The sequence below is a fragment of the Carassius gibelio genome, chromosome A20 (assembly GCF_023724105.1).
Source record: "Carassius gibelio isolate Cgi1373 ecotype wild population from Czech Republic chromosome A20, carGib1.2-hapl.c, whole genome shotgun sequence".
Classification (NCBI taxonomy): Eukaryota; Metazoa; Chordata; class Actinopteri; order Cypriniformes; family Cyprinidae; genus Carassius; species Carassius gibelio.
This window is the reverse complement of record NC_068390.1, coordinates 20608872-20836382: the sequence shown is the minus strand read 5'-3', so window position 1 is coordinate 20836382 and position 227511 is coordinate 20608872. Positions and strand designations below refer to the sequence as shown.

The following is a 227511-nucleotide window of genomic DNA, read 5'->3' as shown; positions in this document are numbered from 1 at the left end:
ACCGTGAGGAAAAAAAACCATCATTCAAAACAAACCATGGCTAACAGTCATATTCAGCGTATATTTATGATCCAGAATCAGATCCAGAGGATGAAATTTAACAAGAGCAGCATCAGCAACAACGTCTCTATGTGGTATGTACTGAAAGTGTATATATTTTCTTAGCGGTTTTGGAAAATGACTAAGTTCAGCTTTATGTAGTTTTATTTATTTATTTTTTTTTAAGCTGTACATGTGGAAAGAGCAGTTTGATGACAACATCGCATGTTGTTTACTTGATGTGCTTGCGCACCGATAGCTAAGTTAACAACACAGAGATATTTGAAGCAGTTTTACTCACCGCCTGCGGTTCCAACACACGATCGTGACCCTTTTTCGTTGGGACTGCATCATCCTTAAGAAATAAACGATGTGCATACCCGGCGTCAAACTGGGCCTTGTTTATAAAACAAGCATCTTCGAAATCCAGGGAACAAACATAAACACTTGCACATCTCCGTTGATGCTCTGTAAAATAAACTCCATCCACTGGTCCCTTAATGCTGTTTTTTTTTTTTTTTGGTAATCTGTGCAGGGTTGTCTTGCCCTGGCAACCAAAAACACACTTCTTTTGTGACTTTTCGCGACGCTCTCGCTCTGATCAGTGAATCGCTCTGATCAGTGAATGTCTGTTGTGCTCTCAGTGTTGTGCTATACGGGAGCGCACGCTCTTCCGGGAGAAGTGCCCTCAGGACCCATATAAGGAAATTCTGCTCTATCTAACGTCACATAGAGCCATACTCGAAAAAAACTTTCCGAAACTTGTGACAAACCGGAAGGAGTATTTTTGGAACAGAAATACTCCTTCAAACGTACAACTTAATTTTTGAAACTTTGTCTATGTTTAGCATGGGAATCCAACTCTTTAACAGTGTAAAAAACTCAGTATGCATGAAATAGCATTCCACCCCCCCTTTAAGCAAAGATTAATTAATTTTGTGCTAACTGCAAGACAGAGCACAGTGGTTTAACATCATTTGAAACTTTACCTCTTGATTGCTTCACATTTGCTGAAAGGTAACTGCTTGCATAATGTCATTCCACAAATTGAGATCATTTAAATCTGGATTATAGTGCTCCATTGCCTCTTCTGACCGGTTCTTATGGAAATACAATCCAAACCCTCTCATTAATGCTAATATCTGCTTCCCATTGAACAAACAGGACCACTGCAAATTACAAGTATATGTGCTTCATAGTTGGGTTCATGATGAAGGTTTTATGCATAATGTACCCCAAAATGCACAGTCTGGTGTGTCTAATGTAATTTTCATCGAGAAAGTCCATATGTTATTACAAGAACAACAGTGCCTGGATGCTGGTGATATTCAGTGATGCAACACCTGCTAGAGATCAGGGAGAAATCATGAAGTCCTGATTTCATTAATGGTCTCATTTGGTTTATCTAAAATCAATAAACTGCCCCTGTAACATGAAAGAAGCGCATCACTGATGGGACGTGGAGACATCAAAGTTTTCCACCAAACCAGAAGGTATCCACATCCTTTTGAAGTTCTTTAAAAATGATGAGCTGTTCTCCACGCAGATGCCATTCATTTGCAGACATAATGAGGCCCAGTAATTATTTAATATGGTTAGAATTCAACAGAGAAGATCAATGAAGGGGGTTTGGTTTCTATTTGGAAAAACCTATTTGGTTTCTTATTTACGAAAAAAAAAAAAAAACGTTATGGAAGAAATCATATATATATATTTAAAAAAAAAAAAAAATCTTTGTGATATGCAGCTCTTACTAAATCTTTAATGAAGCAGAAAGTGTTGACTGCAGTCTGGTGGGTCACAGTTTGTTGCACCATTATAAAATCTACTGCATGTTACTTTGCAGTAAACTACAAACTAAATTAAACTAAACTAACTAAACTTACCTGAAATAAATTTCAGATGAAGTAATAAAGTTACTAACTAAAATAAAACTAAGTAAACTAATAAATCTATGAAAACATTTGTGTTAATTTTGCTGGAAAAAAAGTAAGTATTTAATGAAAAGCTTATATAAATGACAGAAGCACAGAACTAAATGACTAAACATTCAAATTAAAACGAAAACAAAAAATAATCATAATATATAAATATTACTGAAATAACACTGATGTATGGAGGTCAATATAACTCAAACCTCTGGGCTCTTTCAACTACATCTTGCATTATGATAAATTTAATCACAGCAAAGTAATCTCTGAGAAAGTTAAGAACAAGGTTTAGAACTAAATAACTCTTAAATGCAAAAAAAGAGGATCATAACACAGTATAATTTGTATTAATGAAACCTTCTGTTAGTGCAACCTACAGGCTCTGCTAATGCACAATATGTGGGAGTCAGATAATTGCAGATTTGCAACTTAATATACTAAACATAAAGGCTAAAAGTTCCACATATTTTACCAGAAGCTTCCAAATACTGAATTATTGCATTTAAGTACAAACACAGGGTAAAATATACTTCTATAATTGGTTCTTTGTAACTGTGTCTGTGTTCTAGTTTTTGCTGTTTAGTGGAATATTGAAATGTAGATATATTATAGATAAGTGATGAATACCAAGCCTCTCTGTAGGAATGTGCACAGGCTTTTTGAGGAAATTAGTAGTTAATGTGAGTGTCTACAAGCCAGATGTGTCCATGTCATTTCTCATAAAAAGCTATCAGTTATAGCTGTGGGTCTCAGCATTGAGACATTAAGCTTCAACAAACATTCACTATCGCCAACACTACAGCAATATACAGGAAACCTCCCTTTATTTATGAACCTTAAGTGTTCTAATTTTATTTTATCTTTCATTTTAAGTTTGATTTGTCTATATTTGTGTTTGAATGATATCAGCTCTGCACATAAATCCCAGATGTGTCATCTGGCATTATCAGATGCAGTTTATCTCAGGGAAGCACCTCTCAAACACACCATTCATTCAATCACAAATTGATGCAGTAATGATTCGAAAGCAATTCTAAGCTGCTGAACCACCTGGAGGGATTTCTCTGAAAACAATCAGACATTGTAATAGATCATTTTAATGTATCTGGCTCTGTTGCAGTTTTAGCTGTATCTAATAAATGTAATAGCGAAAAGGTAGAGGCACAGAGACTGATTAAATTAAATTTTAAACCTTGTTGTCAGACATGAGAAAACAACAGAGGGTCAGATACAACGCGTGGTGATATCTGGCTTTGGGACAGGAGCATGTTCCTTTGTGAGAATTTATTTTGAGTTACGAATTATTTAGAATTATTATGATTATGAATATCGTTTATTACATTATATCAACCACAAAAAAACTAGGTATTATGAAAAATCAGAAAATCTTTCATTCAAAAACACTCAAATGCATAAAACACACGCACATTTACATACATGTATATATATATATATATATATATATATATATATATATAGTGTTTGCTTAGTCCAGCTGCATCAATGCCTACATAAGTTCCACAATTTGAGCAAAAATAAAGACAACAGCCAGTAAAAGATAATAACACAGGCTCATCTGGGTAACAGCAGGTGGAATCTTTGCATTTGTTGCCTTAATTATTTTTGTGGTGAAATGTTGTGTAATATGTGATTTGACTGCACCGCCTCCCTTAAATGTCTGTGTAGTTTGAACTTCCCGCTTGTTCACGGAAACTTTGCGTTCAAATTTTTCAACTCAAATCAATATTTAGTGTCTAATTATTTATGTATGTGGCAGGCAGCCGTGTAATAATAAGCAGGATAATGTACATCCAGCCGGTTGTTCTCTCAGAATAAACCCCTACAGACTGATACAAGACTGGTTCTCGTCGGGGTCCTGATCACCCTTTTGGGGTTTATTCTGAGAGAACAACTGGCTGGATATGCATTATCCTTTACTTTTTAATGTTAATCAGCTCTAGCTGTGTACTTAAATGTTATAGGTGGGGCATGTTGTGTACCATGTGCATTCATTAATGAAGGCAGGACTGCTGAGAATGTATATTGATCTGTAAGAGATTCAAATCCCCCACAAATCCTGTTTCACTGTGTAATGCTGTCTTCAAGATTTACTCTCCTGTCAACAGCACAAAATGATCTGGAATGAAATGGCTGTAGAAATATACAATACAGTGACTTGTTGCTATATTTAAGTAGCTGGTTTTAACCCAGAGGGAATTGGTATACTTTTTTAATCAAAACATTCAGCAATGGTGGTCAGTACATGGTGTTCCTGACAGTTGGTTGTTATACAAATGTTGTACAAGTGCAAATTAATGTATTTACTCATATTTCATAAAAACTGGTATTTAATTATTTAATAACTTTAAACAACTCACAATATTATAGATTTCTGAGGGCTAAAGGGGTCATTTACTACTGGCAAAAAGGGGTTTTAATAAAATAAGCTGTCTATGCAGTAGAATCTTTTTTTATGTGCTTTTAATCGAAAACAGAGAAAAAAGGCTGTGGCAAAAAACAAAAACAAACAAAAAAAAAAAGGCAGGAAAACTTAAACAACCACAATTACATGGGCTCAATTAGACCATCCGTGAGTGGGGTTACAGAATGTGGAAGTACGATCTGTAGTTTTCATAAAAGCTTTCAAAAGCCCCGGAGATAAATTCAAGCCGCTGACTTTTTCTGACAAATAAACTGTGATCTTGACTGTGTGATCTTGATCCTAAAATATTGTTACAGACTGACAGAGATGAGAGATATGCAGATCCATAACAGGCATGGGTCAAACAGTGGCAAACAGGTACATATAAGGCAAAACAACGTGTAAACTAGGGTAAGGCAATGTCAACGATCGGCAAACATAATCCAGTGAGCAAGACAAGGAGGTATCCAGATAAATAAGAAATAGTTCAGATGAGGAGCAAACAATTTCCAAACAAGGGGGAGACAAACAAGAGAGGTAATCCATAGCAGGCAATAGAGTCCAGGGCAGGCAGAGATCAGACAAGGTGAGGAAAACAGGCAATAATCAAGACACGAGTAATAAAGGCAAAGAACAAAACTAAACTATGAATTAGGGCAAAAAAGGAATGGCTCCATAAAGTGTTATCGGCTAACTAGCAAGAAATACAAACAATACTTTGCAGTGAGAGGGAAGTCCAGGGATTATGTAGGGTGTGTGATTGGCTGCAGCCATGTGTGTAATCAAAGTTAAATGGATTGTGGGAACTGAAGTATAAATATATTGGCAGCTATATAATTGAAGTATTTTAATTCTTTACTGTAGGAGAAAGATAGTATACATAATATTATAAAAATACCATCCATCCATTTTCCACACTGCTTAACTTCTGCAGGGATGCGCGGGGCTGGAGCCTCTCGGTCTTGGTCCACAGACAGGGTACACCTGAACGGATGCCACACTGTTCCCCAAAAAAATTATAATTGGGTTTATATTGTCACTGTTCTAAAGTCAATGAATATTAACATAATATTACCATGGAGAATATTTTCTTTGCACATTTACATAAAGTTTACCTTACCTTTTTTCATTTACGTCAGATGTAAAAACCTGTTAGATGAATACACATATTTTTTACTTTTTAGATTTATCCAGGATGCATGAATTAATGTCTAATGTAATCCTTTTTATTTTTATATATTTTATTTTTTGCCAAAACTACATGTGGTGACACACATGTGGAATATGTCTGAAATTAAGCCAACAAAATTAATATATTATGAGGGAAATCTTGACAAATCATCTTAATGCCTACACTGTTTGTCACTAATATGCAAGAATACAATAATTATGCTGTCATAAAGAAAAATATAATAATAAAATTTAATAATACAAAATCCTTTGTCAGTTTCTTTGTCAGTGAATATATTTTTGTATTAATTTAATCAACATTGGCAGGTTACATTTAAATTACATTTAAATTGAATTAAATAAAAGTACTGTGCAACAAATACAAACATTTTTTTTTTTTTTTAATTTATTTATTTTTTCTAAAATCCTGTCAAATGTGCACAAACTACAAGCTACTACTAAATATTGTAGAAACATAATTTTCTGTAAAGTTGCTTTGTAACGATTTGTTTTGTAAAAAGCGCTATACAAATAAACTTGAATTGAATTGAATTGAATTGAATTTAGCCTCAGATTAAATCAAAATGTGTTTTGAAAACTTGTTATTTAAAGTAGCAATGATTGACTGACGAATGCTCTCCATTTTTACCCCTCTGTTTAAGGAAGGTAGCAAAGCAAAGCCTCAAATGTAAGACTCATCATTTATATAAAAAAACAACAACATGCAGGCACTTTTAGCATATGTTTGTTATACCCAGAGTTCTGCGGTTTCTGTCTAAATCAGTTGAGGCAAACTGAACATTTCAGGCTTCAGGAAAAAGCCAGAGCAGGAAAGCATTGACTTGTTTTGTGACCTCAGTGGGTTGGGGTCAAATTGTTGATGCACGCTGCATGTCAATGCTTTCTGCACTTTCTTTCTGTATGCCAGCAACCATCTGGAGATGAAGATAAAAACTCAGGTTCATCATGCTGGGCAGCTCATCAACCATAAAAATCGCATAAAAACTAATGAAAAGATGAATAGTTAAGCTTCTAGTGAAAAATAAAATGATACATTAACTATCCTTTTAATTACATTCTAGTCAAATTACTTGATTATGTCCTTCTCTCATAAATCACTACTAAAAACAGGTTTGATGGGGTTTGAGCCTTAGAGAGTCAGGGGTATATCTGATAAACATAAGCTCCTGAGCTGTGATAGTCAAGGATTGGAGAAGAGCATTAGACCAAATATCACACGCACACATAGAAACATTTTTATCCAGTTGTCTAGTGTGGACTGAGTGAAGGCCTGTTGTTATGGTAACAGACTATGCATCACATTCTATGAAACCATTTGCTTACTTATTTGCACTGTCACACCGGTGCTGTCAGGGAACAAGGGCTGACCCATGAATATGCATGAGACGCCACCTGTCCACACTACCAACTGAGCGCCATGGCTGCAATGTCCTGTGGATGCATCACACTCATAATTAGCATCATCACTCCCCTCGCAACAAACATGACTGACAGTGAGACCAGGACTCTGTCACAGCAAGGCCAGAGAAGGGGTTCTTGCTTTACTTTTATTGCGGTAATTAAATGGATCAACTCAAGGCAGATGTAAGAGTGTTTTAGCATACCAAGGAGCTGGAAAAGAAATCTAAAGAGTGAGAATGCTTTTATCTGTTCATCTTTTGATCTCTTCTCTGATGGTACATGATATTATTGGTTAACTGTGGGCCCTGAGGCCAAGCCTCTCCTCTAGCAGAAGACGGAAATAAACTTCACAGTTTCAGCAAAGAGCTTGACTGAGTTGAACTCCAACAAATCAATCCTGCTCAGATTAAATAAGAAACAAGTGTGAAAGCAAAAGGTGCTCCAACTGGTTTAGTAAACTGTTCACTCAACACGTTTCATGAGAATAAACTGCTGACATGAAAAGCACAAAATGCAAAATGGCAAGTTTTGTGTGGTACATTGTTGGCTGCGAAGAGCACTGAAATGCAAAAGACAACACCATCAGTCAGTCTTAACCTTCACAGCCCTGGAGGATAGTCATCATCATGCAGAGCATTAAGCCTTCATTCAACTTTTAGCTCATTCCAGTCTCAGAGTCATGCTGGGACAGATTGGGCTAAAATACTGAAAGTGGACAGGGGTTTACACTTAGTGCCAATCAATTTGTGATCAGAAGCCAAGCCTAAGACTGCTCAGTCTTCACATAAGAGGGGTTTAATTTAAATTTTACAGTGTAATTCCATAATGATTTTGGTTCTTCAGGGGGCGCAACCTAGTCTTAAGACTTATGAAGTCGTGGCCTAGTGGTTAGAGGGTTTGAGTCTCGGGCTGTTAATACAACCACCTAGGTGCACAAACCCCCAACTGCTCCCCAGGCGCCGTAGCATAAATGGCTGCCAACTGCTCTGGGTGTGTGTGTGTGTGCACTTTGATGGGTTAAATCTAGAGCACAAATTCTGAGTATGGGTCACCCATACTTGGCTGTATATCATGTCACTTTTGTATACAATAATAAGACTTTCCTTTGAGGCTACTGGAGGAAATGCTGACAGCTTTTAGGGCATTTGCAGTAACTTATGCTCTCCATTCTGTAAGCTCCTCAGAGAACTGACCTGACATGATGCCTACATTTTCTCTAGAGTGTTTCAACTTCAAATGATTAGTCTCTTTTCATTTTTACAAAGCAGGACATATATATATATAAATTCATAACACAACATATATGAGATGACAAGTGCATAAATAATATTCCATAAAAAGATGAATTAGTCCAACTTATGCTATCATTTAAACTGTCTATAAGCAGCATAACGTGTCATTATTAAACTTGCAGATTCTTTCCCAAGACTTAGAGTGAAGTTAAGAGTGTTTCACACTCTCAGCAGAGCCTTTTAAAGAACATCACATACTGTATATCTGCCCACACTTAAAGGAATTGAAAAGTGTATTAGCAGCACCCTGGTCTCGTGAAATTTTTTCAGATGTATACTACATACAATACATCCATGGTTTCCATTCTTTACTGAAAAAGTGAATAATTTGTCCATGTTTTGCATTTTTCTCGCCCTATGAATGCTAACAGCAGATGGCTGGATCTGAAGGCATTAAAATCTGTCCACTCATTACCCATTCTGTGGCATTTATCAAGAAATTGCGGTCAGCCCACAACCAACAGCCTTGCACAAAACATGACGTATGTGGAGTCTTCCACAAGGACAAACCAGGGGCAATCCCGTATATGCTCCACTGTAGCCATGGAAACAAAACACTTGCAGTTAATAATTTCAAATGCCAGGAGAGACTGTCAAATGGCATTCACATCAGTGACTATGCATGACTAGAAATACGTTTGGATGGCTCCCACAACACAACCCTACTCTCCGAGGATATTTTGTGTGGCTGGTGTCAATAGGAAGGTTAATGCTTTCATTAAACAGCAGAATGAAGTGAAGTTTACACATCATCATCACTCAAAAAGGTCACATCACATAAATGCATCCTTAAAATATATCTACTGTACTACTTAATTTCAACCACAAAACATATAAAATGCAGATGTTTCCTGAACACTAAACAGATAAACATGGTCTCGTCCAAAATTCATGGGATTCACAAGCAAATAGTGTTGTTTTGATATTGTCACAATGTGTGTAGTATATTACGTGGGGAAATAGTGTTTTGACAGCATCTTCTTTAAGTCATTTTATTTAATTTAGCTCTTTGAAAAACAATGACAGTCACAAACATTAAAGCATCATTGCTATGGAGCATATGGCATCGAAAACATTTATCTCCATCAAAATTGCAACAGAAATAGACATACGAATGCACTCTAGGTAGAAATTTTCCAATCCATCCTTAGGTTTTAAGAATATCACAGAACACCCACAATTTACAGTGAAAAATAACGGAATAAAATGTATATACAGTACAGACCAAAAGTTTGGAAACATTACTATTTTTAATGTTTTGGAAAGACGTTTCTTCTGCTCGTCAAGCCTGCATTTATTTGATCAAAAATACAGAAAAAAATGTAACATTGTGATATATTATTACAATTTAAAATAATTGTTTTTAAATTGATTATACTTTAAATTATCATTTATTTCTGTGATGCAAAGCTGAATTTTTAGGAACATTATCACATGATCCTTTAGAAATCATTCTAATATGATGATTCATTATTAAGTTGGAAACAGTTCTGCTGCTTAATATTTTTTCAGAACATGTGATACTTTTTTAGGATACTTTGATGAATAAAAAGTAAAAAAAAAAAAAAAAAAAGAAGCTATGTTTTTAAAATAACAATATACACTGGTCAGTAATTTGGGGTCAATAATTTTTTTTCTTTCTTTTTTAAAAATAAAATCAATACTTTTATTGATAAAAAGTGATAGTAAAGAAAATATATTATTAGAATATAGATTATTAGATTTTTTTTTATTATTTTGAATAAATGCAGTTATTTTGAACCTTTTATTCATCAAATATATTAGACAGCAGAACTGTTTCCAACACTCATAATAAATCAGAATATTAGAATGATTTCTAAATGATCATGTGATAGACTGGATGTTACATGTGACACTGAAGGCTGGAGTAATGATGCTGAAAATTCAGCTTTGCATCACAGGAATAAATTATTTTTTTAAGTATATTCAAATAGAAAACTATTATTTTAAGTTGTAATAATATTTCACAATATCACAATTTTTCCTGTATTTTTGATCAAATAAATGCAGGCTTGATGAGCAGAAGAAACTTCTTTCAAAAACATTAAAAATAGTAATGTTCCCAAACTTTTGTTCTGTACTGTATATATTATATACTGTATATATATATATATATATATATATATATATATATATATATATATATATATATATATGACATCTTTCCATGTTTCCATGTAAAATGCATCAAAGCATTTGTACAGCTATTGTGTGAAAGTCGTTTGAGTTCAGTTCACTAGGCAATATCTGCCAAATGCTATTTCTGAGTCACAGCCAAATGGTATTGGGGAAGAGCTCTATTAATATCTATGCAAAGCATTCTCTATTCAATTCCCCAGCTGTGCGGCCATGGTCCTGGTCATTATTATGGGATGACAATACCCCCGGAGTGCCATGGCAAGTCCTACAATAATTCTCATTTTACATTTGGATAGCTGCAGTTTGTCCTTTTCTTCCACTTTGTCCTAATGTTCACTCTTTGTCTAACAGCTTTTACTGACTACACACTTACTACACATTTTTACTGCAGCAATGTGTGAGATAAAAATGTTAGTTAAAGAAATAATTCACCCAAAAAATGAAAATTTCCTGCAAATTTACTCATCTTTAGGCCATCTAATATGTAGATGAGTTTGTTTCTTCATCAAAATAGATTTGGAGAAATTTCATCATTTGCTCACCAATGGATCATCTGCAGTGAATGGGTGCCATCAGAATAAGAGTCCAAAGAGCTGATAAAAGCATCACAATAATCCACAAGTAATCCACAAGACTCCAGTTCATCAGTTAATATCTTGTGAAGCAAAACGTTGAATGTCTGTAATAAACAAATCCATCATTATGGCATTTTAACCATTGCTTCTATGCAAAATACAAATGCATAATCCATAATAATGCTTCCTCCAGTTGTAAAGTATATCCCCTCACATTAAAATAAAATATTTTATCAGCTCATTTTCTCTCATTCTGACTGCACCTATTCACTGGATCCATTGGTGAGTAATTAATGTAATGCTAAATTTCTAAATCTGTTCTGATTAAGAAACAAACTCATCTTCATCTTGAATGGTCTGAAGGTTGGTACATTTTCAGCAAATGTTCATATTTGGGTGAATAATCCCTTTAATTAACAATGGCAGCTTACTATAAAATCAGTTTTCTTTCAAAAGGAAGTCTTTCTAGAGATGTTATTTAATTAGGATTATAAATCCAAATTCAATACTGCTCATGATAGTTGCTTTAAGGTATTTACAAGTGAATTATACTATATTTTATTAAATGTATTACAAACCTCCTTAATACAGTAGATTGTCACTGGTTCTAATGAGAGATAAATGCCAGATGTCACTGTATTTTTTTAATTATTATGGAGATATTTATGCAAATACTCTGATTTCATTAGACTGCTGACTCTTTAGTCTGATGTCAACGTCAAATTTCTGCTCTGGCAATTTGTGAAGCACTGAACTTTTGAAGGTGCAATGTAACAAACGAAACCACTACATGTCAAGCATTTCAGTGCAAGTGAACCACTCTGCTCTCACTCTCGCTCTCTGCATGTGAAGTCACGTGTTGATGCAGTAGCTGTGGTCTGAGAGAGCAGGCGTACTGCGAAAAAGAAACATTTTATTGGCTTGCATGTCATTAAACCCCTTTCAAGTCAACACTTACAGAGTAAAATGTGCACAAATTGTAATGTAACAGTTTATGATTCCAATACAAATAATGTACAGAGGTGCATCTCTGAGAGCACTTTCCCAGTGACAAGATAAAGAGCCATTATACAAGTAAAGAAGAAAAAAAACAGTATACTGTCTGATCCTACAGTACTTATAATGCCTCTGATGTCAACTTCAGTCCCAGTTACTGCCTTTTGAGTACTCAAACAAAACCAGCTTAAGTTTCTCTGATTTAAACTTTAGATTTAAAATTTTTCCCTTTTTGCTAGAAAAAAAAGAGCAAAAGGCTGATCAAAGAAAAGATGAGAAGGAACTTTTAATGAGAATGGATTTGATAATTTAACAAGACAGAGTGCCAATAATGAGCACCACAAGATTAACTGTCTATGCACACACATAAACATCCTATGCAAGTTTTTTTTTTTTTTTTTTTTTTATGGCTCACACATATTTTATGATTAAGGAAATCAAGCTTCCCATTGGTCCAAGTCCATAAAGTAGTGTACATGGGCTCTGCAATGAATTTTGATGAGATGGATATTAAGGGTGTGACTGTTTGTGTATTATAATAAAGGAAAAACATTCCAGTCATGGCAACAAATCATGTCACATATAGTTTTTACAGCATACCTGTCTACTGACCCATCGGCAAGATGTTTGCAAAAGCACGCACTAAATTGCCTATAAAAATTTGATTGGTAAAGTATGCCTGGAATACAAGGTGTGTTCATTCTGTTTTAAAGGCAACAATTGCTATTAACAAAAAAAAAAACCTTGGGTCAAATTCACTAAAAAGCTGGACACTAATAAACCACACTATCAGTCAGCACAATTCATCCATCAGTGACCAATTCTTTACACCGCAGACTGAGGATAACTTCACAATGACCGACGCACACTCTCTCTCCTCCTCCTCTCCACTCTCAGAGATGGACGTTTCCAAACTTATCCTGTCCAATAATCCTACTACTTGTCCACTTGATCCGATCCCCACTCACCTTCTTCAAGCGATCTCTTCTTTAGTCATATCTTCACTTACTCACATTATCAACTCCTCTCTTCACGCTGGAACATTTCCCTTTAGCATTTAAGCAGGCTTGGGTAAGCCCACTGCTTAAGAAACCATCTCTAAATCCAGCACTTCTAGAAAACTAAAGACCGGTATCCCTTCTTTCATTCATTGCAAAGACACTTGAGCGAGCTGTGTTCAACCAGCTCTCTATGATCCTTGTACAGAATAACCTCCTGGACAGAAACCAATCTGGCTTCAAAAGTGCCCACTCAACTGAGACTGCTCTGCTCTCGGTTACTGAAGCCCTGCGACTGGCAAGAGCAGCTTCAAAATCCTCAGTACTCATCTTACTGGACCTGTCTGCTGCTTTTGACACCATTTATCACCAGATTCTCCTCTCCACCCTCAGAAAGATGGGCATCTCTGGAACCGCACTCCTGTGGTTGAAGTCCTACCTCTCCGATCTCCTTCAGGGTGTCTTGGAGGGGTGAAGTTTCTAAGTTACAACAACTTGCTACTGGGGTTCCTCAAGGCTCAGTACTTGGACCACTTCTCTTCTCCATCTACGTGACGCCATTAGGATCTGTCATTCAGAAGCATGGCTTTTCTTATCACTGCTACGCTGATGACACCCAACTCTACTTATCATTCCATCCAGATGACCCGACGGCAGCTGCTCGCATTTCAGCCTGTCTGAGTAACTTTTCTAGCTGGATGAATGACCATCACCTTCAGCTCAGCCTTACTAAAACAGAACTCCAGGTGGTCCAAGGCTAACACATTGATTCATCACAACTTCTCTATACAGCTGGGTTCGTCAACCATAACTTCTTCCAGGAGAGCCAGAAACCTTGGAGTTGTGATGGATCATCAGTTAAGCTTCACAGTCCATATTGCTACAATGACCTGGTCCTGCAGATTTGCCTTATACAATATTAGGAAGATTAGACCCTTCCTGTCAGAGCAAGCCACCCAACTTCTTGTCCAAGCTCTTGTTCTCTCCAGACTGGACTATTGTGATGCTCTCCTTGCGGGCCCTCCCGCATGTACTATCAATCCTATGCAACTGATCCAGAATGCAGCGAGGGTTGTCTTCAATGAGCTCAAAAAAGCTCACATTTCTCCTGTCCTCATCAGGTTACACTGGCTACCTGTTACCGCTTGCATCAAATTCAAGGTACTGATGCTTGCCTACAAGACAACCACTGGCACGGCACCAACATACCTAAACTCACTGGTTAAATCTTATGTGCCCTCCAGAAGTTTGCACTCTGCAAGTGAACGATGTCTTGTGGTGCCATCCCGAAGAAGTTCAAAACCACTCTCACAGACCTTTTCCTGGACTGTGCCCAGTTTGTGGAATGACCTCCCAATCTCAATCTTTGTCTTTACTCATTTTCAAGAAACATCTAAAGACTCATCTTTTTCACCAGAACTTAACCAACTAATATGTGGACTTTTCTTGTCTTTCATACAATATATATATTTTTTAAAAAAATTGAAAAAATGTGACTATGCGTTCTGTACTAAACTACCTGAGACTTGTCATGACACTTATATGCTGTTGTTGTTCTCTTGTTGATCTGGTTACTTCTATTGTTCTCATTTGTATGTCCCTTTGGATAAAAGCGTCTGCTAAATGATTAAATGTAAATGTAAAATGTAAATCCATTCTTTCTATGGTTTAAGCAAATTATTTGTTCCTTCATTTCAAACTTGAAAATTGAAATTTATTTTTTGGCTTTAGAAACATGCCGGTTTAATCTACTGCTCTACTGGTTGGGTACATTAAGCTCTTGGCTTCACTAAAGGTGTTTGTAATTGTAGCTTAATTTCACCTTCAGAATCCCTGACAGGGTTTGTTAAGCTCCACCACAAGAGAGAAGGACTATAAAACAGTTTAAAAAAAAAAACTAAATTAAATTTTCAAAGTATTTTAGTAACAATTTACAATCACATTAAAATAATTACCATTAGTTAATGTATCAGGTATCATCAACTTCCAATGAATGTTACATTATAATAATACATGCTATTTACACTTTTTTTTTTTTTTTTTTTTACACAAACTCATATTTTTAACAAGGTGCATGACCTACAAATGAAAAAAATAGTATTTTAAAAAGTGAGCGGTTAAAAAAATGTTAGTTATTAGTTTACATATACTGCAAAAACCCTTATTATAAAGTGTTACTGTATTTTCAAAAGCAAATAATCACATCTATACTTCACTACTTCACTATACATTGCATTTGGAGGAATCCCACAGCAATTGTATTATTTTCACACTCTTCACTAGAAGCCACTAGAAGCACTCACTATACGGCTCACTAAATAAGATTCTATGGGCCTCTGAATGACTGAAATAGACATGGCCGCAGTGGCAGGGCAGTTTTTACAGATCCTGCACTTGGAGATATTTTGGGATCATGATGAGATATTGATTGTTGGCAGGGTGAGAGCTGATTGGTTGATGGGCTGGACACTCATTGATCTATGAGTCTTGTTTGGGTGCTTGAGTTATGGGCAACGGACAGTCCTGAGGCTCTGGGTTTTTCACACAGATGGGGAACCACCCTCTAATGGAGTACATGCTCCATAAATTTTAAAATCATTATTTTTTTTTCCTTTTTTTTTTTTTGGAAGAGTAATGGATTCAAGATAATGAAAACTGAAATAAATGGTTGACTGAACAGAATTACATGTAGGTAAAATACAGGGAAGAAAAATAAGATATTCATGAAGGACCGCATTATGTTTCTACTTAAAACGGTTTTTAAAATAGCAACAAAGCAAAAGCGAATTTAAGAACAATTCTGTTTTCTAGCATTTAAAGCAATAGCGGAGTCAGCTGTGAATCTTTAGCATTAACAGTGCTGACCTACTCCAAACCACTGCAGAGCCTGAATGTTGGATAAAAGACCCAGATGGCTAAGCCCTCGCTCTGTGGAGGCCAGGGGCCAATCATCCAGCGTTTGTCAGGGTCAAAGAAACAGACTGTGCCCATGACAGCAGCCAGGGTCAGCTTCTCCCCCTCTCCTCCGTTATTGCACTCTGACATTCTCTGAATTATCTGGGCAGGACGCTCATGGCAAAACAAGTTTTGGCCTTAGTCTGGAGACACAAAACAACTCGCAAACAATAATTTGATGGTCATCTCAGGATACTTTGCTATTTATAGAACTTCCACTGCCCTGAGTCATCCTGTAATCATTCTGATTTCTATACAGTATGTCTGTCATGTAGATATAATTCCAATTCCAAGTTTAGGCCTCTGAACAAGATGTTATTTATTCTTTTAATTATGTAAACTGTTTGTCTGTAAAATCTTAGAACATAACTGATGGAGCTCAAATTTGATTTTTTTTTTTTTTTTTTTTTTTTTGAGGACAAAGTAATGAATAAATAATTTTGGAATGAATATAGAAACATAATTTATGGTCTAATAGCATTGCAAACTATATGAATTTATATATGAAGGTAAAAAATTATCTAGTTCTAAAAAATATGTAGTTCTCTTGGGGTGGGATTATTAAATAAACCTGTAAACTTCATCTATAAATAAGGTAGCAATAAAATCTAATGACAGTGTCAAAAATGTCAGGGCTTACATAGCTCACACTGCGAGATTTAAAATGTGAGGCCATGCCATTTTCTTGATTACAATGAGAAAAAGCAGCTTTTATTCTACTATCCAGAGACATTTCTGTCTTGAATAAAATAATAAACCAAGGAAAAAACTGAGAGTTAACGTATATAACCCAGGTTCTGGGATCGATACAAACCTTCTCATTTAGGATCGATTTTAAAATTCTTTTTTTAGTTTAGTGCCTTAGGATGTGTCAGAGTGTCACAGTAATTCTCTTCCTAGATACACATTTAGATCTTAAAATGAAAGACGACAAAATGTCCTAAAAAGAAAGTATGGTGAAGAATGTTTTATATTTCTATTTTATTCGAAATCTGATGTTCGTCCTTTGTGTTTGGAGTTAATTTATTTCTCCAGTATGGCTTTTATTATAATTTATTAAGGGATCTTTGTTATCGTTTTGTTATTACTGATGATTTTTATGATGTTCATAACTGTTATGCTTTATTCAAATAAAAACTACACTCATTTGAATTCCAATTAAGCATGTTGGGTTGCTTACAGTGTAGAAAATGTGCTTTTTAAATCATGTTTGTCCTAATCAAGATTTTTCTTTATTTTCATAACTATGAAAATTGTAGAGTCACACTGAAGGCATCAAAACTATGAATTAACATGTGACTCTACAATTATCATAGTCATGAAAATAAAGAAAACTCTTTGAATGAGAAGGTGTGTCCAAACTTTTGGTCTGTACTGTATATATAAAAAAGATCAGGCCGGTAGTATTAACTGGTATTTTGCTTCTCCTGTGTATTTATTCATTCACTTATATAAGTACTTATTTTTTTTTCCTAATAAAACCTCAAAATTCAAAGTGACAAATGAAAATGTATTTTTTTCTGGCACACCAACCACAAAACTCCACCTGAACACAAACAGTATCTCAAGAAAAGTTAAAAGTTACAGTGTGAGTGTAATTATCACCTTCGACTGCTATTAGAGAAACCCAACACACATAGTAACTATGGTTTGAAAGCTCAGGTGTTTTCCTTACAGATGGGGAAAAATTTCAAAAAGAAGAAGAAATTCACGACTGACCTTGCCCTTGTTCAATAATGTACGGAAACCCAACATCAGTAACACAGCAATCCATTCACTGAGACCTCAAGGTCCTGCTCCTGTCTGAGAGGATTTGTAAGCTTGAGCCTCCACTCTGCTCAGAGAGTTGCTCAGGGAAACGATTAGAAATCCTAAAGACAGAGGAACACGATGAAACCACTGCAGAGCAATGAGGATAATTAGAGAGACAGCTTAATAACAAAGTTTTGACCACAATCTATCCAGGATAATTTCACTGTTTCATAAATGGTTTAAAGCAGATGACTTACAGATATTTAACAATAATTTCATAATTAACAGTTACTCTACGTACAGCAGGGTAGAATGTTATTCAGCGAACTTATAGTAGATTAGAATACTGAAGTTACGGTCAAAATTCTGAAGATCAACTCCTGTGTCCTGCAAATTACTGTACAAAAATAACCATCACAAAATATTAGAGTGTAAATTTTTTCTCTCATTTGAAGTCACCACTTGGGTGATTAGTGTTGGGAATTGTCTGGGAATTCGGCTCTTATTTACTTTTAATTCAATTACTTTCTTTCCGGCCGGTGTAATACTGTTACAGGACACAACTGATTGTTACATGGGAAAAAATTATCTTAGTGATTGATTCTAGTCCAATCATAACCTGCAATCTAAATGGTATGTGCCAATATTATGTTACAGAACAGAAATAATGAAATAAAACAAATAAAATACAAAATATGATCAACAGAGGACTGAGCTGTGGAATTTATGCTTGTCCGTGACTATGGTACATTAGTCAAGATTAAACTCTTTCAAATACTCTGTGGGCAAGCTCAGCTGGGCCTGGTTCATGGTTGTCATTAATGAGACAGCCTAATACTTCAAACAGAATTAATGCAGAATTTTCTTGCAAGAGAAATGCATGGACTACTCTGACGATATTTATGTGGCATTCTTTATGCGCACACCCTGCCAGTAGTACTAAATCAAATGGTGCAGTTATTCCAGCGAAGCGTAATTTTTCTTAATTTAAAGGTTGGAATAGTAAGCACATTTCATATATCAATTATAATAGACAAAAACTGGATAACAACTCTGTCCTATCACATCATATCCGCCTTTATAATAACTTACTTTGTGGAACACACACACACAAAAAGATATATTAAAAAAGTCTTACTGTTTTTTTTTTTGTTTTTTTTGTTTTTTGTCCAAAGTTGTTTAAACCTCAGCAATTTTCAAAAAAGGTTTCAGATGACTTGAGACTTGACTAGAACTTCAAATCAAATAATCATAGACCGCTCACTTGATTCAATTTAACATTCTGTTATTTAATTTTGTGAGTAATCAGCAGTATGAGCCTTCATGGGTCTGTTACAAACAGCAATCTTAATTTCCATATGTCAGGTTTTAAGATGCAGCATGTTGTCATTAAGAATCACCTGCTTTTGAACATTTAGCGGTCAGTCTGTCTGACTCAACAGGACTCATGCGATAACATCTATTATCAGTGTTGCTGAGAAAGCAGCAACACTGCTCCGGGTTGAACCTGCCCTTGTCCATTCTGCTGCTCAGTTCATTAAAACCCTGACAATCTGGCAGTTCCCACTCTCCCATCAGGTATCAGCGAACCAAGCCAGGGCCATGCTGAGAACAACAAAACACAACACCAACGGGTGCCCGCTAATACACACACAACCGTATGAGGACAGCGCCCATACCATCTGTTCGCAAAAGAATTAGAGCCTCCATAGTTCCAAACTACACTCAAGAGCTTTTCATAAATATTCTTGATGCCGGCTACCTGTCTAGCATAGATTGCAGTGGTAGAAAGATGTAGAAGTTCACAGGGAAAGATACACGACACGCTGTTCAGTTTATGACCATTAATAGATAAATACACATACACCTACATGCACATATAACACTAAGGCTACATTCACATTAATCTTGATAAACTTGAATATGTCTTTTTCTCTGTTTTGGCATTTGGTCCACACTGAGACTGTGTTTTTGTGCAACTGATTTTTGTAAACACTCTCCCAAGTAGATCAATTTGAAAACTCATTTTTGCATTGTAGTGTGGATTGTGAAGACTGAGTTATTAGAAAATTATGACAGGTTTAGTCGTGATGAACATTGCACCCACATATATGTGGTTGTTCCACCACTGTTGCGGCTGCAATTCACTTTAATAATGTTGCTAAAGATAAATGTCATTTTGTACAATCTTCATGTTACATTCCTACAAAGATGATAACTTATACACTCAAAAGTGCTGTCCTATACAGATTATCCTATCCTATCCTATCCTATGTAACCTATCAAAAAGTAAAGAAACGTACCATGGTATTATTTCGAGAACACTGCAGTACAATGTAAATGCCATGGTACATGAACAAAATCATCATTCATTAAAGTATCTGATATCACTTTAGTACCAATATAGTGTTGCAATGGAAAAAATTAAATCATAGTGCAAAAACAAACTAAACCGTAAGGCATGGTACTCAACTTTTTATTGCCAAGTGCACATGGGAGCCTGAATTCCCAGTGTTGAACAATTCATCTAACAGCTTGCTTGCTGAGTCGTGCCCACAGGTTTGATATTAATGTTTAATTTGTAAACAGAGACCAAAAAAAACCCATGTTACATTTTCAGAGGGTTATGTAAGGTACTGTTGTAAGGTACTAAGGTAATTAATCAGAGGTTAATATTATACCAACATTGCATGGTGATCATACGAGTGAATCAAAGTTGATGTTAATTAATTCTGTACAAATGTATCACACATTACTCAGTGCAGTCTCAACATGTATCAGTTATCCATTGTTGGTGTGTAAGCATGGAGGCATATATTCGATATACACATATATTTGTGTTAATACATCATACACACCCCAGTCTTCAACAATCATCTTCTGTCCTCATCTCAGCACACCGGATCAGACACAAGCTGCAAAGGAACGCCACCGTGACTGTTCAGCTAAGTCTCTGCACAAGATTATCAGCTCATTATCTCACCTGTGATCATTGCTTGCTCCGCTCCTGAAACATTTAATAAAACTCTGCGAGACTGTCATTTACCTGGGTTGTCTCTTTCTGTTTGCTGACAACTACAGGACTTTTATAATCTTTCAGATTTTTCAAAACAGATATGAAAACATTAAGCCTGTGTTATATTTTGTGTGATATTTCTGGTGGTTTTGATACCACGGCTCAAACTCATGATCACTACACTCGGGTTATAAATGACATTATCAGCGCAAGATGACAGCAGCTATTTCTGGGGCATTTTGGCTTCATTTTTCTACAGTGCAAGGAAATATATAAGAGTTGTCCATCTTTTTTACAGTCTATGATCTGTCTTGAAAGGTTTCTACTTTATCATTTAAAAGAGTTTCTCTCTTTTGGGTTTTATGGTTCTGCTGAGGTCGGGCTGGCTAAAGGATCATGCTAAATGTCCCTTGATGTTCCTGGGTTCCTTATGTCCTCGGGTGCTGGAGCTACACAGGCTAGTAAAATGAGAAGAGACAGAATAGAGGGAGGGTAAGAGGAGTGGGGAGGGAGAGAGCTGCTGTCAGGAGAGCAAAAAGAAGAGCTGTGAGGAAGAAGCTAAAGATAGTGAGAGGAGGAAGGGAGGGAGGTGAGCGACTGAAGAAGAGATAGGATGCTGCAAGAGAGGAGATGGAAAGCTATGAAAGGGGAGGAGGAATAGGGATCAACAGAAGAGAGCAAATGTGTGTAGGGCACAGTAGAAAGACACAGTAGAACAGAACCCTCAACAGAGTGAACAAATACACCCCAACCCCCCAAAAAAAAAGAGTGAGGGGGAAGCCCTGCAAGTCTGCTGGGGAAATTGCAGTGGTGAGGATTTATTGCTTCGAGATTAATTGGGTTCAACCCATACTCAGAGAAAATCCATTAAAGTCAGCAGTGTGAGGCTACAGCAGCCATTCAGTTGTGCATTGTGCAGGCATGAGGGAGGGATTTTTCAGACAAATACCAGCTCTTAGAAAACAAGAAAGTTAATTCATGCTAATTTGGAAGATGACTCAACCAATGGCTCATTTTTAACACTCTCATACTACGTATTAAGTGCCACTATTATTTCATTTTTAAGGTTCCTAGTAATGTTTTGGGAGTCTCCTTCAATAGGTTTACATGCATGCAAGGTGAAAAAATGCTTTCTTTTCTCAAAATATGCATTAAATACACCTAATTTGTCAACAATTAATTCAAAGCAGGTCTAAGATTCAGTCTCTCTAAAACCCTTCATTCTGTGAGCCTACTCATTGGCTTAAACTAATTAAGATGGAAGAAAAACCATCAGTAAAATCACAAGAAGACAAAAAAAGATTGGGTTTCACCATTTATTTTTAGGACACAGCATCTTCTCGACATGATGTGAACCACATAAACAAGCTACAATGTTTGAGGGCAGGATCAAGTTGATTGTAGAACATAGATGGGCATAATGCAAATGTGTTAGCCCTTAAAGTGTAGCCATCATCAAAGCAGAAATCGAATTACTGATGACTGGATTAGGCTGATCAGAGTCGATTCTTTCTTTTATGAGACAATAAATGTATTTATCATGCACTTTCAGCTTTACAACTTTACCGATTGTTTACATTCACATACAGCTACATTAAACACTGCATGAAAGGAAATATTCAAAAGGGCACATTAGGTGGACTTAAAGAATAACGTTTCATTTTTATTAATCTACAAAAACAAGCCATTGTTAAAAACTAGTCCTTAAATCAGATTGGCCAAGCATCAATCTAAAAATGTCAGTACATAGTCCAACAGCAATGGCACTTTTACCAGTTTATATCATTCGCTTCACAACATTTCAGACCAGAGTATTGTTAACTTGGAATTGTCACAAAAGCATAGAAAGTAACATTAGATAAAAAGTCCAAACTATGATATAAAAAGCAATAATTATAACATAAAAGTAAAAATGATGACAAAATTACATTTTTAATCTCAGATCATTTATATTTTTATCTCATAATGATGACTTAGTATGCCAATTTTGACTTTTCATAATTTACTTTTTTTTTTTGTTGTAATTATGACGTGTCTTATTTTGACTTTATTTTTTCATAATTATAATTTATCATATTTTTCCCCTTTTTTTAATCTTCTAAACATATGCATTAACCTGACAAATTTGGCCTCGAACATATCTTATTCTATATTAAATGTATGTATGTTGCTACATTTTCATAATTTTTGGGGTAAAAATGTCATTTAAATTTATATCAAGCTCTCTTGATATATTTAACGGGTTTACACATATACTGCAGGAGACAAACAAGTCCAGCCCTCATGCAAATATACACTGGCCTTTCAATGCAGCTGTCGGAGCAAAATGATTTTTAAAGTGTACTCTCATGGTAAGACAGACAGATGACTTGGATCATTTCAGACAGGGATTCCCGGCACAGAGCTGTGTGTGTGTGTTTCATGGTATTCCCCTCAACAACTACACACACATACACACACTATTTCTGCCGTATTGCAGTGCCTCTCCCTGACACACACCAGCATTCAGAAACCCACACTGCAGAACATGAACATATGGTGCTGCATACCAATCACAGAGAACTCTGGGATACGGCTGGGAGGCCCATCCCTTCCCACTGCAGTCAGCTGCATGGTGCAGGCCTGACCAGGGTCACACTGCAGGGACTTAAACGCCCAGCAGAGACCGCAGTTTACAGATGGATCCATTCCGTCGGATTGTACTGTTGAGATGTGGATAACAAAAAAATGTAGCATGCCCCGTTACGCTATAATGGGCATAATACAGCTATTATGTTTGAAAAATATAATCAATTCAACATGAGAAATATGACAAATTCCCTATGCATTTGAAAAATTATGCGTCATTCCCCTCAGGAAACAGACATGATGGGACCAAAGCCATTGTTAGAGAAAAAATAAGGGATCTGGTTTGTGTCTTAGAAGAGACTGACAAGTGCAGCTAGAAACTGACCTTGATTCAGACAGCGATCTTGGAGGCGGTTGACGTTGTACATCAATAAAATGCTCCCACACATTTCACATGTGCCTACAGTTATAATCTGTCCTTTTGCACGGTTCACTGACAGAGCTGAAATGTAAAGGCAACATCAAAGCTCCAAAAGTATCAAAACATGTATTAAATTGAATAATTAAATTAAAAACCAATTATTTTAAAGCTTAATAGGTTATTAAAATATACAAAACTTGATGTTGGAGATGCCTTTTCTGTAGCTGGTCCTAGATTATATTTAAATCTCGGCTGAAAACATATTTGTATTACTTGGCTTTTGGATGAATGGCATTTTACATATTGTGTACTTTTGTTATGGATTTTTGTCATTCTCTTTGATATTCTTACTTTTTTATAGTATAGTATCCATGTTATTTGTTTATGGACAGCACTTTGGTAGAGACTAGATCCTTTTAAATGTGCTATATAAATAAACTGACTTTGACCAAATTGACCTTGCCCAAAACAATCATCCTACAGAAATGAAAAAATGAACAATGAAAACGCAAAATTGTGAAAATGGTGACGACATGCGCACAAGGCCCAAGCCGTCCTAAGTCCAAAGTATACTTTGTTTTTGTATGCATATGCACTAGAAAGCTTCACCTTTGTCCCATTTACATGCCCTCGAAACACTGTTGTCCAATCAATTAATGGTTAAAACGCATAACATTTTCCATTTTTAGTTGAAAACAGTGTAGTGTAAAGCCTCTTAAAAGTCATAGTGTGAACACTGAGTGTTATGATTGACCGATCAAAATTTAGTAATCTAGAGCTTGATTAATTTGCCACACAAACATTGTTATTCTCTTTTGAGTCTTTAAAAAGTAATTGGTTATGGATACATGCCAAGCATTCACGTGACCTGTATAAGCACATTTAACTAATTTTAGAAAACAAACATCATCTGGAATCAAAATAATTAAACCTGATGCAATTTTCTACACACCTACAGCTAAACGGCGTTTCCATGCAATTAAAATAAATCACTCTACTCAGTGTAATTTAGATTGTTGCAACATGGTCCTTTCTATAAAATAGTATTTTCACACAAACGCCGTGCACCATGTAATTGAGTGATTACGTGGCTGTTACTTCTTTAGAAAACAAATGCAAATCAGCGTGGCCTTACTTTGCCAACCACACAGGGAGCAAGAACTCCAATTATCCGGCATTACGTGACGTTCGGCAGCTGTGGTATGAAAAATCACAGGAATGTGTGGTAGCAGAATGAAAAAAATAAAAGCTGTTTGTTTTAATCAAAGGCAAAGGAGGCCCCAAGGTCTCCGTATAGATCTTGCCAGTTATGCAACATAATTCAAGATGAAATTGGGTATGTATCATTCATCAAGTCCCGGCTTACGTAATACACCACACTTCAGATAGAACGCACAATGAACCCTTTCATGTATATTTCAGAAAAAGGAATCTATTATTCAGGAGACGGAGAGAGTTTGTGATCAAGTTCTTCCAAGTTTGTTTCATTGCACAAAGAGCTTTAAGCTTTTCTATAAACTCTTTAAAATAAACAAACCACTTGACTTGAGAAGAAATAAAACGGAATGAGACAAGGACTCCAACTCCAACTAGTCAAGCAGCATGCAGTTCTGATCTTACTGCAGTGCAGATGCTTGTAACATACTATTTTTAGAGTGTACATGTAACAACATACTACAAAAACACAGGCACCAATTCAAATCATACACGGCATAAAGTACACAATAGGAGCTACTTTGCATGAACTGGATTATAGGAGTTTATTTTGCAGTTGTGGGCAGGAACGGATGGATTGAAAATGTATGTGGCTTACGCCCAGAGACCAAAGCTCTAAGCAATGTGCTCTTCCATCCATGGAGAAAACATTTGATCAGCTATTCATGTTGTTCCTATAATCCATATCCCCAGTGGTCAATCATGTGCTGTGAATACTTAAACATTGTATTCAAAACACTCAGAAAGCTCTTCTTTTTTCCCCCAATTTCTGCACCGTCACGCCCAACTGCTTTTGCATCAGTTAACTCCCTACAGGCTAAACACGGCATTTGAAACACACACACGGTGTCTTGTTTTGAGTGAAGAGCAGTCCAGTTTCTGCTTATAAAGGGCATTATACACTTGTAGAAGGGGTCCCAAAAGGTTTTTTGTTTTTTTCCTCTCAATGATGCTATAAAAGAATCATTTTGGGTTCCCCAAAGAACCTTTCAGTGAACGGTTACATTTTTTTTTCATCATACATTTTAATCATCTACAGAACATTCTTCACTATAAAGACACTTTGTGCCAATGTGGCCTCAAGGCCTGCATTACTGTCATCTCTGCTAGAGCACAATGCCAATAATTACATTCTGCCCTGCTGATTGATTGGAACACAAAAGGAAATTGTATTGCCATCAATAACCCTGAAATTCTTTAAGCCTGCAACCTAGGCCATAAATAAACGTTTCTTGCCTTTTTTGAGGCACTAATATGTTCCACTGACATTTAGTAAGGCTCATTTCACTTTCATTTTATTCATATCTCGAGGCTCGTAATCAGGGAAAGATTTTACACATCGCTATAAATATTCGATAAACACATACCACTGGACACACATTACACACTCGCTCGCATTAAACCGTCCTCGTGACAGGATAGTTAACGCCTCTTCACCACAGCCTGCACTGTATTTGAGAGACGGTTATAAAACTGAGTACTTCTAATTGTTCCAGTGGAAGGAAGGTTTTCAGACCGGATCTAAAAGACCAGATAGAGAAACCACTAAGAAAGATGGGATTTCCCATTTCCTGTAGTGATGCATAGAGGACCTGTTTTCATGGCTCTCAGCTCACCCTCTAGTGGCTCAGAGCGACAGTTAGAAAAACACATTAGCACTTGAACTGGTTAGTTATCCAATACATGATGAGTTTCAAAACAAGAATGTGAATCATGCAGATATCATGTAGGCTGAATCTTGTGTAGTGGGATATGTCACGATATTGATGTAACCTATATAAAACAATCAAATCAAATATTACATTTATGCTAAGAAATTCTAGTGATTTTCAGTAATGTTGCTAATGCAGGTATATATATATATATATATATATATAAGTTACGTTCACTGACTAGGGCTGGGCTGGAGTAATGCTTGCAGCTTTAAAGTATGAGAAGTGAAACACTGCCATCCGGTGCTGAAATCATGGCAATTGCAGTTTATAGTTAAACCACTCAGGAATTAGTATTTTAAATTGAGCTCACACAGCCTTTTGGTTCTCTAGGCAAATACATTACCTTAGTTTTTTTTAAATATATTTTTTCAGTATTCGCTGATGAATAGAATGTTAAGAAGAACAGAATTCTTTTGAAAGTAACTTTTTACTGCCTTTACGGCTCAATTGATCAATTCAGTGCATCCTTGCTTAATTAAAGTAATTTCTTGAAAAATAAAATAAAATAAATCTCTCTTGAATGATATGCATTTTTGTACAACAGACACTGAAGGTGTAAAAACCCACACTTGATTAACCTTACCTGAAATATTACTGTAAGAGTTCTTGGCGAACATTAATCAAAAATATAAATCACAAATATAATCAAAATGTCAATTTTATTTGAGATTTTAAAGCTGTATTCGATACTCATCAATGTGTTAGAAACAAAGAGGCACAAAGACATGAACAACACACATCACATAATAACAAAAAAGCTGATATCTCCACCTTTAGCCAAACCACAGATTTTTTAAAACAACAGAAAAAGGAAAAAAAATGGTTACATCACATTATGTTCTTTTTTTTTTTTTTAAAGCTGTCTTTTCTCATCATTACCTTATTACAAATACAATAGCACAACTATCCCAACACACTTTACTCATTCAATATTAACTGAATTTCACTGTAACTCGCAACCAGTGCATCAGCTCTTTTGGTTAACATGATGATGGTTATTCATTTGAAAAAAGGATTTCATAAGGATGCTTGGTTTTTATTAATTTATGGTTCTCTCGACAGTATAGGCAATTTGTTTAGAATAAAGGTCTGCTTTCTTTACATTGCAGCAACTTGGAGGGAATGATTATGTAAATAATATTAACATTTAAGTCCTTAAATAAATGTAAACATATACATCTTTTGAGGTCAGAATATTGACCCATTTCACTTAAAACCATTACTGGAGCATCGTTCTGATATTTTTTGGAGTGGACTCATCATTCAGGTGTTTTGTGGTGAACCTTTGGAGGACAACAGAAAGATTAAATAACTTCTGAAACTCATTACACAATCTACAGCATCTTTTTTTAAGAACAGGAAGGGGAACTTACTTGAGGGCATTAAGAAGACCTTCAACATTATCTGCTGGCTGATCTTTTAAGACTTTAATGCATCCTTTCATCTAGAGAAAGTGTGTTACATCACATTACATGGGGATAAAAAGTCATTTTAAACTCAAGTCAAAAAAAGATTTGGTTGATTGAGAAAATATGAGAATGTAACCTTACATCAATTTTGGAGGATTTGTTGAAGGCACCGTTTGGATGCACATGGTCATAGAGGATAATAACCCCCACCATCACCCTCATACAGAACAGAAGTGTGTCTTCACTGTTGAATCGACTTGTGTATTCTCTGTTAGCAGAGGAAAAAGATTCAGCATAATGCCACAAAGATGCACTTCAACACAGGCACTCCACAGCTTTTGACAAATTCATTTCCATGATTTTTCCAGTCATCAATAATTAGTTGATAAAAAGCATACTTGACTGCTAAACAATTAGTGTACAAATGTCTCCACTGAGTCAAAAACATTCTGAAATTTCGGTTAGTTTAGCCCCCATGAGGAAGACCCATGTCCCATAGGAAACCGTTATTACGCTAAGACTCACACGAGTGGTTTCTTTCAGCACACAGACTAATGTTATCGGCCTGTTATTACTGTACACAAGAATGCCCAAATAGCAATGTCTAGCCGTTGAAACATTTGAAACACAAATTAAACTACAACATTTCAGAGTAGATTTCCCGTGATTGTTTTTAAGGCATATGTTAAGGCATATATAAAATGATATGTTAATTAAAGCAGTAATACTTAAAAAAATCAAACAAAAACAAAAACCAGAGTACTTACGGAGTCTCAAGCATGACCTTGCATACACTTGCCATAGTGCTCAGGCAGTCTGTGGTGTTCTCAAGAGGCAATGTCTTATTCTACAGGGAAAGAATTAAAGGAAGAAATCACCTGAAAATTACAATGTATGTACAGTTTATTGATCATTACACACTAGCATTCAAAAGTTTGGGATTGGTAAGATTGTTAATGTTTTTGACATTTCTAATCTTTACTGTTACTTCTGATCATCAATTTAGAGCATTTGCTGTCCCCAAACTTTTGGACCGTAGTGTTGTACAGTATTTGTGATGGGAATTCAAGTGCTAAAATTGCGACTGTAGAAAAAAGCATTACTTCTGTCACAAAGTTTGTCGTTGCTGTGCTCAGGGTCTTCAGCATAGGCGTGGCTTCAGCGTAGAACAGAGACATTCGATTTGCCATTTCATTATTGACCTCATTTTCAATATCAAGCTTGACAGAAGAAAAAAAATATATATACACACACATGAGTATAGACATTAACACAGCAGTGTACAACATATTATTTCATCTCACGTCTTCCGCACATTCCTGCACTTACATTCATGTTGTTTAATCGGTTTCGACTGATTGTTCTTCTGTAGTAGCTGAAGTCATTCTGGATAGCTGGAATCCTCATCTAAATAAATAAATAATTAAATGAGGAATTTACCACAGCAGTGGCAATCAATGCATTTCCCCTTTATTTTTTTAATTCTCCTAATATGAAATTTGGTGCATGATTTTGTAATCAGTAAAGCAGCTGGCACCTTCAGCTCATCGAAGCGGAGGGTGAAATGCAGGATTTCAGCGAACTGTTTAGCGAGGGCCTGCTCCCTCTCCAGGTGCTGAGTGGGGGTGAATGGTGGACATGTCAGAGACTCCAAAAGGCTCTTCAGTGCTTCCTCTACAAGGAAGAGAGAAAGAAGGATCTGATACAGAGCTGACATTATGTGCTGATTAAGGAGAAGTATGTGGATATAGGTAATTATATATGAATAGTGTACCTAGTTTCAATGAAAAAGCATAGAACTTCTTTAGGCGGATGACAAGGGGACACACAGAGTTCCACGCCTTCTCCTGAAGGAGCATGTCACTAGGATTCTGTATTGCCTAAAATTAAAACAAGTCACATGATTTCATCTGGCATGGGAAATATAATCCACAAAATGTGGTTAAATACAACTAATTGACCCACAAAGCCAAATCCGAACTATTAATCAGACGTACATCTCGTATTTCCTGGCCCGCCCCCTTGTAGGCTTGCAGGCCGGACAGGATGCTCTCGGACTCCTGGAGAACAGCATTCACCTGGTTCCACACCTCTCTCTCACAGTCTGTCGGCTGTGCGTCTGACACAAATAAATGACATTATGCACTGCCAAGTACTAGCTTTTACATGCAATTCATTTTACAACATTAGATATCATATCAAACCAAGTACTTTAGAAAACCAAATTAACATCCATTTTTCCAAATTAAAGCCTTTTTAACGCCAATATAATTTTTTGTAGTGAAGTAAAATGCATATATGATGTCATAATTTTAATTAGTTATTCACCAGTTCACCACCCAACCGCCATCACATTTGACAACCAAAAGGTGGCCAAGCACTTCAATTTTGATCAGCACATCAGAAATTGTTTTGCGGTTTAAAACCACATGAACCTTTTCTGGTGAAGTGTTTTGCTTCCAAAGTGTGTTAATGTTATTTTGCTTTAAAATAAATGCCACTTGATTTGATATTTTGTTATCTAATGTAATGTAATGACATGACATTTATAAATTAAATTAAAGTTTAAGAACCCAAATATTTTTAAGAGTAAATCTATAAATCACAAACAAACAGATAAATATATTATTATTTTCTTTCTTTAAACCAGAGGTTCCCTAATATTACAACATTTCATAGAGATGCTCATATCAAAAGAAAAGATTTACTGATTATGAGTTATGGTTGAAAGGCCAACAATCAAGCAGTAAAGGAACTACTCAGGAAATGTTGAACATTTTGGGTAAAGCTCTCTTTAAAGTTTCTAGACAAAAAAACTAAGTCCAATGTTTAGTGTAATATAACTGGTATTTAAGTATAAGGTCACAAAGGATTTCTGAGTTTACTGGATAAGTATACAGAGGTAAAGGATTGAAAGAGCTGAGAATTCAGAATGAGACACACAGAGATCAGAAAAATATCACAAAACAAGCAGAAGCTGCAAAGAGTAAGGAGATCATTTCCAGAAAAAGTATCATGCTACATAGATATACATAGCCATATTGGACATGTGGTTAGTTATAAACTGAGAAGGTGATATATAAACTGATATACAGACTCATAAGTCATGCACATTTGCCAACAACAAATCAGATTTTCAGGGTTTTACTTTTCTTTCTTTAGATTTTCAAGAAAAGATTTAAATATCTTTGTATTTGCAAGTCCTTAGAATTAAAGATCGCATGTAAAAAAGATCAAATATGCGAACTCAAACTTATTTGCACATGCAAAAGCATTGTGAAGCTCTGTTTTGCTGTTGTGTTGTGACAGGTAGATTTGCAAGGACAATTCTGACAATGATACTTGCAAAATGTTAGTAGTTGGAAAAAAAGTGATAGACACCAGGGCCAGCCAAAAGCTCTGCTCACTTTCAAAGTCAAGGAAAAAGTTTGGCCCCTGATCAAGCTCTGTGCAAGTGAGCACTTTTAACAGATTCCCCATTTGGTTTCTGAAACAGAAAAGCAAGAAGAGAACGAGAAGAAAAAAAAAGGTAGAAAGACACACACAAAAAAAAAACACAGGATGTCACACTGAGCGCTAAAGAGTGATTCTGCAAAGTCTAATGCTTCTACACACAGAATTCCCTCAACTTCTCATGGTGAAAATGGTAATCATTTAAAATTTAATCTGATTTTTTTTTGCTTTGCTTTTCCCTTTTACTTAGAGAAATCACTGAAAACTCAGCAATTTTCTTCTACTTGATTCACAGGACACACTTTAGACAAAGCGTCAGCTCTGGACAACAGGAAGCATAACCTTTCACCACAAGAAGGCAAAGAGGGAAAACTGTCTTATAAGAGCTTTGAGACTGTCAGTCTAGCTCCTCCTGCCACTACTGGGGAAAAAACAGCTGGTTATAGAGTCTCGCCAACCCTAGACTCCAACTCTTCTCAAAACTTACTTTCAAAGTCCAGGAAAAAATGTGGATAGTTCTCTATTTCCCTTGTAAGGACTTTTAGAAGATTACCCATTCCAGCAAAACCTAATCAAGATATAATAATAAAAAACAATTGCATGAAATAAAACTCAGAAATGTAAAATCTCTAATAAACAGTGACTTCATTAAGAGTATAGCAAGAATGGTGAGCGCTGCAATTAGAACTGTAATATATTACATGTTTAACAATAACTGATGTGAAAGTTTCAGTAACATGTTCTAGAGAATCTAGGTAATCTAAATTGGCACATAACTAGAAGAGAAAAAGAATATGCTGGTACTCTGAACTACTTTAAAAACAGGTACTCACACAGGAGACACTGGTTCTCTTTGTAGGTCAATTTTACTTATCTCTGCTCATATGCACTTCAGAGAGATAATTGTTGAAATGCTCTAATATACTCTTATTTCAAATGAGGTTATAACAGCTGTTTTAAAACACACAGCACAATTGTTACTGAGTAACTGAGCTGCTTTATCTTTATTCTACCAACTGGCTATGCCAAATAATAATTTCAAGTTATAACTGCACTCTATCATCGACTTGATTTTAGGACAGATTGAATTGTTGTATCACAGAGTGAATTTACATGCACATCGTTAAACAGATTAAACCAATCATTATTTTTAATATGGCAACATTGCATGTGATCATGTAAACATGTTAAACCATAAACTCATCAGAAACAACAAAGTGCAGATGTGTGTACAGTGCAAGACATTAATTTCACAGTGTAAGCAGCTTCAGTGATTTATAATAAGAGTTTTTGAAAGTGAACTCTGGCTAGACTGAAGTCAATGATAAAGTTCTTTGATAATGTAAATGATCTATGCTCTTTCTTTACATTGGAAGTGTTATAATTAGTAACTTACGTTTTTATTAAATTCACATCATGACACCCATATCAGGTACAAATATGTGTCGTTAATAGATTACACTGACATTAGGCTACTTTGCACATTGCCCATTACAGATCACCTAACATGATCTATAAAGATGCAAAATGCATTTACTTACACTTATTTGAGAATCTATATATTTCATAATATAGTTTCATGATATATGACAGGCAGGTAGGACAGTTTATCATAATCTTCAGACCAAACAATCTGATTGGATGAATATTTTATTACCTACGCCTTCCACAGATGATATAAATACATATAAATACATTTTGATGACATAACTTAGTGACTGATATTTGGATTTGAAGAGACTTTCAACCAGCATAACAAAAATTGTTTTAAACTAAATCACCTACTGTGCCTTTAAGCATAAACTGTTCAACATAGTTCGATTTTTGTCAATTACCCTGATTTTGCTCAGCATGTAAACACCGGTGTAATTTACCAGAGGAATCACATCTAACCACGGCAAATGTTTCACGGTACGCGAGGTGGAAATGTACTGCAAACTCCGACTTTATTTATTTTTATTTTTTACCCAAGAAATTGAATAAAAAATTTTCTCATCTCATGCAGCCATAAGACAAGTGGTTCGGGAAGTGGTTAGAAACTTCCAATATGAGAGGAGAATGAGTCTCCCCTGACATTTTTGAATACTTTGAGTTTGTTAATGATTAATGTAACCATCAACAGGAAATAAACAGATTTTTAATAAAGTCTTGCAAACACGGTTTAAATCACATTGCTGGGTTATTCATGTAAACCAGTAAAACTGATTATTTCAATGAACAGTTTTTTGGTACTTAGCATATATAAATGTGTGCATGCAAATGTGCCAATTGCTGTTTGCTTATTTCTGCAACCTCATGTGGCAGATGGGCTGAAGAGGAGGGATTTTTTATTTTGGTAAAAAGAATCATGTGCATGGATATTATTATTTATTATAAACACTGCATATTCCACACAAAAAAGGTCAAATTTTGATTTCATGGTGACTTTAAAATACTTGCAGTGCATTGACCCTTCATTGCTCCAGCAGAGGGAGCAAGTGCACACTATAATAATAACACCATCTGGCATTAGCTTTCAACAGCAGCATATATATATATATATATATATATATATATATATATATATATATATATATATATATATATATATATATATATATATATATATATATATATATACTAACAAACTACTACAAACTACTTACTAACAAATTTCACACATTCAATTGTTAAAGACAAGTAAAGAGTCAGTAATAAAATAGGAACAAACAAATCAATTAGCAATATCATAAATAAATACAACTGAACAAATTTCAGATAGGTCTACAGAAATTGAAAACATAAGTCTAAAAACCCTGCAGCTTTCTTTTCATAAATATAGATTAATCCTAATTAAAGTAAGTGAATGATTTTCTTTTGTTCTTTCATTAAAATTCACGACAGGCAGCACGTATATTAGGCTGCTGTCTCTTTTAACATGGAATGCACATGGATCTAAAGTACTGTTAAACGTATTTTCTTTCTCACCTGTTTACGTTCACCTTAAGGGCCAAAAACGGCTGTGTTTACAAGGATATACTGATGTAATTTTTTACATATTGATTGCAAGGTGTGAAAGAAGTCAATTCCGGCCTGAACTACCTCTTCTGCAGTGGAAAAGCATAGAACGGTTTGAGAATGAGCACAGGCCGAGAACACGCACGGGACTGTGGTTTTCTGTGCTCGCACTTTTCGCGCATACAAAACAGTGTGCAAGTTCTTTACCTTACTGCACTTAAAACAATTAAAATCACATTAAAATGTGAACTCGGGAATAGTTACGTGAAATCGAATTGCACGTGTCTCATCGAATATACAGTTATGGGAAATTTGGAACTGTTTCTCGATGTCCAACCCTATAAAACAGCAACGCAAGGTTACATCCACAAGTCAGTTTGATCTTCCTGATGCTCTTATGTGCAAGAGGATGTGAAGACAATACCGTTTCTGCTGTATGTGGTTAACCGCCACACATGAGTGCAGGCGATTCAAATGAGCTTCCTGTCAAACATAAAGTGCTTCAATCATTGGAACAACTGCACTTTCAAAAGCATGAGAAACTGTCACGCTGGTGGCTGAGAAACAAAGTGGGCACAGGACATTCTGCCCATTTCTAAGCCCAGCTTGTGAGCGTGCATGTGTGTGTCCTTCACTATTAACTCTATTCAATACACAGAGTGAATCATCACACCACAGCATGCACAAATCCAGCACACTGCCCACATATTACATATAAAAAAAAAAACATTACAAGTGCATCTGAAAACACATGAGTAGACACAGGCCTTGACCTGCATTTGTAATGAGGTGACCTTATGGTGTAAAAATGCTGGAGGGGCCTTGGCAGTGTGTTTGTGCAGTGTAATGAAAACCTACTTCCTTCACAAACCTTTCACAAGTGCTCTTACATGTTTTTGAGAGCTAGCACGAAAGAAAGTGAAGTGTGATGAGGGACACGAGTTTAAACCAGAGTAACCAGGAAAGTTGGTGAGGGAGTGTCACACAGACCAACTTCCTGTTTAAAGAGACTACAGTAAGACCTAACAATTTAATCATTGGTGCAGGGATTTTTTTTTTGGTGATATTAGTACTAGCTGCATGTGTTATATGGTTTTAAAATGTAAACTATAACAATACTACTATGAATTAACAAACCATTTTAAATACTTAAGAGGTCCCACTTTATATTAGGTGGCCTTAACTACTATGTACTTACATAAAAAAATAAGGACAATGTACTTATTGTGTTGATATTGCATTGTAAAACTTTTTTGCTGCTATTGAGGTGGGATAGGGGTAAGGTTAGGGAGAGGGTTGGAGGTATGGGTAAGTTTAAGGGTGGGTTAAGGTGTAAAGTATGGGTCAACAGTGTAATTATAAATGTAATTACAGAAATTCAATACATATGTAATTACATGTATTTTTTTTTTTTTTTTTTTTTTTTTATACAAGTACAATGTAAAAACAATGTGGACTCTCCCTTTAAGTTAAGCCCTACCCTGGATGGACGTACACTACCATTAAGACCCCCACAGCTTCTGGAATTAGATCAAATCAAAAGCTTCTGAGCTTTGCAATTAAACCATGTATGCTGCAATAAAGGCTATGTGAGCCAAACAATAATCCACTTCATCTGTGGCTGAAAAGACCTCTGTTAGCCTCTGCCTGCTGAGCAGCTCATAAACACAGCAGTCAATGAACTTTTGCATCTCGGCCGGGCTTAAACAGAGATTGTTCTTGCTCAGGTTTTGCATTCAGCCGCAATATTTACAACTTCACAAATTACTGGTTTATTCACTTCCTAATGAGGTTACCATGGTGACCGTGTTTTTTGTTTATCAAATCCTCATGTTAGGAGAGGCACAACACTTCCTGCTTTGTGGAATCAGAGTTTACAGAGTCTGGCTGTGTTTCTAAACTCATCTGCTTACACATAAAGGAAATGTTACATACTGTGGCAAGAGGAGCAACGTTACATGGCAAACAAGCCTAATCAAAGGGAGTGATGTAAATGTAAATCTGAATTTATTACCAGGAAATAATTACCAGGATGTCTAAGTGTTACCTTTTCTGGAGGAGAACGAATGCTTCCTTTCAGATCATCCACTTGTTCTTGGTTCTGAAAAATAGAACACAGAGCCACTAATAAGTTGGGATGGATGAGAAAATCAAACCAACTGAATGGGATTGTAGCCAGTTTCATAAAAAAAAATGGCATTAAGAACAATATAAACAAGCTTAACTGTATCAGTTTTTATTGCTGAAACAAATCACTTTGACAAAAATTGCAAAGTGAACTATATGCTTTCAAAAATAGGTTTTGAACAATATTTTGTTTCCCTTCTTACCATATAAATATGGTTATTACTAATGAGTATACACATATAAACAATGACATAGGAAAAAGAGGTTTCAAAGTATTACATTATGGATAAGCTGCGATCAGATTTAAAACGCACTTCACAGCTGTTTCATTTTAACTGAGGTATTAAATATCTAGAGACATTCCAGCCAAATGCAACTAATGGCAACCCAAAAACAAACTGGAGGGCAAGAACCAGAAAATCATACACACATCTATTAACAAATCATAGAGTTCTTACGCCTTCAACCAGACAGACAAGGGAAAAAAATTCTAACACAGACTAGGCATTCATGCAAAGAATGATCATGACGAAAGCAAAAAACTTGTCACACATGTTGTGAAACACCCTGAAGCTGTCAAACTAAAGATCCATTTGTCAAGGAAAAGCTGCCTTCATAAGAAATTATTCCACAAAGCAGTTCTCTATAGAGCTGTCCTGACAAAAAAAAAGGGCTGATATCAACATGTTGACCTTTATTCCTAAAAGGATTAAAATGAGCTTTCCCCCTTTTTCATCTCACATCCACGGTCCCATCATACAGTGTTCCAGTTACAAACTCTTTCCTTGATTTCCCACCCCACACCCCTTCCCCCTCCAAACCTGAGGACAGGGCATGAACAGACCCCACAGGGACTGTCATGGAGTCACACGCCCTAATATGGGCATACGACTGCTCGTCTTATGCCAGATGAGTGGCCTTCGCTTCCCTCCTCAATCTCTGCACCTTTCCATCTCTAAAGAAGTCATCACTGTATGCACGTCTTCTCCACGCTCTGCAAAACCAGAGGAATTTAGCTTCCGAATCAACTGCAGATTGGCACTAAGAAGTGCACAGTATCTTTGCAGGATCTCCTTTAGCATGCAATGATCTGGGCCAAAGCAGTATGATGATATTTTATCTGTGGAATCAGGAAAAGAGAATTCCCAGAGAATAAACATGTTTTTCAGAAATCGCAGTGGAATTTTCCAGTGACCCCAATAACACAAGCTGCTCCATGCTGAATAGCAGTTATCATTTGAGATTAAATTAAAAAGGATGAAGAAGTGCCGACACTCTGATTATTTGCATTTAAATGCAATATTTCCTCTCAGTTAATGAAATATGAGAATCTCTGCAACATGCAAAAATCCAAAAATTGCAGAAACTGAAGTAACAATATATAAAACTTTTTCCACAAAAGCTGGTCATGTCAGGATGACAGTTATCTCCATGAAAACTCAGTTTATTGCACAGCAAAGCACATATGAGTAACAGCCTTCCTCCAAGGCAATGACAGTATGGATGATGAACACTACGACCTGACCTAGAATCAAGGAGGGAGCAAAGTCTACAGAGAAGTCACGTCATATTTGGCTGAACCTAGCATGGAAGGTTTTAAGATGATCAAAACTAGATCATACTTTTGGATAAGTACATCATAAATTACATCACATACTTGGCATTCGTTTTTAGAAAGTAGAAAGTTTCCCATGTACTCAGGAAAAGAAGTTGAAATCTCTATGAAATCAGTTTGGCAGTTTGTTGCTTTTAATTAGGGCTGTCACTTTTGTGAAAAAATAATTTTTGATTTTTAAGACATAAGTGTTCATTGAATCGATTGTAAAATCGATTTTCCATGTCTAAAAAAAAAAGACGTTTCCTTTTTTCAACATCAAATAACGAACGAACGTAAAGAGAGCGCTGTAAATGCACAAGTCAGCAATATTTCTTATTTATTGGCATGAAGTTTCGTGCAGAATAACAAACAGCAACAGGAGTGCAACATTCTCGAAAAAATATATATGCAGAGGGGACGGCTGCCATAACAAGAGAAAAACATCACTACAGGCTTCAACCCGGCTGCATTTATGATTTAGGCAATTCGAAAATCTCCAAGATTATTTTAAATAATGATTAAATCCATTTCAAATAACTGTTCAAAAAAATAAAACTTTAAATGGACTTGAGAACAGGCCATGTGTGTTTTTGTATTGAACGTAAGACACTTAGGCTAGGCGGCACTAGGCAGGCATAATTAAAGGCTAGGGACATTACAAATTTATTGGACAGGAAAACAAGTCGATCAACATTTTTTTGGGGTCCAGACTCCAGAGCAGAGCGTAGATGCGCAAATGAAGCGAATTCGCATCTACCACGCCGCGAGACCTCCAGACGCGCGTAAATGCGTCTTTACATTGACTTAACTTTGAAATCATTCGTGCCAGATGCTCTATTAGCATTTGTTGTGAATGCTGCATAAGAGGTCGCTTTTGACGGTCACTGGGTCTTATAGGTGCGTAAAATTGCTGGTATTTTCTGTCTAGCTTTCGCAAGGCATACTGCACTTTCGGAATTCTTTATTTTCTTTTTCTGCTTGTTTGTGAGATTTTCTTACATCTATGTTTTTTTATTGTTTAATTATTTTAAAATTAATCGTGTACATATTTGGTTTAAATTGATTCCCCATTTTCATTTTCGAAACTTTTTTTGGTTAGTCCGGTCGATTGTGCAATCGATTTTCGAACTTAAAGTGACAGCCCTACTTTTAATCCACGTCTATTAGCTTTGAGGTCTTTTATATGGTAATATAATCTCATTCATCAGATGTACACATCAAAAACATTCAGGTAAAATGATTCAAAAATAGTGATGACTTCCTCAACACCAGACAACAATACACAAATAATGTTTATTCAACTGTAATTGTTAACTAAAACTATTAAAAATGTTTTGATTATTTGAAACAAATAATAATAAAATAAAACATTAAGATTCTTTTTTGATAATAGATAAATATATATTAGATGAAAAACCTAAACTTGAAAAAGTTGTCTTGGCAGTGAACTAAAAATCTAATTTGAAGTACTAAAATTACTAAAGCTAAAATTTAAAATTAAAACTAAAAATATATAAATGAAACTTATAAATAGCTAATATTGAAATAACACTGGTATATCCTTTCAAAAGCAGTATATACACCACAAGAGATATATAAAGGAAACCACGCATTTTCAAAAGATCTTTTAAATTAGCTAACTCAGTTCTTGCCATATTTTGTCACAAATAAAAATGCTCAGATACACTCCAAATGACTAAATATCAAGTATTCTGAGGAGAAGCTGAGCCCATTTTTTAAAAGTATTAGAGTCTGACCAGCTGCTAACTTCCAGGACAAAACTGTTTGACTGTGAGAAGCAGATGGGCTCTTCAAACGACCCAGGCCAAATACCCGACAGCATGAAATATTCAAGCGATCAACTCCAGTTCCCATTCTCACTTGGCTGGCACACATAACAGTCTAACTACACAAATAAAAGTGTGATTTGTTTAATAGTGTCACAGCAATCATATCAGTGCAAGAACATAACATGACATCTGTTGACAAACTGTGGCTGCTGCCTAAAAGATATATTACTTGACTTGATCATTCTAGTTCGGTTTAGCAGCCGTCAGAAGCAATTGAAACAGATGGTGATTCTCAAAGGCAAAGTCCACTTACATTATTCTGTATGCTTGTGTTTTTCCCCTACAGGTTATTCTTTAATTTGTATGGTTGGCATCTGAGGCTTAATGCTATAGAAAAGCCATACATTTTTCAGAAAGAGTGTTTTCAGCTTATTTTCAAATAAAACTATCTTCAAACAATGGTATAAGGCTATTCAAAACATCATTCAATGTAAATTGTGATAAATGTAATTAATATTTGCAATTACAGTTTCAAGGGAATAATCAACAATTATGATTTTTGTCAATCATCCAGTCCTAATTGGTCTAAAAGTTCGGCTTGTAATCCTGAAGCAAGATTATATTTATATAACAATTTCAGATATCCATTCTGCACATGATTAGAGCCGTGGCAAAATGTTTTAACGCAGCCATAAAGGCAACATATCAGCCATTCAAGAAGATCTTAAAGGGGGGGTGAAATGCTCGTTTTCACTCAATATCCTGTTAATCTTGAGTACCTATTGAGTAGTACTGCATCCTTCATAACTCCAAAAAGTCTTTAGTTTTATTATATTCATAAGAGAAAGATAGTTTGTACCAATTGTACCGCTAAAGAATCACGAGCTCGTAGGCTTTTGCGTTGAGAGCGTTTGGAAGCTGTGACATTACCGTGAGGAAAAAAACATCCAAAACAAACCATGGCTAACAGTCATATTCAGCGTATATTTATGATCCAGAATCAGATCCAGAGGCTGAAATTTAACAAGAGCAGCATCAGCAACGACGTCTCTATGTGGTATGTACTGAAACTGTATATATTTGCTTAGCGGTTTTGGAAAATGACTAAGTTCCACTTTATGTTGTCTTTTTTTTTTTTTTTAAGCTGTACATGTGGAAAGTGCAGTTTGATGACAACATCGCATGTTGTTTACTTGATGTGCTTAAACGCCGATAGCTAAGTTAACAACACAGAGATATTTGAAGCAATTTTACTCACCGCCTGCGGTTCCAACACACGATCGTGACCCTTTTTCATTGGGACTGCATTATCCTTAAGAAATAAACGATGTGCAAATCCGGCGTCAAACTGGGCCTTGTTTGTAAAACAAGCATCTTCGAAATGCAGGGAACAAACACAAACACTTGCACAACTCCGTTGATGCTCTGTCAAAATAAACTCCATCCACTGGTCCCTTAATGCTGTTTCTCTTTTGGTAATCTGTGTAGGGTTGTCTTGCCCTGGCAACCAAAAACACACTCCTTTTTTGACATTTCGCTCTCGCTCTGATCAGTAAATGTCTCTGCTCTGCTCTGCGGGAGCGCACGCTCTTCCGGGAGAAGTGCCCTTAGGACCCATATAAGGAAATTCCGCTCCATCTAACGTCACACAGAGCCATACTCGAAAAAAACTTTCCGAAACTTGTGACAAACCGGAAGGAGTACTTTTGGAACAAAAATACTCCTTCAAACGTACAACTTAATTTTTGAAACTTTGTCCATGTTTAGCATGGGAATCCAACTCTTTAACAGTGTAAAAAACTCAGTATGCATGAAATAGCATTTCACCCCCACTTTAAGAGCCAGTCCTCTCAGCTCATCCAGAGGTTAAGATGCATGAAGAGTCAACGAAGTGGAAAACTTCAATACCACCATGGAAAACAAATGGAAGAGAAGCTGAAGGAAAGTCAGGGAAATGCAATGGCTTCAGTACAGCAAGAGCAAATATAAACTAGGCCGAAGTCTAATTCCTGCTGTATATGTAACGGGTCTTTTCTTCTGTCGAACTAGTAACAAGCCAATGATAACATTTTGAAAACACTGTAAGCACTGCAGTAACAAAACTAGATGGGATGGCTAATGTTGAATATCTCAAGATAATATTAAATTAAACACTTTATAAATGAAGTATTTAAATAAATTACAACATGGCTATTTACAATAGAAACCGTTTATACAATATGAATTGTTCTGTGACATATTTCTGTCATACTGGCCATGATTTAATTACCATGATAACGCTTATCCTTTCAACAAACAAAAATGCAAAGTTTAGTGGTTTAATGACATGTGTACACAGCAACATTCATTAGAGAGGCCATAAATCACTCTGTCCATCTGCACTTTTGTGAAAATCAAAGCAAGTTGCTTCTCTTGTTTTATTTTATTAGTAGAAACAGCTTACAGACAGCAACAAGATGTTGATTTACGACAAGAGTTGGTAGATTAAGACATAAAACCGATCCAGTGTCTAAATATTGTGGTACTTACTGAAAGCAATGCCTCAGCTTCACATACACAGACACACTCACACAGCCATGTAATGCTACAGAATATCTGGTGAGAAAGAGAGTTTCTTCTGTGATAACATCCATGGAGAAATGTAGCAAAGTGACCGTACTGCACAATGTGTGGGAGTGCGGTCTTTGACAAACACCGGAGCAGTGCAGAAAACACAGTGAAAGAACACCACACAAAAAGCCTAGCCTAACCAATACCAGTGTAGTAAAAACAACTATTTCCTGTCTGTCTCCACAACAACTCTATTAGCTGTGCAAGTTGCTCATTTCTAGTGTTTTTCTCCATTCTGCCATTGCTGAGATAGCACTGATAATGGAAAAATATCACAGTACTTACTGACCTCATATGGGGGCATCTAAACATAGGCAAAGAAAAATATCAGATAGTGTACCAGTTACGTTGTGAATAAGCATAATACCACCCATCTCAATTCATTACATCAGCAACTTGCTTGCACAATTTCTGAAATAAAAAGATATGCTTATGAGTAATAAATAAATCAAAAGTAGGGCTGTATCTGTAGTATCTAGTGTCTGTAATTATTAATGCATAAAAAGTTTGCCATTTAAATATGAAGTCACATGTCTCTGTGTGAATGAGTGGCATATTTTCATATACCCAAATAAACTCAGGTCTTGACAAATACTTTTTTTTTTAGGAAATATCCCACAATCTTTCACCCATATTTTAATTTTAACAGGAAACCTCTGATGTTCAACATTTTGCATGGCAAAAAATGAAAGGAATCAGTACATTTTAATTTGATTACCTATTTTAAATGACATATTAAATTTTATGCCTCCATTTGATTACGACCATTAAACTGGAATCCAGAAAAATGTAAATACAATTTTTGGGGGGCGGGGGGAGGGGGATTATATAGATTTTATAGGGCTTTATCTTACTCCTTGTCAAGGACGGTGTGTCTTTAACTTTGCCAGACATGTCTGTTTTAGGTAATTACACACTACACCCTCATACTGTTTGTCAGAACACCTACACAATCTAGACTCCTAAATTAAACAGCATATATATCTTCACATACTGTTAACAAATTGTATCATGTTTTTAAATGATGCTTTTCAACAATTCTGCTCTGTAAGGTAATAAAATACTTAGTTTCAGTACAGTATGCTTAAAACTGCTTCTTAAATGAACGCACCATCAGATCTAATTTTCAGATCATCTGACTAAAAGTCCTGTCATAATTAAAGGCTTTGATTTCTTAGGTAAAAGGCACAAGGGCTGCTCCACCCTATATATCATAACAGAGACACCACAGGGTGAGACCTAATGGTTTCATCCATTTTTAAAGACCTCTGTTTTGACCGTGGAGGATGGCAAACCTAAAATTGGGTTAAGAGAACTGTGCCTCCCTCGGGCTGCAGGAAATGTGACTGAGACTTGAAGGAGGCTGGTTGATTTTTGCCCCTACATGGGCAAAGGTGGGCCTTTATATATATATATATATATATATATATATATATATATATATATATATATATATATATATATATATATATAAAAAACACATACCAGTACACATGCCCAAGCAATGTGCATCATGAATTGATAGGGGACCCCTGTTGGTGGCTTCAATTTATTGTTTCACATTCACAGCACTTTAAATCATCCCACTCTAACTTGATCTGGACAAACTGTGCATCATTAGAAAGATTTATGACTCCAGCTTCGGACGCGAAAGTTGTCGTGTGGTGCTGCGCCACATCAGCTTCTGTCTACACTGGACGCGACAAAGGGACTGTTGAAAATTATTCGAAATTTGTGTCAGGGATTTGTGGGGTCATGTCATGCTACATCCAGTGTAGACAGCATCGCTGATTATAATACGTTCTATAGAATTATCTATATATAATGAATCTCTATTATAGATCAGTTGTTCTATAGTATTTTGTCACACCATGCCGCTTGCATCCAGTGTAGACACGGTGTTAGAAATCGTTAGTTGTTTTCCCTTATAAGGATTCACACATCGGGCACACCTCTCCAAATACCCCCGCCACCCCACGCTCTCCCCCACTGATGTCATTGTCCATCACGATATTTAACTGTAGATGTTGTCTGATGCCAAATTTGAAAACGTCGCCCAACCTCAAGTCTCAGTATGTTTTCTCTTTTGCAATCGGTATTCTGACTCATTCGGTGCTCACAAAAGCCAGATAATGACAGAATAATGGCTGAAATAAAACAAAAGAAAAATTCTAAAAGAAAAATGAGGATTATGTTTCATACCTGGCAGAGGTCACAACACAAAAAGGAGAAAATACTGTAGCAATCAGAGCAAGCTCACTGTTCACGATGTGCGAATTATTGGATGAACATTCTAAATACTGAATTGAGGATGGGGTTCTATATCTCCGATTGGCACTGACGGTCTTTAGAAAAGTTAAAATTTTCTTTTCATCTTACCTCCAAATTATGCATATTAAAAGTAGAGTTAATAAGCATAGCACTGCTTTGTTTACAGCGGTATCCAAGGAAACACTATGCTGATTCACAGCTGTTACTTAAGTGTCACCTGCTGTCAGAGTGAATTTTTCTCATTCCGCCCATCTGCCGCTTTAATTTCATTCAGATGTTTTGTGTAGCATAATTTCACAAAACTAAAGTCAGACCATTATGTTAAATTAAAATTAAATAAAATGTATGCATTTAGCAGACGCTTTTATCCAAAGCGACTTAGTGTATTCAGGATATAAATTTTTACATGTTATGTTATGTAACATTATGTTTTTACTTTAAACTGTGAAATTAAATGATACAATCTAATTTAAATAAAAAACTGCACATGCTACTTTACTTGTATTATCTTTGTTTGGATCGTGATTGATCGTGGTTTCATGCATTTTGATTCATATGAAGTCTCAGTTAGGGTAAAAAGAGGGTTAAATCATGAATACACTAGAATCACAAAAAAAAAAAAAAAAAAAGAAATGCAGATTTTTGGTCAAACCGTACAGCACTAACTGTGCTCAATAGGGTTATGAGGGGTGGAGCAACACAAAACAAAACATCCCATTCAAATACCATATATAAACCTTGAGTCCTAACAGTATGAATATTTAAACTTTATAGTATCTCAAGACATTTAGATCATTCAGATAATGGCTTCTCTTCACTTAAGTAGGAAAAACATTTTGGATTATCATTCACAGGAAAAGAGCGTAGAAAACACAACAGCCTCAGTGCGTAAACTGATGGGGGTTTGGTATTGCGAGACATTCTCCGCAGCTCGTCAGAAAACTGTGTAGGACTCGGAGCATACAATTCTTCTTACAGCCTGCTTTTGGTCTGAATAGCACTTCTGTTCTGTGATCTCAGCACCCAAGATGCAAAGATCAATGTTGCAGAGTGCAGGGTCTTCACTGCCCATCAAACATTATTTAAGCCTGTACTGACGGTTTGCACTGGTTGCCCTGGTTACACTTTTTTCTTAGGTGCACCAGCACAAAAGTTAGGTGCACCCAATTTTTCGACCGCATCGCAATTAACACAGTTTTACAAGTTTTACATACAGTACAGACCAAAAGTTTGGACACACCTTCTTATTCAAAGAGTTTTCTTTATTTTCATGACTATGAAAATTGTAGAGTCACACTGAAGGCATCAAGGGCTATTTGAGCAAGAAGGAGAGTGATGGGGTGCTACGCCAGATGACCTGGCCTCCACAGTCACCGGACCTGAACCCAATCGAGATGGTTTAGGGGTGAGCTGGACCGCAGACTGAAGGCAAAAGGTCCAACAAAGGCTAAGCATCTCTTGGGGAACTCCTTCAAGACTGCTGGAAGACCACTTCAGGTGACCACCTCTTGAAGATATATATATAATAAAATCGCTGTCCATATAGGCAATATTGACTTATTATACAATATTGTATACAATATATATATACAATATTGATATTAGCCTAAACGATTAACAATCTGGTCAACAAATTCTTTATTTGAAGCACAATTCTACAAGAAAGGTAACTTACTGAAAAAGGGTACTTAAAGTGCTTCACTGAGCTGAAATTTAAACTTAAAACATCTCAAGATAAGTGAAGAAAAATTAAATTGAAGTGTTTTAAGGGCTTCAAACGGAACATCTCAGGGCTCAAATTCTTATGAACTATCCTCAATTGCAGTCACATGCCCCTCGGATGGCCAACTCCTGTAGTTTGGCCTTCTTGATCTTGAATCTTTATTTTATAAAATAAGGAAAACATACATGATGCACTTTCTGCCATCTCGCCTTTAACAGGACTACAAAAATGAACCGAAACTCAGTGAAAGGATTCCTCACAGACATGATAAATATATCTTTAGAAAGCTTTAAAAATGTCTATTTAACGAAGTAAAACAAAATAAAAAACAAAAACTCTTCATTATAATTATAATCCATAAAGATGCACTTCTCTCTAAAGGCACGTCTAACGAGATGGCGAGTCAGGATCGGAAACTTCATCCTTGTGACACAGACTCAGAAAACACTAGTTTATTAGTAAATAATTAAAGTATCTGCTTACTATTTCCCCCTGTCACAATAATGGTAATTCATTTTGTTGGTGCTTTTTGGCAAATTTTAGCCTATTGCGCGCATTTAAACGCATAACTTTGCAGCTGCCCCAATGGCACGTACAATAAACACTGTCGAGTTGGTCTTGACAGTCGTGGTAGCAGGGTCTTGTGTTGTTTCCACCATTGCGCCCTGTGTAGAACTGATTAAATCAACATAAAACCAAAAAATTTCAATTTCTTTTAACATGATGATAAATCGCAGAGGCTATTATTTCAAGAAATATGTGTGAAGTGTGTTTAAGATGAAAGTGTGAAAGTATGTTTTTTTTCACACGAGCAGCTTATAATCCAGTGTCTTCAGTGTCTCAGAGCAGCTCAGTTCGCAGTAAATGCCACATAAATTCATCTCTGCATCTACTCTTAGTTTGGGTTTTTTATAATGTTTATTTTAAGAATAATTAATGAGAAGTACTTATTATAAAGCACTTATAAACCAGCTGTTGTCAACCAAAATAAAAGCGTGATGGCTTAAAAAAAAAAAAAACATCATAATCATCATTATTGTTGTTATTTTATGGTTATATTGACATAATCACAAATTTCTAGGCCAAATTCTGCAGCCCTAAATAGCATTTAAATCACACTTTTTATCAGGAAAATAAAAGCGATTTACTGAGGGAAGAGGAACTTACAAGGAAAAGCTGTACGTTTGGACACATACATAAACTTTTTGAGCTCATTATGGGCCCATATCTAATTGTCATAGCTCTATGGTAGGTTAAAAAAGCACTAGCTTAACAAAAAAATACTAATAATAATTATTATTATTGTTATTTACCCTAGTGCACCAGCATTTGTTGCAAAAAAAAAAAAAAGATTCAATCCTCCGATTAGCTTTGTATTTATTTTTGGATTCCTCACTGAATATCAGAAGAAGAAAAAAAGCATTCGTTATTTGGCTAAATTCCTGTCCAGATAAATAGATAGCAAAATATAAACAGTGTATCAAAGACCAGGTTACATACATTTTAAACAAGTGAGTCCAAATGAAAGACAGAAAGAGAGAAGGAGAAAAAAAAATATCTAGGCTATAATTCATTTTATTCACAGTGCTTTCACTGACTGTTACCATGGACAAAAACACCATCAATCTAAATTCCAAGCAGCTGTTCAATTGAATGAAAAAGTAGAATCACTTGAGAAGAGCCAGACAACTCAGGCGGCCAAGGATACAGTCAAGTTCAAATGCCAGCTGAGGAGTCAGGTCTGGTACCACTCCAACTCACAGTACGCAGCTCGACACAAGAGTTATCACCTACACGATCGCCTGCAGCTAGTAAAACCATGCTTCAGTTCTCAGGCACAACAGTAAGAATACAAACTTTCACACACATCCTACTTAATATATTATGTAAATATATTACCAGTGGTTTTTTCAATCATTGCATTTCAAATAAGCTACTTCCCTCGTGATCAACCTCAGCATTGTTGACTCTCAGACACAAGGAGAAAGTAAAAGTGTAAAACTAGCAGGAAGTTGGTCGTAAGTGAACAACAGAAAACATCACAATGGTGTTGCACAATATAGCATATTTCAGAACATCAAAGAACCAGGCAAGCAATTCATCTACTTGCATACCGAACTACAGAAGTGCAAATCAGGAATTTTATTTTTTTTGAATTAGTTAAATCTCCCAGCTGCAATTTGCTGATTAATACACAGAAATACTTATTAAAGCTCGGTTACTAAGCACATTAATTTATGAGTCTAAGAGTCCGTCTGTTTCAACCCAACAAATCCAGTAATTGAACTGCAGATCCAGCTGTACAAAAACAATTAGTCAGATGATACCAAACTCAGTTGGTCTCATATTTGATTATAAGTGCTTTTAAAGATTTAAGTGACATTTTTTAGAGAGCAGCAAATGTAATCTAAATGTAAAAACATAGGAAATGAGGCCCTCCTTAAAAATATTCTTGTTTGCCGTAACCCGACCAGCTCGACACCGCTTTAACTTGGCATGAAGTTCTGGAAAAACTGTGCCCAGAACTTTCCCCATCCCTTCTCCCGTCGAGTCTAAAACCTTGACCGTGTCGAATGTCACTTTATGTTCGAAAATCTATTGCACGAATCGACTGGACCAACCAAAAAGTAAATAGGTTTTTAACTACCTTTTTGAGGTTTGCAATGGTGTGCCCGAAGGCACGGGTTGAAGACCCAGTCAGTGACGTCACAATATGCTAATTTGTTTGAATTCATATCTACTTAATCACCATCACCAAAATTTACTTTTTTTTTTACATTGAAAAAAAAAGACCTACCTACCGACCCTTTTTAAAAAAACAATTTATTGTTAGTTGCAAACCAAAATATTTTTGCGGATGGCCTGAGCAAGGAAAATTAAACGTCTAATAAATTAAATTACAAAATCTCTTACAATAACCAATATGATATAGTGATAACAATGTACTGTTATATTAGTGTAATCAGCTTTGAAAGCTTGACAAATCATGAGTAGACTAATCCAATCAAACGTAGAAAACCCTGGACAGCTAAAACAACTGAAAGTGTGTCCTGTTCTGCTGTAACACATGTATTATACTGAACAGACAAACAACCTCTGTGAATTAACAAGTGATTTTACACATGCCTTGTTGCCAGCTGGATGAGGCAGCGGAGGCCTTTTGGACGACACAGAATGCATTTACAAACTGCCAAAATGCTCCACATTCACTACAACCATTTGCACGCCCTTTTCGCGATCTTTCGCATGCTTTGCCATCATGCTCGTCATGGCATGAGATGCCTATCCAAGCCTGAAAAACTAAAATGACTCAGACCAATCAATTAGCTACTCAGCACGGATGGGCTTGAAAACAGAGGCAGTGGAATGCACACTAATTTAGGCCTGAAATATTGTTCTGTTCAGTTCAGAATCAGATGCAGACTGATCAATCTAAGGGTAAAAAGCTTCAGCCAACAGTCTATATAAAAAAAGGAATTTCTTGCAGTTTTGCATGTGTAATATTACTGGAAGAGGAAGAACTTTTCCACATTGTCATTATCAATCTCCAGGTGCTTTTGTGCTTTTCTAACCACACCGAAAACTCGCCAGGATGGGAGCCTAATCAAACTATTCTGAAATAAGATCCTTGTCATTTCAAAAGATATCATGCAAAGCCATACCCAGAGGCAGAGCACCGCAGCTGTCGCCATCCGTCTGGCAGCAGGCAGCATTTCACAATTGATCTGGGAAAACAATAATAACATCTAGAAACCATCTGGCTGTCCAGAGAAGCACAAAAAACTGAAGCACTGAAGAAAATGTGAGAAGTTATCTCAGCAATTCAGAGATACACTTCAAACTATGGGGGTGTCCTCATAACTGGCGCTCCATCCATCCCTGTACAGGATCCAATGAGTGGGATTTAAGTTTCCCAGCTCTCCTGAGTGTCAGTAAAGGAACAGCTGTTGTGGCCTGAGGTTGACAATAACAAACTGGAACCTCTCTTCCCCAGCTTAACACTTTCAAAGAAGCTTTATCCTGAGAAATGCAATTGTATAGACTTACATTTAGTGGATGACTGGAACGCTATTTTAAATGTCCAAAAACAGAAGAAATGAAAACCATGCAAAGTAAAACAATGTTCCATTTATCAGACTCATTTAGTTTAAAGTAACCTAAGGTAACGTTAAGTGCTTTACTGTACGATGATATTACTGCTCATTTAACTCAACTGTGACGTTAGTTCGATTATTAGCGGTCTATATCCTACTACATCCTTGACAAAACACACATGAATTATATATTACTTTTAGATGTAACGCTTTTGAAATCCCAATTTCCATTTAAAAGCATTTGAGATGTAAAATCAGATAACATACAAACGTGCTTCTGAATAAACAGCAAGCAGACAAACCGTTGACAGTTAAACACCGTTGTTTGCATGAGACTACCAACTGACAACTCGGGTGGACTTCACTGTAAAACACCATCAAGCTCGTCAACCAAACCGACGAAAAAGTACACAAAGTTAGTACAGGTAAAGTACATAATAAATCTGTGACGTTTGAACGTCCTTTAAAACTTGTGGTTTTCATAACCGTTGTCGCAGAAACAAGCACCGAATAAGTAACTGAAAACTACTAACGTTAACGTTACTAACGCTTTTTCTCTTCGATAAAAATTGTTGTTACTGAGGTTTGCTGAAACAAGGCTAAGAGTTTGAGACGTACTTTTTCTACAGTAAACTGGAGTCACACTTCCTGCGGATTGGGGAATATCGAGACGTTTGACAGAGAGCTAGAGCGCGAGCTAACGCAACCTTTTGGCTCACGCGCTGATTATTGTGAACACAAGCTTATAAACGAATTATAGAGTTCCCCCACTATGTTAAATAAGCTAGAAACCATTAAATAGTCGAGGTATGCTTACCAGTATTATATAGCAAAGGTTTTTTTCCAGGGAGTTTACTCCTTTCAATTCTGCCGACTCAGTCAGTCAACGGAGTCTAACGTTACTAGATATTACAGCCAGAGCGAGCCCCCGCGTGAACACAGCGACAGGCGCTCCCATTCAAACTGACAACCTGAGAGGCAAGTCTTCATAATAAAGGTCCTGTTCCAACACCGTTTATGCACAAGCAGGATTTTTAAAATATACTTATTTAAAAATATTTTTTGTTTACCACAACTGAGAATGATTATTCAAAAACAAATTTGAGATAATAATATACAAATTAAGTACAGCCAGATGAGTACAGGTTTATGTCTCATATATTAATATGAATTAAATGTCATATAATTGTTTAACATATTCATATTATTTTCCATAAAACGCATAAACAGGTTATATTTGAGAATACAGAGAAAGCAAGATGATAAACGATAAAAATACATTTAAATCATTTGCTCACTCAGACATTCTGAGCAGACAGGGACATCTAGTGGACAATAAGACATGTAAGGGACTCGAGGAAAAAATAATCATATAAAACAGTATGAATGTACAATAATGTGCTTTTCCTGTCAACATAATGTTATTACGTTATTACATTATTATTAATTAAAGACATTATAATAAATTAACTTTGTATTAATCACTTCAAGTCGTTCATGTTGCTATCACAACATCATCCAGAAGATGGCCTTGTGTGTCAAGCTTCAGACATTTGATTCTTCATACTTTCTCCTTCACCGGCTGTCCTTCGAAAAGAGACACAGCTGGAACAGAATAATGTTTATTAAACCAGTTCATATAACAAATTGTGTTACACTGTATCATGTTATTAATAGTTAATTAGGATGATTAAATCTTTTCTGCTGCAACTTCACAGAGAGTATTTTAGTTTCTTGGTCAGGTTAGTTTATTATAAAAGCACAATATCTTACTTAAGATTGAACATGTGGGCTTACTTGGTGTGCTTCTATGGGATCTCTGTGATGCACGGAGCCCCTCCTTACTCAGTCTGGGCACTGGAGGCCTTACAGGACCAGGACGTATCCCTGCATTCCATTGGGAGGTCTGGGAAAGTCTCTTTATGGAGTCCTTGTTAGACGGAAGTGCTTCTAAGTTCTGTGCTGCCCATTGCGGCCTGTTTTGCTTTGCTGCTGCACTGAGATCCAAGGATAAAAACATCTGGGAAAATATACAAATGAAAGCCTTGATTTCTCTTATATTTTTAAACAGAGAAAGTACATATGTTTTGTTCAATAAAATGGCTGTTTTCTTCCCCCAGCAACAAAGTGCCCTCCTTTTGCTCTGCAGTACATGTCTATGATATCACACATACACAGTCTGATCAGTATTCATGATGCCTCTGGGTTATGACGGCTCTGGAGAATTCGTAGCATGCTGCTGCTGCTGATTTGTATAAGAATCAACAGCACAGTCACATGACAATTATATTAGCTTACCAAAGATTTGGCCTTGCGCAGCTTGTATGTTGAGCGAGATGGTGCTTTCATAGTGTCTTCCTGTCTTATTGTAGCACTTTTCCCCTTTATGAGTCTGCAGAGATAAAGATAGCAGAGCATTTTCTGCTGAAGTTGCACTTATACTTTCAACGTGCACAATTTCAGATCACAAATTGCCCTAAATAATGCAGCATATCTGTTTTTTGTAATTTTGGGATATTTTATATAATCTAAGGACTCAAGAGTAATACATACTGTGTATATATGTTTACAATTTTGGAGTTGGTAAAAAAAAAATGTTTTTGGAAAGTTAATGATAACTGTTTTATGCTCACCAAGGTTGGATTTATTTCAAAACAGTAGAGAATAGTAAAATAGTAAAAAAGTTTTAATTTCTTTAAAAAAAAAAGTTTTACTGACATGTATTTATGTGTGTGCAAAACAAAATAAGTTGTTTACTTACGCTTTTCTTGCATGCTCAATGTGGTCAAGGTTATCCAAGTAGTTAAAGCGTATTATGTCAGTGGGATGCCTGTCTGAGTCTCTCCAAGGTGGAAGACCTTTGTCTGATTTCACCAAGCTATTCCCATCTTTACTCTTCCCTTGAAGACTCGAGAGGACAGGAAGTGAACCCTCTATCCCACTGCCAATTACGTTCACCTCAGGGATAATAAACTCTTCTTTCACAGGCGCCTGGAGAATGTGGAAAATGTGCATCACAAAAAATGACATTTATTCCAGTAGATTGGACTCTAAAACAGACTTTCAGTGACATCTTACCCTGGGCCTGCTTACGTGAAGCTCCTGCACTGTCTCTATGTAATGCCTCTTCCATACACCTTGTTCAAATGGTGTTGGAGTAAAGGTTATGCACCAGCCTAGTTTCAGACATTTAGGCATCCACAGCTGGTCAAGCTCACCCAGGTTTTTCCAATGCCAGCTTACCTGCAAATGAATTAATTACTGTGACCAGAGAATACACAAATGTTATACACATAGTACTGTTTAAAAGTTTAGGGTCAGTATCAGTAAGATGCTTACTTGAATACGCTAAATTAATATTTTAATTCAGCATCAGCACAGATGCAGTAAACTGATCAAAAGTGACAGTAAAGACATGCATGATTTTACCAAAATAATTTTTTTGTTCAAATTAATGCTTTCTGTCAGTCAAAGAATTATGAAAAATATGCATTCGAACATAAGTGATATTTGCACACAGTATGTATCTAATATATTTGAGTGAATTAAAATATTCAGGCAGTTCCAATAATGTTTTATTTATTTGGTCAATTTAACAATAACACATACCTGAGCACATCTACAGAGGCTTCGGGGGTCAAGGAATGAAAATATATAAAGTGATATGACCCTGGGAAGGACCCTAGTGAAGTCGAGTGCTTCCTCTGGTACCCAGCTGCTCAGAGTTTGTCTGAGATGTTTCAGCTGGCTAGCAGAGCATCTAGAGAAAAAATCTTGCAGCACCTGCTTCCGCTGACTATCTGTCCACTTCTCAAACTGGGGTAAAGAGGAAGAGGGTTCGAGCATATAATCAACAGAGCAAAGAACAAAAACAAGAAACTGTAAACATTGTTACAGTAAGTGCATTACTTACCCACTTTCTAAGCAAATTTCTTCTCTCTTCAAAAACCTGCAAAAGTGTTTACATTTGACATGAAACATTGTACGCTGTAATATCACTAATATCACTGTTTTGGTAGCTGAAAAAATACACCTGAAGTCAACATACGGAAACTGCGATTCTCATGTTAGACAAAGCAGAAGATCATATACTATATTTTTGTTGCACGTACATGAGCATTGGAGAGCTGATGATTTAGAGGTGTCCAGGTACTCAGTTTGGTCTGCATTTTTGTTCTGCCAGTTTGGGGCATCTTTCCGTGAAGTTCAGACGTTTGAGTACCAGCTCCTGCATAAACCTCAATCATATTAGGCACCACAACATTAAGAGCACTTTATCAAAATTACATTCCCATGTTAAGGCCAACGAATGTGCTGTGATTTTCATACTAGCAACAACAAAACGGCCTAGTCGTACAGTGCAATACAGTACAAAAGAGAAAAAAAAATCTAACCTAAAATTTGTAGTAATGTCAACCGGAAATGTTAGCTATCATAACGAAACCATTAAATGTTTACTTGTCCGATATAGATGGTTTTGCTCATCCTGCTCTGTACAGTTTACCAGTCTCCATAGCAATCACACTCCCTTCTCCCTCTGTCCCGCCTCTTTCCAAACGCTGGCTGTGTTCGATTCGCAAACGGTTCGTTCTTTTGAATCGGATCTTTTAAATGAATCGGTTTAAAATGAAACGATTCAGAAAACCGACGCTGTAGTCTAAGTGGACATAATATTTCACTGATGGGACAAAAGTAAATTAATTTAACCGAATAGAACAAATTTATTATTAAATAAAATATTTATTATTTTGTAGTATACAGTTTTACTTTAATTTGGTTGTATGAAAGTTTTATCAACATATGTGTTGACTTTATTAAACATAATTTTATTAATATGTGCAAACACTTTTTTATTTGAGAGATGTAAATTAATTTTAGTATTGTTTAATGTAAATGCTAATTAAATGTAGGTTATAATTGAATTCATATTTTTATTAGCAGCATTGTGGCGGCAACAAACTGGTTTGGGACTGGTGAACATACTATTATAATTAATCGGGGAAATAAATGCATCAAACAACTTTTACAACATATTGTAAATATTCCACGCTTCCAGAAGCGACCGCGATATGACGTAATAATGTCGTCACGTAAAGGAATTAATGACTCGTTTCGAACCGATTCTTCTAAATAAAATGCCCAAAAGAACCGAATCGCAACTTCAAACCACTAAACACACCGCCCCTTATTCGTCATTCCGGGCAAACACAAATCAACAGCACTGACTTCATTTCATTAAAGTGCGGAGACGCTCCTCGTTCCCAGAGGACCCCTGGTCATTGCAGCTATGATGTCCGTGGATAAACCCAAGCCATTCTATGTTTGCATACTAAATGTGTTTTTTTTTTCACCCTCAATCCAGTGACAGAAGTTCTAATGTGCTTTAATATTGAGTGAGAGCAATATTCGTCGGCGCATCGTCGTGAAATGCGCGCGCCCGTGCGAAATCCTCAAAACCCGCAGAAAGACACACAAGGCTCTTATTGTTACAGAAACAGAGTGGAGTGCCAAACGTGAATGATCTCCACTGGAGAGGTAAGAAGGACTTCTTATCATTATCAAAATAAATTTCGTCTTTTAGCATGAGAAAAATAGCAGCAGAAAACCTATTTTGAAGGTAGTTTAATTACAGCAAAGCTGTACGATAGACAGGGTCTCGTGTTAATAAAGGAAAGGGTTATCTGTTGTTCGCTTTTATTTTGAAAAAAAAACGAGATAGTTTTTAAATGTTATCGCATTTAAGTTAAAATCAATAAAAAAAGATCAAATAAAATCTGTAATTTTAACGTAGGACGTTTGTAATTGCAAAATCCTCGTTCTGCATGATTCCGGTTTTTCTTTATGTTCTGAGGTGTCAATCATATAAACCGGACCAAGAACATAATTAAAATGATTTTGTGTAAACCGCGTCTCTTGCTGTGAACATCACTGAGAACATGTTCTGTGTTGACAGACATTCTTGAAATAATCACAGCTGTGACAATCACATGTGTCCACACATGGACTACAAAATACGTTAAAACTAAAACAATGATTGTCTGTTTTAAAGTTATCGTATTCCAGTTATTAATCAATATTTAAATTTTTCATATTTTTTTAAATTATCATTTATGGTTTAGTTTAGTCTGAAATCATGGAACATAATTTGGTTCTGAATAGGTTAATACTGTGTTCCTGAGATTGTTCAGTTTTCTTTGCACTGAATACATAGTTACATTGAAGTTCCCCCTAGGTAATACGCTTATAAAGCATCTTTTATTTACTGGCAGTATAATATGGCAGTGCTTTTGATCATACATTGTCCGCTTTGAAAACATTTCCTTCACCTTGAGTGATCTCCAGCCAGATTTTTCATGTTTTAATAAAATGTTGCCCCATTCATGAATAATTCATATTAGCCTGTTCACTTCAAATGTGACATTTCATGCACTTTCTCCCACAGATGTAACCACAGTCACACCTACACTGGATACCGGAAATGCATTGAAAAGTCCTGGAATCTGGCACAGCAAAATGGAGAAGCTCAGATTTTCTTGATACAACCCATCCTTTGCGGGTCACAGCACAGACGGACACACCATGGATCTCCTTTGGGTTCTGTGCTCCACGCTGACTGTATGTATGGCCATCAATATGGAAGCTACTGGAAGCCATAGCCTGTTTACCTGTGAGCCTATCACATTAAGGATGTGCCAGGGTCTCTCCTACAATACCACCTTCATGCCCAACCTTCTAAACCACTATGATCAGCAGACCGCTGCTCTCGACATGGAGGTAAACCACATTACACAGGCTTACTGCTCAAACGATGTGATCAAACTGCATTACGTTAACCTAGGACTAGTTCTAATCATCATGCTCTATTAACGGCATGACCTCAACAGGAGTCTCATATATATATATACCATTTTTTGGTTCTCTTTCGCATGTGGCCGTGATGAAATAAGCATCATGTAACTATTCATCTAACAATGTTGCTTTACAGTGGCTTGCTAGTGTATTTCACAGTGGTTGCTGTTATGAGCAGTTAATGGTGCTCGGACGCATTGTTTATTTTGATTGCTCTGTAATCTTTGTATCTTCAGCTATAACGCCTGGATTGATTCGAGCCGTTGGTTAATCCTCTTTTCCCGGGCCACAGTATTCAGCTGAGCCCAACTGAAAACAGCTGCATTGGCTTGTTACAGCAGCCAGTCTATCTGTTGAACACACACAGTAAACGTTATCTAAAACCCACTGTCCTCAGTCACAAGGTTTGATTGAACTTGTTCACTCCAGTCCTGCCTTAGTATAATAGAGGGATGGGACAGGAAATTAAAGAGATAAAAAGAAGAAAGAATGGATGGAGTTGAGCCGAGGCAACCCATCTGCTCATCCTCTTGTACGTTTGTGTAGAAATGTGGAGTTACATAACCTTTTGCACTTTAGCCAGCACAAACACACACATAAAGGGATGATACTTTTTAAACCCACTACTGAACGAAGGATTACAAGATCAGTGTTGAAATATATTCAGATGCATTTGAACAATAATCACAATTCACATGTAATACTGCAGATATATTGTCTTAGCATTATATATACAAAAAATTATTAAAATATTTATTTTGTTATATATATTATTATTATTATTATTATTATTATTATTTAATTTTATAATTATTTTAAACTATTGTTCTTTGCATTTACTTAATAGGTCTGAACCTCTTTTGCATTTAAGCATAAAACAAACAGAAAAAGAAAAGCCAAGTGAAGATTTACATGTGATTTTCAAAGGGAATGAAGTCTGCTGAATAACCAGAATTTGGTTGATGAATAGATTTTACTATTTTTGCAAACAACTGACATCAGTGATTAGAAGTTGACAGTTTAAGCACCAATTAGTCTACTCAAGATGATAAAAAAAAAGGACTAAATCTTTCATATCATCAGCTCCATACAATTTCTTTCATTCTTAAGGGACACATTAATCGTCCTTGCTTTCAGATTCAAGAACACTGTGGGGCAGTGCTCTGAACTCTTGGCAACCTCAGTTGTGAAGTGGGACAGTTGCCTAAAGGGATGATTTCTGGGATTTGTTTTGGTTGCATACAGTAATGGGAAGGTTCATGGAGCATTTGAACTGAGCATACAAAGAGAATGCTGGGTAACGCTAACAATATGAGGCATTGCAGGTGCACTGATTGATGTAGCTTGACATCTAGTTAATTTAAACTTCGTCCCCCATATGCCAGACATGCGAAGATACATGACCTTGTCCTCATGTTATTTCTACCCTGGCGTGATTATTAAGGACATCCTGAAGTTGTAATGCAATCTGGCAGCTCAAAATTATATCAGTTATATAATTGCTTGAAAAAAAATTTTTTTTTTTTAGAAATTTATGAGGGGGCTATGACTTTTGTGATCTGACAAAAAAAAAAAAAAAATCATAGATATTAATTTGCATGTACGAAAGGGTTAAACAGGATTGTTTATACTATAAATTTAAATATATATGTTAGCATGTAGCAGTTATGGAGATTTATTAATGCATAACCATTAGGACAGTCGATATCGGAATGGAAGGGTTAACCATTATTTTCAATGCAATCCAGATCTTCTTCTTCTTTGTCCCCTCCTCTTCTGTCTGTTTCTCTTCTCTTCTTCACTCCCTCCTCTCTTTTCATCCCTCCCCCCACACAAGGTACTGTGGTTGCCGGGGTAACGGATCCCAATTGTATTGTAACAAAAGAGCAGGCTTTCTCTCTCAGGAGGTGTTCGTCACTCGCACTCTGACCTCTCTCCCCATTACACCCCTCCCTCAAACCGGCCCGTTTATGCATCACTGGTCACCATGGTAGTGCAGTTGAATTCACTGGACACTGCCTTAAGTTAAATAGTGACCGGTGGAAAGGGGGAAATTATATATGTGTGTGTTTGCCCTGTACTTAACACATTGTCACATTCTTTACTTTCATTAAAAAAAAATAATAATAATAACTAGAAGGGAATATGAGAATTCATCAAAATTATGTACTCTGGTTTTACGGGTGACGGAAGGAACTAAACCTATTTACTTGTGAATGGATACAGATTTGTAGACTTTATTCAGTATGCCTTGTTTTTTTTTTTTTTTTCTTTATCTTTATGCAACTCTTTTTGCTGCACAAGTGTCTTGGAGTTTTAAAATCATTTAATTATAACCATATATATATCTATTTTGTTGGTTTTGATTGCTTCCATTGTCTCCATTTGTAAGTCGCTTTGGATAAAAGCGTCTGCTAAATGACTAAATGTAAATATATGTGAAGCACACAGATCCAGCCATATTACAAAAGACTTGATCATGTTAACTTCCTGTATTTGCTGTCAGATTGTACAGAGTGCTTCCACATCTCTCTTATATAGCATATCAGCTGTATGGAGTATTTAGTCATATATCATGCTTTGAATCACATGCTCACTGCCCAAACAAGAAGAAACAGCCATCGTGCCTCTTCTGTCTTCTGCATGTTTACATACCTGCCATCACAGTATGTTTTGAATACCCCTAAATAAGTTTGCTGAATGCCCTTAAGAGCCTCCAAGGCACTGGAATGGAAGTGTATGTTTGGAAGTGTATGTTTGCCCTTAGGACAGTAGTGAACGAGATGCACACATTTGAGTTCCTCAGATCACACCATTGATGTAATGTAGCCTGACAGATAATGTTTTTCACCAGATCAGCAAATAACGGAACTAGCTTTATTTTTATCTTGCTTAAAAGCCAGTGTGTGTCCACTCAATTGAGCTCAGAATCGTGTAAGGCATGTCATAAGACCTTCTGGACCCACTACAGCCACATATGCCACTAATGGTACATCACCAGCCACAAAGCTGCAACGAGAAGTCAGGCACATTTAGGTTTTATATAATTTTCTATAACCTTTTATTATCTTTATAAACAAAAGTTAATTTGGCCAGTATATGTTTAGAAGCTACAGGCATTTTTTCACCTGTTTTTATGGTCTGATGGTTAAAGCCAGTGCTCTTTCTCATGTCATGTTAGCGACACATCTCAGTGGTATGCATTATGCTGCGTTAAATATGGATTAGGTACTTGGAAATGATTCCTGGATTTAGATGCTTTGTGTCAAAATGGGCAAGCATAATATCCATCCTAATCCCTTTTTACAGACCTTTTGGGTGGTAGCCTAGTGTGCTGGCAGTGGCTGAATGCTCTCATTATGGATATGTATTATACAGCCAGTATATCATATATGTGTTGGACCATTGCTATAGGCTGGATGGTTTTGTTTGCAATAGTAAATAATGGTAATACTGTGATTAGCGCATTAGATCATCTCATTGGATTTAGCCTGAACGCTTGGTTAATTTTCTACATATTAAGTGAATTATTGGCTGTTTAGGAACATAATTAAAGTCAACATTGCTTGTAGCTTTTTGAATAGCCAAACATATTTGTATATAATAATCAGTAATTTTAGCATTTTTAACAACCAAACACTAGGAGTTATATTTTTAATGATGTAATTTATTTCAACATTTTAAGTCACTAAGCAATATTATTATTTTGTAGTATTATTAGCATTTTTTACAGCCAAACAGTAGGAGTTCTATTTCTTTATACAACAATTATCTACATTATTATAGCATTTTTAATCACCAAAACCTAGGAGCAATGTTGTAACATTTGTTTTTAAATTTTTTTTATAATTTATTAGCTATTTTTAACAGCTATTTATTTAATATATTTTATAATTATTTCAATTATTATAGGATTTTAATAGCCAACCAATAGGAGCAATTGTATTACTTTTTATATAGTAATTGGTTAAACTGGTAACATTTTTAAACTACCAAAAAATTGAGTTATATTTCTTTCTACTGCAATTATATATATTATTATAGAATTTTTAATAACCAACCCCTAGGAGGGAAATTAATTAATTTAAATCTTTTAACATTGACATGAACATTTTTTTGGCATTATTTTCTTCTCACCGTTAGTAATTGCATAAAATGCTTAAAAAATACATAGCATGTACATATATATATATATTTATTTATTTATTTAATTTCTTTTTTTTTTTTTTAGCGTGTTCATGTAGGCTGTGTTTGTGTGTTTTGGTTCATTTTTCAACACAAGGGATGTCAGAACCCCCACCCGACCATCACAAAGGCCCTTACTCTGCAGGGGTGGAGGCTTTATTGTCTGTCAGGTCCTGGGTGGAGGCTTTTTTCTTTCTCCCCCATGGGATTTGCATATTTATGTCCGACCCTAAAGCTGGTACTACTCCCAGACTGCCTCATTGAGTAAGTGGGCCTCAGCAATAAACAGCATGTCTCCTGCCCCAAAATAAAGGCCTCCTCAGAGAGGTTTCATTACAGATCCAATTTAATTTTCATTTTACATAAGGGTGACCAAGTGACTGTGATTCAAAATGGGGAAGGGTCCATTTAAACAAATTTTTTTTAAAATGGCATTAGCCTATGTGAGTTTATTATTATTATTATTATTATTATTATTATTATTATTATTATTATTATTAATAACACTGTTTTTCTTGTCTGAAAGCCCTTTCATCCCATGGTGAACTTGGAGTGTTCTACTGAAATACGTCCATTCCTGTGTGCCCTGTATGCACCCGTGTGCACCGAGTACGGCCGCGTGACACTGCCATGTCGGCGCCTGTGCCAGCATGCCAAGAGCGATTGCTACAAGCTGATGGACATGTTTGGGGTCACCTGGCCAGAAGAGATGGATTGTAGCAGGTACAGGATCACATTCATTAAGTTCAACAATACATCTTTAATATTAATATGATATCATATTCTCAAAATAAACTCTGTCTCTTAGGTTTCCAGACTGTGATGAGTCTTACCCCAGAGCAATAGACCTGCTCCCGAGCCGTGACGAGACGGAGGAATCTCCCACATCAGTTCAGCGGGACTACGGCTTCTGGTGCCCACGAGAGCTGAAGATTGAACCTGACTTGGGCTACTCGTTCATGGGCGTGCGTGACTGCTCGCCTCCCTGCCCGAACATGTACTTCCGCAAAGACGAGCTCATCTTCGCCCGCTATTTCATTGGCGTTGTCTCCATAGTCTGCCTGTCGGCGACGCTCTTCACTTTCCTGACCTTCCTCATCGACGTCGGGCGCTTCCGTTACCCAGAACGGCCCATCATTTTCTACGCGGTCTGCTATATGATGGTATCCCTAGTCTTCTTCCTGGGCTTCCTGCTGGAGGATCGCGTGTCATGCAACGCAGCAAGCCTGGGTCGTTTCCGCGCCTCGACCATCACCCAGGGCTCCCACAACAAGGCCTGCACGCTGCTCTTCATGACGCTCTACTTCTTCACCATGGCTGGAAGCGTTTGGTGGGTCATCCTCACCATCACCTGGTTCCTGGCGGCCGTTCCCAAATGGGGAAGTGAAGCTATCGAGAAGAAGGCTTTGCTGTTCCACGCGGTGGCTTGGGGCATCCCGGGAGCCCTTACCATCACCCTCATGGCTATGAACAAAATAGAAGGCGACAGCATTAGCGGCGTTTGTTTTGTAGGGCTCTATGACCTCATGGCCTTGCGCTGGTTTCTCTTGGTGCCGCTGGCATTAGATGTGGTCGTAGGCGTAGTGCTGCTGTTAGCGGGTATTGCAGCGCTGAATAGGGTCCGGATGGAGATTCCCCTGGAGAAGGAGAACCAGGACAAACTGGTGAAGTTCATGATCCGGATCGGGGTGTTCTCCGTCCTGTATCTGGTGCCTCTGCTGACAGTCATTGGGTGCTATCTGTATGAGCAGAGCCACAGATCAGTTTGGGAGACCACCTGGGTACAGGAGCGCTGTAGAGAGTATCACATCCCTTGCCCGTTTAAGGTGAGAAGAAATGACATGAAATAGTTTCACAACCATTGAAAAATGTTTGGGGTTAGTTAGAATTTTTTTTAATGTTTTTGAAAGTATCTTATGTTCACCAAGACTGCATTTTTGGAAGAAAAATACAGATAACTGTAAATGCAGATAACCGTTTTCTATTTTAATATATTGTAAAATGAAATTTATTCCTGTGATGGCAAAGCTGAATTTTCAGCATTGCTACTCCAGTCTTCGGTGTCACATGATCCTTCAGAAATCTTTCTAATATGTTGATTTGTTGCAAAAAAAAAATATGTTCTAACCCCAAACTTTTAATCAGTTCATACTTTCCTAAAAATAAGCAATTGTTTTGGCATTTGTAATGACAGATTTTTAATGTGACCTTATTATGGTGTTAATAATCAAAGGCCTCCACAGTATCCTGCCAACTCTGTCATCACTCTATATTAGAAAAAGGTTAAGTGTTTAAAAGTGTATTGTTGTAACTAAGTGGTCACTGTAAGAAAAAAAAGTCACTTCTGCTGATGTGAGCTTCATCCAGGGTTAGAAATGAATGGAAGCTCTGGGTAAAAATGCCCTCTCAGATGTGACAAATGCAAGAGAAATCGAAATATTTCATTTTAGTTTTGTGGTGACGTAATGTTTTCCTTATTTACACTTATTCATATTATTTAGATTTATTTATTTGAATGAAATTACTAAATTAAAGCGTTTGACATAAAAGAATGTCATGAGGGTATAAAATGTCCCTGATATGCATATTTTTTGCATTTTCTGACACTGGGTTCATTCGACATTTTTCAGCTGCATATACAGTATCAGTAAAACCTACAGCAACAGCTGCCTGTGAATATATCTGGTGTCTAATATGATGCAAACTGAAGCATAACTAAAAACTAAAGACTGTCATGGAAAGTTTCAGCGTCAGCTCAGTAAAAATCTCAGTAATGATGTTTATCCATATGTGTGTGTGTGTGTGTGTGTGTGTACATGCCTGAGGCAGCATGGGATTGCAGGATTGGTTTTAATGAGGCCTTGTTTACTGCCGCAACTTCTGTTCTGTCGTGGTAGAGCGAAAAGGACAGTCATGTGTTATTTTAACTCTATAGCTGTACTTCATGAAGTGCATTGCTATAAATAGCAGATCTCTAGTCACATGGCAGTAAGTCATGATGACATATAATGGAAAAGTGTTTGGATACAATAAAATGTCACTATATAAACCTATATGCATTATATAAAATACCAAGACAAAAATGTATATGGATATGTAAAGGCAGACTGACAGCATTCAGAGCAGAAGAAACGCTCTATTTAAAGCAGTGAGAGAGAGAGAGAAGAGGTGTGCATTAGGTAAAGAAGAGGACAGACATTTGTGTTGACTGCAGCTATGTTTATGCCGTTGGCAATTGTGCAGTGAGCTGAGATAAAGCACTTCCCATCCACACAATCGCATACACACAACCCAGGGCTAAACCAACATACAGAAATGCACTCACACACACACTGCATGAGGTTATGAGCAAAGACCGAGATCCACAAGAGAGGAATGTTTCTACATGTTCTGATTACAAATCAGGTTTCACCTGTTCTTATGTTGCATACTAAGCAAATGTGTGAAAAACACCCAATTGCTGTTGTCTTCACAGGTGGAACAGACAAGCAGGCCAGATATCGCCTTGTTCCTCATCAAGTACCTGATGATGCTGGTGGTGGGAATCCCGTCAGTGTTTTGGGTCGGTAGTAAAAAGACCTGCTTCGAGTGGGCCAGTTTCTTCAATGGGCATCGCAGAAAAGAGTGAGTTCCGATTAATGCTTGGAGAATTTATCCCATTATGGTTTATATTGTTATAGCTGTTGAACATTCTATTCCTCAAAGAATCCATGACAAAAAAATATGATTTTACCATTGATAAGAAATGTTTCTTGAGCACCAAATTAACATATTAGAAGGATTCTTTTAGGCTCATGTGAAATTGAAGACTGGAGTAATGGCTGCTGAAAATTCAGCTTTGCCATCACAGGAATAAATTACATTTTAAAATATATTGATATAGAAAAATATATATATTTTAATATTTAACAATTTAACTGTTTTTTTTTTATGTATTATTATTATTATGAAATAAATGCAGCCATTATGAGACTTCTTATAAAACATTTGAAAATCTTTCTGACCCTAAATTTGTGAATGGTAGTATACTTTGTTATTTATTAGTTATGGCCAATATTAAAATTCTAAATTGTCAACAAAAAAAATCGTTAAAATGGTACAAGTGACTTTAAGCATCAGAGCATTACCATTTATAGTATGAAAAGCTGATATTCATTTTGAGAATTGTTTAAGGTTACATTTATTAAATTACTTATGTTTTTAAATGATGGCAAAGGTAATCTAAAATTAACAGAAATGGTACAGATATGTTGTGCATCTGCCACATGATTAAAGACAGTCGGTGTGCATTTTGATACATTTCTAACATTTGTGTATAGAACTGGAGTGCAACAAAGATATTTAATGAGGACATGAGGTAGCCACAGGAAATAATTCAGTAAGTGTGTGTTGTCTCATAGGAGTTAGTGTAAAGACTTCCTCTCTGCTCAACCCGTCCCTAATTTCAGAGCATTAACCTCCTCTCCCTCCCCTTGTCCCACCCCCTCTTCTTTTGTTGATTTTGACTCCTTTATGCCCTCTGTCTTCCCCCTCTCTCTTCCTTCGCTCCTCTGTCACTCCCTCCCCACTTTGCCGTTCTCTTCCCCCGTCTCTGCCACCCTCAGCAGCGCAGTGCACGAAAGCAGGCAGGTGCTGCAGGAGCCCGACTTCACCCAGCTCCTCCTCAGGGATCCCAACACCCCAGTGGTGAGGAAGTCTAGAGGCACCTCAACGCAGGGCACCTCCACCCATGCCTCCTCCACGCACCTCGCCATGTTGGACGAGCCCCCCAGTGCAAGCACCAGCCGCGCAGGCAGCATGCGCAGCAAATCAAGCAGCTTCCACGGCAGCCTGCACCGCTCCAGAGATGGCAGGTGAGGAATCCGAATTATAATTCAATCTCTGGGAACAATTTTTAGAATATTTTTTGGGGATTTGCGAAACGTCAGTTAGAGTATTTAATAAACAGACATGCAAAACATTTTGCGAATGAAAGTTGTTTTAAAAAATAAAATATTCCAATAATGTGTACAATTGTTTTGCTTGGTGGGCTTTGAACCCACAACCTAGCCAAGAGACCCAATATCTGGGTTGCCATGAAACAACAGATCTTTGTTACTGTATTGCGACATACATCCCAATGATATTGTGGAGACTTGGTTTCTTTCCATCAGTTGTTGATTGGACTTTGAGATGTGGGCATTGCACTCAAAAAAAAAAAAAAAAAAACACCCCACTGTTGATTGAATTTTGCACTGATTTCTGCGATATGCCAGTAAATGTTAATTAGACTTTTTTTTAAAAAAGTCAAACAAAAAATGGGTGATGCGTAATCATTTGTGAAAGAAAGTTGTTTCACAAACACCTATACAAAAAAAGTACACAGTGATCATGCACCGTGGGCTTTGAACCTATAACCTTTCAATTACAAGCCTATAAGTTGCGGTGAAAAAGAAATCATGACAAACATTTGAGTTTTTTGAAAAAAAAGAAAAAACTGTGGGGCAAAGACTTGATTCTATGCATCGGTTGTAAAACAAAAAAAAAAATGCGAACAGAATAAATTGTGAAGTGGCTGTTAAAATTCAGTTTAAACATTATAAGTTCAAAACCAAATTTAAAATAAAATATAAGTTCATGAATCATTCAAAATTATATCTATACAATAATTTTCACACATTTTGCATTCTGCACAGCTGGCCGAAACCTACATCTGCCTCCCTGATCAAAGATCTAAACATCACTGAATCTATTTAATTCTCTGTCCCATCAGGTACACAGCTTGCAGTTATCGTGGTGTCGAGGAACGCACCCTGCGCCTTGATGATCCGCTCCAGCACTGCGGCGTCAACCGTCTCAACAGCCATTCACGCCACGGCAGTCTGCAGCGCCTGGAGAGCCAATCACGGCACAGTAGTGTGCGAGACCTCACCATCACAGCACAGGCCATCCAAAGCAGCCCTGGCAATGGCATTCACCGCGTTGTAGGGGAGGATGCGACCATGGCATGAACTTTAACGTGGCAGCAAATAAGAGCCCAAATGAGTAAAGAGAACATGGACTCTTGGAACAAACTCCTCATGATGGACAGCACAAATACGAGAGAGTTCAAACAGAGAGCCATGTGTGTTCCCGGGGAATTGAACCTTGCAGATAGTTGAGCTACATGAACAAAATGGACTTATTGAATTCAGAGGTTGTAAAGTTGAGTTATGGATTATACCAAACACTTGAAATCTTTTGACGTACACTACCATTCAAAGGTTTGGGGTCAGTACTTTGTATGTACCGTTATCTTTTCTCAAGTAATGTTTGTGTGGAACCTCATAATCAAGGGTTCCTACTTTAACAGGGTCAAGCGTAAGGGCTTTTGATACGTTATCATTCTGTGATGTTTAGGCTCTTGCTGTTTTATACTCACATGATATAAGAGTTGTTCCACTGCGGATGTGGTTTTGAATGTTTCTTTCCATTGTTTATTGCACTTTTGACCATTTTGTAGAACAGAACTAGTGATGAATGCTGACATATCTGCTCATTGGGGTTAAATTTAAATGGACGGTTCACCCAAAAATGAAAATTTTGTCAGATTTACTCACCATTGTGACATTTCAAACATGTATAATTTTCTTTTTTTCCTGTGGAAGACAAAATTAGAAGTTTAGCAGAATGTGCAAGCTTCTCTTTTCCATACAGTGATAGTGAATAGTGGCCAAAAGCTACTAAAAAAATTATACATAAAAATATAAACAACTTATGTGAATTTTTTTCCAAGTCATCTGATATCTGGGGGGGTGGGGGGGGTGAAAGAAAAAACATATAAGTCATTAGTTAATCAATAATCATTTCCAGTGCCAGTGTCCTGAAGCATAAAGAGCTGAAATTAAAAAAGCATAAAACAAAAAAAATAAAAATAATGTAGAATAGATATTGTAGGCATTTTACGAATGGAAATTGGCTTCTCTTTTCCAACCAATCTCTTCTCTGTTGAGTTTTAGCACTAATAATAATAGTCAAGTCATTTTCGTGACATTTACCGAAAACTGTGAAAAGCTTTTTGTTAACATGCTGAGATCCTGAGTGCTTTATGTAGAAAATAAAACATCACTCTCAAAACTTTCATATCTGTGTGTCCTTTCCCTCCATTTATTGAATTACATCAGCATCAGGTTACTAGAGTAACGTCTCCATATATGCATAGTGGCCAGTTTCTCCAGTCTTTGATCGGCCTTCCAGCTTAAATACATCTGTGTAAAATGATTCCTCATTGCTTGAAGTGATTTCCACCTTTGTCAAGTGAGTGAGTAACATACAGGTGCATCTCATTAAATTAGAATGTCCTGGAAAAGTTCATTTATTTCAGTAATTCAACTCAAGAGACTCGTGTATTAAATAAATTCAATGCACACAGACTGAAGTAGTTTAGTTATTTTAATTGTGATGATTTTGGCTCACATTTAACAAAGTCAGTCAGCTAATCAACTCAAAACACCTGCAAAGGTTTTCTGACCCTTCAAAATGGTCTCTCAGTTTGGTTCACTAGGCTACACAATCATGGGGAAGACATCTGATCTGAAAGTTGTCCAGAATACATTCATTGACATCCTTCACAAGGAGGGTAAGCTACAAACATTCATTGCCAAAGAAACTGGCTGTTCACAGAGTGCTGTATCCAAACATGTTAACAGAAAGTTGAGTGGAAGGAAAAAGTGTTGAAAAAAAGATGCACAACCAACCTGCAGCCTTATGAGGATTGTCAAGCAAATTCGATTCAAGAATTTGAGTGAACTTCACAAGGAATGGACTGAGGCTGGGGTCAAGGCATCAAGAGCCACCAAACACAGATGTGTCAAGGAATTTGCTCAGTGCCCAGTGGTCTGAAGTCCTCTTTTCAGATGAGAACAAGTTTTGTATTTCATTTGGAAACCAAGGTCCTATAGTCTGGAGGAAGGGTGGAGAAGCTCATAGCCCAAGATGCTTGAAGTACAGTGTAAAGTTTCCAGTCTGTGATGATTTGGGGTGCAATGTCATCTGCTGGTGTTGGTCCATTGTGTTTTTTAAAAACCAAAGTCACTGCAACCGTTTACCAAGTAATTTTGGAGCACTTCATGCTTGCTTCTGCTGACCAACTTTTGAAGATGCTGATTTCATTTTCCAGCAGGATTTGGCACCTGCCCACACTGCCAAAATCACGACCATGGTGTTGGTGTGCTTGACTGACCAGCAAACTCACCAGACCTGAACCCAAGAGGGAATCTATGCGCTATTGTCAAGAGGAAAGTGAGAAAAAGGAGACCAAAAAATGCAGTTGAGCTGAAGGCCACTGTCAAAGAAACCTTGGCTTTCATACCACCTCAGCAGTGCACCTCCATGCCATGCTGAATTGAGGCAGTAATTAAAGCAAAAGGAGCCCCTACCAAGTATTGAGTACATGTACAGTAAACTAACATACTTTCCAAAAGGCCAACAATTCACTAAAAATTAATATTCACAATACTTATGAAGTATTCTAACTTGTTGAGATAGTAAATTGGTGGGGTTTTGTATAATGTGAGCTAAAATCATCACAATTAAAAGAACCAAAGACTTACGTCAGTCTATGTGCACTGAATTTATTTAATACACGAGTTTCACAATTTGAGTTGAATTATTGAAAACTTTTCCACAACATTCTTATTTATTGAGATGCACCTGTAATACAACCATGAAACACGGAATTATCATTTATGAGATGCAAAACTGTTCAAATGATATTTTCATCCTGAAAAAAAATAAAGAACTGAGATGAGAATGAGCACATATAAATGTAAAGTCGAAGGTTTCTGTCCAAATGTCTTTTTTCCATTGCGGTTGCTTACTACAGATGGAACGATAATACAAAATGAAGACCCAAATTTCTGGAAAACCTTTAATGAATTAATCAAATTAAAAGTTTCCCACTTTCTGGAATTTAAGGAACAGAATCTGAGCACCAAACAGAAGCCTGCATGAGGTGGGCGACTCACTTTTTTTGTGTAACTAATGATTAAATCAGCTGCAAAGTGAATATGGAACAGAGTGAAGCCTGTGTCGCTTATTAGACGTGTAACTTCTGAGGAGTTTTAAACATTTATTTTTCCTCGGATGGGCTAAATGCCTTTGAAACCAAAAGAAATGCAATCTGACAACTAAGTAATGACAAATACATGCTGGCATTGTGGGAGCAGATTCTTGTTATAGATTTTAATGGCACATTTAATTATGGTGTGAACGTTTTAACACTTAACGGGATAAAGTTACGGAATTATCCAATGAAAAGATAGAAAGAGCCAAACTATATGGGTGAAGCAATTTCCCATACTGATACATTAAGATGAAACCATCCAGGAACAAAACACATTATCATTTGTCTGTCTGCAAATCTCAAATTACACGTTGGACCAGTTCCACAATTTGGATTTAAAGGTTCCAGATTGCAGAAATATGATATTTGTATGCCACCTTGCTGATATTTGTACAGTTTCGGTCAAGTCAATGCATGTATTGTCATCTAATAAAGCACAACTTAACCCAGACATGATGCAAATTTTATAGTTTAAGCACATTTGTAGTGTCTCACAAAAATCTTAAAAAAAAAAAAGAAACAACAAAGAAATAAAAATACACAAGGCAATATTTTATCATAAACAAAAAAAAAAAAATTAAGTCTAAAGGAACTGACAGAACTTTTTAATTGGTCTCAGCACGAGTATATTAAAATAATTTTTAAAAAATAAAAGCAATGAGGTTTTTTTCACATAGTTTATCTCTTCAATATTTCCTTATTATATATTATACTATACTTTTAACCTATGTACATTAATGTGGTGTTTTCACAGGTCATGTTGGTTCACGGAAGGTTTGGATTATGTGGAGATTGGCGAAGATGACAGTAACAGATTCCACGTCATCGCCTCTATAAATTCCTACAAATCTAGGACAGGAAGCGATAGATGAGGTCGTCTCTCATCCATTTAGCCAAAGTAACAAACGAATCACAGCACACATCACTTTTAAAAGCAAAAAATATATATATACATCATTGCATTTTTTCCCCCAGGTAAATTAGAGAGATTCTATAATGGAATCATCATTCCATTACATGAGAGGAAGGGGACAGTATTTTCCTATTTGAAATGGCTAAATGATAAATAAATAAAAGTGTAACCCTAACCCATTCTATGTACAAACACCAGTCACATTAAAATCCAGAACCGAACTTCGACTTTTTCCTCCAATCAGCTTTTGCAGGTCATGCGTGTCCTGGTCGCTCAAACATACACACGCTTGTGTTGGTGTGGTTTCTCCTTTGTACATTCCCCAGTGGTGATGCTTTATGCAAATTAATTGGAAGGGGCCTGTAGTGCCTGGATGCGACTGGATGGAAGGGGACGGAGCACTGTGACTGGCAGACTCAAAGTTTGTTGTGATTGGCTCGTTGTTGAGTCCATCATGTGTCCCACACTGTGCGGTCTGTGCTCTCCAGGGAGAGGGACTTTGTTTTGTGCGGGGAGGCGGGGCTCGGCGGGCTGCTGAAGGTGGAGCTGTTGGAGGCGGTGGAGTGCCGAGGTGAATCAGAGTCCTGACAAACAGAAAAACAAATAATATTGTAACAACAGAGGCGCTACCAACAGAATTTGTGGATTATAGAAAGTAGCCATTATGATTATCTAGCCCAAGGTTTTCCTTTAAAAGCACACATGAACAAGACAAGTAATGATGGACATATATCATTCACAGGTTTGGGCTCAGTAAAATTTTTATGTTTAACTAAAATAGTTCAAACCGTTATATTACAATATATTATTACAATTTAATTGTTTTCTGTTTAAATTATAATAATTTATTTCTATGTCTCTGCTGTCCAATTTTTTAAAAAATAAATAAATTACTGACCCCAAACTTTTGTACGATAGTGGACACATGCAATGATACAAAATACTGTGCAAAAAATTATTAGAATATTGAATCTAACTTTTAGCAAGTTTGTAACAGAAGTTGGCATGTAAACATGGAACATGAACAGAAAAGTCGCTGTTTCACATGATGATCTTAACGGAATAGTAATCAGGATAGTTCACCCAAATATTACAATTTAAATTTACTCACCTTCATGTCATTCCAAACCTTTAAAACTAACTTACTTCTGTGGAACCCAAAAGAAGGTATATATATATATATATATATATATATATATATATATATATATATATATATATAATGAACAAGGTTAAAACATTCTTCTGCAAAAGAAAGAAACTTACAGGTTTGGAATGACATGAGTAAATGATGACAAAAAGATATGCTAAACTACTCAAATTTAGCATTTTGTTTTGAATGTTTTCATTCTAGAACATTGCACTGGTCTTCCTGATTGGGCTCTGCCATGTCTACAAAGCATAAAACCGATGAAGGTCCTTTAATCAAGCTGCATTTTTGAAAACAAAGCACTACAAAGTAAATAAAATGAATTACATAGACATACAACACACAAAGACAAGTACTCATCCTCAAAACACTCATAGCCAATGGTTCGCAGCTAGCAAATCAATAGAGTCACATACATTTTACTCTAGCGCCCCCTTGAGTACATTTGTTTACTTGCACAGAGCATTTTTCTAGTCTCTCTTTTCTTCACATAAAGACCTTTGTTTTCTCTAGTGGACACAGGGGGTGGCCAGCAAGAGCGGTATGAAGGTGAGACATGCGGATGGATGCTTGCTATTCCCAACCGAAGCTCCCTGATCCCCACGATCACTTGTGGGTCGTGAGCTTCAAAAATGGGCAGTGGATACTTGAGAAGCGCTCTGCAGGGCTGCAGTGTGCAGATGACCGCAGTCGTGTGTGTGGGTGTGTATGTTTCACTGCAAATGTGTGACGTTTACCTTCATCTTACTAAGCAGGGTCCTTAAAGCCCTTTTCAGATCAGGGGTCTTCTCCGAGGGCGATACTGCTTGCCACTGAGAAGGAAAGGGCAGACTGAGTGCCAGAATGGCTTCCAAACTTGCTGTAGGAGAATGAAGCAGCCGGGAGGCACGAAGCGCAGTGTTATGGGGTGATGACGGGTGAGATAAGGGCACGGGTGGGTGGGTTGCTAAGGATTCTGTTGGATGTAGTGGAATGGGGCGGCAGGCATAAAGTGGCGTAAGCATTGACAAAGCTAGGAGGGGGCGAACAGAGGGCTAAGGCTCATTTGCATTCAAGTGCTTTGGGGCAAATTAAATTATAGGTGTTCCACCTTTACAGGCCTAATGGGAAGGGATGGGACAAGCTGTTTTTATAAGTCAGAAGATGTGTAGAAGAATCATACGGGTTTTAGAACGACATGAATGTGAATACATTTTTTTGTTTGTTTTTTGGAGTAACATCATCACTAAGAATACACCTTGACAGGCTATTAATATCCAATTTCTAACTAGGAATCGCATATTTACAATAATTCTGATAGCACATGAAGACAGCATAAGGCTCATATTTAATCATCATGAATACCGAGGCTTGCTGGTCATGTGCCTTGATGTCCCTGCATAGTGCAAATTTGGCTTCGATGTGATGAGGTGATATAGATACCACTGTCCCGATTCCTCCTACATCACGACTCACCTCTCTATCGAACTGAGAGAGCGGCGCTTCGCCCACGTCCATCCCGCCTCCTGACGACAGCGAGCTCTCAGAGGGTGACGTCATGGTCTGGCGTTTAGAGCTGTAGCTGCCACCCGAAAACTCCCTCCTCAGAGCGCTGCCATTCTGAGAGGACGACCCTGATAGAGAGGAGAAGAAAGAAACTGGTTGGGAATGAAATCCACGGAATATGATAAATATAAGAGCAGACAACTTGTGTGTACGTACGCATTCCTAGGCTACTGCTGGCGCTCATGGATCGCCCAGGTTCGGCACGGTTTTTGGTGATTGATGGGATGCTGATGGAACCGCTGAATACGGCTCGATTGTCCTGAGCACGTACATTCTACAGGTTACGCAGAGAAACACCACACACACACACAGAGCAGGGACACAAAAACATGCAATGAATGCGACAAACATGACACAAACCAAGAGTGGAGTGACTTTGATAAATAACCAGAAAAATACAAATCAAAACGAGGTTGTAAAGCATTAGAGGGATATTCTGAGTTCGACAAAAGTTAAGCTCAATCGACAGCATTTGTGTAGCAGAATGTACCATCAAGAAAAAAAAGAAGACTCCCTCATTTCCTCCTTTTCTTATAAAGAAAGTAAAAACCAAGGTTACATTGAGGCACTTACAGTATAAGTGAAGGGGGACAATATTTGGAGGATTTAAAAGCTAAAGATACTTTTTTGTTTTGTTTTACACTTTCTATTCACTATTCTACTAAAACTTATGTATTAATAGTTACATATTAAATGTAACCTTCCATTCAAAAGATTAGTGAGCAATTTTTTTGCACACTCAAATCATGTTAACAAGCATATTGTTTACGTCTTGTGGTAATACTATTAACACAATAATCCACATTTTGACTGAACTTGTGTGCACTGAACACAGAATATTCTTTTAAAGATGAGCCTCTCACCATTGGCAGATCTCTGAGGATCTGCTTTCCATCTCCAGGACCCATATGAGCCACGTGGTTAAAATTCATAGGACTGGAGATCAACTTGTTCCTTTTCTCTGGATCTTTCAACATGTCTCTGCAATCACACACACCAGTATGTTAATATAATAACACAATAATGACTAAGTTCCAAAAAGTGCATAATAAATCCAGACCTAACAAAGTGTGCTTTGAAAATGCTCAGCTTGTCTTTTTAGCATGGTAGTACACAAATGTGTGCATGCATGTGTGTGTGTGTGAGAGAGAGAGAGAGAGAGAGAGAGACATTCACCTCCTCTGCTGCAGTCTCTCCTCCTCAGGAATACGGAACGAGAATCGTCTCTTGTTGCTCATGCTGCGTACCATCTGCTTCCTGCTGTTATCACACACCTCAGGCACCACCAGTTCGTCCCCCTCTAAAACACACACATCATGCATTATCAGACAAATTATTCAAATCTGAATGATTCATTATTTCAAACAGCACTACTAATCAAAAAAATTAAGCGACTTGAGCTACGATCATTGCATTTCAATGAATTACAGAGACAGTGCCATTACCTGCAGTCTTGTTTCTAAAGTAGATGAGTCTGACCGTCTCCAGGCCCAAGAGATTCAAAGAACCCTCCATGTTCAGCGGCCGGACCTGCACAGAGCCAGTGAACGTTTATTTATTCATTTATAAGATGATTCACGTACTGGTCTTTTTACAATAGTGTGTGGATGTGCAAGAGTTATTTATTTTTTAGAATTACGTTTTCGAAAGACTTCTGAAACTGAAATAAGCAAACCTTTTTGAGAGGAATGGTCTGTATCCATTCCATAGTGTTCACATCAAACACATCCACTGCATTTTCACTGTAGACCGACAGGTAGGGGGCGTTGTAGCCTGCGAGGTATAAAACATCCACAAGGTCAAAATAACAAATCTTTTTCACAGCCACACCTCGACCCTTGTCTTTAACCTTTAAGTGTAAAAAGATGGTTAACTTGTCTCTACTCACAGCAGGCGGTGGGCGTCGCGGGCCACATTAGCTCTTGCTGGCGCGAGCGTCTCCCGTGTGTGTCTACATACACTGCAATTTTGCTGAAGCAGAGCAGCAGTTCTTTATTGGAGATATCCACTGCACAAAGGGCATCCAAGTTCTCTGCCTTAATAAACGCCAATGTTGGGTCATCTGGGTGGAGCATGCTGACCGGAGGGGTATCTTCATGCAAACTGTAGCGCATAAAGCACGCTTGGTATCCTGCACATAACTGTTGGCCAAAGAACGCCATCCACTGGACAGTTCCTGGAGCCTGAGACACAGAAAGGGCTGTTGATGTTGCTGATCTTTGTGATCTAATGAGGATGTTCACTAATTACATTTAGACTGCATTTACTTGATTTGAAAAAAAATGACAAGAGGTTTTGAATACTGTACTTGTATGTCCACCAGATGGCAATAGCGAGACTTGCTCTTGTTAATTTCGTAGCAGGAGATCTGCCGTTTAATGGCGAGGCAGAAGCAGGTGTTATTGCGCACCACACCAGACACCAGTGCCTGGCAGTTTTTAGTATCTGCCACCTTATTCTTGTCAATCTCTCTCCCATCAAACCCAGCCATGGGGATCAGACACACTTGTCGGTTCCTGCCCGAGATCACGGCCATTAGATGCTCTTTGGGCATCAGTTCTATGTGATGGACCTTCTTAATGTCACCCACACGAACAATTTCTATTAGACAGAACAAAAATGTTTAATGAATGTTGGTCTTGCATTAGTTATTTCAGATTTAATGGGCACATTGTTCAGCAATGGTAGTGCACTTTTTAAAGTAAAAAAGGAACTGTTAAATCTTACAAACCATAAAATTTTTTAGAGTTTACAAACTTTAATAGATTTGTAATATGTCTGCTCTGATAAACAGGAAAAACAAAACATTGATTTAGCTGCTTTTATGCAAAGAAAAGTAATCTACAATCAAAGGTTGCACTAACAATAAAGATTTTTTATGGTTTTCCATCATGCTTTTTTTTTATCATTGTTTTCATTTTCCAGAAAATGTAATAAACGTCTGTTATTCCAATGCAATATAGACCCATTTTAGACACATGGAGAGCATGTCAGTGTTTTTAACATTTGGGAATTACAGAAAAGTTTTACTTCAATTACCCTGAAGCAAACTGGTAGCTCATACATCAGACTTGCCAAGGTTTAAACCAACAAACTTTAAGTTACCAGTCTAGTTTTCTGACCAACAAGCCACAAACCTTAGGTTTATTGGCCAATGAAGAAATAGGAGGATCAATGAAGGAAGTTTACCGTCTTTGGTGACGTGGATTACAAACAGGCCTTCCTCGTTCCCCAAAGCAACCCGTTCATGGTCTAAACAGAAATTGTGACAATCAAACATCTTGGTAAGGGTATAAGTATTTGCTCTTTCTTTTTTTGTGTGTGTGTCTCTGTACCTATAATAGCAGCAGTCTGGGTGGTTTTGATGAGAGGAAGGCTGCTGTCATACGCTTCTTTAGGCACATACACGAAACGCTCCTTCAGCTTGTTTTTCCTCAGAATGCGGTGCAGTTCATTCAGTGCGGACACCCACTTTGTCCTCTCGTGCTCATTGTCGGCCAGCATGAGGATGCACGTCTTCTGACTGGAGGAGGTGGACAGCTGAGATGCTGTTACCTGTGGAATGAATTAAAGAACAATGTATAAAAAGCAATTCAATAATGTCTTGAAATGAATTGAGTAATGACTGCCTAAAGCTATAGTTAGTTCAGTCATGATTATCACATAATGGCCTGATCGCTATTATTTGATCTGTGATATTGTGATGGTTTTTCATTACAGAAAGTTCATCAAAAACAAGTTTTGTAATAACAATTATTTCGGACCTCCTCTACAGTATGAAGTTACAAATCTCCTGTATGTTCTTACCCTAAAAATACAGGGGATATCCCTCCTGTTAGCATGGATGACATCAGACTCCAGAACAAAGCTGGCGGAAAACTCTTCATCCCTGCTCAGGATAAAACCGAGTCAAGCACGATATATTAAATATTTGACTTCAATATTTGAGCATCACTTTTGAATGAAGATGTCCTTCACCTCATGTCGATGACCTGGTTAACTATGACACCAGGCTGGGCACCCTTCCCTTCTCCAAGCTCATACAGGAAAAGTTTGAAGTCACATACCACTGCCCAGACCCTCTGCCAACCCTTTTTCACCCCTGTGGGCTTTGGTATCTGGAGAAGACAGTCAAAGCCCCATTACAAGACAACTAGCATAGTTTGTAGCCAAAATAAATGTGGAAAAGACATAGTATGAAGACAGACTGTGCAATAGTGAACTAAATATGAAAAGCAGAACATATTTGGCAAATCTTACCCTAAGATGGCCCTCATATGCAGTCCCTATGCCTCTCTGAGTGTCGATTCCCAATTTTCCCTTGGTTTGGTCTGGTGCAACGGGGCACACAGAGGGTGCTTTATCAGCACAGGTGACATGACAGGAGAAGTTGCAGACTGTAGGGAGAGATGGAGGAAAACGGCATTGAGTATTACTGAGGATTCTACAAATAAGGCATCCTTGGATTTAATAAAGTTTCACCCTTATTTTGTTCCAAACTGACATGACTTTATTTCTTTTGTGGAACATACTGGTAAAAAAAAAACAAGTATAGCCTGAATGCACTGTAAGACGCTTTGGATAAAAGCGTCTGCCCAATGCATAAATGTAAATGTAAATGTACAGTAAATGGAACACAGTAAAGAAAATAATTAAGATTCATGCTGGTTGTCCTTGTGTGTTCCTAAGAAGAAATAAAGTCATACAGGTTTGCTCATCTCGAAAACTATATCATATTTACTGTTGTCTCAAATACTTCAACCACACAGATTCCTTTCTCTTCTGTTGTCTCACCTTCACAGGCGCAGCCCTGACGGATAAGTCCCACCATCAGAGAGGTGCACTGGTTACATTTGGTGGGAACGCTGAAGGTCTTCACACTAAGCTGGTGCGCCTTGGGCTGTGCAGCAGAGAACATCAGCAACATTATTAAACACAACCATTTCCATAATTAAGACAATAAGAGTACTGGACAAAATTCTTACAGCACAATACAATATTATAGCACTATATTGATTTTTAATAGAAATTCATAAAAGATGGTTCAAGAAAACAACCACATGGTAAATATATAAATTTATAAAAAAATATATATAGAAATGTTCAGCACAGTACAGCAATATACTACAGTAAAAAAAAATCTTTATTTTATTCAGCAAGGAATCAAATAATCTGCATAAAATGCATGTATAGAAAGCTATGCAAGTAAATACTGTTTATTAATAAAATACATATTTACAAGAGACAAGAGACATATTTCTATTTCTTCAGCTTAGTTGAATGATTTCTGAAGGATCACATGACACTTAATACTGGAGTAATGACTACTGAAAATTCAGGTTTGCTCTCACAGAAATAAATTACATTAAAAATTTTCACAATATTGTTTTACTGTATTTTGTGACCCTAGGGCCTAGACCACAAAACCAGTCATAAGTGTCAATTTCCCGAAATTGAGATTTATACATCATCTGAAAGCTGAATAAATATGCTTTGTGATGGATGATTTGTTATGATAGGACAATATTTGGCCGAGATACAACAATTTTTGAAAATCTGGAAAATACTGAGAAAATCACGTTTAAATGAATATTTTAGCACTGTATATTACTAATCAAAAATTTGGTTTTAATATATTTACAGTAGGTAATTTACAAAATATCTTCATGGAACATGCTCTGTACTTAAAACCTTAATGGTTTTTGGCATAAAATAAAAATCTATCATTTTGACCCATACAATGTTTTTTTGGCTATTGCTAAAAATATACCCCAGTGACTTAAGACTGGTTTTGTGGTCTAGGGTCACTTTTTATGAAATAAATGCAGCCTTCTTTCAAAAACATTTCCAAATCTTACATATTTGAATGGCAGTGTAATCTCTACAGATTGAAACATTCCTACAGTTATGATGTAAATAGTTACCTTCGGTGAAGAGTGTCCCAAGCTCCCATAGCCTGATCTTCCTGTTGGCGTCTGCAGACTACGTGACGTGTGGTCAATCAACTAGGAGGCGGACACACCAACACAAGTACATTTTATTACATTTCATTTAACTCTTGGTAAGAGCTAAAGGAAAAACGGAATCAAAATGAAAATTCTGTCATTATTTTAAACCTGGTTTTCTTTCTTCTGTGAAACACAAAAACAAAAAATCTGAAATGCTGGACCCAAGCTGGATCACTTTAATTATATGGAAAAGAGTGGTCAGTACATCTGCTTTTGTGCTTCATTGAGAAAAAAAAATGCATATGAGATGGAAATAATATATGGGTGATTAAATATTAACAGTATTTTCATTTCTAGGTGGACTTATCCTTTAAGAGTCCAAAGGATACCTCAATAGGCTCCATGTCACTGGCAGATGACGGAGAGCGCGAGCGTGATATACGACGAGATCTTGCATCTTCATCTCGTGATGGAGTGTTAGAGGGAGTGAAATCTGCCGAGTCAAGCTAAGAAACAAAAAGATGGTAATTATTTTTATAAAATGTGTCATGCGGCCAGACTGTGATGCATCCATGCAGAGTGAAACGCACTGACAGCGAAATATATCAAGACCATAAAGCTTATCATGACAATAATATTTTTACTGGAATTACACCCTCTAAGGAGAACAAAGCATGTGCTCCCAGGCACTGAGCCAATAAGTAAAGGCACAATACATCCACTACACAGAGACCACACACCACATGCAAGACGTAATGAATGATGAACAGCATGAAAAAAAAAACCATGGAACTACATGGAAAACAATAAAGGGAAGTATATCCACAATTTATGAGGCTCTTACATTGAAGTGATCTGTAAAGGATTAGTTTACTTAAACATAAAAATTCTGTCACCATTTGCTCACCATCATGTCTTTCCATAACTGTCCTGTATTTTTTCTTTATAAATTTTCAACAAATAACTACACTACTGTTCAAAAAATTGGGGTCTGTAAGATTTTTTTAATGATTTAAAATGAAGCCTGCATTTAACTGATCAAAAATACAGCAAAATCAGTAATATTGTAAAACATTATTACAATGCAAAATCATATATATTTATATATTTTCAAATGTAATTTATTCCTGTGATGGCAAAACTGAATTTTCAGCAGCCATTACGCCAGTCTTCAGTGTCACATGATCCTTCAGAAATCATTCGTTTTGCTGCTCAAGAAACATTTCTCATTATTTTGTCGTTAAACTGTTACGGTTAAATATTTTTGTGGAAACCATGCTAAGTTTTTTCAGCATTCTTTCGTGAACAGAAAGATCCAAAGAACAACATTTGTTTGAAATAGAAATCTACTGCACCATAATAAATGTCTATGAAACTTGACCGTCTTTGATCGAAAAAGAAGAGAGTTCCAATTCTTCCCAACTTATTCTGTGCACCATGCGGGAATACAAGACATTTAGGTTTGGATCGACATAAGGGTCTGTAAATGATGAGAAAGTGTTCAGTTAAAACAAACAACTTATTTTAATCTTTTTAACCTAAGCAAAAGTTCAAATTAGATCCAAATATTAAGGCAAGAATTTTATATCTTTCCATTTAAATGGTCTTTTAAAATGTATCATAAAAGCAGATAGTATGGAAAGTAAACCACCAATTTTAATTAGCTAAGCCATATATGGTTCATATGCTTTTCAATAGATGAAAAAGGTTCCCAAATACATTTCAGATGCATTTCAGCAATGAAGGTATCATGCACTACAGATATCGCCACAATCAGAGCTGCCACTCATGCAATTTGCAAAACAGGCCGTCACAACCAAAGCAAAAAAATATGATGGTGGGGGGATTTTACTGTTACACAGGACAAAAGCGGATCTTACACGTCTGGTTTTGCTGCCGGGACCAAAAGAGGGTGACCGCTTCATAAGAAGAGAGAGAACAAAGATGAGAGTTGTACTTTGTACTTAATGTACAATTGTCAGCTGGATACGATCATGTTGGAGAAAGAGGGGAAGGGAATGAGGTTGGATCTCTGGGCATAATTTACACGCACAAAGGATTCACTACTACTAGGACACTGGAGTGGATGTAGGATCAGAAAAGTAAAATATAACCATGAACTATATTGCTGGTAGAATGTAAAACCAATTCAATATTGAATTCAATACAGAAAAGTATGAATAGAAAGGATTAGTGTAGTGAAAATGTATTTTGTTACCCTTTATTTGTCTGTGGTATATATTTTTATACTTATTTGAATGTTGTGCTATTAGCTTAGCAACATGCTAACATCAAACTGTATTAGAATCAATTGCGAGTTGAGATTCCTTTGGTATTCTGTTAAATGTGTAAAATGAGTGATGCAAAAAGACATTCCATTACAACATGGCTGAAGAAGAACTTACATCTTCCCAAAATTCAACTAAAGAAGACGAAGAGGAAGAAAATGAGTCCTGATGGACAACAGAATGAAAAAACAAAACAATAACCAAATACATTATGACAGGAACAAAATAACAGAATACTAAAAATAAAACAGATTAGGATGTATCAGAAGAATACAGAAAACAAGTTAAAAAATAAAAATGTAAATAAGAATGATGAAAAATCTTTCTTTGGGAATCAGGGTGAACCTATGTGCAGATGTCTGGTATCGTAAACTTACATCAAACTGATCCAGAGCAGAAGTGGGGGCATTGAGGAATGCCAAGAAAGAATTCTGGGAATCCTGGTGCTTCACACCTAAAAGTGACAGAATCTTATTAAAACACATCCTTTTTTAAATCTCATCAAATTAGACTGGAACAGAGACGGACTTGCTCTTTTTTTTATCTGACGCTGTGAAAAGCAATGCAGAGTAGGTTGGATATTTGAAGTTATTGTTGTTGTTATTGTTTTTGTACTAACATTACTCAAATTAAATGGAAATGCAAATAAATTAAAGCAATAAAGAAATAAAAATAAATAATAATAAAAAATTCAAAAATTAAATTAAAATAACTGATCATTTAAAAATACCAAAAGTATTAAGAAATGCTACAAAATATATTAATAACAATAAAAATAACAGTGATGGCCACCTCTCCTCAGTCTCAGCTCCTCTGTCTCTTTCCTCAGCCTCTCAATTTCTGCAAGCAGCTCCTGGTTTCTACTTTCGGACTCTTGCAATTTGCTGTAAGACAAAAATAACACAGAGAAAACTGTGTCACTATTTAAATTCACCTCATTTGAAAAGAGAGAGTTAACAAAAACTTAGCTAAGAAAAACTTTAGCTAAACTTAGCAAAAGCTCTATTTTGCTAAGTTATATATAGATTTTCAAAACTATTCACATAAACAGTGAAATGAATGTTCATTGACCTGAAAAACAAAAAAAATTAGACCTTTATATGAAATCAGCAAACCAGAACTCTGAGCAGAGCTATGTTGATATGTGTGGTCTTACCATTCTGTGGCAATGTTGGATGCTTTGACTTTGTTAAACTCGTCCTGGATGGACTGTTTGGCTCTGATCTCCGCATCCAGCGCAGACTGCAGTTCTAGACGCGCAGACATGTCCAGCTTAGCAAAGCGCCTTATCTTCCACGGCATGTCCTAACAAAACGAGATAGCGACCCACCACATCAGACATTCAGGAAGATGAGAATATGTGTTTCATCCTCATCTGCTGTGTGCATGTCTCACCGTTCCTCTGGCTCCCAAGCTGGTGTTCCTGAGCCCTTCAAGCTCCTCTGTCATTTTTGTGGCTAGAGCTTGGAGGTAACCACGAGCATCTTTCTCATCGCTCACCCTGCACAGATTAGCTTAGTTAAAACTGCAACTGCATTCAAGTGATGAATGGACAAATGATCTGCATCATCTAGGTATCATGTATTTCTTGGCAAGTGTGATGCCACACGGCTGCAAGTAGGGGGCTCCACTCACCACTGTATGATCTCAGTGATCTGGGCCTCCCAATGGGCAATGCTCTCCTTCTTATCAGCCAACTCTCTCATCTCCTCGTCCTTCTGCTTGTGACTACTGTTGAGCTGGTCATACATAGAGCTCAGCTGAAAAGACAAAAAAGACCACAACGAGTAAAGAACAATATGTGTTAAGGTGGTTCTTAGCATGTTTCTACCAGTGCTGTCATGGTTAACTACTACTAAAAACAACAACAAATAATTTTCATTAATTAAAAAAGGCTCCCAGATCAACTTTACTAGCTTCCATTGTTCTTCTGTTCAATAGGAAAGTGAATGTTGCACGAAAGACAGGAAGCACACATAATATGTTACGGCGAGTCTGTGCAAAACCTCTGCAGCGCTCTTTGACAGGAATGTGAATTTATTCAGGCATTGCACATCCTGGTTCTATTCCTTCCAAATGCCATCATTCTTGCTTATGTTTCTAAGCCTCATCCAATCTGGCACTTGACACGACAGGTCTGGCCGGCTGCGCTATTGTTTCAAGCTGCCTTTGTGTTTTGGGTTTCCAGGTATGTTTACGAAATGAATCATGTTTAATATCCATGCCACCAAAAATAAGGAGCCCTTTAATATCTGATACGTCCAAACTTGCAGAACTATTTGAATGGCTGATCCTGATTTTACCCTGCAGTCCAAAGTAAACAGTGGCTGAGCCAAGAAGCAATTTTGGGTAAGAGTGTGTGGTTACGATCTCTCTCTAGGAATGTTAGCAGATTTGGGGAAAGGCTGCCAGAGAAGACGAGGGAATTTCAGGGGTCTGATGTATACTTTTTGTGATGAAAGCGTCATAGGTTAATGAATATCATGAGCAATGGCACACGTGTTTCTGAAAGCGATAGAGATCTCACTTTCTCCACTTCACTTGCGAGCTTCCTGTTTTCATCCATCAGATGGGCTCTCTCCCTCTCGTACTTCTGCTTGTACTCCGTCTCAAACTCCTCTCGCTCAGTTTGGCTGTTACAAACACAACAATGAACACGATAAAATTTACAGTAAAGATACATTCTGCTACCATGGAAATTCAATGTAAATAAACACATCTGCCAGTTCACCTTGGTGGCCCAACAAGCTGGTGGTCTCATTATGACCATGTGCCATTCGCAGACGATAGTTATTATATTCAATATATTCAATTTCAGATGAATGCTTCTAAAGTCACATAAAAACAAACCGAGGGGCATCCGATTGGCCCTTTCTGTCAAAGTGGGCGGCACACAAGAAAAGCTGTAACTATGGAAAGGCTGAATGTGATGATTACCTGATGCTTTCACTGACAATGTAAAGAAGCTGCACAAAACCCTGGGCAGGTATGATCACACACGTACCTTTCTCTGCGGGTTTTCTCCAGTTTGTCTTTGAGCATGAGAATCTCTTTCTGGAGTGTGAGGTGTTGACCCTCAGCATCGTGGAGCTCCTTCTTGAGGCCCTTCAGCTCGCTGGTGTGGAGTGTCTCCCGGCGGCACAACTCCTCCTCGTACTGCACGTTCTTCTTCTCCAGCTCCGCTCGTATGCGCATCAGCTCCTGCTGTTGGTCTGAGCTCGCCTCTGAGTGATGCGGCCCAGCCTGCTTCAACTGCTGCAGGAAGATCGAGACATATGAGAGTGTAAAGTTGGTTAAAGGACTTAGAGAATGAGAGAAAAGGGGGGGGGAATGGGAGCAAACAAGATCTAATATATATACACACACAGCTATATATTATATTATATATTTTTATAACTATTAATATACTCATGCATTGTCACCTTCATCTCTTCCAGGTCCTCCTCTAACTGTCGGCTGTACTGTTCGGTTCTCTCTCGTAGCTTCTTCTCCTTCTGAGCTTCTGCTGCTTGCTCCTCAGCCTGGGCCTCTAACTGAGACGAAAACACCACAAACATCAAATACACAGCCAACAAATCCACAAAAATGACTGATGCACTGATGATAAAAATCGTACCATGCCGACTTGGCTTATATAAAGTCAAACACCAGTAAGTTGATGCGTATACCTCTTTGCGCATTCTCTCAGCTTTGCGAATCTCTAGACGTAGAGCCTCTAGTTTCTGTGACACTCCTTCCATCTCCTCCTCTTTGTCTCTGAACTGTCGGCTCAGCCGCTGCTTTTGTGAGAGCAGATCGCTCAGTTGCTCGTTCAGCTCAGAGAACTCCTTCATGGCCATCTTCTTTTGACTGTGAGCCTCCTTTAGCTCCTTCCCCTGAGCCTTCACCTTCTCTGCCAACTCCAGCAGCTCCTTCACATATTCATTACAGAATCAAAGTTAACATAACTTAAGGCTGGAATACACTATACAACTTTGGTCCAGATTTTTGCCCCACTTTACAGACTGGAAGGATCAATGCCAGATGCTAATATTCAGAGTCGGTTTGCAGATTTTGTGCAGTCAGTTTTGACAGATTTTAAAATTAATTTAAAATATAAAATTTAAAATTTAAAATTTAAAATTTAAAATTTAAAATTTAAAATTTAAAATTTTACATTTAAAATTTAAAATTTAAAATTTAAAATTTTAAATTTTAAATCACATCTTGTATGATAGACAGCTTCAGACTATGATTGAATCCAGTCGGAAAATATAAATAGTTTGATTATTTTGAGCCAGTTTTTGAACAAATACTGTTTTCATTTGTCATGTGTCTTCCTACCAATGTGACACATTTCTGCATTATTTGTTATGTTGTTGAAAGTCTGGTAGTTCGTGATTCTAAGTCTTTTAATGCATGATGCCCAATTTTTCTCTGTAACTATTTACAAAGTCAGGAGGTGTATGATCCATAGTGTTTTAAAGTATATTCAGATTGTCATGTCAAGTCATTTAGTGTATCCCAGCCTTTATCCTTGTCACTGAGCTAAACAGTAATCTGTTTAACAGAACGGTTAAAGATTAAAGTCAACGCTCAGGTCAGTTGGACCTTTACGCCAGCAGTCACAAAAAACAGTTGGTAATTTATGGCAATAATCTTGAAAAAACACAGCATAGACAAGCTTAAAGTGGCTAGCTGGTCTCTCAGTCTAGCCAATCTGTCTATTTTGATGGTTTTAGAGGGGACTGGGGATATTTAATCTGATCAACAAGCTAAACATCAGCTTGGTCAAGCTGGGAGACCAGTTTAAACCAACTAAGACCAGCAAATCTTAGAATAGTTAGAGCTGCACTTCAGAAGCCTGATTTTTGGATTTAAGGCCAACATGACTGGAGTTGGTAAACCACCTTGGCTCACCTGGTGGGTGCGTGGTTGAGCTAGTTAACCATACTCCAAAAAACTTGACTTAATTGACTAGCTTCAGCACCCTAGACTGCTGTAGAAAACTAGCTAACAGTATGAACTTTTACAGATTTCTTCAAATACAATGGAATAGGTACCTTGTGCAGATCATCTCTTTCTTGCATGACACTCTTCAGCTGTTTCTCAAAGCTCCTGATTATTTTAGACGAGTCTTCCGGGTCTCTTCGAACTATGGTGGCCTCCTCCAATTGCTGTTCCAGTTGTCCAGAGTCTGACATGATGAAACATTATAGATTCTTTGTCTAGAGATGTCACTACTCTCATTGGGTAATCAATAAAGTAAAAAAAGACCCAAGACCAGGACTGTGCCCTTGACTCGTGCAATCTAACTCAATATTGAGCTCTTACCTGCTATCTGTTTCTTCAGGATGTCGATCTCACTTCTTAAACTCCGGATTTCTACCTCTTTATTAGCATTCACTGGGGCATCTGAATCAGTGTACTGCAGTGCCTGCACTGTTTGCGTGGACTCTAAGAGAAAAGGGATGTTTCAGAGAGACAGAAAGATCAAATATGATTCAGTGTGGATGTGTTAGTGCCCTCACCCTGTAGTTTCCGGGCAAGTTCGGTCTTCTCCTGTTCTAGACGTCGGATCCTTCTCTCATAGGCCTCTGAGGCCAGGCTCTCCTCCAGGCTACGCTGAAGCTCAGCATCTACCTGTGGCGGTCCCATGGACTCCCGCAGACACCCTCGATCTGACAGAGTGCTACAGAACCAAACCACACAAGAAACTGCAGTTCAAATTATGTGATATGCAGAATTAATACAAATATTTAAAGCGCACTACAATCTACACTACTGTTCAAAAGTTCGGGGTTGTGAAGATTTTGTATATATTTTTTTAACAAAGTATCAACAAGGTTACAATTATTTCATCAAAAACTATAATATTGTGAAATATTATTACAATTTAAAACAATTGTTCTCTACTTGAATATACTTTAAAATGTAATATTTTCCTGTGATGGCAAAGCCGTATTTTCAGCAGTCATGTGATCCTTCAGAAATCATTCTTAGATGCTGATTTGGTGCTCAAGAAACATTTATTATTATCTATGTTTTAAAAATGGTTGTGCTCCTCAGTATTTTTCGGTAAGCTGTGATGGATTTTTAAGGAATCTTTGATGAACAGTAAATTCAAAAGAACAGCATTTAACAATGTAAAAGTCTTTACTCTCATAATTTCTTACATATTTAAACCAGGCATGATGAATAAACACCTGACTCACCATTTGCTTGTGTAGGTGAAGCCTACAAATGGGAGGTGGTGTCCAGAAAACGTTGTGTGTGAAGGTGGGGGCAACGTCTCCTAAAATATTTCAGAAAAACTCAAATATTCATTAAAATGATCCAGTTCTACATAGTGGCAAATTTAAGAGAAAATGTGTCTCTGGAACCACACATTAAGCATTTATGTGAAATAAATACATCAGCTCCAGGATAAAATTAGAAAGAAAGGAGAGGCATACACAGTTTTTGAGGCAATCATCATCCACGTCAAAGTTGGAGGTGTCAGTGGGGCTGCTGACTTCGGGGATATAGGGGGCTTCACATGTGCGGATGTTGTCCCAGTCGATGCCTGTGAAAAAGGGGTGCTGTTTGAAGTCGTCGATGCCGTTCTGGCCTAACCGGTGTTCTCTGCTGCAGATCAGCCGCCGGATGAGATCTTTAGCCTCCTCGGACACATCTGTCATCTGAAGTGGGAACTGGAAGCGCTCCTGAAAATGAATGAGTGCAAATATACTCGAGTGTTGCGCATTGAGACTCTCTCAGATATCTCTGCCTATCTACGCTAATAACGGTGGTCTAAGATGTGCTCCATTAATTAAATCCCACTAAACGAACCTTGATGTATAGGCAAATTTTTACCTCATTGTTAGGTTGAGATGACTAATCCAGAATAAAATAGTGAAGAAAAGACAAAAAGAACATCCGCTCATGACTATTTGTTTTATACCAAGACAGAGGCACAAACAAATTTTCCTGGTGAACTAAAACAGGAAAGGGTTACCTAGAAATTAAGATACTCTACTGCAGATTTCAGAAGGGAATTTATTTAGGGGTATCAACCAATACAATGCAAACGAACCTTATGGTTCATGATCTTTCCATAGGTCTCCACCAGGGATTCAGCATAAAAGGGAGTCTCTCCATACAGCATCTCATACATGCACACACCCAGAGACCACCAGTCACACTCCGGCCCGTACTTCCCCTTCCCGTCTTCCATAGCCTGCAAGATCTCTGGAGAAATGTAGTCCGGGGTCCCAACTGCCACAGAGGACTGGACCTGAGAGAAAACAGGAACAAGAAGACAGGAAGTTATAACACAAGGCTAACTGAGCAAGAAATCGTGTGCTCGACAATTCAGGATTGAGGATCCAACTCACTGTCCCATCTTCCATGAGCTTGAGGCAGGAGCCAAAGTCAGCCAGCCGGATGTGACCGTTCATGTCCATCAAGATATTGTCCGGCTTAATATCCCTGATTATACATAAAACACAATCATAAACATACATTTTCTAAACCAAAAGGAAACATAACACAAAAAGTAAAAATATTCTATAGTGGTTTCAGTGACGCAGTTAGTTTTGAAGCAGCCATGTCAGGGAGATGCTCTAGGAAAAAGCAAAAACACTTCTAGGCAAAAGCAAAAACACTTTATGTAGTCTTCCCAAAGTAGATGCAATAAGGAATCTTAAAGGGGGGGTGAAATGCTATTTCATGCATACTGAGTTTTTTACACTGTTAAAGAGTTGGATTCTCATGCTAAACATGGACAAAGTTTAAAAAAATTAAGTTGTACGTTTGAAGGAGTATTTTTGTTCCAAAAATACTCATTCCGGTTTGTCACAAGTTTCGGAAAGTTGTTTTCGGGTATGGCTCTGTCTGACGTTAGATGGAGCAGAATTTCCTTATATGGGTCCTGAGGGCACTTCTCCTGGAAGAGCGTGCGCTCCCGTATAGCAGAGCAGAGACATTCACTGATCAGAGCGAGAGCGTCGCGAAATGTCACAAAAGGAGTGTGTTTTTGGTTGCCAGGGCAAGACAACCCTGCACAGATTACCAAAAAAAAAAAAAAAAACAGCATTAACCAGTGGATGGAGTTTATTTTTACAGAGCATCAACGGAGTTGTGCAAGTGTTTGTGTTTGTTCCCTGCATTTCGAAGATGCTTGTTTTACAAACAAGGCCCAGTTTGACGCCAGTGAGTAAAACTGCTTCAAATATCTCTGTGTTGTTAACTTAGCTATCGGCGCGTAAGCACATCAAGTAAACAACATGCGACGTTGTCATCAAACTGCACTTTCCACATGTACACCTTAAAAAAAAATGACATAAAGTGGAACTTATTCATTTTCCAAAACCGCTAAGCAAATAAATACAGTTTCAATACATACTACATAGAGACGTCCTGCTGTAGTCGTTGATGCTGCTGCTCTTGTTAAATTTCAGCCTCTGGATCTGATTCTGGATCATAAATAAACGGCTGAATCTGACTGTTAGCCATGGTTTGTTTTGGATGATGTTTTTTTCCTCACGGTAATGTCACAGTTTCTAGATGCCCTCAACGCAAAAGCTTACTCGCGCTCGTGATTCTTTAGCTCCGCCCACACGTCACACCTCCAATCGCTCTGGTTTTTCCGGGAAAAATCGGTACAGACTATCTTTCTCTTATAAATATAATAAAACTAAATACTTTTTGGAGTTATGAAGGATGCAGTACAACTCTATAGGTACTCAAGATTGACAGGATATTGAGTGTTTTGCGCGTTGCACATCCACACGCGCGTGTGTGCACGCTGTGTGTGTGTGAGAGAGAGAGAGAGAGAGAGAGAGACAGGGTCATATCACAGTGGAGTCAGCTATCTCAACTGTCCGTGGCTTGTGTACTCTAAACACATAAGAGCTTCATCAGTGTGTCTGTCACTCCACTCTGTTCCCCTTTCGGGCTGTCAGCATCAGCACATCATTAATCATAACCCTAAAACTCAGCACTACTGACATTTTTGTTGCAATTTACAGCCAACATCTCAAATAAGACATTGCAAGCTTGTGTGAGTGTGCGTGTGCTTGGCAGAATGCTGGTACATTAAGTGGGTAGATTAGTGGAAAGCAGAGATTTTTTGTCGAAGTGTTGATTGTTAAAATGTCAGCAACATGCAAGATATGAAGATATATCTCCCCCCACCCCCCTCCGCTGTCAAGCAGCTGAACAGAAGGCCTAAATGAACCATGAATGAAGGCTCTAACACAAAGAGGTCTGTCTGAGATTGTGTGAGGAACACAGTGGGTGGTGGAACTCTATTCATGATGGCTTGACCTCATCCACTCCGAATAATGAAGCGATATTGCCAATACTACAATGTTTATCATACACAGCACTCCTGTTTTGGGTGTCATACTCCATAAGTAATTTACACATAATAAAATCAAACACAATAATTACCTCCAAAAACAAGGCAAAACGATTTTAAAAATGCAACAAGATTTGATTAAAAATCTACTGAATTGAATCATTATATATATAGATTCGTGGACAATAGGCTGCATTTATTTAATAAAAATACATAAAACACAGTACTATTGTATAATGTTAGCATTTAAAATAACAGTTTTAAATATTTCATTATAGTTTAAAATAATAAGAAAAATCATATGATTGCAAAGTGGAATTTTCAGCAGCTATTACTCCAGTTTTAAGTGTCACATGATCATTCAGAATAGTTTGAATATGCTGATTCGGTGCTCAAAAAACATTTCTTATAAACAATTTTCAAAATAGTTGGGCTGCCTTATATTTTTTCGAAAATATAATATTGATTCTTTTTAAAAGATAAAGATAGAAGCTCAAAAGAACATTACGTATTTGAAATTTAAAATGTCTTTGTCACTTTTTATCCATTTAAAGTTATCCCTGATGAATAAAAGTACTTTATAAAGATTTCTTTATAAATTAAATCTTACTGACCCCAAACTTCTGAATAGTAGTTTACCTGTGTGTGTGTGTGTGTGTGTGTGTGTGTGTGTGTATACAGCACCCCAAAAAAAAATTATAATTCAGATGCATTATTATTCCATTATTGTGGCAGATGAAAGAATTGTTTTACTTTTAATAAAAAATTACAAATTGATGCATTAACTGTTCAGAAAGAAAATCATTACAGAATTGATGTACAGCTCTGGGGACACAATTAATTAGGTTAATTTGATGTTTTAATTAAACTTAATTTAACAAAAAAATTGTAATTAAACATTTAAACATTTTTTTTAAATCAAAACGACTGCACAGCAGATCTCTCAACAGCCATGATCCAAGACCAATTCTGCAGACCATAAACGCCCCTCATTTTGCTGAATCTGTCGCTGAGATCTTAAACATTTTTTTCTTTCCAAGAGGTTTTTGGCTAGACTGGATCATTCTCACGTCACAGTCCTGTGCCACGGAGCAAACAGCAGAAAGCAGAGGCGGACATTCTAAACCAATTTAAAAAGTAGAGAAACTCTGAGCCAAACAAATATGCTCTACCGTGTCCATAGATTAACACTATGGGCTAACAAGGTTTACCACAGATAATGTGGAAATATTCATGACATAGCTATTGATGATGACTCTACAGCTACTCAGTCTTTTATTATTACTCTGTCCTAGTGTATAAAGACTCCAATCGTTGCTAAGTTTACTTTATACTGTTAAACTTGGCTTGTCTTAAATCTACATTAGATTTGGTTAACCTGGCTGTGTGCCTCCTGTTAGGCTTAAAGCCATTTACATTGTAATGGTGCATTAAGGGGTCCGGTCTGTTAGCAGGGGTTGTAGTGTAGGTGATAATTGGGAGGCTCTGTCCCGGGCTGCTGTCTTAAGGAGCAGTGGACTGCAAGCAGAGGGAGGTAATCCCAATTTAAGACCACAATAACCATCTGTGAACACCATCTGGCCCGGCCTCATGCCTACCACAGGGAAAGCTGGTCAGGGAGAAAGAAAGGGGGTGGGACTCAATGCATGGGGACGTTGGGTACATTTCAGCAATTCATTCCATCCTTTTTTTACTTGATGAATGAGCTCAATAATTTATAAAAAAAAAAAAAAAATTGGAGTATGTGGAAATTCAACTTGTAGGTCAAGCCCGTTGTAAAAAAAAAAAAACTGTTCTACAAGCACTAAGACAGCCGTTGATGTTGCCCAACAAAGCTCTTCATAAGGTCATCCAATCACCTGTGCCGTTTCAGATGGATGTGGCTTTATCCTCAGGCAACAACTGTGCATCTTTCTCTTTGATAAAGGATCTTACAGGTAACAAGAGATTCCCTCTTGGCTTTTGATGTGTCAAGCCATGTTTTGGTGGCGAATGAAATTCAAGCTTCCTTAGAAATCAGCTGAGACATCACACACATTGCTTTGATCAATAGCAAGACACACATATGGCCCTGATCAATAACAAAGTATAATGCAATGGTCACGCATAAGAAAATCACACAGATGCTAGTTCGTCCGGTTGGCTCTCAGTCTGTGACATGGGCCAGTCCTTTTCAGTGGAAGAATCAGAGCACACACTATGCAAATATCTGGCCGAGAGCAACCGTGCACTTAACACCACTTACAAGCACAAGCTCTAAAAATCCTCCACTTTAACACAACAGCTTGCCCACTTAGTCTAATGAGGACTGGGTGAAAGCAAGAGCTCCAAGCTTTTCCTGGGGCAGAAACTGACTAATGTAATCTGGAGACTAGAAACAAAGTGTGAAGGCTGTATTTAAAATGTAAATGTGAATTGATGAAGAGACATTAGAAATGAGAGATCTAATAAATCCATTTAAAGACATAGTTTATATGTTATAATTAACATTTATTACTCGCCATATCATTCTAAACCTTTTTCCATAAGGATGCATCATGTCAGGTTTGATGTCAGTGATGAATGATAAAGTCACTGTCATTCAGCCTTAGGATCATTTTAGAGTTGTATCAAGTAGGGCGGCACAGTTAAGTGAAAGAAAATTTAATATTGCAATATGGCACAGTGCAATTATTAAATTGCAAAAGCTGCGATTTGATCAAATAAATGTATTGAATATTTCAGATCCAAATTAAATAATAAATGTTTAAATTATAATATAATATAATATAATATAATATAATATAATATAATATAATATAATATAATATAATATAATATAATATAATATAATATAATATAATATAATATAATATGAATAATTTAATACTTTATTTTTTTATAACTATATTAAAATATATTTCTTATTTTGTTTAATATTTTTGTTTATCTTTAATAATAATTATAATAATTAATCATATACATATATCACAATACTTTGACCAAATTGAGCAGCCCTACAAACCAGCACAAAACCTGGAGCTCTTCTTTTCAAATAAAGTGAAATACCCCTTTAATTCAATTTTTTTTTTAGAGGGTGCACTACTATTTATAATAAACCCATCACTATGCACTCATTCAAACTATAGTGTCTCAACTTTTTTCACACACCCTCATACATCCACCCTCAAAAATACAGATGCACTTTTTCCCAAATGCACACCCTTTAACACGGCTTGGTCATACACACCCACGCCAGCCCCATCCCTGGAGACCAATCCACTCTGTCCCCACCCTCCACAAACCAGGCGTACCAAACTTTCATGAGAGAAGAGTTGACCACACCTCTAACCCCATGATTACTGCCTTTAACTTTCGCCGGCCTGTCCCTCTGGGAGCCCCAAAAGCAGCGACTAAAAGAGCTGTATATAAGTTCGTGAGGCAGACAACATGAGTACTTTGTTTGTACCCAAATGATGTTTTGGTGGGACTGTTGAAGCACACCCAATGTCCCAGTACAAACACATTCATCAAACTGAGGGCTCTATGCAACTGGTGCCTGTCAGTATGCAAATGTTGACACTTCCTGTGTGATAGCCGAAGATGGGTTCCAATCCAGCCTGCCCTCAGACTAACTAAACATAGCCTTTTTCCGACTCATTGCTCTTGCTTTCAGTGCATGCTTAGCTGATTAAAATCAAAATGGGTGTTTTGTGGCTTTTAACCCATGGGCACTAGTTTTGAGGTTATCTATATGCTAATATACACAAAAAATAATATTGTGATTATTATTATTAAAATTGTAATATAATTTAAAATTTAAAATTATTCCTGTGATGGCAAAACTGAATTCTCGGCAGTAATTACACCAGTTTTCAGTGTCACTTGATCATTTACTGACGCTTTTGATAAATTTAATGCATATTCACAGAATTTATTTTTTTAATTTCCATAAAAAAAATCTTGCTGTCCCAAAACCTTGAATAGTACTGTCCTCCTAAAGCTTATTATTGACTTAAAGCTGATTTTTCTCATTTACAATCTTTTGTGAAAACAGACCAAAATACTGATGACTCGTGTTGCACTACACAGATTTTCAGCCAATCAAATTCTCTCTGTAATGAGAATGTCCCTCCCTCTAATTGCATTAACTACTTAATACACCTCACCCAAACATCTGGTTTCAAACAAAAGTCCTGTTTTGGCTGGTTAACAAGGCATCTGCTTTCAAATGTCATCAAAAAAAAAAAAAAAAAAAAAAATGGATTGCTGTGTACAGTAACTCAGTGAAAGGATTATACATTTATTGATATGGAAACAAAAAAGTAATAAATTGACTTCTAAAGCCACTTTTTAATATCTATTCAATGCTTTTGCCTGCCACAATGATATCTTTAAATTATCATAATTTGGGGGTTCAGCAAATACTGACATGTGTCATTAATTTGATTAATCAGTGAGCATTTAATTCAGTCACATTTTTAACTGATTAACAACCCTAGTTTAAAGAGTCGAGACTCACCTGTGAACATAATGTAGCTTATGCACAGAGTCAACAGCCAAGACCATTTCGGCCAGATAGAACTTGGCCATGTCCTCAGGCAAACGATCTTCAAATTTACTGAGCAGAGTCAACAGGTCTCCCCCTACATAGTAGTCCATCACCAGGTACTGGGAGGAGAGAAAAACAGGAAGTGAATAAGACAGAAGAAAAGAAACAAAAATAATAGGAAACAAGCATATCAATCACAGGCAGTCTACATCTTTTAAATTTCCTTTACCCTTGGATTAACCCATCCCATCTCAATTATCCATGACATTCTTTCATTCAAAACCTCTTTAGCGTTCTCTTCCTCCAGTTTCATTCCTTCACACTCCCACTCATGAAGCTGAACTCAAAATGATAATTCATATTAGAGCCCCTCTTCTCCAGTCACACTATATACAGCACGGCACAGATAAATATATAGTCTGCTATACAACAGTGTCCCTTGAAACTCGGTAAGCAGTGATTACTGATCATTACATTGTCTCCTTCTCAGAACCTTATCAAGTGAACGTGAATCAGACCCAATGTGAGCTTGAGAGTTCTCACACACCAAGTTGTTCTCATCCTGGAAAGCATAGTGTAACGTCGTGATCCACTGACTGTTCCCGTTCACCAGCACGTCCCGTTCCTCCCGAAAACATGCAGTCTGAAAGAAAAGGGGTAAAATGTCAAAGAAAACCACTTTTTGGAGTCAGCGGTCAAAAATGTGCTTCACATATTCAGAATGACTCCAACCAAGGGGTCTATTTCCACTGTGAGCAATGGTTTATGAATCATATAGAGCGAAGACTGTTTGTTTTCAAGTGGTTCCTCGTGTAATGGGTAAAGACAGAGGGAGTAACACTCTCCTAGGACGCTAAAGAATGATACGCCAGGGAAGAAATGCCTGCATCATCTGAATGATAGAGACTGATGCTGCTAACTGGATCAAGAGTTGTACATTACATAAAAATCAGTCTTGAGAAAACCATTACTGTTATTTGCAGCTAAAGCAGTTTGGTTTGAACCAAATCTGCTGAATAAAAGGAAGGGATGTCTGTAAAAACATCAGCTCACCTCAGCCCTTTTAAGCATTTCCCATTTGTTGAGAATCTTCATGGCAAATACTTTGTCTGCATTTTTCACCTTTACTACTGCAACCTGTAAGGAGGATGAGAACATCAGTCCTGATGAACATCATTTGACCTGGAAACAGTGTTTTTATTGGCATTCATAAAAGTGTTACTTAGCTCGCTTAAAGGCATTGCTATTCATTCTTTGAAAAAAAGTAAAGCAGATTATGAGAAGATTTGGTATTATATATATATATATATATATATATATATATATATATATATATATATATATATATATATATATATATATATATATATATACATATATATATATATAAATAATACCAGATTTGTACATCTCTGCTGGGGTCAAGTCTGCAAAATTTAAATGCAAGTAAAACCTAATTAAATAATATTTTTTTCAGGATTTTTTGATAAACAGCATTTAGGGAACAGCATCTATTAAAATAATAATAATAACATTATAAATGTCAGTCTGACAGTATTTTCCTAATTTGGCAATTATTTGTAACAGTAAATGTCAAATTCAATCTCAGTAAAGTTCAAATATAAATCAGATGCGTGTGAATGTCATGAAATCACAGTGCTAGGAAAGTGAACTTCTTATGACCTTATCTAGCATCTGCCTTGATGTGTGATGTCTTCGCTCTGTTAAATGATGATCAGAGAACATAACAATGTTCTGGCAATGTTTAGTGACTTGATCCAGAAGGAGCGCACTGTTTTTGGCTCTGACACTGATGATAGAAGAGGCTCCTTCAAAGTTCTTTGCTCTTCGCTTGCTGTCATCAAGCATGTGATGACATCTTCAGAGATTCCCCTTTTCTGCACCCTACACATCAACTCACACACTACAAGACCAGGAAAACTACTGAGACATGCAGCACTCTCATAGACATGTGTGGGTCTGTTCATAATAAAAAAATATACACAACTCTACGAGAGGGCTACTTGTCTCAGAACTTGAATGGTCTCTTATTTATGAGACAGATCTTTCTTTCTTTCTTTCTTTGTTTTTTTCTATTTATTTATAGGACCATTGTAATATTTGTTATGACAGTCACACATTTTCCTCCTTACACTAATATATGCTACGCTCATAGTATGCTATAGTGCTTATTGTAGAGTACACTCTCCAAATATTTATAGTATTTAAACATTTTAATAAAAAAAATGTATTACAGTAAGTGGCATTTAAATGTGACAATGCAAATGCAACATGCAAAAAAAAATAAAGTAATTATGTTAAAATATAAGGACAGATGTTTTTTTTTTATTATTTGAAATTCAGTAGCAGCTACTGGCTCAGCAGTCTCCACAGGAAATGTTGTCATCTGCCCTTCTTCTCCTCGCCCAAGCCTATCCTGATCCATCAGGAGATGAAAGTGTGTGACCTATCCTCAGTCTGTTCCTTTGCACGTTTTCTCACAGCTGCATGGCTTCCTTTCTGGTGTTATTTTGGAAACGGGTGCACATCAAGCAGAACAGACTTTCTGCTAGCTTTCCATGAGCTGTTGATTCCAGTTGGACTGAAGTTAGCAGACGCTAGGCTGGAAACCCTGTCGAGTGGTGTGTCAGACAAAAACGTTCCCATTGAGCAGGATGCAGATGAATCATAGCTCACCAGACATTGACAAATGCAGAAAAACCGACGGACTGACACATTGCCCTTTAAAACCTACTTTAATCTCTAGGATCTTTGATGTATTTCCATACACCCAGTCTAATAAATGTGTTGCCTTTTTTATAACTCAAACATATCCGTTTAAACTGTCTTTTTACAGACACAGCTGTTTAAAGCAGATCTGTATGTTAAAAGATTAGCTAAAGGAAAATTTGATCATCATTTACTCACTATCCTGTCGCTCCCAAAACCATATGACTTTCTTTTTTTTATGGAAAACATAAGGATAAACGTTTAATAATATGCTGGTCACTTCCTGAATGTGTACTAAAGCTTTCAAGATAAAAGGGGGGGGTACCATAAAACAATCAGAAAATCTTCATCAGTCTGTACAACTTGTACACAATGTTTCAAGTCATGGCCTAAGAGAGTCAGACTTGTAACCCAAAGGTTGCGGGTTCGAGTCTCTGTTCAGACAGGAATTGTCGGTGGGGGGATTGAATGACCAGTGCTCTTTTCCACCCTCAATACCACGACCCCAAAATAGAGTAACCCCAAAATGTTCCCTGGTTTCCACAAAAAAAAAATCTGCCCACTGCTCCGTGTGTGTGTTCAAAGTGTTTGTGTTTGTGGGTGTTTGTTCTCTCCTCACTCCTGTGTGTGTGCACTTTGGATGGGTTAAATGCAGAGAACACATTCCAAGTATGGGTCACAATACTTGGCTACACATCACTCACTTTCACTTTTTCACTTTCACAGTCAAAGCTGCAAAGATATTCCTTGAATATTCACTTCTTGTATTCTGTGGAAGAAAAGGAGCTGCACTGGTTACAAAAAGGGTGAGTATTTTTATTTTTGGGTGAACTATTCCTTCAACTCAATTGGAAACGTCCAAGAGCTCAGTCACTGCGACAATAAAACCTAAATACAAATTTCATAAACCATTTGCTGGGGATTTTAAACATGGCTCCAATCCAATATTCCCACTTCATGTAGCATTCTGAACAGCCAAGCCTCACCGAGTAACCTAAGGTTTCCTGGCCTACCTTTACACCACACATTCCCCAGTGACTACATCACACATCTGTCAATACAAAAGAACATTAACTGTCTCAGAAATACAGCATGAAGAATGTCCTTACCCTGCAACATACCTGTGCTAACGGGTTAAGCAGTATATTAACTAATAATGCAAAGGGGCTCTTATATGATCAAAAAAACAAAACAATAGAATGTAGTGAAAACAATAAATACCTCTCCAAACGCTCCCCGTCCAATCACCTTCAGGATCTCGAAATCTTCCTTGTGCAAGCGCATCTGTTTCACCTTGGATGTAAAAGGTTTGGCTGTAGATATTAAAAGGGACAAAATCAGTAAAACAGAAATAAATAAATAAAACAATAATAAAAAGAAATAGTCAAAACCTAAAAACCAATTACACCACAAAAGGTTGGGGTCAGAAAGATTTTAAAAGAAATATTATACTTTTATTCAGCATTGAATTAATCAAAAGTGACAGTTAAAGGTATTCATAAAGTTACAAAATATTTTCTATTTCAGATCAATTATGAAATAGAAAGTTCCTTTGAACTTTCCATTCATTAAATAATACTGAAAAGAATTATCACAAAAATATTTTGTGATTTCAACACTGATTGCACTAAATCAGCATATTAGAATGATTTCTAAATGATCATATGAGACTGATTAATTGAGTAATGGATGCTGAAAATTCAGATTTGCCATCAGAGAAATAAATTATAGTTTTCGTTTTATTAAAATAGAATAATAATAATAATAGTAGTAGTAGTAGTATTTCACAGTATTACTGTTTTTAAAAAATAAAATAAATGGATCCCTGAAGAGCATAAAATCCTTTAAAAAATCTTAACATTTTGAACAGTTATTGCCAATATATTTATTTATGAAAAAAAATGCTGGAAAAAAATGATTTGTGTTGAATAAATACATTTTCAAATGGACTATTATTTGAAACATTCTTTTGTAAATATTACGTAAAATAATGAATTCTTCCACTGCAGCAATGTGGTGCGTGTGTTATTCCCAGGGTGGGAGAACATGGGAACAGAAGAGGGGATGATCTCAACCGCAGTGCGATAAGGATAAAAGTCTGCCATGTTTATCCTCAACAAGAGTATAAACACGCCTCCCACACCTGCCATCATCAGAGTCTATGCAGCTCTAAACCTAACATCTCAGAATGACCTTCCTAAAACATCTTTTACAAAGTTCGACCTCATCTAATGGCTCTCATACACATCACTGAGGTGTTCTGTTGCAAACTTTTTCCATGGAAGCACACTGTCACAGTGTGAGAAGGTACCACCCCAGTGACAGCTTGGGGTGAAAACTTTTTACCAACAAAAATTACAAAAGTTTTCATTAAAGGGCTCATATGATGCTTTTTAAAAGATCAATTATTTTGAGTATTTGGTGTAACATAATATGTTGACATGCTTTCACATTCTTTTTCAAATACTGTACATTATTTTAGGTCCTCTCTTAAACGAGTTGTTTTCTACAAAGTCCCTCCTTCCGACAAGCGCAGTCTGCTCTGATTGGCCAACTGACCCAGTGCATACTGGTGATTGACCGAACACCGTAAGAACTCCTTGGAAATGTACAATATCACAATATTCGACTTAGTATTGTTATTAAAGGTGTTAAGGCAACAACCATCCAGAACATGAAAGCACTTTAGTTAGCACTTTGCAATTTCTTTCTTAAAAAATCTAGTTATTTTCACTATCTAATAATATAAACTAAGAATAAATAAAATGTTTCCACACAATATTCTAATTCTATTTAAGGAGTCATTACTCTGTTGAAGTTACAGCATTTGTTTTTCAGAGCAAATAAGTTGGTAGATCACCAAGGTACAATTGGTAGCTCCAAGGCATTTTGTTCCCAGCAGGGCTTTATTACCCAGCCAGGTCATTACGTATCGTCACAACTGCTCCACATTACTACTGTAATTACACTTAAGCACTGACCCTCTGCTAATCTAACAGTTGTCACAGTCTCATATCAGCAGCAGCTACTCTATCACACACCCTGCTGACAGCTAAAAACATGCTAATAATACCAGCAAAGTGTAAACACTATTGAGGAGGTACTATGAACAAAGTGTTACAGCACAATACGAGTCCTTTTATAAATAAATAAAACTATTTTATATTATAAGTTTATACTTATTCGTTTTTTGCTGGAAATATGATTTATAAAAATAAATCACATATACATTAATTAATAAACAAAGAATAATAGTACTATATAATTTTTAATTAATTAATTAATATATAATTATAATTAATACTATATAATTAAACTTTATTTAGTTATCTAAATCTTATATGAATCATATTGAAATTAAGATTAAATAGACACATTCCAATGGCAATTTTTGGATAACCTATTTAAATAAAAATACTTATAAAAGGTATACTTATAAAGACATAATTAATTTGATTGATTTTTATTTATTTTTTTATTTATTTTTTTTTGGAACTTGATGGTTTACAAGCCTATAGATAATTGTAAGTCTGTCATCAGATAAAAAATTTGAACATTATGAAACATTATGCAAAACATATATATTAAATAGAAAACCATATAATTCATATGCTAAATTCTGACTGGATGTATCAAGTTCATACAGCCCAGCCTAACTACTGAGAAAGAGTAAAAATAACCTCAGACATCCCTGGACAGAATCAGCCACGCTTGACCCCTAAGAAACAGTTTTGACATGAGTAAGCGGCGGCCACATGTTAAAATAATTGTGACACCGCAGTGGAAGTCTTGCTTTACGTCATACACACCATTGACTACATACATACATAGAGTCCTAAAAGACGCCTCTGTTCCACAGGCAGCATGGACTGCAGAACAACCACTGAATAAAACACTTCACAAGAATGAATCGCCACTACCCACTTCATAATGGGACCTGCAAGGCTCTTTAGAGAGTAAAAACTAATAAACATAGGCCGAGCGAGGGGCCCGTGCATGTAGAAATCCATGCGATACCTGTGCATTATCATAAAGCCAGCTCAACCCTTTGTATCTAAGTATCAGTTGGTTAACAATATTAGCTTTAGCGATGCTTCTCTTGTTCAATTTCGTTAGCAGAACAATAGCTATACAGTATCACTCACCTGAAAACCTAATAAAAGAACACGGGCATGCCAAACATAGCAACAGTTGCCATGACAAATGAGAGTGAGGTAATCTGCAGTGCTGTAAATGTAAACTTCTTCGCCACATTGTTCACTGTATGGCTGTTTATGATCCTTTCAAAGAATAGTTGGTATTAGTGAGGTTCTACAAATCAGTGGGTTTTTTAGTATCATCTGCTCAGTTATTATTGTTTTTTTAATCAAGTTTTTTATATTACGAATTAGATTTTGAGGTTTTAGTAATTTGGGTATTTTCATAATTTTTAATATCTCTCTTTAGTTTTTATAAATCTTATTTTATTTTTTTATAAAAATGCATTTAAATAATACTAACAACTTTTTAACGAAGTACTAAAATTAATTAAATTAAGTTTATATGCATATATATATATATATATATATATATATATATATATATATATATATATATATATATATATATATATATATATATATATAAATATATATACACACATATTACAAGTGCATACATACATACATATTTTATTTTTGTGTTAATACATATAATGATAATAATAATAATAATAATAATAATAATTTTTTTTTTTTTTTTTTTTTTTTTAGTAGCGAAAGTTTTAGTTTCAGTTCTTAAGCCTGGTACAAAGGGACAACATATAAGCAAAATAAGAATACTGAGGTTTTAAAAGAAAGTGTCAACCTAAACTTATTGGCATTGTGAGACTGGAAAAACATGTCCCGTCTTTGCGTCTCATACCAGACTGGTTAAGGGTGTGCGTGACAAAGTGCTTGTGAGAATCTGTGCGTGCTTGTGTACATCTGCTGTATGTGGGGGACAGGCATGTCTGCAAAGAAAGATGCAAAGAGGAATACTAGGCCTTGAGTTTGTTCTCACATCCACTCCTCTGGCAGGGGGACATCTGGAAGCCATAAGAGAGATTATTTACGGCCACAGTGAGGTAACAACGCAAAAATGCTGCTTCCAGAAGAACACGTCTCAGCTCCTGGAGCTAAAAGACCTGAGGATGGCCTTCCTCTGCCGTAACCAAAGAGGCTAATAAGGCATTGAGAGCATTAACACAATTGCACAGTTATGACAGTCACAATGTGCTCAGGCCTGTGCAACTTTAAGAAGCAGAGGCTATGCTAATGCAAACAGTGAAACGTCATGATGAAATTCTACTTTACAACATAGGTGTCATGTGAATTGTGCTTCAATATTTACATTCAATAAGAACACAGCAGACACTTTTGTAGCCCTCTCTGACACGCACACACACAAAGGTTTTAAACCAAGTCAACCGGAATTTTCTAAACATTTTATTTCAATAACTTTATTAACTTATAAGGTTTAATGATGTGACCAATTGGTCTTTGGAAAGCCTACAAAAATTGTATCTTCAGTTCACATTGTCACTCACATGGTGTCTATGAAAAAAAAAAAAAAACATTTTATAAATATAATAATATTTATATATAACTTTTTAATTCAATTGAATGTTGTCTTCCTTTCCCATTGTCTCTCACATGGTCTCTATGAATAAAAATTGTGAAAGGCCTAAAATAAAAAGAAAAAAATGAAACACAATTACATTGTCTAAATTACTGAATACTCAAGAATATCTATATTTTTATTATTAGTTTAAACCATATTTCAGGCACAAAAAAAATTATATAAGAAAATACAAAACTATTCATATAATTTAATCCACAAAAACACACACATACAAACATAATATAGAAATTGAGTTTAATATGAAAATTTTATGTGCTCTGACAATATCAGATTTCCACTCTTCGATTATCATGACCAAAATAATTCACATTAACTACATTATTGTAAAATGTATAGAAAAAAAGAAAAGAAAAATTGAACAGTAATAATAATTTCTTTGCCTAAAATAATATATTTACTACTAATAATAAAACCATAATTTAATTGTTTTTGTTCTTTTTTAATTTACTATATGACCTGCCAATTCCTTAATATTTTGCTTAATCTGAAATTCCCAGCACATCAAAACTGCTACAGCTAATAACAGCCATAAATAAGACGAGTCCCAACAGATTGAATAAATTACATTTACAGAATGAAGGATCCAGAAGAGGGGATCCCTTTCATACATTCAATGGCAGCCTGTGTTATTAAACAAGGTGGCAGGATATCAAATGAATAAAAAAAGTCATGGGTGCTTTCAATCCCTAAGGCAAAGTCATGGCTCATAGTACCATGTAGTTAGCAGGGGGTGATATATGAAACCCTCCATGAGGACAGGAAAAAGCATTAAATCATTAATAAGTACCAAACATACATAAACATGCCTGAGAATCACTTTCATACTGCATAAACATGCAATGGGGCGATAAATTGTGTTTAATGCTAGAGTGAGCACCCACGATGCCCAAACTCCCAAAGCAATATACACCACCCCTAAAGCATCCCCTATTGCCATTGAAGCATGATGGCTTGGCTTGTGTCAGACAGGACATTTGTCTAAACCACTGCAACGCACAAACAGGATATCCCCCAAATACAATAAAGCCAGAAGAAGAGCTCTCAGGATGAACAAAGCTCTTGGATGTTTCAGGGCTCCTGTGCTAATGTTCATCAAAAAACAAAAGTAAACAGACGAGGTAGATGAAGAATCGGCCATTAGACACAGAAACTGATGCATCATGCTGTACTTGCATTAATAGAGCAAGAGTGCAAAACACACGGGCCTTTTAGCACAGGCAGCTATTGAAAAAATGTACTGAATGCAGGAAGGTTATGTGACAAATGACATAAACCGAAACTGCACACAAAAGCTGGAGATGACATGTGATGGTAAACACGTCAAAAACGTGTGTTACCCTTTACTGCATTCCTGGTCCCTGCAGCTCTCTGTGCACCAGCAATCGCATCACCCATTTTGTAGCATGGTCTAGCACAGCAATCCCCTACTTTTTCCACCTACAAAAATACATAGATGCTACTGCACCAAGTAAAATGAAGTTAAAATACATAACATTCACCTTTAAAAAGAACACCATGTGCCCTGCATTCAAAGACCCGAACAAAATGAAAGAAACAGATGTGCTAACCTGCTGATTTTGTCATTAACATCATGCCTAAAGTCTCAAGTGGAAAACAGATTGTAAGTATAAGCAACCCAAACCAAGCGAAGTGAGTTTGTGTGGAGCAGATTTCAATGCAAGCCCATCTAGGATGTTGTAAACACTAAAACATCTTTTGAGATACCATTTTTTTTTTTTTTCAATTTGTGCTACCCTACTTAATAAAATAATTATAACCTTAAAGCATCATAGTCCAAGTCTTCTGAAACCGAAAGACTGATTTCTGTGAAGAACAGTTGTTATTCACTGAAAATCTTGGTTGCCATTCACCTTCATTAAATGGAAAAAAGCAGATGGGACATTCAGCGATAAATATTGGCATTCCACAGATGCTGGATGTGTCAACAAAATAAGGGTTGTGTATGATATTGTTTCATGTGAGGCTCAAGGTGATTAAAAATAGCTTTGCCATTTCTCAGAACCTACAGTTATATAGACAACTTAGCAGGAAAGCAGAACGGTCATACCCCTCAGAGAAGATCCATAGTCGTCCAACAACATGACATTGACACAAGAGCTGTGAACGTTTTCTACAGACTGCCTGCTCTTACGCTCAATTGGCAGGGACTTAAAAATACAGCATTAGTTTTTCAGTCAACATAATACCACCGAGTCGCCTCCCTTTGGCAAAATATGTCATGGTAGATGTAACTCTATCCTACTGCATTCTCTCGGAACAGAGGAGTGAATGAAATCTTGCTGGACGTTTCCTACCACGACTGACTGACTGAAAACCCTGGAGGCAGTCAGGGAACTTCACCACCCATGTAATATGTTCAAATTATCATCACTGTCATCATAATCGTTTTTATCTTAATTGCTAATCAACTTCGCTGTAACATGCCACTGTGAAATTTTAATTTAGGCTAGACACTGTCTGTCAAACTTGAAGCAAACATCAAACCCTATTATTAACCTGCAATTTGTAACTTGATCCATAGACAAATGCTTCTCACTGTATTGTTCACAGGAGAATAAATGGATAGTTCACTTTTAATTTAATTTGTCATCATTTACTCACCCTCACGTTGTTTCAAAACAGCATGACTATCAAAAGGATAGTTTTAAAGAATGTACAAGGCATTTTTATTTATTGTTTCATTTACAAAACAAAATCAGATCTGAATGTGAGCTTGCAGTCAACTGTAAGAAAGTGGCAGGTTTTATGCAAATTAAATTCTTCAAGAAGCCACCAGAGAGAAGTCAGTCATTTCACCAAAAGGTTTATGACATTTTAATTTAGGGCTGTGACAAACGGTTGTTTTGAAAATCGATTAATCTAATTATTATTGAAGCGATTAGTCGACTACTCGTTGATTATTTCACAGATTAATCCATAGGCTAAACCCCTAACAGCATCTTTTTGTTTGTTTGTAGTTTTATACAACTTTCCCACACTACTGCTTTGGCTTCATTTGCAATTCTCATATGTCTTCTTCTATTGGCCAACAGCTGGGAGGGCTGAATTACAGTCTTGCACTACAGCACCTCACTGGTCGAACTTTGTTACTGCAGGCCCTTACATTATTAGTCATATGACAAATGACTTTTCGACCATAAATATATTTGTCAATAATAGTTTATTGTTGACGTTGTCAATAATGTTGACTAATCATTTTAGCCCTATTTTGAATACAAATATGAGAATGTAAAAAAAGAAAATTATATGTGCAGGGTTTCATTTTTTGTAATAAAATAAATGACAAGTATTAAGAAAATATACCTTTATATTGTACATTTTATAAATGGTATATTTATAAATATATATTTAGTTTTTCTGAGGCACTTAAAAGTAAGATAAATCTATGCACATATTGCACGTATTCCCAGTGTTCTCTGTACAATCATTCACGGAAAGCGGCACGTGTTTACTGTTTTTCCACAACTAAATATTATTATAGTATAATCTATTTTTGGTCAAAAGAAAAAAACCTGTGTTTGGTCTCTTTACGTGTGAGTCAGATGGTCTTTTCTTATTTAAGTGGGCAGCTCGTGGCCAGAATAAGCTTTGGACTAGTGTTGGCCATTTACTCATAGTCTGGCTTAGCAAGACACAAGTCATAGACATAAGTTAAAACAAAATTCATGTTGAGAATCAAATATTGGAACTCTGACTCAAGTGAACTCTTTATACAATGACACAAAGCAGTCATGGTCTAAAGCTGCCACAAACCCTCATTTTTCAGCAGCAAGAATAAATGAAAGGGACAAAATGGCTATATATACATTGCAGTACTCCAGTGAAGACACTTTCTAGGCCACAGTCAATCCCTTAGGTTGGAAACAACTACTAAACACAACCTACAAAGGAAAGGTGTCAGCGTTAGGACTTGAGACCGTAAGTATCCCAAAAATATGCATTTGGCGAAACATGTTCCAACAAGACTCGAAACAAATGCACACAAGAGTTCAAAAAGTGGATCGGCTCTCAAAGAAAGATGTTGCAAAACACGTTGACTGATGACAGCCAGGTGGGGGGAGGCAAACCATGTTCTTTCAGCTCTACTGAACAGCCGACACGCAAATACCGCCTCAACCGCAAAGCCCTCTGAGAACACACTTTGTTTGGATGTGTATTATGGAACAGAATTATTTAACAACCAAACCAGAAGCATAACTGGAATTAAATTCAAACTGGTACCTTCCTCCTACAACAACATGAATTATATATGGAGTCATGTATGTGAAAACCCCCCATCTTTAAAAAAAAAAAAACTTCCCCCATCCATGGAGCATCCTCTCGCACACATTCCCTTCGTTGTAACCCCCCACAGCAGGCCAGATACATGCTGACAGCACTCATAATGAGAGGACTTATCTCTGACCTTGATATATTTGACATGTGACAGCCATCAACATTGCCTTTAGTATAGTCTACTGCCTGAGTGCCAAACACACCCACAAGAACCCCTATGTTTAGGCCTGGAATGTAAGATGGGGCATTTGTTGAGACGTAAAGAATCAGAAACACTCTTCAATTCTGTTACCAGACTGAGCTTTATCTCTCTGCTATTTTTCATGCCTATGGGCCTTGGATGATGAAGAATCACAAGCTCATGTTTCAAAACCTAGTCAGCTATCTTGCTGACGCAGCATCCCAACAGCAATGTAACCTCAAAACAGAAATTACAATAGATTATAACGGTGTTTGATGAAGCAGCATGTTGCTAAGCTAACAGCAATGATATAAGTTTAGGGATGGTATCGGCTGATAAATGTTCAATTTCCCCGCTATGTTATCGACATGATAAGAAAATTTGGCCAATATATTAAAGCTGATAAATAACGCATTATTTTTTGCAGAGACACTTCAAGATAAACACTGTTCACCACAATGGTTTTGAATTGCTTGAAATATGACTGGAAACATTTCGGAAAAAAGGACAAGGGTTAATCTGTCACACAGGCTACCTAAAATTCTAATTTCACTCTATTAAAATGTCTGTTTAATTGTCTGTATTTTTTTATCTTAGAAACCTAACTAAACCGTGCACACTGTTTTACAGCCAAGCAGCTATTACAGCGATTCAGCTTAACTATTCATCTCAGGGGTGCAGCATTTTCAGCGTGCAGGAGTAATTACCTAAAATACTTGGCATTTACAATTTGGAAAGCTTGTGAAATCTCCATCAAGTTTAGGTCATGCGTGATAGTTACTGAAGTGTGAGGGTATTTTTGTCATTTGGAAATCTCATGAGGTAGATTGGACCGATTCGTGGCCTGACGTGCATGTGATGTTTAAGGCTAACAACAAGTACAGCGGCCATGTTTATGGGGTCAGCCAAGATAACCAACAGACAAAAATCACTACAACCACAGGATTTCCTCATTGTGTGTCACTCGAAGCTGTTTCATCATGCTGCATGGCTAGCAAGAGCTTTCCGTGATCCTCGAGGACTGGAATCTATGATGCAAAACAAAAATGCATGCCAACTGAAAGAGAAACCAAACCAAAACCGCTGAACCCGCAAATCACTGTGCAAATCATTCAGTGTCTACACTGAAAACACTTCAGGAGAAAAAACCTATGTGCTGTTTGCTCTTCATTTGAGACTAAAATTTCATGCAAGTAATCCTATATTCAAGAAGCTACTATTGCTAGTGTTCGTTGTCATTTTACAATGGCTTTGGAAGTCACTCATCCAATCAGAATTTAGAGTCGGAAAGGTTTATATTTTTATTCATATTTTTAGTCTTTATTGAATGTTGAGGTCAGAACTCTGGGTCACTTTGTGTCACAGCTTACTAATGCATTTAGTAGCATTCTGATAGGATGGTCTACTGTTCCAGTGCATCAAAGCTCAAGGGCACACACCAAAAATACACACACACACACACAAAGTATTCAGGCACATAAATCAGGAAGCAACACAGGCTAAGTCCAAGTGATAACCGTCCATGCAACATTACAGCCGATCTGCCATCCTTTTTATATATCACAAACCTGGCACATATTTAATTAATTTATTTATAAGATATTTTTAGATTTTCTTATTATTTTCTTAAAGAGTCCAATGTTGTTTTGCAATGGTGTTGCAAGTTTTCATTTTTGGGTGAATTATTCCTTTAAAGTAACGGAATTGGGTTCTAAAATCAAATTTACCAATTTTATAAAAATAACCAAATTACCCTGTATTTAAAGGTGTATAGTTAGTCACAAAAAAATGCTATCAGACATGTACACCTTTCTTTTGTAGAACACAAAATATATATTTTTAAAAGGTTCCCGTTATCTTTTTCTTTCTTTTTTCTTTTTTTTTTTTTTTGTTGTTGTTGTAGTTGTTGTTGTTTTTTTGTCCATACAATGAAAGTAAATGGGGTCCAATATTGTTTTTCAATGCTGATGATGAGTAAATGATAAAATTTTCATTTTTGGGTGAACTGCACTTTAAATATTACAAACTTGAGTTACATATTAAATCTATCCACTTTATATATACACATATACAGCTGCAGAAATACAAAAGCATTTGGCTTTTGTTCACAACACGGTCTGCCACAAATGGTTTACTTAGATCTTAAATGGCGAATGAAACTGAGTGTCCAATATTTTGCTCTGCCAAAGCTGGTACACAGAAGTTACTGATAAAGAGACTGGCCAGTCAAGAACTGTGATGCATAGAGAGGAAAACCGACAACACAGCGTAGGCATCATACAGCTGACAAATGAGCCTCTTCACCCTCCACATCGGAGCAGCAAAGACCTAGAGCTCTGAGTCAGCACTTCCATGCAAATCTGGCCTTAGTATAAGCAGAGTGCAGCAATTCCTCATATACAGTGTGCAAGGAGGGTCTCAGAGCACCGATGCACTGCAGCATTGGCTATCGGACAACTGGTGTGTGTTATGTCAAATAACAGATCTCTGCTAGCGAAAACACCCTAAACATGTGTCTAGAATGCGTTACAATACATATACAATGACAAAAAAACATTTACTTTTCCCATATTTCTGTGTGCTGTTACAGCTCCAGGCATGGGCGGGTGTTTAAGTGTGTAATGTTAGCTCTAAATAAGACGTTCCAGTTTGACTGCTGGAGGGTTTGCTGGAATGAGGGACCGGAGTGGGAATGGAGACAGATGAGGGAGAAGAGGTGAATTCTTTGGCTTTAAACCATACTATTACAGCCGAGCGATCCGAGCCAAGCCCTCCACAGGAGAAACATCATGTGACAGGGAGGAACAATGCATCCAGATCTCTACATTGCTGAGGCGTTATTTTGGAATTTTGGCATTGCTCTCGCACCTCAGTGTAGCGCAGCTCAATGTCTGGCATGCTTTACATTTTAGCAGGACATCTATGTAATACAGCCATATTTATGTCCAGTGACCTCACTTTTAAATGTAATGAATAAAAATAAAAATATGAATAGGCAATAAAATAAATAATAATTCAACTGGAAAAATCCACAAAAAGGTTTTCTTGTGTAAAACAAAAAGTCCCAAACAATACTGTAGTCATACCAGGCACAATGATGTATCAGATGTTAATACCATGGTATTTTGATTGATATGCTATTATAGTATTTACTTATATTTTGGACTTATATTTTTTTATATTTCATTTTTCATCTTATTTCAGTTAGCTAGCCAAGGACATGTTTTCGGGGTGGTCTTAAGTCTACGCTTTTCATCTAATATGTATATTTTATTTTAATTCAGCTTTATTTAAATTACCAAAAAATATATATTTTTAATAGTTTTTCATATTTGCTAACAATAAAAACACTGTGTATCATGCGACAAAATTACTACCATAATCACATACATTGTAAAAATATAAAATAATAATAATTATATATATATATATAATTATTATAATAATTATATTTATATACAGTACAGACCAAAAGTTTGGACACACCTTCTCATTCAAAGAGTTTTCCTTATTTTCATGACTATGAAAATTGTAGATTCACACTGAAGGCATCAAAACTATGAATTAACACATGTGGAATTATATATGGAATTATATACATAACAAAAAACTGTGAAAAATGAAAATATGTCATATTGTAGGTTCTTCAAAGTAGCCACCTTTTGCTTTGATTACTGCTTTGCACACTCTTGGCATTCTCTTGATGAGCTTCAAGAGGTAGTCACCTGAAATGGTCTTCAACAGTCTTGAAGGAGTTCCCCAAGAGATGCTTAGCCTTTATTGGCCCTTTTGCCTTCTGTCTGCGGTCCAGCTCACCCCTAAACCATCTCGATTGGGTTCAGGTCCGGTGACTGTGGAGGCCAGGTCATCTGGCGTAGCACCCCATCACTCTCCTTCTTGCTCAAATAGCCCTTGATGCCTTCAGTGTGACTCTACAATTTTCATAGTCATGAAAATAAAGAAAACTCTTTGAATGAGAAGGTGTGTCAAAACTTTTGGTCTCTACTGTATATATATATATATATATATATATATATATATATATATATATATATATACAATGTTGGAGGACGTTTTACAAGAAAAAACCATTTCAGTCTTTCTACTTAAGAATTTCATGTTTCATATAATGTGTTATTTGCCTTTTTTGTAATTATTTGTGAAATGTACTAGCAATTTCTGGGTGAAAACTGTTTTAAAGCATACTATTTTTTTCAGCTTACCATTGCAGTTACACTATACACACCAATAAAATTAACTAAATAAAATAATATTATCAGAGCAACATGTCCAAAAACTGTGGTATGTACTTTTTTGCAAATAAAAACGTCTGAACAATATTTCCACCGGTCAAAGGCTCCCATGCAGACAGTAAGCCAATTTGGTTTTGTACTGACAGTGCAAACTCTATATTCTTGTAGGTTTTGGAACAAAGCTGAAGGAATACCTGTTTAACATACTGCACTGCTTAATAAATGTATCATATGGGAAACACTGTCAAACAGTTCCCCCAAGCTACCGCCAATCTTCTTCAGGGTCATTCAAGGGAAAACGAATGAAAAGCTGAAGTATGTACACCTCTTTGCCAATTGGCCCAAGATCCATTTCAGTGAAAAGCCCAGGGAGTGCATGAATTCACTCTTTCACAATGAAAATAATCAGAACAATACAATATGGCTCTGGGTCACTGGTCTAGACTTGGTTGGCGATGGAAGCACAGGAAATATGAATGATTCATTCATTATGTGTCTTGCACGGTTATGCATACATTTCTCTGGAGGACTGGGACATTCCAGGGGGTTTCGCATATAATTGCTTAGCGGCCTTGTCCCAACATACATGTGATTCTCATTATGTTGCAGTACAATGTGACTGCCTCAAGGCTTCAATTACGATCTATCAACCATGAATGTGGAATCCTCACCTACTTCTTACCTAAATCATCAGTGGCTGATGGGTTCTCTGAAATTGTGTTTATGAACTGTCAACAGATGCTGAGGAAAACCAGAGCACCCAGCCAAATTTATCCCCTTATTGCCTTTCTTTTACAAAGTAACGCTGGACTTCCAGACTCCTTTTTGAAATACAAACGGCATAAAAATGTGTTAGTGTGTCATAAAGAAGCAAGACACGCAGTCCTGTGTGAGGCTAAATTTGACCTCTGTGACAATTAAACTGTGACTTTGGTCAACCATGCCAATGAATGTCACAGCAGTGAACACTAAAATGTGAATGAATGAGTGAGCTAATGAGCTCATGAGTGAGTGGCCTATCCAGTCGGTCTTTAAATAGTCAAGTCCACAAAGGGGACAAACACAATGAACACTGTCATTTCCCCATATGACATCATGTGTCCAGCGGCTCAGTAGAGTTTCCTGACGCTGCCCCAAAGAGACTCCCCAGTGGAAAAGAACATTTTAATTTTTTCGCATAAGCACACATGCACAATGACGCACAATAGCTCTATCTCAAATCATACTGACCTGAGTACAACAACATGAGTCTAACTAAGTCACTAGAAGGCATTTTTGATTTGCATTTTCATTAAAATCCCAGTAGCAGAAGATTGTAAACAAAACCCCAAACTACAGACGGACTGTGCTGTGAATTAGCACTGCACTCAGATGATGGTCAAGGAATTGAAATGCTGTTTGTTACATTCTATTCATTTCACAGAAAGTTACATAACAAGACAGCTGGTTATGCCAAAGTTTTCAGAAGAGCATTCATTCTGTTCCATTTTAAACTAGCAATTAGATCATTTACCGATGGAGGATGAACTCTGCTGCATAAAAGTTTGCCTATTTGTCTTAATCATTCACATCTTATTTGTTTCAATAGTGCTCAAGGTTTTGGAAATGATACAGACACATATCAGCCTGGATATAAGAAGTTTGTTGTTCTAGAACAGGTCTCCAAACTCAAAGAGGGCTGGTGTCCCGCAGTGTTTAGCTCCAACTTACCTCAACACACCTGCCCAGAAGTTAGTATGCCTAGTAAGACTTGATTAGCTGGTTCAGGTATGTTTAATTAGGGTTGGAGCTAAACTCTGCAAGACACCGGCCCTCTGGGGACCCCTGGTCTTGATGCCATTCTGTATTATCACTCTGAATTATGCTGCCGACTCAGGCTATGTTAGGCAAGGCAAAGGCAAGTTTATTAACATAGCACATTTCGTATGCAGTGGTAATTCAAAGTGCTTTAAAGGGGTCATATGACATTGCTAAAAAGCACATTGTTTTATGCATTTAGTGTAATGCAATGTGTTTATGCGGTTTACATTATTTTCCACATAAGGAACATTATTGTTGCTTCTCTAAGTCAAATGCAGAATTCTTCAAGCTTGTGATGGAAAAGTTACACCTGTTACCATACTGTGATGCTGTGTCCCAGCATGACAAGACAAAAACAACAAAACCCATTAAACACGAGGCATTTGTTACATGCAGTGGGGGTATAATTACTGATTATAATGACTTATACTGTCTTTTAACGCATTGTTTTGCATATGACGCTGCACAAACATAAAACCATGTCTGCATTTGTGATCGGAGAAACGATAAACAACAAGCTCTACTATACACTGTTCAAAACTCGGTTTTGAATCATCAGTGGCAAAATCTTTAAATATGAAAACATACTTTACGGACTGTGAGTCAGAAGCGTCAGACTTTCCTTGCAAAGTTGGAATTGCCCACATTATAAAAACAGACACCAGCATTGCAGGTTGCTCTCACAGAAAACAGTCCTCGTCCTCAATAAAATGTGCTGCACACATCTGAATATTTGGGTTGACTGTTCTGGAACAGTGTTGTAAATACAACTTAACTACTGATTTCTAGTTGTGTCCTCTTTTGGAAGACCAAACAAAGTAGTTTCACTTTCACAACGAAACACACAGCGTCTCCAAAACATGGCAGCAGAGGCAACAGCGAGAATAAAAGTTACGTCTTCTATCTTTGCGTGAACATGTGGCCGGAATTATGCAAATCTTCCCACATCGTGATGTAGAGACGTGGGGGCGTGTTAGAATGAGCCATTTTAGGGGGGCGTGGTTGACTCTTAACTTTTATAAAGAATTTCTTTTTGGATTTGAGACTTTAGTCTTTGCAACTTTACAGATCTTCTTTATGCACCAATAGCGTGTAATACTCCAAAGAGAAAGGAAAAATTTAAATTGCATCATATGACCCCTTTAAGGTAATTTAACATTTAACAAAAATGTAAACAGTAACCAAAAAAGGTTCATAATCAATAAAAATAAAATAAAAAGCAAAAGAATAAAGAAATAAACTAAATTGACGTTTTTTTTTTTTTGTTTTTTTTTTTTGGCTTAGATGAACATGTTTTGTGAGGTGAATTCAGTGCTGGCTGAAAACTGTATATAAAGTAAACATTACTATTATTAATAGTAACAGTCAGTTGCGTGACACAGTTGGTCATGTGATCTCAACATGCCGGCGCCCATGAGGGGCAGACCCGAGTCATGTACAATAAAACCATTTTTTCTCTAAGACTGATTGCTCTGGAGTCTTCATCATTACCGAGTGCGCCTGTAGCTACTTCCCAAGAATTAACTAAACACATTAAACACCAAAATAAACACGAACAATAATATGTAAAGAACTGTCAAGCCATCAAAAATATGCATGCTAATCGCGTGAAAGACAATTCGTGCAGTGCATGAAATATGTCTTACCCCAGTCAAGGAACTCCAGGATGTTTTTCTCTCTTCTTAGGGGAGAATTATTGCATTCATCATACAGACAAACAAGAATATCCAACAAGGTCTCCACGCTGAAGCACTGGCCGCTGGACTGAGACGGGCCATCAAGAATCAGCTTCTCCAGCTTCTTCAAACGCACCTCACCAGACATGGTTTCAGTTGCTGCTGGTGTCTCACAGTATGGTCAGTTTTTGCTCCCACTGTAGCAAATGGGACGCTCCAAAAAACGTAATGTCTCAAAAAATATTGTAAAGCCTTATCATGGTCCCTCTCACACCGATCCGTCCCTATCAATCCACAACATCACAATTTCGCAGTCCTTGGATGCAGAGAACTTACAGCCATCGACCCTGCCCTGGCCGATGGGTTTGACGTATAACCTAGGCTTATGTATTCCCGATTTCAGCTTCTCCTATAAAGGACACTTTTCACTAAACAAGTCACTAAATAAGTTAAAAGCAATCCCTTGTGATATGGTGATATCTGTGGTTATCCATTATGCAGTAACAAAAGCGCATCAGCAGCACGGGATCTGCATTGCTACAAAGCCCCATATGCCCCTCCTCTGGCAGGACTGCGAAAGCCCTAGCAAGCTGTTTTCCCTTTAAATCCCTCTCTTAAAACGCTGGCAGAAGGAGCAAGCCTTGCTTTCGAAAACTGTTATGCACTTGACGACAGAAGCTTTTGCTGGATATATGTGTCCTCGTTTATGTCGGCTCGGTTGGAGGGCTCCGCTCGCGCTCGCGGTGTGTGTGTCTCTCACAGCTCGCTGCTGCTGCTGCTGCTGCAGGCGAAACCCGGCAGCATCATGGCGACCGTCACAGCATCTGCTGCAGAGGATGGAGGGGTATGCTGGAGGGAACGAACAGAGAGTGGTGTATACTAGTGAAGAGTGTGCGAATTATCCCACAGTTATTCGTTGACCTTCAAGGGGGGTCGACCATTTAAGGGATTTCTGTTAGTGATTTGGTGTTGAGGTTCGTTTCGTGAAAGCCAAATTGTTTTCTAGCGCAGTGCGCTAATGGTCAAATGTTTTAAAAATGACCAAATACTTGTTTTAAATTATTTTGGTAAATAATTAATAATGTGAAAATGACAGGACTTTTTTGTTGACGTGCGTCAGCTGGCGACGGAAAGAGCTCGAGCGACGTACTGTTGCTATGGTTACCAATGAAGGCGAACGCGACTTCAGTTGTTGAGCGTCTATTTATCGCACTATTCGTACGCTAACTTTTTTATTCATATCTTAGAAAATGCTCTTTAATTGGGTATTATATGAGCATACCTACTTTTACATACATTGTTTTAAGTTCATTGTTTTGTTGGTAATTCGCACCTTGAGAGTAATGTTACTTGAAATTCATACATACACACACATATTATATATGAAGTCACTGAAAAACAGTCACGCCTATAAAGGAAAAGAATTACGTTTTTCCTCACATTTTCTTTTCGTATGCATCTTATCTTATTTTGTAAAGGTCTCTTGTGCAGAACTTACTAATTCTTATGAAAAACGAGCACGTTCGCCCTCTTGTGTCCGATATTCTGCATTGCAATTGAAGTATGTAATTTAATCAAGTGCGTCTGAACTCCTCGTTTGCATTTATATGTCCGTGGTTTTATGTAACTTGTTCAGCGAAGCGGATATGCTTATAAATGTTACATTACATTTTGTGTTTTAAAATATCTTAGATATTAACTTAACTTTAAACTGTGACTACTATACCTAGAACTAAATATAGCCTATGCTATTTGTAAAAAGTAGTAACATTGATTTTAATATAATATTTAGACTTCCTTTTATATATCCCAAACAAGCAAGTTTATGCAGCAAAACATATTTGTAAGATCAAACGAAAGTGTCATAGCACCGTTATTACTTTGTAACAAACGTTTGTCGTTGGAGAACATGACATCTTCTCTTCTCATAACAATTCTTCTATAAATCTGAATCCGACAATTGCCACACCAGGCCTAATAAGGTGCTAATCGTCTCTTTCAAGTCAAAACATTTGAGGTTAGGACCAAACTGTGGCAGGATGTAGGGAATTTTGAACAGGAAGTTCACATTCAATTATTAGTTTCTGTAGACCATGAGAATTTGTTTAAACATCCTTAACCAAATGAGCGGGTTTCGTATATATGATCTGCATTATGATTCCTAATCGCTGACAGAAGAACACTGAGTTTTTAACGCAGTAATATTTACAGTCGTTACCTTAATGACGAACTGTTTGTTGTTTTATCAAACCGAGGCGGCACCCGTTTGAATAGAGCTGTCTGTCTTTCGTATGTAATAGAGAGAGGTGTTAATTAGCGCGTGCTTTGTTGATTGGCGTGTACCTCCATCCTTTGATTAAGGGCTACTACCTGTGAGAATTAGATGGTACTTATATTGACAAAGGGACTCAAAATAATCGACAAGGGAAGGAAAGAAGACTGACAGAACTCACACAAGAATCCAGGACTTCAGTTTTGCGTGGATCATGTGTATTGTACAAAATGAGTCAAGCAGGGCCCTAGACTGAGGATCGTTGCCAATTAATTTCAAATCTAAAAAATTAAGTTTTAAATAAAATATGCTAAATATAGCATTTGTGTTATTTATATTTTTTATGTGGGATTATTTGTTCAGATTTAACATCCAGACTTGCAGGATGGTTCAAAACATTATTTCTAAAATATTTAGAGAAACATGCCTGTTTTTAGTTACCGTCTTTCTGATGTATTCTATTTATATATTAATTTTTCATAATAATAATAATAATTATTTTTCAGATATAAATTTATCTGAATCGTCTCTTGTTGCAGATATGGTGATACTCTTCTGGGCTCAAACAGTGAGCTCTTTAGTCTGATTCTGCATTTGTATTGCATTAATCTCCAGCCAGTCATTCGTCATCTGTTCTTCCTGTGAGCTACTTTAGTCTGTCTGACATTTTAGAGCAAATAGAGAGGCCAATACACATACTCAGACACTGGGCCCTCAGTGCCACTAGCCCTCTTCTAATGTTAGTGTGACCAAACAAGGCATGGTAAATCTGGCAATGGAATCAGATAATCACCAACCTGTGAAGAGCCCCCCAATCCACATCCATACCACAACAGTCTGTTTGCCTAATAATTTTAATCTGTGCATAAAGCAGAAGGATGGTGGTCTTCGAATAAACATAATCCCTCCCAATGATGATGGGCCCACAGCGAAGGTGACCAACAGAAAGGTGCATAGACAGAGGGATTGATACTCCGTATTGACAGACTCTTGCCAGACTAGGAATGTTTTACCATTTCCAGGGGAATGTACACACGAGGAACAAGGGTGCTGCATCAACGTGCACATGCAAACTAGAAAAGAGGGTGCATTCTAGGTTCACTATGTCTGGAAGCTCATCAGTAAATCCATGCAAGAACATCATGTGTCAGCATTAAACATAATATTACATTAACAGCAATTACAACATATAATACATTCATACATAATTATGTTTTTTTTAATCATAATTATGTAACTATAAGGAGATTTTGTGACCCGTTTTGGTATTACATAATGTTACAAATCTATCTATCTATCTATCTATCTATCTATCTATCTATCTATCTATCTATCTATCTATATATATATATATATATATATATATATATATATATATATATATATATATATATATATATATATATTAATATATTTATTTACATATATGTCTATCTATTTACATGCTTTTCAATCATCTATCTATCTATCTATCTATCTATCTATCTACATGTTTATAGCTGTCATCTATTTTTTACATACATGTCTATCTGTCTAACTATCTTAGAAATGTCTTCTATTTGAATGAAAGGAGGTTATCTGAATTCTTATTCTTGTTTAAAGTGTACATTTTGCGTTAATTTCTCCGATCAATCGCGGCTTTCATGTATCATCATCCTTCTGATGTCAGTCACCACCCCCTTGTCAAAGTGCGAACAATGGGGGTCTCATGGGCGCATTTAAGGACGAGCCGCTGTCAAAGCAGAGTCATCTCAGCCCGAGAACAGCAGCTCAGAGTCAGAACCTCTCCAGCATCTTCACGTGGAAGATGTCGTCAATCCGTGCCGCGTGCTTCCTTTTCGCAGCACTTTTCGCAATGGTGAGGGGTTTCACCCACGAAGACATGAAAGACGCTCTGCTGAAGACACTGGGACTTAGTGAAGTTCCGAGAATTCACAAGCGGGATCTGGAGAACCTTGTGATTCCAACGCACATTAAGAACAAATATATTTCAATGCTGAAACTGCACCACGCAAGAAGACGCCGCTCGCTTCCCAGTTTAGCCGGCATACTGAGGGGAATCCCTGGCAATGCAGGTAAGATTAATATACAGATTGAAAATGCACGATATGAATTAAATACTACAATTTAGTAAAGGAAATATGGGGATGGAAATGAACAATTACTGCTGCTATATTAACAAAATAATTTTAAATAAGCAAAATTTAAATATAGTTTATTCATCAATCGCTCTCGTCTATTCCAGACATCTCTGGTGAATTTGTATATTCTGACACGACACGTCAACGCGTGATGTTTGAGATGACATCAAGGATTCCGGAGAACAGTGAAGTGACCATGGCAGAACTGAAACTGTTCAAGAAAGCCCCACACAAGCGCTCCATACCAGAGAGAAAGGGCCACAGACCCGTCAACAACGCCCGGGTGAGCATCTACTGGGTGGAACCTCTGGAAGACGGGTCGAACCGAACATCACTAGTGGATTCCAGGTAAGCAGAGACGGCCACAGACGGTTAATATTCTTTCTTAATTATGCTAATTTAACTGCTGATTGGCGTTACGGAACAAGCATGCTAATTGTCACAACCATCACCTCTTCAGGTTGATTCCCATTCACGAAACCGGCTGGAAGAGCTTTGATGTGACCCAGGCGGTGCACTATTGGTCGAAGAGGCGAATGGAGATGCCCATGCACCTGGAGGTGTGGATCGAGGGCGAGAGACCCGGCAGTTACGCGGCAGAAATGGCCAAGTGTGTCCGTTTCACTACTCAAGGTCCAAACGACAACACTCTGGGAAAACCTGAGCTTGTTCTTTACACCCTCAACCTCGAGGAGTTTGGGTAAGCGTGGCTTCATTTCAAAGCAGTAGGCTATAATGCCAATAAACAATATTAACTCAATTTCTTACACATGCAGCCTTTATCTGACTTAATTACATTTTATATATGATTACATTTAAATAGTCAAATAGCTAATTAATAGCAATGCCGATAATTTTTTTTAAAAAATTATACAAAATAATTACTTTATTTTAATTATTGATTAATTTAAAAATATATATATGATAGCTAGGCCTATGTACATGTAAAAAAAAGTTAATTTTAGTGAAAGTTTTCTAAAAGTAGAGTAGCCTACTCAAAAGAATCACTCTCTTGTTATTCTAATTATATATGGGCCTGTTTAATGTGATTTAATGTGTAATATGGGCTCCCTAGTGTAAAGTGTTAGCTACGGGAGAAACTTTCCCAAAATAAAAATGTGTTACATTTCAAACGTACAATGTACTAATATGCTTTTATTTTTTGCGTTGCAGATCTAGCGGAGACTGTGAAACCAACAAAGACAGTGACATGTGCTGCAGGGAAAAATACTTCATCAATTTCCGAGCCTTGACTTGGACCCAGTACTGGATCATCGAACCATCCGGGTATCAGGCGTTCCGGTGTAACGGCGGCTGCCGGCAGCCCAAGCGCAACTACGGTTACGGAGAGAGGAAGTGCGCGGTTGTAGAGAGCGCGCCGCTACCGATGATGTATTTAGTGAAAAAGGGAGATTATACTGAAATAGAGGTAGCCGAATTCCCAAATATGATTGTAGAAAAGTGTGGATGCGCAATGGATAATATTTCAGTTGTATGAACATGGTATTTGCCATTGACCACATGACAAAATGTACTTAAAAGCTATTAGGATAAAAAAGGGTGTTGGCAACTTAAGCCTTATTGAGACTATAGCTCAAGCACTTTGTATAAATGTGTAAATATTGCTAAATTGATATGCATTTATTTTTGCATTTTTATATGATGCCTTATGAAGTGAAAAAGATTGATTTGTAGATGTTATATTTTCAGCAGTAAATAGAATGGGTTTGTTGCATATGTCAACCTGGGATTGAATATAAATTAAACTATTTTTCATTGAAACTTTCTCAACTTATTCACTGATTTTTTGGTCAACCAAATAAATATTAGCATATTCCAGTATTTGCAGTCAATGATGGCAAAAATAAAAATTTTGGGTGAACTATCCCTTTAAACAGTTAGTAAACAGTTTCAGTAATTACTAGACTTAATATTATAAAACTATTTTGCATTTAGAGAACAATTCAGTGAGAAGACAATGATTTATCTTAGAGGTTTATTACATTATTTAATGACACATTTCCTTACATTGAAACACTTTTAACATTCATCGTTGAAAAATCAAAGCCAAAATACAAACAACATCCCACCTGCAGTCTCTCAAGAACACACAATGCCACATTTTTAGCACAGTTTAGTAAATACATTTTTCATCCTCAAAATAGCGTATTTTGCACAAGCAACGTCTGTGTAGTAAAACAGTATCATCACAAATCTCTCATGCCATGCTATCCAGTTAAAAACCAAATATTCTATTAAAAACCATTACCCACTGGAAATCATTTACAGAAAAAAAACAATGCTTCCTGAAATAAGTTACTTTTACATCAATTTAAATGGTATATAGTTAAAATATTCCACTTCAACTATTGCATCATGATAAAATACACCAATTTTAAGTCAAAAATAGCTGCCCTTTTCTTTGGCCAGTTGGCGCTTTATAAGAAATGGATTAATTCAGACAAATCAAGGGCCTGGATTGATGAAAATCAGAATTTATCACTGATGGGATTATGGGGTGTATGTGATATTATTGTGGTTTCAAAGATGAGTATCAATAAGCAGGTGATGCAATTCGAGAAAATCCTTATCAGTTAGTAAATCCAGTCGACTCGCCAGTATTTTACCGCTCTCTCCATGTAATGCATCTGAGAATTTAACATAAGAGAACTTGCTTATTTGCTGGTTGTTACATCTAAAACCGCTTTCAAGGCCACCATTTGACAAATTAATCCCAAAGGAAACCTTTTAGGACATTTCTTGTAAAATGGTCTAAATATTGTTGTATAATGTAATTTTAAATGTACACCTGAAACAAGTTAGTTGCAATATTACATAGATCAATGTAGCGATTACTCAGTTAAAACTAAAAAAGGTTGCATTAAATATTTTGCTAAGCCATTTTAAAAAGTGTTGCTATAAAATGTTAATCAGAATGAACAGTATTAGCAAGTTTAGTGCAGTTTTTATAATGAAGCTATAAATCAACAAAGCTTTGCTGAATTGTGTAAATCAATAAGCAAAATCAAGTGCTTAACTTCAGATGAACGTATGTTTCATTGTGGCTTCTCTTGGTTTCTTAGAGGACACAAATGCATAAAATTATGCAGTGCAAAAGAAACAAATCAAAGTAACTGGCTAAACTGATTTAAAAATCTTTCCAGTGTACACCCTACAAAAACAAGACAATAGAGTCTGATGGTCCTGAATTTAGAGACAAATCTGATTGCCATTCAAATACTCTTTGAAATGGGTTGTTCAAGATATCAGTCAAAAGCCATAAAATGTCGTAGAAAAGCAAGCACATCATTTATTGCAAACATATGATGTAACCGTTACAGCCTGGGGCTAACAAAGAAAAACTTGGATCTATAAGAAGTAAATAGAGGACAATATGTTCACTCCTTCACCGAACATGAAGGGCAGAGATGTTGCGTAAATATTAATGATTATTGTCAAAAGATTCTAAAAGATTAACGTCGACAGGGATTCTTAAACACTATAACTCTTAAACACACACACACACACAAAAGAAAAACCCTGAAAAATAATAATTTACATTGAGTAAAAATGACATTTTACAGAATAAAATTCACAACCCTGAAATTCAAAGCATCCCTTGCACAAGACAAGTGCTGGGATTCCTGATATAACAATATATCAAAGCTGTGATACAAAATAAAAGGGGGAGGAAATACATTTTACAAAGATTTAAGAGTGAAGCAAGCACACATCTATGTAGAACGTAGACTGTTTACTTCAGTAGGCGGAATGTTTGTTTGCCACTTGCTTCTCTTATTTAAAAATGGACTTCCTTTAAAAAAAAATAATAAACAAGGACCATAAAAGTGGATGGTTATTCAGTGGCTGTGCATTCCAGTGCACAAGAGGCCAAGAGTCTTTAATACAAACGCGCATTTAGTAATATCCTGGGTGGTACTGTTGATTCCATGGCTTCTGGTTCCAGAACTAAAGGGTCAAAGAAAGTTTAATCAGTCAGATGGACTACAATTTGGTTTCATATATAATACTTTGGAAATCACAGACACAATCTAAATTTTTTGAATAAGTTAGATTTCTCATTGGAAGTTTATACAATGTATGGCTTATCGGTGACCCTATTAAATATTAGCTTTCTCAATGGGACATATAATAGCTGTTCTTACCCCTTGTTGCCAACTCTGGTTGAAGGCTTGGGCAAAAGATCCGTTTTTGTTGCCAAAACCACCACGATTCTGCTGATGGCCTCCTCTGCCACGGAACTTCTAAAAATGTGAAGATTCAGGATTATTCTCCAAGTCAAAGTCAAATTGAGGTTTCACTACCATTCACCAGTTCGGGGTCAGCAAGAGTTTTTTGTATTGTCACATCTCACAATTCATCACAGAAATAAATTACACGCATACATATATAAAAAATTAAATTATTTTAAGCATTAATAATGTTTCACTATTACAGTTTTTACTCTATTTTTGATCAAATAAATCTTAAATCTTGTAGGTAAAAGACTTTTCAAAAGCATAAAAAAAAATCTTACCAACCCCAAACCTATCATCAGTAGTGTAGTCACAAAAGACATACTAACCTGCTGGAAGTGTCCTCTGTTATTGGGTCTGCCTTGTCCACCGCCGCGGTGCATGTTACCTCTGTTTGAAGGCCCTCCGCGACCCATTCCACCTCTGCCGCCTCTCATGTGCCCACCTCTGGGGACCATTCCCCGGTTGTGCATCCCACCAGCTCCACCTCGGCTATGGAACCCTCCTCGGAAGACAGGTGGTGGCGGTGGTGGCGGCATGTAGCCACCGCGTGGGTGACGATTATAACCACGATGTGGTACTGGTACTAAAAAATAGAGAGGAAATTCTCAGTGTAAATTAAGCATTACAGTTCACAAAAAAGAAGAAGAAAAAAAAGCGACTTACATCCTCTGAAGTTTCCACGGGCCTGGAATCCACCTCTGCCTCCACGTGGGCCTGGACCACCACCCCTACCGAACTGGGTCCTAGGCCCTTTGCCTCGTCCGCCTCCTTTTTTGGGGGTCACGGTGCCTTGGTTGGGTTTCTTTTCAGGTGGCAAAGCACTCTTACTCTCTTCCTTGTACTGCTCCAAGAGCTTGACAGCCTCCTCCTTCTGCAGTTCCACATATGTGACCTCAGAGAAGCAGTCTCCCACCTCTGGCAACGTGTAGATACCTGCAGGTAAAAACAAACTTTTATATTCCTGATGTTCTTACTTTGTGCCAGGTTGTTTTTGAATTCACTGATGTAAAATATGCAATTTTGGACTGCAAGGAAATCTAGAGGTGCAGTGGTGAAATGACATCATGTCTTACCTTTCATTTTCAGAACGGCATGCTCAGGTACATCTTTGCCATCAGTTTCTGCTTTCTTCTGTGTTCTCTCCTTGAAGGCCTCATCAGTGGGGAAAACCACTACAGCTTTGCGTTGGAAGCCAGCAAACAGACACATCTTCCTTCTCTGGGCTGGTGCAGACACGTTTGTCTGATCCAAGATGTAGTTTCTCTTTTTGCGGGCAGCAATTTCAATAAACTTGCCCAGGAACAACGGAGCACGCTGAGAGATGGCTGAGAGTTTCGCTGTGTCTTTGTTTTGCCTCTTAATGCTGTTAATCTGCAAGTCCAAAAAGTGAGATTAGACAAGAAAATAAGACAAGATTTTTTTTAAAGTTTTTAAGAAGTATGTTTCTCACCATCATCTTTTCCAAGATGGTGTTGGTGCCGAGGACATTGTACTTCCCAGGGTTCTCTTCAACATGTTTATTTACCCAAGCAGTTTTCCCAGATCCAGGAAGACCGACCATGACGATCACCTTGAAACCAACATAGTGATCACAATTAAGTCAATGCATGCAACAACAAAAAATAAGTTAACCATTTTCATGTTTTTTTTTTCTCATGTCATGAATGTTTATAGGTTTATAGGTTAAATACAATTCTGTTCAAAAGTTTGGGGGCCATAACATTTTTTCAAATGAAGTCTCTTATGCTCAGCAAGGCTGCATTAAATTGATTATATTTTAAAATCTAAATGTATGGCAGTGATGGCAAAACAGAACTGTCAGCAGCCACGACTCCAGTCTTCAGTGTCCCACGATCCTTCAGAAATCATTCTAATATACCGTTTGGTGCTCAACAATTATCTTATATTAACGTTGAAAACAGTCAGTCTCCTTAATATCTTTGTTCAATAGAAGTTCAAAAGTACAGCATGTACCGTAATTGAAATATAAATCTTTTGTTAAATTTATAATCTTACATTCTATAAGTACTGGTTTCAAACAAAACCTCTTGAACCATAGTGTATGTTTCAAGATTAAAAAAAAAAAAAAAAAAAGTACCTCGCAATCTTTCTTGGTCTCCGGTCCTTTAGGTCCTCTGACACGCACATCCACAGGAACTTGCTGCAGGAAGGTGAAGCCCTCCAACTGAGGGAAGAATGGTGTCTCCATCTGACCGAAATTGAACTCAACCGCACAGTTGTGGCAAAGAACATGGGGGAACAGAGTTTGTCCGGCCAAGGACTCCTTATTGACCTTGAAAGCCACACCAAGGTCCTTGCCATTTTTGGAATAGGAAATCTCCACTTCATCAGCTTCGAAATTCTATGCAAGATAAAGGAAAAACCAAAGTGCATTAGAATATGCAAGCTAACAGAAAAAATTTAATTCTTTTGTGAGAGGAAGGACTTACAATGAAACAGCCGATGACATCATTTTCATCGAAATTCTCCCCGTAGTCTTCAGTAACACAGTTTGAAGTCTTCTTCCCTTTGCTTGAATAGGAGTAGGAATGCTCCTCCTCACCTAAAACAGTGATACGTCATATTGATTTTTAGGAGATGAAATATGACTGTGCAATAATTTACTGTGGTAACATAGACATGTTAACTTAATATAAACTGAGTGCACTTACCCAGCAAAAGACTTCCATTAGCCAGGGACCAGCCAACATGGACATCATGGAAGTCCATGTTTTTGCTGTTTAAATGCTTGACTGGAATTTTCTCAGTGATCTGAAAATGCATGAGAAATTATAAATCACAATTCATCACTTTTATTTCATCAGTTTGCCTACATATGCTGTAGTAGTCACCTTCATTTCAAAGCAGGCTTTGCCTTTGTTTACACCATACGAGGCACGGCCACCCGCCCAAAGGTAAGCAAAACTCTCCATGGTAAGAGAGGAGGTGCTGTATCTGTCCCGGGATACTTTGAAGTTAAGGTCACAATTGTCTACGGAAACATTGAGAATAAATACGTTTTAGTCCAAGAGAAACTTAATTGGCAGGCATGCTTCTTAACATAAAAAGCACTCACAGGGATCCAGGCAGACCAGGGTGTCATCAAACTCTTCATCTTCTTCCTCCAAAGGTGGCAGGGGAGACTTGGACCTGAAATAGAGTTTATAAGCCATTAATCCCATGAGTGAAGCAGGACTGTGATGGGATGTCCAGGTGAGGTCCTTCCTCATAGTCATAGCAGGGTCAACAGTTGATTTTAGGGATGTAACGATGGACCCTTTTTACAAGACGATGATGTTTAACAGTCATCAGCATCGTAAATCCTCAAAAGTTTTGTTTTGTACATTCATAACACTAATATTTGTATATAACCGTTGCATCAAATTACAAAAAAAAAAAAAAAACGTTAATGTGAGGGTGTTTCTAATGCAGCGTCTACGGGAGGGATGGTAAATTTTATATTGTTCTCTCATCTGACTGCCGTTTTCAGTCTCTCAATTTTTTCTTTACACTGAAAGTCATGAAAACACTATAGTAGAGTTTTTTCCTTTTGCTATTTGAGCATTTGAGAATGCAAAAAATATATTTGTGGTACCCTCCCATTGACTGCTCTTCAAGTTAACCCAATTATGATGACTTCTGCTGCAGAGAAACCCAAAATGTGAAAAAGGTCCATTAACCGTGAGCCTGTTGAAAATCGATTCATATGTGACGATTCAAATCGGTTGAGATGCTAAACAAATCTGGATTCAATTAAGGATAGGAGTTTATATGAATGTATGTCTGAGTGGAAAAGCTTAGATGGTATTGTTCCCTTTCATCTTTTCTTCAGTAACTGCAGCGTTTAAAGCGAAAAAAACCTGCTGGCAGAGAGTGAATCTGCACCTCATTCAGTTTGTCCGCTGTTTCGGTTTCATGCTGATATTTGTCTGTATAGTTTCACAAAACTGAAGTCTAATAATTCTGTTTTGCTTCAAATTTCGAAATCATACAATTTCATTTAGATTAAAAATTTCACTTGTTGCATGTATGCAGCATCTTTCTTTGGCTCATGATTAAAATGCAGTGGTTGCCTGCCTCTAATTTTAAAGAGAAAGAGCACAAACAAAGCCTTTTTTAATTTTTTTTGAAGAGATGTGTGTCATTTTTTTTGACTTGGGGCTTGTTGTCATTTACATTATTTAAATTTTGTTATTTAAGCAGATGCTTTTATCCAAAGTGAATTACAAATGAGGACAATAAAATCAACCAAAACCAACAAAAGAGCAATAATATGCAAGTGTTATTTTAGTATATTATTATAGTGTGTAAAGTGTATTTCAACTTCACAAAGAAACGTGCAGCATATTGTCTAAGCAATAATAAAAGGATACATTTATCATTTGTCTTATATCTCATTTTGTAAAAAACAATCAAATCGTGAATCAAATTGTGAGTTGAGTGAATCGTTACATCCCTAAGTGATTTACATTACCTTAAAATGGCTGCTTAAAACATCTCATACTGTTTTGTGAATTCACAATTGTGAAGGCAAAATTTGCCATCATTGCTTACCAGTTTACCCCATGATGAAGCCTGGAAGAAAACTTGTTGGTGAAATAGAAGGCATCAATGTTGTGCTACTGTTACACTTTCCCATTTATTGGGTCATGGTTTGGAAAGGTCTCAGGATATTTATATATCTACATGCAGATCTTTCTGGAATCTAAAGCTTCTGCCTATTCTTGCTTACACGGACACTAAAATCAGTTAATGTTTTCTATATACGGCACAAACCCTCAACAATAGTTTTAAGAGACATCTAGAGGTTTAATCTTGTCAAATTGTTTTCTGAAGTAACCAATAGCATGTTACATATGTCATCTCACACCTCATGAGGGGGGCCATTAAAAGTCTTAAGCCCCTTTCACACTGCCATTCCGGCAAATACAGGGGTAAAGTGTTCCTGCAATTGGTCCCAATAAACCAGTCAATCAACGTCATTACTAACTGGTACAGATATTGCTACAATTTCTGTGGTTGGGGACTTTCATGCTTGAGATCCTACTTTTGAAATTCCAATACACAAAAAAAAAAATATAGGCCTATACATTTTTTTCCTTAATAAAGAATATAAACAGACTGAGACATTTTTGTTTTTTTACCCAAACACTGGTTCACTATAGGTGAGCAGCAGAAAAGCCAGAAAATTAATAAATGTATTCAATCAGCAATTGATCACCACACACTTGGAGAAAGAACATGCATTACAGATGTAAACATATTTCCTTTTCTTTATGCAATATGAAGAACTGCAAATGTTTGTACTTACCTGCTGACCACGAAAGAAACAGACTTTAAAAGGAAAAATTATTACAGTTCTTTATAGTTTTTCCAAATGCATTAAAAAAAGCATCGTTACAATATAAAAATAAACAGTAAAATAAATAATTGAACCTTTCAGAATTAAAGAAAAGGGAAACAAAAAATACAAACAACGAAGGAACGTCTAAAGATTTAAACAACAATTTGCTACATTACCATTACTTAACCGCCCCATTACGCCATGATACACTTTGCGATATAAACTCTACGTCACTGGCCCTCCCCTGCCATGACAGAAGCCGCATCTTGTGTTATCATCATTGCTTTTGTTCGCTGCCTGATTTCGCCCCACGCGCATACAGTCAGCCTGACAACAGTGTGAGTGTGTTTAACAAAAACATATACTGTTTTTCCATCAGAGCACTATTTGAAGTGTTTCATGATCTTACTGAATGTAAGGTGTTTTGTTTTAGCCAGGAATCACCCTCAACAAAGTTTTACTTTAGTTAAGAGGTAGATGAGGGTTGTTTTCTCCAGGTAAGGCATTGGCATTTAAAGCCAATATATCAAATATATATTAAAAGTGGCACTTCGGGGATAATGAAGGCCATTGCTCCCATCCTTACCGGCTGTATTTGCTTTCTTCAATAAATTCAAAGTAGCCCCTTCCATGTTCCTCCCGGCGTCTCTTAACACCCTTCTTATTCTTCTGATCAGCACTGATGTCTTTGTCCGCATCCCCTTTGAAAATAAAACAAACAGTAATGAAATGCCCGGACGTGTTGGACCTTGGTTTTAAGGGTGGCCCACACGACAGGAGTGCTCGGACTCAACCAGAGTTACAAAATGAACCGACCACCTCTGATCAGACAGAATATTTTGCTTGGTTGTGTCATTATGGCATTCAGGATTTAAACCGCAAGCATTGATCTGATGATAAAGCAGACCAGACAAAAACTAGGGTGGGTGCAATTAATTTTGATTGTGTTTTAAAGTGTTTATCTCTAAAATGTAATGCATTCACCGTCAAAATCAAATAAGTATTTTTATATATACACACTTAGCCTACTGTAGCTGACTTACCAGACAATGCTCACATCTTTAAACAACAAATAAACGGCGAACACCGTCAACACGCAGTATCCTGAACTGACCTTGCACGGAAGTAGATGGTGCCTTCTAGCAACCTGAACCGAAACTAATAAATGTCCCTGTCTTTCGTTGCTTTAAAAAAAAAAAAAAAAAATCGCCATTTTATAGCACTCCTAACCCTATCACCCGCTGAGAATGCATTCATTTAACTATACCCCGCACTTGTTCATTGTCTGCCGTAAGGTTTTCTGCATAGCAACGTCCACGCGAGGGCGACCTGCATCATCGCATGCAGCGAGGCCATTCTATCGCGAACCAATTCTCGGTTTCTGAAACTAGCTAAACCGACCAAAACAACGCGATAGAGCATAGAAATGCGTTAATTGTAGATTAGAGTCTAAAATATACCTTTAACCGTGACAAAATATCAACAATAGCAACAAGCTCCTTAAGACAAAAGGCCCGCGCGGGTGATTGGACTAGCTTTGCTTACACAGCTTAAAACAAAATAAACACTCAAAATCCTGAACTCACTAAATCATTTAAAACACTAAACCACAAACTAGCGCGTACGTTAAACTGAAACCGACCGGATTAGCACGTTAGCTGATTAACGTTACACAATAGGCACCGGTTAGCCTTTAGCCACATATGCTAAACGATGATCTCACCGGCTTCAACCCCCACGTGAACACGATACTCCCGGCGTTTCAGCACAAAACAAAACTCACCCTCTAATGGATGAGATTCAGGCTCACCATCTTCATCGTCGATTCTGTCTATGATCTCGTCGTCTTCGTCCTCCTCCTCTTCTTCATCGAGGGCTTTGTCCATTTCCACGCCGGCGTCCCCATCCTCCTCCTCCTCGCCCATTTCATCGTCCTGACCATCACCCACAACAGCGGCATCACCCCCGTCTCCATTTTGCTCCTCGGCCTCCATGCTCTCGCCCTCTGGCTCTTCTTCACCAATGCCTTCTTTTTCGACTGCAGCACTGTTTCCCTCGGCCTCGTTTTTTTCGGTTGCTTCTACCGCGGTAGCTTCTTCCTCTTCGGCCTGGGCCTCTGCATCGAGCGCGGCCTGCAGCCGCTCCATAAGCTCGGCCTTCAATCCCTTGTCGGAAAGCTGGCGCTTCTTCAGCTCGTCCTTCAACTCGTTCACCTTAAGCTTTTTTACGTTGATTTCACTCATGTTGTCGTTTTAGCGTAGATGGACTATAAAAAAACTAAAAGATTCGATAGTTAGATTATTGCAATCCAGTGAGAGCCGACGGACGTTTTGCTTCTCTGAATTGCGCACAGCCGTGATGATTCTGCGTCTGTCCACCGGCAAAACAATTCAATGGCGCCTTGGGTGCTAGACCACTCCCAATGAAGCAGCATCGAGGAAACTGGGCGTGTTCAACCGTAATGACCATTCTAGATGCTTACGACTTTTCGCTCGTGAATTCAAGATGATTTATTGCCATTTTGAATTCACTTATTGAGCATTACAAACGTAAATGCATCCTTCTTCTTCGTCGTCTTCTTGTATGATTTATGTAAATACACGTATAAACCATATAATGACCTTTCTAAATATCACCCTTATGAATTGTATTTTTATAACCCCCCTATTTATCAATGTATTAAGTTGAATACTAAAGTTTTATACTATAGAAAGTATTTATTTTAGCGATTTGAAGGTCTAATCACTGTATTTGCAGACTGCAATGAGAGAAGCTGCTCTTGGATAAAAACTAAGTCTGTTCGTACGAGATTGTATTGTCCAATATTGTCTCAGATAATGGAGACGGTCAAACAGAGGATATCCAGGGTGGGTAACATCTAATGCTCCTCACTTTCCTCTGTAGCCTGATGGTTTAGACTTCATCCAGACTTGGAAGCTCATGTCCAATCACTATTTGACTACACATTGAAGTGTACATTGGTCAGCAACAGTGCAGCTAGCATGTATATATATATATATATATATATATATATATATATATATATATATATATATATATATATATATATGTATATGTATATGTATATGTATATATGTATATATATATATATATGTATGTTCAAATATGATGCTACATGTATTTATGAATTCATGTATGACAATCAATAGCTTTTCAACAATTAGTAACCCCATCCCCATCTTTTGCCTTGTAGCTAAATGTGGATTAAAAAATTTTAAAAAAAAGAGAAAAGTATTTTATCTCAGAAGTCAAAACACATCCTAATAGCTACACAATTATACTTTTTTTCATCACACAGTCTCTAAAATTGAATGTGCTGTGATGATTCAAATACACTAAATACACGTATTACCAATCTTTGCAGTGACTTGAATACAGCCGCATGTGATCAGCATTGCCGTTTACAGATGTAAATGTTAGTCGAAGGGTGGCGCTATCTCATGATCGAGCTCACTATACACGGTAACCACAGCAGTTTGTGATCTCAATTCCTTAGAGCAATGACAAGTGGGTGGTAGCCTACTGTAACGGAGAACAAGAAAGATGAAGACACAATGCAACAACAACACAAGAATGAATACGAAAAGCTTTTTTATCATATACCTTGCTTACAGTTTCCCTAAGGAAGTTAAAAGTTAATTCTGGGCATTAAAAACAACGGCAACTTACAGAACGGCTCGCGAGGAATGATTTAATTCAAGGACTCTTTGCATTTCCGTAAACAGAAATCAAATATTCACTTGTTTCTCAACGGATCACCAAGTTCTCCAAGAACATAGGCTAAAGCACGCCACGCGAAATCACTGCATGTGCCACGAGGACATCGCGTCTATTCCAAGTGAAGTCAGCTTTTTTGCGTGAAACGTTTTTTTTTTATGGAAACTTCTTGTGGAGGACACGTTGGGGTATTTTAATTCAACATCTGTTCAATCAGAAAATTAAGAATCAAATAGGATGCTGTGAAACAACAGGCAGTGAGCGGTTCATGGTAAGTCGGCTGGGTGACTAAGTAGCCTACTTCAATGATGCTGTAAGTAATATGCATTATTTTTTAGGCCAGCTGCATTATGTGTACATATGATTCATATTGAGTTGAATATTAAATACAAGTAATTTCTGCATGTATAATAGGCTATATTTATGTACAGATGACCAACGTTCAAATGGGTCCGGTTTTCAAGGGTCACGCACCGCAGAAGGAGCGTCTCCCGCCCGAAGGCGATTCCCATGCAGCACCTTGGACAGGGTTCGCGGGCTCCCTTCCGACTCCCCCCACTAACTCTCTTCTACGGTCAAAATGGTCCAAAGAATCTTTAAACGGTTACTCCCCTGAATACAACTCCATCAAGTCCACTGGGACGAAAAGAGAGACGTTATTCAACACAGGACATTTGTGCAAAAAGTGCATCTCTCATTTCAACGTCTTCAAAAGGGAAGCATTAAAACAAGTAATTGACAGAAATCTTTCTACTAAAGTAAGTGTATTTATTATATCATCAATTTGCATACATATAGGAACGATCTTCGTGCATTTCTGTGCATTTAGAGCTGCAAAGAAATTCCGTTTTCTTGCGTGGAATTTAGTGGACTGCTGCATGCATGTCCACACCATCAGTCAGAGTCTGTCTCGTATTTCAATTACATTTGAGGCGCGTGTTTTTTTTCCTTCCCCTGAAACGAGTTTAAATCGATTAGCTTTTGCAGTTGGTCTGTGATTCATGTGACACTCGTCTAGCCTTGATTACACTGGATGGAATATGGGGTATAATAATAATGGGTGGGATATGAAGACTCAGTTTTTACTGAGAACAAAACAGTAAATGACACTATAATGTGATCAGCTGGGACAGAGATGAATTTGCGGATGGCATGTGTCTCAGTATTTGGTGGTGGGAGAAATAGATTAGTGGAGAACTTGTTTTTCCCCCCTATTAAACTCAAAATCTTAATATTTATAACAATATTTTAGATGGATTGAATACTTTAAGATAAAGATATGATGGGATTAAACAATTTTGTTACTTGAAATAAAATAAATAATAAATAAAATCTGAAATACAAAACGTTTTATTTTTGCTAGTTGACATGGCAACATATCTCATTTTAATTTAGTTTCACTTATTGGTGTACTAAAATAACAAAATCTAAAAATGAAATAAAATATAAAAACGATATACAGTGTACCGTATATATATATATATATATATATATATATATATATATATATATATATATATATATATATATATATATAAAACCAAAGGGGGGTTGTGTTTTTAAAATGATGTTAAAATATTAATATAGTTAAAATGTTCAAGTAAAAAATATATGTGATTGTAAAAAGTTTCTGATATGTTCTGATGAGTTAACTTTCACCGACAACGTTTCTTTTTTTCTGTGCCTCAGGATCCCAAAGTTTTCATTAATCTTTATGAGAGCATGAAACCACCTGCTAGTACTGTAGAAGTCTGGGGCAATGTGGACGGACGCTGTGGCTTCTGCTTTACTCACTTTAGCCAGCTAAAGCAGGAGGCTATCCGCACGATCCTCGCCCAGGAGCGGGCCATATGGGCTCCACCTACCACTGCCAACATCCCATCCACAAGCCTGAACTTAGGCTCACAAACGCTCCCCAGAACCTCAAGCCACCGATCTGTTGTCTCAGACCCCCATCAGAGGCCCAGCAATGCACCACCGGATTGCTGGATTAAAGGACATCAACATTTGAAGGCCCTGCGTCCCCTGTCTCCATGCAAAGGAAACAATTCAATGTCTCAAAAGGTAGGCCAATATATACAACAAAACCAAATACAGGAACACATTACAATTACGCACAACATGACCAAATACTGAAATGCCCTGCAAATACTCATAACACAACCAAATACACACAATGTGACCAAATACAGAAACTCAATGCAAATAAGCACAACACGCTAAAATAGAGAAACACATTGCAAATACTCGCAACACAACAAAGTACAGAAACGTGATGCAAATACAAAAACGCGCTGCAAAGACTCAACCAAATAAAGAAACAAGGTGCAAATACGCACAGTGCAACCACATACAGAAGTGTGCTGCAAATACTCACAAATCAACCAAATATGCTGCAAATACACACAACGTGACCAAATACAGAAACGCTGCAAATATTCACAACACATCCAAATACAGAAACATGCTGCAAATACAAAAACACGTGGCAAAAACTCACAACCAAATACAGAAATATGCTGCAAATACACACAATGCGACCAAATAAAGAATTCACAACCCAAACAAATACAGAAACGTGCTGCAAATACAGCACAATAAAATGCAGAAACATGCTGCAAATACTCACAACACAACCAAATACGCACAACGTGACCAAATACAGAAACTCGCTGAAAATACAAACAACCTGACTAAATAAAGAAACATGCCACAAATACGCACCAAATACAGAAATACACTGCAAATACTCACAACATAATAAAACAGAGAAACATGCTGCAAATACTCACAAAACAACCAAATATAGGAACTCACTGCAAATACAAAAATGTGCTGCATAGATTCACAACACATCCAAATACAGAAGTGCGCTGCCAATACACACAATGCGACCAAATTCAGAAGTGCGCTGCAAATACTCGCAACACAAATACAGAAACATGCTGCAAATACTCACAACACAGCCAAATATGCACAACGTGACCAAAAACAGAAACACACTGCAAATACCCTAACAACACAACCAAATACAGAAACATAAAAAATAATTCTCTTAATTTGCTGGTGCTTTTTCTATTTGCATGTTGTTTTCTTAAGTTGCATCTTGTTGAGCTCTCTCGGACACTGTACTTAGGGGTTGGTTTGCCCAAAAATCTAAATTCACCCTCTTGACGGTGAGTGAATAATGATACAATTTTAAATTTTGGGTGAATTGAAAACTTCTTTTATTTATTAATTTGTTTGTCAAGAAATTTGACCATCATATGATACACAGCCCTCTAGTTGGCCTTGATTAGATCCAGAGTCAGCAGATACAGGACTGTTTTTGGTGAATGGTTAAACTCACATTTTATCCATGCTACAGAGAAGCCTGTCAGAAGAAAAGGAGTTTGATCAATATCACTGTAATATTTAATGACCGGTGAAATATTCATACAGAGCGCCCGTAAATACAGTTGAAATGAGAATGCATTATGGAAGTGAGCCAGAGAATGAACATCTTAGAAAACTCCATCAGCACTCAGTACCAGATCTTTATATGTTGCTGACCGAGAGCATAATGGAAGAGTCCATTAGTCCAGCTCCATTTCATTACACAAACATACAAGGTGGACTCACTCAGTCCTTGGAGTGGAATTAAAAAAATAATAAAATGAATGCAGGGTGTAATAGCAGAAGAGATGCATTTTGCAGGTTTTTATTTGGAATACCAAACACATAAGATGAGATGTGCATAAGATGTGAACAAAATTAAATCTTTGATTCTCAGTGGACGACAGAGAAGTGAGAGAAAGAAAGCAGAGATGGAGAAAAGAATAACAGCAGGGCCAATATTGCGATCTCTGGCCGAGGGTTGCTCCCAGTGCTAATTGGCGTTATAATGGAGGGGAGCAAAGAGGGGGCTCCTATTTCGCATGGCTGGATTGAAGCATTGACGAGACATAAACTCCCTATGTTAAGATATGCGGATGACTGCAGTCAAGTGATGGTTTCTCAAACAGAGGCAAAGAAATACAGTCTGTATTTGTTTCTGCTGAGAAGAGGTTCGATTTTGTACTGAAGTATGACTTGTACCGTCAGTGCCTGGAGCCTTAGGCATTCATTGCCTGTATACTGAGACACATATAAAATTAGGTTCATGACATCATCTGCACACATGACTTAGCTTGTAGTGGCATTCACTCACTAATAATAGTATCTGACTGCAGTGCAATGAACACACTCATGTTCAGGGTGTAGTGTTCACAGTGGCATATTTTTTAAAATCAATCTCAGAAAGACATTCAATTAAAGTGTTTTGAACTGTATAAACATATTGCCTGTCCAATTTAGTGTATAGTTCACCCAGAAATGAATATTCCCTAGATGAGGCCATCCAAGTTGTTGATGAGTTTGCTTCTTCATCGTAATAGATCTGGAGAAATTTAGCATTACATCACTTGCTCACTTGTAGTGAATGGGTGCCGTCAGAATGATAGTCCAAACAGCTTACAAAAGCATCACAATAATCCACAAGCAATCAACGTGATTCCAGTCCATCAATAAACATCTTGTGAAATGATGTGGAATGAGTGTAATAAATTAATTAAATATGATGTCTTTTAACCCTCTCAGGCTCAAATTAAGTTTTAGTAACAAGTTTTTAATCAAAATTTCTGAACAAACATTTCGGTGGATTTTGATGTGAGAGAACACGTGATGGACTTTTCACTGGGGGAAGCTTACAAACACACAACTTTTCACTTCACGAGACATTAGTTGATGGACTGCAGTTGGGGTAAGTGTGAATTACTTGTGGATCAATGTGATATTTTTATTAGCTGTTTGGTCCCTCATTCTGACGGCACCCATTCACTGCAGAGGATCCATTGGTGAGCAAGTGATAGTGATGTAATGCTAAATTCCTCCAAATCTGTTCCGATAAAGAAACAAACTCATCTATATCTTGAACGGCCTGAGCATTTTTGTTGTTGTTGTTGTTGTACTATTCCTTTAATTACTGAGCTTGCCATTAAGTGAAGATAAATCTTTCTCAGTCGTCCCAGAGTCCTTTGCATGCAGGGAAGGTGAATGAGAAGGAAAATGTGACCTCTACAGCGCTATGCAACTACGGCGCCACACAGCCAATGCGTTCTTCCAGTATGTCCTCTCTGCTACCTGCACGAACATCTGCTGCCTTGTCTTTCTTTGTCAGGTAATATGTGCTTACCAGAAAAAAAAAAAACTAAAGCTGTGTTGTAGAAAACAAAGAACTGCTTTTGTAATTCTGTTAAATCACTGAACATCCACAGGGCAGCACAGAAGTTGAATGTAATGGTTAGAAGAGGAAGGCACTTCTCAGAGAGCAGTGCTTCCCAACGGATGACAAACTTCAGTAGTCTTCTGCAGAAATCTCCTCCTCCAACACCAGCAAACATTTTTCAAGCTGCTAGTAAGAGCAAAGAAACACCTGGGATGGGGAAGGTATGGCTTAAATGCTCACTACAAATGTTAATTTTTGCAAAGACCACCAAAAACGTTTGGATGCTTATATTATTAAGTGATATGTTGTTATAATATGGTAGTTTTTAATTTGCGAATTAAATTAGTAATAGACAGAATTCATAGATTTTTTTTTAATTCTTTAAGGTGCACTCAGTAATTTGATTTATATTCTGCTGTTATGTAAATGTTTTGTTAAGTTTTCAGTTACTGATTGGAGAAATATGCAAGCAAGAGAAAGAGAAAATCAAAGAGTAAAGGTTTAAAAACACACTGCAGGGAATAAAGAAATTGTGAGATATAAAGTCACATTATGAAATATTATGTTCAATGTCACATGATCCTGTAGTTGCAATAAGCTCATTTCATATAATCAATGTTTAAACCATTGTGCTGTAAAAACATGATACATTTTGTGGAATATAAAGAAGTTTTTTTTTTTTTTAAGAAATGTTTTAAAATTGTATATTAGTCTTTCCCATCGTTCTTGACCAGCTTCATGCATCTTTGCACTTAAACTTTGATCTCTTAAAAAAAGAAAAAAAAAATCTTACAAACTTTTGAATGGTAGTATACTTATTTTTTTTTCACAGTGGTGGATTACATCTTCCATGGTAAAAAATAAATAAATAAATAATAATAATAATTCTCCGTTCACATACATCCATTATTTATTATTAAGTTAGCAAGATGAAGTGAATCTTCTGACTGGTCATGGGATGTTAACATGACAGCTACAGTACCATGACCTCCAAGAAAAATTAAACCACTTTATTAAGGTACTATTATGACTGGAGTATTCATCGTTTGTTTTCTTTGTGTACCATTTTCTAAGGAAATAAGGAAAAATGTTCCTTCCTTACATACCAAACCTCTGATCAGATGATTTAGATGTCATTCACTCTGTCCTTGTGATGTGGCTGCTTTCTAGCTGCCTCACGATTTAGAGAAGCCTGCTCATACTGTAACCTCTGAATGTGATGTTAATGGCCTTCCCATTCCATCGCACCACCTCTTTGAGGAAGGGAAATCAATTTATTTTAATTGTAGATCTCCCTGACATCACTCTCCACAGATCACACTGATGAGACTCGTCTTGAGTTTCAAATTATATGGCTCTCAGGGTAGCACCTGGTAGCTAGATCGCACTCAGCACTGCACATCCAGCAACTGTAGATTGTATTCAGAGATAATGGATTCTTAAATAATTCATTTTGTGTAAATATGATTTGACAGACTCAGGACAGCGAAGATAATGTCAGTGGACAAATGCGTTAGATATCAGACAAAGCATTAACCTAAACCTAGTTAAGATAGTGACTTAATAGAAAGTGGGATATTTGACGTCTTAAATATTACCATTATGTTGATAGTTATAGGAACAAGGACATTTTTCTCAGTCTCAGTAAAAGTCTGGCAATATAGATAGAAAACATTAAATCATAAAACATTCACTATCCATATGACCAACACTGCATTAGCGTAGATTTCAACATTGACCACAGTGGTTTGGCTTTCTTCCACAGATCTTCTCCCCTAATGTAGACCTTAAGCCTTAAACTAAAATAATAATAATAATAATAACAATTATAAGTATATACACATCACATTATAATAATATATTAATATATTTGGCATATGTAAGTTTAAATATAAGGTTTACATATAAACATCTATTTTACATATAATTAAGGTCTCAATATAATTGACACGTTACTCAAGGTATGCACTTTAAAATTCTCTTTATTAATAATAATAGTAAAGTAGACCTTGAGTTACATTTAAGATAAGAGACAGGTCTCTGCACCTATAAAAGCTATGAGAGCGCGGTGGTGTGAATAAATAATTGAACATTATATTTAAACATACACATGACAAATATATTACAAAACGTAAGTCAAGGAGCAAAATACATTTTTTAACCTGTTAAATGTCACCCCGTCCCGTATACGGGACGCCTACGCTGACTATACTATATTACAATCAAATCTAATCTAATCTTGACAAACTATATATTGTTGGAAAGGTCTAAGACTCCCAAATATATATTATACCAATATTTTTTTTAAAAAAATTATGTAGGAAAAGTAATAGATCAATTTATGACAAGAGTGCACCCTCAGAAATCTACATTACAAAAGGAGTTTTGACCTTTGTTTAAAAATAAGACTTCCTCGTTGCCTTTTTCTCTATCACATTTTAGAAATCATCAGAAGTTATATATCACTTGAAAACATAAAATTTCAAAATTCATCCTTTAAAACCCATTTTAAAATCAGACATTGCATTACCATGTAATTGGTATTTGCATACCAATGTTTTCAGTCATGAATTATAAAAATTTAGGTTTGTATCATGCACATTCAAGTCTATCTTCAAAAGCGTGAGTGACAGTTAACAGGTTAAATATATATTTAGGACAGTATTAATGTATTTACAATGATGGCCAAAAATATACAATTAGATATAAGTAACTTAAACGTTTTGAAAATATATTGTAAATATAATTTAAAATCTGTATTAGCAAAATATATATTTTTTGTCATTTTTATAAAATATTTGAAAAGATATATGTTTGGCATTTTGTCAAGTGGGATTGGGCACTTTTTATTTACATTTAAAAATATTTAATATTTATATGTAATATCCGATATGTATATTGTTTTGGTTTTGTTCCCCCAATTCTAGGTCAAAGTGATGCTGCGAGTGTGTTCGGTTCCTATGTCTGACCCGTCTCAGTCCTACTCTTTCAAACTGGACCCGCAAAAGAAACAGATCACAGTGCTGAATGTACCCACCTTCAACCCTCAGAGACTGACTGCTGGAACTACAGTCTCCTCAAGGACTTTCACCTTTGATGCTGCCTGTGGCCCTGATTCAACCCAGGTCAGGGCCACTGCTTTGTTATTTCTGTCTTATGATGTGAAAACTGATCTGTCTACTGTCTGGACAGATCTGAGTCATAATCACATCACTCTCAGATTTGGTCATATTTAAGTGCAGATATCCAATATCTAGATATTCTGATCCAGTACAATCAATGGAGCTGATTTCACTCAGTGTTAGATGCACATTTGTATAAATAATTCCACATCCCAGCAGACAGATTCTGTGTGAAAGCTCCTCGAAATGTACATGTAATAACAGTTCAACTGACAAATGATGAAACAGTGTTGTCATAAAAAATCAAGTTGAAGTATTATTTTTCAGGCAGACGTTTGTGAGAACAGCTTGTGTGAAGTGCTCCAGTCTGTGCTTGCAGGAGCTGATGGTTGCATCCTAAGCTTTGGACAAACCAGTGTGGGTAAGTGAGTGATCTTTTTAACCTTTTACAAATATTTTATTTATATATATATTTTTTTTTTTTTTTTTTTTTTTTTTTTTTTTTTTTTTTTTTTCATATTTGACACATCAGACTTTTATGGCTCATATGTTCAGATGTAGTGAGAGTATGGTACTCAAACTTGAAAACATTTCATGGCCAAAAAGTAAGATGAAAGTCTGATAGCTTTTAAGGGAACTCAATTATATATGTATAATAAACTACTTACACAAAACACTAAAAATAACAGTTGTCTCTTTCCCAATAAAATGTCTTAGTAGATTATATATGATAGGATGCTTAGTTTTACGATGCTCTGTAGTTTTAATTGTAGGACTGTTCAACTTAGGTAAATGCAACTTATTGTCTTTCTAATAGGACTTCGTACATCTCACAGTGTAGCTTAAAATCTTGCATTTAATCTCAAAAATGTAAACCTTATTTCTCATATTTGAACCTTCATAATGCACAATTGTGACTTTATATGCTGCAGCCTGACTGTTTTATTTAGGGGCCAAGCCCAGAGGGCTGTAGCCCCTATTGTATCTGTACGTTTTATTATTATTATTAGGGGCCAAGCCCAGAGGGCTGTAGCCCCTATTGTATCTGTATGTTTTATTATTAGGGGCCAAGCCCAGAGGGCTGTAGCCCCTATTGTATCTGTATGTTTTATTATTATTATTATTATTATTATTCTTCTTCTTCTTCTCGTCCAATGGGAGTCTATGGCAGCCCTATGAAGGGAACATGGGAAAATGATGAAATTTGGCACACTTGTAGAACTGGTCATTATTAGTGATCTGACCAACTTTGGGGTCTCTAGGGCAAACTCTATAGCGCCACCACCAGCTCAAAAATTCAACATTCAAACATTAATAACTCTTGAACCACTAATTCTATTAAAATAAAACTTAGTACATCTGTTTTGTCTCTTCATGGAGATTCCATTCCATATCTTACATTAAGACTCCTCCCATTACAGTAGCGGCCATTTTGAAAAGTACAGTATTCAGTCTAAGCACTACTCCTCCTTCAAAATTAGTCCAATTCTTCTGAAATTTGGCTCAGATGTTCTTTGGACTGAGCCGCACAGAAATGACTGAACAGAATTTTTTGAACACTAGTGAAAAAAAAAGTTATGATGCTGTGAACTTACTGAGGTTGACCTAAAATCGGATGAGATGCTGTATCTCGGCCAAACTTTGATCAATCGATACCAAACTTGGTACACTTCATCTACACCATGATCTGGGGGTCCACGCCAAATTTGGGAACAGCGCCACCTATGGGTGTTGAGATACCAAAAATGCACTTTTTTGCTTATAACTTCTGAACAATTCATCATAAAATTATTTTCTTGATGTCTATGGATTCTTTAGATCATTCCGGATCTGTGGATGTCAATTTTGTCGAGACCACCAGGACCACCCGTCCGCCATTTTGAATTTTGTCATAAATTGCTATATCTTTTGATCTATTGTACATATCTTCACAAAAATCGATAGGCATCATCAACAACATGTGCCTGAGGTACCCCGGAAGTTAGAAGACAGCGCCACCTAGTGTTCAAGAGATATAACGATTCTTGCAAAACCCCTTATAACTACTGTAAATTTTGATCGATTTTTGATATTTTTATGTCATTTGATTCCGTGGGTTATGCCAAATCAGATGATGTCTCATTTGCCATTTTCCAATATGGCGTCTGTCCGCCATATTGAATGGATTTAAATACAGTTTTTTCGCTACTCCTCCCTGAAATCTTGTTCAATTTTGTTCAAAATTTTATCAGATGAACTTCAGACCGGGCCTGACAGAAATGACTGAACAGATTTTTGATATTCACTCCCGTTCCCGACGTGTACAGCTCTGAAGTTGACCGTGCCTGTGCTGGTTGATTTATGCTAGTTAGCTTAGCATGCTAATTAGCTAAAATGCTAACACGTTTCTATTGACTCTAATGGGTCTCCTGAGCTATCTGGTTAACTTTGAGCAACGTTAGCATTTTTTAGCGTAGCATGCTAATCTGGCTAAAATGCTGCTTCGGGCTTTTGAGAGTTCATTCTCACACCTTAACCTCTCTTCTGTGCCATTGGAACTGTGTGTCAACTAATGTGGCGCACTTAGCTAAGGCACTCGTCCCGAACCCGAGAGGTCGTGGGATCGAATCCGGGGTGGGTAACGTCGGTCCGAGGTAAGTTCCGTTTTGGCTGTTTTGCTTCGTCCCGCTCGTTGCTCTGGCTACAGCCCTTCAGGGCTTGGCCCCGGGATTGCTGCTTGCAGCTATATTTAGGGGCCAAGCCCAGAGGGCTGTAGCCCCTATTGTATCTGTATGTTTTATTATTATTATTATTATTATTATTCTTCTTCTTCTTGGCCAATGGGAGTCTATGGCAGCCCTATGAAGGGAACATGGGAAAATGATAAAATTTGGCACACTTGTAGAGATGACCATTATTAGTGATCTGACCAACTTTGGGGTCTCTAGGACCAACTCTACAGCGCCACCACCAGTTCAAAAATTCAACATTCAAACGTTAATAACTCTTGAACCACTAATTCTATGAAAATAAAACTTAGTACATCTATTTTGTCTCTTCATGGAGATTCCATTCCACACCTTACATTAAGACTCCGCCCATTACAGTAGCGGCCATTTTGAAAAGTACAGTATTCAGTCTAAACACTACTCCTCCTTCAAAATTGGTCCAATTCTTCTGAAATTTGGCTCAGATGTTCTTTGGACTGAACCGCACAGAAATGACTGAACAGAATTTTTTGAACACTAGTGAAAAAAAAAGTTATGATGCTGTGAACTTACTGAGGTTGACCTCAAATCGGTTGAGATGCTGTATCTCGACCAAACTTTGATCAATCGATACCAAACTTGGTACACTTCATCTACACCATGATCTGGGGGTCCACGCCAAATTTGGGAACAGCGCCACCTATGGGTGTTGAGATACCACAAATGCACTTTTTTGCTTATAACTTCTGAACAATTCATCAGAAAATTATTTTCTTGATGTCTATGGATTCTTTAGATCATTCCGGATCTGTGGATGTCAATTTTGTCGAGACCACCAGGACCACCCGTCCGCCATTTTGAATTTTGTCATAAATTGCTATATCTTTTGATCTATTGTACATATCTTCACAAAAATCGATAGGCATCATCAACAACATGTGCCTGAGGTACCCCGGAAGTTAGAAGACAGCGCCACCTAGTGTTCAAGAGATATAACGATTCTTGCAAAACCCCTTATAACTACTGTAAATGTTGATCGATTTTTGATATTTTTATGTCATTTGATTCCGTGGGTTATGCCGAATCAGATGATGTCTCAACTGTCATTTTCCAACATGGCGTCTGTCCGCCATATTGAATGGAATGAAATACAGTTTTTTCGCTACTCCTCCCTGAAATCTTGTTCAATTTTGTTCAAATTTTTATCAGATGAACTTCAGACCAGGCCTGACAGAAATGACTGAACAGATTTTTGATATTCACTCCCGTTCTCGACGTGTACAGCTCTGAACTTGACCGTGCCTGTGCTTGTTGATTTATGCTAATTAGCTTAGCATGCTAATTAGCTAAAATGCTAACACGTTTCTATTGCCTCTAATGGGTCTCCTGAGCTATCTGGTTAACTTTGAGCAACGTTAGCATTTTTTAGCGTAGCATGCTAATCTGGCTAAAATGCTGCTTCGGGCTTTTGAGAGTTAATTCTCACACCTTAACGTCTCTTCTGTGCCATGCAAACAGTGTGTCAACTAATGTGGCGCACTTAGCTAAGGCACTCGTCCCAAACCCGAGAGGTCGTGGGATCGAATCCGGGGTGGGTAACGTCGGTCCGATGGAAGTTCTGTTTTGGCCGTTTTGCTTCGTCCCGCTCGTTGCTCTGGCTACAGCCCTTCAGGGCTTGGCCCCGGTATCGCTGCTTGCAGCTATATTTAGGGGCCAAGCCCAGAGGGCTGTAGCCCCTATTGTATCTGTACGTTTTCTTTATTATTATTATTCTTCTTCTTCCTCTCCAATGGGAGTCTATGGCAGCCCTATGAAGGAAACATGGGAAAATGATGAAATTTGGCACACTTGTAGAGATGACCATTATTAGTGATCTGACCAACTTTGGGGTCTCTAGGCCCAACTCTATAGCGCCACCAGCAGTCCAAAAATTCAACATTCAAACGTTAATAACTCTTAAACCACTTATCCTATAAAAATTAAACTTAGTACATCTATTTTGTCTCTTCATGGAGATTCCATTCCATATCTTACATTAAGACTCCGCCCATTACAGTAGCGGCCATTTTGAAAAGTACAGTATTCAGTCTAAACACTACTCCTCCTTCAAAATTGGTCCAATTCTTCTGAAATTTGGCTCAGATGTTTTTTGGACTGAGGCGCACAGAAATGACTGAACAGAATTTTTTGAACACTAGTTAAAAAAAAAGTTATGATGCTGTGAGCTTACTGAGACTGACCTAAAATTGGTTGACATGCTGTATCTCGGCCAAACTTTGATCAATCGATACCAAACTTGGAACACTTCATTTACACCATGATCTGGGGGTCCATGCCAAATTTGGGAACAGCGCCACCTATGGGTGTCGAGATACCAAAAATGCACTTTTTTGCTTATAACTTCTGAACAATTCATCAGAAAATTATGATCTTGATGTCTATGGATTCTTTAGATCATTCCGGATCTGTGGATGTCAATTTTGTCGAGACCACCAGGACCACCCGTCCGCCATTTTGAATTTTGTCATAAATTGCTATATCTTTTGATCTATTGTACATATCTTCACAAAAATCGATAGGCATCATCAACAACATGTGCCTGAGGTACCCCGGAAGTTAGAAGACAGCGCCACCTAGTGTTCAAGAGATATAACGATTCTTGCAAGACCCCTTATAACTACTGTAAATGTTGATCGATTTTTGTTATTTTTATGTCATTTTATTCCTTTGGTTATGCCGAATCTGATGATGTCTCAACTGTCATTTTCCAATATGGCGTCTGTCCGCCATATTGAATGGAATGAAATACAGTTTTTTCGCTACTCCTCCCTGAAATCTTGTTCAATTTTGTTCAAAATGTTATCAGATGAACTTCAGACCAGGCCTGACAGAAATGACTGAACAGATTTTTGATATTCACTCCCGTTCCCGACGTGTACAGCTCTGAAGTTGACCGTGGCTGTGCTTGTTGATTTATGCTAGTTAGCTTAGCATGCTAATTAGCTAAAATGCTAACACGTTTCTATTGACTCTAATGGGTCTCCTGAGCTATCTGGTTAACTTTGAGCAACGTTAGCATTTTTTAGCGTAGCTTGCTAATCTGGCTAAAATGCTACTTTGGTCTTTTGAGAGTTAATTGTCACACCTTAAACTCTCTTCTGTGTAATGTCAAATGTGCGTCAACTAATGTGGCTCACTCTGCTAAGGCGCTGGTCCCAAACCCAAGAGATTGTGGGTTCGAATCCAGGGTGGTCAAGGTTGCTTCTGTTCAAGCCATTGGGTTTTCTTTGTGTTGAATCAAGAATATTTTCTTGGACTTTCTCATCGGAATCTCTGTTTGATTTTGAAGTTTTGAGATCATTCTCACACCTTAACGTCTCTTCTGTGGCATGTCAAATGTGAATCAACTAATGTGGCTCACTATGCTAAGGTCCTGGTCCCAAACCCAAAAGGTCATGGGTTCGAATCCAGGGTGGTTAATGATGCTTCTGTTCAAGCCATTGGATTTTCTCTGTGTTCACATTGAATCAAGAATATGTTTTGGTCTTTTTCATCTGATCTTCTGTTTGATTTTGAAGTTTTGAGATCATTCTCACACCTTAACCTCTCTTATACAGTATGCTATGATGTGCATTGACTGAGTGGTGCACTCTTCTAAGCTGCTGGTTTCAACCCTCTAAGGTTGGGGCTTCAAATCCAGGGTGGTCAATATTGTGTTTGTTCCAGATGTTGGATTTTATGAGGATTTTATTTTTGTTCATTTTTGAACGTCTCTACTTCTGATCTTGTTTTTTCTATGTATATTATATTGCTGCTGTATTTGCTCTTCACTACACTTCAAAAACATTATTTTTTTAGCATGCAAGTTTATGCTTCATCTGTGTTCCTTTTTATATAAAAACATATCTTCAACATTATAGTAACTGTGTGCCATATGATTCACTGTATGAGAAGAATTGTGTTCTCACAGATGAGGTCAAGGGTTTAAATTCTTCTGTGGGGTGACATAATAGAACATCTGATCAACAATACAAGGACATCTTTGCAACATTTCAACTAAGTTTTATACTTGTTAAATTGACAGCTATGAACAAAAATAATGTGCACTTAGGGGGTCAACTCCTGCCATTTTATACAATAGGAAATCATTTTATATTTGTTGGTTTCATTGAGAATCAAAAAAAAAAAAATTAAAACCGAATTTTGTCAAGCTTTCAGTCTTTTCTCAAGATACTTAAATGGGATCATCAATTAAACCTTACAACATGAATACTTCTGTGTACACTAAATATAAATCACTTTAATTTTTTTCTCCAATTCCGGTTTCTTTCAATTCCAGGTTTAATAGTACAATGAAATAACCTGAATGCAAAAAAATGACTACTATATCATTTTATCCATTATCATGTATCCTCTATGTAACAGTGTGATATGAATTGTGCTCAGAGATGTCAATTTAAAAAAAAAATACAAAAAAAAAATAATAATATATATAAACAAATTCTACTTAAAACATCTAACGTAGATCAGTAAACAAAAAAAGGACATTGATAGACTACATGAAAGCAAGGACAAAAGTATATTCTAAGTCATCATGTATTTATTGTTCTTTACAAACAATTTACATTGAAAATATTGTGCCTTAAAACCCCAGTGAGCAAGCCAGAAGGCAACAGTGGCAAGGAAAAACTCCCTAAATTAGTGAAGCGGATCATCAGCAGAGAGGTATAGGGAGAAACCTTGGGAGGAACCAGACTCAGCAGGGGCAAGCCATCCTCCTTTGGCTGGCATCCAAGTTTGCTGTACATAGGCCAAATATAATACAAGCCATCCATCCAACATTTCATATAGAATTGTGTTACTTTTGTGGTTATGCATTTGTGATATCTTTGACTATTGACTGCCTGCATCAGTTTAGAGTTTTGCCGGGACATTTTCTGAAGATACTTGAACAATGATTTTGTATTCACTGTAAGAAAGAGAAGCAGAAAAGTTAAGTCAAATTAGTATCAACTTCTGATTAGCAAGCACAAAGGATAATATATTCTCTCTTTTTTTAGTTGTGTGCTTCTTCATAAAAAGGGTTCATAGAGTGGACAATCATTTAATGGATACGGAAGAAGTTTCAACTGTAGCTATTGCAGAAATCTGAAGATACATTCAAGGAACATTAACAAGTTGATTAGAGTTTGCACCACTTAAACATTTTGTAATTTACATAGACCTTACTCTCCACTCAACTTTTGACAGTAGATATTTAGTTGTGATGCACATGTATTCAGTGAAACCATGCAAATGGATAAATTCAGGCTTTGCAGACATACAATTCAACGTACCGTTGTATTGGTTGTGTGCCTCTTCATAAAAACAGTTCATGGAGTGGAGAATCCAATACTGAAGGAGGAAGTTTCACATATGTAGCATATTGCAGAAATCTGAAAATACATTCATGGAAAATTAACAGATTGATAGTGTTTACACAACTCAAACATTGTACAGTTGTCTATGTTAGTTGCACATTCACCTTTTTGGAGTAGTGAACCTGAAAATGTATCAACAGGTGAAAGACTGCTTTAAGAAATGAGTCAATTCGAGTATTGCAGATATATTAATTTACCTTTTGATTGGTTGCGTGCCTCTTCATAAAAACAGTTAATGGAGCGGACAATCATAATGGATAAGGTGGAAGTTTGAAGTGTAACGTATTGCACAAACCTGAAAAATGTATCAACAGGTGAAAGACTTCTTTAAGAAATGAGTCAATTCGAGTATTGCAGATATATGTATTTACCTTTTGATTGGTTGTGTGCCTCTTCATAAAAACAGTTCATGGAGTGGAGAATCATAATGGATAAGGCGGAAGTTTGAAGTGTAACATTGCAGAAATCTGAAAATACAGTCATGGAACATTAACTGACTGATAGTGTTTACACAACTGAAACATTGTACAGATGTCTACGTTTGTTGCATACTCACCTTTTGGGAACAGTGGACAGTAGATATTGGGAATTCATGCACAAACCTGAAAATGTATGAACAGGTGAAAGACTGCTTTAAGAAATGAGTCAGTTCGAGTATTGCAGATATGAATTTACCTTTTGATTGGTTGTGTGCCTCTTCATAAAAACAGTTCATGTAGCGGACAATCATAATGGATAAGGTGGAAGTTTGAAGTGTAACGTATTGCACAAACCTGAAAAATGTATCAACAGGTGAAAGACTGCTTTAAGAAATGAGTCAATTTGAGTATTGCAGATATATTAATTTACCTTTTGATTGGTTGTGTGCCTCTTCATAAAAACCGTTCATGGGGCGGAGAGTCATATTGGAGAAGGAAGTTTGATGTGTAGTAAATTGCAGAAATCTGAAAATACATTCATGGAAAATTAACTTCTTAATTTTGTATGGTTAAATCCTATGTGCCCTCCAGAAGCTTGCGCTCTGCAAGTGAACAACGCCTTGTGGTGCCATCCCAAAGAAATTCAAAATCACTCTCACGGACCTTTTCCTGGACTGTACCCAGCTGGTGGAATGACCTCCCAATCTCAATTCGTACAGCGGAGTCTTTACTCACTTTCAAGAAACATCTAAAGACTCATCTTTTTCGCCTGCACTTAACCTACTAACACCAGTACTTTTCCTTTTCTTGTCTCTTTCATTTAATTAAAAAAAAAAAAAATTATATACACCTGGCTATGCGTTCTATACTAGACTAACTGAGACTTGTCATGGCACTTGTATTCTGTTGTTGTTCTCTTGTTGACCTGACTGCTTCTATTGTTCTCATTTGTAAGTCGCTTTGGATAAAAGCGTCTGCTAAATGATTAAATGTTACATGTTAAACTTCTTGATAATTAAAGTGTTTGCACAACACAAACCATTTAGCAATCTGTACACTCACCTTTTGGGAGTAGTGGACAGGAGATATTGGGTTTTGATGCACAAACCTGAAAAATGTATTAACAGGTGAAAGACTGCTTTAAGAAATGAGTCAGTTTGAGTATTGCAGATATATTAATTTACCTTTTGATTGGTTGCATGCCTCTTCATAAAAACAGTTAATGGAGCGGAGAATCATAATGGATAAGGCGGAAGTTTGAAGTGTAACATTGCAGAAATCTGAAAATACAGTCATGGAACATTAACTGACTGATAGTGTTTTCACAACTGAAACATTGTACAGATGTCTACGTTTGTTGCATACTCACCTTTTGGGAACAGTGGACAGTAGATATTGGGATTTCATGCACAAACCTGAAAATGTATGAACAGGTGAAAGACTGCTTTAAGAAATGAGTCAGTTCGAGTATTGCAGATATGAATTTACCTTTTGATTGGTTGTGTGCCTCTTCATAAAAACAGTTCATGGAGCGGACAATCATAATGGATAAGGTGGAAGTTTGAAGTGTAACGTATTGCACAAACCTGAAAAATGTATCAACAGGTGAAAGACTGCTTTAAGAAATGAGTCAATTTGAGTATTGCAGATATATTAATTTACCTTTTGATTGGTTGTGTGCCTCTTCATAAAAACCGTTCATGGGGCGGAGAGTCATATTGGAGAAGGAAGTTTGATGTGTAGTAAATTGCAGAAATCTGAAAATACATTCATGGAAAATTAACTTCTTAATTTTGTATGGTTAAATCCTATGTGCCCTCCAGAAGCTTGCGCTCTGCAAGTGAACAACGCCTTGTGGTGCCATCCCAAAGAAATTCAAAATCACTCTCACGGACCTTTTCCTGGACTGTGCCCAGCTGGTGGAATGACCTCCCAATCTCAATTCGTACAGCGGAGTCTTTACTCACTTTCAAGAAACATCTAAAGACTCATCTTTTTCGCCTGCACTTAACCTACTAACACCAGTACTTTTCCTTTTCTTGTCTCTTTCATTTAATTAAAAAAAAAAAAAATTATATACACCTGGCTATGCGTTCTATACTAGACTAACTGAGACTTGTCATGGCACTTGTATTCTGTTGTTGTTCTCTTGTTGACCTGACTGCTTCTATTGTTCTCATTTGTAAGTCGCTTTGGATAAAAGCGTCTGCTAAATGATTAAATGTTACATGTTAAACTTCTTGATAATTAAAGTGTTTGCACAACACAAACCATTTAGCAATCTGTACACTCACCTTTTGGGAGTAGTGGACAGGAGATATTGGGTTTTGATGCACAAACCTGAAAAATGTATTAACAGGTGAAAGACTGCTTTAAGAAATGAGTCAGTTTGAGTATTGCAGATATATTAATTTACCTTTTGATTGGTTGCATGCCTCTTCATAAAAACAGTTAATGGAGCGGAGAATCATAATGGATAAGGCGGAAGTTTGAAGTGTAACATTGCAGAAATCTGAAAATACAGTCATGGAACATTAACTGACTGATAGTGTTTTCACAACTGAAACATTGTACAGATGTCTACGTTTGTTGCATACTCACCTTTTGGGAACAGTGGACAGTAGATATTGGGATTTCATGCACAAACCTGAAAATGTATGAACAGGTGAAAGACTGCTTTAAGAAATGAGTCAGTTCGAGTATTGCAGATATGAATTTACCTTTTGATTGGTTGTGTGCCTCTTCATAAAAACAGTTCATGGAGCGGACAATCATAATGGATAAGGTGGAAGTTTGAAGTGTAACGTATTGCACAAACCTGAAAAATGTATCAACAGGTGAAAGACTGCTTTAAGAAATGAGTCAATTTGAGTATTGCAGATATATTAATTTACCTTTTGATTGGTTGTGTGCCTCTTCATAAAAACCGTTCATGGGGCGGAGAGTCATATTGGAGAAGGAAGTTTGATGTTTAGTAAATTGCAGAAATCTGAAAATACATTCATGGAAAATTAACTTCTTAATTTTGTATGGTTAAATCCTATGTGCCCTCCAGAAGCTTGCGCTCTGCAAGTGAACAACGCCTTGTGGTGCCATCCCAAAGAAATTCAAAATCACTCTCACGGACCTTTTCCTGGACTGTGCCCAGCTGGTGGAATGACCTCCCAATCTCAATTCGTACAGCGGAGTCTTTACTCACTTTCAAGAAACATCTAAAGACTCATCTTTTTCGCCTGCACTTAACCTACTAACACCAGTACTTTTCCTTTTCTTGTCTCTTTCATTTAATTAAAAAAAAAAAAAATTATATACACCTGGCTATGCGTTCTATACTAGACTAACTGAGACTTGTCATGGCACTTGTATTCTGTTGTTGTTCTCTTGTTGACCTGACTGCTTCTATTGTTCTCATTTGTAAGTCGCTTTGGATAAAAGCGTCTGCTAAATGATTAAATGTTACATGTTAAACTTCTTGATAATTAAAGTGTTTGCACAACACAAACCATTTAGCAATCTGTACACTCACCTTTTGGGAGTAGTGGACAGGAGATATTGGGTTTTGATGCACAAACCTGAAAAATGTATTAACAGGTGAAAGACTGCTTTAAGAAATGAGTCAATTCGAGTATTGCAGATATGAATTTACCTTTTGATTGGTTGTGTGCCTCTTCATAAAAACAGTTCATGGAGCGGACAATCATAATGGATAAGGTGGAAGTTTGAAGTGTAACGTATTGCACAAAGCTGAAAAATGTATCAACAGGTGAAAGACTGCTTTAAGAAATGAGTCAATTTGAGTATTGCAGATATATTAATTTACCTTTTGATTGGTTGTGTGCCTCTTCATAAAAACAGTTCATGGCGTAGAAAAATCAAATATAGGATAAGGAGGAAGTTGCAAATATGTAGTGTATTGCAGAAATCTGAAAATACATTCATGGAACATTAACAGCTTGATAAAGTGTTTGCACATCTGAAACATTTAGTGAAATATGTAGACATCTGCGCACTTTCCTTTGACACTAGTTAGTGAGACTTGATGCACAAACCTGAAAATAGATTGCTATTAGGTGAAACAGTGCCTGAACAAATTAGTCAGTTTTATTCTGACACTACTACATTTACATCAGTTGTTTTCTTCATTAAGAAAGTTATTGAGGTACATAATTATGTGTTGGATGGAGTACAGAATCTCTTGTATGGGAGAAAATCTGACTTGTGCATTTCATACGTCTAAAAAGATGACTTGCAGATGTGCTTGCATATAGTTGATGAATTTAACCATGCCTTTATTCTGCTTGTGTAATCATGCACAACTGAGTCTACTTACCAATTTTGTGTTGTTCTATTGACTTAATTGTAATATTAGGAGACAAATGGATGGATGCAGGCAGTCTTTGTGGATGCTTCCTATAATGTTTGGAAGCATCCATTATGATTTGGATGGCTTAGAATGACTGAAATTAGATTATGGATTAAATGTCAGTTAAAAATAACTCTCAAAACTGAGAATTTAAGCAGAATTAAAATAATAATAATAATAATAATAATAATAATAAAGCATTAAGATGATTACAAAGTAAATACTACAGTTACCTTGGCTGGGTGAAGCTTACTAGCTCAAGAAAGAAGAGCAATTATGGGAGATGTTGGGTTGAAAATGATGATCACTTGTTTGAATTACAGGCTGGATTAACTGGACTCTGACCATGTTGGTATCTCAGGATAGAGCTCATATCGTATGGACACAAAAACAGAACAGACAATACAGTGATACAATTCTCACTTCAGAGTTTTGCATTGATAAAATGGATTACCTTCAGATAATACTTCAATCATAACATGGAACAGCTGTACATATTCAACTGATGGATCGTTATAAGAGTTATTCATTTAGATATAGATAGACTTAGAACATACCGTCTCCAGTTGTACACTTGCCCTGCAGTTGTATGCCAGTTGGAAGCTCAGGATGAACATTGAACAAGTAAGAGCACAGACAAGAAACAAATAATGCAGGTTATACAGATTTCATTACATAATCACACACATTAATTTTTACCTCAGTGAAATAAGGACTGCTTGGTGGTAACTGTAATACGTTTGCACAATTTCAACAGAGACATTTTCTGCATCTTTAACATAGACATGGTCTATCAGTGTACCTTTTTCAGTGGTAGGGTGTTGCACATGTTGACTGTATCCATGTAGTTCCATTAGTGTACCAATTGTAGATGATGTCAAGATGTCCTCATTGAAGTCTCCCATAATCACTTTCTTTCCTGACTGTTTCTCCAGCTCATCAATAACATGCAACATATTTTGTCGAAACAGATTAAGTGGATATGAATTAGGTCTGTACAGCAAAGCAGCATTCAAACTTAGATGTGGAACTGCAAAGTATAGACATTCCAAGTTACAAGGTTCTGGAACCCTGACATTAAAATGAATGCTTTCACAACAGAATAGTCCAACTCCACCTCCTCTTTGTAGTTTTAAATCAGTGAAAAGTGGAGTACTGTTGTCATAACATTTAGCTCTTGGATTGCTCTTAAAAACAAATCCTGGAATCTGTACTTGGTCTTCAACTTTTAGCCACGTTTCAGTTAAACAGATGCAATCTGCATTCATTATCTGTCTGTGAACTTGAAGATCTTGAACATGAGCTCGAAGACTTTGTACATTATGAAGAGCAATTGTAAACACGCCAGGTGTCTTTACAAAACTGTAATTTTCTAAAGCAAGTCGGGGCATGTTTTTCATAGCGGAGTCAATTTTCTCATTACAATATATGACAGAGTCTTTGAAGTTATTAATTATTAGTCCATCGAGGGTTCTCACACGACTCAGTGCAACGTATGCTTGTCCCGGAGAAAATACCTTGTCAAGTGAGACGACCGCTTTATCTACTGTGAGTCCTTGCACTTTATGAACGGTGCATGCCCATGCCAATTTAAGTGGAAACTGATGTCTCAAACCACCATCGTTTGACACTTGATCTTCTTCCACTTCAATAACAGTAGAATTTGGAGAATATTTCTGTCGCAGCTTCGATCTCTGAACTTTACCAACATTTGGATCATCAAATTCAACATGGATAGCTGATGGGAAGTCATCTTCATCATCATCACGTCTTTGTTTTCTGCTTATGTGGACAACTGTGCCACAGGCTCCATTGACAAGTCCATCAGAAACATCAACATTTTTCCTAAGCATTACTCTGGCACCAACACCCAAGGAAACACATTTGTCCAAACAGGAGTTGAAAACTTTTGTATGAAATCCAACTTTCCTTTCTATTCTTCCAGTTTCTGGATTTCTAGCAAAGTCTCTAGCGTGAATAGTGATTGCCTCAGGACAACGCTCATTAAGTTTCTGTATATTGTACTCATCTACCTGAGCATTTGTAGGGAATATATGAATAGCGTCGCATTCTTCACCAGTTTCACGTTGCTTCAACATGTTGATGTCATTTGGGCTTAGAGTTTCGTTCTTTTTATGAACTCTCAGACGATTTAACATTTCAGCAAAAGATGCATCTTGTTGCCTGACAACTTGTGTTAGTTCAGCAATTTCAAAGTTGGTATCCCAAAGATTCACTCCTTTTGGATCAACGTACAGGGGAATTCCCTTGACTGGGGGTAGCTGATAAAAATCACCAACACAGACCAAACTGACTCTTCCAAAAATTGAGTAGTCACCAGTTTGCTTAATTTGTCTCAATCTACCATGAACATAAGACAAAAGGTGATGGTCAACCATAGACACCTCATCAATGATCAGAATCTGCAAACCTCCCAGTTTTGCACGCAGTGAATTGATTTTGTCATCACCTAGGGGCTGATATGGCAGTTTGACATTGGCACCTATGGAAAAGGTATTATGGATTGTAGAAGCACCAATTTGAAAACTGGCCACTCCGGTTGACGCAGTTAAAATCACACTTTTATCATCAGGGTTTTCGGACAGCTGAGCTAAAAGTCTGGTAGATTCATAGTAGATCGCTTTGATCAAATGACTCTTGCCTGTGCCTGCTCCACCAGTGACAAACAAGTGAAATGGTTCAGGGTTTTCACCAAGAAGTTTCTCTAAACACCATTTCCGTACTTTGTAAAAGATTGCAGATTGTTGTGCATTTAATGATCGCTGTAAACATAATGCCTCTTCTCTAGACATTCCAGCCTGATTGGTTTCAATACTGTATGGAGTTCGAGGGTTCGCTACAAGATCTGGAATAGAACACTCAGAATCATCTTCATCAGGAATTGTATTACTCTTCCTTAGTTCTAAGCATTCATGACGTTCCTTTTCAGTTTCAGGACATAACGCAGCCCAAGCATCTTCCAAATCAACACCTTGCTCCAAAAGCTGTTGAGCTCGATCAATTTTGTCACTTTCCTTTTCAAAGAGTGCTCGATTAGCATCAACAATACATTTGACTTGCGTCACATTTCTCCCACATTTCACAGCACCACTGTTGTAGAATTGCTCATAAGTGGTAAAACTCTCAGGCTTGAGCTGACAATCTTCATAATGTGGCAAGAAAAGTTGCAACAATGAATGAAAGTACTTTTCTGGATCTTTTTTGGGAGAAAATCTCGGATATCGAACAACAGCAGGGTCAGTTCGAGTTCTCTTCATCATATAACCACAGTCGTTGTTAAGCTTGATCACCTTGTCTTCAGAAGACTTTTTTTGTGAAGAAACCTCCGATTTTGACAAGATCCTGTTTTCAGAGCAAAAACTTGCAAGACATTGGATCTCAAACTCTTCCGTGTTTGGCCTATTCTTGTATCGGTCAACCAGACTAGTCATCCAAAAGCTAGCTTCTTCACCAGACTGATCAACTTTGTTTTTGATGACACGAAGAGGCAAACTCATCTTTACAGGATTCAATCCAATTGGAATAAACTGGACTTTACGAGAACATTCCTTCAAGTGCATACCGGTCAGACGATAAACAGCCTCTTGAGCAGAAACTTCTCTGTTGTGAAGATATACACTACCAAGCATCTTTAGTGATGATCTCGCTTCAAGGTTTCCATTCATGGCTTCATTTTGCGCACGTTGCAGCAACAATCCCATTTCTTGTTCTGCTTTTGTGATGTAACTGATAATGTAAACCACTACGGAGTAAGCATCAGTGACGTACTGGATATCCATGTTGCCTTGCCAGGCACGCAGTAAATGTTTATTATACTGGTTCACCCAGGCGTCTTTTGGACTTCTTTTAAGGACAACGGATTTCTTTTTGGAACACTGTGCATACACTTTCTCAGAGAGCTTGGTTAATACCAATGGATTCAAAAAATGCATCAGTTGAGTCATAATCCATATCAGAAGCTGTTAAAGCCTTTTTCACTTTTTCTAAAACTGTATGTGCAGTATCTTTTCCGTCACCGCTTTTCAAATCGTCTCGACTACCACCTCTTGTAATAAAGGTACGGCTTGATGGGGGTCGTGGAAAATTAAATCTGCAAACTGTCTTTTTCTTACGACATGTCTTTGAATGTCTGACACTGTGCTTCTGAACACCGTTGACAATCTCAAACAGTTCGGTTTCATCCTCGCTTGGGGTCTCACAAGTGATGTAACGATCAATGAAAGTAGCAACCAAACCATCGTTTTCTTCATTGTCTTCATTTAACGTTGGGGCATTTTCAACCCAAAACAGACAGTGAACATGAGGAGATCCACGCTGTTGAAACTCTACACGATAAAAGTAATCTACTATCTTGCCGATCGGTTGAGCTGAAGACATGATTACATCTCTCAGAAAACAATGCCATCTATGATCAAACATTCTTGCAGCAGTCACTGGGTTTCGTCTAATCAATCCACATTTTTCAGACCAGTCAAGTTCATCTGCTTTCACATTTTTCCCTTCTAGTTTGATTATAGTACTAATCATTTCTGGCCATCTGAGATCCGCAGAACTAAAGGATGCAAAGAAAGTTGGAATACCTAGCTGTCTTACAAGTGCAAAAAGGTCCTTTTGAGTAGACTGCCAATATGGAGGTGTTCCACGGATTGGTCTCAAAAACTTGTATCCTTCATCAAAATTCAAGATTTTAGATAACGAGTCTGGGTTCGTTAGCACATCTGATGTCACTTCAGTCAACAAACTCTTCTCACATCCTTTGCGCAAAGCAATTGAAACATTGGATACAACTTGATCAATCTCCGACAGATACTGTGCATAGAAAATGAAGTCTGTGCTTCGTGCAAAACGTCCATCCGCATTGAGGATTCTTGCATTCAAGTATCTCGACAATGTTATTTTTACCTCCCTCTTATCATGGAATGTTGGACTACCAGTTGGATACAGAACAGGGAAACATTTTGCTTCGTTAGACCTATCGGATAACAAACTAACAGGACTGTTACCTTCAGCAGGTGCCAGATTTAATACATCCTGGAAATGCTGATCAATTACTTCTGAACCGATGTCCACAGGTTGCAATGACGTATCTGACAAAAGACCACTTTGCTCTTTGATGTAGGTAAGGTCTTCCTCTTGCTGTTCATCAAGGTCATTTTCGTCAATCTTTTCAACTACATCTTGTTGCTCCATTTCATCCACAACATTTTCTTCTGGTTCGTTCAAAGAGCTGATCCACTGCTGATTAATCTCCACATCACTGAACCACTTATTGAACTGGATTAAATATTTCAGAGCATTTCGAACACGATCAGTGTGTACATACTTATACTCATAATGCCCTTTGTAGGTTAACTTCCGTTTCAGTTTGATCCTTATCATCTTGTCATCACATTCATTTCGTGGAAGGATATTGGAAACATCTGTGGCATTAACTGGGACGCACACTACAGGGCCATGGCATCCATGTTGCTTACCACGAGGAAGGCACAGTAATTTCATAAAAGGAATATTACGTGCAATGAGATGTTGTTCCAAAGAGTTGAGGCATTTCAGCTGATTTGGAACGTCCACCAAATGCATGTTGTTAGCAACGCTCTCTTCGGGCAGTTGTCCACAAAGGATTTTTCGATGACACGTTAGACAGATCCATAATTTGCACCCTGAGGAATGAGCAGAAGATCCTTCACACTTTTGATCACAGATATGAACATACCTGGTTGTGATGCATCTTCTCCCCAAAGCAGCAACTTTAACACCTTTGTCTTCATAGCAGTGTCTTCTACATTCAACAACCTGCTTTCTGAAAAGTAAACGGTGACAGACACAGCACACAAACTCTGGACCACTACTAATTTCTTGTCTAAAATGATCAATAGCAACATCAATGTCTTGTTGTTCCTTCTTTCTTGCATACCTTTCACAACCTTTTTGTATTTTACTCACACGAAAGGTCACATCTTTATGGTATTTCATTATGGAATACTTAGCCATTTTAACTTTAAAGGCTGGATTCTGAATGTTTCTACTCTTTGAATACTCACGCACTCTTGCTTTGAAGGCCATGTTTTGCAGATATTTTTTCTTTGAATACTCACATACATTTGCCTGAAAAGATACATTATATTTATATTTCAATCGAGAATACTGGCAAACACGTTTTTGGAACTGAAAATTGCTCAAGTACTTGGCCTTAGAACGCTCACACTTTGATTTACGAACATCAACATTTTTTAGATATTGGTCACGAAGAATTCCCTTTTTTCTCTCTCTGTAATATCTATCCCTACAATATTTAGTTTTGTCGGATTCAATTTTTTTCCCCCTGTAAACGGTATCATCAGAATATTTTCTTTTGGCATACTCAATTTTGTATTGTCTATAATAAGGGTCGTTACCATATTTTAACCTGTCATGCTTCAGCTTTTTTTGTCTGTACTCACAGTCGTTGCGATATCTCTCCCGATGTCTTTTGGTGGGACAACATTCTGCAGCATCGCTTACCTTTCTCTTACGCAGACATGGTTTGCTGACCTCATTTGACATCACATTTCCACATGCTCCTGCACAAACAGAATCTCGATCCCTGTGCTTAACACATGTCACAACTTCATAATGATTACGGTTACAGTGTTTCAGATAAATTGCATTCTGAGTGGATGCCTCTCCGGTAGGTTTGTGTGCATTCCATCGGCCGTCATTAAAAGTCATTATGGTGGTTTTGAATAGATCGGCCGCAACAAATATGTCAATTTCGGTTACCCATGAGCCAGAATAAAACATTCTAGATCGTGTCAGATAATCCTCTGCTGAAGAATACTCACTTCTCACGTACCTCTCAAACAGCAGAGTATTCATCTTTAGATGTTTCACAACTGCACGGCGAACCTTCAAGTGTTTCTCTTCACTTCCACATATCACATGTGCCAACGATCTGAAAAAGCAGTTACCGTCTGGTTTAATGGTCTTTGTCTGACACGGAGCTGAAATGGGACCAAAGTTTATGACATTATGGTCACTGTTATCATTGGACATTTGTATGAGCTCACATAAAACTTGCTTCTCATTATGTGTTAAGGGAGAAAAAAAGACATCTGGAACTGAAACATCAGTGATCATCAAATCATCGGTTATAACAGTTTCAGCGTGGGATTTTGTAACCCGTTTACCTGACAGCTCAATGTGCTTTTCTTTCCTCAATCTTTTACCTTTACTTGGCAACACATTAGAGGCTGTCTGTGTTGGAAGGTTAGGGTTTCTCACATCTGCAACTTCATCCACAGGTACTGGATAATCAGGGGTCTTTGGCTCAGTCTTCACAGATTCACGTACCTTTGGTATGCGTTTTAAGACATCACTGTAGAGGGCTTTACCGGAAGAGCATGGGAAACCGCTGCTGCCTGCTTCTTGCAGCGGATCAGACACTTCTGCATCTGCATGAACCAAAACTCCAGTTATCTCAAATGGTGGCTCAGGTACCCCAAACAACTGTGCCATGTCATTGATATAGTCGTACAGAGACTCTATGGTACGGTGATAGACTACACAACTTGTGTCTGTCCTGATGGCATGAGAGTCAACGACTGCATACCATGACCCCTGCTTAATAACTGCAGATGTGTTGGCACAAATGGTTAACAAGAAAGCATCAGCACTCAGTAGAGTTTGCTGAAGGGCTACATCAAGTGGCATGGCTACAGCGCTTATGGCTTGGTCATACTCGTGGTACTCATTGACATTAACAAAACCAGTCAGAGACGGAGCGTACTCGATGGAAAATGTAGTATTACCCAACATGTGTCTCCTCGGTAATTCATGGACTGCAATGTAATTCCTACCCTTGACTTCTCTATCTTTTATGTTACCATGTTTTCTTAGAGACTCGTAAAGACGTGTTCCTTCAACCAAGACACCGTCCAGATCTTGTGTAGTCCACGTCAGCACATTCTTCAGCTTGCTTTTCAACACTGCCGTGAGACCGATGGCGCCACACTGCCTGTTGCGTGAATCTCCAAAGCGGGCATCAGCTTGATCAAAAGACCCTCTTAGCATGGATTTCTGTGGAAAATCACAACAAGCACTCAAAGCACTTTCATGGCAAATTACAGGAATGTTTTGTTCAGTTTGGATAGGTTTTTTCATGGATTTTAGTTGGGTTTTCATGGGGTGCTTCATCTGGTGTTGCCGGGGTTTGCCAGAGTCTACTTGAAAATCAGATGGCCTTACCCCAGTCTTTACGGATTCACAGACCTTGGGTGAGCGTTTTAATACTTCACTGTAAAGGGCTTTACCAGACGTGGATGGAAAACTGGAATCACCAAAGCGGGCATCAGCTTGATTAAAAGAACCTTTTAGCACTGCTTTCTGTGGAGAATCAGCGCACACATTTAAAGTGTTCAAAGCATTCGCATTCAATTTTGATGGGATAGCAAACCTTTCTTCAGATTCTCTGGAACTATGAGATTGATCAGACCTGTGGAAATTTGGGTTGTTTTCTGATAGTTTGTTGGAAGTATATGAGATTTCATGAGAAGTAAATGAGATTTCATGAGAAGTAAATGAGATTGTATAGTTATCCAATGAACGGGTTCGCTCATTGGTTGGTGCTCGCTTTCTTTTAAGAGGGAGCGGTGCAGCCTCTACCCCAATTGGATTCACAGGGAGGGGTGGAACCTGTTGAGGGGTGGTTTCTACACGATGGCAAAAACCGCCTATTTTTTTACGAGGATGTGGCATAACCTCGGCTCGACTTATTTTAAGAGGGAGCGTATTTGCCTCTACCCCAATCGCGCCCACAGGGAGGGGTGGAACCTGTTGAGGGGTGGTTTCTACACGATGGCAAAACCGACCTTTTTTTATACGAGGATGTGGCATAACCTCGGCTCGACTTGTTTTAAGAGGGAGCGTTTTTGCCTCTACCCCAATTGTACCCACAGGGAGGGGTGGAACCTGTTGAGGGGTGGTTTCTACACGATGGCAAAACCGGCCTTTTTTTTTACAAGGAGTGGGCATAACCTTGGCTTGACTTATTTTGAGAGGAAGCGTCGCAGCCTCTTTCCCGTTTGTTTTTGCAGGACAGGGTGGAACCTGCTGGGTGGGGCCAGGATTACAACTGCCGGAGCAGTCGGCCATTTTTTTACGAGGAAGCGGCGTTACCTCGGCCTTGTATGTTTTAAGAGGTGGTCGTGCAGCCTCTGCCCTTTTTTTAAGAGGAAGGGGTGGAAACTCTGCTTCAGTTATTTTAAGAGGAAGCGGTGCAGCCTCTGTACTTGCACATCGCTGTGCATATAGCCGTTTGGCTATTGTCGACCTCTTCGTTGGTCGCGGCATCTGTGAACACGGAAATAGAATTACTACATGTACTTCTCAATTCTTAAAGCATCAGAACCTGATTACACTGTAGCTATTCAAACGGTTCAAATGATTAACATAAAAATGTGATGTACTAACATTAACAGGAATGGAAAGAGAATAAGAAATGTTTCTTAATTAAAATATCAATGCAAGATTTTGTGACCAGCAACATATTCACATAAGCCCTTGACAAGACACAAGTACTGATTAATATCTTAACACTGCCCAGCACACATGGATACGGTCTTAATTTTGCTATGAAAAAAGCAAGCATTTAACTTCAACTCGCAGTCTATAACCAGTGCACCACCACACAAAAGAAAAAGATACATTTGTCAGCTATGGTTTGTTATACATTTAAATGTACTTTAGCAGTATATTCTAAACAATGTTTGACTTACCTCGCAGTCTTTGACCAATGTGCCACCACACGTGAAAGAAAAGGCATACTTGCCAGCTATGCTTTGTTATACATTTAAACATTTACTTCAGCAGTATATTTTAAATTGTTTTTTTAAATGGTTACAAAAAGTTGAATTACCTTAGCTCGCAGTCTAGAACCAGTGCACCACCACACATAGAAGAAAAAGGTACACTTGTCAGCCAGGCTTTGTTATACATTTAAACACTTACTTCAGCAGTATGTTCTAAATGCAAGTTCAAAAATTGACATACCTCAACTCAGTCTTTTCCCATTGTACCAGCACATGCAAAAAAGTAGTGTGATAGTTAGGAATTTTAAGAACTTCATTTCACACATTTAAAAATTATATGGAAATTATAAAAGGTTACCTTAACTCACACTTATCCATTCACCAGCACACATAAGTATTGTTTAGCATATTCAATTTACACCTTTCACAAAAAAATTTTCAAAGCTAAAACTTTCAACTATCACTTAAGGAGACAATTTTTCAAGAAAATCTCATCAACAGGAATGAAAACAACAGAATAAAGAAACGTTTCTTAAAATATCCATGCAAGATTTTATAATGACCAGCAACATAATTATTCACATAAGCCCTTGACAAGACAAGTACTGATGATATCTTAAGACTGCCCAGCACACATGGATACGGTCTTAATTTTGCTATAAAAAAAAAAAAAAAAAAAAAAAAAAAAGCATTTAACTTGTGTCAACTCGCAGTCTATAACCAGTGCACCACCACACACACACACACACACACACACACACAAAAGGTATACTTGTCAGGCATGCTAGGTTATACATTTCACAGTAGATTCTAAATTCTTTAATAGTTACAAAAAGTTGCCTTACCTCAGCTCGCAGTCTTTAACCAGTGCACCATCACACACAAAAAAATACACTTGTCAGGCATGCTTTGTTATGCATTGAAACATTTACTTCAGCAGAATATTCCAAATTATTTTTAAATGGTTACAAAAAGATGCCTTACCTCAGCTCACAGTCTTTAACCAGTGCACCACCACACACACACACACAAAAGGTATACTTGTCAGGCATGCTTTGTTATACATTTACTTCAGCAGTATATTCTAAGTGCATTTTAATAAAGTTTGAAAAGTTTGACATGCCTCAACTGTCTTTTACCAGTGTACCAGCACATGCAAGAAAGAAGAGTGATAAGTTTTAAGAAATTAACATACATTTAAAAAGTACAATCAAATTATTTTTACATATACAAGAATTATAAAGGTTACCTCAACTCACTCTTGTTAATACACCAGCACACATAAAAAGAAGAAAGTATTGTTTAGCATATATTCAAATTACACATTTCACAAAAAAATAAAATAAATAACTTTCACAGTTAAATAAACTCTTTATTAAACTATCAATTAATGAGACCATTTTCAATAAAATATAGTGTAGACTACGAAGACTAAATTACTTTGTTTAAATAATTTGCAAACAATCTGAATCAGAATTACTAAACTCTTGTGCGTCGCTTTTCCAAAAACACACAAAATCCCTAATATTAAACATTAAATTACCTTCCAATAAAATCCAGAATTGTATTACATATCAAACAATAGACTACCATAATAAGAAAACTAATTAAAGTAAAGAGAAAACACTTAAAATGAGTTGGCACTTTGAACACTTGGTCATTACAAAAAACAAACAAAATGAACATATTAAACACTTCAGCAAAAAATCCACAATCCAAACTAAGAAGAAATAATTAACACACAGACACTTTTAAAACAAACGTACCTTCTGTAGAAAAAACAGATAAACTGAGCAGCACATGCTCTCTCCCTGATATACTGTCAATTTAAGACCAGGTGCAGCTTGATTAATTGGTTAGCACGTGGTCTGATGCTTTTGTGAACATTCTCACACCTTAACCTCTCTTATGTGGCTTATCAAATGTGTGTCAACTAATGTGGCTCTCTCTGTTAAGGCACTGGTCCCAAACCTGAGAGGTCGTGGGATCGAATCCGGGGTGGGTAAGGTTGATCCGATGTAAGTCTTTTTTTGGCCATTTTGCTTCGTCCCGCTCCTTGTTAGTTGCTATTAAGCTAATTAAGTGTTTCCGTTTAAACGCTACTCCTCCTTCAAAAGTGTTTTGATTTTTCTGAAATTTGCCACAGACGATCTTGGGACCGAGCCGCACAGAAATGACTGAACAGATTTTTGATATTCATCTTTGTTCAAAAGTTATTAAATTGTGAACATAATGAGGTCCACCCAAAATCGGTTAAGAGGCTGTATCTCGGCCAAACATTGATCAATCGAAACTAAACTTGATACACTTCATCAACACCATGACCTGAGGGTTCAAGCCGAATTCGGGAATAGCGCCACCTATGGGTGTTGAGATACCAAAAATTCACATTTCTGCTTATAACTTTTGAACAATTAGTTGGAAAATCATGATCTTGTTGTCTGTCTATTCCTCGGATCATGCTGAATCCATGGATGTAAATTTTGCCAGGATTGACTAAACTAACTGCCTGACATTAAGAATTGTGTCCTAAGTTTCTATATCTTTTCAACCCATGGAAAGATTTCTACTATAATCGGTAGGGATTAATAAAACCATGTTTCGGATGTACCTCAGATATCTGAATTACAATTTACTTAACTTTCCACATTACGCTTGCTTAAATTGCTCAGAAACTTTCTTTAGTGATCTCATTCTCACACCTTAACCTTTCTTCTGCCTCTTGCTGGATGTATAGCGAGTCAGTGGTGCAGTCTGTTAAGGTGGTGGTTCTGAACTTCTGAGGTCATGGGTTCGAATCCAGTGCACTGTTGTTCATGGGTTTGAATCAAGGGCAGTTAATGTTGCTTCTGTGTTCATGGGTTCAAATCAACGGCAGTTAATGTTGCCTCTGTTCAAGGCATTGGATTTTCTGCGTGTGTTCGCATTGAATGAAAAATGTTTTTGGTCTTTCTCATCTAAAGTTCTGTTCAATTTCAAACTTCTCTACTTCTGAACCGATCTGTTGTCCTGACGTACGTTCCGTTTCGGCCGTTTTGCGTCGTCCCGCTCGTTGCTCTGGCTACAGCCCTTCAGGGCTTGGCCCCGGGATCGCTGCTTGCAGCTATATTAGCGATTGTTTTTGGTAGAATTTTCGAGCAAAAACAATCGATCACTATGCTAGCCCTATGAAGGGAACATGGGAAAATGATGAAATTTGGCACACTTCTAGAGATGGTCACCAATAGTGATCTGACCAACTTTGGGGTCTCTAAGACCAACTCTACAGCGCCACCACCAGTTCAAAAATTCAGTTTTGAAACTTTAATAACTCCTGAACCCTTTGGTCTATCCAGATACGACTTAGTACACATGATTACTCTCTTCGTGGAGATTACACTCTATACCTTACATTAAGTCTCCACCCATTACAGTAATTGCTATTAAGCTAATTAAGTGTTTCCATTTAAACGCTACTCCTCCTTCAAAAGTGGTTTGATTTTTCTGAAATTTGCCACAGACGATCTTCGGACCGAGCCGCACAGAAATGACTGAACAGATTTTTTATATTCGTCTTTGTTCAAAAGTTATTAAATTGTGAACATAACGAGGTTGACCCAAAATCGGTTAAGAGGCTGTATCTTGGCCAAACATTGATCAATCGAAGCCAAACTTGATACACTTCATCAACACCATGATCTGAGGGTTCATGCCGAATTTAGGCACAGCGCCACCTATGGGTCATGATATAGCATAAATGCACATTTTTCCTTATAACTTTTGAACACCTTCTTCTATCAAGATAAAACTTAGTACACCTGATTCCTCTCTTCACGCTGATCACATTGAATAGTTTACATTAAAATTCCTGCCATTACATTGAAGGCCATTAAGAAAAGTACAGTATTCCGTTTTTTCGCTACTCCTCCTTCAAATGTGGCCCAATTCTTCTCAAAATTTCCTCATACGATCTTTGGACCGAGCCGCACAGAAATGACTGAACAGAATTCTTCGACCTACTGGTCAAAAAAAGAGTTATGATGCTCTGAAGTTAATAGTGTTCAATCGAAATTGTATGAGAGGCTATATCTCGGCCGTACTTTGATCAATTGCCACAAAACTCGCTACAGTTCATCAACACTATGAACTGAGAATATATCCCAAAGTTGGGAACAGCGCCACCTATGGGTCATGAGATACCAAAGACTCACATTTCTGCTTATAACTTTTGAACAATTAGTTGGAAAATCATGATCTTGTCGTCAGTCTATTCCTCGAAACATGCCGAATCCATGGATGTAAATTTTGCCAGGATTAACTAAACTAACTGCCTGACATTAAGAATTGTGTCCTAAGTTTCTATATCTTTTCAACCCATGGAAAGATTTCTACTATAATCGCTAGGGATTATTAAAACCATGTTCTGGACATATCTCAGAAGTCTGAATTACAATTTACTTAACTTTCCATATCATGCTGCTTAAATTGCTAAGCAACTTTCTTCAGTGACCTCATTCTCACACCTTAACGTGTCTTCTGTGCCATGCGAACTGTGTGTCAACTAATGTGGCGCACTTCGCTAAGGCACCGGTCCCAAACCCGAGAGGTTGTGGGATCGAATCCGGGGTGGGTAACGTCGGTCCAATGGAAGTTCCGTTTTGGCCGTTTTGCTTCGTCCCGCTCGTTGCTCTGGCTACAGCCCTTCAGGGCTTGGCCCCGGTATCGCTGCTTGCAGCTATATTAGCGATTGTTTTTGGTAGAATTTTCGAGCAAAAACAATCGATCACTATGCTAGCCCTATGAAGGGAACATGGGAAAATGATGAAATTTGGCACACTTCTAGAGATGGTCACCAATAGTGATCTGACCCACTTTGGGGTCTCTAAGACCAACTCTACAGCGCCACCACCAGTTCAAAAATTCAGTTTTGAAACTTTAATAACTCCTGAACCTTTTGTTCTAGACAGATAAAACTTAGTACACATGATTACTCTCTTCTTGGAGATTACATTCTATACCTTACATTAAGTTTCCACCCATTACAGTAATTGCTATTAATCTAATTAAGTGTTTCCGTTTAAACGCTACTCCTCCTTCAAAAGTGGTTTGATTTTTCTGAAATTGACCACAGACGATCTTCGGACCAAGCCGCACAGAAATGACTGAACAGATTTTTGATATTCGTCTTTGTTCAAAAGTTATTAAATTGTGAACATAACGAGGTCGACCCAAAATCGGTTCAAAGGCTGTATCTCGGCCAAACATTGATCAATCGAAACTAAACTTGATACACTTCATCAACACCATGATCTGAGGATTCATGCCGAATTCGGGCACAGCGCCACCTATGGGTCATGAGATAGCATAAATGCACACTTTTCCTTATAACTTTTGAACACCTTCTTCTATCAAGATAAAACTTAGTACACCTGATTCCTCTCTTCACGCTGATCACATTGAATAGTGTACATTAAAATTCCTGCAATTACAGTGAAGGCCATTAAGAAAAGTACAGTATTCTGTTTTTTCGCTACTCCTCCTTCAAATGTGGCCCAATTCTTCTCAAAATTTCCTCATACGATCTTTGGACCGAGCCGCACAGAAATGACTGAACAGAATTCTTCGACCTACTGGTCAAAAAAAGAGTTATGATGCTCTGAAGTTAATAGTGTTCAATCGAAATTGTATGAGAGGCTATATCTCGGCCGTACTTTGATCAATCGCCACAAAACTCGCTACAGTTCATCAACACTATGAACTGAGAATATATCCCAAAGTTGGGAACAGCGCCACCTATGGGTCGTGAGATACCAAAGACTCACATTTCTGCTTATAACTTTTGAATAATTAGTTGGAAAATCATGATCTTGTCGTCAGTCTATTCCTCGAAACATGCCGAATCCATGGATTTAAATTTTGCCAGGATTGACTAAACTACCTTAAAATGCTAGGCAACTATCTTTAGTGACCTCATTCTCTAACCATAACCTCTCTTCTGTGCCATGCGAACTGTGTGTCAACTAATGTGGCGCACTTAGCTAAGGCACCGGTCCTGAACCCGAGAGGTCGTGGGATCGAATCCGGCGTGGGTAATGTCGATCCGGTGGAAGTTCCGTTTTGGCCGTTTTGCTTCGTCCCGCTCGTTGCTCTGGCTACAGCCCTTCAGGGCTTGGCCCCGGTATCGCTGCTTGCAGCTATATTTATTATTATTATTCTTCTTCTTCTTCTTCTTCTTCTCGTCTAATGGGAGTCTATGGCAGCCATATGAAGGGAACATGGGAAAATGATAAAATTTGGCACACTTTTAGAACTGGTCATTATAAGTGATCTGACCAACTTTGGGGTCTCTAGGCCAAACTCTATAGCGCCACCAGCAGTCCAAAAATTCAACATTCAAACGTTAATAACTGTTGAACCACTAATTCTATGAAAATAAAACTTAGTACATCTGTTTTGACTCTTCATGTAGATTCCATTCCATATCTTACATTAAGACTCCGCCCATTACAGTAGCAGCCATTTTGAAAAGTACAGTAATCAGTCTAAACACTACTCCTCCTTCAAAATTGGTCCAATTCTTCTGAAATTTGGCACAGATAATCTTTGGACTGAGCCGCACAGAATAGACTGAACAGAATTTTTTGAACACTAGTGAAAAAAAAAGTTATGATGCTGTGAACTTACAGAGGTTGACCTCAAATCGGTAGAGATGCTGTATCTCGGCCAAACTTTGATCAATCGATACCAATCTTGGTACACTTCATCTACACCATGATCTGGGGGTCCATGCTAAATTTGGGAACAGCGCCACCTATGGGTGTTGAGATACCAAAAATGCACTTTTTAGCTTATAACTTCTGAACAATTCATCAGAAAATTATGATCTTGATGTCTATGGTTTCTGTAGATCATTTCGAATCTGTGGATGTCAATTTTGTCAAGACCACCTGGACCACCCGTCCGCCATTTTGAAATTTGTCAAAAATTGCTCTAACTTTTGAACTACTGTACAAATCTTCACAAAAATCGATAGGCATCATCAACACCATGTGCCGGAAGTACCCCGGAAGTTGGAAGACAGCGCCACCTAGTGTTCAAGAGATATAACGATTCTTGCAAAACCCCTTATAACTACTGTAAATGTTGATCGATTTTTGTTATTTTTATGTCATTTTATTCCTTTGGTTATGCCGATTCTGAGGATGTCTCAATTGTCATTTTCCAACATGGCGTCTGTCCGCCATATTGAATGGAATGAAATACAGTTTTTTCACTACTCCTCCCTGAAATCTTGTTCAATTTTGTTAAAAGTTTTATCAGATGAACTTCAGAACGGGCCTGACAGAAATGACAGAACGGATTTTTGATATTCGTTCCCGTTCCAGAGATGTACAGCTCCGAAGTTGACCGTGCCTGTGTTTGTTGATTTATGCTAATTAGCTTAGCATGCTAATTAACTAAAATGCTAACACTTTTCTATTCACTCTAATGGGTCTCTTGAGCAATCTGGTTAACTTTGACAATGTTAGCATTTTTTAGCGTAGCATGCTAATCTGGCTAAAATGCTATTTCGGGCTTGTGAGAGATCATTCTCACACCTTGACCTCTCTTCTGTGCCATGTAAATTGTGTGTCAACTAATGTGGCGCACTTAGCTAAGGCGTTGGTTCTGAACCTGTGAGGTTGTGGGTTCGAAACCTGTATGGGAAAAATTTAAAATTGGGTATAAAGTTGTCATTTCAATTCCTTTATTACATGGTTAAGAGCTGTACTAAAGTTTCTTAAAATGGGATCAAAAAGAAGTGTGTTTTTGTAACTTCATTCTGCGTTCGTTCTCATCAGACCTTCTGATTTCACCTTATCTGTAATTCTGAATCTATCTGTTCTGTAAAAAGTGCTGAAAAAGTTGCTTGAAAAAACCTTAAAAGCCAAAGAGCAATAAGGGCTTGGCCCCAGAAAGGCTGCTTGCAGCTTTAATTATTAGGGGCCAAGCCCAGAGGGCTGTAGCCCCTATTGTATCTGTATGTTTTATTATTATTATTATTATTATTCTTCTTCTTCTCCAATGGGAGTCTATGGCAGCCCTATGAAGGAAACATGGGAAAATGATGAAATTTGGCACACTTGTAGAGATGACCATTATTAGTGATCTGACCAACTTTGGGGTCTCTAGGACCAACTCTACAGCGCCACCACCAGTTCAAAAATTCAACATTCAAACGTTAATAACTCTTGAAACACTAATTCTATGAAAATAAAACTTAGTACATCTGTTTTGTCTCTTCATGGAGATTCCATTCCATACCTTACATTAAGACTCCGCCCATTACAGTAGCAGCCATTTTGAAAAGTACAGTATTCAGTCTAAACACTACTCCTCCTTCAAAATTGGTCCAATTCTTCTGAAATTTGGCTCAGATGTTCTTTGGACTGAGCCGCACAGAAATGACTGAACAGAATTTTTATTTTCGTCTTTGTTCAAAAGTTATTCAATTGTGAACTTAATGAGGCTGACCTAAAATCGGTTGAGATGCTGTATCTCGGCCAAACTTTGATCAATCGAAACCAAACTTGGTACACTTCATCTACACCATGATCTGGGGGTCCATGCCTAATTTGGGAATAGCGCCACCTATGGGTGATGAGATACTAAAAATGCACTTTTTTGCCTATAACTTCTGAACAGTTCATCAGAAAATTATTATCTTGATGTCTATGGATTCTTTAGATCATTCCGAATCTGTGGATGTCAATTTTGTCAAGACCACCAGGACCACCCGTCCGCCATTTTGAAATTTGTCATAAATTGCTATATCTTTTGATCTACTGTACATATCTTCACAAAAATCGATAGGCATCATCAACTCCATATCCCGGAGGTACCCCGGAAGTTGGAAGACAGCGCCACCTAGTGTTCAAGAGATATAACGATTCTTGCAAAACCCCTTATAACTACTGTAAATTTTGATCGATTTTTGATATTTTTATGTCATTTGATTCCGTGGGTTATGCCAAATCAGATGATGTCTCATTTGCCATTTTCCAATATGGCGTCTGTCCGCCATATTGAATGGATTTAAATACAGTTTTTTCGCTACTCCTCCCTGAAATCTTGTTCAATATTGTTCAAAATTTTATCAGATGAACTTCAGACCGGGCCTGACAGAAATGACTGAACAGATTTTTGATATTCACTCCCGTTCCCGACGTGTACAGCTCTGAAGTTGACCGTGCCTGTGCTGGTTGATTTATGCTAATTAGCTTAGCATGCTAATTAGCTAAAATGCTAACACGTTTCTATTGACTCTAATGGGTCTCCTGAACTATCTGGTTAACTTTGAGCAACGTTAGCATTTTTTAGCGTAGCATGCTAATCTGGCTAAAATGCTGCTTCGGGCTTTTGAGAGTTAATTCTCACACCTTAACCTCTCTTCTGTGCCATGCAAACAGTGTGTCAACTAATGTGGCACACTTAGCTAAGGCACTCGTCCCGAACCCGAGAGGGCGTGGGATCGAATCCGGGGTGGGTAACGTCGATCCGATGTAAGTTCCGTTTTGGCCGTTTTGCTTCGTCCCGCTCGTTGCTCTGGCTACAGCCCTTCAGGGCTTGGCCCCGGTATCGCTGCTTGCAGCTATATTTAGGGGCCAAGCCCAGAGGGCTGTAGCCCCTATTGTATCTGTACGTTTTCTTTATTATTAGGGGCCAAGCCCAGAGGGCTGTAGCCCCTATTGTATCTGTATGTTTTATTATTATTATTATTATTCTTCTTCTTCTTCTTGGCCAATGGGGGTCTATGGCAGCCCTATGAAGGGAACATGGGAAAATGATAAAATTTGGCACACTTGTAGAGATGACCATTATTAGTGATCTGACCAACTTTGGGGTCTCTATGACCAACTCTATAGCGCCACCACCAGTTCAAAAATTCAACATTCAAACGTTAATAACTCTTGAACCACTAATTCTATGAAAATAAAACTTAGTACATCTATTTTGTCTCTTCATGGAGATTCCATTCCACACCTTACATTAAGACTCCGCCCATTACAGTAGCGGCCATTTTGAAAAGTACAGTATTCAGTCTAAACACTACTCCTCCTTCAAAATTGGTCCAATTCTTCTGAAATTTGGCTCAGAGTTTCTTTGGACTGAGCCGCACAGAAATGACTGAACAGAATTTTTTGAACACTAGTGAAAAAAAAAGTTATGATGCTGTGAACTTACTGAGGTTGACCTCAAATTGGTTGAGATGCTGTATCTTGGCCAAACTTTGATCAATCGATACCAAACTTGGTACACTTCATCTACACCATGATCTGGGGGTCCACGCCAAATTTGGGAACAGCGCCACCTATGGGTGTTGAGATACCAAAAATGCACTTTTTTGCTTATAACTTCTGAACAATTCATCAGAAAATTATTTTCTTGATGTCTATGGATTCTTTAGATCATTCCGGATCTGTGGATGTCAATTTTGTCGAGACCACCAGGACCACCCGTCCGCCATTTTGAATTTTGTCATAAATTGCTATATCTTTTGATCTATTGTACATATCTTCACAAAAATCGATAGGCATCATCAATACCATATCCCGGAGGTATCCCGGAAGTTAAAAGACAGCGCCACCTAGTGTTCAAGAGATATAACGATTCTTGCAAGACCCCTTATAACTACTGTAAATTGTGATCAATTTTTGTTATTTTTATGTCATTTTATTCCGTGGGTTATGCTGAATCTGATGATGTCTCATTTGCCATTTTCCAATATGGCGTCTGTCCGCCATATTGAATGGAATGAAATACAGTTTTTTCGCTACTCCTCCCTGAAATCTTGTTCAATTTTGTTCAGAATTTTATCAGATGAACTTCAGACTGGATCTGACAGAAATGACTGAACAGATTTTTGATATTCACTACCGTTCCCGACATGTACTGCTCTGAAGGTGACCGTGCCTGTGCTTGTTGATTTATGCTAGTTAGCTTAGCATGCTAATTAGCTAAAATGCTAACACGTTTCTATTGACTCTAATGGTTCTCCTGAGCTATCTGGTTAACTTTGAGCAACGTTAGCATTTTTTAGCGTAGCATGCTAATCTGGCTAAAATGCTGCTTCGGGCTCTTGAGAGTTAATTCTCACACCTTAACCTCTCTTCTGTGCCATGCAAACAGTGTGTCAACTAATGTGGCGCACTTAGCTAAGGCACTCGTCCCAAACCCGAGAGGTCGTGGGATCGAATCCGGCATGGGTAACGTCGGTCCGATGGAAGTTCCGTTTTGGCCGTTTTGCTTCGTCCCGCTCGTTGCTCTGGCTACAGCCCTTCAGGGCTTGGCCCCGGTATCGCTGCTTGCAGCTATATTAGCGATTGTTTTTGGTAGAATTTTCGAGCAAAAACAATCGATCACTATGCTAGCCCTATGAAGGGAACATGGGAAAATGATGAAATTTGGCACACTTCTAGAGATGGTCACCAATAGTGATCTGACCAACTTTGGGGTCTCTAAGACCAACTCTACAGCGCCACCACCAGTTCAAAAATTCCGTTTTTAAACTTTAATAACTCCTGAACCCTTTGGTCTATCCAGATACGACTTAGTACACATGATTAGTCTCTTCTTGGAGATTACACTCTATACCTTACATTAAGTCTCCACCCATTACAGTAATTGCTATAAAGCTAATTAAGTGTTTCCGTTTAAACGCTACTCCTCCTTCAAAAGTGGTTTGATTTTTCTGAAATTTGCCACAGACGATCTTCGGACCGAGCCGCACAGAAATGACTGAACAGATTTTTGATATTCATCTTTGTTCAAAAGTTATTCAATTGTGAACATAACGATGTCGACCCAAAATCGGTTAAGAGGCTGTATCTCGGCCAAACATTGATCAATCGAAACCAAACTTGATACACTTCATCAACAGCATGATCTGAGGATGCATGCCGAATTCGGGCACAGCGCCACCTATGGGTCATGAGATAGCATAAATGTACATTTTTCCTTATAACTTTTGAACACCTTCTTCTATCAAGATAAAACTTAGTACACCTGATTCCTCTCTTCACGCTGGTCACATTGAATAGTTTACATTAAGATTCCTGCCATTACAGTGAAGGCCCTTAAGAAAAGTACAGTATTCTGTTTTTTCGCTACTCCTCCTTCAAATGTGGCCCAATTCTTCTCAAAATTTCCTCAGACGATCTTTGGACCGAGCCGCACGGAAATGACTGAACAGAATTTTTCGACCTACTGGTCAAAAAAAGAGTTATGATGCTCTGAAGTTAATAGTGTTGAATCGAAATTGTATGAGAGGCTATATCTCGGCCGTGCTTTGATCAATCGCCACAAAACTTGCTACACTTCATCAACACTATGAACTGAGAATATATCCCAAAGTTGGAAACAGCGCCACCTATGGGTCATGAGATACCAAAAATTCACGTTTCTGCTTATAGCTTTTGAACAATTAGTTGGAAAATCATGATCTTGGTGTCTTTCTATTCCTCGGATCATGCCAAATCTATGGATGTAAATTTTGTCAGGATTGACTAAACTACCTCAAAATGCTAGCCAACTTTCTTTAGTGACCTCATCCTCACACCTTAACCTTTCTTCTGTAGCCCACTGTATGTGTAAAGACTCAGTGGTGCAGTATGTTAAGCCCCTGGTTCTGAGTTTCTGAGGTCATGGGTTCGAATCCAGGACAGGTAATGTTGTTTCTGAATTCATGGGTTCGGATCAAGGGCAATTAATGTTGCTTCTGTCCAAGCCTTTGCATTACCTGAGTGTGCTTGCCTTCAATCAAAAGTATGTTTTTGGTCTTTCTCATCTAAAGTTCTGTTCAATTTCAAACTTCTCTACTTCTGAACCGGTCGGTTGTCCTGACGTGCGTACCGTTTCGGCCGTTTTGCTTCGTCCCGCTCGTTGCTCTGGCTACAGCCCTTCAGGGCTTGGCCCCGGTATCGCTGCTTGCAGCTATATTTATTATTATTATTCTTCTTCTTCTTCTTCTTGGCCAATGGGGGTCTATGGCAGCCCTATGAAGGGAACATGGGAAAATGATGAAATTTGGCACACTTGTAGAGATGACCATTATTAGTGATCTGACCAACTCTGGGGTCTCTAGGACCAACTCTACAGCGCCACCACCAGTTCAAAAATTCAACATTCAAACGTTAATAACTCTTGAACCACTAATTCTATTAAAATAAAACTCAGTACATCTGATCAATCTCTTCATGGAGATTCTATTCCACACCTTACATTAAGACTCCGCCCATTACAGTAGCGGCCATTTTGAAAAGTACAGTATTCAGTCTAAACACTACTCCTCCTTCAAAATTGGTCCAATTCTTCTGAAATTTGGCTCAGATGTTCTTTGGACTGAGCCGCACAGAAATGACTGAACAGATTTTTGATTTTCGTCTTTGTTCAAAAGTTATTCAATTGTGAACTTGATGAGGCTGACCTAAAATCGGTTGAGATGCTGTATCTCGGCCAAACTTTGATCAATCGATACCAAACTTGGTACACTTCATCTACACCATGATCTGGGGGTCCATGCCGAATTTGGGAACAGCGCCACCTATGGGTGTCGAGATACCAAAAATGCACTTTTTTGCTTATATCTTCTGAACAGTTCATCAGAAAATTATTTTATTGATGTCTACGGATTCTTTAGATCATTCCGAATCTGTGGATGTCCATTTTGTCAAGACCACCAGGACCACCCGTCCGCCATTTTGAATTTTGTCATAAATTGCTATATCTTTTGATCTATTGTACATATCTTCACAAAAATCGCTAGGCATCATCAATACCATATCCCGGAGGTATCCCGGAAGTTAGAAGACAGCGCCACCAAGTGTTCAAGAGATATAACGATTCTTGCAAAACCCCTTATAACTACTGTAAATGTTGATCAATTTTTGTTATTTTTATGTCATTTTATTCCTTTGGTTATGCCGAATCTGATGATGTCTCAAGTATCATTTTCCAACATGGCGTCTGTCCGCCATATTGAATGGATTTAAATACAGTTTTTTCGCTACTCCTCCCTGAAATCTTGTTCAATTTTGTTCAAAATGTTATCAGATGAACTTCAGACCGGGCCTGACAGAAATGACTGAACAGATTTTTGATATTCACTTCCGTTCCCGACATGTACAGCTCTGAAGTTGACCGTGGCTGTGCTGGTTGATTTATGCTAGTTAGCTTAGCATGCTAATTAGCTAAAATGCTAACACGTTTCTACTGACTCTAATGGGTCTCCTGAGCTATCTGGTTAACTTTGAGCAACATTAGCATTTTTTAGCGTAGCATGCTAATCTGGCTAAAATGCTACTTCGGGCTTTTGAGAGTTAATTCTCACACCTTAACCTCTCTTCTGTGCCATGGGAACTGTGTGTCAACTAATGTGGCGCACTTAGCTAAGGCACTGGTCCTGAACCCGAGAGGTCGTGGGATCGAATCCGGGTTGGGTACATTGATCCGATAGAAGTTCCATTTTGGCCATTTTGCTTCGTCCCGCTCGTTGCTCTGGCTACAGCCCTTCAGGGCTTGGCCCCGGTATCGCTGCTTGCAGCTATATTAGCGATTGTTTTTGGTAGAATTTTCGAGCAAAAACAATCGATCACTATGCCAGCCCTATGAAGGGAACATGGGAAAATGATGAAATTTGGCACACTTCTAGAGATGGTCACCAATAGTGATCTGACCAACTTTGGGGTCTCTAAGACCAACTCTACAGCGCCACCACCAGTTCAAAAATTCAGTTTTTAAACTTTAATAACTCCTGAACCCTTTGGTCTATCCAGATAGGACTTAGTACACATGATTACTCTCTTCATGGAGATTACACTCTATACCTTACATTAAGTCTCCACCCATTACAGTAATTGCTATTAAGCTAATTAAGTGTTTCCGTTTAAACGCTACTCCTCCTTCAAAAGTGGTTTGATTTTTCTGAAATTTGCCACAGACGATCTTCGGACCGAGCCGCACAGAAATGACTGAACAGATTTTTGATATTGGTCTTTGTTCAAAAGTTATTCAATTGTGAACATAACGAGGTCGACCCAAAATCGGTTAAGAGGCTGTATCTCGGCCAAACATTGATCAATCGAAACCAAACTTGATACACTTCATCAACACCATGATCTGAGGATTCATGCCGAATTCGGGCACAGCGCCACCTATGGGTCATGAGATAGCATAAATGCAAATTTTTCCTTATAACTTTTGAACACCTTCTTCTATCAACATAAAACTTAGTACACCTGATTCCTCTCTTCACGCTGATCACATTGAATAGTGTACATTAAAATTCCTGCAATTACAGTGAAGGCCATTAAGAAAAGTACAGTATTCTGTTTTTTCGCTACTCCTCCTTCAAATGTGGCCCAATTCTTCTCAAAATTTCCTCATACGATCTTTGGACCGAGCCGCACAGAAATGACTGAACAGAATTCTTCGACCTACTGGTCAAAAAAAGAGTTATGATGCTCTGAAGTTAATAGTGTTCAATCGAAATTGTATGAGAGGCTATATCTCGGCCGTACTTTGATCAATCGCCACAAAACTCGCTACACTTCATTAACACTATGGACTGAGAATATATCCCAAAGTTGGAAACAGCGCCACCTATGGGTCGTGAGATACCAAAATTTCACATTTCTGCTTATAGCTTTTGAACAATTAGTTGGAAAATCATGATCTTGGTGTCTTTCTATTCCTCGGGTCATGCCGAATCTATGGATGTAAATTTTGCCAGGATTGACTAAACTACCTTAAATTGCTAGGCAAATTTCTTTAGTGACCTCATCCTCACACCTTAACCTTTCTTCTGCAGCTCACTGGATGTGTAAAGACTCAGTGGTGCAGTATGTTAAGATGCTGGTTCTGAGCTTCTGAGGTCATGGGTTCGAATCCAGGGCAGTTAATGTTGTTTCTGTGTATATGGGTTTGGATCAAGGGCAGTTAATGTTGATTCTGTTCAAGCATTTGAATTTCCTGAGTGTGTTTGCCTTGAATCAAAAATGTGTTTTTGGTCTTTCTAATCTAAAGTTCTGTTCAATTTCAAACTTCTCTACTTCTGAACCGATCGGTTGTCCTGACGTGCGTACCGTTTCGGCCGTTTTGCTTCGTCCCGCTCGTTGCTCTGGCTACAGCCCTTCAGGGCTTGGCCCCGGTATCGCTGCTTGCAGCTATATTTAGGGGCCAAGCCCAGAGGGCTGTAGCCCCTATTGTATCTGTACGTTTTATTATTATTATTATTCTTCTTCTTCTTCTTCTTCTTGGCCAATGGGGGTCTATGGCAGCCCTATGAAGGGAACATGGGAAAATGATAAAATTTGGCACACTTGTAGAGATGACCATTAATAGTGATCTGACCAACTTTGGGGTCTCTAGGCCCAACTCTACAGCGCCACCAGCAGTCCAAAAATTCAACATTCAAACGTTAATAACTCTTGAACCACTAATTCTATGAAAATAAAACTTAGTACATCTAAACAACCTCATCATGGAGATTCCATTCCACACCTTACATTAAGACTCCGCCCATTACAGTAACAGCCATTTTGAAAAGTACAGTATTCAGTCTAAACACTACTCCTCCTTCAAAATTGGTCCAATTCTTCTGAAATTTGGCTCAGATGTTCTTTGGACTGAGCCGCACAGAAATGACTGAACAGATTTTTGATTGTCGTCTTTGTTCAAAAGTTATTCAATTGTGAACTTAATGAGGTTGACCTAAAATCGGTAGAGATGCTATATCTCGGCCAAACTTTGATCAATCGATACCAATCTTGGTACACTTCATCTACACCATGATCTGGGGGTCCATGCCAAATTTGGGAATAGCGCCACCTATGGGTGTTGAGATACCAAAAATGCACTTTTTGGCTTATAACTTCTGAACAGTTCATCAGAAAATTATTATCTTGATGTCTATGGATTCTTTAGATCATTCCGGATCTGTGGATGTCAATTTTGTCAAGACCACCAGGACCACCCGTTCGCCATTTTGAATTTTGTCATAAATTGCTATATCTTTTGATCTACTGTACATATCTTCACAAAAATCGATAGGCATCATCAACACCTTATCCCGGAGGTACCCCGGAAGTTAGAAGACAGCGCCACCTAGTGTTCAAGAGATATAACGATTCTTGCAAAACCCCTTATAACTACTGTAAATTTTGATCGATTTTTGATATTTTTATGTCATTTGATTCCGTGGGTTATGCCAAATCAGATGATGTCTCAATTGCCATTTTCCAACATGGCGTCTGTCCGCCATATTGAATGGATTTAAATACAGTTTTTTCGCTACTCCTCCCTGAAATCTTGTTCAATTTTGTCCAAAATTTTATCAGATGAACTTCAGACCGGGCCTGACAGAAATGACTGAACAGATTTTTGATATTCACTCCCGTTCCCGACGTGTACAGCTCTGAAGTTGACCGTGCCTGTGCTGGTTGATTTATGCTAATTAGCTTAGCATGCTAATTAGCTAAAATGCTAACACGTTTCTATTGACTCTAATGGGTCTCCTGAGCTATCTGGTTAACTTTGAGCAACGTTAGCATTTTTTAGCATAGCATGCTAATCTGGCTAAAATGCTGCTTCGGGCTTTTGAGAGTTCATTCTCACACCTTAACCTCTCTTCTGTGCCATGTGAACTGTGTGTCAACTAATGTGGCGCACTTAGCTAAGGCACTGATCCCGAACCCGAGAGGTCGTGGGATCGAATCCGGGGTGGGTAAAGTCAATCCGATGGAAGTTCCGTTTTGGCCATTTTGCTTCATCCCGCTCGTTGCTCTGGCTACAGCCCTTCAGGGCTTGGCCCCGGTATCGCTGCTTGCAGCTATATTTATTAGGGGCCAAGCCCAGAGGGCTGTAGCCCCTATTGTATCTGTACGTTTTCTTTATTATTATTATTATTATTATTATTATTATTCTTCTTCTTGGCCAATGGGGGTCTATGGCAGCCCTATGAAGGAAACATGGGAAAATGATGAAATTTGGCACACTTGTAGAGATGACCATTATTAGTGATCTGACCAACTTTGGGGTCTCTAGGACCAACTCTACAGCGCCACCACCAGTTCAAAAATTCAACATTCAAACGTTAATAACTCTTGAACCACTAATTCTATGAAAATAAAACTTAGTACATCTGTTTTGTCTCTTCATGGAGATTCCATTCCACTCCTTACATTAAGACTCCGCCCATTACAGTAGCGGCCATTTTGAAAAGTACAGTATTCAGTCTAAACACTACTCCTCCTTCAAAATTGGTCCAATTCTTCTGAAATTTGGCTCAGATGTTCTTTGGACTGAGCCGCACAGAAATGACTGAACAGAATTTTGATTTTCGTCTTTGTTCAAAAGTTATTCAATTGTGAACCTAATGAGGCTGACCTAAAATCGGTTGAGATGCTGTATCTCGGCCAAACTTTGATCAATCGAAACCAAACTTGGTACACTTCATCTACACCATGATCTGGGGGTCCATGCCTAATTTGGGAATAGCGCCACCTATGGGTGATGAGATACCAAAAATGCACTTTTTTGCCTATAACTTCTGAACAGTTCATCAGAAAATTATTATCTTGATGTCTATGGATTCTTTAGATCATTCCGAATCTGTGGATGTCAATTTTGTCGAGACCACCAGGACCACCCGTCCGCCATTTTGAAATTTGTCATAAATTGCTATATCTTTTGATCTACTGTACATATCTTCACAAAAATCGATAGGCATCATCAACTCCATATCCCGGAGGTACCCCGGAAGTTGGAAGACAGCGCCACCTAGTGTTCAAGAGATATAACGATTCTTGCAAAACCCCTTATAACTACTGTAAATTTTGATCGATTTTTGATATTTTTATGTCATTTGATTCCGTGGGTTATGCCAAATCAGATGATGTCTCATTTGCCATTTTCCAATATGGCGTCTGTCCGCCATATTGAATGGATTTAAATACAGTTTTTTCGCTACTCCTCCCTGAAATCTTGTTCAATTTTGTTCAAAATGTTATCAGATGAACTTCAGACCGGGCCTGACAGAAATGACTGAACAGATTTTTGATATTCACTCCCGTTCCCGACGTGTACAGCTCTGAAGTTGACCGTGCCTGTGCTGGTTGATTTATGCTAATTAGCTTAGCATGCTAATTAGCTAAAATGCTAACACGTTTCTATTGACTCTAATGGGTCTCCTGAGCTATCTGGTTAACTTTGAGCAACGTTAGCATTTTTTAGCGTAGCATGCTAATCTGGCTAAAATGCTGCTTCGGGCTTTTGAGAGTTAATTCTCACACCTTAACCTCTCTTCTGTGCCTTGCAAACAGTGTGTCAACTAATGTGGCGCACTTAGCTAAGGCACTCGTCCCAAACCCGAGAGGTCGTGGGATCGAATCCGGGGTGGGTAACGTCGGTCCGATGGAAGTTCCGTTTTGGCCATTTTGCTTCGTCCCGCTCGTTGTTCTGGCTACAGCCCTTCAGGGCTTGGCCCCGGTATCGCTGCTTGCAGCTATATTTAGGGGCCAAGCCCAGAGGGCTGTAGCCCCTATTGTATCTGTATGTTTTATTATTATTATTATTATTATTATTATTCTTCTTCTTCTTCTCGTCCAATGGGGGTCTATGGCAGCCCTATGAAGGGAACATGGGAAAATGATGAAATTTGGCACACTTGTAGAGATGACCATTATTAGTGATCTGACCAACTTTGGGGTCTCTAGGACCAACTCTACAGCGCCACCACCAGTTCAAAAATTCAACATTCAAACATTAATAACTCTTGAACCACTAATTCTATGAAAATAAAACTTAGTACATCTATTTTGTCTCTTCATGGAGATTCGATTCCATATCTTACATTAAGACTCCGCCTATTACAGTAGCGGCCATTTTGAAAAGTACAGTATTCAGTCTAAACACTACTCCTCCTTCAAAATTGGTCCAATTCTTCTGAAATTTGGCTCACATGTTCTTTGGACTGAGCCGCACAGAAATGACTGAACAGATTTTTGATTTTCGTCTTTGTTCAAAAGTTATTCAATTGTGAACTTAATGAGGTTGACCTAAAATCGGTTGAGATGCTGTATCTCGGCCAAACTTTGATCAATCGATACCAAACTTGGTACACTTCATCTACACCGTGATCTGGGGGTCCACGCCAAATTTGGGAACAGCGCCACCTATGGGTGTTGAGATACCAAAAATGCACTTTTTTGCTTATAACTTCTGAACAATTCATCAGAAAATTATTTTCTTGATGTCTATGGATTCTTTAGATCATTCCGGATCTGTGGATGTCAATTTTGTCGAGACCACCAGGACCACCCGTCCGCCATTTTGAATTTTGTCATAAATTGCTATATCTTTTGATCTATTGTACATATCTTCACAAAAATCGATAGGCATCATCAACAACATGTGCCTGAGGTACCCCGGAAGTTAGAAGACAGCGCCACCTAGTGTTCAAGAGATATAACGATTCTTGCAAAACCCCTTATAACTACTGTAAATTTTGATCGATTTTTGATATTTTTATGTCATTTGATTCCGTGGGTTATGCCAAATCAGATGATGTCTCATTTGCCATTTTCCAATATGGCGTCTGTCCGCCATATTGAATGGATTGAAATACAGTTTTTTCGCTACTCCTCCCTGAAATCTTGTTCAATTTTGTTCAAAATGTTATCAGATGAACTTCAGACCGGGCCTGACAGAAATGACTGAACAGATTTTTGATATTCACTCCCGTTCCCGACGTGTACAGCTCTGAAGTTGACCGTGCCTGTGCTGGTTGATTTATGCTAATTAGCTTAGCATGCTAATTAGCTAAAATGCTAACACGTTTCTATTGACTCTAATGGGTCTCCTGAGCTATCTGGTTAACTTTGAGCAACGTTAGCATTTTTTAGCGTAGCATGCTAATCTGGCTAAAATGCTGCTTCGGGCTTTTGAGAGTTAATTCTCACACCTTAACCTCTCTTCTGTGCCATGCAAACAGTGTGTCAACTAATGTGGCGCACTTAGCTAAGGCACTGGTCCCAAACCCGAGAGGTCGTGGGATCGAATCCGGGGTGGGTAACGTCGATCCGATGTAAGTTCCGTTTTGGCCGTTTTGCTTCGTCCCGCTCGTTGCTCTGGCTACAGCCCTTCAGGGCTTGGCCCCGGTATCGCTGCTTGCAGCTATATTAGCGATTGTTTTTGGTAGAATTTTCGAGCAAAAACAATCGATCACTATGCTAGCCCTATGAAGGGAACATGGGAAAATGATGAAATTTGGCACACTTCTAGAGATGGTCACCAATAGTGATCTGACCAACTTTGGGGTCTCTAAGACCAACTCTACAGCGCCACCACCAGTTCAAAAATTCAGTTTTTAAACTTTAATAACTCCTGAACCCTTTGGTCTATCCAGATAAGACTTAGTACACATGATTACTCTCTTCGTGGAGATTAAACTCTATACCTTACATTAAGTCTCCACCCATTACAGTAATTGCTATTAAGCTAATTAAGTGTTTCCGTTTAAACGCTACTCCTCCTTCAAAAGTGGTTTGATTTTACCGAAAATTGCCACAGACAATCTTCGGACCGAGCCGCACAGAAATGACTGAACAGATTTTTGATATTCGTCTTTGTTCAAAAGTTATTAAATTGTGAACTTAACGAGGTCAACCCAAAATCGGCTCAGAGACTGTATCTCGGCCAAACATTGATCAATCGAAACCAAACTTGATACACTTCATCAACACCATAATCTGAGGGTTCATGCCGAATTCGGGCACAGCGCCACCTATGGGTCATGAGAAAGCATAAATGCACATTTTTCCTTATAACTTTTGAACACCTTCTTCTATCAAGATAAAACTTAGTACACCTGATTCCTCTCTTCACACTGATCACATTGAACAGTTTACATTAACTTTGCAGGCATTACAGTGATGGCCATTACGAATAGTACAGTATTCCGTTTTTTCGCTACTCCTCCTTCAAATGTGCCCCAATTCTTCTCAAAATTTCCTCAGACAATCTTTGGACCGATCCGCATGGAAATGACTGAACAGAATTGTCCGACCTACTGGTCAAAAAAAGAGTTATGATGCTATGAAGTTAAAAGTGTTGAATCGAAATTGAATGAGAGGCTGTATCTCGGCCGTACTTTAATCAATCGCCACAAAACTTGCTACACTTCATCAACACTATGAACTGAGAATATATTCCAAAGTTGGAAACAGCGCCACCTATGGGTCGTGAGATACCAAAAATTCACATTTCTGCTTATAGCTTTTGAACAATTAGTTGGAAAATCATGATCTTGGTGTCTTTCTATTCCTTGGGTCATGCCGAATCTATGGATGTAAATTTTGTCAGGATTGACTAAACTACCTTAAAATGCTAGGCAACTTTCTTTAGTGACCTCATCCTCACACCTTAACCTCTCTTCTGTGCCATGCAAACAGTGTGTCAACTAATGTGGCGCACTTAGCTAAGGCACTCGTCCCGAACCCGAGAGGTCGTGGGATCGAATCCGGGGTGGGTCACGTCGGTCCGATGGAAGTTACGTTTTGGCCGTTTTGCTTCGTCCCGCTCGTTGCTCTGGCTACAGCCCTTCAGGGCTTGGCCCCGGTATCGCTGCTTGCAGCTATATTAGCGATTGTTTTTGGTAGAATTTTCGAGCAAAAACAATCGATCACTATGCCAGCCCTATGAAGGGAACATGGGAAAATGATGAAATTTGGCACACTTCTAGAGATGGTCACCAATTGTGATCTGACCAACTTTGGGGTCTCTAAGACCAACTCTACAGCGCCACCACCAGTTCAAAAATTCAGTTTTTAAACTTTAATAACTCCTGAACCCTTTGGTCTAGACAGATAAAACTTAGTACACATGATTACTCTCTTCATGGAGATTACATTCTATACCTTACATTAAGTTTCCACCCATTACAATAATTGCTATTAAGCTAATTAAGTGTTTCCGTTTAAACGCTACTCCTCCTTCAAAAGTGGTTTGATTTTTCTGAAATTGACCACAGACGATCTTCGGACCGAGCCGCACAGAAATGACTGAACAGATTTTTGATATTGGTCTTTGTTCAAAAGTTATTCAATTGTGAACATAACGAGGTCGACCCAAAATCGGTTAAGAGGCTGTATCTCGGCCAAACATTGATCAATCGAAACCAAACTTGATACACTTCATCAACACCATGATCTGAGGATTCATGCCGAATTCGGGCACAGCGCCACCTATGGGTCATGAGATAGCATAAATGCAAATTTTTCCTTATAACTTTTGAACACCTTCTTCTATCAACATAAAACTTAGTACACCTGATTCCTCTCTTCACGCTGATCACATTGAATAGTGTACATTAAAATTCCTGCAATTACAGTGAAGGCCATTAAGAAAAGTACAGTATTCTGTTTTTTCGCTACTCCTCCTTCAAATGTGGCCCAATTCTTCTCAAAATTTCCTCAGACGATCTTTGGACCGAGCCGCACGGAAATGACTGAATAGAATTTTTCGACCTACTGGTCAAAAAAAGAGTTATGATGCTCTGAAGTTAATAGTATTGAATCGAAATTGTTCGAGAAGCTGTATCTCGGCCGTACTTTGATCAATCACCACAAAACTTGCTACACTTCATCAACACTATGAACTGAGAATATATCCCAAAGTTGGAAACAGCGCCACCTATGGGTCGTGAGATACCAAAGACTCACATTTCTGCTTATAACTTTTGAACAAATAGTTGGAAAATCATGATCTTGTCGTCAGTCTATTCCTCGAAACATGCCGAATCCATGGATTTAAATTTTGCCAGGATTGACTAAACTACCTTAAAATGCTAGGCAACTATCTTTAGTGACCTCATTCTCTAACCATAACCTCTCTTCTGTGCCATGCGAACTGTGTGTCATCTAATGTGGCGCACTTAGCTAAGGCACTGGTCCTGAACCCGAGAGGTCGTGGGATCGAATCTGGCGTGGGTAATGTCGATCCGGTGGAAGTTCCGTTTTGGCCGTTTTGCTTCGTCCCGCTCGTTGCTCTGGCTACAGCCCTTCAGGGCTTGGCCCCGGTATCGCTGCTTGCAGCTATATTAGCGATTGTTTTTGGTAGAATTTTCGAGCAAAAACAATCGATCACTATGCTAGCCCTATGAAGGGAACATGGGAAAATGCTGAAATTTGGCACACTTCTAGAGATGGTCACCAATAGTGATCTGACCAACTTTGGGGTCTCTAAGACCAACTCTACAGCGCCACCACCAGTTCAAAAATTCAGTTTTTAAACTTTAATAACTCCTGAACCCTTTGGTCTATCCAGATAAGACTTAGTACACATGATTACTCTCTTCGTGGAGATTAAACTCTATACCTTACATTAAGTCTCCACCCATTACAGTAATTGCTATTAAGCTAATTAAGTGTTTCCGTTTAAACGCTACTCCTCCTTCAAAAGTGGTTTGATTTTACCGAAAATTGCCACAGACAATCTTCGGACCGAGCCGCACAGAAATGACTGAACAGATTTTTGATATTCGTCTTTGTTCAAAAGTTATTAAATTGTGAACATAACGAGGTCGACCCAAAATCGGTTAAGAGGCTGTACCTCGGCCAAACATTGATCAATCGAAACCAAACTTGATACACTTCATCAACACCATGATCTGAGGGTTCATGCCGAATTCGGATACAGCGCCACCTATGGGTCATGAGATAGCATAAATGCACATTTTTCCTTATAACTTTTGAACACCTTCTTCTATCAAGATAAAACTTAGTACACCTGATTCCTCTCTTCACGCTGATCACATTGAATAGTTTACATTAAAATTCCTGCCATTACAGTGAAGGCCATTAAGAAAAGTACAGTATTCCGTTTTTTCGCTACTCCTCCTTCAAATGTGGCCCAATTCTTCTCAAAATTTCCTCATACGATCTTTGGACCGAGCCGCACAGAAATGACTGAACAGAATTCTTCGACCTACTGGTCAAAAAAAGAGTTATGATGCTCTGAAGTTAATAGTGTTCAATCGAAATTGTATGAGAGGCTATATCTCGGCCGTACTTTGATCAATCGCCACAAAACTCGCTACAGTTCATCAACACTATGAACTGAGAATATATCCCAAAGTTGGGAACAGCGCCACCTATGGGTCGTGAGATACCAAAGACTCACATTTCTGCTTATAACTTTTGAACAATTAGTTGGAAAATCATGATCTTGTCGTCAGTCTATTCCTCGAAACATGCCGAATCCATGGATGTAAATTTTGCCTGGATTAATTAAACTAACTGCCTGACATTAAGAATTGTGTCCTAAGTTTCTATATCTTTTCAACCCATGGAAAGATTTCTACTATAATCGGTAGGGATTATTAAAACCATGTTCTGGACATATCTCAGAAGTCTGAATTACAATTTACTTAACTTTCCATTTCATGCTGCTTAAATTGCTAAGCAACTTTCTTCAGTGACCTCATTCTCACACCTTAACCTCTCTTCTGTGCCATGCGAACTGTGTGTCAACTAATGTGGCGCACTTCGCTAAGGCACTCGTCCCAAACCCGAGAGGTCGTGGGATCGAATCCGGGGTGGGTAACGTCGGTCCGATGGAAGTTCCGTTTTGGCCGTTTTGCTTCGTCCCGCTCGTTGCTCTGGCTACAGCCCTTCAGGGCTTGGCCCCGGTATCGCTGCTTGCAGCTATATTTAGGGGCCAAGCCCAGAGGGCTGTAGCCCCTATTGTATCTGTATGTTTTATTATTAGGGGCCAAGCCCAAAGGGCTGTAGCCCCTATTGTATCTGTACGTTTTATTATTATTATTATTCTTCTTCTTCTTCTTCTTCTTCTTCTTCTCGTCCAATGGGGGTCTATGGCAGCCCTATGAAGGGAACATGGGAAAATGATGAAATTTGGCACACTTGTAGAGATGACCATTATTAGTGATCTGACCAACTTTGGGGTCTCTAGGACCAACTCTACAGCGCCACCACCAGTTCAAAAATTCAACATTCAAACGTTAATAACTCTTGAACCACTAATTCTATGAAAATAAAACTTAGTACATCTATTTTGTCTCTTCATGGAGATTCCATTCCACACCTTACATTAAGACTCCGCCCATTACAGTAGCGGCCATTTTGAAAAGTACAGTATTCAGTCTAAACACTACTCCTCCTTCAAAATTGGTCCAATTCTTCTGAAATTTGGCTCAGATGTTCTTTGGACTGAACCGCACAGAAATGACTGAACAGAATTTTTTGAACACTAGTGAAAAAAAAAGTTATGATGCTGTGAACTTACTGAGGTTGACCTAAAATCGGTTGAGATGCTGTATCTCGGCCAAACTTTGATCAATCGATACCAAACTTGGTACACTTCATCTACACCATGATCTGGGGGTCCACGCCAAATTTGGGAACAGCGCCACCTATGGGTGTTGAGATACCAAAAATGCACTTTTTTGCTTATAACTTCTGAACAATTCATCAGAAAATTATTTTCTTGATGTCTATGGATTCTTTAGATCATTCCGGATCTGTGGATGTCAATTTTGTCGAGACCACCAGGACCACCCGTCCGCCATTTTGAATTTTGTCATAAATTGCTATATCTTTTGATCTATTGTACATATCTTCACAAAAATCGATAGGCATCATCAACAACATGTGCCTGAGGTACCCCGGAAGTTAGAAGACAGCGCCACCTAGTGTTCAAGAGATATAACGATTCTTGCAAAACCCCTTATAACTACTGTAAATTTTGATCGATTTTTGATATTTTTATGTCATTTGATTCCGTGGGTTATGCCAAATCAGATGATGTCTCATTTGCCATTTTCCAATATGGCGTCTGTCCGCCATATTGAATGGATTTAAATACAGTTTTTTCGCTACTCCTCCCTGAAATCTTGTTCAATTTTGTTCAAAATTTTATCAGATGAACTTCAGACCGGGCCTGACAGAAATGACTGAACAGATTTTTGATATTCACTCCCGTTCCCGACGTGTACAGCTCTGAAGTTGACCGTGCCTGTGCTGGTTGATTTATGCTAATTAGCTTAGCATGCTAATTAGCTAAAATGCTAACACGTTTCTATTGACTCTAATGGGTCTCCTGAGCTATCTGGTTAACTTTGAGCAACGTTAGCATTTTTTAGCGTAGCATGCTAATCTGGCTAAAATGCTGCTTCGGGCTTTTGAGAGTTAATTCTCACACCTTAACCTCTCTTCTGTGCCATGCAAACAGTGCGTCAACTAATGTGGCGCACTTAGCTAAGGCACTCGTCCCAAACCCGAGAGGTCGTGGGATCGAATCCGGGGTGGGTAACGTCGGTCCGATGGAAGTTCTGTTTTGGCCGTTTTGCTTCGTCCCGCTCGTTGCTCTGGCTACAGCCCTTCAGGGCTTGGCCCCGGTATCGCTGCTTGCAGCTATATTTAGGGGCCAAGCCCAGAGGGCTGTAGCCCCTATTGTATCTGTATGTTTTATTATTATTATTAGGGGCCAAGCCCAGAGGGCTGTAGCCCCTATTGTATCTGTACGTTTTCTTTATTATTATTATTATTATTCTTCTTCTTCTTCTTCTTGGCCAATGGGAGTCTATGGCAGCCCTATGAAGGGAACATGGGAAAATGATGAAATTTGGCACACCTGTAGAACTGGTCATTATTAGTGATCTGACCAACTTTGGGGTCTCTAGGCCAAACTCTATAGCGCCACCAGCAGTCCAAAAATTCAACATTCAAACGTTAATAACTCTTGAACCACTAATTCTATGAAAATAAAACTTAGTACATCTATTTTGTCTCTTCATGGAGATTCCATTCCATATCTTACATTAAGACTCCGCCCATTACAGTGGCGGCCATTTTGAAAAGTACAGTATTCAGTCTAAACACTACTCCTCCTTCAAAATTGGTCCAATTCTTCTGAAATTTGGCTCAGATGTTCTTTGGACTGAGCCGCACAGAAATGACTGAACAGATTTTTGATTTTCGTCTTTGTTCAAAAGTTATTCAATTGTGAACTTAATGAGGCTGACCTAAAATCGGTAGAGATGCTATATCTCGGCCAAACTTTGATCAATCGATACCAATCTTGGTACACTTCATCTACACCATGATCTGGGGGTCCATGCCAAATTTGGGAATAGCGCCACCTATGGGTGTTGAGATACCACAAATGCACTTTTTTGCTTATAACTTCTGAACAATTCATCAGAAAATTATTTTCTTGATGTCTATGGATTCTTTAGATCATTCCGGATCTGTGGATGTCAATTTTGTCGAGACCACCATTACCACCCGTCCGCCATTTTGAATTTTGTCATAAATTGCTATATCTTTTGATCTATTGTACATATCTTCACAAAAATCGATAGGCATCATCAACAACATGTGCCTGAGGTACCCCGGAAGTTAGAAGACAGCGCCACCTAGTGTTCAAGAGATATAACGATTCTTGCAAAACCCCTTATAACTACTGTAAATTTTGATCGATTTTTGATATTTTTATGTCATTTGATTCCGTGGGTTATGCCAAATCAGATGATGTCTCATTTGCCATTTTCCAATATGGCGTCTGTCCGCCATATTGAATGGAATGAAATACAGTTTTTTCGCTACTCCTCCCTGAAATCTTGTTCAATTTTGTCCAAAATTTTATCAGATGAACTTCAGACCGGGCCTGACAGAAATGACTGAACAGATTTTTGATATTCACTCCCGTTCCCGACGTGTACAGCTCTGAAGTTGACCGTGCCTGTGCTGGTTGATTTATGCTAATTAGCTTAGCATGCTAATTAGCTAAAATGCTAACACGTTTCTATTGACTCTAATGGGTCTCCTGAGCTATCTGGTTAACTTTGAGCAACGTTAGCATTTTTTAGCATAGCATGCTAATCTAGCTAAAATGCTGCTTCGGGCTTTTGAGAGTTAATTCTCACACCTTAACCTCTCTTCTGTGCCACGCAAACTGTGTGTCAACTAATGTGGCGCACTTAGCTAAGGCACTGGTCCCGAACCCGAGAGGTCGTGGGATCGAATCCGGGGTGGGTAACGTCTCCGATGTGAGTTCCGTTTTGGCCATTTTGCTTCGTCCCGCTCGTTGCTCTGGCTACAGCCCTTCAGGGCTTGGCCCCGGTATCGCTGCTTGCAGCTATATTTATTATTATTATTATTCTTCTTCTTCTTCTTCTTCTCGTCCAATGGGAGTCTATGGTAGCCCTATGAAGGGAAAAAGGGAAAATGATGAAATTTGGCACACTTGTAGAGATGACCATTATTAGTGATCTGACCAACTTTGGGGTCTCTAGGGCAAACTCTATAGCGCCACCACCAGCTCAAAAATTCAACATTCAAACATTAATAACTCTTGAACCACTAATTCTATTAAAATAAAACTTAGTACATCTGTTTTGTCTCTTCATGGAGATTCCATTCCATATCTTACATTAAGACTCCTCCCATTACAGTAGCGGCCATTTTGAAAAGTACAGTATTCAGTCTAAGCACTACTCCTCCTTCAAAATTAGTCCAATTCTTCTGAAATTTGGCTCAGATGTTCTTTGGACTGAGCCGCACAGAAATGACTCAACAGAATTTTTTGAACACTAGTGAAAAAAAAAGTTATGATGCTGTGAACTTACTGAGGTTGACCTCAAATGGGTTGAGATGCTGTATCTCGGCCAAACATTGATCAATCGATACCAAACTTGGTTCACTTCATCTACACCATAACTTGGGGGTCCATGCCAAATTTGGGAACAGCGCCACCTATGGGTGTTGAGATTCCAAAAATGCACTTTTTTGCTTATAACTTCTGAACAATTCATCAGAAAATTATGATCTTGATGTCTATGGTTTCTGTAGATCATTTCGAATCTGTGGATGTCAATTTTGTCAAGACCACCTGGACCACCCGTCCGCCATTTTGAAATTTGTCAAAAATTGCTCTAACTTTTGAACTACTGTACAAATCTTCACAAAAATCGATAGGCATCATCAACACCATGTGCCGGAAGTACCCCGGAAGTTGGAAGACAGCGCCACCTAGTGTTCAAGAGATATAACGATTCTTGCAAAACCCCTTATAACTACTGTAAATGTTGATCGATTTTTGTTATTTTTATGTCATTTTATTCCTTTGGTTATGCCGATTCTGAGGATGTCTCAATTGTCATTTTCCAACATGGCGTCTGTCCGCCATATTGAATGGAATGAAATACAGTTTTTTCACTACTCCTCCCTGAAATCTTGTTCAATTTTGTTAAAAGTTTTATCAGATGAACTTCAGAACGGGCCTGACAGAAATGACAGAACGGATTTTTGATATTCGTTCCCGTTCCAGAGATGTACAGCTCCGAAGTTGACCGTGCCTGTGTTTGTTGATTTATGCTAATTAGCTTAGCATGCTAATGAACTAAAATGCTAACACTTTTCTATTCACTCTAATGGGTCTCTTGAGCAATCTGGTTAACTTTGACAATGTTAGCATTTTTTAGCGTAGCATGCTAATCTGGCTAAAATGCTACTTCGGGCTTGTGAGAGATCATTCTCACATCTTGACCTCTCTTCTGTGCCATGTAAATTTTGTGTCAACTAATGTGGCGCACTTAGCTAAGGCGTTGGTTCTGAACCTGTGAGGTTGTGGGTTCGAAACCTGTATGGGAAAAATTTAAAATTGGGAATAAAGTTGTCATTTCAATTCCTTTATTACATGGTTAAGAGCTGTACTAAAGTTTCTTAAAATGGGATCAAAAATAAGTGTGTTTTTGTAACTTCATTCTGCGTTCGTTCTCATCAGACCTTCTGATTTCACCTTATCTGTAATTCTGAATCTATCTGTTCTGTAAAAAGTGCTGAAAAAGTTGCTTGAAAAAACCTTAAAAGCCAAAGAGCAATAAGGGCTTGGCCCCAGAAAGGCTGCTTGCAGCTTTAATTTAAACTTAATTTCACAATTATCTTTGCATTTTTTACTCTGAGGCAAACAGACTTCAATTTCTTTGCGTCCCATGGTGTTGAAAAAAAAAGGTTCACACGTAAAGTATGTTTTTGCCACAGTGTGTGACTTGTGGAGCATCTCGATGAATGTGGATTAAACGTTGTTCCTTCAAGGGACTGCATATAGTCTACACAGTCGGTCATCACAGGTCATTTACCTTTAAGGTTATTAGTTGTTATCCACCCAAATTCATGACAAAAGTCTCTACATGGCATTTGGAGTATGACATCATTCTCTGCTAGCTAGATTGAATTACCCAGCCTCCAAGTCGGCCCTTGGCTCCCAGCCAGACATCATAAATCTTTTAAACCAGCCCATGCCTGACTGCCAGTAAAGTGCTTTACATTTAATTGGTAGTGACATTGCCACAACGAATTTTACACCCCAGTTTGTAAAGTAATTTGCCACATATTTAAGCATATTTCAATTTGTGATTTTTTTTTTTTCATCTAAAAGACAATTTTTTCTGGGGGGAAGGGGTTTGCCATATGGGGTTTTGTTATTTAAAAAATATCAATGTAACTTTCTTTTTTTTGGCTTACAGGAATGTCTTACACAATGATCGGCCACGATGGTTGCACTCAAAGCCTTGGAGTCATTCCTTGTGCTATATCTTGGCTTTTCAAGCTCATTAACAGGAAGAAAGACAAGACATGGGCAAACATCTCAGTTTCTGTGTCAGCTGTAGAGGTCTGTGGGGAAAACAATGCCATCAGAGATTTACTCTCTGATGTTGACACAGACAACTGCAAGATGAACTATAAACCAGATGCTTACTTCAAAGAGGACGCCATCTATGGAGTACAGGCAAGTGTTGATCACACTTCCTTTGTTCTACTATCTGGACGTTAGGGTGACCATATGAGCCATTTTCCCAGGACGCGTACTTGCCCGGATTTTTATATTGCTTAAAATATCCAGATTTTGGCTGTTTGTGCTGTGCAGATCGATCATTGTATGACATTCATAAGAGCTATAGAGAGCAGAGCAGACGGCTCCTTATGCATTCAAATCAATCTCTTGGTACTTTGGTGTCGTACAATGATCGGTGCGCAGCGACGCTTCAAGTTGAATGAACGAACAAACACCTAACATGTACGTGTATTTGCATTGCTTTGATCGTTCTCTGTAGATCTCATCTTCTCACACGCCATGACTGGTTGATTATGTACCATACCTGCATGTTATTGGTCAAACTACTTTGATGTTTTAGGCAAGATAGAAATCCTGGCAAGGACGCGTCCTGGGAAATTGGCTCACATGGTCACCCCTACTGTTACGTAATTCTTAATTTCCATTTATTTGTTCATCACTTTTCATATAGCTCCAAATATTGTTCAAAAGAAGCTTTACAAAGCTGTTACAACCTGAGGTAAAATTTCCATACAAAGTTAGGATGATTTTTTTGGGTGTTAGTATCAATATGTTATCCTTAAGGTTATATATAAGGTAGTGTGCTCCAAAACAGTGACAAAATTCGCGTTAAGAAGATATAAGTATTCAAAGCTTGCAGTTTGTCATTTCCACCAAAACGGCTAAAAGATTTTTTTTTACGTCACATTGTATTTCATCTTCTCATCAAATCTTCTGACCAATCAAATGCTCTGTAGAATCCGAAGTGCCCTCCCCCTTCACTTTAAATAGATGCTGAAATGCCAGCTGAGATCGGTCGCTTGTTCACAGTGTAGTATTTCCTCTGCAGTGAATGGCTCATAGTGCACAATGTAGGTAATAGGGAACGATTCAGAATAAGCTTTCGTTTGGTGCAAAGGAGGTTTGGTTTCACGTTATTTCACGTGAACTGCGGCTGCACACACAGTCTGATCCGGACTTTGGCTCCGGTCCAGAGATGCTATCACACAGAACGGATCATGTGCCCGAGTCAGCATATATTAAAAACTTTTACAACAGCACAGCCTCAGCATGATTATGACCACTATTTTGTTTTACTAAGAGTTTCATATTGAATCTAGGGGGTAATCTATTACAGTAGACTGTGGCAGTCAAATACGGCTTTACCAAGCTCAGTGGCTCTGGTCGCTCTGGATATAAACAAAATGCTATTGGCTGTTTTTAAAAGAGGGCGGGGCTGCTCGATATGTCCCTCCCTCTCTTCCTGTTTCAGTTGAATTACGTCACCACATAGAATAATGCTGCTTGTATCAAGGCACTTCAGGGGACCTTTGAATTCAAGCCTATGCAATGCTCATGGAATATTCCAGTTACAGCACACATTACACACAGTCCACAGCATTTGTGGCATAATGTTGATGACTTTAACAAATTATTTCTAATCATTGTTAGTTTCTTTAAACAGCTTAAGTTTGGCCCATGTAATGGAAATGAACAGGGTAAATTTTTGTTCATTTTAAAGAATAATTTTTACAGTTATTTTAGGTTTTTGGTGGTCCATTGTCATGGCCATTGAAATTTTTTTGTAATACAGAATTAATCAAATGAAATCAGGTTAACACACACAGACCTTGCATCTTTGGCTATACTGTATTGACAATTGAGCATTTTAAGTTTTGTGGATTGGTCTGTTCACTTCCACTGTGACCCAAGTTTTTGCTTTTTGTAATAAAAAGGAGAAGTGGCACAAATACATTTTGTGATAATCGAATCAACATAGTGCCACAAATGCTGTTGATTGAGCTTAATTGATACTGAACCCAGAATATTCCTTAAAACAATGTTTTGCATGACATTTATAAATTAATAACTATTCATGAGCAATCAATACAAATTTAATACATACTCATTGATATGTTCATTGAGACATTCCCATTTACTTTAGAATCTCATTATTGAATTCTGCTATCTTAATTCCAGCTTTGCAACCACAGTGTACTTAATGCTCCAACTCCAGAAAGAGCAGCTTTCCTTCTAGATGCAGCTCTTGCATCTCGCAGTGGGATGGTGGACAGCGGAGGGAGGCCACCACATTGTTGTCACATGTTCTTCACCCTCCATGTTCGCCAACAGCACATAGGAAGCGGCACCAAATCTGGGAGTGAGTTCAGTTGCTTTTTCATGGCTCAAATATAGAGATATGAGCAGATTCTAGTACAGATCTCGATATACAAAGGCCTATTAGATTACATTTCTCACACAATACTGATCCAGGAGAGTTAAATTTCATACTTGTTTCTATTTTTAGCATATTTCAAATGGCTGTTTTGTGTTTATGATATGATCTTTTTCTTAAAATTATTTGTATTTCTTAACTATTATGTTTCAAATGTCTGGTGTTATTAAAATATATACCTTCCTCAGTGAATGTGGATCAAAGCAAGCTGAGCCTGATTGATTTAGGGAGCTGTGTGGGGGAGAGGGAAGAAAGCAACTGTGGAGTCTGCCTCGCTGAACTTGGAAACTTTATCACAGCCAATCTCAACAGGCATAATAACGTCCCAAATAGGTATGACTATGTATATCTCACTTATAAATGTAGGGAATTACTAATAGTATATGAAGCACAGTAGTTTAAGTAAAAAAGCATTTAAGTAGATTTAATTATCAGTGATCATTTCTTCATTACAGGGGAAGTAAATTAGCAATGCTTTTGCAAGACTCTCTGAGCAATGTCAACTGCTCCACTACAGTTATTGCCCATATATCCACCTTGTCTGAAGACCTTACAGAAAGCCTTTGTACGATGCAGACAGTGACTCGGATGCGAAGTCAAAAAAAGAAGATAAGGGTATACTTATAGACATACTCACCAGTTTTCAGGTTCTGTTCATTTAGACCATGCTTTACATTGTATATAAATCTTATATATCTCATATAAATTATAACATGTCCGTTTATTTATTTTTTGAATTATGGAAATTCTCCATTTTTCAAGTTCTGTGAATTTAAGTTAAGTTTCGCATTTTTGCTTGTTTTTTTTTTTCATCAGAAATCTTCCTCAAGCTCACCTGGAGGAAGAAGCTTGGGCAACGAGAGGAAATGTAATACGTCCACTAAGCTAAGATTCCAATCTACAGGGACGCTGGATCGAGATCTCTCCTCTCCTGGTTTCTCTAGTGATCCAGCATTTTACCCTGGGAGTGATAACTCTTGTGATACCATTAGCTCCGTGGATCCTTCTGGCCTCCTAGATAAAGAAGTTACAAATAGAAGCAGAGAGGTTTTGCCTATTATTCCCTCTTTTCTCAAGAGCAAACTGGAGTCCAAGAAGCTCTCGCTGATGAAGTTTTGTGAAATCTCTCCACCAGTTGCCAATCACATGAAGCAGATATCAAAAGAAAAGGTTAAAGAAGAGGCAACACCTAAAACAATGCAAGATAGATCAGATTTTGAGTGTCTGAAGTGCAACACGTTTGCAGAACTCCAGAATAGACTGGGAAACATAGACGGAACAGAATTGGATCAATGCAAAGATCAGGAAGTGAACACTTTGAGCAAATTACCTCACTTAAGCCCAACAAAGAAGCAATCCAATTTATTGGACATTCAAGCATCAAACAACAGAGAATCCAATAGCACCAGACAAGGAAACTCCTCAAAAGCATTTTCGATGATTCACAACAGTGAAGAAATTCCAAGTACCGCCAGTTCTCCGATTATTCAGAAATGTCCGTCACAGTTAGATACCGTCAAACCGATCGATCCCATGCTGTCTAGCCAATCTCCAAGCAAATCTCAGCTTCATAATAAAATAACGAATGTGATGCCCACTGCACTATCTTTGAAATTGGAAGACCAAGGTAAAATGAGATTATTGGATGCTTCCACAATGCAATCTCAGACACGAATTTCTCCCATCGGCAAGAGTTCTCAGAAATCTACCTCATCCTCTTCTTTTTCATCATCCCTATCTTCTAGTTTGAGCTCACCACCGGCTGTTTCTGCCTTTTTGAATGGAGACATTTCAAATTGTACAGGACAAAAACAGAGAGAGATGCGGGCCACCATCACTGTGACTGTTCAGAAGCCGCTGGATCTTAATGGAGATGATGAGCTTGTGTATACCGTGGTTGAAGAGGTGACAATAAATGGGGCCTCTGAGCAAGGAAAGGCACAAATATTAAGTATTCATGAGTCGCACTCTCTCCAGGCTCTAACTCCAGGAAGTCAGTCTGTCAGGATTATCGGCAGCGTAGGTGAAGAACAAATAGCAAGTTATTATAGTTCCAACTCTAATGCACAGACTTCAGAGAATGAAGTCTCCACGGCCTCATCAGATGGAGCTGTGAAACACACAAAAACCAATGCTCATACTGACAAGGCAAGTGACTTAATTGATTCTAAAAACCTGCCGCAGCATGATACTTGGCCTGAGGTGGCCCTGACTGAAGATGTGAAGGAGATACCTAAAGGAGCCATTGTTAAACTTGACCCTCCCTGTGAGGTCTCCAAGTCTGGAAAATATACTTGTGAATTTAAACCCGAGCAGAGTTGGATGTGCCGAAACAACAAGAAAGACGTCAAGGATGTCCCTCAAATGAAAACAGAACAAAAGAACCCACATAGTCCAAGAGGAACTTATGAGAAGAAACAGTATACCAAGAAAGACAGTCTTGTGGAATGGACCAAAGACAATTTGCCATCAACGTCAACAAATAGTCCTAATCTCAAGAGAAAAGAGAGGAAAGAAGAATCTGGAATAGCCGGAAGTGCAATGCTAAACCTGGCTACTGAAACTAAGACCAACACTAAATGTCATTTTGAGGAGAGCAGCAAATTGTTCAACGAAAAAATGACAACATTATCCAGCAGGAGCCAAACTTGGGATCATAGTAAGAGCGGGCGCTCAACAGGAAGCCTGGAAAGTCATTCTAGCTCAAGACTTAAAAGCAAATTTCTCGAAGAGACTGTTTTTATCGATATGGCTCGGAAAGGTTTAGATAAAGACTATATTTCAGCTCAACCCAGCCCTTTAGGTTTTAAAGAAGACTTTGAGGACTTCGTAAGGTGTCGAGCTAGTCAGAGTCTCGGGAGGGTTCCACAGTTCTTTCCAATGCATGATGTCAATTATGCAACCCGGCCATTTAAAAACGGTCACTCTAAGAGCACATCAGTTAATAAATTCATGCCCAGTTCGAAGATCCACAAGATGCCAATCTTGTCCCCAAAACCCACTAGACACTCGATCAACAGGAGCTCAAGCTTTTCTCCTAATGGCGCACCAGTCAGCCAAAGCTGCTGGTCAACACTCTCCCTATCCCGAAGTCAAGACAACGGTGGTTTGAAGTCACCCAATGCAGTCCGGAAAGGAAGAGCTGAGCTTTTAAGAAGCAGTAGGGACTCGCTTTCTGCTTTTAGTCAAGGTGGGTCTGATTTAGATGAATGTGAGGAACTGGGGACCATGACACCTTTTGTTCACACAATGCCGTCCCCGTATAGCCGGATCACAGCTCCACGAACACCACACCACTGCAGCGGCCATGCCAGTGATACCACCAGTGTTCTCAGTGGAGATCTGCCTCCTGCCATGTGTAAAACAGCTTTACTCTATAACAGGGGCAGTATGGTCACTAGCGGCTATGACAGCATGCTTAGAGACAGTGAAGCTACAGTCAGCAGCAGTTCAACGCACAATTCCATCAGCGATCAGACCTGCTCGCTCGGTGCTACTAAAGGCTTGAAAAGTACCAAGAAAGGAACCAACATAGGTAAGGAAGTTTTTTAAATCAATGCATTGTGGCATAAAAACAGTATGGATTTCACTTGTCTTTGTCCACAGGGGCCAGTCTAAGATGTCCATCCCAAGACAACCTCCTGTCTCTGAAGAGGTCCGTCAGTGGGCCCAAAACGCACCGGGTGGATCGGGGTGGTTCCGACTCTTATGAAATTAAAGTCTATGAGATTGATAATGTAGATGGCGTACAGAAGAGAGGTGGGGCAGGGAACAAGGTGAGGTTCAAAATGTGTCAATGAAACAAATCGTCTGTCTGTCTGCTCTGTTTCATTTACAAACTGCTGTCTTTGTATAGTCCATTAAATTGATAGTGCTTGATTCAACTCTTACAGTTTTCTGAATTGCTTAGACATAAAAAATCTGTTATTTAGCCAGTTGACTTGCAACACTGTTTTCTATAAGTAAAGGCTGGGATACCTTACACAGCTTTCACCTAGATTTTTCCCGGATTTGCAGTCTGGAGGAGAACGTTAGTTGGCAACTCTCAAAGCAGTCAGTTTTGGTGCGAGTTTGTTTATAATAATTTTAAAAGTCATGTAGTGTATTCCAGTCTTGAGACTAATTTCTCAAAACTTTTTTTTTTTTTTTACTCTGGCCCAAACTATACACAAAATACTGATTAAGATCAGTATCGATTATACATACTATTTTTTACTATTTCTGAAGAATATGCAACTTTTTGTTGAAAAGTTAGGAAATATTTTACATTAGTTTTTCAAATTTGTTATTTGTATAGTTTTCATTTAACTATTTATTTGTTTTCATTCAACAATGTACAAATCCAGGACATTTTGACAGTGCTGTGTACTCTTATATACAATGATTCAAATACAATTCTTTTTTAAAGTAGTAAAGATACTTTTTCTCAAATTGTGCTTAATTTAATCAAAACAATATTGTTATCACAAAACCAAACCTGTATGTTCAGGAATGTATGCTCTTTGTTTTTGTTTTTGTGTTCTTATTTTTCACTTTAATTTATGTTGCAGAGTAAAATGTAAAGTTCCACATTCATTGTAGTAAGCATTCATGATCGTATTGTTTTAAATAAATTCCACAGTGTGTAAATAAGTGTATCTGTGTATTTGATGGCTTTGTGGGTCAAGATTTAAATTAGACTGAAGAAAAGACTGAATAAACTGTTTTGAGTTTGTTTTAAAAGACTGTATATGAAATGTGTTATAGAAAAAAACTACGGTAATATTACTGTAATTTAAAAACCTGTGGTGTAATGGTAGGCCAAATCTCAGGTGCCTCACATTTTATATGTAGGCAAACTTACATTTTGTCATCCACGTTTCTTACATGATCACTTTTACTTGTTATGCGATATATTAAATGATATGTGTGTAAATTTACAGCGCCACTTGGGGGACATTGTGATGGATAAAATAGGAAGGGAGGAAGAATGTTTTTGTGGTCTCCACTCCGAGAAACATTGCATTCTGACCGCATAGTTCATATTTCCATTACAAAATTTTGTGAGCGAGCGTTTCTTGGGGGGAAACAAAAGCATTAAAATATTTTTTTTCTTCCTTCTCATTTTATTTATCTTCATCTTGAGGGTCTCCTTACAAATCCTCTAACTGTCTGAAAATCATCACATTATAAAAAAAAGCTTGTGATGCTGACCAGGCTTTACTTGAAATCTAATTTGCTGTCAATGTTGGTATGGTTAGTTTTAGCATTGAGAAGGTCAAAACAACATATTGGACTGCAGACCGGTCTGAACTTGGAAGCACTGATAAGGGCTTTTCTGATTGAAATTGTTAACCCAGTGTATTTTTATTTTTCACTGCTCAGATTTTAATTCTGGATAGTCAGGGTTCAAGATTTCACACTGCACATTTATAAATCCTTTGTAAATTATGTTCTTTTAAAAAAAAAAAAACATCTAATTTGTATCTTTCTCAAGCATTATTTTGTTTGCAATTGATCTGTTGTTAAACAACACAACTAGAACCTTATTGTTTTACACAGTAATGGGCTTTATTTAGCAAATTTTCATCCTTTTCAATGGCTGATTTTAAATAAAAAATAGGTCCTTCATTTGGGGATAAGATTTCCTTAATAAAAGCAACTTTAACATCAAGTGTATATTTTGTTACTCTAGGAGCATGTCATTTGCAAGTCAATTTTATTGTAAATTTATTGTAAAGTAATTTTTTCACTGAAATTGTTGTCATATATTTACAAAATTAATACCCACTGTAATCATCAGACTAGAAATACTAAGGTGAAGAAGAAGAAAAAAAGAATAGACATTAAATCTGTGGTTTGTTTTTCACAGAGGATTACTAAAACATTCAGACATATTGCAGTGAGTCTACTGATCAGCTCACCGTGCTGTCACAACACATATTACCCGGCTGAGATGAAAAGCAGATAAAAACTACCCTATTATACAGTCAGAGAAACTCCAGACTGCAGCAGCCCACCGTAATGACTCCATGTTTCAAGGGATGCATTTACTTTCTGCTCAGATTCCTACATATTCTAACGTCCATTTCAAAGCTGTAATGTCAGCCAATGGTTTATTTATATTTTGGAGAAAGAGTTCTGAAAATATTTTGAATAGTGTTGCATGTGAAGCTTATGGATTGCTGAAACAGAACACAAAAAGAGTTCCTGGTTGTTGCTGATTATGAGTGATTCATAATGACTGAAGGAGACAGTCTGATGAGTTCACAATGTGTTTTATAATGAACAGGTGCCTTTATGTCAGATTTTCTCTCTCCAAAACACATTTCAGTGCCCCATATGAACCGATGGGTGGCACTAAACGCCAAGAGAGACCGAAACATTGAAAAGAAACGCCCCTGTTTGGATCGTAAACAACTGCACAGACGCAGAGACAGACAGGGCATCGAAACTGATTGCAGATCGGTCTGTGTTTGACAGAGAGGGGTCTGTTCTCTCTGGTTGAGCAGCTCTGGGAACAGATATGGACGCTGCGCGTGAACGCGTTTACAGATGCAGACTATTGTAACATCATTACAGAAATTAACCGTAAGTACGACAGGGATATTTCAGTGAGTCATGTGTCTGTTTTTGGTTTTGAATGGTTCTGATGGAAATAAAACAGTGTTAAAGGGTAGGACGCTGTGAAAGGGGTAAAGCACGCGCCCTTTTCACTATCTTTTAATCATATATGGACTGTTTGTGTGCACTACATGCTAAACTAGATCCTTCGGGAAAATAATGTAATGTAATGTTCCAAATTCACCAGTCCATGTTATGATGCTAGGTTTATAAATCTTTTGTATTTACGTTTAATAATTTAGCAAACCGTTTAGAATAATTGGAAATTAAATAAATAACAAGTTTAAAAGTGACATATAATAATAATAACACATTATTTTCTATTCTTTTTTCTTTACTTCAAAAAAGTTTGTGATTTAGTATATTATTTATTTAATATTTTCCTCAGGCATGCGAACACCTGACTGCTGTTTAATATAGGCATGTCCTGACGTCTAACTTGGCAGGTTATTGGACACATTAATCACTTTGCCTGTCAAATTATGTTAATTCATGGTATAGTGCACTCTAAAAGTTGTGACTGTGATTTCACACTCAAAACTAAAACCAGCAATTACAACAAAAACCTTTTGATACAACATCTTTCATATTTACAGTTGTATTAAATGATGCCATTTTTACATGGTACCTCGATATAAACAATTGTGAACTTTTTCCATAACAACAAAAAATTAAAAGTTAAGTAATTTAAGTTACAGTATTGCTGTCTACTACATTCAAAAGTGACAGTAAAGACTTATATTGTTATAAGTATATTGTTACAAAATATTTTTATTTCAAGAGAATGCTGTTGATAACTTGATATTCATCAAAAAATAAAACAAAATGAAACAAAGTCCATGAAAATAATATTTTCAACACTGATAATACACTGCTGAGAATTCAGCTTTGCCAATTACATTTGTAAGTTTTAAAATTTAAAACAGCTATTTTAACTCATAAGAATAGTTTCTGTTATTACTGTTTTTTCAAACAAAATCAGAGGGCATCAGAGACTAATTTCAAAAACTTTAAATCAATCTGTAAAGTCTGGATGCATAGTATAGTAAGCAATTTGTTCAATACTTAAACTATATATTTCAGCACAGTTTGTGCAAACTGTTGCCCTCTGGCTGCATTAGATGCAGTGTCACTCTCAGCATGTCTTATTATTTGCTCAGCCTGTTGTTAGATGTTCACACTCAACTTTAATAAGGGTTCATCTTGACACCGATCAGGCCAGTTGTGGTCATGTTATGTCAAGAAACAACTCTACTTTTCTTTCAGCCTTTTCCAGCTCATCATACACCTTGTTCTGTTACCACACTGGCAGTGACACTTTATTTACACTGAGGACACTCATCCACACTCCACCCTTTTTCCATCTCTCTGTCTCTGGTTTCACTGCTCAACCTTCGAAATGCCTGGACAGAGAGAAAGACAAGAGCCCCTATCCCATGAATTATGCATTGCTGGTTCTTTTTTTTTTCTTTTTTTGATAACACTTGTCAGTTTGCACTTGCTATCGGCTTCAGGAGTAACTGAAGTGAGCATTGGTTCACTGTTAGGACACCCTGTTTGACGGCTTCACAAGCTTGTCCTCAAGAAAGACCCAAGATCTGCTTGAAAATATGTTCAACAACACCGAACCTGTCCTACTTCCGTTTTCTCTCTCAATTCTTTTGAACTGAAAGATTCATTTTATGGTAAATGTTTTGCATTGTCACTGATGGCAGATATGAACAGCATATGGAACAGCAGGGTAAAGAATTTGAAAAACTTTGTCTTTAAAATGTTTCCTCTTGAATTCTTATGAAGATATAGATTCATTTTCATGAATGTCTATCTTTTTTTTGTGTGATTGCCTTTCAGTTATGGAGAAGTCCGAGATGAGGAAGTCTGTAAGATTGAAGGAAACTCAGACTGCAGAGGACATCATTTTGTCTTTCCTAATGGCCTCTGATGAGAATCAGAACAAAATGCAGGAGGCAGAGGTTGAGGAAGCTGTTAAACACAATTCAGAGAACACGAACCTGGAAGAGAGGTCTCCTACAAGCATCAAGAGCCATAGCTGCTCTGTAGATCATGGTAAGTATTTTATATTGCTGTATTCTGGTGCTGTGAATAACCATATTGTTTTCTTGATTAATAAAATGAATACTTAAGTTGCAGTTTTTTGCACTTTTTATTCATAAACGAATCCTGAAACAATATGTATCATGGCTCCCACAAAAAAACAAAATAAGCAGCACAAAATTTTCAAAGTTTCATAATAATGAGCACCAAATCAGCATATTAGAATAACTTCTGTGACTCTGAAGACTGAAGTAATGGCTGCTGAAAATGTAGTGTTGCCATCAAATTAATAAATTAAATTTTAAGATATTTTAAAATAGACAACATTTATTTTGAATTGTTATTATGTTTCATAATATTACTGTTTTTACTGTATTTTTGTTCATAAATGCAGCCTTGGTGAGCATAAGAGACTCCTTTTAAAAATTGTTTTAAATATTTTTAATAACACACAAGTTATATTGATCCCCTTTATGATGTTTTTAATGGAGCTTGAGAGGAAGCACTATAAACCATTGGTGTATGGAAAAGAGCTGATTGAGATTTCTTGCAAATGATAATTTTGTGTTCCCTTAAAAAAAATATCAGTTTTCAGGTTTGCCTTGATATAAGGATGAGCAAACAGTGACAGAATTGTCATTTTTTTTAGCTCACTATTTATTTAAGGTTACATTTTAACGTACTGGCTAATCACATGAGATATTAAATAGTTTAATAGAATCTTTAAACAGAAATGTGGACTTGGAAAAAGTACTGGATTGATGATTTACTTGAGCTATAAGTATGCAGTAACAGCAGATTTCCTGAATTCACCCCTGGTGTGATCTCTGTACAGGCAGTCTCTCTGGGACTGTACCACCTGGGCCTAGTCCTGCTCTTCTGGCTTCACTGCAGTCCCTCGTCGAACACAATGATCACATGCTCCTCCCTCATTCCTTACACCAGGTGCGTGCACTGACAGTTTGAAAAGGTTACTCTCACATAAAGCCCACAACCAAAACAAACACTGTCATGAAAAGACCTTATTGTCTTTTAATAGAAGTGTGCATTATATGCATTTTGTCTCTTCATCTGTCAACAGATACACATGGTTCGTTAATAAAATAGGAGGATGATGCCTATACTGTTAACCAGACAAATGTTTGACTAATAAATTACACAAATTTCCCTACATTAGCTATCTTGTTTAGGTTATTTTAAGGAAATAAAAACAGTAATCTTATTCTTTTAAGCTCTTTATGTAGAAGCCTGTTTCAGTCATGGAATAAAATAATAAAGATGGTAACTTCGACTTTTTATAGGTAACTCATGCCATCCAAATTTTATATTAAGGACTTTTTTCTTACAATATTTTGAGATATAACATCAGAATGGCAAGATAAAATGTTAGAAATGTTATATATAATGTCAGTACAACATAAAGAGATGTTTCCTTGCAATTTTCATAATAAAAAAGAGTCAGAGTTGTTAGATAATCTCTCATCTGTAAAAAGGCGAAATAAGAATTTGAGTTAAAAACAGGCAATTTACCTTTTTTATGTATTCATTTAAATTATTTAATGGCAGTAACAAACAGAATTGCAAGATGTAAACTCAGAACACAGAGAAAAAAAGTCTGTGAGTTATGGACTCAGAATTGCGAGATCTAAACTAATATCTTCCATATTAAATTGTGAGAAAAAAAAAGAATTGTGGAGAAAGTCGCAATAACTTTTTTTTTGTTAGTATCAAGCTTTAGTATCTTTCTGTTTTAAACTGCCTGAATAAATTAAGACAAAATATGATTTAAGTAGTACAAAAACAATCTATTTTTGTTTTTCTATATTTGTCAGCGTTTCCGGGCATCCTGCATGTAAATAATCTTCAACACTCATCGAATACACCATGCACATTTATAATCAGCTCTGTCAACAAGACAAACTACTGAAATGTGCTCACTGGAGTTGTTTTTTTTAATCTCCCTGTAGATTTATGATAGGGGGAGCAAATTGCTCCTCAATGAGATTATTGTTGTTAGATAAAATCAAGAGTACAAGAGAAAACGATTTATTTTCCTGCATTACACTAAATATAGAAGCCCAATGTAAGAGAGTGCATTAGATGCACAAAGATAGAGCGGTTACTTTTTGCACAAAGAGCGGTTACTCGTTCACACTCACTGTCAGACTCATTCACATGTTCATGCAGTATCGTTTCATTCTATTTACGGTCCTTTTAAAGATGTTCCTCACTACAACTAATGAAATCAAGACTCTAGGTTCAGGTCTAAAAGGAAATATACTTTGATTGACCAGCTGAACACCTTTTGACCTGTCTTTGGAAGATAAATGTGGTAAGGAATTATTATATTTTACATGCTCATAGTTTTCCTTCCATTCCAGATAGCGGAGGGCTACTTCCTTGAAAAGGACTGTATCCTTTTTACATAGTTAATCCGTCTCTGTAATCATATGATTTCTGTCTGTTTCCTCTTTGATTTCCCTTTCTGTCACTAAGTGGTCCCTGTTGAAGCTGTTTTCATAGTGACCGGAACAAGCGTAATGATTTTTCCATGCTGACTTTTAGGGTGTTGCACAAAAGGAAGGATGTTGTTAGATTTTTTATTAATTTGAAACAGCGAATTTTATTATTTTATGATTGTCACCATATGGTCTTATAAAATTCAAGTTTGGTGTTGGTACGATTTTTTGATGTTTTGAAAGAAGTTTCTTATATTCACCAAGGCTGCATTATTTGATCATAAATACAGTAATATTTTGGAAACATTTATTATTTATTGTAATCATTATTATCAATTTTTATTTATATATGGTTTCTTTAAGCATTGCACATTTCAGATCAGTGGTCAGTGGAGTTTCTCCAGCTAGAGAAGCTGTATCATGAAAGACTGCTGTCTAATCTGGCCTCCATACAAAAGGAATGGGGTAAGGATGTCAGATGATTACGTATGATACTATGAAAAGATATTTCCTGAAGAACCAGGGGAGGTCACTTTGTTTGCATGTGAAGGAATTTCCTAAAGCATTGTTTTATCTTGTAAGACCCCTGGAAGTTGAATTGCTAGTTTCATCCTTCATAAGTAAACAGCAGTGGTATGGTTTGATCGCAGGAAATCGCTCATTTCCCAACTGTACTCCATTGCCCAGACCACATGTGAGTCTGTTACTTCACCAATATCACTGAAGTACAGAGGTCAGACGCTCCCTTCTTATCTGAGTTAACTGTCAACAAGGCCTGACTGTGGAAAACGAAACCTGAAGAATGTCACATAGCTGTAGCTTTTCTGGTACAAAGATTTTTTTTCATGAAATATCAGTTTCAAAGACTCAAATCCATATGTTTGGTTTCAGAGTCCCAGAGGAAAATCATCGTCCAAACCGAAAGTAACTCTAATGGAAGTGACAGAGAGAGAGAACAAATGGAACTGTTGAGTCATATCTGCAGAACACACCAGAGGTGAGACTGTGTGTAGACGAGGACTCTCCAAGCAAGCAGAGATTTATAATAATTACAGCATTTTCCCCATCCTAAAATATTAATCCATGCCAGTACCAGGCCTCATCAAGCCAAATCAAGTTAAACTGATTTATAGGGAAAAACATTAAAAAATCCCATTAATTTTTATTAATTTTTATTTATTTTGTCTTCAGTCTTAATTGCAATGTTTAAGAATGCTTTGACCTGTTCCCCATTTTATTTATTAAGAAAGATGTACATTTTACTTTGTAAGAAGTTCTCTCTAAAGGAGTGTGCATACTGTGTTTATTAGTATTTACAAATTATATTTAAAAATAAATAAATATTTTACAAATCACACACACACACACACACACACACACACACACACACACAATTTATAGATAATTTTTATGTTTAAAAGTTTGAGGTCAGGTATATTTTAATGCTTTTGAAAGTAATCTCTTATCCTCAAAGGTTGCATCATTATAAATTAAATTTTTATATGCACATATTTTATAAACATTACATAAATATTATAAATGTAGCAAATAATAAATCTAACAGAGTTGTTATACTGAAATGAATTTGACAATCTTATTCTCTTCCAGACCTAACCTCGTTTTGGAAAAGGTAAAACATTAAAAAAAAAAATATTATCCACCAGTGCAGTTTATGTTTCTGTGAATCAATTAAAGCAGTTGATTAAAGCAGTCTGTTGTTGCAGAACATGGATGACAGAAGACTACACAACAGCCCAACACTTGTGTCAGAGCACAGATCAAAATCAGAACAAGCTTCAGTGAACTCAACCGAGAGAGAAAACCGGGCAGACGACTGCTCATGGCTGGGAGCTGAACAGGAGCCAGAAGAGGACTGTGAGTCGAATGACGAGGAGGAGGAGGAGGAGGAGGAGGAAGATCTTGAGGAAGATGAGTGCTGGACTGAGGAGCTGCAGGATGACACAGTCGTTGACGGCCAGGTTCCTGTGGATGATTTTCAGGTAGAAGAGTTAAAACGCTGTAGGCGTGATGTTAATCTCTTACATATTACCATCTGCCCTTAGAAAAAAATAAGCATGCTGAGACACCATCCGTCTGCTGCAGTCTTTCCAAACCATCCCCGATTTATATTCCTCAGGGCCTAAATATGCAATGTATTAATCTGGGTCCTGTGACTTTGCTTAGTGTTGTCATAAGATTCCCAACGGTTGTGATGTAATTATACAATAGGCTGTAGTCTGAAGTGCTACATGTCTGCTGTTACAGTACTGTTTAGTTTGGATTCACTGTTAGTGCTAGCTGTGATTGGTTTGAACAACTTTGTTTTACTCGCATTTGGGAACACAACGTTCATCATTAGAAATGTTTATAAATATGTCTGATTATTATCAATGTTAAAAGCAGTTTTGCTCCTTAATATTTTTGTGGAAACAATGATACCACTCAAACATTTGTATAAGATTTAAAAAAGAGAGAGAAATTAATAATTTTATTCATCATGTATTAAAGCGACAAAAAGTGAGTGAAGACATTTAATATTTCTATTTAATAAATGCATGAACAAATGTAATTAATATATTTGATAAATGCAAATAAATGTTATATTTATTAAGAAATCCTGACAAATTAGGTGTATTACCATTTACACAGAAAATATGAGGCAGCAAAATTGTTTTCAACATTGATAATAATCAGAAATGTTTCTTGAGAGTCAAATAAATTGTAATGATTTCTAAAAGATTAGTGATGAAGTGATGGAGTAGTGAAGAAAATTCTGCTTTGCATCACAGGAATAACATTATTATATATTAATATACTTTTTGTATTTGTAATAATATTTCACAATATTAGTTTTTTGTTTGTTTTTTTATGATCAAATATTCAGCCTTGATGAGCAGAAGATAGTTATTTCAAAATCATTAATAATTGTAATGTTTCCAAACTTTTGGCAGGTACTTTAATAATAATAACAATTCTATATACTTTACTATATTATATTCTAGTTCTTTATTACTATATTATTATATTGTTGCCATGATTATTAAATGCAGACTTTTTTTTTTTTTTTTTTTTTACAGGACAATATGTATTTTTAAAATAAAAGATATATCTTTTAATGTGCTAAAATTTATATTTTTAATAATGAGTGCTGGGGGCGTGGCTTGGGGCGTGGTCAGATTTCCCTTTTTTTTGCCTCTAGCTGATCTCATGTCTGCTTAGCCACAGGGTTTCGTGAAAGCAAAATAGTGTGATGTCATCCATAGCGTTATGGCAGCCAGCTGCAGGAATTTTATAAAGAAGCGTTCAGGGAGTGTATGGTTTCTCAAAGCCATTGGGTGTGGTTGTCTTAAATAACAGTCAGACTGCATAAACCTTCTCCAGAACTGTGTCAAAGTTACTGACTTTTTCAGTCAACAAACACGTTGACTGAATGATGATAACATTATTTGTTTGTTTGCTATACACAGTTATTTTATACAGATTTAAAGCAATTTTGTTTTATCCTCTGATTTGATTTGATTTGATTTGACACAAAAAAACTAGACTCATTTGTACATAATGACATGCTATGAGGCATATTAGAAAAAAATAAAAAATAAACATAATGAATGAATTTAAAGAAAAACATTCCAAACCTGTATGACCTGTATTTCTTCTTTGAACACAAAAGAAAATATTTCAAAAACAGTTTCAACTTTCCTTGTCAATACAATGAAGGTCAACAGGGTCCAAAACATCTCTGTGAGAAAAAAAATTAATAATAAAAAAAAAAAACTGATACATTTGACAAAATATTATATTTTGTGTTCTATAGAAGAAAGTAGATCGTAAAAGTAGATTTCAAATGAGCAAATCATAACAACATTAATATTCATTTTAGGTGAACTATCCCTTGAAATGAAAATGAATTGAATTTGCACTTGTAGTGTGCTTCAAGTATTAGAAGTATATTTAAAAAAAGATGAAAAAGATATATGAAATTAAACACTTTAAAAGGAGAACTTTGTAAAATGTATTTGTTATTTTAAGATCACGTTTTAATATTTTTTTGTCATGCTTTATTTAAGTACACTTGTTTTAATTTTAGAAATAGTTATGAAATTACATATAATGATGTACTGTACATTTTAAAGTAGTACATTTTCATTTAATTGTAAATAACATTTAGTTATGTGTCTAAAAATATAATATTTAGTGCGCACTTAAGTATATTCTTAAGTATAATTTCCATAAGAAGTGCTCTTTTTAAAAGTGTGCTTCTTTTTTCCCAAGGATCCCTTAGAGTCTGATCACAAAAATGCAGTTCAGTTCAGTTCATTGTGGTTATTGCACATGCTGACCCCTAGTGGTTATTGTTTGTTATTACATAATTTGCTATCTGCATGTTTCTTAAAAATAATTTGCACTAGATTTTGTACAGTTTCTTTCATTCATTTCATGCTTTAATTCTAATATTTCTGTAGAAATATGGCTTAGTCTCCATTTTAAAGAAGAGAGTCTACGTCAAGGAAACGGAGAATGCCTTGCCACTAAAAGACTCAACCAAGCGCAGAGTCCGCTTTAGAGAGCCTGAAGATGCTTTCGATCAAGGTATGATTGTAAACAAATACTCACACAGGGCCTTTGAGTTTTCAGATTTCTGTTCTGCATTAATGTGAGACTGATCAAAGCTCATCTTTCTCATGCATACAGATGAGTCGGCCAGAAACTCTTGCCTCATCCTTCTCATCTTGTGTCTGGTTACCGTGGTGATTAGCATGGGTGGGACGGCTCTTTATTGTCTCGTTGGAGAGGCGTACTCAAATGTGTGTGTCGACTTCTCACAAAACGTGGACTTTTACTTTGGACCTGTACGACGGGGAGTGGACGCTCTCGCACAGTGGCTGTCTTCTGATGGATTATAACAGCAATTTTAAGCTATTTTAAATGGAACTCTTTCTTAATAGTAACATTTTTCCGATGATAAACAACAGTATTCTTCTTGAGATATGCACTAATGCACATTACCAGACTGGCCTTAAGAAATACTGCTTTAGTGAGACTATACAAATCACACGGGGCTTCCTAATGCATAAATGAATTTGTATAAAATATTTAATAATGGTACAAAAAAACTGAACATTACAGATAATCCTAATATAACACTTGTTACAGATAGTCTTAATAAACCACTGCCATTCTTCGAATCAGTAAAGCCCCTTTCACACTGCCATTCCGGCAAATACAGGGGTAAAGTGTTCCTGCAATTGGCCCCTGGTCGCTAGATTTGGCACTTTCACACTGCCAGTGATGACCCGGGATATGTGCGTGCTTTCACACACAACCCTTGAAGATCCCGTAACGACACGTGACATCAGCGCGACGTGTAATGTACGAGTCGACAACGCTAGGCACGTTATACTTTCACTGAAGCAAGCAAATGGTCTCGGCGTCAGCGCGGAAAGTGAGTAACTAACTGATCTCTGCTTCATTACAGTTTGCACATATGTTTTCGTCGCGAATGTTGATCTTCCTTCAAAACAGCCGGTAAAAGAGTCGCACGATAACGCGCGGCATCACTTCGACACGGAATTAGATCTGGCTTTTGTTCACACAGTGCTTGTCCCGGGTCGAACCCCCCCAATGTTACTAGGTCCCTGACCCGGGTTCAATTCGGTAATCAATTCCGGGACGTGGTTGCTTTCACACAGAAGGCGACCCGGCAATGTTCCGGAAATATTGCGGGTCCGACGTGCAGTGTGAAAGGGGCTTAACTGTAACATTGAAATAACTGCATTTGGAGCCAGTCATTTTTTTTTTTTTTTTTTGTCAGTTTTAGTACTCCAGGACACTACATTCCATGATTATTTTTGTCTTTATGTTTTTATTTTGACTTGTCACTTTTCAATGGGGCAATAATTACTGAAATTATTATAGTATGAACAAATTAAGCATAAATGGGTACATTGTTAAAGTAATAGTACTCTCAAAAATTAACATTAGCTAATAATTTACTCCCCGTAAAGGCCATCCGAGATGTAGATGAGTTTGTTTCTTCATCAGCACAGATCTGGAGGGATGTAGCATTGCTTCACTGGCTTACAGATGGATCCTCTGCAGCGAATGGGAGCCGGCAAAATAAGAGTCTGAACAGCTGATAAAAATTTTTTTTTGAGTAATTCACAAGAATCCATTCTATCAATTAACATCTTGTGAAATGAAAAGCTGCGTTTATAAGAAACAAATCCATCATTCAGGAGTTTGAATATTTTAATTTTAAATATTTTGATATGCTCAGAACCAAAACGCTGTTTCATTATATGTGTTTATGTTTTTTTTTTCTCCAAGTAATGTTGAATGTTAATGATCTCTGAATTATGGTTGTAAATGAGTTTTTATATATATATATATATATATTATGCTGTATAGCTCTGTCAATAATAATATTGGATTGGTCCTCTGAATGGTAGAGTATATGACACAGCAGTAAATGGATTCGGCACACATAATATAGCCAATAGTGAAGTAGGAGAATTTCTCTTTAGAAACACACACCCACAGACTGACTCAATAGCTCATTTCATTTCAGGATCCAATAGCAACTTTGCTCCAATTGAAACTTTAAGATTCACAGCACAGCAAAAACTATTATAGTGACACAGGCCTGACTAAGAGGCATTATCGTGATTTTGAAATGTGACTAATGCAAAGTAGGCTATGTATTGAAATAATTCATATTGCTTAATTTAATTATACAATATGTGAATCATTGAAGACAAAACTGTACAGTTGGTGCCGAAGGTCTGAAATATAATAATTTGTAATAAAAATGTACTCATAAATAGACAATTGTTGTAAATTGATAAATAGAAGAATTTTCACAAGTAGTGCATATATTTGCTGGCACATGTTAATAGTCACAAAATAAACTGGCACCCTCCTCTGTGTAACTGTTGTGGTAATATCACCTTTCGAGCAGGAGATGGCTCTCTACTTCATTGTGTGACACTTTCTGGAATTTGCACCCACAAACAGTGGGATTTATGGTTTAGGTAGATTTATCAGAAACTCAATCTGATCCACGGGACGTCTGTATTTTGCACTGATGCTGTACAGTGACGGCAGAGAAGAAGCAGCGGCCGCAGTGACCTCGTCTGTGTTTGCCTCGCGCGCAGATCACAGACACAGCGACGGTACGAAAGACCGTACTGCGTCATAACCGATAGAGTTCGGAGCGACGGATTCACCGATGTGTACCGAGGGTCCCGGAGGGACATTACAAAGAGCTGTATCCGGACAAAGCCACGACCGACTGGAAAAAGCACTCATTCAGGCAGCTGACGCTCTCTGTACGTTTTTGTAGTTTTCAGTCTTCAGCCTTCTTAACATTGAAGCGCACGTGCCACAAATAATATAGTTATTACCAGAAACAGAACAGAAAAAAATATTAGTAACCGAATAGTAAGTAGTCTATAAGCAGCACTACAAAAACAAAAACGAAAAAAAAAAAAAACACAAAGAAAAAAGTTATATATATTGTACATCATATGTGTATTGCTAAATTATAACAATGCAATTATATTAGACATAGCCTACGTGTGATTGTGTAGTAACATAGTAATAAAATGTATCATAGTACCCTAAAATACCATATGGTATGTTATTCTGTAGTGTTAATTATATATATATATATATATATATATATATATATATATATATATATATATATATATATATATATATATATATATATATATATATATATGTCATGGCTAGACATGAGGCAGTGAGCTCATTGTATTAGTTGAGCTTCAGCAGATTTTGTCCATTGAGATTATCAAATGGGATTACAGGGTTTGAGAATATTGTTGATTAAAGGCATAATGTTTGGACAATCCCATCATCATCTGGAATAGGCTGTACTGACACTCGAGGTCGAGGATTTTAAACCGATTCTATTTCTCTCTCTCTCTCTCTCTCTCTCTCTCTCTCTCTATCTATCTATCTATCTATCTATCTATACTATCTATGCATTACATAAAATTTTATAATTTGCAGCATTTTGAGCTGTTAGAGAAGAGAGATCCATCTGTCTCTGACATTCCATCATTTGTCTGCAGGTAACGCAGAGCTGAAGTGTGTGGAGGTTATTGTAACAGTTATTGTAACAGATGTAGCCTGAGCCAGAGTCATTAACCATCATGTGCAAACAAGGCTTCATTGTGCTCAACTGCGTGGGACCAGTAAGTCCACAAAGAGTGTTGTTAAAAAGCACAGGAAGGGGTCAGTTTACACATCTGTGCATTCACACCTGTCCCAGTGCAGCCATAGGCCAACGGTGGCTCTATGACAAAAAATGATAAATGGAGTTGTGTCATTCTGAGAGAACTGTTGACTGAATGCCATGGTCCAGAGGTGTCTTCTCTCAACAGTTTTACAGATATTCTTTCAACACAGTTTTTTGGTCAGAAATACAGTAAAAACAGTAATACTGTGAAATATTTGTATAATTTAAAATTCTATTTTAATATGTTTTTAAATTGTAATTTATTTCTATGGTGGCAAAGCTGAATTTTCAGCAGTCATTACTCCAGTTTTAAGCGTCACATGATCCTTCAGAAAGCATTCTAACATGCTGATTTAGTGCTCAAGAAACATTTCTCATTAATATCAGTTGTGTGTTACTTAATTTTTTTTTGGAAATCTTAATAAAAAGATTCGTTAATGACCGTTTATTCGTTATTAATTATTCGTTAATAATTTATTTGAAAAATAAATATTTTGAAATTTTTTTAAATGTATTTTTTATGTCAATTAAATGCATCCTTGCTAAATAAAAAAATTACTTATTAAAAAGCCTGACCCAACATTTAATTAGTGACACAAATCTTTTTGATTCTTAAATTTATTTATTTGTTTATTTATTTATTTTTGTTGACAGAACTACCACAGTAAAGCTCAGGAGAATATAATTGAAAGCTTTGGGTTTGTTTCAATACCAGCAGATATAGGCATCCTTCATATCACTTTAAAGGCGGGTTGCATGTGTGTAAAGATGTTCTATTATTATTAAAATAATTTAAAATAATTGATTGTTTAAAAAAATACGGCATAAACATTTATTATTAGTTATATAATATATATATGAATTACAGTGACTACTTATGATCTACAGTACTGGACAGTACTAAAACTCCAGTGTTTTAGAGAAAAAAATCATAACAGGTTTAGAGGTGCACTTTGCATGATTGTTCTTATGGTAAAGCACGCATATGTTACTGTGATATTTGCCCTGTGTGCCCTTTGACCTTTGCTTCACACAGCCCTTGTGCTGTCAGTTTCTTTAATCTCATCCCGATTAGTGGGAAGTATCATTGACAAATGATGCTCAGTATTTACAGGATGTGAGTGTCTGTCGTTCTCTTTTGAAGCGCTGCTGTGGGCAAACATGCCTGCAGAGCAGCAGATGTCTGACAACTCCTCTGCCTGGCTTTCACAGGAACGCTCACTGCTGTGGAGAGCTTTTTAACCATCAACACCGGACCTGAGGTGAGCAACAGCTCATAATGTTTGCAGATCTATATTAAGGGTCCATAGGAATTTAATTGACTTATTGAATATGAGCTCTTTTGATTTGATCTAGGTTTCAAGCAGTGCTTAAATTAAGCTTTGAGAATCCACAAGTTGCAAGCTGCTCATGAATAATGCGAAGAACTCTCACATCCTGATGGACCAACTAGGAATTTGTGGGATTTCATGGTAACGAGAAACTTGATTGCAAAAGTGACATAGTTCAGGTTTTAAATGTTTTTGTTTGGGATTTAAAAAATAGTTATTCTGAAACATTTTATACATTTACATTAAGATTTTATATAAATTCTAGTGTACCGGGGAGCAGACAGAATGATGTGAATATTATGAAGAAAGTTGGTCCATATTATGTAGTATTTCCTAATCAAATTGTTATCTTATTTCTTGCTGTTTTAATCGGATATGAAGAGAGTTATAGCAGATTGTTTGCATCAGGCCCATTGCATGTCGTCAATGAAGCTGTTGATGTCTTTTGTTCAGCTGTCTTGTCTTCTTCATCAGGGAGGATGTGGTCATGATGCAATGTGGCAGTCAGCCATGGCTTTGCTGACAGTGCCAGTCTCAGAAGAATAAGGAAGAAGTTTGCACATAAACCTTGTCAGTTGTCGGCGCTAGAATTAAAAAGTGGTGATTTTAAGTATTTATAAAAGAATTCTCAGCATTTCATTCTATGAATACTTTCATGATTCGTAAGCTTTATTTAGCAGCTGACTCCCAAAGGAGTGAAGGGGAATAGTTCTCAGGATGGAAATCTGGACTCGTGTTAATTTGCTTGCTATTTTGGTGTACCCCAGGGGAGCTCTGTTCTTCAGAAAGGAGATCGAGCAGTATGCTGTTCCCTTCATGGGTTCAGATCCGTCTGTGGTGGACATTTAGTCTGATATTATATTTTGTTATACACAAGGTTACAGTGTACTTTTGGTTTATAGTGAAAATTTCAACTTTTATATATATAAATCTCATTATACTTATTTATTCATATTATATATTCTTCCCTAATTTGTCATTTATAGTAATATGACTTAAACAAGTCAACATTTCTGCAGTTTTGAAGACCATGCCAGTTTTCAGTTTTTGTTAGCCGAACAATTTTTACCCAGTGCTGCAGAAACCCAGTATTCAGTTTTCTTAAACTGTTACATCTAATGGGTTCTTGACTTCCCTTCTGCTTCCTCTTAAAAAAGATAGTCTTTGACAGCTTCTTCCCTCGCTTTCCAAACACCATTATGCCTCTTACTAGTTTTAATTACATTTCTTTTCGATCTGTCTTGTGCGAGCATGATTACTGTGATAGTGCTCCGAAAGCCTCCGTGGAAAGAGCAGGGGATGATTCACAGTCTTTGTGATTCATCGTCCTTCTCTTTCATCTCCATAGTGATGACCACAGTGTACAGGGTGATGTCTTGAAGGTCAACAGGGTGTTGTCAGTATGTGGTCATTTTTGATTGATGTTTTGCTGTGGACCCCAAAGTGTGCGTTAATAATTTAACAGTCACAAATGTGTGCAGTTCAATGTCTTACTCACTTTGTTTTTGTTGTTGTTCAGTGCTGAACTGGTTTCATCTATGCTCTTGTCCTCAGGTTAAGTACCTGGCATATGTAGGTATTGGTGGTCTCTTTTCCATGCTGAAGACCCTCTTTGCAGGTGTGGTCTTCTGGTTCATAGTGAAATTTAGTATCGGCTGGGGATTGCTTACTCAGGTCCAGCAGCATTTTAAAAAATCATTGGATTTCTATTGAGCTGCTACAAGAAAATATAATGCTTAAAACTCTCATTCATACCACATCACATAAACAACTGCTTATATAAACTCACAAATGTCAACTAAAATATGTTTCTTCTTTATTAGTTTCCAGAATTTTGCTCATTTGGTTTGTTCTCCAAGAACGGACCAACAAGAAAGCAGGTAAAAAAAATAATGCACTGAAATTTCTAAAACACAAAATGTCTAACATCTCTCATACACAGCCCTTATTTGAAAAGACACTGAAAAGAATAAGAAATGGTTCTTGTCCACCAAATCAGCATATTAGAATGATTGCATGTGACACTGAAGACTGGAGTAATGGTACTGAAAATTCAGATTTACATTCTAACATATATTCAAATCGAAAAAAGTAATTTTACATTACAATAATGTATCACAATTTTACTGTTTTTGACCCAATAAATGCAGCCTTGGTGATCATAAAATAACTGTTTTTGAACGATAATTTTTGTGAACCACCTCATGTATTGATGTTTTAATAAAAATCAACCTCTGTGTGTCATATTTGAAGGAACATCGATTTACGTGATGGTGTGATGCAGTCAATACTCAGTGTTATTTGTGTGGAATATGTGACATCCTTTCTCTGTCTCACCCATTGCCCTTTTATTGGTCCTCACAGGGCTGGCGTGTACACTCCAGGGTCAGCGTTTGGAAGAACCACCCTAATCGACCGTCTGAACAAACACAGAATCCAGTTCTTATGGAAGAACGGACAGTAGAAATGAGCACTCTGACAGATTTATTCAGCCTAGATTACCTCTTTTGTTATAGAAATTAAAAAAAATTGTATTGCCTTGTGTAGTCAAAAAGGATTGTGATGAGTGACGTAGACTTGTTCTATGTTTGTGATCTAGTAGGTTTCAGATCTTAATATATACTCTGACCCCAAAAACACTTCTTTTCAACATCTACCGATTATGTGGAGATGACAGTAAAGGTTATTGGATGTGAGGGGAGTAGATGTTGTTTGGGGAGATTAGAAAAGGCAATGATTATATCTTTTTAAGGAAAGGACGAGAGGTGGCTGGGGAACACAGTGGATGAAGAACAGGAGCTGAAAGATGCAGGCCAAGGTTGAAGCAGCCTGGCAGGCATGAGTTAGAATGACTCAGCTTCAGCTGCTTGCACAGTCTCACAGGAAAAAGAGAGAGAGAGAGAGATGCTGGGATAGAGCTTGTTTTAATGTGTATTGTCACACTTGACTAAATAGATGGCAACAGTACAGTGTGTTGTAAACACACAGATTTGCATACATGCATTGAGAACGTAGAATATAGGAGAAATGGGTAGGATGTTATAAAGAAAGACAGGTATGTTGTTATTTCTGTTACGCAGTACCTTTTAAATGGTTAAGTTTTAGAAATGAGTAAATACAGTATATCTTTTAATATTATAGAATAATTTTTTTATGCAATTTTACACCTAAAAAGACACATTCCATAGTATTTTCCCCCCATAATATTTATGTGTGTGTGTGTGTGTGCATGTGCATGTGTGTTCAACAGCCGAACGAAACTAATACAGGTTTGGAACAAATTGAGCGTGAGTAAATGATGACATAATTAAAATTTTTGGGTGATCTCTCTCTTTGAAGATAATTGCAAATTACACATATAATGATTAAATGTAAAATAGTAACTTTAAATGTAGTAATTTAATAACACTGCAGATAAAATGATAATGAAGTACTTTAATATTCACTTTAATGTAAGACTTATAATTTGGCATTACAATGTGCACTTTTTAAAAGTTTATATAAATTTGTTAAGAAACAGTCATGAAAGTGCCCTGTTTATTTTATTAATATTATCAACAAGTACAGTTTTATATACACACTCACCTATTAAGGATATAAGGATTATTAGGAGCACCATACTAATACAGTGTTTGACCCTCTTTCACCTTCAGAACTGCCTTAATTCTACGTAGCATTGATTCGACAAGGTGCTGAAAGCATTCTTTAGAAATGTTGGCCCATATTGATAGGATAGCATCTTGCAGTTGATGGAGATTTTTAGTACAGTGAACTCATTGTCATGTTCAAGAAACCAATTTGAAATGATTCAAGCTTTGTGACATGGTGCATTATTCTGCTGGAAGTAGCCATCAGAGGATGAGTACATGGTGGTCATAAATGGATGGACATGGTCAGAAACAATGCTCAGGTAGGCCGTGGCATTTAAAAGATGCCCAATTGGCACTAAAGGGGCCTAAAGTGTGCCAAGAAAACATCCCCCACACCATTACACCAACACCAGCAGCCTGCACAGTGGTAACAAGGCATGATGGATCCATGTTCTCATTCTGTTTACGCCAAATTCTGACTCTACCATCTGAATGTCTCAACAGAAATTGAGGCTCATCATACCAGGTAACATTTTCCCAGTCTTCAACTGTCCAATTTTTGAGAGCTTGTGCAAATTGTAGCCTCTTTTTCCTATTTGTAGTGGAGATGAGTGGTACCCGGTGGGGTCTTCTGCTGTTGTAGCCCATCCGCCTCAAGGTTGTGCGTGTTGTGGCTTCACAAATGCTTTGCTGCATACCTCGGTTGTAACGAGAGGTAATTTCAGTCAAAGTTTCTCTTCTATCAGCTTGAATCAGTCTGCCCATTCTCCTCTGACCTCTAGCACCAACAATGCATTTTCACCCACAGGACTGACGCATACTGGATGTTTTTCCTTTTTCACACCATTCTTTGTAAACCCTAGAAATGGTTGTGCATGAAAATCCCAGTAACTGAGCAGATTGTGAAAAACTCAGACCGGCCCGTCTGGCACCAACAACCATGCCACGCTCAAAATTGCTTAAATCACCTTTCTTTCCCATTCTGACTTTCAGTTTAGAGTTCAGGAGATTGTCTTGACCAGGACTACACCCCTAAATGCATTGAAGCAACTGTCATGTGATTGGTTGATTAGATAATTGCATTAATGAGAAATTGAACAGGTCTTCCTAATAATCCTTTAGGTGAGTGTATATATATATATATATATATATATATATATATATATATATATATATATATATATATATATATATATATATATATATATATATACATATTTTAGTTGTGTTTCAGTACAGTTAAGTGCTCTTCTAATCAAAAAGTAATTATCAAATGACTTTGAGGACGGAGGAAGAAATCTATAGATTGTTCACCAATTAAAACAATTACCAAGACAACTTTTTCTTGAAGCATTTAGATTAGAATGTAAAATGACTACACAACTACAATATTTCTAAATAAATGATCAGTTTTGAATGTTCAACATTAAACCCACACTTTTTATGTACATAAGAAGGGGAAAAATGTACTGTATAATAGGAAAGACCCGGTGGTGTTTGTAGATTTTACACCCCTTTGTTATTTTCTCGTTTCTCTGTTTTTCTCTGCACTGATATTCCAGTATTCCCGTTACATCCTCAGTTTCCAGCACATTTGTGTGCTCTTAAACATTTTTATCTTTCAAATGCCATTCCCATTCCTCTTCTCCAAGCCTGCAGTCCATTCCAAAGGCTTCTCTCTCCGGTACTTTGTACATAAAACCCCTATCAGTCTTCTGTACCCTGTCCTTCTCTTTCTCTCCCTCCCTCTCTCCTCCCTCATTCCAGTCCATTGTTTCTCTTACCATGTTTTAGAGCGCCTGGTATTCCGAGTATACTGCAAAGCCTTATGTAAGTCACCCTCCCTTCTCACACGTTTTTTTTTTTTGCCCAAACATCACCCTGCATTTCCTCCTCCACCCCTCCAGAGATGCACGGTCAGTAGTCCGACGGATTGCATGAAACGGTTGCATGTGTAATCTTTGAGGGTTAGGACTGTGTGTGATCTTTCTCAGCTCGCCACCGGAACGTGTTAAAGATCTGGACAGATCCAGTGAAGCCATGCTAATGTGTTGCTGATAACTCTGGGGTGGAAGTGCAGGATTTGTAGGCTTGTTTTCATCAGGCGGAGGAAGAGCACACTATGCAGCATCACTTACAGCTAGGGGAGGAGGAGAGAGGGGGAGGGGGATGAAGGTGTAGAGAAAGTGAGACAGGGAGGGTGGGATGAAACTGAAAGGGTGAATGAGAGGAGGGGGCTGAGAGGGTAGATTAGGAGAGGATGTGAATTTCAGTGAGTGACTCGAAAATGGAACAAAGCGTGACGTTTTGACTTAATGTGACAGCAAGAGAACATGTTGGTTCAGTGGGACATAAACAGCAGGAGGACAGACTGAGCGCTAAGGGGAGTTTAAAACTATTTTGAAGAAAATGTTTAAGGGTACACTGCAGGAAAATGATTTTTCGAAAAGTTGTAAATAAAACATTATTGGAGTATGTTTTACAAGAATATCATTTTCATACTTACAAAAAAAAAATGTCAACTTGTTTGTGGCTTGGCATTTCTTTTTAATTATTTACAAGCAATTTCTAGCTGAAAATTTTTCAAAAAAAATTTCAGTGTATTATTTGGATTTTCGAATTTTTTGTCCTTAAATATGATGATCTCTTGTCAGAAGAAAAGAGATGGATCTATTTTCACATTTAGTTATTAAATCTTATTGTAAAAAAATCAGATGGCAATGGATTCAGATAATGTGCATTTTTTGCATTTTAGTTCCTTGCGTTTTCAGCATCATTAGTCCAGTCTGTAGTGTCACATGATCATCCAGAAAAAAATGTTTTACAGTCTCGCATACATGCGTCCAAAGAAAGAAAGAAACAAAGACTGCAGCACATATGCAGAACAAACAGCCATTCTTTAAAGCTATTTTGCTTTGTCTCAGGTTAGTCCTTTGATTGAGAGCTTGCATCTTCATCGTAAATCTCCAGCATCTTTAATTACCTCTGGGTCAGCAGAAAAGCACACTATAGCACCTCATTCATCAGCCAGCCTCACACACAAGGCCAGGATGAGAGCAAATCACATTTGTTTTTCCACAGGAGGGAATGCAGCTCACAGCACTCCATTTTATTAACCTGAAGGGCTGAATTTCACAGAGGAAAATGCACCACCCCGT

At 37.4% G+C, this 227511-nt stretch overlaps 11 protein-coding genes and 2 long non-coding RNA genes across 49 annotated transcripts; 6 read left to right on the top strand and 7 right to left on the bottom strand.

Moving 5' to 3' along the window:
• Window positions 1-27287: 27287 nt before the first annotated feature.
• On the bottom strand, window positions 27288-51682 carry LOC127938667 (CYFIP-related Rac1 interactor A-like). Of its 5 annotated transcripts, none has more exons than XM_052535447.1 (12): window positions 51536-51682; window positions 36554-36607; window positions 31997-32077; window positions 30054-30175; window positions 29831-29936; window positions 29594-29730; window positions 29386-29463; window positions 29160-29276; window positions 28824-28903; window positions 28198-28324; window positions 28021-28091; window positions 27288-27930 (listed from the first exon to the last, which is right to left on the bottom strand). In XM_052535447.1, exons 3-12 carry the CDS (start codon window positions 32064-32066, stop codon window positions 27867-27869), a joined length of 972 nt encoding a protein of 323 aa, XP_052391407.1. In that variant the 5' UTR covers window positions 32067-32077; window positions 36554-36607; window positions 51536-51682; the 3' UTR covers window positions 27288-27866. The 5 variants fall into 5 exon arrangements, with proteins under 5 accessions (XP_052391407.1, XP_052391406.1, XP_052391408.1 ...); XM_052535446.1 differs by lacking the exon at window positions 31997-32077 and adding an exon at window positions 31464-31543; XM_052535448.1 differs by lacking the exon at window positions 51536-51682 and adding an exon at window positions 48524-48598.
• On the bottom strand, window positions 51536-55253 carry fbxo16 (F-box protein 16). Its single transcript, XM_052535445.1, has 9 exons — window positions 55113-55253; window positions 54831-54946; window positions 54632-54667; window positions 54328-54534; window positions 53797-53961; window positions 53480-53709; window positions 53017-53110; window positions 52516-52738; window positions 51536-52323 (listed from the first exon to the last, which is right to left on the bottom strand). The coding sequence occupies exons 2-9, from the start codon at window positions 54909-54911 to the stop codon at window positions 52280-52282; spliced, it is 1080 nt and encodes a 359-aa protein (XP_052391405.1). The 5' UTR covers window positions 54912-54946; window positions 55113-55253; the 3' UTR covers window positions 51536-52279.
• Window positions 55254-55932: 679 nt separating this feature from the next.
• On the top strand, window positions 55933-68853 carry LOC127938653 (frizzled-3). Of its 2 annotated transcripts, none has more exons than XM_052535425.1 (7): window positions 55933-56253; window positions 57161-57492; window positions 62279-62475; window positions 62561-63578; window positions 65228-65376; window positions 66360-66605; window positions 67505-68853. In XM_052535425.1, the coding sequence occupies exons 2-7, from the start codon at window positions 57298-57300 to the stop codon at window positions 67740-67742; spliced, it is 2043 nt and encodes a 680-aa protein (XP_052391385.1). In that variant the 5' UTR covers window positions 55933-56253; window positions 57161-57297; the 3' UTR covers window positions 67743-68853. The 2 variants fall into 2 exon arrangements, with proteins under 2 accessions (XP_052391385.1, XP_052391384.1); XM_052535424.1 differs by having other exon boundaries at window positions 55935-56253; window positions 66357-66605.
• Window positions 68854-70625: 1772 nt separating this feature from the next.
• cdc42bpab (CDC42 binding protein kinase alpha (DMPK-like) b) lies at window positions 70626-117935 on the bottom strand. 4 transcript variants are annotated; one of them, XM_052535423.1, is made up of 41 exons: window positions 117099-117935; window positions 100483-100574; window positions 97585-97668; window positions 97079-97174; window positions 96502-96650; window positions 90034-90127; window positions 89733-89933; window positions 89113-89361; window positions 88873-88952; window positions 88189-88349; window positions 87992-88114; window positions 87721-87854; window positions 86347-86589; window positions 86101-86211; window positions 85683-85933; window positions 85206-85311; window positions 84314-84438; window positions 84074-84179; window positions 83835-83983; window positions 83471-83562; window positions 83056-83132; window positions 82796-82843; window positions 82271-82309; window positions 80780-80896; window positions 80367-80447; window positions 79237-79342; window positions 78703-78839; window positions 78421-78560; window positions 78250-78331; window positions 77778-77997; window positions 77632-77694; window positions 76751-77043; window positions 76331-76625; window positions 76118-76215; window positions 75888-75972; window positions 75619-75742; window positions 75306-75423; window positions 74599-74716; window positions 74353-74510; window positions 73635-73709; window positions 70626-72331 (listed from the first exon to the last, which is right to left on the bottom strand). In XM_052535423.1, exons 1-41 carry the CDS (start codon window positions 117274-117276, stop codon window positions 72200-72202), a joined length of 5430 nt encoding a protein of 1809 aa, XP_052391383.1. In that variant the 5' UTR covers window positions 117277-117935; the 3' UTR covers window positions 70626-72199. The 4 variants fall into 4 exon arrangements, with proteins under 4 accessions (XP_052391383.1, XP_052391380.1, XP_052391381.1 ...); XM_052535420.1 differs by lacking the exon at window positions 82796-82843; XM_052535421.1 differs by lacking the exons at window positions 73635-73709; window positions 82796-82843.
• A 3049-nt stretch (window positions 117936-120984) lies between these two features.
• lft1 (lefty1) lies at window positions 120985-123327 on the top strand. The gene is made up of 4 exons (XM_052535675.1): window positions 120985-121475; window positions 121646-121889; window positions 122002-122241; window positions 122715-123327. Exons 1-4 carry the CDS (start codon window positions 121109-121111, stop codon window positions 123037-123039), a joined length of 1176 nt encoding a protein of 391 aa, XP_052391635.1. The 5' UTR covers window positions 120985-121108; the 3' UTR covers window positions 123040-123327.
• A 196-nt stretch (window positions 123328-123523) lies between these two features.
• On the bottom strand, window positions 123524-133624 carry hnrnpub (heterogeneous nuclear ribonucleoprotein Ub). Of its 3 annotated transcripts, none has more exons than XM_052534993.1 (13): window positions 132955-133624; window positions 131731-131845; window positions 128877-128950; window positions 128653-128792; window positions 128473-128572; window positions 128251-128363; window positions 127899-128162; window positions 127251-127370; window positions 126874-127171; window positions 126464-126733; window positions 126127-126383; window positions 125708-125806; window positions 123524-125510 (listed from the first exon to the last, which is right to left on the bottom strand). In XM_052534993.1, exons 1-13 carry the CDS (start codon window positions 133385-133387, stop codon window positions 125460-125462), a joined length of 2334 nt encoding a protein of 777 aa, XP_052390953.1. In that variant the 5' UTR covers window positions 133388-133624; the 3' UTR covers window positions 123524-125459. The 3 variants fall into 3 exon arrangements, with proteins under 3 accessions (XP_052390953.1, XP_052390952.1, XP_052390951.1); XM_052534992.1 differs by having other exon boundaries at window positions 125708-125803; window positions 132928-133558; XM_052534991.1 differs by having other exon boundaries at window positions 132928-133556.
• A 1048-nt stretch (window positions 133625-134672) lies between these two features.
• On the top strand, window positions 134673-143678 carry LOC127938239 (kinesin-like protein KIF26B). The gene is made up of 7 exons (XM_052534698.1): window positions 134673-135153; window positions 135314-135640; window positions 136572-136946; window positions 139922-140079; window positions 140177-140348; window positions 143055-143252; window positions 143577-143678. Exons 1-7 carry the CDS (start codon window positions 135151-135153, stop codon window positions 143676-143678), a joined length of 1335 nt encoding a protein of 444 aa, XP_052390658.1. The 5' UTR covers window positions 134673-135150.
• Window positions 143679-150518: 6840 nt separating this feature from the next.
• Window positions 150519-156830, bottom strand: LOC127938346 (uncharacterized). 27 transcript variants are annotated; one of them, XM_052534912.1, is made up of 13 exons: window positions 156372-156830; window positions 156106-156232; window positions 155596-155698; window positions 155422-155519; window positions 155302-155347; window positions 154670-154764; window positions 154070-154115; window positions 153438-153532; window positions 152838-152883; window positions 152206-152300; window positions 151461-151478; window positions 151273-151371; window positions 150519-150905 (listed from the first exon to the last, which is right to left on the bottom strand). In XM_052534912.1, the coding sequence occupies exons 4-12, from the start codon at window positions 155474-155476 to the stop codon at window positions 151346-151348; spliced, it is 522 nt and encodes a 173-aa protein (XP_052390872.1). In that variant the 5' UTR covers window positions 155477-155519; window positions 155596-155698; window positions 156106-156232; window positions 156372-156830; the 3' UTR covers window positions 150519-150905; window positions 151273-151345. The 27 variants fall into 27 exon arrangements, with proteins under 27 accessions (XP_052390872.1, XP_052390870.1, XP_052390875.1 ...); XM_052534911.1 differs by lacking the exon at window positions 150519-150905 and adding an exon at window positions 150984-151084; XM_052534913.1 differs by lacking the exon at window positions 150519-150905 and adding an exon at window positions 150990-151094 and having other exon boundaries at window positions 151274-151371.
• Window positions 156831-159985: 3155 nt separating this feature from the next.
• LOC127938345 (uncharacterized) lies at window positions 159986-166978 on the bottom strand. Its single transcript, XM_052534888.1, has one exon. It carries the CDS (start codon window positions 165484-165486, stop codon window positions 160051-160053), a length of 5436 nt encoding a protein of 1811 aa, XP_052390848.1. The 5' UTR covers window positions 165487-166978; the 3' UTR covers window positions 159986-160050.
• A 1540-nt stretch (window positions 166979-168518) lies between these two features.
• LOC127938350 (uncharacterized) lies at window positions 168519-194241 on the bottom strand. The gene is made up of 6 exons (XR_008148683.1): window positions 193231-194241; window positions 192264-192390; window positions 190662-191841; window positions 188337-189202; window positions 180788-181707; window positions 168519-169330 (listed from the first exon to the last, which is right to left on the bottom strand). It is a non-coding gene; the product is annotated as an uncharacterized LOC127938350 (long non-coding RNA).
• A 3272-nt stretch (window positions 194242-197513) lies between these two features.
• Window positions 197514-204653, top strand: LOC127938238 (kinesin-like protein KIF26B). Its single transcript, XM_052534696.1, has 6 exons — window positions 197514-197768; window positions 199794-199974; window positions 200238-200382; window positions 200505-200664; window positions 200866-203584; window positions 203656-204653. Exons 1-6 carry the CDS (start codon window positions 197520-197522, stop codon window positions 203847-203849), a joined length of 3648 nt encoding a protein of 1215 aa, XP_052390656.1. The 5' UTR covers window positions 197514-197519; the 3' UTR covers window positions 203850-204653.
• A 1798-nt stretch (window positions 204654-206451) lies between these two features.
• Window positions 206452-218095, top strand: LOC127938691 (consortin). The gene is made up of 10 exons (XM_052535500.1): window positions 206452-206619; window positions 208504-208719; window positions 209543-209652; window positions 211089-211119; window positions 211545-211631; window positions 212058-212163; window positions 212775-212796; window positions 212891-213166; window positions 215630-215756; window positions 215859-218095. Exons 2-10 carry the CDS (start codon window positions 208506-208508, stop codon window positions 216068-216070), a joined length of 1185 nt encoding a protein of 394 aa, XP_052391460.1. The 5' UTR covers window positions 206452-206619; window positions 208504-208505; the 3' UTR covers window positions 216071-218095.
• Window positions 218096-220268: 2173 nt separating this feature from the next.
• Window positions 220269-223002, top strand: LOC127938692 (uncharacterized). Its single transcript, XR_008148778.1, has 2 exons — window positions 220269-220694; window positions 220789-223002. It is a non-coding gene; the product is annotated as an uncharacterized LOC127938692 (long non-coding RNA).
• The last annotated feature ends 4509 nt before the right edge of the window (window positions 223003-227511 follow it).

What these genes read in the sequence shown, in the direction of transcription:
- LOC127938667 (XM_052535446.1), bottom strand. Translation starts at nt 31,536, where the DNA reads ATGGGGAATCTGTTAAAAGTGCTCACTTGCACAGAGCTTGATCAGGGG. An exon ending in ACCGATTAAACAACATGAAT is followed by an intron (nt 29,277 to 29,385) that starts GTAAGTGCAGGA and finishes TCTTCTGTCAAG; the next exon opens with CTTGATATTGAAAATGAGGT. An exon ending in CGACAAACTTTGTGACAGAA is followed by an intron (nt 28,904 to 29,159) that starts GTAATGCTTTTT and finishes CTTTCCCTGTAG; the next exon opens with AATAAGACATTGCCTCTTGA.
- fbxo16 (XM_052535445.1), bottom strand. Translation starts at nt 54,911, where the DNA reads ATGCCCCAAACTGGCAGAACAAAAATGCAGACCAAACTGAGTACCTGG. An exon ending in ATTGAGCATGCAAGAAAAGC is followed by an intron (nt 53,111 to 53,479) that starts GTAAGTAAACAA and finishes TTATCTCTGCAG; the next exon opens with ACTCATAAAGGGGAAAAGTG. An exon ending in TGCGCAAGGCCAAATCTTTG is followed by an intron (nt 52,739 to 53,016) that starts GTAAGCTAATAT and finishes ATATTTTCCCAG; the next exon opens with ATGTTTTTATCCTTGGATCT.
- LOC127938653 (XM_052535424.1), top strand. Translation starts at nt 57,298, where the DNA reads ATGGATCTCCTTTGGGTTCTGTGCTCCACGCTGACTGTATGTATGGCC. An exon ending in CCGCTGCTCTCGACATGGAG is followed by an intron (nt 57,493 to 62,278) that starts GTAAACCACATT and finishes CTTGTCTGAAAG; the next exon opens with CCCTTTCATCCCATGGTGAA. An exon ending in GAAGAGATGGATTGTAGCAG is followed by an intron (nt 62,476 to 62,560) that starts GTACAGGATCAC and finishes TCTGTCTCTTAG; the next exon opens with GTTTCCAGACTGTGATGAGT.
- cdc42bpab (XM_052535423.1), bottom strand. Translation starts at nt 117,276, where the DNA reads ATGTCTGGTGAGGTGCGTTTGAAGAAGCTGGAGAAGCTGATTCTTGAT. An exon ending in TCAGGGCTGCGCCTGTGAAG is followed by an intron (nt 78,840 to 79,236) that starts GTGAGACAACAG and finishes CTCTCCCTACAG; the next exon opens with TCTGCAACTTCTCCTGTCAT. An exon ending in CGCGACGCCCACCGCCTGCT is followed by an intron (nt 76,216 to 76,330) that starts GTGAGTAGAGAC and finishes TATACCTCGCAG; the next exon opens with GCTACAACGCCCCCTACCTG.
- lft1 (XM_052535675.1), top strand. Translation starts at nt 121,109, where the DNA reads ATGGGCGCATTTAAGGACGAGCCGCTGTCAAAGCAGAGTCATCTCAGC. An exon ending in ACATCACTAGTGGATTCCAG is followed by an intron (nt 121,890 to 122,001) that starts GTAAGCAGAGAC and finishes TCACCTCTTCAG; the next exon opens with GTTGATTCCCATTCACGAAA. An exon ending in CTCAACCTCGAGGAGTTTGG is followed by an intron (nt 122,242 to 122,714) that starts GTAAGCGTGGCT and finishes TTTGCGTTGCAG; the next exon opens with ATCTAGCGGAGACTGTGAAA.
- hnrnpub (XM_052534991.1), bottom strand. Translation starts at nt 133,387, where the DNA reads ATGAGTGAAATCAACGTAAAAAAGCTTAAGGTGAACGAGTTGAAGGAC. An exon ending in CCGTGGAAACTTCAGAGGAT is followed by an intron (nt 126,384 to 126,463) that starts GTAAGTCGCTTT and finishes TCTATTTTTTAG; the next exon opens with TACCAGTACCACATCGTGGT. An exon ending in ACAGAGGACACTTCCAGCAG is followed by an intron (nt 125,807 to 126,126) that starts GTTAGTATGTCT and finishes TCACATTTTTAG; the next exon opens with AAGTTCCGTGGCAGAGGAGG.
- LOC127938239 (XM_052534698.1), top strand. An exon ending in GCCTTGTCTTTCTTTGTCAG is followed by an intron (nt 140,080 to 140,176) that starts GTAATATGTGCT and finishes GAACATCCACAG; the next exon opens with GGCAGCACAGAAGTTGAATG. An exon ending in GTGGCCCTGATTCAACCCAG is followed by an intron (nt 143,253 to 143,576) that starts GTCAGGGCCACT and finishes ATTATTTTTCAG; the next exon opens with GCAGACGTTTGTGAGAACAG.
- LOC127938346 (XM_052534890.1), bottom strand. Translation starts at nt 155,476, where the DNA reads ATGATTGTCCGCTCCATGAACTGTTTTTATGAAGAGGCACACAACCAA. An exon ending in CTGTCCACTACTCCCAAAAG is followed by an intron (nt 154,765 to 155,301) that starts GTGAGTGTACAG and finishes ATGTATTTTCAG; the next exon opens with ATTTCTGCAATTTACTAAAC. An exon ending in GGCACACAACCAATCAAAAG is followed by an intron (nt 154,116 to 154,669) that starts GTAAATTAATAT and finishes TACATTTTTCAG; the next exon opens with GTTTGTGCATCAAAACCCAA.
- LOC127938345 (XM_052534888.1), bottom strand. Translation starts at nt 165,486, where the DNA reads ATGCCGCGACCAACGAAGAGGTCGACAATAGCCAAACGGCTATATGCA.
- LOC127938238 (XM_052534696.1), top strand. Translation starts at nt 197,520, where the DNA reads ATGATCGGCCACGATGGTTGCACTCAAAGCCTTGGAGTCATTCCTTGT. An exon ending in ACGCCATCTATGGAGTACAG is followed by an intron (nt 197,769 to 199,793) that starts GCAAGTGTTGAT and finishes TCTTAATTCCAG; the next exon opens with CTTTGCAACCACAGTGTACT. An exon ending in CATAATAACGTCCCAAATAG is followed by an intron (nt 200,383 to 200,504) that starts GTATGACTATGT and finishes TCTTCATTACAG; the next exon opens with GGGAAGTAAATTAGCAATGC.
- LOC127938691 (XM_052535500.1), top strand. Translation starts at nt 208,506, where the DNA reads ATGGAGAAGTCCGAGATGAGGAAGTCTGTAAGATTGAAGGAAACTCAG. An exon ending in TAGCTGCTCTGTAGATCATG is followed by an intron (nt 208,720 to 209,542) that starts GTAAGTATTTTA and finishes ATCTCTGTACAG; the next exon opens with GCAGTCTCTCTGGGACTGTA. An exon ending in CTCCATACAAAAGGAATGGG is followed by an intron (nt 211,632 to 212,057) that starts GTAAGGATGTCA and finishes GTTTGGTTTCAG; the next exon opens with AGTCCCAGAGGAAAATCATC.